This window comes from Elgaria multicarinata, chromosome 1 (assembly GCF_023053635.1).
Source record: "Elgaria multicarinata webbii isolate HBS135686 ecotype San Diego chromosome 1, rElgMul1.1.pri, whole genome shotgun sequence".
NCBI lineage: Eukaryota > Metazoa > Chordata > Lepidosauria > Squamata > Anguidae > Elgaria > Elgaria multicarinata.
In genome coordinates this window covers 26,914,884-27,203,241 of record NC_086171.1, presented here as the reverse complement: position 1 = coordinate 27,203,241, position 288,358 = coordinate 26,914,884, and the positions used below count along the sequence as shown (strand labels likewise).

Below are 288,358 nucleotides of genomic sequence, written 5' to 3'. Positions count from 1 at the left end.
ACAAGCTCAGAAGTGGATTATACTAACCCCTTTCTTAAACAAAACAGCCCTTGACGCTAACATTCATGTGATTTTTTTAACATGGAAATATATTTATGGAATAATACTTTGGCTCCCGAGCAGTAGGGGGACCATATGAAAAGGAGGACAGGGCTCTTGCACCTTTAACTGTGGTGATGAAGAGGGAATTTCAGCAGGTTCTGCATATATACAAATGACACCTGCTGGAATTCCCCTTTCTATGCAACTGTTAAAGATACAGGAGCCCTCTCCTCCTTTTCATATAGTCACCCTACCGAGCAGTAAATTGGGTCAGAAATTGGTGCTCTGTGAGGCCTTTTTACATGTTTCAGTTGAGCACATGTAAAAGCTCAGCTTTCCAAAAGCCTCAAGTGTTTTTGATGTGAGCTGCACAGTTGGCCCTACCATTCGGCAGAGTGAGGCAGTCAGTTCAGATTTTAGTAAATCTCTCTCTGTTCAAAGGTAAGCATGCATGGGATTTTAGTATGACTTGGATGTAAATGCAGTTGAAATCAGTGGGATTTACTCTTGGGTAAGGGAACCAGCAGGTCTCTACTTTAAGAACTTGAAGATGCACAGCTTCCCATGATCAAAAGAAAGGAAAATTGATCCTTCACACTGGTGGACTATCAGGAAAAGTGTTTAAGGGGGAAATTTAAAAAAAATCCAAAAAAGAGGGATGAATGGATCTGATTCAAACTTGGCATGCTGAAAGCTCTGCTTAAGAGTTATCACTGTGCCCATTTTGATCTCTTTATCTTTAAAAATGAGGGAGCTGTGGGCAAGGAGGGTGCATTTCCCACATTTCTTTTAAGATGAAAATGTACCCATGGTCATGCCTACTCAGGAGTAAGAACATACAGTTAAATAGGACCTCTCTCCCTCCCCCTTCATGGTAGAGTGGAGAACTGCACTACCCTCCTCTTTTGTTAGCAAGACTGCCCTTAGACAGACACACACCCCCAACAAAGAACGGGATGGTTGGATAAAACACAATGACACCAATGCACGGGAGGGAGGAGTGCATTTATTTTGCATGGAAGGGAAATAATCCAGATTTTCCCCACTCCAATAAGAAATGAGTGTGGGACATGAACGACATCATGTGAGTACTGGGCTTCAAAACCACATACCAGGCATGGCGAGAGTGTGATAAATCGCTGGTGTGATGGAGCCCAAAAACTAAGTATTCTGGGTAATATGGAAGGCCAAAGATTGATGTTCTGGAAACAAAATTTGAACCTGTTATTGTGAGTTTATAATGCATTATATAATTCCTCCCCCTACCATCCATTCTGCTCCCCCTCTGATTCCTGCACTTTGTAGTTGGTTGGTTTAGCTCTGTAAGAATGAGCCAGTGCTAAGTTTTTTTTGTGGTAGTCATGATGGAACTAAAGGGTTACTGTTCACATTTCCTGTGTAATTCCTTCTGATCTTGCTGAGCTGTGATTATTTTCTTGAGGTTAAACATTCCCAGGCTCCTATAACCTTCTAGTCTGTTTGCACTGGCCAAGTTTGTCCCAGGTGATCCCATGTGGGCGAACCTCCTGCTTTTAAGGAAAAGAAAATCTCTTTCCTGTGTAAGATAGCTTAAATGTGCCGTCCTTTACTCTACAATCCCAGAAGAAATCCCTCTAAAAACAATAATATGGTAAGAAAATTAGTCTTTTCAAGTCAGATTTAGGAATTAAAAAAAATATTTAACAGATCAGCTGTGTGGTTTAAGAATTTCCTCAATCCTAGATGAATGGCTTTCAATTTCATATTAAAGATGATCTTTTAGCTAAGAACCTTTAGGAAAGAGGTTATGGTTAGAAAGGCACCTTTTTTACTGTCTCGTTTTTTCCTACATAATTGGCAAACCATCCAAAGCTGGAAGCAGATATCATGGTGATCTTGTTGAGTTCTCCATCTGTGTGCTAAAATGTGTAATTAAGGAAATGTGTGGTGCTTTGTCATGTGTTTCTCCAGCCCCAGTCAATATCATTGGCTGCCACTGGGGTGTGTGGGGAAACGCATGATGTGCTAAGGAAACTTTACATTAACTCTACATTACATGAGAAGAGAGGACATGGCCAAAGCCTAGTTCTAGCCTTAGGCTCTGTAGTTCTGAATTCCACTAACCGTTTAGCATGGAGTTTGGATTTCTTTTCCAGTTCGCCATAGTTTACAAAAAACCAAAATCATTGGTTACTGTTTATTTCTAATGTAAATATCTCAAATTTGTGCTTCCCATATCCGTGTACCACAAGAAAATTGTGGCTTTAGACTGAAGTTACTGCTTGTGTGATTACAAATCACCGGGGTGGGTGGGTGGGTGAGGGGCAGAACAAAAACAAACCAGAGACTGATTAATTTTTCCATATGATAGTCTCCCCCACCCCACATAACTTATTTTTAAAGGCCCTCAAGATAGTATCATTTGGAATAAGGCAAATACATCCCTAAAATGTCCTCTAGTAATTTTATTAATGAAAATCAGATCTGGCAATAGGACATAGCATCCTCAGGCAGCTGGCTGAGCTTCTTGTTGAAGTGTTGGGCGGCTGGGAGGTGCCATTTTAATTTTCAACAATACCCCCAATGTAGTGTTACTCTGGGGCTTTGTACAAATTAAAATGATGCCCCCTAGTGTGCGGTGCTTAGCATTTTCTGAGTGTTTAAGCTGCTTCACATACATTAATTATTAGTTACTAACTGTACTTGTAAACTGTCCAATAATCAAAGTTGTCCGGTTGGTGTACAATATATTAAAAGCATACAGTTCAAACATTAAGGGCACAATCCTGTTAGTGTTTAGACCGAAAAAAAGCCCTACAACTCTCGGCATTGCCCAGCCAGTGAGGTCAATACGCAAGCAAGTCTGTATGTGGGAATGATCTTTCTCTGATATGAAACCTACGTTATAGCTCATGCTAGGACTGAGTCATATGCTTCACTCTTCTTTCAAGCGCTAATCAGATAGTGAAAAACTAAATACATTTAATAAGGTCCTCCCATCCAAAAGGCATTCAGAAATATAGGGAAACTTCCAAAATTATGTTTTGTATTAGAGGCCCATAGACAGGCCTGCAGCCCTGGGTCACTTTCTCACCTGGGATCTCCTATCTAATTCATTCAATAGCCATGATCTCTGTAGTCAGTTTTCTTGTCAATTCTTCTCTGGTGGTCTTGCTAATGAGATCCAAGCTCTTTACAGTCTGGGGATAATAATCCCTTATTTCTTTCACCTACAAATTCTGGTAGGGTTTGTCTTTAAAGAGCAGGAGATACTTTTACCTATCCTGTGACTTAACTATCTCCATTTCCATGATCGTTTCTCAGTAAGGAGCACTTTAGAAAATATGAGCCAAAATTATTAAAATGTGCACCCAAGATGGAACACTTTGTAGATGCATAAAATAAATTACCTGGAAAGGATAACAAGTCACCTCTGGATGCTGCTATTCATACTGCATGCAGCATTCTTCTGTACATCAGTCTTTATTTACAGTTTCCCCATTTGCCAAATGAAATTATAAAAAGAGCACTATCCAATCTTATACAGAGGCAGAATGAATAATTTAAAACTAAAAAAAGCCAGTATTAAACTTATAAGAAGGAAGCTGCAGTATTACTGCTGAAACTAAGCAGCTCTTGCTCTCTAAGCTGGTGGTCTTCAACCGGTGGGTCACGACCCAAAAATGGGACTGGAGATCGGTACCGACGGGTCGCAACAAAGCTGTTGCCACCATGTTGGGCATGTAAAAAATTGTGAAAGTGGGTCCCATGTTGCAGGTTGGGAGTCCGAGGTGGGTCTTGGGTCTGGACCAGTTGAAGACGATTGCTTTAAGCTGTCTGTATGGGAAATGGCCTGTGTTCAGCTGCTCTGAGCAAATTGGAGGAGGAGCAGAGTGCAAGCATGATACATGTACCAAGCTAAGTGTGCCATTACAAAACTGAATGTGAGCAATAAGACACAAGTAAATAACTGACATTGGGGGAAAACTGGACAGAAAATGCCATAAGCTCCAGCCTGATAATTCAGGAACGTTGCTTAAAGGACGTCACCTTTAAAGAAAATGTGACATCCTTTAAGATATATACAAAAAGTTTTCAAAAGAAATAAGATGAGCCAAATTAAGGTAAAACCAGGACATATAGTCAAAGAACACATGATGCAAAGACTTGGGGGAAACATGTTTAAGGTTCGCCAGAACTCTGAGGAAGACATGAACACCAGGGGAGCAGCTAGCACAACTCCTGCTTCTGAATATACAACCTGGGTTGGCTGCCAGGTTGTATATTCACTCAGATAGTACCAACACTGATAACTCTCTGAGTGAATGTGGAAAATGTGAAGGGATTGAATTTAACTACACTTTAAATAAAGGTCTTCGAGAAACTGGATGAGTCTGAGGTTCACCTAGACTTTTTCACATCACCAGTTCAGACGACACGCTAAACCATGCTGCTTAACCACAAAGTGGTTAAGGGAATCAGACATGGTTTACGGTGTTGTCTGACACATGTTTTCCTTAACATTTTGCTCTGTTAACCACATTGTGGTTAGGCTGCCAAACCACGTTCTGCAACATGGTTAGCAGCACTAACCATGGCTAAAAGTGTCGTCTGACATGTGTCTGTAGTTAATGGGCAGAATTCATAGAGCCCAAAGTATAGAGCGGCCGAAATGCCTTGGCTGCTCTATACTGCGGGCTCCGTGCCCATTGGGGGTGTGCTGGGGGGAGGTGTTTTTTTTTAAGTGCCCATCGGGGTTGGATGGGAATTGACGAAAAAAACCTCCCCCTCCCCCCAGCGCATCCACAATGAGCACACAGATCAGTATAGAGCAGCTGTGGCAATTTTGGCCGCTCTATACTTTGGGCTCTATGATTTCTGCCTGATGGAGGACTCAGCTGCTGTATTAACTGCTTTGTGGTTAAGGAAAATTTAACCACAAAAGGGTTAATGGTGTTGTCTGCACCCATTTTGCATGTGGTTAGCGTAACCACAGCTGGCCATGGTTACGTTAACCACAAAACCCAAAGTGTTGTCTGAACCGGGCCATAGTATTTTGTCTTTCAAGAGTTGGGAAGCATAATGGTCAATTTTTCCAGGATGTTTTTCTGCTGTTTGCTTCCTCTCTCTTCATATTTTGCTGTGATGACAAATGTTAAGGCTGATAGGATCAACGACGATCCTTATTTTGGATGGAGAAATATTTTTTCTCTTTCAGACAGTTGAAAGATTGCTAAAAGAGAGAGCAGTTTTCACTGCCACCTAAATGTTCACAAAACACCTCTTCTCCTTTGGCTCAATTTTAGGTCTGAGGAAGCAGAGCATCAGGACTAGCAGCTTTAAAAATCTAGCTGGAGAACTGGAGCCTTGCTTGAGGACTAGAACCATGGAGAAATTTACAACAGCAACTCCTGGAAAATCTGTCACTTTAATAAAACCTGTTCTGTAAAAAGTAGAACAAAAAGGAATATAAAATATAAAACTCTTTATCTAGATATGTATTTCGTCCTTGTATATTTTTCCTAGCTTTTTTAAAAAATAAGGAAAATTTAGGACCATTTTGAATCTGTTGACTGCTAGATATAGCAGAACAATCCATTTATTTTTCATCCACTGCATTTTTTTTTTAAAAAAGCATCATTCATTTTCCCCCACCCCCTTTTAACCTTATTTGCATTGGTATCTATGCCGGCTTTTGGAGACAGAAGTTCAACTTCAATTAACCATCTGAATGCATTTCATAGTATCGGCGCTCGCTCTGTGGGAAACCCCCCCCCACTGCCTTCCTATCATTAACATAAATGCAGGTGCAAATAGCATTTATGTATCTTGATAGGAAGCAGTTGGAGCCATTTCACTGTGGGACACAACACTTTCATATTGCATGCATCTGTTCAAATAAAATATCCATGCTCAGTGACATGAGCGCAAGGATAGAAACATCTGCCCCTGAGACCATTTGCCATATAGCAGATGCTTAGGGCTTTATTTATGCAGATGGCTTGTGTGGTGAAGTGGTGAGGATGAAAGCAGGGACGTTTGACAAAGAGACTTCCTGTGTGTTAAGTGAAACAACAACTACAACAATGTGCTAAGACGTCTGTATTATATTCTCAAATTTGTAACTGAAGTAGGGCTGGAAATCAATATATATAGTAAGCCTTTTAGTGAAACAGATATATTGTGTTTGGGTGAGAAGCATCAGATCTTCCCTGTTTGGTACAAAGCTTCAACTATAGTTTAGGAAGACATTTAAAGGATTGCTGTGGATAATGTTGTTTAGCAGGGACGGTTGGCATAGGAATGCCAGAAAAACCCGCAACAGATTCAAATGAGTTCAGTTTTCTATGAGTCCCATTGGCGGTTTCTGCAACAGACCAGTTTGTTTGTTTTTTACCAGTGGGTGGGGGGTGGGGAGTTGCACAAATTTGCATTTGTGCCAATGCACATTAATGTGCAAGTGGAATAAACTTCTCTTACATCCCTCAAGAAAGTACTATTCTACCAATGAGCGGACATTGGAACAAAAGATGCTTGACAATCCCCAAAACACAGATGGAATGGATTTAAGAAAATCTGTACATCTCTATTTAGCCATTCTTTATATGTGCAAATGAACATAGGAAGCTGCTTTATACCAGTTCAGAGTATTTGTCCATGTCGGCCAGTGCTGTCTGCTCTGACGGGCAGTGACTCCACAGGGTCTCAGGCAAAGGTCTTTCACACCACCTGCTACCTGATTCTTTTTTTAGCTGCAGGTGCCAGGAGCTGAACTTGGGGCTCTTTGCATGAAAAACGTGTTTTTACCATTGAGCCTTGTTCCTTCCCCTACATGTGGGTAGATACAGACTGAATTAGTTAAATTTAATTCCCATGTATGGTCACGTCCCCTCTGGAGGACTCCTCTTCAGGTGATGACGTGGAGCCATTGTGGAGGAGCAGCCTGTGTCTAGGTACCTTGAGGCAGATTAAGTTGTTCCTGCACACTTGGGGGAGACAGCCGTCAATCCTACCCATCACAACAGAGTTAGCCTCCTCTTGGACTCAGTGGCAGATGGTAAGTGGCCACCTGGTCCCAGAGAGTGAAGAGTCCGAAAGGTTCAAGGTTAGCCAGATGCAGAAGTGGCCACTTGAGGACTAGGACTGGTCATGAGGAATGGTATGCTTGTGAGCAAGGCTCTGCTCAAGAGTAGACAGTTCTTCACAGGGGCACTGATGGCCTGCAGCTATGCTCTGTGAGGGATCCTGAAGGGTCAGGGTTAGGCTTAAAAGCCTTCCTTTCTAGGCACAGTGCTAGAACAAAGTCTGCACCAGCTCCTGTCTTGTATTTTGCCGATAACCATAGGTGTGCGCAAGGGGTGTGCCAGGTGTGCCCAGGCACTCTCTAATGTCTCAAGCAATAAGCACCAAATTGAGGGGGGGCATTGAGTAGGGATCCAGAGGGGAATCCAGATGCACCGGAAACAGTCTTCCAGCAGCATTCTGGCTGCTCTGCTGCCACCATCCCTAAGAGTACACCATTGCTCCAAACAGCAGGAGTGAAAAGGAATCACTCTGCCAGAAGCCTCTCTGCTGTGAGCCACACTTCAGGGAGGAAGACCCTGAAGACTAATATCGCCCCTCCTCTGGCCAGTATCATTGCAAAGCCCCACCAATGCTGGGGTTTGACGAGTGTCTCCTCATTCCCCCCCCCCCCACCTGCAATGGCCTTCCCACAGTCAGACAAGCTGAACGTGGAGTACGGCATCAGTCTCTACAGTGTTAAATAAATAAATAAATAAATAAAATGTTCTTTATGATTGAGTATTCAATAAATGTTGGCCTTAAAAAAAAAATTACCTGGGTTCACACCCTAATGAAATGTGCTATGCACGCCTATGCTGATAACCTAGTCCTAGTGCTTTCCTGGGCCTCCCTGTGTTTGGATTTCGGACTGGCTACTGACTTTGTCTTTGATACTGACTCTGACTAATTCTCTGGAGCACCAATAGACAGCCATAGGGTGACCATATGGAAAGGAGAGCAGGGCTCCTGTATCTATAAAAGTTGCATAGAAAAGGGAATTTCAGCAGGTGTTATTTGTATGCATGCAGCACCTAGTGAAATTCCCTCTTCAACACAACAGTTAAAGCTGCAGGAGCCCCGCCCTCTTTTGTATCTGGTTACTCTAGTGTAGCTCCTGAAACTTTTAACTGTATTGGGCAAAAGGTGGGATATAAATAAATATAATAATAAATATAATAATAACTGTTGTGATGAAGAGGGAGTTTCACCAGGTGCTGCTTATGCACACAAAGGACACTTGCTGAAATCCCCCTTTCTGTGCAACTGTTAATGATACAGGTGCCCTGTCCTCCTTTCCATACAGTCACCAGTAGACAGCCATGCACATTCAATTAACTACACCTGGATCCAACCCATAATAATCAGGCACAGCTTCCTGATCTGCCTGCACATATCTCTCATTGGATCGGAATGTACAATCAGTGATCAGATATGAGTGCACAGACGGATAGATCCCTGCATTGCAATGCGTATAGAGATTTAAGGTAACCGACAGAATGTCACACTGGAGGTTGTGGCTGAAGGTGCAACTTCTCTTCCTTTTTGCAATATGGATGGGAACACACATATTCCATCCTCCGTTCCAGGTCACTAGTCACTTGTAGCAGCTTATTTGCATTCAAATCTAATCCTATCTTAAACACAGTTATTAGGAAGCAAGTCCTATTGAACATAGTGGGGCTTATCTTCAATAATTGTTCAAGGGAAGAATGAATAGAATTGGATCGGAAATGAATGTTGGGTAATTCGGATTATTAAAATGTGTTGAATATGTATTATATTTCTCTCTTTTTTAAAATCCCACCTCTTAACCACAAGGAGGTGGCTCAAAACATAAAGCTTCAGCAAAAGAGCTTTTCTACATGAGACCATTTATCATAATGCATAAATGCTCTATATATGCAAATGACTGAGTATGGGTTGGCTTCCCCACCTGGAAAGGGGGACTCATTTGCATCAGAGGGCAGTGGACTGCAGGCACTCAAAATGAAGCATCATCTGTATTTGTGAGGGCATTTTGAGTTTGTCCACAATTTGTAAGCAAAGCAAGATTCATACTCCATGACTGATTCATGAGACGTCTCTACTTGATCTTATTTTTTTAATTTTTTTTTGTTGTTGCTTCTTTTTAAATTCTGCCTTAATAATTTTTTCCCCTGTGAGACCTGGTCAGCATAATTTCCTCGAGCAGCACTGAAGAAATAAGGCATTAATTACTATTTTATATTGCATGTTATCAGCTCCCTTAATAGAGTTCAAGTTAATGTATTCCTATTCATTCAAAGGGGGCATTTACATCTATTTTACAAAGGATAACCTGTTGTGAAAACAGCAATAAACATCTCCCTGTACAACGCAGTGCAATTTGAATCAACATTGTTTTACAGCTCACTTCATAAGGTCAGCGGGGTGGGGGTGGGGGTGGTGGGGAAGCAAAGGCTTCAATATTGTCTGCATCACCAATATCATGTCATTATGTTCTCTGATATGTTCTCTGATTTTTTAAAGCGCTGAAAGAACAGCCCCACTTAACATTCCTTCCGCTTGAGATGTTTACATTGTTGTATCAGGACCTTCTCAATAGTGGCTCCTAGACTTACAGGATGCATACCTAAAGCGTCTTACTGAAACATGAATATATTGTCAATGTATAATGGCTATTTATAATGCCATTATGATTTTTATGACAGATGTATTCAAACTTTATTTGAGCTTGCTTTATGATGTTGAGCAAGAATATGGCATTATTGTATTATATTTGTGGATGATTGTAGGTCACTTTGGGCTTAGGGAAAGATGAGGTGGAAATTTTAAAAATAAATCTGTGAATTTTTGCTTTCTTTTTCTTTTTCTACATATGAAAAGGGCAATTGTTATTCTAGTAACAGTATACTATTCTAGAAATTCCCCATTTCCCTCTAATTTCCAAACTGCAATCCTGTTTAGCATTGTATACTTTTAACATCTTCTTATGCACCCCAAAAACCATGATTGTCCAGGTCCAAAGTTATGGCGACCATAATATTTTCTGCCAGGGGGAAAATATTTTTTAAGAAAACTTCACATATCTGAGTCACCAAAAATCTCACCAGTATAAAAATCTTTCTTTCAGATTTTAATTTTTTTACCCGACTCCAAAGGAAAATATTCAGCTTTCCCCCCATAAACAAGGTATGCAGTACAATCTTTTATGCTCGGGGATTTTATTTTAGTTCGTGAATCATCCAAACATGCCCCATTCGCGACCCCGGTGGGGCTGTGATTCAATTTTGGGTTTTAGTCAGAACCAGCCAGAACTCTAGAAAAGATATCCAAGGTACTGAACTCATTTTGGGGGATAGGGTTCAGCACCTTGGATGGCTCCTTTAGAGTTCTGGCTGGTTCAAACAGCCCCACTGAAATCAGAGCCACCAGCCTCCACTGCTCCCAAATAAGTGTGTAGGTAAGGGATGGGGAACCTCCGGTCCATGGGCCAAATGTGGACCTTCACACCACGCAGTCTGGAGCTCTTGACTCTCTCCAGGCCACTTCTCTTTGCCAGCTGGGTTATTGGCAGTGGAGGCTGGTGGCTCCAATGTCAATGAAGTGGGTAATCTGCTCTGGGTTTCAGTCAAAACCCATCAGAACTTTGAAGGTTCATACCTTGGATAGCTGCTTTAGAATTCTGGCTGGTTCTGACTGAAACCTGGAGTGGATTCACTGCCCCACTGACATTGGAGCCACCACCCTCCACTGGTTATTGGCATTATTTACTCCATCCTCCTTTGTCCCCAAGCTACAAGGTTGATGGAGGGAACTCTTTATTAATTTTATTACATTTTTATACTGCCCATTGCCGAGGCTCTCTGGGCAGTGCACAACTCAAACCATAAAATACAACAAATATCAGATAAATTTAAAACGTTAAAGTTAAAATGGCAATATAAAACCATCTAAGTTAAAGTCCAGGGAAAGCCTGTGTAAAAAGGTATGTTTTCAGGAGGTGTTTGAAGGATGTTACATTTTCCGCCTCCCGAACTGGAAGAGGGAGGGTCCTCCAGAGGGTGGGTGCCGCCACAGAGAAGGCCTGCCGCCGAGGTTCTTCATGGAGACATTCCGTCCATTTTGGAATGGCCAGCAAGACCTCCTCTAAGGATCATAGCTGTTGACCGGGTGCGTATAAGGGCAGGTGGTCTGCTAGGTATGCTGGTCCCAAGTTGTTTAGGGCATTGTTGGAGTTTTGCACCAGTTGCAGAAGGCGATTGCCTGGATACAAATATATTTCCCCCAACCCCTGCCACTCCCATTACATACTGAGCAAATGAAAGACTCACGTTCACAACTCCGCCCACTTTTAGCTTTGGCCACACCTACTGCTGGAAAGCAGGTCTTCATACATTTCCTATTGAGGTCATGTAGACCTCAATAGGAAAAAGTTCTCTCACTCTTGGTCTAGAATATTGCAGTCTAAATGATAAATATTAATGCAGTTCAAGCAGCCTGTACACGTGTTTCAGAAAAAGTGGTCTGGATATTAAGAGATCCTGGCTTGGATGAGCACTAGTATTTTAAATAGCATTTTTGATCAATTATTATTTATTGTTTTGTTTTCTCACAGATCTTGTGAAAATATCACGTGAAAAGGACTCATGTCCAGCGATTGCAATGGGTGCCGCTTACAGAAACTAAATAACGCATTGTGCATGAAAAGGGGAAGAAAAAGTGATAAATCACAAGGTGGCCATGGCTTTTTCAACAAAAAGAAAAAAAAAGGGGAGGGGGGAGAAGAAAGTGTATTATGGAAAGTTTTAGGAAGAAGAGAGAGAAAGAGAGAATATATCTTCCTAGAAAACCAAAGAAATAAAAGGGCAGTGCCGGGGAAAAAGAACACACAGTAAAGGCCCAAATTCAGATTAAACAACATTCAGATTTAAAACAGATAAAACAACAGTCACTGCTAAAACAGGGAAGTGGGAACAGAGGATTTCCCCCGGCATCCATGAGTACAGCGTTCATTGGCAACAGTGCCATTTGCACGGTCATGTGAATGTAGTCACGGCTGTGGAATGGGCTGCATATATCCTCTGTTAACTCACATATTCCAGCACAGGCATTTTTGGTTAAGCATGTCAGCAATTATGTGGATAAATAAGAGGGCCTTTTCATCATTTGATAGAATGACTGGCCTTGAGTAACATTCCATTTCCTTAGTACGAATCTCTGTGTGGTTTTCAATTCTTGAATAGGGTATAAGTAATATCCTCTATATCCAACTGTGAATATAAATGATGGATCGTGTTAGCTATTGGTGTCACTGGATTCAGAGGACATCAATATATTTCAGCACTAGCATGTGGCCAGTGCAACTATGGTTTGTTTATTTATTACATTTACATCCTGCCTTTTTCCTCCTTAAGGAACCCAAGGCAATGTACATAATTTTTATTCTCATGACAACAACAACAACAACAACCCTGTCAGGTAAGTTGGGCTGAGACTCTGGGACTGGCCCAAAGTCACCCAATGAGCTTCCATGGTCAAGTGGGGACTAGAACCCGGATCTCCTGACTCCCACTCCAACAATCTAGCTACTACACCATACTGGCTCTCAGTGGTTGATCAATTACGTATTCTAATTCTAAAAAATGCATATCCAAAATCAGATGGACTCTATCACCACATCCTCTGTCTCTAGCCTCTTGGTTATTTATTATTGTCACCTTTCCCTTCTCTCCTTTCAGTCTGTTGTATTCCATTGCTATCCAAATGTAGATTGCAAGCTTATTGGGGGCAGGGACCTTTTGGGGTTTTTTTTATACCGCCCAATAGCCGAAGCTCTCTGGGCGGTTCACAAAAATTAAAACCAATAATAATAATAATAATAATGATGATGATGATGATGATGATGATGATGATGATGAGGAGTAGACATACTACAGCTCCTCAGTTAAATCACTCTTCAAGGCTTGATAGTTGTTTAGAATTACCTTGCTGGAGTATTTCAGCCAGGTATGTCTTAGTGTCAAGTCTGCCCATATCACCCATCGTTTCAGAGCTAATCCATAAGACTGCAAGGGCTAAACTGCAAAATGGGAAAGGTCTCAGGGGCCGCATGCCATCTGTGGGTGGGGCCAAAAGCAGATAATGAGGCACTGAATGTGATTCTTCCCATTTTAAGACTACTCAGAAGAAAGCAGAACAAGGCTTCTGCATGTCCACTTAGAAGTAAGTAGGACTGAATTGCTCAGCAGCACTTTTAAATAGCATCCTAGGTATCAAGCCTTTGCATAGATACTCCCAAATAAGCAGGTCTCAGGGTGACCATATGAAAAGGAGGACAGGGCTCCTATATCTTTAACAGTTGCATAGAAAAGGGAATTTCAGCAGGTGTCACTTGTATGCATGCAGCACCTGGTGAAATCCCCTCTTCATCACAACAGTTAAACCTGCCCTGCCCTCTTTTGTATCTGGTCACTCTAGTATAGCTTTTGCAGCTTTATCTGTTATGATGAAGAGGGAATTTCACCAGGTGCTGCATACATACCAATGACACCTGCTGAAATTCCCATTTCTATGCAACTGTTAAAGATACAGGAGCCCTGTCCTCCTTTTCATATGGTCACCCTAATTCAGTGTTTCTCACTACCCTAAATGCTTTAGAAAAGTGAAAAAGACTCTGCTTCTAATGTATATGTTTCCGTTATCTTCTGTATTTATTATTCCATTGCGATAATATATCAAAAGGACAAAATCGAAGTATAAATTGTGTTTCTGTTGAATGCTGAGTTTCGTGGCTTCAGTTTTGGGTTGTTAAAAGGGGAAAGAGATCACAAACATTACGTTTTTCATTGGTTTCTTCCTTCTTGTGGAAAGTCAGGCCAAACAAGTACTTAGTTTAATTTTTCTTTTGATTTGTTTAATTTACTGCTTTTCTGGCACAGTGCTGCAATATATTGATTGCCAACACAGCAGATTTATTTTTTCATTTCCCCCTGGAAAGTTAATATTTTATGGAAGCATTTCTATTGGCCTCAGGGTTGATTTATTTCTTCAAAACCTAATTTTGGATTTTACACCACCATCCATACCAGCTCACATAAAATTGCTCACGTACTCTTGCATTGCAATACTAACTAGCCTGTTTAAATTGCAAATCATTAAAATTATACCAATTTTCATATGATTTAATACTAGGGGTACACGCTCTGTACTGAAAATCAGGTGGTTTAACAGACCTCTGCTGGACCAGGCTTGAATGATGTGATGGGTGATTTTGGCCAATGGGATGTGGGCTAATGACGTGTAACATCTGGAGGTATAGAAGCTATTGTCTTGCCTTGGCGCAGTGTGACCCTGATTTTGCAGCAGGAGCGCCAAGAGGTCACCTTATTCTCGAGAATAAAATCTGTTAGCCCACCGCTTTGTCTGTGATCTTTCTCAAGTATACCAAAATTGGATATTGGGTTGCACTTGAAAGGAAAACCAGCATATTTTTGCAACACTGGCCTATGATTCCATTGCCACCAAGCACAGCATCAGTGTCTCCAGAGAATAACAGGAGGAAGGACTCTATGGGGAGCCTACATAGAAAGGGAAAGACTGGGCCATGTTTTGGATCCTACTCTTCTCTTACCAACTGCAGCAGCTTTTAGCACTGCAGTGGTCATCAATATTTGTGTTTTGTTGGTTTCCCCCATCTGTGCCTTTCCATTCATGCTGCTCAAGTTCCCCACATGGAAAACGGTTCGTTCTCACCTTACCATAAATAAGCTGACCCTGGGTGAGTTCCACTGCCTTCTCTGTCTTGCAGGATCTCCTCCTCCTCTTGCTGAAGAGCTGTAGTTTCTTACAGCCGGTTTACCAGCCTTTCTGGTAACAAATGCGCAGCTTCATTTACGTCTTGGAATTCAGGTCTCTGCCATTTAGCTCAACCAAAGCTGCCTGTCAAGTCTCATTAGATACAAATTTTACCTTCCATTCACTCGGCTGTTGGAAAAAAGAGGATGAGCAGGAATTTGGAAGTATGGCTTATATAGCCCTTAACTTTGTTCAAGCAGCGCCAATGCCTGAGAAGAAGACACAGCTTTGGCGGCATCTTTTATTCTGTTTTCTGCAGCATTCCACCGAGATCTGCAGTTACTTTGGAAGGAAAGCCTTCTAAGGTTGTAGAACTGCCTATCAACAGCACAGACTCGTGTTGATCATGCGTTGCGTTTTACTACCTGTCATATGGGGCTTGCATGTCAACTCTCTGTACTGTTCCTGGTGTGTGAAAATGCCTGCTCTGAATTTGCTCATGAGACACAAATTCCAGCCTTTTGAAGGAAATGGAATGTGATCACTTGAGAAGCGCACAAAGCCTGTCTGTTCTCATTTTAATGCTGTTTTACAGCTGATTTATCCTGTTATAGTTTGCCTTTCCTGCAAGCACAATCAATTAAAAAAAGGGACTTGATTAGAAATAATCAGCCAGTCCCAAAAGTTAGCCATCCACACGTACATGGGAAACCCTATGCTTCAATGCCTTTATACAAAACTATGATGCAACCTCAAATGCTGTGTAGTTCTGATTCTCTGATCTCAAAAAAGAATATTGTTCAGCTGGAAAAGGGGCAGCCAAAGTGATCAGGTGACTGGAGCAAATCCCCATACAAGAAAAGGTTGCAAAGACTGGGGCGTTTTAGTTTAGGAAAAAAGGGGGAATAAGAGGGGACGTGCTACAGTTAAACTATGGAAATCACTTCCAGATGATGAAGTTATGGCCACCAATTTGGATCACTTTAAAAGGGGACTGGACAAATTCCTGGAGGAGAAGGCTTTCAATGGCTGCGAGTCCAGTATCAAGGGAAGTATGCACATGTATGCCAGTTGCTGGGGGACATGGGTGGAAGGGTGCTGTTGTACTCATGTCCTGCTTGTGGGTTTCTCGTGGGCAGCTGGTTGGCCACTGTGTGAGCAGAATGCTGGACTGGATGGACTAGGGTGACCATATAAAAAGGAGGACAGGGTTCCTGTATCTTTAACAGTTGCATAGAAAACCTGGTGAAATTCCCTCTTCATCACAACAGTTAAAGTGAAGGAGCTATACTAGAGTGACCAGATTTAAAAGAGGACAGGGCACCTGCAGCTTTAACTGTTGTGATGAAGCCTTTTCAGGGCCTTTTCAGTGGTGGCCCCCCGACTGTGGAATGATCTCCCCGATGAGGCTCGCCTGGCGCCAACATTGTTATCTTTTCGGCGCCAGGTCAAGACTTTTCTCTTCTCCCAGGCATTTTTAACAGCATTTTAACAGCATTTAACAACGTTAAGTTTGTTTTTAATGGACCCCACAATTGTTGTTTTTAAATGGATACTGTTGTTTTTATACTGTTTTTATGTGTGTGTGTGTGTGTGTTTTTAAATTGTATACTTTTAATGTTTACTATTTTAAATGTTGTAAACCGCCCAGAGAGCTTCGGCTGTGGGGCGGTATATAAATGTAATTAAATAAATAAATAAATAAATAAGAGGGAATTTCCCCAGGTTCTCCATATATACAAATGACACCTGCTGAAATCCCCCTTTCAATACAATTGTTAAAGGTACAGGAGCCCTGTCCTCCTTTTCATACGGTCACCCTAGGATGGACCCATGGTGGGATGTAGCATGGCTCTTCTTGTTCTTAGGTTTATACAGTTAGACAGGTATGAAGAAAGCAGACAGATTATATTCTCCTCTCCTATCCATGGTCATTCAATGAAGCTGAATAGTGGCAGATTGAGGACAGATAAAAGGAAGTACATCTTCAACACAGTGCATAGTTATAAACTACAGAATTCAATTCCACAAGATGTGTCAAAGGCAACCAACTTAGATTTTAAAAGGGGTTTAAACAAATTCATAGAAAAGAAGGTTATTAATGATGGTTCTATGCTACTTTCAGGATCAGAGGCGGCATCCCTCTGAAACTGGGAACAGTTGGGAACAACAGCAGAGGAAGTCTTATTGCCTTCATATCCTGTCTGTGGTCTTCCTAGGGGCATCTGGTTGGCACCTGTGGAAAAGCAGTTAGCTTTTTAGCCAGGACTTTGATCTGATCCAGTGGGTCTCATCTTCTGTTCCTATGATCAGCTGCAGATATTGGTCTGCCCATCTAAAGGCAATTCCAAAGACTTGGTCACAAGCTTCAAAGTATCATGGGGAAGGAGAGGATTTATTAACATTACTATAGCCATGCTTTTCCGTTAGACAATATGGCCATCTCTCTTAAGTGTTCATAGCTAAACAACAGAGCCTTAATCAGGAGGCCCTGATAAGCTTCTGGAATATATTGGTCTTAAAGAAATTGCACTGGCTGCCTATTTGCTTCCGGTCGGAATTCAAGGTGTTGGTAATGACATTTAAAGCCCTAAACAGCTTGGGACCTCGATACTTGAGGGAGCGCCTCTCCCTATATATGTGCCTGCCTGAGATTTGAGATCTGTTCTAGGAGCCCTCCTCCATGTCCCACCAACGTGAGAAATATGCTATGGTGAGACATGGAAGAGGGCTTTCTCTGTTGTGGCACCCAGACTGTGGAATGCCCTCCCCTTGGAGGCCCAACTGGCGCCGGCACTGGCTTCATTTCAGCACCCAGTAAAGACATGTCTTTTTAACAAAGCCTTTGAGAGCTAAATTCACCAAGCCTGTACATAGTTTTAATTGGCTTTACTGTTTTTAAATTCTATACTGGTTTTAGCTTATTAATGGTTTAATTTGCTTTTAGCTGTGTATATTTATTGTTTTATATTGTTTGTATGATTTTATTGTTTGTATGTTTTTATCTGTATGCTGCCCTGAGATCCTTGTGATATAATAATAATAATAATAAATGTATTTCTTACTTGCCTCTCCCTTTGGATCGAGGTGGAGAACAACATTAAATACAAAAATACTATAAAATACAGTAAAACACATAAAAATGATTAAAAACACATAAAAACTAATACATTATTAAAATGACAGCCAGGCATCTTAAAATTCTACTGAGATCCGTCTTTATAGCTTTTGAAATTCAGAAAGACTGTTAAGCTGGTGGATCTCTCCCGGGAGGCCATTCCACAGACTGGGAGCCGCAGAAGAGAAGGTCCTCTGGGTAATGGCTGTCAGCCTAGTTTTGGCTGACTGAAGTAAATTCTTCCCAGAGGACCTGATTGTGCAGTGCAGATCATATGGGAGAAGGCGATCCTGCAGGATACAAATGTTTTAATAAATAAATAAAATATTGGGTGCACTCTCCTGGCAGAGTGAGGGGGAAAAAAAAGAGCGGCATGGGCTGCAAGAGGCAACGGGAAAGTTTGAATTTGGTCATACAGGAAAAAAAAGCATATCTAAGGCCTGGTATATGATTCCTACATTATTAGCTCCAGTGTGGCTGCTCCCGCAGCAGTATTTTAAGAAGGAAGTGTCATGGGGTGGTGCGACGACACCGACCTCACAGAGAAGGCCTTGCCTAGAACACCCTTCTCAAGCGCCACCTCTTGAAAAGCCTGAGGAAAGGGTGAAAACAACACAACCTTTATATGTGAGGGAACGAGGTAAAGGGTTTTGGCAAATAGGTTCTATTGTTGAGGTACTGAACTGCAGGTGTATTGTTAGATGTTTTTACAGTGTGTAATATAGCAGGTAATAAATCTGAGCTAACAAGTGGTTTGTGGTAACAGAACACAAAGTAAAGTTTATTGAAATTTAACAGACCTTTGGTATTTCAATTTAGATCAAACCTGCTTATTTTTATATTTAAAACAACAATCCCAAGTCCCTTAAAATCCTATCTCTTCTCACTCCTCACGCACCAAACACTCTCATGAAGCACAAGCTGGACTAAAACGCCAGACTAAAACCAAAAGCAAACCAGCCACACTAAACTCACAATCCCCTCAGCCAACCTATTTATACTCCTCCCTCCCCCTTTCTCACAGCATCACTAGCCACGCCCACTCAGTCAAATATTCCACACTCGCTAGACATACAAATTCAGACATACCTAAGGGACAGAAAGGTGGATATCGCCACAGGTGGCCAGATTTCCTCTTTTACAGAGGACAGTCCTCTATTGGATGGGCTGCCAGATGACTGTCCTCTATTTTGAAGCATGCCCCTCGGTTTTCGTGATTCACAAGTAGCCACCTAGAAGTGGATCCTATGGAAGGTTCAGCATAGTCCTACCTAGTGGGGAGCAGGACTGGTGTGGGAAGAAACTAAATTGCTCCCCACCCTGCAACACTCTTTCAATTAAGGCTGGATTGATATGAGCACAGCCACATCATAGTAACTTTCACATTACTTCTAGTAGCATAAGAATCTTTTTAGAACTTGGATCTCTGCTGTTGCTTTTGCAACGTGATATTCTTTTGATACTCACACTGCCTACTACGTTCCTACTTTTCCCTCCCTACTCAAGCTATATTTTAATAAACTATCACTCCTCCTAAGGAGAAACCGGCCCTGGAAAGCTGGCCTAGAACTTCCACTGCTCAGAAAATGAACAATACAATACAAGACCGTTCCCAAGGAAAACATTTCTTTAAAAGAGTGGTTCATACATTTACTTTTATTATTGGTGAAGTGATTCCATTTCCCCCGACTTCTGTTATCCAAATAACTCCTTGCATTGCTCTGAGGAAGAGTATTGAATTAATGCTGAATGTGCTTATTGATAATTACATTCTCTTAAATCCCTGGGAAATGGGTATAAAATTGGGATCAGAGATAAGCTTTAACAGGTCTTTGGGTATCTTAACCATGTTTAAATTACCAGGAGGTTGAGGACTAATTTCTCAAGAAGTTTATTTTATTTATTTAAAATATTTTTATCCTGCCTTTCTTAAAAATGGGTAATAGCAAACTACAGATGTAATAAAGATACAATAAAAATAATAAAAACAGCACCATTATCAACCGAAAGATAAACAAACAAACAAAAACAATTAAGACAATTAAAACAATTAAGACAGCCAGTCTAAACAGCCAGGAAAGCTTCAGTGAAGCAACTAAGGAGAAGGTATAGTGATGGCCATCAAGATGGATGGCTTTAAAAGGGGGTTAGACAAATTCCTGAAGAAGAGGGCTTTCAATGGCTACTAGTCTTCATGGCTATATGCTACCTCCACAACAGTTAAAGCTGCAAAAGCTATACTAGAGTGACAAGATATAAATGAGGGCAGGGCTCCTGCATCTTTAAATGTTGTGATACAGGGGAAATTTCACCAGGAACTGCATGCATACAAATGACACCTGCAGAAATCCCCTTTCTATGCAATTGTTAAAGATACAGGAGCCCTGTCCTCCTTTCCATAGGGTCACCCTACTTACAGCACAATCTTACATCTACTCAGACGTAAGTCTTGGCTTTTCTGTGGGCTGCAAGGAAACAGTACAGCACAAGTTAAGTGAAGAAAACAAGGCTCCCCCCTCCTTTGCACACATGACAGGGAGGGAGAAAGGCACTCTCTTGATTCAGACGCCATGTGTCTGCCGTGTAAAGAAGCCATCCTAATACCGCAAAGAACCCAGAAGCAGAAAGCCACAATAAGAATACGGGGTTTTGCAGGGTGGTATTTGCTTAACGTAGAGACACCCTAAATTCTGGCCAGGTTTGAGGTTCATTGTGGCCAAGAGACAGAAATACAAAATTGGCTTCTTAAACATATTGCAAATGAAGCCCTCCTTGCTGCATTCGTTGTGTTGCATCAGATGGAATGAGTTGGCATAACACTGCTCGAAGAAAGCAGTAATTCTCCAGTATTGACAGAAATAACAAATCATGGTGGTGCAGGATAAGTGGAATTGCATCTTCCTGGGCGAGTATTTGTAACCTCAGGTCAAGAGCTGTGCTGGCAGCTTCCATGGCAGGTTAGTTCCTTCCCTGTCTCAATATTTTTGACTGAAGTAAATTGGACCTGTCATAATGTGCTATTCAAATAAATCCTTTTGTGCTTCCTAGCCAATCAGGCAACAGTTGGAGCCTGAATCCCATCCAACCACTTCTTCCTATCTGCCAAAATATTTTTTGTCCTAAGTGCAAATCGGACATGGCTGCCAGTAAATCTGCTGTTATGCCCTTATGTCATTGGGTCACCTGGTATATGTTCTGCCAAGCTCATCAATGTTTGAGCGGGGGATACTTTTAAAGATAGACAGGCTCCAGAAGGCAGTTGCTGTTAGGTATATTAAAGAAGATGAATGACATATCTGCTAAACTCTGAGGCAGATAAACTGTAGTCTGTTTTCTCTGCTGACATGTTGAATTGAACGTAAGAGTGAAAGCAGGATGTCAGGGTAGCTTTGGATGGATATTTTTGGTGTGTACAACTGGAGATAGTGCAAACGATTTCTCTTTGGAATATGTTGAGTCCAAGTTGTGGAATATGAAAAATATTACAACTTTTTTCAACTAGAAAAACACAAATATTATATATGGAACTGCATTACAGTTAAAAAGAACCAGAGAAGGTTCAGTATATGAATAACCTTGTTTTAATCCACAGAAGTTAATCAGAGGTTCAAGTTTTAGTTGTATTTATTTATTTATTTATTTATTTAAAACATTTGTATCCCGCCTTATATCATTAAGATCTCAGGGCAGCGTACAGATAAAAGCATACAGTGTAAAACAATAAATATGCACATTTAAAAACAAATTAAACCATGAACTAAGTTAAAACAATATATAATTTAAAAGCAGTTAAACAGTTAAAACAATGTGCCATCTTAGTGAATTTAACCATCAAAGGCATTGTTAAAAAGCCATGTTTTTACTTGGCGTCGAAATGAAATCAGTGTTGGTGCCAGTCGGGCCTCCAAGGGGAGGGCATTCCACAGTCGGGGTGCCACAACAGAGAAAGCCCTCTCCCACGTCCCATCATAGCATATTTCTTGTGTTGGTGGGATGCGGAGAAGGGCTCCTCCAACAGATCTCAAGTCTTGGGCAGGCATATATAAGGAGAAGCGCTCCCTCAAGTATTGAGGTTCCAAGCCGTTTAGGGCTTTAAACATCATTACCAACACCTTGTATTCCAACCGATCTAAATGCATCTTTCCACATCAGTCCATGATACTCTGGTGTGTGTTTTTTTCCACTGGGAAACCTGTTTGTTAATAAAAAATATACCAAATTGTATGGAATTCTTTTTGTTGCCATTGTACCCTTATCTGTTCAGTTATTTTTTTCAGCTAACACAATGTTCCAAAGAGAGTTATATCACATGTCTGTAGATATGATATAAGAATCCTACAGGTCTGTAGATTCTTTCCAATTCTTATTTGGTGATAGGATAGCATCATCATCCTTCATATTTTTCCTTTTAGAACATAATCAGCACCATCAATGGAATCCTCTTGGTGCCCCAATGGAACAAATTGTTGTTGTTATTATTATTATTATTAATAATAATAATAATAATTTATATAGCACCATCAATGTACATGGTGCTGTACAGAGTAAAACAGTAAATAGCAAGACCCTGCCGCATAGGCTTACAATCTAATAAAATCATAGTAGTACAATAAGGAGGGGAAGAGAATGCAAACAGGTACAGGGACAATCTAATGCCTTGGCCAAGCCTGAGGCGTCTTCTCCCCAAGATAGATCAGCAGATTAAAGTACTCTCTGAGAACCCATGGTGGTACCCTTTTGTTACCTAGCTGCCTGGGGGAAACATAGCTTTTGTAATGGCTAGTCAGCTGCTTTCATTCAATAAGGAAGCCAAGAATCTCCTCAATGGTTGTCTTTCATGCCCCAGAGCCAAGCTGTTGACACTTTCCTTCTCCCCATCCTGAGTCCATCCAAAGCCAATACCCCTTTGTGCTCCAACCTGAATTCTATAATTGTCCTTGACATGGCCATCCAACATGACAACATTCTTTAGTTGCTGAACCCAGCATAGGCAGACATCCTTTTGCACAGCTCCAAAAGATGCATAAGGTTCTTTGTGAGCTTTCCAGCACCCCGCCTCTCCTATTTTGCTGCCTAGTCCATTTCCATGGCCAGAGTTTTTCTCTCTCCTTGCTTAAATAGCCATAACCCCTCTGTGGCACCTATTGTAGGTTCCCAGCTGGCTTCCATTTCTTTGGCATGGTCCAATCACTCGGTGAGCTCAAAAGAACTGCCTGGGAAACCCAGGAGCTTCCTGTGCTGGGGACATGGCAGCTATCATGTGGCCACTGACCACTGGTGGACTTCTCAGACTCCTAAGGTGAGAAGGAGTGGTGTCACTGTTCTGAGTTGCTGATGTTGAGACCAGTGGATTTACCCCTTCTGTGGGCAAGCTAAGAACCAAGGGTATTGTGAGGAGGTGCAACCATATCCATATACTTTTAGCCAAATTGGTGGTCATCACTATATCCTGTGGCAGTGAATTCCATAGTTTAACTATGTACTTTGAGAAGAAGTACTTCCATTTTTCTGTCTTAAATTTCCCACCAAGAATGCTTTAGAGCTTTTTACATGAGGCTGTTAACCAGTTGTTAATCCACTGTATGTACTTTTGGTTTCGTTCCAGAATTGGGATCCAAGCACTACATGAGGAGCATTTCCTTTCCTGCTTTTCTACTACATAACCTCTAAGTGGCACTGTAGTATAGCGGGGTAGCAGAAATACACAAGTAATAAAAGGTGTTTCCTTTCGCTTTTCTAATTAAATCCCATACTTTCTCTGCTCTAGGAAAACTCACTGAAAGTGCTGGTCAGACACAGAAACGAAAATGGAGGTTCACAATGTCATTTAAAGAATCCATAAACAACCATGAGTAGAAAACGATAAACACACAATAAATGCCTTGTGTAGAAAAGCCCTTAGGCCTAGAATATCTTTTCTTGGGATTAAAGGGCTAGAACAAATGATCCATGTGATTTCCCTCAGTTTTATTGCTGTGGTTTGGAGAGCCCATTATTTGCATGCATTCACGAACTTACATGTGCAAATGGTGCTTACAGCACAATCCTATACATGTTTATTCAGAAATAAGTCCCACTGATTTCAATGGGGATTTCTGCCTAATAAGTGAGCATAGGATTGCAGCCTCAGTGCCATTTCAAAACAGTGAGCCATATATTGCAAATCCTTTTAGAGGAGTTTAAACTGTCACTTTCTCCTATGGAGCATGGAACAGGGGAAAAGATGTTATATACATCTATAGAACAGGGCGCATGTTAAGTAATCAGTTCAGAATTAGTTGCTTTTAGGATAGATGTACCATTGGACTGACCTAAAGCAGTTGTTATGTTCTTTGTAGTAAAAGATGGACACCCCTTTTGGAAATAAGCTTGGTTGATTACTCTGCGAATTATTTTAAATCAAATACATCTAGAAGGGCTGTCTTAAACAAGTTTTATTCTGGTTGGTAAGAAATAAAGCAGCATGAACTTGGCATTGTCACCTATTTCATACATAGAATCTGTTTTTCCTCTTTGTTGTGACTGGTTAAGAGAGGATTGCTTTGATTTGGAAAATAGATGCTAGAGTTTTCATCTCTGTTAAGTCAACGAAGCAACAGAGTCTCTAGCTTACAGCGGACATCGGGTATCATTCATGCACACAGAGACACACGCACACAGAGACACACACGCAGAGAGAGATAATGAAGTTTGAAGTAGCTTATCATTCCCCTTTCAAGGTGTCTGCCATTCCAAATATCAAGGTTAGATTTAATACTCCTTATATCAGTTCTTCACAGCTTTCTACACTACCTCTTCTGTATCTTCAATAGGCCAAATAAGCACCTTCCAGCACCTTAATCAAACCTTCAAAAGCACCAAAAGACTTCCAAAAAAATCTCCCCACCAAAAAAGTGTAGCTAAGAGCATTCAAAATGAAAATTATGCATAGCCCAAGTTTATTTCTGTGCTTCAAGCTTATAGAAAAGTGTGATTGAAATCCAGGAAATTCAGCTTGAATGGCTGACTTTCTCAACGTCACGTATCTAGTTAACAGATCATTTAGCCAGAATCTTTCTGATCCTGTAGCACTAGTTTATTTTATGACTGCAATCCTCAAACCACTTTCTTTGTAGGGTGTCCGTTCTCTTCCCCAGTTATCATTTGTTTGGAATGATCCATGATGTTTCCTGAGAATTTGAGCTTTAATTTTTTTTCTCTAAAGTAAATCGCCATCCAGTTCCTTCTCCTTGCCAACCTCCCCACCTGTTTACTGTTCAGAAATGGAGAGGAGGGTGCTGTTGCACTCATGTTGCGCTTGTGGGTTTCCCATTGACAGCTGGTTGGCCCCTGTGTGAACAGAATGCTGGACTAGATGGACCTTTGGTCTGATCCACCATGGCTCTTCTTATGTTCTTAATTCTGGAGGCATTATTGCCAGATCTAGAGCTCTGGGATATGCACAGGAGGTTCCCATTTCATTTCAGTGAGTAAGAGTTACGCATGCACCAAGGAAGGTACCCACTGCCCCCTCTATGGAAATGGAGAAATTCTGGCAGGTCCATACTAGAGGCCCCATCCCTACAACTGGGGCACAATGGTGCCAGCTCTACCACAAGAGTACATATGATGCCCTTGCAACATAGCCAGGTCCCCTTCCCTGTGTGGCTGCAGCCTTTGACACTGGTGCTTGGCATAAAGGAGGACGTCTTCCAATCTATCTGCTCTTTCGGCCCACCGTGTACATTGATGGTGCTATATAAATAAATAATAATAATAATATGAGGATTGTGCCAACTCCTGTGCTGACAGATGCTAGTCAAAAATAGCAGCACAGACTCCGGCTGGAAGAACAAATCCAAAAATTATGCCACTGGAAAATTATTTGCTTTCCAGGTGCCATGAGCTCTATATTGTTTGCCCAAAGTGTCAATTTTAGCAGGTCTTCCATACTAGCCCTACTGTTTCCTTCTCCTCCACCAGTTATGTACTATAGTGGCAGTGTTAAATCAGGCGAGGAAGATGCAGTGTTAGCTTCCCTTTGTGGTTAGATACCACTACCTACATAAATGTAGTGCCTAACCAGTTCTGCTTGGTAGTTACATTGTGCCAAAATCAATGGCTGTAAACTCAAGGCCAAAGTAGATGTGAGTTAACTGCATGAGTACAATAAACGTGCAAGATCTTTGCAGCCACAGGGAAGCCACATACGACATGAATTACGGGGATGTAACTGGCACATGCCCTTTTTTTTGTTATGTAAATAGTGGCTACGGGGAAGCTTGAGAAACCTTGGGAAAGGAAAGTTTCACTCTTTCCTTTTCCTTCCATGGTCCCAATAAAAATCGCCTCTCTGAGCATGCTGCTGTGGGTGTTTCAAAAGGAAACTCAGATTGATGCCAGTGAATCTGAGTTTGAAACTGTGGCAGGGACAGAAAAACAGCTTCCCCTTCCAATCCCCACGTTTCCCTGTAGCCACTATTTTAATAATAATAATAATAATAATAATAATAATAATAATAATAATCCATACACATTAATTGCAATCATGTAATTCAGTCATATTTAGTTTCGGCCTCAAATAGCTCTGTCTGGACTATATTGCAGAAAAGGGTGGAGTAGGTGAAGTCAACATTTAACTGCTTATTAACACTGTGATAGAATTCCATATTCTGTTTTCCTTCATATCTAGTGGGTGACTGGCTTGAAACCTACATTACCTTCCGTGCTGTTAAGATAACCGAAGACAATCTCAGGTAATGTCTTTTCAACTGAGCGGCCTTATCTGCCTTGATTGTACTGGGTTTTGCTGCTAAGTGTGACTGTGAAAGATAATTACCATCGTGTGTTACCTGAGATTACAGGGTTGCTTTCCAAGTAACGACACAAGAAGAGCCAAGCAGTTGTTAATATTTAATCAAACTCCTGGCTTAACAATTGGATAAATGAGCTGTGTAATTACACAATTATAAGAGACATGCCAGATAAGAACTCTGCTGTTATTAACCCTAAAGGTGAAACCTAGACCACTGAGTTTTTCTTAAGCATGTCACTAACTGAAATGCCATGACAATCTGCAGACTTGGACGCCAGTTTTCTCAAGACTGATGTTTCCTTAAATTCAACTTTAAGGGGGGAATATTCAGACCAGATGTTTTGTTGATGTGGCATGTGATCATCTTGGTAACTAGGGAACATTTCAGTATGTAATCAGGAATGCATCAGTGCGCGTATGGGTAACAGTGCATCTGTAACACCTTGGTTTTCAAGTGTCAGATCTTCAAACTAATTCCAAACTATGTTTTCTTGACTGACAGAGAGCCTTTCTTTTAAAACCAACACTTCTCATATATTTTGTAGAAAAAACATTGCCAGTTGCAGCAGGAAGGGTGTCGGCTGGTTGTGAAAAACATGAAGCGCAGGAGTCTGAGATGCTACCTGTAATAAATTCGATATTTTGTCCTTTAGCCATCTAGTCATCCTATAACTTTGCAAATTGCTGTGTCCTGGAAAGATCAGGACACAGTGTTTGCTTAATGCTCAACTGTGCATGGATGACGTTACATTAAATAGAAGGAACTTAGCAGAGTTCAGCCTCAAAATGGTTAGCCCTGGGGATCTGGATTCAGTGACAGGAATCTTATAGCATTCCTTTTTTTGTAGCTGTTGAAAAATACCCTCTCATAGCTCTGAACTAGATAATACTATTAAGGTAAAAATGCTGTTTTGTAAATAAGAAGGGCCCATAGCTAAGTGGGAAAGCACATATTTTACATATGGAAGTTCCAAGGTCCAATCCCTGGTGTGGCTAGTTTTAAAAGGGTCAGGTAGCAGGTGATGGTGTGCCTTTCCCGGCATTAACCTACCAGTATGCTACGCTCATCATCTAAGGCCCTCCTCTGGGTGCCTCCACCAATGGAGGCTTAGAAGGTGGCAAAAAGGGAGAGGGTCTTCGTGGAGGTGGATGTCCAATTATGGAATGAATGCCCCAGCAAGGCCCACCTGGCACCAACACTGTTATGTTTTCAGCACCAGGTTACGACATTCCTCTGTTCCCAGACATTTGGAAACATCTGATAGGTTATTAATTGAGTCATGGGATATTATGTGTATGTGTGCCTGTTCTGTTTATACGTTTGTAGCTAAAGTGATTTCATTTATGCATAATACTGTGTTTCTAAGGCTTTTAATCTTTGTAAACCGCCCAGAGAGTTTTGACCATCAGACAGTATAGAAAGGTAATAAATGCAATGAATGGAAGAGTGAACGAAAATGCCTTCTCTACCTGGAGAGTCTCTGCCACTCAGAGTAGACCAGCCATCCACAACCTGGTGCCCTCCAGATGTTTTGGGCTTCAACTCTAGACATCAGCTGTAGAACACATGGCCAATCATCAGGAATTGTAGTTCAAAACATCTGGAGAGCACCAAGTTGGAGAAGAGTGGAACAGATAGTACTGAGCTAGATGAAGCAATAATCTGACACTGTAAAAGTTAACTTATTACATTATGAAGACAAAAAGCAATATTGCATCTTATCACCAAGAAGTAAATATCTATATTATAGTAAGGGGTCTAACAGCAGTATGAGCAACAAGGGGAGCGGAACTGACCCGTCTGTCATAGTTCAAGCCGAACCTCCCCTCCAAGGCAATAAGAGGGAACAGCTGTAAAAATGTCCAGGGAAAACAAAACAAAGTCCAAACAGCTGTGTAGAAAGAGCCTGTGTTATTTATCCATGTATGTAATAAGATTCCAACTGTCTTGTGCTGAGAGCAGCCTATACAATACCAAAAAGGGAAAAGGGAAAACTTTTGATAATTTATCTCCCATCCAGGTACAGTCCGGATTCAGACCTACTTAACTTCAGCATGTTTATGTGTGAACATGCCCCAGCAGTGGAGGATGGTGGCTCCGATGTCAGTGGGGTGGAGAATCTGCTCCAGATTTCAGTCAGAACCATTCAGAACTCTAAAGGAGCTATCCAAGGTGCGGCAGCCTGCTGTGAGTCTTCTTGCACTGTCTGCCAATCTCTTTCTGGGTCCAATTCAAGGTACTGGTTCTGATCTATCAAGCCTTTGTGATGTAGTGGTTAGTGTTGAATTGGGAGTTGGGCGATCTGGGTTCTAGTCCCCATTCGGCCGTGGAAGCTCACTGGGTGACTTTGGGCCAGTCACAGACTCTCAGCCCAACCTACCTCACAGGGTTGTTGTTGTGAGGATAAAATGGAGAGGAGGAGGATTATGTACATTGCCTTGGGTTCCTTAAGGAGGAAAAAAAGATGGGATATATAATAAATAAATAAATAGATAGATAGATAGATAGATAGATAGATAGATAGGCTCTTAAATGGCCTGACTCCAGGTTATCTCAGGGAATGTCTCCTACCATGTAACTATCCCTGAGATTTAAAATCTACTAATCAAATTCTGCAGTGAATAATATCTAATGCGGATACCATATTAGCCTTCCTGAGGCACAGAGCCTTCTCTGTGATAGCCCTGAAACTTTTAGATGTCTTCCCATTGAAGGTGATATGATCCCCATCTCTATTATCCTTCCAGAAGCACGTTGACTTTACTTCACTGTTTGTGCTTTTGGAAGCGGAGTCTGTTACTATATTTTGCTCTGCTCTGCTGTTTATTTTCTTATTAAGAACATAAGAACATAAGAAGAGCCCTGATGCTGGATCAGACCAAGGGTCCATCTGGTCCAGCACTCTGTTCACACAGTGGCCAACCAGCCATCGGCCAGGGATGAACAAGCAGGACATGGTGCAACAGCACCCTCCCACCCATGTTCCCCAGCAACTGGTGCACACAGGCTTACTGCCTCGAATATTGGAGATAGCACACAACCATCAGGGCAAGTAGCCATTGATAGCCTTCACCTCCAGGAATGTATCCAACCCCCTTTAAACCCATCAAAATTGGTGGCCATCACTACATCTTGTGGCAGTGAGTTCCATAATTTAACTATGCGCTGTGTGAAGAAGTCCTTCCTTTTATTTGTCCTGAATCTCCCACCAATATTGATTTTGCTCTCAGTGCCTTTTTTTAAAATAAAAATAAAAATATGGCATTTTTACTGTGCTTTATAATTTGATAGTTGACCAAAATAATATAGGGACGGAGTGAGTTTCAAGAAGAAAACCCAATCCAGCCCAAGTGTCCCATGTGTGGAACAGTCTTCAGTGCAGGGTTCACATTGCTGGATGTTGTCTTCAACTGCACAAAGCAAAAGCTTCCGCGTGGAGCTTCTGGAGTTGTACTCATGGCAGGGGTGTAAACTACGGGCGGTGGGGGGGGGGCAGCAGGGCTCAAGCCTACAATGACCCTGTGGAAAGGAGGACAGGGCTCCTGCAGCTTTAACTGTTGTGTTGAAGAGGGAATTTCACCCGGTGCTGCATGCATGCAAATAACACATGCTAAAATTCCCCTCTTCATCACAACTGTTAAAGATACAGGAGCCCTGTCTTCCTTTCCATATGGTCACCCTACAGCCCCCTCCAGGATTTTGGGGGGCAGGCAATGTGCAACCAGGTAACATCAGTAGGCTCACAGCCTGGCTGGCAGCACTGCGTATCCTGAAAGTTTTTCTTCTCCTTAGTGCTTTGTTTAGCTATCAACCCTTCAATGCTCCCTCTGGTTAGCTACAATAAATTTGTTTTAATTCATAAAAACAGTTTGTTGATTTTTATATTGAGCTTCAACCTGGATGGTATATTGTATAGGACTATGGATCACGGGGTAGTGTGTAAACTATCATAATATTATAATTAAAATGTAATATTTTTGTAGAGTACTGGTTATTTTAATATGTGGCTAGGGTCCATTGATGAAGGATGGTTTACAGAAATAGAAACAGAAATATCTACATAAATGTATACAAATAAGCCTAGCTCCCTTTCCCAGGTTTAGCTCCACCCCACAGAAATTGAGAAGTCTACGCCCCTGATCATGGTGATCATTGCTGGAATTGTTGCATGCCTTTCTCCACCAAGATAGCTGGGTGAGGCCTCCTTCCCTCATTGCATTTGTCATACATTCCCATTCAGTGTTTCAAGCGTCCATTCAACAACCCCATCCTTTCAATCAAAATCATGTGAGTCCAAAGTCCAGAGATCTGGGTCTGGCTGGGGCTCCCTGCTGCGTGTCGGTGCATGTAACATCTGAATCGGTCATAAATAGTTTTAAACCGTCCCCTAATCTCATCTTCTGTATTTCTTCCCCAATTTGGCCCTACGTTTGCCTCACTTGGCAGCACAGACGCAAATGTTTGCCAGACATCTGTTGCACGTTCAGCTGCAGTTGGACTTCTAATCTACAAGTTAGTTCTTCCAGGTCCCTTTTGTCATAAATTACATACCTCATCCCCTCTTCTATTTAATAAGTCCTCAAAGAAGGATCACATCTGAATAAACTTCACTTCAAAGCTAATGATTTAGCTCAGCTTATTAAAATGTAGATCTGTTAAGAGGATGTTCCTAAATCAGGTGGAGTAAAGAAGGAGTCTTTTATGAGCTTGATGGCATTGAAATCTGGATTTTTGCAATGTTCCATTTTCTGGTCAACAAAAATGACAGGCAATTAAAGGTATAGAACTAATATGCTTGAAGAGTGAGCAAAAATGAGAGATGTACCGGTGCCTTGGCCAGAGATTAAAATGAAAAGCGGGCGTTGATTTAACTATAAACTGACAGGAGGAAGCACCAAGAGTGATTTGGGGACACAGTTCTTGAAGTGCAGATTTTAATTTCTCTCCGTGCTAGAATGGGATGGGAGTTATGCAATAGTCCCTTACTATGTCTCCCAGCTGTGGAGAACAACCACATCTGGCACAGAAGGTTGGAGTGGAATTATATTACGGCTGCACAGTTACTAAATACTTAACTACAAATATATGTTCAACCAACTTAACTGCAGAAGAGGAATAGATTTGATCTGTCAGGTGGCAATGCATTAGCTGGAGGGCGGGTAGAGGGGGGGGAGTCGAGTGCAGAGATAATTTCCCCCTCTTCTTAAAACCCCCAAGTTACTGGAAGTGAACAAAAAAGTTAAGTTAACATCCATGGCAAAATATACTATTAAGACAAAATAAGGTGTTTACTCTCAGCTGGCAGATATGTGGTTAAAAAGTGGGAAACTGTTAAAAAGTGGGAAATTGTTGCTTATTTAATTTTCAATTAACAGATTGTTATTTAATGTGTGTATGATTTTATGAGGTGTACCACTGTGTTTTGAAACAGATCCATCGACATCTCTGGTCAGATTTCAACTGAGTGCCAAATTCATAAGAATGTAAGAAGAACCATGCTAGATAACGCCAAGGTTCCAACTGGGTCCAGCCTAAGACATTTTGCCTCCTGAGGTGGACAAAATGGCGCCTTTAACCAATTTCCTGTACAGAAGCTGACTGGACTGGCAGCTGAATCTTACTTCTGTTGGGAATATAATAATAATAATAATAATAATAATAATAATAATAATAATAATAATAATAATAATAATTTATTTGTTACCCGCCTCTCCCTCTGGATTGAGGCGGGGTACAACACAAATGTGAACATCATATAACTAATTAAACATTTAAAACTAATACATTATTAAAAGCAGCACGTTATTAAAAGACAAATTTAAAATTCCACTGGGTAGGCTTGCCAGAAGAGATCAGTCTTTATGGCTTTCTTAAATTCCAGAAGACTGCTAAGTTGATGAATCTCTTCCGGCAAGCCATTCCACAAACTGGGAGTGGCAGAAGAAAAGGTCCTCTGGGTAATAGTTGTCAGCCTTGTTTTTGTTGGCTGGAGTAAATTCTTCCCAGAGGACCTGAGTGTGCAGGGCAGATTGTACGGGAGAAGGCAGTCTCGCAGGTAGCCTGGACCCAAACCATGTAGGGCTTTAAAGGTGATAACCAACACTTTATACTTAGCCCAGAAACTAATTGGCAGCCAGTGAAGAGATTTTAAAACTGGAGTAATGTGGTCACCCCTAGGTGTACCAGTGACCAGCCTGGCTGCCATATTTTGAACTAGTTGAAGTTTCCAGACTAGGCACAAAGGTAGCCCTATGTAGAGCACATTGCAGAAGTCGAGCCTTGAAGTTACCAGCACGTGCACTACCGTCTTTAGGCCTTCTGATTTAGGTCTTCAGTTTACGGGAAGGGGGTAGTGATGCAGTTAGCTAGTTAATGCATGGGAATTTGGGGCATAGGGTTCATGCTCTCAGCAATGGAGGAGGTCAGAGAGAGAGAATGGGGGGAGGGGAGAAGCATTGTGGTTATAGCCTACAGTGTGGTTTCCTGCTCCTCCTCTTCCTCCCCCCTCCATTCCCTCTCTCTGATCTCTTCCTTTGCTGGGAGCATATTGTGTGCTCTCTTGCTCTTGGCGGTGTTATAGAACACAAAGAAATGGACTGAACAAACTCCATTTGAAACCCTACACTGTACCTGCATCTTACATGCAAGGATATTTGCGAGTAACGCTATTTTTCTTTCCTTCACTAAAGAAAGGTGTTGTCTCCGTTCTTCTTTTTTAGACTTTGTATGCATGTGGGACGGGTAAACAGTCATTCTGCTTTAACTTTTTTCTCTGCTAGCTGTCTTTCTAACAGGAGACAGCAATACTAAATAATCCCATCAATTGCAACACTGGTGGCGGTGAGGTAGCATTCTCCTTCTGCATCTCAGGCAACAGGCCAGTTTAGGGTGACAAAACAGGCTGTGGAGAACAGCCAAGGAGCTCAGGAGGAACAGCACCTAAGGGGGTTACCTCCCTCTGCCTAATGGGTCCATCTAGTCCAGTCTCCTGGTTCCTACCATAGCCAACCAGATATCCCCAGTTAAGTCCTTAAGATGGACATGAAGGTCCTCTCCCACTAAGTGTACCTTCTCACCACCATTGTCACTAGCTGCTATTGCTCCTCATCCTCTTCCCCATCATTGCTAGCATTTCCTTACTTGATATGCAGAGAGCCAGTGAGCAAGTAGGCCGTGACATCTACAGCCCTTCCTGTCACCACTAGTCAGTGGGTCTCTACTTGAGTTTGGGCTCTCAGAACGTGCTTGACCATGCCTACCCTTGATGTTGGCTTTGAGTTAATGATTAAGGAAATTCAGGAGGCCTACGACTTAGGAAACAATTCCGAAGACATCCTGTATATGTCTGGAACAATGTGCAACAGTCACGAAAGGCATACTGGCCTTGTTTCTTCGGTGTTTCAGAATGAGACCCAGTGTGAGTCAATTGGCAGTGGTGAGTAATAGGCTACAGCTGGGAGATTTCAAGGCTGTTGCTGGCCAGTTTGAAAGTAACCATTTTAAAAGCTGGAAAGAAGACACTCAGGGAGTGTGCCAAGAGGAGGCGGATTATAAGAGCTTGGTAAAGCCCTGGCATCCCTTGTGAGAAACCAGAGCTTCAGTCTTCTAGGGATGAATGTGAAGAAAGAGACTAATTAATTGTACTGAAGATGAGCCACCGTAGTTTAAAAAACCCAAACCAAACAAAATAGAAATAAACTGACTGAAGCCTCTTCTTCTCCTTCTCCTTCTCCTTCTCCTTCTCCTCCTCCTCCTCCTCCTCCTCCTCCTCCTCCTTCTCCACCTTCTTCTTCCTCCTTCCTCCTCCTCCTCCTCCTTCTTCAATCATTTTAATATTTTTGCAAACTACAACAAAACAAAAGAAAAAAATAACCACGTTACAAGGGCCATAGTCAATACATTACAAATAAAAAGGAACAATATAACCCGAGTTAACTAAGAATAAAAATTGAGTATCTACTATATTGGGCACAATCCTATGCATATTTAGACTGAAACAAAGTCCTACAACTCCTAGCATTCCCCAACCAGCATGGAGAGCCCATAGCTTAGTGGTACAGCACCTGCTTTGCAAGCAGAAGGACCCAGGTTTGATTCCTGGCATCTCCTGGTAGGTTTTGCGAGCAATCCTGTGTCCCCTAGACATAGGATTTTTCAGTTTTCTGCTCCGAGTTTTTAGACAGCGTTCTGAGCTGGGACTACTAGGAAACTGTGCTCCCCTCCCCATCACAGCCAGTGCAGAGTGAACCGTGGCAGTTGCCTCTCTGGGCTCATAAAACCAAGCGTGGGGAGGGTGAAAAGGGGGCATTCCCAGCCGTGGGGAGAACTGCAGGGTAGACAGAGCATGGAGGACAGGATCCCCTCCCATCCTCCATGTACCCTCCATTGGATACCCATACATCCCTGGGTTTGGGGGCTTACGAGTACCATGGGCGCAACCCATAGGATGGCATTATTATTATTATTATTATTATTATTATTATTATTATTATTATTAACATTTATATACTGTCCCATAACTGAGGCTCTCTCTGAGTGGTTTACAAAGATTTAAAATATTGAACATTTAAAAAATAATATACAAAATTTAAAATCATAAAAAGCATAAAAACAGACTACCGACTTTCCCGGGGTCAGTTAAAAAACTCAACATATGCTGTTAAATGCCTGGGAGCAGAAAAACTCTTGACCTGGTGCCAAAAAGATAACAATGTCAGTGCCAGGCAAGCCTTGTCAGGGAGATAGTTCCATAGTTGGGGGGCCACCACAGAAAAGGACCTTTCTCTTGTTGCCATCCTCCGAGCTTCCCTCGGTATAGGCATCCAGAGGAGGACCTTAGATGTTGAGGAAGGAATCCCACCTGAAACCCTGGAGGGCTGCTGCTAGTCAGTGCCGATAATACTGGGCTAGATAGATCAATGGTCTGACTCAGTATGAGGTGACGTCCTTTGTTCCATGATTATAGTTTGTATATGGAAGGAAAGCAGGACAGAAGGTGTAGGCTGACCAGGGACTCTCAGCACTCCTTGGCGTTCCATTCTGTTGCCGCTTAGGTGCTCCGAAAACGATTGGAAGCCACATATGGGCCACTCCATAAAAGATAAAGGCTATTGAGAAAAGAGAGGCTGAAGCGCTGACAATGGTCTTTTTAAACTGCATATTCTGTAACAAAGCTGCTATTTCATGGTCTTTCAGCGTGAGGAGTTAATCGTTCCAGAGAGTTCATGCAGCCAGAAATCTGTCAGACTCAATCCCAGCGCAACCCAGCATTCTTTCCAATCCCCTTTACTTTGTATTGTTCCGGAATTTTCCAGCAAAGCACAAGTCAACTAGCTGGATCTTAAAACGGAGCAGTTCATCTTAACTTCAGCTGACATTTGGATTCCAAAGACGTATCCTGCTTTCACGCTCTGTTATCCTCCATTTGGTTGAAAGGGCCTGCACCGGGCGCTTCCAAAATAAATTTTAAAAGTTACCGAATCGAGAGCAATAAATGTAAAATGAACATATGGAAGCGCTTAAGGGATATTGACGTGCAGAGGAGAGCGTTGAGTCGTTTCCCTGGGTTCACATTCAGCTGTCCATGTGGTGAGTGGAGAATAGGGCTTTATCAGCTTCAGCGTGGTGATCCACTTTAGAACTGGGAAGTGTTTTAACATTTTAGATCCGAGGCAGCCATCTGCTGTGGTTTGTATACACTGTCAGACATTTTTCTCCTGGCTAGGGAAGGCTTAGCAGAATGGTAGCATTATGGCTTCTGATTTCTCTAAAAACAACAACAACAACAACAACAACAACAACAACAACAGAATGGCCTCCCTGATCCAGACAGCTTGAGCCAGTATTTTCTGGGATGCCTCAGCACGGGCATGAGCAACTGGTAGACTAGATCTTGGATCTGGTGATCGTTTATAGATCTCCAGCAGAGATGTGGCGGGGCCGAGGTGGAAAACGTTTAAGGGAACTATGCTCTGGAATCATCCACCACTACTGTCATGGTTGATTTATAGCAGGGTGGGCCACTTGTGACCCAAGAGCTGCATCCAGCTGTTGGCCTAGCTTCAAAAGCCCTCTGACGGCCATCAGTTCTTCCCATGGCAGCCCACTGGGCAGGAAGAAGGGGGGGTAGAAAGAGAGAGAGGGGCCATATTTCTGGTCCTGCCCACTGCTGGTTTGGGCTCCGTCCACCACTGGCATGTGGCCCTGACCAGATTATGCCCAAGGGAATCAATCCCTCAACACCTCCCCCACAAACAGAAGGCTCCCTGCCCCTGATTTATTCATTTGGGGGCCTTCCTGAGACATAATTGCCCACCACAGCTTCAGAATTATCGTTCTATCGCGAGCAGTGGACTTCTAGGAGGAAACTCAGACTTATCAAGGTGGCTTATACTAAGACTGATCATTGATACATTCAGCCTAGTGCGGTCTACACTGACTGGCAGTGGCTGTCTAAGATCTAAGTGGCTTTTCCCAGCTTTGCCTACATGAGATCTTTTTTTAGCTGGAGATACCAAGGACTCAGTCTGAGGCCCCTTCTACACCATAAGGATGCAGAGGGACGCAGGGGAGACGATCCCGGACTTACCTGCTTCTGGGATTGTCGCCCTGCATCCAAACGGCTGTGCAATGTCCTGGACGTTGCACCCATCGTGGCTGCCAATTTTTTTAAAAAAAGAAGAGCTGGCGTGCACTTGTGCTCCAACACACACACAAATATATTTTTAAAAAGAAGCCCCACCCCTGCTCTCCACTGCCCCTGATTCCTCCCATCCTGGCTCCTTCCCTCTATTGACCCCCACTACTCATGGGGAGGAGGGAAGAAGCCAGGACGGGTGCCCACACGTCCCGCGTGCTCGTGACAATCCCGAGACTGCGGGAAGAACAGGGTTTTCCAGGGATTATTTATCCCTGGGAAAACTCGTGCTCATTCCCCCTTGCCCCCGGGAGCCCCTATGCATCATTTGGATGCACAGGGACTTGGACGTGACCAGTCCAAGTTTTCAGGCTGGTGTAGAAATGGCCTGAGGCCGTGCACATGGAGAACAAGACCTCTACGCCTGAGCTACAGCTTCTCCCCTTTTTCTGTATTGACACACCAGTAGTCCATCTCGCCCAGAATTTAGTCCAAGGCAAAGCCTAGTAGCTTGCCTAAGTCTCCCCTCATGAAAGAATTTGTGATAAAGGCAAAGTTTGGAGAGGCGAGTAAGAAAATTATGATGATGATGATGATGATGATGAAGATGATGATGATGATGTCGATGTCAATCTGTAAGCAGCTTGAGTGATTACAAGAAGCCAGCATGGATTTGTCAAGAACAAATCCTGTCAGACTAATCTGATCTCGTTTTTTGATCAGGTAACCTCCTTTGTGGACTGTGGGAATGCTGTAGACATAATATATCATGACTTCAGCAAAGCTTTTGACAACTTGCCCCATGACATTCTGATAAAAAAAACTACCTAAAAGTGGGCTAGATGGAACAGCTATTATGCGGATCCACAGTTGGCTACAGAATCGGACTCAAAGAGTGCTTATCAATGGTGCCTTTTCAAACTGGGGGGACATAACGAGTGGGGTACCGCAGGGTTCAGTCCTGGGCCCAGTGCTCTTCAACATTTTTATTAATGATTTGGATGAGGAGGTACAGGGAATGCTTATCAGATTTGCAGATGACACAAAATTGGGTGGGATAGCTAATACCCTGGAAGTCAGAAACAAACTTCAAAGTGATCTTGATAGGCTGGAGTGCTGGGCTGAAAACAACAGGATGAAATTTATAGGGATAAATGCCAAGTTCTACACCTAGGGGGAAAAAACTAAATGCACAGTTACAAGGTGGGGGATACTTGGCTCAGCAATACTACAAGCAAGAAAGATCTTGGAATTGTTATAGATCACAAGCTGAATGTGAGCCAACAGTGTGATTTGGCTGCAAAAAAAAGCAAATGCCAATTTTGGATTCATTAATATAAGTATAGCTTCCAAATCGTGCAAGGTACTGGTTCCCCTCTATTTGGCACTGGTTAGGCCTCATCTTGAGTATCTTGTCCAGTTCTGGGCACCACAAGAAGGACGCAGACAAGCTGGAGTGTGTTCAGAGGAGGGCAACCAGGATGATCGCGGGTCTGGAAACAAAGCCCTATGAGGAGAGACAGAAAGAACTGGGCTTATTTAGCCTGGAGAAGAGAAGATTGAGGGGAGACATGATAGCACTCTTCAAATACTTGAAAGGTTGTCACACAGAGGAGGGCCAGGATCTCTTCCTTATCATCCCAGAGTGCAGGACACGGAATAATGGGCTCAAGTTACAGGAAGCCAGATTCCGGCTGGACATCAGGAAAAACGTCCTGACTGTTAGAGCAGTATGACAATGGAACTAATGACCTAGGGAAATGGTGGGCTCTCCCACACTAGAGTCATTCAAGTGGCAGCTGGACAGCCATCTGTCAGGGATGCTTTAAGGTGGATTCCTGCACTGAGCAGGGGGTTGGACTCGATGGCCTTATAGGCCCCTTCCAACTCTACTATTCTATGGTTCTATGATACTTGCCTGTAAACAAGTAGGCGGTGGCATCTACAGGTCCTCCTTCTCATCACCACCGTGGTCCATGGCAGAGCTACAGGCAGGTGAAGGAGCAGGTTGCATGATGAAGAGGAGGAACAATTTCAGGGGGCTTTGATCAATGGGCCTCTTCCGGAATGGGGGCCATTGGCAGCTGCCCCACCAGGTCTACTTTTGATGCTGTCCCTGGAAAAACATGATGAAATCAGAGTCAGGTACAGATGTCGATACACAAGCAAAGCCTGAGAGAAGCAGCAGCAGCAGAAAAACCTACACCTGTCCCTGCCTGTCATGGCCCTTACAAAACAATCAAACAAGCCATTCAGAGATGTTACAAAATACTATGAAAGACATTTCTTTTTACAAAGTACAGATGCTGCAAGATAAGCAGCAGAATGTGGCAACAATCCACAGGACAGTTTTTCTGCACCAGCCCCAGGAAAATGAATGGAGCTGCACAAAAGTATTACTGGTTTTAATAGGACTTATTTATAGGGATGTGCTCCGCTTCTAATCGGACCGGAGAAGCAGGAGCGGAGCGGGGGGGGCTTCGCCTGCCCTTAGGGCGGAGGCGAAGAGGATTGGGGGGCCGGCGGAGCGTGGCGAAGAGGATCGAGGTGAAGGCGGATCCTTTGCCTCGATCCGGAGCTCCGCCGGAAAGGTAAGTGGGGTTTACCCGGCCCTGCCGCTGTCGCCGTCGCCCATGCGGCGACGGCGGCAGGGCCCGGTAACCCCCCTCCCCGCCCTCCTCTCCCTTACCTGCCTCCGTCCGCGGTCCGTCGGCATCTTCAATTGAGCCCGCGGTTCCACCAGGAAGCCTGGGCCGCTTGCGGCCCAGACTTCCTGGTGGAACTGCGGGCTCAATTGAAGACGGCTACGGACCACGGACGGAGGCAGGTAAGGTCTCCCTCTCCCTTGGTCCTTTACCGGGCTCTGCCGCTGGGACTGCCTTGAGTCTTGGTATGCATATGTATCCCTGGACAAGCTATCATGGTGGTGAGTTTGAGGTTACTAAAGTGCAAATTGACGGAGCTATGGAAAGGGGTGAGAATGGGGTGCCCGGTTTTCATAAATTCCCCAAAAATCAGGGGATGATGGGACTGCCTTGAGTCTTGGCGTGTTTATGTATCCCTGGACAAGCTATCATGGTGGCGAGTTTGAGATTTTTAATGTGCAAATTGACGGAGCTATGGAAAGGGGTGTGAATGGGGTGCCCGATTTTCATAAATTCCCCAAAAATCAGAGGATGATGGGATTGCCTTGAGTCTTGGCGTGCGTGTGTATACCTACATGAGGTGTCATGGTGCCAAACTTGAGGTTTCTAACTTTAACAGAAAAAAAGTTGTATACTTTTTTAGCTTAATGCAGGGCTATGGGGGGCGGAAACGGAGCTCCGATCCGGATCCGGAGCTCCGAGCGGAGTGGAGTGGACATAGGCGGAGCGGGGGTGGGGCGGAGCAGCCTGATCCGCAAATCGCGGATCTGGAAGTGAAACGGAGTGGAGGGTCCGTGCACACCCCTACTTATTTATTATATCTGGATCACATAGTTCCTCCAAGGAGATCATCAAGTGCATTTGTTCCAGTTGGTTTTCACCAGACTGAGAGTACGGCTGCTGAAGAATTTTGTTCAGTCCACATGAAAATCAGACTAATTAGCCTTTGCCAGAGATTAATATGAGGATTGGAGCAAAGTTATTTCTGTGAATTTTGTGATGCAGTTCTTGGCTCAATAAAATAAAATATGTGTACACAAATGTGTGTTGAGTGACTGGGGGGAATTTAAATATGAATTTTGGTGCAATTAAAAATAATAACTGAGAACTGGACAGAATGTGTATTTCAGGGGGAATGCATGCAATTAAAATGTGATTTTGGGATGTTCTTAAAAAAAATAACAGCAAACAGGATGGAATGGACAAATGCAAAACTGACCTAATGTCCATTCATCCCTAGTTGAGAGCCATTTGTGACCTCCATTAAGATCTTTACCTGGGCTCAAAATAAGCATTTCTATATTTTCTCTGAAAATGCACATTTTAAAATTGTATTTTGATTCATACTTTGAGCCAAGAACTGCGTTAGAACATTTGGGAAATGTGAAAGCTGCTTGATAACTAATGTCCAATCCACATGTGGACGGGTCCAGATTTTTTCCCCATGTAGAGAAATCCCATTGAACTTGTTAGTGTTACCTAACTGCTTATGTAAAAAGGCAAATACCTTTTCATTCTCCTAGGCAGTTTAGTTTTTCAATATTTTAGTATCTGGTACTATTTTTTTTTTTGCTGCTAACTAGTGTTTGATTCTTTTATTTTTATATTGTAGTTTTTAAACAATAATTTTTATATATTGTATTTTATCAGTTTCATATTTTATGGTTTTAATTCTTGTGAACAACTCAGTACTGGGCAATATAAAAATGTATTGAATAAATAAATAGGATCTAGTATGACTAAATCTTGATCCATGCTATTGGTTGAAAAGGTGCAGACATGACCGAGCACCTGCAGAGGTCCCAGGCTTGATCCCAAGCATCTTCAGGTAGGGCTGGAAAAACTCCTTCCTGAAATCCTGGAGTCGAGCTGTCAGTCAGTGCCAACAGTACTGGGTCTGATGGACCAACAGACTGACTCAGAGTAAGGAAGCTTCCTATGTTCCACTGCAGATCAGGTCAGTTCCTAGTGGAAGTCATGAAGGCCAAATTCTGCTAGCATTCCTTATCTAAGGTTCAGCACTAACTGGGTTGCTTTCTGGACCCCCAGAATAAAACACCTCTGGAAGCCTTTACCAACAAGGTTCTCCCTTATGTTTTGGACTACAACTCAGTGACCACTGCTCATGCTGGCTTGGGATGAGCCCAAAAGATCTGGAGGGATCCCGGTAGGGAAAGCCTGACATATGGGGTCTTCTGACCAGCCATGTGACAGCTATTTCCTTCCTTGTGGGGTTCATCTGATCCCTGACGCTTCAGGATGTTGCTTGTCTCTTGAGGATTCTAATCGCAGTGATTTTTGTCCTACAAATAGTAGAGGAACCTGTTGGGAAACAGAGCAGGCTAATGATACAGAAAGCTCGGTAAAAGCTCTTGTTTCAAGTGATTAATTCAGTGGCCTCTGACCATAAGGCACATCTGCAAGCAGAGAATTGAAGTGGGAGGAAGTAAAGATAATCTGTTATCCAGGGGGGCGTTTTCATAGTGCTGCTTTGCCGCTCCTTCCTGGTAAAACTCTGCGGTATTGCAGCTGTGGGGCGGGGGCAGAAAATCCTTACAGAAGCCATCCGGCTCATTAAGCCCATCCCTTGCCCGTGGCCCAGCCTCCTTGCGCTTCCGGTGACCAATCAGTGGCCGTGATCTGCCCTCAACATGAACCCAAAGCAAGGTCACAATCAACACACAGAAGGACAGTGGTGACCTTGCAAAAAATAGGAAAATTGCAGTAAGTCCGTGAGTCTTTAATGCACAGCTTCAGGGAAATGCCCCATGATGGCTGTGAGTTGTCTGCTGCATTGTATAACTGACACAGCGCCACTGTGCAGCCACCACAGGGTAAATACGGCATGTAGACAAGTCCTAGGAGAGAATCGCTGAATGGGAAATGCCTCTCATTTCTCCCTATTGTTTCTTTGCAGACAGAAATGGATTATCACACACACATATATATCTCAAGGCTTTACTTCAGATCTACCCAGCAGGCTAATGCTTTAGCATTGCTTCCCCCTCTTATTCAGGTACTTGCCAACGCATTGTTTTGCTATTGCTGAAACCAACGTGTGGCATTTCCTTATCCTTATATTTTTTTTCCCAGTCTCAGAAGTGCAAGACGTTTATGATGAAAAAGAGATACAAGGAGTGCTGAGAGGTCATAGCATTCCCTGCTTGAATTGCCCTATAAAAATCCTTTAGCCTAAGATAATCTATCATCTATAGTTATAAGCTTTTAAGCTGCTTACTCTGTTTTGTTGAGGTGGTTGTTTTTACCCTAAATACACACAACCAACTTGGAACAAATTCACACTAAGGAGTCATGTAACAAAATCCCAAATTAACTCCACAGGAATACACCTATAAAGGGCAGAGCCTCAGCACACTTCCTGAAGATTGCAAGGCTGGAACGCTTATTCATACGCAAAGCAACAATCGCATCTTATAGAAATGGCGACTTCAGATTATGAGAGTCAGTGACACGCTCAAGCTCTGCCTTTTTGTTTCATTATTATTATTATTATTATTATTATTATTATTATTATTAGCATCAATAGATTGTACTATAATTTTGTACGGTTTGTATTCATGTTTGTGCTCCTAGTTTAAAACTGGGGCTGAAATACAGAGACATTTGAACCCTCGGTTTCAAACTAGGTCTAAATCAGGTCAATCCATCAAATTGGGGAACAAATTTTGCCCCTTGATTTTCAGGGTGGGTACAAATATTTGCAATTTGTTTTAGCAGGGAAGGAAGACTACAGAGTTTCTTTGTTTTTTGTTTTACCTTAAAGCAGCTCTGATCTTCCTATTTCCCCTACTAGCTGGGAGGCAGGTGTGTGTGTGTGTGTTTGTGTGTGTGTGTGTGTGTGTGTGTGTGTTACTGGTTGGATGATGAACTATCCAGCCAGTAAGCTGTGCTGTGTAGACAGATGCCATCTGGTTTCCACTCCCTCTACAGTGTTGTGGCGTATACCACAGAACATCTATAGAATGGGCAAAACCGTCTGCTTCCTCATTTTAAATAATGGTAATTCTCCCCCCCCCCACAATGTGACAATTCACAGATTTCTGACAACACTCCCCAAAGTTGCCACAAATGCCTCCCCTTACATAGGGTGACCATATGAAAAGGAGGACAGGGCTCCTGTACCTTTAACAGTTGTATTGAAAAGGCAAGTTGAGCATGTGTCATTTGAATATATGGGGGACCTGGTGAATATGGGGGACCTTCTTCATCACAACAGTTAAAGCTGCAGGTGCCCTGCCCTCTTTTAAATCTGCTCACTCTAGGATAGCTCCTGCAGCTTTAACAGCATACAAATATCATACATAAATTAATTCAACATATGCTTAATTTTCGCATTAAAGTCAAGTCTTACTGTACAATCTTTGCAACTTTATGTAAGTCCTATTGACCCTGTTCAGACAACATGCGAAGCCATGTTTGAGCTAAACTTTATGGCTTTGTGTGTCATATGAACCATTCCTAACCATGGTGGCTACATAACCATAGTTTAAACACACTTGCTAACCACTTGCTGCATAGTGGCCTAACCATGGCTTAGTGTTTCACCTGAACAGGCCCACTGTGTTCAGTGGGGCTTATGCCCAGGATAGAATTGCATAGGATTGTAGCCATAAGTGTGTTTTACATGGTTAGATTGTTGTTGTTGATGATGATTACATGATTTGTGAAAGTGACACATGGAGGCTGACAAAATGAGGCTTTGGTGTCACATGACACACCATCATCCACATATGGCTCGTGTGGATTAACGCTGAGACAGACAAGAGGGAATTAAGTGCGACTCCAACAGAGACTCTATAACAGGTTCTTACCAGCAGGAAAGTCTTATGTCAAACCTCTAATACAAGGACGTTAATGGAAACAAAACATTGTAACCATGTTGATTTATTGGGTCGGGCACATCACGACTTTCATAAGCGAATCTTTGACACAATCCTGCATAATGGCTATCTGGGCCTCTTCCAATGTATCGTGTCACTCCGGCTTGGCGAGCATTCAGCATTCGTATGGCTGTGATCCAGTGCTTGATTTTCAAAAAGCAAATGTAGGTATTATAGGAATGTAGATACAAAAAGAAGACCACTCTTGCTTCTGCTGAGCTCAGGGGTTTAACAATAAAAGGCTGGCAGTTGTAATATTTACAATTCAATGGTTACATCTTTGGAAAGGTAATCTTAGATTAGATTAGGAGAAAATAAAATCAGTCTTCCCAGCATCACCAGGGGCTTAGCAATAGGGTTTTCCTGTCTTCCAAAATGCCCCACGGGAAAGCAATGTTTTTGAAAGGATGTGGAATTGAGAAGACATTCATTTATCCATCCCAGTGTACCAGGGGAAGGCAACTTGAGGCTCTTCAGACGTTTGGGTCTACAACTCCCAGAATCCCTCACGGTTGGATATGACAGCTAGGTTGACCAAATCACAAATTGCCCACCCTGCTATATACAAATGAGCCCAGATGGAGAACCCTGAACACACAGAGGGAACCCCATTTAGTTAAATGGAGGGAGAAAACCCTCTCACCCAAAACAATACACAGCTGTACCTGTTTTTTCTATTGCAGTGAACCAGGTTGCCATTACAAAGTTCTCCAGGGGTCTCTCTTCAGAGAGCTGAGTTGGTGCCACCTCCCTCCAAAACCCCATGGCTTTACTCCCCTGCGGTGGCGTCAGGTAATCCCGATGCCAAGGAGGGAGTGTGGGGTTTCCAGCACCATCTGGGTACTGGAGCCACAGCCCGCCCTCTTCCTAGTAGAAGATGACCAATCGCCAGTCACCTTCCACCAAGGACCGCCTCTGGATTGTCCCCAGAGCGACGTTAGACGGCAGAAGAGCTGTACTGACCTCACTCCCGATGAAGAAGTCAGAAGAAGTGTCCCTGACTTTTTCAATGCGCAGCTTCACTGAAAAGCCCTGTGGTGGCTGCAAAGCTGTGACTGTATCATATAACTGACGCAGTGCAGATTCGCAGCCACCACGGAGCTTTCCCCACATATAGACAACCCCCAGCTCCTTTTGGCTCCATCATCTGGGAGGAATCTCAGCTAAACCCTTCCATAGGGCTTCTTTTGGGGTTCAGAGCTGGCTGCAGATACTTCTGCCATGCCAAGTATGCCTCATTCCCAGTCCCGAACAATCTCCTTCGTTGAGCCTTTATTTTGCTCCGGGGATCTGTGAAAAGCAAAGCAAGAATTCCCCATGCTTCCTTGTCCTTTCTTCTGGTGTCCCTGAAACCTAAGTCCTCATCTTATGGCTATATTCCCATATATTAAGTTGTTTGCCAACATTTGAGGTGGAAAAGTAAGGCAACTACTCCTCTCATTTTCATGTGATTACAATGGCCTTATGCCCTCATCTCCCATGTGCTAAAAGATCCTTTGTTACTGTGCTTGCTTGCCTCCTTTTTTTGGGTGGGTGGGTGATGCATGTCCTCTTTTCGGGCACTCCACTAGCAATGAAGCCACAGTGGTTGAGTGGCTAGAGTGTAGAACCTGAATGAGACAGCCCTGAGATCAGGTCCCCACTTATCCATAGCCCACTTACGCCATAGCCCTTTGGGGATATGGATAACCAGTACCTGGAGTGGGGCTTTGGGATGGCACCCACTGTCCCGAACTGCATGTGTAGATTTGACTATCAGAATAGAACTTCTCTGTATAAAAGTTGTATCCAAATAGGCTCTTTACACACATGGCATATATTTAGATGCCATGTGTGTAGAACCTCAGGCCTGGGGGCCAGCTCTGACTCACCTGGATCCCCGGAAGGACCACTGCTTTCCCTCAAACACTGATCAGTCAGTAGTTTCCTGAGTTTTGTGCAGTTCTCCTGTTTAAAAAGGTTGAAATGTCTCTCCTAAGGTTTAGTTGCTGGCACTAAGAGCTTTAAGCCAAAATATGCTGGTATTTTTGGTGTTTTGGCCTGGCTCCTTTTTTGCCTTTGGTCACACCCACCTCTGGAATTCTGCCCCTTGGGAGCTTCTCTGAAATTAAATTTAGTCCTTGGGCTCAAAGAGGTTTGGCATCCCTGATTCAGGCCTTCGGATTGATGTGAGACAAGCAGGCGTGGTTCCATTCCCCCAGTCCTGTGAAGGACAAGATGGCAGCTGTGCCCCATCACACATTCAGAAGCCAACCAGATTGGCAGTTGAAGCTTACCACAATACTAGTGAAGGGACAGTACCCCTCACTGCACTTGAGGGCGCCAGGCCAAGATTGCCACACACAGAACTCTCTCCCAATGCCTTGCTGCTACTTGCTGTCCATCTCCCAACATCTGACACCTTAGGCAACCACCTCACTCTGCCTAATGGTCGAACCGGCCCTGCCCCCAGTCCACATCTACCATTCTCAAGCATCTGAACAGGGCTCATGAAGCGTACTGGGTGGCCTTGGGATGATCTCTCTCTCTCTCCCTCCCTCTCTCTCTCTCTCCCTCCCTCGTAGAATCATTGCGACAGTAAAATGGGATATAACCCATTCATCGCCTCCCAGCAGTATCTCATGGTCTGCTCTCCTAAACCTCTCTCACACGTCTACGTACTTAGAAATACAGAGATTTTCCAGTTGGCCAGCCAGAAATCCCCACTCCAGAGAACATGTGAAAATCTACGCCAGAGCATCTTAGCAATTGAAGCAAATGGAATTCCTTTTGATCAGAGATGTTTATGAAACAGTTTCAACATGGAGACCCGCCCTTAAGAATGGCCTGTGTGGTTAAAGCAATACATTTCCCAAGCCTTGCATTGTGCTATTTTATTTGCACTGTTACAGGCTGGCCCTTTTTCCGCCCCTGAAGCTCCACATGTTAAATATAATGGAATTTGAACTGAAATCGCTACCATCTGCATAAAGGAGAGCAGCAAAACACGGTTATAACAAATGCTTGATTTGGACAGCAAAGTACAGGGCAGCTAATGGTAACCTTTCTGCCATTAACATGAAAGATTAAAGGACATAACGTATAAAAAAAATATATTAGCTGGTTTATCATTATTTTTAATGACATTTTCCAAAGTTTCAGTGGGCAAGATCTAGAGAAGAGGAAAAATACCTCTAATTTTATTTGCATTCTTGGGAGTCTGCCCAGTCGTGATTGTTACCCTTAAAATACCAGCTTTTTCCATACTCACAGCCTTGTTAACACTTGGCAGAGATTTGCACATAACCTCCTGCTGAAATGTTCTTTTTCAAGCTATCCTATGTTGACCTTTTACCTGGTTCAAATCTCCCTTATGGATGGTGGCAATTTGGAAGAGTGACTTTGTATCATTACGGCCACTCAGCAAGTTCTATAAAATAAACCAGTGGTTTCATTCTAATTCCCCCAGGAATGTATCACTGCATTCCTCTACCCCCACCCCCACCCCCCACCTACACCAAATCATTTCAGCATCACAAATTAATGCAATCTAACTCTTTGTTAGCAATTCTGGGGAGGAAAACGGTGACGTCCATCCTGAAGGTCAAAGACTACCAACAGATGTGAAGTATGGCGTGGAATTTCGCAGCTGTATTGCTTGTTATAGAAAAGAGAAACACTGTCTCATGTTTTATATGGATATTGTTTTTATTTTTATACTTTTGGTGGTTTTTAAATTTTGTATATCTGTTTTTAATGTTCATTGTTTTTAACTTTTGTAAACCGCCCAGAGAGCTTCGGCTATGGAGCGGTATATAACTGTAATAAAATAAATAATAAAAATAAAATAAAATAATATGTACTGTATATTTATTGATCCCGTTCAGACAACGTGCTAAGCTACAATTAGGCAGCAAAAGATTAGTGAGTGTGTTTAACCATGGTTATGTAGCCATCATGGTTAGGAATGGTTCACATGACACGCTAAGCCATTGTTTAGCTCAAAATGCTTAACCAGCACGGCTTAGCATGCTATCTGAACAGGGTCATTACTTTAACCTGCAGGATTCTTTCATAAATGAGAATCTGACACACACACATACAAACCCACATGCCCAAATCAGGATGGTCAAATCTTTGGATCTGGAAACCATCTTCAGTTCCTGGGCCCTTCTAAGGCACATTATCAATGTAACGGAAGCATGATAGGCTCTTTTACAGAGGACACTCTTCTATTTGAAGTAGTGCCAGAGGACCATCTACCGTTTGAAGGCATCTTCTGACTGAAGGACCATCAGAAGGGAAAGCTGGGCCTTGAACTTGCCCTTCAATAGCAGACTGAGCCAGGCACACAGGTCACCTGGTCGTTGTCTTTTATACTATAGTGAGATGTACTGTAGTTCTATTTAAAGTATAATAAGTGTGTTGAAATTTGCATCTATCCATATACATTAGCGTATTTTATGCAAATTTGTGCCCTCTTTTTTGTCGATTCTCAAGTGGCCATCCTAGATGTGAAGTTCCTATTGGAATTCTTTCCCCAGGGAAGCTCGCCTATGCTGATACGTGTGTGTCTGGGTCCCAGATGAAGACCTTCCCAACCCCCAACCCTAATGCTTCCAGGCTTTTAAACTTTTGTGATGATTCATGCTGATATCTGCTGTTTGATTCTGATGTTATTTTAGCTTGTCATTTTCATGCAATCTCCAGTATTCGAGGCAGTAAGCCTGTGTGCACCAGTTTCTGGGGAACATGGGTGGGAGGGTGCTGTTGCACCATGTCCTGCTTGTTGGTCCATGGCCGATGGCTGGTTGGCCACTGTGTGAACAGAGCGCTTGACTAGATGGACCCTTGGTCTGCTCCAACATGGCAGTTCTTATGTTCATTCTCTGGATTAGTAGTAAAACAAGATGATAATATTTTGTGTGCTTGCTGTTTTGTCTTGTATTTCAAGGGTGGGCAGAAAATAAGTTGAGATTTATTGGTAGATCCTGGTGTGACTTGCACTTGATTATTATTATTTATTTTTTTATTTATATAGCACCATCAGTGTACATGGTGCTGTACAGAGTAAAACAATAAAATAGCAAACCCTGCCGCATAGGCTTACATTCTAATAGAATCATAATAAAACAATAAGAAGGGGAAGAGAATGCACCAAACAGGCACAGGGTAGAGTAAAACTAACAGTATAAAAGTAAGATCAAAATCAAGTTTTAAAAGCTTTAGAAAAGACAAAAGTTTTTAGCTGAAACTGCGATTGAACTTGTAGTTCGCAAATGTTCTGGAAGAGCGTTCCAGGTATAAGGGGCAGCGGAAGAAAATGGACGAAGCCAAGCAAGGGAAGGAACAACAAGGAAAACTGAAATATATATCCCCTGGCTGGTCTTGTGCTCATCATGTATATCTTGACCTCAGAGTTACTTACCTAAAAAAAAGTGTATTAACTGGTTGCTTATGACAACGGCTTTTGCCACTTAACAGGACAAGTTTTCCAGGTCCAACTTTTGTGCTGAAGAGGGCATTTCACCAGGTGCTGCATGCATACAAATGACCCCTGCTGGAATTACCTTTTCGATACAACTATTAAAGATACAGGAGCCCAATCCTCCTTTTCATAGGGTCACCCTACTTTACCCAACCCTGCTCCATGTAATTGACTGCCAAGTTGGAAGGCATTTGAGAAATTCCATGTGCTAGCAGTGCATCACCCTAACCCCATGTTGTATATAACATGGTGCCCACCAAAACTTCTCTTTTCTCTAAGGTGTGATATGTGCCAATCCGTATTGTAGCATCTCATGTTTCAAAGATTATTTATGTCAAGATGTTTTACTGTTATAAGGTATTTTATTATTATTATTATTATTATTATTATTATTATTATTATTATTATTATTATTATGTGTATAAAATGTCTAAAAATAGAAATGTCTTAGTGTTTGCACTGATCTGTTTTGTAAATTAATCTGTTTCAAAATAATAAATAAATATTATTTTTTTTAAGTATCTTTGTCCAGATCATCATTCCTTTGGGTTATTTTTGATCACATAGACTTTATTATATCAAGGCAAGCGAAGCACACTGATTTGCACTATGGATTTCCCCCATGTAAGTTATTAGAGCAGGTTCACTCAGCACATTCAAGCAAAGTCCCTTGGGCTGCATAAATGTAATACTACACTCAGGCTACTTTGATTATTTTTAGTATATACTTACGGATATTTGTTAGGGCGGAAGAGGGCCAGGGAAAATGGAGGAGAAGGTGGGAAAGAGCAGCAGGCTTCTTTTTCCTAAAAGCAGAGCTTAAGAAGGTGACATTTTAAGTTCTGACAAAGGCTCTGATAAAAAGCAGAACCTCGTGTTTGAACGTTTATTTTCATTTATTTAAGGAGTGTTAAATTAAGAGCTAAACCACACATGATGTCGACAGGAAGACTGTGATCTGATCAACTTGCAGTTTCAGGTTTACTTAAAAGCCTGCCCCGTGCCATTTTCTCTGTGTCGTACAGCATGGGTGTAGAACCAAGGCATCGGGGGACAAATATGGCCCTCTTGGATTCTCCAGATGGACACGCCCCTTCCCCTGGCCCCACCCCATTCAGTGGGGGCTGGTGGCTCTGATGTTAGTGGGGCGGTGAATCCACATCAGGTTTCAACGACTCTGAACTTTAAAGGACCTGTCCAAGATTTGCAGCTTGGAGTGGATCTGACTGAAACCTGGAGTGCATTCACTGCCCTGCTAACATCGGAGCCACCAGCCTCCACTAATCCCCATTTCCCTCAACCTCCCAGCTTGTTGGTTTCCCAGGTTTTGTGCAGAATTTTTGCTCATTCTAAAATGATGAAATGCCTACCCTAAGGCTTAAAGTGTCTCTACATTAAGGGGGGGGGGGGAACCCGCATCCCTACCAGGCTTTCTTTTTCTACTGTCTTTCCACGTTTACATCAGCTCCTTTAGACTGGAACCAAGTGATTTGTAAATTTAAAACTTCCCCTCTCCATAAAGTTCAACGCAACGTCACCATCTAGTGGCTTTGTTATAGCACAATGCCGACTTTATACACTGGGGATATCCCAGAACAATTTTAAATAGTGCATTATCTCGAGATTTCCATGGGAAAGCATGGGAGACATCCTGGAGGTTGATGGCGTCATGTAAACTTCTGTGAGTGGCCAATCATGAACGTGCAATAAATTGCTCATGTAGGGAAGCTCTGAGTTTCAGGCAGTAAGCGCTTTAAGCTAAATATGCTAGTATTGTTGATATTTTTTGCCTCCTTTTTTCCCTTTGGCTCTGTCCACCACTGGAATTTGCCCCCTGAAAGCTTCTCTGAAATGGAATTTGGCCCTGGGCCTGAAAGAGGCTTTGCATCCCTGTTGTAAAGCATCCTTCCAAAGCTGCTAACAGGCCCACAAGGGGGGAAAGCATAGTTAAAATACTTTGTGGCAATCTGCAAAGAATAAGGTCAACTAGTGATTTTTTTTGGTGCATCGAAGAACTGACACAGAAGTATTGCAGAAATATCATCCCTGAAGAGTGACAATTTGAGAGGGTCTGTCTGATTATTTGTTGGGTTGCAACATCTATATAAACTGAAGGGGGAAAAATGGTTCTCTCCTTTTGTGCCCAGAAATCTTCTCTCGGGATCATCTGCAGATTAACATAAAGCTGCAAAACCAACAGAGGCTCTGTGAACTGCTAAGAGGTCAGAAAGGGAATTGGAGCTGTTTTATAGGTTTACTTCTTTGCTATTGTTAGAATTCCTTCTTCGGAGGACTATTTGAAAAAATATTATTTAGGTTGGCCTAAACCTGTTGCATTCTGTTCTTACTGTATGACTTGCGGTCAATTGTTTGGGTTGAGTTAACTCTTCAGTCACTGGCCAAAGGACTGTTGGCTTCTGGGAAGCTGAGCCCCACCTCTCAGCACAAACAGGAATCAGGGTTGGCACTGGGGCCTATTTCTTTAGAGGATTTAGGAGATGTTTCTTTCTTTCCTAGATTTATTTGCCACTTTTCTGCCAAAACACTCAAGGCAGTTTATAGTTTAAAATGGCTGCTTGCTGTCTAAGACACATGACATGAAGGGAAGAAGAAAATAAGCCAATTCAGGGACTAATTTTTTCATACTGAACTGCAGGTTAAAAATAGTTGATTCATAGTTGTGTTAATCGTTTTCTACATGTTATTATTCTCTAAACTTTCTTAATCAAAGTAAAGTAGGGTGACCATATTTGGGAAACCAAAAAAGAGGACACCTAGTGTGTGTGTGGGGAAGCAGCTTTCTGAGTCCTGCAGAAAGTACGTTATTCCCCAGCCACCTTAGAGAACCCGATTGGAGTGGAGGAGGGGAAAGGATTTCATTCTGCACCACCACCATCCACTCCAATTGGGGCCTTTTCTATAATGTCCACGAATGACCCACTTTCCCCTTTAAGACCTCAATTGGAGCTCGGGGTGGGGGAATGATGTGCCTCAAGAAAGCATGTCATTCCCTCCTGCCATGCTAATGGCAGCCTTAAAGGGGAAGGTGTGTCATTCCAGGACATTATTGAAAATTATAGAAAATCCCCCCTGACACCATGGAAAGAACAAAAACCAGGACAAATCCGGGGAAATCCTGGCAGTTGGTCACCCTAAAGTAAATGCTGTTAAATATTTATTTGGTTTGGTCTCTGGAGTGATTGCAATCTGTCCCTCCTCATCCTAGTCATAGAAACCTGAAGCATCACAATACTATCACACAATGATGTTACATGACCTCTCATGGTCCCAATCTGGCCCTCTGGGCTTCCCCAAAAGGCCACACGCCCTTCCCCTGGCCCTATACATTTCCCCCAGCCACCGATCACATATGGTGGTTACTCACTTTTTGCGCAGTTTTTTCTACATTCTAAAATGAAATCTCTCTCTTAAGGCTAAATTACTAGCAGCAAGGGTTTGAAGCTACAATATGCTGGTATTTGCCTTTAAAAAAAGAAAGAAAAAAAGACTCCGCCCCTTTTGCCCCACCCCCTTTGCCTTCAGCCCGCCCACCATGGGAATGTGGCCCCCTGAGAACTTCTCTAAACCTGAATCTAGCCTCAGGCTGAGAGTGGTTTCCCACCCCTGATATATGAGTTCTGGGAGGCAGTTTCAAGTATAGGTGGGGTGGCCATGTGTCCTGTTTTATAGACGACAGTCCTCTATTTTGATGGGGTGCTCAATCAAAGTCTGATTTAAAGATAAAGACCCATAAGGAAGGAGGTGCCGAAGGCGGCGGGCAGCACCTGGACAGCAGCCTTATGCAAGCACACAGGTCACTTGACCACAGTTTTCTCCACCATGGTGGGATGCATAATAGCGTGCTTATTTAAATTACAGCACTTTTAAAAAGTGCCTCTGTATTTAAATTAGCATATGCAAATCTATCACCAGCCATCGTAATCACTTACAGGTATGCAAGCAGCCCTCGAAAAATGAAACCATCCTGAAACGTAGCGATAAAGATATCTCATCTGTGAATTTATTCTGAGGCTGTCTTTTTCCACAATGGATTTCATTTCCTGTAATTTGGAGCTGGATTGTCTTCGTGGAATATCACCCGGTTTTAGTTTACACAGGAAATCAGCCACAGTTGCAAGAATATACCTCACCCCTGCGCCCCGCCTGCCTGCCTGCCTCCAACCGAAGGATAGTTTGCAACATTCTCTCCTGAAGTTGCTTTTACCTCTCCTGTAGGCCCGTGCTCTGCAATGTGATCTCTGGCTACACCCAGAGCTGCAGATTTATTTCTGGCCCCTGATAATCCCTTTCTATGAATAAAGCAATATTTCGCCCTTCTTCTTCCCCCTTTACAGCAATTATATTAATCCCAGTTGCAAGAGGAAAGGCGGGAAAAGGCGTTGAGGGTGGGAGTCAGGCTCTGAAACAGGAAGCGTGCCCAGTAAAATGGGGTTTTAAAAAGGCCTAGGAGATAAAAATCAAATGAAAATGGGAAGAGCTTTTATTTTTATTTTTAAAGGAACAGGATTAATCTGTACAGTCATAAGCACTGCTCTGCATGGGAAAGTTCAAGAGGGCAGATGCTGGTTTGTATTTAGATTAATATATATATATATATATATATATATATATATATATATATATATATATATATATATTGTGAAGCCATGCCAACAAAGCCAAATGAACTTCCTGTTTGTTTTTGTCTCTGTTTCTTACAAGGATATTCCATTTGAGGGCAATGCTCAGTCTTTCAGTTCAGGGGAAGAGAAGTTTCGGATCAGTCTCAGATCCTAACAAAACTACCACAGTTTTACAAGGGATAAAAATATGACTGCGATCCAATAAAAAAATTACCTGGAGTTAGCCACACTAAATACAAGGGGGGTTACTTTTGAGTAGAACTTGTATAGCAAGGGTGTTGAACCTTTGGTCCGCAGGCCAAATTCAGCTGACTTGGGGTCCCAATCTGGCCCTCTGAGCCAGGGCCGGTGCTACCATAGAGGCCACTCAGGCGGCCGCCTAGAGGGCCAAGCTAAGAGGGGCGCCAGGCACAGCGCAGCACTCACATGTGTTGGCTGTGAGCTGGCCCAGCCCGAGGATTCAGCTAGGCCTGGGTGGTTGAGATGGCGCCCTGCGCCCGCCCAGCCAGAGCGAAGCCAGGGAAGCTGGGGTGAGGGTGGGGAGGCTCCACGTTCAGACTTCTGGAACGCGCCCAGAAGAGAGAGAGAGAGAGAGAGAGAGAATGTATGGGTGAATGGGGTACATGGGGTCTTTGAGTGAATGCATGTGTTCATGCGTGTGTTTGTTTGGAGTGAGTGATGCTGAGTGTGTGTGCGTGTGTGTGTGTGTGTGTGTGTGTGTGTGTGTGTGTGTGTGTGAGTTGGGGGGGATGATTTGGAGGTGATATTCCTATTAAATAATGCATTTTAGACCCATAGACGTTCCTTTCCAATTTGTTTGCTATAATTGGCATGATGTATTTCTTGCACTTTAAAATAAATTTAGCAGTTTCAAGTTTTGTGCTTCTTATTTTTTCCAGGAAACATATGTTCTTAAAAATCAAAGTTGGCATTTTTGGGTGTGTGTGTGTGTGTGTGTGTGTGAAAGTAGCTCACCTTGCCTAGGGCGCAAAATAGTCTGGCACCGGCCCTGCTCTGAGCTTCCCCAGAGGAACACGTCCCCTTCCTATGGCCACACACCCTTTGCTGTCTGGCAATATCCTGGCTTTTGCCTGGAATTTTTTGCATGAAATGCCTCTCCTAAGACTTAGTAAGGACTTTGACTTTAAGCTACAATATGCTGGTATTTGGGGTATTTTGGCCCGCCCTATTTTGCCTTTGGCCTTGCCCCATTCCCACCCACTGGAATGTGGCTCCTGGGGAGGTCTCTGAAATTGAATTCTGCCCTCAGGCTGAAAGAGATGTGGCACCCTGGATGTATGACTATTTAGAAATTTTTCTCTCCCTACAGGCAGTGCGGCCACATGCTGGTCCAGCAGTTCTGTTCCTTGTCAGTCTATCCCTCCGTCCCTCCCTGCACACGGAGAACGTCTGAAGTAGGGTGACCATATGGAAAAGAGGACAGGGTTCCTGAGTCATTAACGGTTGCATAGAAAAGGGAATATCAGCAGGTGTCAGTTGCATGCATGCAGCACCTAGAAAAATTCCCCCTTCATCACAACAGTTAAAGCTGCAGGAGCCCTGCCCTCCTGTCCACATACAAAAGAGGGGAGGGCTCCTGCAGCTTTAACTGTTGTGATAAAGAGGGAATTTCACCAGGTGCTGCATGCATACAAGTGACACCTGCTGAAATTCTGTTTTCAATATAACTGTTAAAGATACAGGAGTTTTGTCCTCCTTTTCATATGGACATCGTACGCAGTGTAAGTTGCTGGAATCATGATGGCAGGCGATCACACCAAGATCCAGGTGCTGCTAAGGGTTACTTTGTCCTTGGAGTTTTGAAGCTACAATATCAGGGTTTGAAGTGCAGAGCTAATTAACTGCCCCAGATGGATGTAGCTAGTCCTGTGGCCAAACAGGGGGATCAAGGGTGGGGCATGTTGCCTAATAGCCAGGTGGAGCCAAAGGACTTTTGCTGCTTTACTTGGGCTTCTTGTAAATAAAAATCCAGTTGTAATTAGCATTTTGTGTGCCTTTTATAACCAAATAATTTTTGCTTTGCCAAGCCCTCACTTTATTCAGCTGCTCATGCTAACAAAGGCAGGCTCACATGAGCTCGAAAATTAGCATCATTTTAGCCTTACAATAACCCTGCGAGGCAGGTTAGGATCAAGGTGGTGACTGGCTCAAGGAGCTTCGGCTATTGGGTGGTATAAAAATGCAATAAATAATAATAACAAAATAATAATAATAATAATAATAATAATAATAATAATAATAATAAATGCCTGTGCCTGATCTGATGTTTCAGGAACTAAAGAAAATAGTGGTGACAAAAGATGAAGTTCTCAATCTTATTGACAAATTGAAAGGAAATAAATCACCAGGCCCAGATAGTATCCATCCTAGAGTTCTCAAAGTACTCAAATATGAAATTGTGGACCTTCTAACAAAAATATGCAACATGTCCCTAAACTCAGCCTCTGTACCAGACGGCTGGAAGATGGCCAATGTAACACCAATTTTTAAAAAGGGATCCAGGGGGGATCCGGGAAATTACAGGTGGGTTAACTTAACATTCATTCCAGGTAAATTGGTTGAAGCATTATTAAAGATAAAATTAGTAAGAATGATGAAAATGTTAAGCCAGTGTGTGGCAGTTGTAAATAAGACAAACTCCATGTTAGGCATTATAAGAAAAGGAATTGAGAATAAAACGGCCAGTATCATACTGCCTTTATACAAATCTATGGTACAACCACACTTAGAATACTGTGAACGGTTCTGGTCACCACACCTAAAAAAGATATTATAGAGCTGAGAAAGGTGCAGAAAAGGGTAACTAAAACGATTCAGGGGGTGGAGCATCTCCCCTATGAGGGAAGGTTGCAACAGCTGGGATTGTTTAGCTTGGGGGGAAAAGAAGCTAAGGAGAGTCATGATAGAGGTGTACAAAATTATGCATAGTATGGAGAATGTGGATAGGGAGACATTTCTCTCTCTCTCTCTCTCTCTCTCTCTCTCTCTCTCTCAAAATACTAGAACCCAGAATCATCCCATGAAGTTGATTGGTCAGAGATTCAGGACAAATAAAAGCAAGTACTTCTTCACACGGCACATAGTTAAATTATGGAATTCACTACCACAAGATATAGTGATGGCAACCAATTTGGATGGCTTTAAAAAGGGGTTGGATACATTCCTGGAGGTGAAGACTATCAATGGCTACTAGCTCTGATGGTTGTGTGCTACCTCCATTATCTGAGGCAGTAAGCCTGTGTGCACCAGTTGCTGGGGAACATGGGTGGGAGGGTGCTGTTGCACCATGTCCTGCTTTTTGGTCCCTGGCTTATGGCTGGCTGGCCACTGTGTGAACAGAGTGCTGGACTAGATGGACCTTCGGTCTAACACCAGCATGGCACTTCTTATATTCTTATATTCTTAATATCCTGCTAGGTAGATTACTGTTGAGGATTATATTGCACTAATCATATGATTGTGTGGATCAGATGCTGTTGAACACACATTGGTTTTTGACTTTGAAAAGTCATCACAAGGAGACTTTCCCTGTGTTTTTTCCATGGTGAAGTTTGTGACAAAGGGACCCTTAGATATTAGGTGGGTTTTTTTTAAGTACTGGCTGTGATGCTTTTTAATAGAATTACAGATTTTCAGTTCCTCATGTAGTCCCTTGTATAGCACATACAAATGTAAGACTGTGTTCACACTCTATTGTTTAAAAGAACCTTCCTTTCGTGTATCTTGCCTGTTTGTCCAGCTGAATAAACTTCCTAGCAGATGTCTGGTGTAGGTTGGTGTACGTCTCCTGTCTGGATGTCCTGCAGTGTGAACTTGAGATACCTTCTAATGTCCTTCCTGGCTTATCAAGGAAGTGGCCTTAATGCGCAGGAAACATTAGGCTATAGCTCAAGCCTCACGTGAGCTTTGCATTTTTATTAAAAAGTCAGCAAAGAGTTTACTTCCGTTATTGGCCAGACCCTAATCAGAGTGAACGAATCAGCTGAGGGGAAGCTTGCAAGAATGGCTGACTTCCTCAGGGAGCTTGTATTTCCCTCCTTCCACAGGATCATAGAGTTGGGAGGGACTTGAAAGCTCCTCTAGGTGATGCAGGAAATCCACTCCTTCAACTCCCTTGACAGGCGGCCATCCAGCCCTGCTTCAAGACCTCAAATGAAGGAGAGTCCACCACCTTCTGAGGCAGACTGTTCCACTGTCGAACGGCTCGTATTGTCAGGCAATCCTTCCTTATGTATAATCTAAATTCTTTTTCTTGTAATTGGTTTGTGCTGGAGCAGCAGAAACTAATTTGCTCTGTTGTCTATGGGACAGCCTTTGAAATATTTGAAAATCGCAGCCGTAACACCTCTTAATCAGCCTCCTCTCTAGGCCCTTCACCATCTTTGTTGCCCTCTTCTGGTCATGTTACAGTTTGGTGATATCCTTCTTCACCTGTGCCCAGAACTGGATACAGAACTGCCCCTTTTTGGTTTGGTCGTAAAACAGACTGAAGCGGTATGACCCTAATCGGCACTTTGGGGGGTGTCCATACACTCTATTAACCATGTATTAGCTGCACAGTGGCACTGCATTGTTGATATGACACAGCCGGCAACTCTCAGCCACATCAGAGTTTTACTCCTTGAAATGGAGCATTTTCAAAGAGGATCATCAGAAGGGGGGGGAATCGTGTTTCCTTACCACAGGCTCTCTTTCTGGTTCTCTTCTGCATTTGAAATGAGCACTTTTCACAGAGAAGAGACCAGCGACCACCTGGCCTGCAGATTTCAATGGGGACATCGCCCTCTAGTGGGCATTTTATAGTGCAACCTCAGAAGAGTCGGATTAAAAGAAGTTTATTTTGTGATGCTAAAACTGAGAAAAGGAGCGGAAGATGCAAAGGAGGAGGACGGTGGCATCAAAAGGACCCATGAACTTCTGTGAGGGGCCAGTAATGAGCATGCTCTAAAATGCTCATCTGATGACACTCCAAGTCTTGATTTACTGTGACTTTTCAATTTGCTCTGAGGTCAGCACATTATTTCCCGGCTTCGGTTCAGGATATCCACAAGTGAGCGTAGCTCCGGGTAAGTTCAGGAATGCAGGGCAGGGGGTGGGTTGCCAGGGAATGGCTGACGGCACCTGAGTTTTTTCTGGCCAGGTAGCCCATGCTCCCTCTTGTCATCTAGTTTTTTTGGGGTTTTTTGCCTCGCAGCATCGCTGCTGCAGAGTTTTGAGTGAATCACCTTCCAATGCGGTGTATATATTTATTTATTACATTTATATATCGCCCCATAGCCAAAGCTCTCTGGGTGGTTTACAAAAGTTAAAAACAGCGAACATTAAAAACAAATATACAAAAAGTTAAAACCATCAAAATATTTTATTTATATTTCTATAGACACCTCCTTGGTCAATGAGCCTATTTGGATTCAACTTCCAATGTCAATGACACTCCTGAAAAAGATGCCACAGTGTCTTGGCACTAAGCTACTGATTTAAGACCATGAACAACAGTAATGTTACTCTTTTAGAGTGCAATCATGTGCCTGTTTAGACAGAAAAAAGTCCCACAACTCCCGTGGGAGTTGTAGGACTATTTTTTTCTTTTTAAACAAGCATAGGATTACACCCTTAAGCAAAAGCCACAAGGAGTCCTGTAGCACCTTAAATATTCACACATGTATTACATTGCAAGCTTTTGTGGCATCTACTTTGTCAGATTCATGTGTCCTGTGAGATTGAAATTCCTTGCTGCTGGTTTCTGAATTTTGCCGTTTCTAACATCAAGCCTGTGTCTGTTACTTCTTTTGCATAGAAACTGAACTTCCTTGGTCCTACGTTGAAGGCAGAAGGGCATTGCTGGCACACGTGAGCAGGTGAATGAGACCTTGATATCGTAGCTGATGTTGTTCCGACCGAACACGGTGTCGCTTCTTTCACCATTGTGCCCTGCTTGTTCACCAGCCTCTCGCTCTAGCCCAGACAGTGCTGGTGGAGAGAAGAAGAGTGGCAAATGCCACTGTCGACTTGCTCCCTGGATCTCGGCCGGTCAAGCAAGCAAGTGGCAGCGATGAAAAGAAAGGGAAGAGGAGGAAGAGCAGCTGGTGACAGTGGTGGTGAAAAGGTGGACTCAAGGGCAGAGGAGGCCTGCTGCGTTTGTCCTGCCCAATGGCTGTGAAACCCCCCTGGAGCGGGCACCGATTCTGAGCACCGTTAACTCTCAAAATATTTATTTGTTTATTTATTTATTTCATTTATATCCCTCCAAGGAACCCAACCTCTTCCTCCTCTCCATTTTATCCTCACAACAACAACCCTGTGAGGTAGGTTGGGCTGAGAGTATGTGACTGGCCCAAAGTCACCCAGTGAGCTTCCATGGCTGAATGGGGACTAGAACCCGTATCTCTCAACTCCCAGTCCAACACTTTAGCCACTACGCCACACTGGCTTTATATAACATATAACAAATATAATAGTATAGGAGCATCCTTCTAAATGGAGTGAGGTCCTTTCTCTTCCCACACAGGGAAATAAACCTTACAGCATTGAACCTTCTCTGCTCTGACATTTGCATGCTTGACAAAGCTTGGCAGTGTGGTGCACGCAGAGACAGCGACTTCCTTGGCAACTCTGCACAAACGATCCTTGTTAGGGTGAGGAAACCAGCTAAGTGCAGCCGGACTGCAGGATCTGTTAGATAGCACAAGATGTTTGTGTAGGCAATATCAGATCATTCGCCCTTTGGAAATGGCAAGAGGACTTCTGGTTCTGTTAATGTGTATCCTGTCTCAGAATGCTGGTTATTTTCTTCCCAGGCCAAAAAAGAAAAGAAAAGTGTGGGGCGGGGACAGGGGGGAGGAATACTGTGAGATTTTTATTTCCTATGCGCTACTATGTTCAAGCAGGAGACACAAAAACAAACTGGATTGGAGCCAAACTTAGCCGTACTTAGAGTAAACCCAATTAAATCTATGGGATTTAAGTTAGTTATGACCTATGTGCCCCACTCAGTATGGTGACCAAATGGAAAGGAGGACAGGCTCCTGTATCTTTAGCAGTTTTCTAGAAAAGGGAATTTCAGCAGGTGTCATGTGTGCATGCAGTACCTGGTGACATTCCCTCTTCATCACAACCGTTAAACCTACCCTCTTTTCCATATGGTCACTCTAGCTATACTCCTGCAGCTTTAATAGTTGTGATGAAGAGGGAATCTCACTAGGTGCTGCATACATGCAAAGACACCTGCTGAAATTCCCTTTTCTAGACAACTGTTAAAGATACAGGAGCCCTGTCCCCCTTTCCATATGGACATCCTAAAATACTAGCACATCAGACAGCAACATTTTTTTAACCCACCCCTTTCGATCCTGTGCTAGTTATAAGTGGGGCAGCATTGAAACATTAAAGCTGCAGGAGCTCTGCCCTTTTTTGTATCTGGTCACTCTAGCTAAAGAGGGCAGGGCTCCTGCAGCTTTAACTGTTGTGATGGAGAGGCAGGGTCAACCCTTGTTTGTCAGTTTCTTCATTCCAGCAGTCCTAGAGGCCATCCCAGGTGCAACCTGAAACCATCACATCACCTGCTAGGGCCTAACTACCTCCTGCATTCCATCCTAAGAATCCAAAATATCTTCATGATTTCTGCATCGACTCAACCTCCCCTCCGCCCCCACTTTTTTTAAAAAAAATCCCCATCTTGCTTCATAAGAGATCTAGAGATTTTGAAAGGTTGCAGATTTTGTGTAACCCAGAGTTGCCCTAAGAAAGGTATTACCCTACTATGGAGTTTGGATTTCCCCCCCTACCTTATGCTCAACATAGGCCAAGTCTACACGACTGCTTTATAGCGGTATTGAAGTGCACTGATCACTGTTGGGGCACAATCCATCTTCCATTTACTGCTTACATCCTCTTATATAGGGTGACCATATTTTGGAAACCAAAAAGGAGGACAAAATGGCCGCCCTCAGGAGGCGTGGCCACCCCAACATGCCCACCCCCAAGGCGGTGCCAACTCAACATGTCCGGCCCCCAAGGGAGCGTGGCCTCAGTCACATTTATTTATTTATTACATTTTTATACTGCCCAACAGCCGAAGCTCTCTGGGCGGTTCACAGAAAGTAAACGATAGCAACCAATGAGTAGCAAAGGCACACAACTACTATAATAATATACTAAATACTAAAAAAGGAACTTACACTTATATAAAACCATTTCTTTATTTTTTATAACATAATAAACAACCACAACAGTCATAGTACTAGGGTGACCATATTTGGGAAACCAAAAAAGAGGTCACCTAGTGTGTGGGGAAGCAGCTTTCTGAGTCCTGCAGAAAGTACATTATTCCCCCGCCACCTTAAAGAACCCGATTGGAGTGGAGGAGGGGAAAGGATTTCATTCTGCACCACCACCATCCACTCCAATTGGGGCCTTTTCTATAATGTCCACGAATGACCCACTTTCCCCTTTAAGACTTCAATTGGAGCTCGGGGTGGGGGAATGATGTGCCTCAAGAAAGCATGTCATTCCCTCCTGCCATGCTAATGGCAGCCTTAAAGGGGAAGGTGTGTCATTCCAGGACATTATTGAAAATTATAGAAAATCCCCCCTGACACCATGGAAAGAACAAAAGCTAGGACAAATCCGTGGAAATCCTGACAGTTGGTCACCCTATCTTATATCACTTGTTATTCCACATTCGTAATGATTTGACGCAAGGTGTAGAACTGGCCTATAGTTCCCTTTGCTTTTTGGAAGTCGCACATCTTTCCCACTGGAGCAGATGTTTCCCACTATTTAGCCATGGCATAGGCAGCCATGCCGCGCATGAGCCCATGGCTGATTCTGAGTTTTTGAGGGCCCCTTGGAAAGAAACCTCAGTTGTCTACCTTCTGACTGCCATTGTCACTAGCTGCTCTGTCTTTTTCCTTAGCATTTGCTTGCTTGAAAGACAGAGAGCCAGCGAGCCAGTAGGCAGTTTCACCTCCTGGGTCTCCTTCTCCGCATGACCTTTGTCTGGGCCAGGGTGAGGCACGAGTAAATAAACAGGTTGCAATGGTGAGGAACAGGAACAACCTCAGGGAGTTCCCATCAGTGGGCCCCTGCTGGGGTGTGGACCCTCTGCAGGGGCCCGACCATGCCTGCTTTTGACACGGGCATTGCGGGAGAGACCAACAGAAGCCTAAGCTTGACTCTAGGCCTTAGCCAAACATGGAGGTCCTTCAGCGCCTCTCCAGTCCTGCCACAGCTCCCCACTGCCTTTGACCCCCATCCTGCTGGTTGGGCGTAGATTAGGGTTGCCATATTCTGAATCCAGAAAACCAGGACAATTTTTTGGGGGGACTTCTCTTTTATTTCTCCCCTCTCTCCTTTCCTCTCCTTCACCCCCTCACTTCCCACTCACCCCCACAAGACTTTCTTCCTTCCCCCACAAATAACCCAGCAGCTCTGCCCGGCACTTACCCTAAAGCTGTGACCGCAACCAGCCAAGCTCACCAAACCCCTTTGCGTTGCAAGGGACTCAGGCAGCTTGAGGAGAGCATGTGCACCGTTCCTTGCTGTTGGTCCTCTTCTATGCAGCCGCAGGTGCAGTAAGGTGAGTCACGGCGAGTGACTGAGCTGAGCCTGTGGAGGAGCAGCGGCGCTCTGGAAAAGGCGCCAGATTGATGCGTCTTTTTCTCTGCTGCCTCCACTCCACTGAGCAGGCTCAAGGCACCATTTCGGAGGTTGGAATTTCTTCGGCTGGCTGGACCAGGAATTCGGGATTCTTGTCTGACCGGCCGGGACATTTTGGAAATGCTTGGAAACTGTGATATTCCCAGTTTCCCGGGACACATGGCAACCCAACTGTAGATACACGTGCTCGCACTGCCCCTTTCCTTCCTAGGATTGTCTTGGCATCCTTGGGGATTTAGTTAAGGGGAGCGGCCCAGGTTAAACCCCCGGCTTCTCCAGGTAGGGCAAGGAAAGAATCCTGCCTGAAACCCTGGAGAGCCGCTGCCAGTCAGTGTCGACAATATTGGGCTAGATGGACCAATGGTCTGGCTCAGTATTAGGCAGCTTCCAACGTTACTCTGTATCGCCACCATCAATGCCTGCCGGAACACTGCAGCTCCGAGCAGATGTATTACCGTCCTGTGCTCCATCTTTAAATGCACTGACGTGTTGCTATTTATTTATTCTGCTAGCATTGGAATGGGAGAAGCAAAAGCCTGCTGGTATTGTGCCAGAAATGTGATATATATATATAATGATGTTGTTTAGCAGCGACTGTGTCACTTCGGGCTGTTGACAGCACAATAAATTAGCATGATAAACATAATTTCTTCAAAACAGCTAAGTCAAAGCAGATGGTTTAAAATATTTTGGCAGGGCCCATTAGCCCAGGTTTACATGTATGTGGAGACATTTGTTGTGTTGATGACATATGGTGCCTATTTACTCGTTTCACAGCGAAAATGCGCTCTGTCTACAGCTCTATTGCAAAGAAAAGAGGTTGAAGGGTTGTTTAGCGTTAGTTAACAGAGATCTATTACCGCTAATTTATAGAAGAAGAAACAGGGAAGGCGGTGGGGGAAAGGTAGCCATAGTAATGATTCGAGAAACAGCAAAGGAAGGTGGAGGATAATGACACATTTGTATACTGACACAATAGGCCATTATTGAATGCTAATAGCTACTTGTATAACAAAGTGATGAGTTGTTTACTTTCCCCCAACATAGAGAAGTAATCTTCCCACATCGGCTCACACGCCTTCCCTGGCATGAGGTCTTTCCCAGCAGGAATAACCCTTCCCAAATAATACTGACATTTCGTTTACACTGAGCATTTCAAGTATTCAAAGCCCTTTGCATAGATTATTCCAGTGATCCTTACAGCCATCCTGTAATACTAGTACAATTATATTCCTTCCAGGATCAGAGGCATTAGGGACCTCAATGCCAGGAGCAGGAGGGAGAACTTTTGCTCACGTTCTGCTTGTGGCTTCCCATTGGGACATCTGGCTGGCCATTGTGTGAACAGGACCAGGCAGGCCTTCTGATGTTCTTCCAGTTCCCCATATTGCAGATGGAGTGCAGGTGTCTTGATGCTGAGAGATACTGCCTCCACCCCACGAAAGCCAACTTTGAGATGTAGGGCCAGCCCAAGACATTTTGCTGCCTGAGGCAAAGAGCAAGATGGGAGGCCCTCCCATGCCATGTATGAAAGCCAACTGGCCTGCCCAATGAATCTGCCTTCAACACTGATGAAAGTACGGCATCCTCCACTGCACCTGATGACAGCAAGCTAACTTTTTTTCCCCTCCAACACCTTGCTGCCACCTCCCAAGATCTGCCACCTGAGGTGATTGCCTCACTTTGCCTAATAGTAGGTCCGGCCCTGTTGAGATGAAAACCATGCAAGGACCAGGCCAGATGATCAAATTGGCACTTAGTAGATATGGGTTGAATTAATCTGATTCTGTGCAATCTGTTTCTGCCAGAGATTAGTCATTGGTTTGAAAGGTCCCAGCGCATGAAGACAGACATGGCAGCCATCTTGCTGAAGTTAAACAGGTGCGGCCAGCACTTGGATCAGTGGTGCCATCAGGGCAGGACTTTGGGGCTGATGTCAAGGGTCCCAATCAGCAGGAGGACCCCCAAATGCAGCAGGGCTGGACCACATTTTGAACTATGTGACCATTCAAGAGCTGCCTACCCACACAGGTAAGATCGTTAGGTCCAGAGGGCCCCACTGACAGAAGACTGTTAAGACTAGAGAGTCTAACATTCCCAGGGGGAAGTAATCCAGGCAGTGTATGTTTCATAATGAAACCAATAAGAACATTTAAGACACCTTATATAAAACAGCCCAAATGCCTCCTTTGGTGTTCTATTAAAAAGAATCTATAATAAAATATTAATAAAACATCACTCCATGGCTCCAAATATATTTTAAATGACCATCAGCAGGTTTGTTTTTTACTTTTATTAGGAGAGATTAAATACTAATTTAATGGCAATGTTATGACATATAGGATGTAAAAAATATGATGGGGTGATACATTATAATGCTGACTAGGAAAATATTTTTGCCCAAGGGCCCAACTGACCACAGGCTGGGATGTTGGGGTCACATGGCAGCAGTGGGTGGGGTTACCACCCAAAGTGGGTGGGCCCACTGTTGGCATACCCCCCTTTCGCATGCACAAACAAACAGACACACTCACACAACCTTCCCGGGCTGCCCTCGTGGGCTGATCCATGCCAATCTGCTGAGGTGGGGAGCATTTTCAGTAGGGATGTGCTCCGCTTCTAATCGGACCGGAGAAGCAGGAGCGGAGCGGGGGGCTTCGCCTGCCCTTAAGGCGGAGGCGAAGAGGATTGGGGGGCCGGCGGAGCGTGGCGGAGAGGATCGAAGTGAAGGCGGATCCTTCGCCTCGATCCGGAGCTCCGCCGGAAAGGTAAGTGGGGTTGCCGCTGTCGCTGTCGCCCATGCGGCGACAGCGACAGGGCCCGGTAACCCCCCCGCCCTCCTCTCCCTTACCTGCCTCCGTCCGCGGTCCGTCAGCGTCTTCAATTGAGCCCGCGGTTCCACCAGGAAGTCTGGGCCGCTTGCGGCCCAGACTTCCTGGTGGAACCGCGGGCTCAATTGAAGACGGCGACGGACCGCGGACGGAGGCAGGTAAGGTCCCCCTCTCCCTTGGTCCCTTACCGGGCTCTGCCTCCGTTGCCGCATGGGCGGCGATGGCGGCAGGGCCCGGTAACCCCCCCATGGGGGGGGGGAACGGAGCTCCGATCTGGATCCGGAGCTCCGAGCGGAGCGGAGTGGGCACAGGCGGAGTGGGGGCGGGGCGGAGCGGCCCGATCCGAAAATGGCGGATCTGAAAGTGAAGCGGAGTGGGGGGTCCGTGCACACCCCTAATTTTCAGCCCCATCATGGTGCATTGAAAATTGGGCCCACTCTGATCCCCCGCTGATCTGCGATGGACAGCTGAGGAGCAGAGAGTGTCTCCTGACTGAGCTAACAAGGGAGAGGGCTTTCTTGATGGTGGCCCCCTCCCCCTGATTATGTCAATGGTTTTTATATTATGCTACATTATTGTATTTTTAAGTGGTTTAATGTTTGTTAACGGTCCACAGAGCAGTGGCTATTGGGTGGTATAAAAACGTAATAAATGAAAAAGGAAGGAAGGAGTGTTCTTCAAGATGGTGGCTCAGTTGGGACCTTTCACAATTGAAAAGCACTTTTGAGGAGCAGGCCCAGATGGAGCCCTGGCCTTGAGGCAACAGCTCATTCTGGAGCTGGCTTCAGCCACCCCTGTCCATCTCTGGTCAAAAGGTGATGCAGAGAGCAAAGCCGACTGAGCCACAGTCTTGTGGAGCACTTCTTAAGGCCGTGGCTCAGACAGGCGCTTCTCTTCCATCCTCTTCTCCCCCTTCTCTGAGGGGGCCGGGCTTTGTGGAGGAGGAAGAGTTCACCTGAGTACATGAAGTGCATAGAACTGCAGCCCAGGGCCAGTGTAGATGATTAACAATTGAACGAATGGCTTATTAAAAAGTAAATTCCAGGTACAGGGGGTGCCCCCACCGGAAAATTTCATCCATTCCATTTTAGGCATTTCGTGGGGAGGGGGGAAATTGGAAAACCGAGCGAAATAGGTTGGGAGAGGTGAGAATTTCAGAGCATTTTCTCCTTGGGGAAGGGGACAGATTTTCCATATAAATTTTAAATGAAACTAATTGTTGTGGGGTCTTCTTTCTTTCTTTTAATTTTTAAAACACCCCTGGCATTTTCAGGAGCCCAGGAGTTCTTCCTGAATGCTTATTGGATTGGGGGAGGTCACATGGTCTCCAATAGGCATTCACTAAGAACTGCTGGGCTCTTCCAAATGCCTGGGGAAGGAGTGTGTCTTTTTGAAAAAAAACACTAAAAAATAGGGAGAAGGCCCCTTAGCAATTGGCTACACTTAAAAAACAGTATGTGGAAACACTGCCTCCCCGCCGCAAGGAGAAAACTCTCTGAATCCCACCCCCCATCCCTGCGAAAGAGGCAGAAAAAACAATGCCCTCTTTCACATGGAGAGAGAAACTTCCCCAAAATAGGGGGCAGGATTCGGCCCAGCGCTAATATATGCTGCTTATGCATTACGTTTAATATATGAAGTCCTGCTCTGATTGTCCTTTCAAACAGGGCTTTATCAGTGGTGGCACTAACCCTATGGAATGCCCACCCCATGAGACCTGCTTAGCCCCACCACTGTATATCTCCAGCTGCCATGGGAAAAGCTGGTTTTTCCAGAAGGCTTTTGTGACTGGCTGAGGCTGTTTTGAAAGGGATCATTCTATCTTTGCACTGCTTTTTCCTGCTGTTACATTGTGGGTCTGGCTTTTGGGGTGGGGGCAGGGTAGGAACTTGGCTGAGTCTGTAATTATTGATTTATTTAAATTGTTTAAAATACTATTGAGTTCATTTATAAAGAAATTCAGGATATAGATTTTTCAGATAAGTACATAAATTTAGGACAGCCTTGTATAATTTAAGCAGCTCCCTTTGAATGGAGAGAGCCTGCTGCTTCATCTTGATGCAATGGCTCAAGAATTCACCATTTGTTAGGGAATATGTAGCCACTGAGCACGTTCGTTTTCTTAAGGATAAGAGAAGTGGGTTTTCAACAGACCTCTCTGTGCGGATAGGATTAATTGATTTCTATGTTTGGGCGAAAAGTCTACATTTCTTTTCAGAACCCATTGGGTTCCTGGTCAGTTGCACATTTCTCCTATTGAACAACGTAAACAAGTGTTACCATTTCCCTCCCACCCCCGGGCTGTCCAGTGAGCCAAAAAGACAATCAAAGTTGCCAATTTATTAGTGGTTGGAATATAGGTCTATAGGGAAGTGTGTCGGCCTCTCTCAGATTGATAGCCACAGGGAGTCCCTCTGTTGGAGTAACAAGATAACTGTGAAATGAGTCAAGAATGGAAGCGTGCTCCAACCGTGTGTCAGGATTGGCCAAGGAGTAAAGCCCAGGGTTTTTTTCTTTCTTTCTTTCGGTAAGTTTTTCCTAAATGAGCAAATGCCTTCTATAGAAATGTCAAACATTTTCCAAGCACCGCTCCAGGTAGAGTCCCTTGACTTGTGTATCTGAAAAAGCACTTAAGCGGCAAACCTCCGGAGCAGATGTCAGCGTTTCTGGGATTCGTTTGACGTTATTGAAGAGCGCAGGTGGCCTTGTTGGCATGGCACTCTGGGCGATGCCGGGTCCTGGTTGTGAGCCGGCAGCATCGCATTGCTGTTTCCCAGAAAACCAAAGCCAACCAATTGCAACCGCTTATAAAGTAAGGTGAGTGGAGAGGAGGCTGCAAGTAGAGGATTTGCTCGTTCTGATTCAGTCTTCCCCAATCTGGTGCCCTCTAGATCTTTGGATTTCAATTCCCATCAGCCCCAGCCAGCATAGACAATGGTTAAGAATGCTGGAAGTTGTTGTCCAAGGCCATGGCTAGACCAGGCCTATATCCCGGGATCGTCCCAGGATCATCCCTCTGCATCCAAATGACACCCAGGGGATCCCGGGAGCAGGCAGGGATGACCCCTCCATTTGCCTGGGATAATTCTTAGGTCTAGCTAAGGCCTATAGCATCTAGAACAGCCTTCCTCAACCTGGGGCGCTCCAGATGTGTTGGACTACAACTCCCAGAATGCCCCTGGCTGGGGCATTCTGGGAGATGCAATCCAACACATCTGGAGCGCCCCAGGTTGAGGAAGGCTGATCTAGAAGGTGCCACGTTAGGAAAAGCTGTTCTAGTTGAAGGGTAGTTTCAAATCCAAATTCAGACTAGTTCAAGGTAATAGGACTCCACCGCAAGACGAAACATGATGTTCACTGTTCTCTGTTTCTGCACTGAAGCTAAAGTTCTTCGTGAGATCTGGCATAAGGAGGCAGCATCAACCGGCCCTGCAACCCACCTGTCCCCTTCATGGCAGGTACTTCTTAGAGTGGCCAGCTACTTGTGAATTGCCAAAAAAAGAGGACGTGCATCAACAAAAAAGAAGACAAATAAGGGCTCCTATTTGCATAGAAATTGCATGGGCTATTTTCCCCCCACATAGATGCAAACTTAGAAATAATTATTATAATGTAAATAGAAATATAGTCCATCTCTTCATAGCGTGGTGTACCTTAGTCTGTTGCCCAGATGTTGTTGATGAGCACCTTCAAGGCAGATCTCTTCTGCCTGATGGCTCTTCATTTTTAAACAGGGCTTGGACAGAACTTCCCTTCAAACACCTCAACTAGAGGACTCTCCTCTGTAGAAAAGGTCACCTGGCCACTGTACATGTGCTTTTGGAAGTGCTGCATCCTTCTCAACCCTAGTATTTAGCACACCTGTTCCACATCCAGGACCTCTTGCCACTCGGCTGAAGATGATGATGAAAATGACACCAACAATGAATACCCATTTCTTTTCTTAACACTTCCCCAAATAAAAGCCAGGAGTAGAAATTGCATGAAAAAAATGCCCATCCTCACCAAGTAACATAAATAAAGAAGCTAAGATCAACACACATGCACAGCTGCCCATCCTTGGCACTAGCGAATGTAGCACTTGGGCTTTTATGGACATCTCGCTGGTGAAGTAGCAGGACCTTGGTGAGTTTCAGGGGTCAGCTGTGACCTTGATGCTCAACAGAATGCAGCTCATAGGAATCGAAAACCAGAAAGGGTTTTCATGCATTATGCACATACTCTTCAGCCAAAATTGATCACAGTCATATGAGAAAGGAAAAGACTGCACTGACGTGCCGATCTAGGGTGTCCATGTGTCCTCTTTTACAGTCCTCTATTTGAAGCGTTCCCAGAGAACTGCCCTCTATTTTGAAGACAGCCTCTCTTTGATGGGCTGACCTGTCCAAAAACCGAAGAGCCCGGTTTTGAAGTTGCAGGCTAAACAAGGCACACAGAGGTTCACCTGGTCACAAGTGAGAGGTGCTGCATTTCTATTTACATTATAATCATTATGTCTAAATCTGCATCTACACACATATTAGCATATGTATGTTATAGACAGTGTGGTGTAGTGGTTAGAGTGTTGGACTGGGATTTGGGAGATCCAGGTTCTAGTCCCCATTCAGTGACTTTGGGCCAGTCACAAGCTCTCAGCCTAACCTACCTCCCAGAGTTGTTGTGAGGATAAAATGGAGAGGAGGAGGAGGAGGAGGTCTATTTCAGCTGCCTTGGGTTTCTTGCAAGAGGGAAAAAGGCAGGATATAAATGTAATAATAATAATAAATTATACAAATCATGTCCTCGTTGGTCCTCTTTTTTCACAATTCACAAGTGGCCACCCTACATCCAATGACAGCCCTGGAGAAGGTTCCATGGGAATAATCTCTCCTCACCAAGATCTCCTACTAAAGAACTCCATTCTTCTCTTTCTCATCGATCAGATTTGTTTTCCATGTTTTGGGTCAAATAATGGATCATAAATGTAATTTCTGGAACCTGTCCAGCCATCTCGCTTCTGCCAGCAAATAATTTGCTGCATAGTGCTGACAGAGCCTCTGTTGGCAGCTGCTTGTGGACATTGGGTGGTGTGCGAATTAGACCTCTGGAGACAAACCTGAGATCAGCGCCCATAAATCCTGGGAGCAACTTACTGAGGCACAAAGCAAAAAAGTTCCAATATTGCGGTGCAGTTTTGTTCCGTTTTGAATCTTCCAAGGTTGTGTTCCTTCCGTGCCCCAGGACTTCCACAAATACAAGGGGAGACCTTTTTCAACCATTCCTTCAAAGCAAATTATTCATGCAATTTACCCAAGCCATTAAGACAAGACTCCCCAGGGTGAGTGACATCAAACCTATAATAAAGGCTCCAGTCTGGCTCCAGGGTTTATTCTATGGATCCAGTACAGATCTCCTCCACAAGAGACTCACAAACTTGTGTTTTGGAATGAGAAAGATTGCATTTTAAATATTACAGTAGAGTAGGGTGACCATATGAAAAGGAGGACAGGGCTCCTGTACCTTTAACAGTTGCATAGAAAAGAAAATTTCAGCAGGTGTCATTTGTATGCATGTAACAGCTGGTGAAATTCCCTGTTCATCACAACAGTGAAAGCTGCAGGAGCCCTGCCCTCTTTTGTATCTGGTCACTCTACAAAAGAGGGCAGGGCTCCTGCAGCTTTCACTGTTGTGATGAAGAGGGAATGTCACCAGGTGCTGCAGGCAGGCAAAGGACAGCTGCTGAAATCCCCTTTTCTATGCCACTGTTAAAGGTACAGGAGCCCTGTCACCTAGCTTGGATGCTCACAAAAGGTGAACCTCACTTGGGGCAAGCAATGGGATGCTCCCGCACAGTGGGGGCTGGTGCCCCTGATTGCGGTGAGGCTGTGGTTCCATTCTGGGTTTCCGTCATAACTGGCCAGAACTCTAAAGGAGCACTTGGATAGCTCCTTTAGAGTTCTGGCTGGTTCCGACTGAAACCCAGAATGGAATCACAGCCCCACCAAAATTCAGAGCCGCAGCCTCCACTGCCCCTGCCTCTGCCTCTCTGAATTTCCAACCATGAGGTTTGCAAAGAAAGATGATCTATAGCAGAGTGCTGTGAAACCACTGCCCAGGTCAAAACCTAAGACGACCACATCCAGGGACAGAGAGCAAGAGAGCAGAAGGATGTGTTGATGGTCAAACCCAAAAACATCTGCAGGAACCTAAGGAGTGGACACAAAGTATGCTGATCAGGTGCACGCTGGGAAATGTGCTTTTCGCTTCCGCTCTCCCAAGTGGAGGGAGGCCATGGGTGTGGCCGAGAGAACTCTTTCTCCTCCTGGACATGTCCGCCATGAGTAATTCAAAGCAAGGCCGGGCCCATCTGCAAATCCCATATGCAGAAGTCGCTGTAACGGTCCTCCATTCCCACCAGCTCAAGAGAGTTTCGCTTCAAAACATCTGCAGGGGAGGCGTGATATGAGCGGTTCTGCATTTTTAGCTTAATCTTTCCCTTGACCAAGAGTGCAGCCAGCTTTTCGGAATGTCAGTTGCGCTAGAGCCAAAGGTGACGGCTTCGTCAATGCCAGAACTGGCCACCCTTTTGTGCTTTTGACATGCGCGCTCCGTAGAGTTCACAACTCTTCAGGTCTTCTGTTTTAGCAAACTCCTCTCGCGGACACATGTTGCTATCACTTCATACTGGGAGAAACAGCCTGTCCTCCTCTTTCACAATGATCCTTCTTCAAAACATCCTTCAAGGCTGAGACTTACGGTGATTCCCAGGGGTGGTGGCTGTGGATGTTATTGTGCAATTGTAGTGCCACATTTATGGAACCAAGGCGGGCGGATGGGTGGGTGGTAGGTGGCAGATGTCATCTTCAATTTATAGAGAATTTGGCAGGAGCAGTCTTCCCCAAGCCGACACCCTCCGTGGCTAGGGGTTCATGGGAGTTGTGGTCCAACATACCTGGAGGGCGCTGGCTTGGGGAAGGTTGGGCAAACGTCTTGTGGATGCTGTTTCATTTAGGTCATGGCGAAACCAGGCCTATATCCTGGGATCATCCCGGGATCATCCCTGTGCATCCATATGATGCGCAGGGGATCCCAGGAGCAGAGAGGGATGATCCCTCTCTTGGCTCAGGATTTCACCCTACCCTTTAATCCCGCTTTTTCCGTGGTCTCAGGATGATCCCGAGACCGTGGAACATGTGGGCGGGCGTCACAGGTTGTCCTGGCTCCTTGCGAGTAACTGCGAGCAGCCGGGTATGGGGTGGAGTGGGGAGGAGGGCGAGGTCTTTAAAAAAACTTACCTTGCGTTTGAGCGCTCCTGTGCTCATTTCCCTTTAAAACAACAACAACAACAAAAAACAACCACCCCAAAATGGCAGCCATGATGTCCTGTGCCTCGTGCAGACCAGGGCGACGATCTTGCGATCATAAAATTGTAAGATCGTCACCCTACTACCCCCTCGTCTAGCCATGGCCTTAGTGTCAGATACGGATAGAAACCTCCCCCAGGACAACTTTAAGACTCAAAACAAATGAATAAACGCATCCCTCCCCTCCGTGACAGCTGTGAGCCAGAGCTCTGGGGCTGATGCATTCCAGATGAGAATCGCGGTGGATTCATCGACGGCACATGCCAGCCACTTGCATTTCGGGGAGGGGGGGGAGACTTCAGAGCGAAGCATTTGACATGTACACATCGACGCGAGCCCCCTCCGTGCCCCCTCCCAGCTGTCTTCTTCCTCCCTTTCTTCACTCTCCTCTGGCGTTCCGGAGACACCCCTTCAGGGAGTTCTTCTCACTTCCCTTCCGAGTCATAACCTGGAATCCTAAATATGTTTTCTTGGACGCCCGTCTTAATTGTTCTCAGCTCTTCCTTTCCAGTGAAGCTTGCTTAGGGTTGCCTTGGTGCATCCTCAAGACAGTCCAATTTTATTTATTTATTCATCTAAGCCAACTTTCCCTTTGGAATTTCAGGTGTCTCCCCTTCCCCCCACACACACATTTCGTGTGCAATGGATCGGGCTGAGGAGCTGCTGATGCTAAGAGTCTTTTTCTCTTTCCCACGTCACTTTGGCCCCTGGGCCGTATCTTGACGGCGACGCTTTGCCAGTTCGTTCCCTCGAGACCCCGCAGCATTGCAGTTGCAGGGTGAGAACCCTAAATCTTGATTGCAGGGGGGGGAGAGGGGGGCTTTCCAGCCAAAAAAGCCAAATGGCAGGCATTTGGGTCATTGAGCCTGCCCTCTGCCTTCTGCCCTACTTTCCCATGTTTCCCGCAACCCACCGTGGGCCTCGATCCACCCTCAGGAACGCCCAAAGTGAGGTCACCACCGACAGACCAAGGAAAGAAGGCAAAGGAAAGAGATGCAGTAAGTGGCGTCGCTTAAAGCACTCCGTTTCGTCGAAAAAGCCCGTGGTGGTTGTGAGTTGGTGGCTGCGTCACATAAACAATCCAGCGCCGCTGTGTAGCCACCCCCGAGCATACGGGGTGTATAGAGAGCCCCCAAGTCAAGGGAGCCCAGGGAAAACTGTCCATGCCTTGCTAGGAAGACACTCCTTCCCCTTTGAAATGTTTCCTTTCTGTGGGCCTCCCTTGTGCCTTGAATCGCTGTGTGACAGAATGACATTCAACAGGAAAAGCTTCATCAGTTGAATTTCTGGTTATTTTGCCTCTGTCAAAGGCGTGGAAACCTCGAGAGGGAGGAAAAGGCCATAGGAATGCAGGGGAAGCTGGTTTATAATGCGCCAGACCGGCAGGCTGTGCAGTTCAGTATTGCATCCAACACTGACTCGCAGTCGTTCTCCCAGGTCCCAAACAGAAGTCTTTTCTAGCTTTACCTGGAGATGCTGGAGACTTAATCTGGTTCCTTCTGCACGACAAGTCTGTGCTCCACCGCTGAAATGTTTGGGGGAAAACCAACCCCCCCAAACCCTGTTGCGAACAACCGATTCTGGCCCGCTTGCATTGGCTGCCTATATGTTTCCGAGCCCAATTCAAGGTGCTGGTCTTAACCTATAAAGCCCTACATGGCTTGGGACCACAATACCTGATGGAACGCCTCTCCCGACATGAACCTACCTGTACACTGCGCTCAACATCTAAGGTCCTCCTCCGAGTGCCTACTCTGAGGGAAGCTCGGAGGATGGCAACAAGGGAGAGGGCCTTTTCAGTGGTGGCCCCCCGACTGTGGAATGATCTCCCCGATGAGGCTCGCCTGGCGCCAACATTGTTATCTTTTCGGCGCCAGGTCAAGACTTTTCTCTTCTCCCAGGCATTTTTAACAGCATTTTAACAGCATTTAACAACGTTAAGTTTGTTTTTAATGGACCCCACAATTGTTGTTTTTAAATGGATACTGTTGTTTTTATACTGTTTTTATGTGTGTGTGTGTGTGTGTGTGTGTGTGTGTTTAAATTGTATACTTTTAATGTTTACTATTTTTAAATGTTGTAAAGCGCCCAGAGAGCTTCGGCTGTGGGGCGGTATATAAATGTAATTAAATAAATAAATAAATAAATGTGGTTAAACTGGTGACATGAGAGAAAGCCCTTTCTCTCATTGCTGTCAAGGAATATGGAACACAAAGGAGATTTATCTGAGGAAACGTTGCCTCTCCGGGCCTGCCGGGCCTGACTAGGTGTCTCTCTGCACAGGAATGATTTAGTCAGCTCTGCAGGCCGGTGCCCTGCTGGGCCTCCAAGACGGGAAATACCTCCCCCCTCCACCCAATTCCTGTCCAATTGTGTCATGCTGTGTCATGAGGAGAAAGGGAAATTCCGAGCAACTGTCGCTGGCTCCGGCTTCTCCAGTTACCCTTGACCAGGTCGGTGAACTCCTCTGCGTGCCTCAGTTTACTCACTGGTAATCTCTGCGATGATAGTGCTTTCCTGTGAGGCAGCGGAGGCCAGTGGCTCCGGTGTCAGTGGGGTGAAGAATCCACTCCAGGTTTCAGTCAGAACTCTCCTTCTTTGCACCTTGGATAGCTCCTTGAGAGTTCTGACTGAAACCCGGAGCGGATTTACAGCTCTACTGACACCGGAGCCACCAGCTTCTGCTGCTGCCAGACAGAGAGGAGCGAAAGTCTCTGATCCCAGGCATCTAACTTCACATAGTCCATCGGTTAGCCCTACTAGATCGTAAAGCTCACACGGTGGCCAGCATCACCTAATATACTTGCTTCCATCCAACCAACAAGAAAGCACTGCTATTGCACATTTCAATCCCTTTCCAAAGACCATTTCAGGTTGCTAATTGCATGTTAATGAGGCCAGCTAGAGCTTGAGCTGGAAAACCCCGGCCTGAATCTCAAGATCAGCCATGAATTCACCAGATGGGCTTGAGCCAACTCACTCTCGACCTCAGTTTGCCATCTGCCCAATGGGGACAATGCTACTGACCTCCCTTACAGGGTTGTTGTAAGGTTTGCTGAAGTAGTGTACATCATGTGCTTTTAAAAGTCTAAAGCACTGTCTCCATACTAAGTATTATTAATATTATCAGATTAGTCTTTATTTATTTATTTCATTTCTATATGGCCCAAAAGCTGAAGCTGTCTGGGCAGTATACAACAATTCATAAGATAATAGAATACAGCATAGTCATATCTGTTCCTTCTCCCATGTGGTCCCTACCGATGAGGTGGGAAGTTTATTTATGGTACAATACTATACATATTTACCTGGGCGTAAATCCCATTAAACTCTATAGGACTTACTTTCGAGTAGACATGCATAGGATTGCACTGCTTTTTATTTTAATGATGATTGTTTTAATCAACCAGTAAAAGAAGCCTGTGATTATTCTTGGTAACAAAACGTTTGCTTGGAAAGAACAAAGGGAGAACAGTTCCAGGATATACTGGAGCTCAGATCTGATTTGATACCTGAATAGCCAGTTACTCCTTGCCAAAAAAGAAGGAATGCAGAGAGAGAGGGAGGGAGGGAGGACAAATGACCCCACGGACATCAGAACCACCAGCTTCCACTGCTGCAAGACAGAGAGGAGCAAAAGTCTTTGATCCCAGGCATATAACATAGTCTATCAGTTGGCATATGCCAATTTATCTGTGTAAATGTAAATTTAGAAATAATCGCTAGCGTTTAAATAGAAATGCAATGCAATACATCCCATCGTACTGGGGAACACTGTTGCTCAGTTTGCTGTCCAGGTGCTAAGTGTGGACGGGTAACTTCAAGGCCTCTGCTGGAAGTTACCCAACAAATAGAGAACTGCTCTGTGTCAAGTAGGACACACGGCCATCCTTTTTGGCAGGGGAGGAAAGAAGTTCCACAGCTAGAAAGGACTGAAATAGCCTCTCTGAACCTGCTCAGGAGTTGATGTCAGCCCAGTCTGGACATCAGTAAGGTGTTCTTTTCACCTGACTATCAAGATACAAGCAGGACACCAGCCACAGAATGTTCCTGTAACTCCCTATTTTAAAGCCAGGCTGGCGACTAACTACCACAAAGTGGGACCTTAAAAGACTAATGCATTTATTGGGCGGTAGGCTTTCATGGGGCAGATGCCTGAAACGGTCGCCCAAGTGGGTAGGCAGTCCCTCTCAATGGGCATCACAAATGCAAGAAGAATACCTAGAGCAGTGCTGATCAGTGGTGCGATATTTTTTGGAAAAGAAGGTAGAGACAGACACTTTTGGGAAACCTGGTTGTGCCCAGCAACGCTCCGTGAGAGACATCCTCTAAGTAAGAGATTGGGGGACTGTATCATCATCATCATCATCATCATCATCATCATCATCATCATCATCTTTATTTGCAGTCAATTGACCAGAAAGAGAAGAATACAAATCGTTTCAACAGGGTGGGGGTGGGGACTGAATTATTTACGCATATCGGTATTCGGAGTAATAGGCCTAATCTACACCAAGCAGGATATTGTGAAAGTGTTATATAAAAGGCAGGATCCACACTACTACTTTATAGCGGTATTGAAGTGCACTGACAACTGTTGGGGCCCACTGACACAGACCATATACCGCTTTCATACTGCTTTCACAATGCAATATCCTGCTTGGTGTAGATTAGGCCATAGACTCCCGTCCCCCTGCACTCCTGTTTCATAAACACCGTGGGATGTATTTTTCTCACGTTGAGAAATAGAGGGTTATCGAGGCTTCAGTCTGGGATGTTGCATTTTCAGGTTTTTAAAGCTACGTTTTAAACACTGCTCTTAGGTCCTTTCAAACGGATAACCATTAAAGTGACCCAATGGAACTTCACTCATTAGTAGGATACATTCTTAGTGGCAGAGAGGGATGCAGCATGAAAAGGCCACATTGACAGCTAAGCAGATTAGTCTACAACACTGGAAAGCAAACAAGGGCACAATCCTATGCGTGTTTAGACAGAAAAAAAGTCCTACAAATCCCAGCATTCCCAGCCAGCGGCTGGGGAATGCTGGGAGTTGTAGGACTTTTTTTCTGCCTAAACACGCATAGGATTGCACTTTATATCACCAAATATACACAATCAGATTCAAGATCAGTTGACCTTAGCCGTACATGGAAAGGTATATTACCCTGTATTACTAAAAGAAAATAAATTCCAATTACCGTGGGGAAATTTTCTTGAACCATACACTGAGTAATGTGATACACCACAAAACCAGGGCAAGCCCACAAAGAGATGTGCGTGACACAAAGCTAGGGTGACCCTATGGAAAGGAGGACAGAGCTCCTGTATCTTTAACAGTTGAATAGAAAAGGGAATTTCAGCAAGTGTCATTTGTATGCATGCAGCACCTGATGAAATTCCCTCTTCATCACAACAGTTAAAGCTGCAGGAACTATACTAGACTGACCAGATACAAAAGAGGACAGGGCTCCTGCACCTTTAATTATTGTGATGAAGAGGGAGTTTCACCAGGTGCTGCATGCATACAAATAACACCTGCTGAAATTCCCTTTTCTATACAACTATTGAAGATACAGCAGCCCTGTCCTCCTTTCCATAGGGTCACCGTACACGAAGCGCTTCGTTTCTTTCGGTGGAACTACTTCTTCATCCAGTTTTTGCAGAACGATTTGACTTATCAGCACGGCATCTTTATTCTTTAAATGCAGGAAGAGGGTAGCCCAAAGGCAGAGGGGGCGGGGAAAGGTGTTTACCTTTTGTACTGTGCTGAAACATGAAAATATCTAATCAACGGTACAACAGCAAGAATTAAAAAAAAACCCGCTCCCCCACCCCCAGCGGCCCAACAAGAGCAAAGCATCCGCTGGCGTGCTCACATTTCTCTGCTGGCACCGGCCAGGCCTTCTAATAGGCACTTGGAAGGTTGCTATAAGCAGGATGTGAAAACAAACCCCAGTGCCGCTGGTGAGCTGTGCAGTGCAGCTCCCTGCGAGCAAGATGAAGTCACCGCATCCACGTTGCCAGCCCGTTTACGACTGCTGGAGCTAATGAGCCCTGCTGCGCTCACCATCGCTCCATCCCAAATTCCCTACAACACGCTGAGGGGCCAAGGAATCAATTTAGTCTTGGACTATGGCCACTCATACTGCAAAGGGCTCCAGTTAAGGGCAGTTTTGCACGACCGTCGTGCGCCGCATTCCCTTTCTCTCCCCCCCCCCAACGACAAAAGAAGCCATGCGGGGGTCGTGGGCTGCCCACCTCCCTACGGAAGGAGGAAGGCTGGCTCTCCTGCAACACTCTTGCTGCCCATGCAAAGCCAGTGGAGGCTGGTGGCTCTGATGTCAGTGGGGTGGCGAACCTGCTCCGGGTTTCAGTCAGAGCTCTAAAGGAGTCTCCAACCTCCACCCATTCTGACTGAAACCCAGAGCGGAACCACCACACCACTGACATAGGTGCCACCAGCCTCCCTGCTCAAAGCCCAATCCTTAGCCCTGTTTACAACAGGTTCCATGACAATGCTCCATTTCAGCAACAGCACCAGGGCAGGATCTACGCTACTGCTTATAATGGTTTATAATGGTTATGACAACTGTTCAGGCCCAGGACACATTACATATATAGTTTTCAAACCGTTTTAAAAGTGTTATATCCTGCTTGGTGTAGGTGAGTTTGAATTAATGAGTGGATGAAATCTAAAAGCGATAAGCCATCACAGTTTGATATAATTCGAAAGATACAATACAAGTAAGAAGATAAGCTAATGTAAACACAATAACAATAGTGAGTTTAAAATAAAAAAAATGGGAAACAAAAATACAAGAATATAAAAATGCGGAATCACATTATTCTAAGTTAAGAGCTCCCCTATGGGGCACTAGACCAACATATATAAAGAAGGACAAAATTTTATCTCCAGCTCCCCATTGCAATACTTATAAATGGTTTTGATGCCTAGATCTTAACTTACTTGCAGCCAAGGCAAATTTTGCAACCAACGCAGTGATAAATACATTATTGCCAGCCAACAAGATACAAGGGGAGGTTGGTTAGAAAGGGAACAAAGAACCTAATTGAGAATCTTTTTGTCTAGGGGATGTATATAAAGGGCATCGCAACAGATAATGTCCGTATGACATCAGGTGATGTTTAGTCCCTTAGGGTGCAATCCCATGCATGTTTAGACAGAAAAAACCCTCCAAGCATCCCTCTAGCCAGCCAGGCCTTCTCCAAGCAAAACCACGCAAGGAGCGGGCTGGCTCATTTGAAAAGGCAGCTTGATCGTCACATGGCTATTTTAAAAGTAGGCACCAGCCCCAAGCTCTATTTCCAGTCACGAAGGAAAGGTCTCATCCCGGCTGGGAAAGGCCGCTGTGGCTGGTAGAAGCCCAAGCTGCCAAGCTTTCTTAAAAGCTAGCGGCTTGGATGAAATTGTGATTTAGGATTTCGCCACAAGGGGTCGCTTTCATAATTAAACGCAGGAAGCGGCCTTCTACCAGGTCCGACCGCCAGATCTACACCTTGTGTCGAATCGTCACGACCCCATCCTGCTGACGATATACACCCCCCCTGCACATTTATTCCTCGTAGGACACGCAGTGACGTTTGTTGTGGTATTTTGGATAATGCGAACTAAAAAGCAGGAAATAACACGGTGAAAACAGTAGATGGAATGTGTCATGTGTCCCAACCATTATCAGTGCACTTCAATATCGCTATAAAGCAGTAGTGTAGATCCAGCCCTGGGGTCCATTTTGCTCCGTACTGCCCTGCCTGGAGATGCCAATCCAGAGGGTCAGGCAAGGGTCTGGCTTCAGCCCTCCCTGGAGATGCTATGGATTGAACCGGGGTGGGTGGGGTGGGGATCTGCATCCAAACCAGGTGCTCTGTTCCATTGAGCAACGGCCCTTCCCCACAGTGGCTTGAAAAGTAGATGGGAAACAAGTCACTTCTTGGTGATCACATCTTCACCTTTTGTGCAGCCTGAGCTGGACCTACACTACTGCTTTAAAATGGTTTATAACAGTAGTGACAACTGTTGGGGCCTAGGATGCACTCCGCATACAGTTTTCAAACCGTTTTCAAAGTGTCACATCCTGCTTGGTGTAGATCTGGCCCAGGTTCACACTGTCCATGCCTTCACCTGTGTGTTTCCTACAGGCAGGTTTGTGTCTGCGTGTCTGTGTGTGTGTGTGTGTGTGTAGGGGGCAGCAGGGATCATGCAGAGGTAGGGTGACCCAATGGAAAGGAGGACAGGGCTCTTGTATAGAAAAGGGAATTTCAGCAGGTGACAGTTGTATGCATGCAGCACCTGGTGAAATTCCCCCTTCATCACAATGGTTAGAGCTGCAGGAGCCTTGCCCTCTTTTGTATCTAATCCCTCTAGTATAGCTCCTGCAGCTTTAACTATTGTGACAAAAAGGGAATTTCACCAGGTTCTGCATGCGTTCAAACGACCCCTGCTGAAATTCCCTTTTCTATACAAGAGCCCTGTCCTCCTTTCCATAGGGTCACCCTACTGTTGGAGAGGTACTGAATGTATGTGTATGGCCAAACAAAACTGCTCAAAAGGACAACCCCCACTGCAATTCCACAAAATACCTGCCGGTGCAGGACCCCCGCCCCCACCCCTTTTCGCAGTCCGACACATCTGAATGGCACCAGGTTGGAGGATGGTGTCATAAGCAATCCCATGGGTGGGTGTAGCTGATGTTTGGGATGCAGCCGTAGCCCATACTGCTTCCTTCTTAGCGTTGCAACTGCTTCTGCGTCACGGTGCTCGGTGTGCCGCAAACAGGACTCCCGCAGTGCACTGATCAGTTGCGCAGTTTTTCCTAACAGGGAAACTTGAGCGATGGCGTGAGAGCGGCCTTCAGGCTCTCCTTCCAAAAGGGAGCAGGCCAGCACAGCACTGGCGAAGCATGCCAAGACGGAGAGCCAATCCAGCGCCTTAATTAGCCAGAGGCGCCATCTGCTGGGCACCTGTGAGAATTTCAGCTGCTGGGCACATGCCTGCTGCAATCATATCTCCAGCCTCAGGAGCCTAAAACAGCTGAGATCTGTGCAGATAGTGGCAGCTGGTGGCCAGTGGGGCAGAGGACGGGTCAGCAGAAGTGGAGCTAAGGGGTCACCAGAGGCAGAGCCCCAATGCAAGCACATTTGGCCCTAAAAAAAACCCCCAACAGCCCCATTGCAAGCATGTTGGGCTCTTAAACCTATCCACAGCCCCACTATGAGCACTGTTCACCGTTTAAGGCCACAATCCCTTGCAGGTTTAGACAAGAAAAGTCCTACAACTTTAGGGTGACCATATGGAAAAGAGGACAGGGCTCCTGTATCTTTAACACTTGCATAGAAAAGGGAATTTCAGCAGGTGTCCTTTGTATGCATGCAGTGCCTGGTGAAATTCCCTCTTCATCACAGCAGTTAAAGCTGTAGGAGCCCTGCCCTCTTTTGTATCTGGTCACACTAGTGTAGCTTTTGCAGCTTTAACTGTTGTGATGAAGAGGGTTGTAGTCCCACACACATCCGGAGGCTGCCAGCTGCACTAAGATATAGAGGCCCTAGGAACTCCAATGAGTCAACAAAGTCAGCCACTAGCATGAAGAGGGACCCCAAAGGCCCGTCTCCCCTTTCCCCTCCCACTTCCCCAAAATCCTCTTCAAAAGTATAAATTGCCTCAAACATTCTGTACCGTAATTATACCAGAAGGAAACCGACCCGGCCTGCAGACTTGCAATCCAAAAATGGACGTCACTGGGAGGAAAGGGGAAAGACAAGGAAACACCAGGGAAAGGAAGCAGAGCAATAAATGAGCTCAACATAAAAATTAATCAAAGGGATTGGGCAGGGAGAGGAAGCGCAGGCGGCCCACCTGGCTTCTTTTCTCTCCCAGTCCCCTTTCAAGGCCGATGTGTTGGGCAGGGACAGAAGCAGCACTTCATCTGTTTGGATCATATCCAGGGAAAGTGAGATTGTACTCATTTTTCAAGCCAGAACTAACCATTTGTAGCCAGCAACATGCATGTGGGAACTGCCCTGGATGTGGTCTGGACTCTGGAGGCATGTGGTGCTGTCCCTTGCTGAAGCTAAGCAGGTCTGGCTCTGGCCCATCCTTGGATGGGAGACTACTTCGGAACCCTGTGTATGTCTCCTGGAGTTCCATCCATGATGGGAGAAAGGCAGGATAGATGATACATATACTAAAGCAGGGGTGGGGAACACGTGGCCAGATGTTGGACTGCAGGTTCTATCGTCTCTCACCATTGGCTACATGGGTTAGGGCTAATGGGAATTACAGTCCAGCAATATCTGAAGGGCCACATGTTCTCCAACCCTGTATTAAATAACTCTGCCTCGGAATTATCTGTTAACCGCGAAAATACGCAGAGCATTCAATCTTCCAGAACGGAGATTGGCCGCTTCCAAACCCATTGATTTTTTTCTGTCTAAACCAGTATGGGTTTGCACCTTCAGACCCTGTTCAGATGACATGCTAAGCCATGGTTATTCCACTAACCCTTTTGCAGCAAATGGTTGGTGAGCATGTTTAAGCCATGGTTATGTAGGGTTATGTAGCCACCAGGTTTAGGAATGGTTCACACGGCACACTAAACCATAACGTTTAGCTCAAAATGCTTAACCACCATGGCTTAGCATGTCGTCTGAACAGGGTCTTAGTACATTACAAATCTGTAAAATCGCCTCTCCCCTTGTTTGGTGTCACATGATCTTCGTGTTGCAAAAGCTTCTGGAAACATAAATTCATGAAAAGGTTTCACGCCAGTTTCCTTTTTTTTTTTTAGCTGTCCCTTAAATGTTGTTTGCTGGGTGCCCAAAAGGAGCCTGGACTAGGCCAGAAAGGGTAAAAGCAGTCAAGGAAAATTAGTTCAGATATTACTAGAAAAAAAACCCTCATTACTTGAATGAATTGCAGAGCACAAACCCGACAAAAGACATTTGAGTTAGAAGGTGAAATATCACACAATATCATAAAACTAGCCAGATCAATTTCTTTTCTTCTTTCCCTGCCTCCCCTCTCACCCCACTCTCTGCCATGATGCCCCATTCATCATCACGTGTACAGTTCACAACAGTTTTCCAATGGAACTGAAGCACTTATGATAAAATGTTGCCAGCTGCAACTACATTATTATAAAAACAACATCTAATTTATGGAGTTAGAGTGACAATGCATTTCTTTACATTGAGTCACCACTGCCTGAAATGGGCTATAAAAAAAGCAGAAGGTTCGATGGCTTTCCTGACCATTTGCAGCATCACAGTCATCCACCAGAAATGTTCGTGAAAATTAACAATGATTAAACCCCACAGCCTGATCAAACCATGGTCGAAGATACTGTGACCAAATAGCAACTTTTCTAGGAAGTAGTTCAACAGTAAGTCCAACATTTAGGCAAATGAAAATGTAGAGAGGCTCTCAGAACACGCCGGGATTATGGATAAGTGTTTTAGGTTTAATAACAAATTTGAAAGGATGATGCTTTATTTCTTTTTAAAAGTGAGTTCATTTACGAAAAACTGGCTTATTATATTTCAAGTTTGGATCAACTTTTCCAATCTCTGGGCTTCATAACCATCCCACCATTCCAATCACAATGGGGTTCATCCAAATTTCATACCAAAATGGACTCTTATCTTGTAAAAGATAAGAGTGCAGCGAGGCTGTAACTCAGTGGAAGAGCTTTGCCTGAAGGTCATAGGTTCGATCCCTGGTATCTCCAGGTAGGCCTGGATGTTTTTAATATTGTATTTTAAATGTGAGTTTAATATGTATATGTGAACTGCACAGGGATTTTATTATATTAAGTGGTATACCACAAACAAACAGAGGCTGTCATCAAGTAGGATACCGTCTCAAGCCCCTCAACACACAGGTTTCTAGTTCCTGTCTCCCTCTCTTGCCGTGATATTGTGATGCACCCATGAATATGAGGATCTCACCCCCAAACTTGTTTCAACCCTTTCAAAACACCTGTTTTTCATATTTAATTGCAATATCATTATCAGGACTGATTTGTGGGATGTGGATGATAAACCTCAATTCCTCACTAGCTGGTAAATTCTGGACTCATTCCCACATTATAAAATACACCCATCAACAAGGGTCTGGTGCAAAAACAGCAGCTGGGAGTCTGGGACCCTTTCTGGACAGAGACAGCCTGGTAATCTCCTGGCTACATGACTGAAAAGCATTGTACATCTGGCCACCTGCGAAGACAGCTCAGAAACATCTGTTGGCTCAAAATAAGAACAGCCAGGCTATGAACTAGGATTGGTTTATATGATCATGTGACGCCAGTGCTTTGTCAGCTGCACTGGCTTCCAGTCCATGTCTGGGCCCAATTCAAAGTCTTAGTGTTTGACCTGTAAAACCCTAAACGACTTGGGGCCATAGTATTATTTTTTTCCTGATTGCCTTTCCTAATACAGACCTGTGCAATCACCAAAATCATCAGAGGCAGCCTTGCTGGTTGTACCATGGTCTGCACACTGTCATCTCTGTGACGGCGCCCACCTTATGTAATCCCTTACCCCGGTACTGAGCAGCACCAATGGGACATGCTTTAGGCACCAACTGAAGAGCCATTTCCCCCCTCCCCCAGGCCTTCCCTGAGTGTCCTGCCCAGTTTGTTTGTTAATTATGCTACTTGGCTTTAAAAATTTTACAGAGAGCCTGTGTGGTGTAGTGCTAAAGTGTTGGACTGGGAGTCAGAAGATCTGAGTTCTAATCCGCACTTGGCCATGAAAACCCATTGGGTGACTTTGGGCCAGTCACAGACTCTCAGCCCAACCCACTTCACAGGGTTGTTGTGGGGATAAAATGGAGAGGATTATGTATACTGCCTTGGGTTCCTTCGAGGAAAAAAGGTGGTATATAAATGCAACAACATCAACAACAATAACAACAGCTTTATTGTAACGTATACTCTTTGTAAACTGCTTAGAGATATTTTAGATGTTAATAGCAACTATTATGGTGATTATTGTTATGAACATAAGGTTACAAGGGGCATGCTGGATCAGACCCTGGATCCATCTAGTCCACCATTCTGTTCACACAGTGGCCAACCAACTACCCACGGCCAATTCAAAGTCAATGAACTGCCCATGAGAGGCGCACAATCTTCCCAGAGAACTCGTATTATTGGGCAGATTAAAATATAATAAATAAACACATGGGTTTGGGGGCAGTGAATCAGTGCATGGAGCGCTAGGGCCAAAATAGATGTTACTTTGTTTGTCTAGCAGCTACATCTCCCCCACCCACATTTTTACTCTAAAGTAGGCACAGGGCTCCCAATCCAGATCTTAAGAGGCACCCAAACACCCACTATGCTAGGGTTTCAATTTGAATTGGGGTTCCTGGACCAACTATAGAGTAAAAATGAAAATAGACATAGCAGCTAGACCAGCTTGCCCATGCTAGGCAGATATTAAAATAATATTGATTTTGGCCTCTAGGCATGGACCAGAGAGACCTGTGCTCAATTTTCTCCTTTGCTATACAATTCACTGGGTGACTTTGAAGGATCAGGCCATCTTGTCACAGGCCGTTGTGAGGACAACCTGGGACAAGCTCCTCCTTTGGAGCTCATGGAGGCAGAGCCAGATACAACGACGATCAATAACAAGGAGGGAATCTGTTGCAAGACCCCTCAGCTTCCCTCAAGGGTGGTCTCAGCCTGGAAGAATACCTGGAAGAGCAGTGGATTATTAATGAACCTAAACTAAAACAGCATCTGCAGTGGTGTCCACCGCCCAATTCCATCACGCTAGGATTTTAAAGGGAAAAGAACAAGAAAAATGTTTTGGATCCAATTTCCAGCTCCTCTGGCAGGTTGGAGGATGACACGTCAAGTGCTTTTACCATTTTATTGCCAGATTTTGGCAGGAACAGAGCAGCTAAATTATACCCTTAGGAAAAGCAGAGAAATGTAACAGCCCATGGTTTCCTGGCTCGTAGCCCAGAGTGCCTTCCCTTTGCTCGAAGGGTGCTGCTCTGTCTCCACCAAGTACCATGCAAAGGAACAGGAGAGCTGGCAAGTGCAAAGTCAAACGACGGATTTGTACAAAATAAGATAATCACCAGCCGCCTCCCCATTCAGATTAGGCCTGGACAAGCCTGGGATAGCTATTTCATTTAGATCAGTATTCCTGAAACCTAAGTGGCACCGAAAATCAGCCTGATATTTTTTCTCCATTTCTAAAGAGATTTAAACAGACAAATGTATATCGCTTAAGATGAGAGTGAAGGGGCCAGAAGAGCAGGTGGGAATAGTATAGCAAGAGGCAACTGAGTGTAACCCACTTCTCTCAATGTTAGTTTACGACATACAGCAGAGACGGGTTGCTATCCAGCCTGCCAGCTTTCTGGCCTTATCTCTGATCACTGATTGCAGCCAAGGCAAATTCTCTGCTCCCTCCCCAAGTTGCATTGACACTTTTAAAAAAGCTGCTATTTGTTCCAATGGGTTCCCCCACCACCACCACCAATGCCAAACTGCAGCAAACCTTTACCTGGATTGTACCAGTTCAAACAGCAGGTGAGGCCTTTCATGATGACACATTCGCCCACGTTGGGGGAAGAGTTTCCTACACACAGGAAAATTAAGACGATGAAAACTTAGGTCACAATACGTTTGTTAGTCTTTAAGGAAGGTCAGGAAGAGCAATGAGTTCTCAGGATGCAAAATATTTATTTTCAAGAAGCCCAGTGATTTTTGGACTATTCTTTATTTTAAGGCCTTTCTCAGGAGGTTAGAAGGCAGTGTCTGCAGAATTTCCTCTAGCAATCTAATCTATGGCGACTCACAGGAGACAATTATTTTGCTAGGAAAAATTCTGTAGACACTACCGTCTAACCACTCCCTGAGGAAGGCCTTAAAATACAGAACAGGCCGAAACGCATCGGACTTCTTGAAAATAAATATTTTGCATCCTGAGCACTTGTTTCTCTTCCTTCTGACTTCTTTTGGATGCTTACCTCCTTTTGTTTCATTTTTTTTTAGTCTTTAAGGAAGCCACAAGATTTTTTGCTGGTTTTTCTGCAATAGACTAATACTGCTGCCTCTGAGGGACTTGTCACAATGGAAGGACAAATTCATTTTCTCTTGACAGAAACCTGTACTTCCTGAAATTGTAGTGTTATGCATGTACTGAAAATGCACTCTTTGTAGGCAAGACAAGCTGGTGTTAGCCCATTTTGAGGAACACTTTTCAGCAGTAACCTGAGCCTATCTTCCCAATTACTAGTTTTCATCTAGAATACTCAAGTTCCCAGGGTAAGAATACTTGGCCCAGAATTTAAGCTCAACCTGATAGTTATACATGTCATGGAAGAATAGCTCATAACTTCTAGTTGTTTCCTTTTAGCTATAGATCAATGGCATTTATTGATATCTTTAGACAGCATTTGACATCAAAACACTTTTAAAGATGGTGGGTTTGTGGGCCAGCCAATCCCACTTGATCCAGTCAATTCAGTGAATGTGCTTTGATTGCATTTGATTGGGTCAGGTTAAGAACAGCCTCTGAATAGATCATCATGTCACTTAGCAACAATGGCTTGAAGGTTTTCTCACTGTAAAGTAATATTCAGTCCCTACATTCCACTGAAGTGCTTTCCTGAATTTTCAAGCATGGAAAATACAATACCGTATACTGTTAGCTCTGATGGTTCAAAACTGAGGTGGTGAGGTGGGGATGTCTTTCAAGTGTATTGGAATAGTTCCAAAGTAAATCAACCTGTAATGGATACGGCTATACATGCTTTGTTGAAATAAATTGAATTTGATGCCATAAAAGTTAGGTTACAAGAATTTCTAAACAAATCCTTGGCAAATTTGATGTTGTCCAGCGCATCAGAAGTCAGCCAAGATCTAGGCATGGACTGAATCTACACACCAGACCAGTTTCATTTGGCTCCCATTTGTCTTAATCAAGCTATGATAAACTTTGCTTTCATTTCCACTCATAAAGGAAAAGAATCCATGAGTCTCAAAATAGAGTAAACCCACTGAAATCAATGGGTCTTGAGTTGACTAAATTAAGTCCTATTGATCTCAATGGGTCTAAGGCAGTGCCAAGGAAACTTTCCAGAAAGGTATCCACTCCTCAGCCCCACCTCTCCCATAAATGACAACTAATCCCATGTGTTCCACACCTGTGAAGCCCTTCTTACTAGACAATGTCATAGACCCTGAACACATGTGAAGGTTCAGATGTCTAGAAACAGAAGGGCCCCGAGAACACAGAAATTGCTCTGATGTACATATGAGGCTGGCACCATTCTCTAATGAGCTGGGAACTCTCAGTGTATAATAGGGAATCTTTATTGCTTGCACAGAACACTTCTTTTCATGAAAAGAGGGTGGTGACAAGTTGCTGTGCACATGAAGCTTTGGATCATGTGTACTAATTTTAACTTTATCAAGGAATACATTTCTCAGAATCAGCTGCTGCTTCTTTGTCACAGCACAACACTGCAAATATTTCCTAAGGTCATCTGTGAAAGTAGAGGCTTTATTATAGAAACAGTTATTTATTGCAGACCGCATGGGTTAGAATAAGGACACATCCATGCATTGCTAAGAGTTTATTCTGAAGCTTTGCTTTAAGTCTTTGTCACAAAAGACAGTTTATGTTTGCAACAAGTTATTAGAAATTGAGATGTTTTTTCTTAATTTTCTACTATTATAAAAGTAGAGCAGAGGAGACGGTTCTGAGCCATCATCAAAAAGCAGACCAATCTTTTTGTATATAAACTGTACACAAAAAAAACCAAGGCACTATACATTTTTGGGATATCAAAGATAGATTCGAAGAGTTCGCCAAGAAACCCGTGTGATAATGCTTTGTTCAGTTTAGCACCTGAAGCAGCACTGAGACCAATTCATTGCCTATTAAAAAGAGAAACCATTCTGAATGCTAGAGAGAGAGAGAGAGAGAGAGAGAGAGCGTGCACACATCGGTGGTTTATCTAGTCCAGTACAAGCAACCACACTGTCCAGCTACTTTCCTGAAATTTCCTTGACGGAAGTCTTGAAAGTGAATAATACATGTTGCATTGTTAAATACATCCTTGTCCTATGTGTTTCATATAAATATAAATTCTTTCTGAAAATCCACAGCTTTAACAAAATAACACTTTACAAAGGGGAACGTCTTCAAAACCCCAAATGGCAAATAGTGTACGTAGCCAAAAGATCAGTTACAGCAGCAGTCTGAGAAACTACTGCTAAAAGTACAAAGAAAAACACGATTCATAAACATTACCTACCCTCCCCACAAAGTAAGAGTTTGCCAAAGAGTTCTCTCACACATTTACAATATTACATGATTTTAGAATAGACTTTAGTTTGCTTCGTGAAAAACAGATGTGCGCCAGTTTATCCTGCTGCTGCTCGTCCAAGAGGTGTTGAAAATGACAACAGATCCTGCTCCAGCTGTAGCCCTTGAGTAATTACCAGCACCACGCTCTTTAGAAAAGCCCTTTTGCCTTTTTGAGGTTCACCTGTTTCCAGGAAGGCAGTGCATTATAGTCTTCTCTTGTCATCTGTAATGCAGACTGAAATAAAACAGAAGGAACAGGCAGGCAATTATTAAAGAGGACGCACTCAAACGGTATGAAAGTCAAAGCAATGCAAAGCCGAGAGATGGCCATGAGCGATTTCTTCCTGTTTACCTCAAAGTCCTCATCCGAAAGATAGATTTCCAGATTTAGTGGATCCACTCCCTCAGGGAGAGGCCTCGCTAAGAGATCAGCCAGCGGGTACAGCTTTTTGCACAGTTTGGCCAGCACATCTTCTACAAGGATAATCTGATTAGAAGCTTCAGCATCCTAGGAAAAAAAACCGTTCAAGAGAGGCCATTTAGGAGGGAAAAACCTAAATGAAACAACTTGCTAGGTTCGAATACTCAGCTGGTTCAGAATATATCGATTGGACCATGGATAATATTGAAGACTCAGCCAAATATTCTCTATAGGGGGTTCAAGGGATGAATTTCCCCTCTATCCCCAGCTCAACTTATTTTGCCATAACTGCCTGCCAGGTGTCAGTGACATTTCTTCCAGGGCTCCTCCTGGTGGCTGGCAAACACCATCTCTCCCAACCCCTTTTATGATTCCATCCTTCCAAGGGGAGCATTAGCATTGCCAAAGCCTTCCTTTCACTGGCCATGTTTGGACGCAATGCTCGCTTATTACTGGCCTGTACTGCCTGCTTTGCCAGGTTGCTTTCTCCCAATGCCTCACAGATAATAACACTGGGAGAGGGGGGGGAACCCTGACTACTTCTACAGCCAAAGAGCCCGGGCCATGCGCTCCAGTAGGTAGCATGTGTGTACATACGTTGCTCTGCTTCCGCTGAAGCATGCTGGTGCTGCCATGTTGCAGCATTCGTTCAAGAGGGCATCAGGCAGGGTGGTGAACAAGCAGCAGCAAAGTACTGGAGGGCAGAACAGCATGTGCCACATTCAGGGGATGTCTTGCATCCCCTAAGCTAAAGCCAAAAATGGGGAGAACCCCACAGGAAATGCCCCCCCAAAGCACCAGAAAAAGGGTGTTTAAAACAATAAAAGAACCCTGACGAGTTTCGGACTCTTAGGTCCTTCCTCAGGGTATTTCTTAGAATGTAAGGGATATCATCTGCTTCATAACACACACACACCCATCATCTCCTATAAACAGCACAGAAGTTATTTTATTGTATTAAACATCCTTTTTTAAACTCCTTTGTCTCTGGCTTTTTTCGGTATTCCCTAAGCTAGACAGCTGCCCTCAGGTCTAGTGGAGGACACTGTCCTATTATCAGCATTGAAGTAAGATTCAACTGCCCATCTGATTGGCTGCTGCACATGGTTGCATGCTGGTCACACAACCAGGATTACCCCAATTACCCACCCTGCACTGCAGGTTGCCATGTCATCTGAACCCGGCATGGGCATAGTTCAGTTTCACTACACACTACGCCTGCACTGTACACCAGGTGCACTTGAAGGCCGCCATGTTGGATGCGAAGACATCATACAACATGAGGAATTAGAGTACTCCCAGTTGCACAACAAGCATGCGCAGGGACAACAACAGATGCCACATTGTTTCCCCCACTGATTGTGTGAACAATCCCACATCTAGCTCATCCCAGCCTGAAGGCTTAGTGGTGAGTAACAATGCATTAAAAGAAGAAGTCGTTTGTGCCCCCAATAGGGCCAACTCCAACAGGCATTCAAAAGGTACCATTCATCCAAAGAGCCCTGACCAGTTTTGGAGGCAAAGGCAGAAGGAACATAATTTAACCGTTCAAAAAGTAACCCACCCAAAGAAAGATGTTGAGTAGAATCCACTCAGGCAATGGATCTTTCCTTTCTCCTGCATCCCCCCAAAACCTCTCTAGAGGCGGTGGGACTTCCTGAACGCTCTGGACTGGGACTTATGGGCTGCAGTGGGAAAGGGGAGGTCACCTGAAATTGGGGGAAGGAATCATGTACCACTCATGCAAGTTCACGATTTCAGGGACTGCCCTTCAGGGAAGACAGAGCTCACAATGTCTGGTACATCCCCTATGATCCTCTGGAGGGGCTTTTAAAGAAGGGTGGGGGGTGGGCAGGGGGAGGGGTCACATTGGATCCCACCCTTTGATTTAATTATGCATTTTCCACATTAGTGTCTGAAGTTTTGTTTTAATTTTGCATTTCTAATTGAAGTGGTATGCTATATTTTGAAAAGGAAGCTGGAACTATGGCAAATCCTGGTTTTTCCACAAATCCAGGACAGCAGGTTTCTGAGAAAGATAAGTAGCAGCCAACACCCAATCAGTTCCTTTTACCAAGAGAACACATCTTTTTTAGCTAGATCTCTCCGTTTTTCAAATATTGCAACATTTCCTTGAGCTCTGGAAAATTTATGCTGAATACGTAAGAAAATTTCAGTCAGAACCCATCCATGCCTATTGTTTTAAACCCTCCCTCCCTCCTCAAGATGCTTCTTATTCAGGTTAATCCCCAGGATATTAGTGCTTCCCAGCATGATGCACCTACATTTCCAGCAGCGCATGGAAAACTGAGGAAGGTGATGAAAAAGGTTCATTTACCATTTCAGTGATCTCAGCAATATCTTCCCTGTGTTCCCAGCTGGGAAACATATTGGTGAATGTTAGAGGCTCAAGACCAGCATGAATTAGGTAAGATTTAGGAGGTTTCTTCACATTCTTTCCTACACATGAAAAAAAATGTAAATATTAATGCTCAAAATAACTACGAATAATCTTCCTTTACTCTCTTTTAGTGAATTATTCACTACTAAAAAAAAAGTTTCCTATTCTGAATCATTCTCATAAAATGCTCATAACCGACACAACCCTAAATAGTCTAGGTCCAGGTTATCTTGAGGATGGATCTCCTTAGCCTATACAAATCTGTCTGAGCACTAAGATCATCTTCAGAAGCCCTTTTTTTTTTTTTAATTTTTATTCATTTTCAACACTATATAAACATAGATAAACATTACCAAAATATAACTGAAACAAAACACAATAAGAAAAAAAAACATCAAATATCTGCTGCATACATATTGAATGATTGTTGAGTACAAATATCAAAAACTATTACATATACCTTATCATACTACAACATCTTCGTTCTTAACATAAAAGTGCACCCCCCACCTCGGGATCATTCTTGAGTCCAAAATCTGATCGTTTCTTCTGCTGGTGGTTTCCCACTTCCCTTAGTAAACACAAACACTAGGAACTGTTTCCAAATTCCTTCAAACTCATTTATTTTAGTTACGCCTTTTCTCCACTTAATATTACATGTCAGTTTATCATTAATGGCTATATCCCATACTTCTTTGTACCATTCCTCAATAGAATATTCCCCTTGGACCTTCCAGTTCCTAGCTACCATCAGTCGTGCTGCAACCAACAAATTCGATATCAGCTCTATAGTTCCTTTTCCACACTTTATATCTTCAAATAGTGACAGCAATGCTATTTTTGGTGTTTGTTCTATTTTCATTCCCACTATTTCTTCAATTTCTGAGAACACCATCTTCCATAATCTTTGTACATATTTGCATTGCCACCACATATGTAAATACGTTCCTTTTTCCCCACAACCTCTCCAACAATTTGCTGAATGTTGATCACTTATCTTATTCAATCTAACCGGGGTTAGGTACCACCTCCATAGGATTTTAAAATAATTCTCCTTTATTCTTACTGATAAACTTCTCAACACTCTTTGTTTCCATAGTCCCTCCCAGCTCTGTCGCCCTATTTGTATCTTCAAATCTGATTCCCAAACCATTTTCTCTGTATTCTCTCTAAACTCCTTCTCTAACAATATTTTATATATTTCACTCATTAATCCTTTTGAAACTATACTCCCTCCTTTCCCTTCCTCCTTACTTACTACTATTTCTTCAAACCTCGTCATCTTTCTGCACATTCTATTATCTTTAATCCACTTTTTATTCCATTGCTCTAATTGACCATATTCTAACCAAGATAGCTTCTTCTCCTTTAACAAATTTTCCATATCCTCTCTTGTTTTAATATCTCTTACCCAATCCTTTAATCTTATTTTATTTTTCTCTTTTAATATTTTACATAATCTACCCTTTAGAGCCTCTGGGAAATTCTTTAACATTATTATCGGTGCTAAGGGAGAGTTGCTCGGAAGCAGCTTCCCTTTAAATTTACTCCAAATTTCCCATTGAGTCCTCAGGAGTGGATTATCTATACTTCCAACCCACTTTCTTCCTCCGTCTTTAAAAAAAACATTCTCCAAATTCATCTCTACCTTATTTATGGTTTTTTCTTCCATCCAATATAAATCTCCTACTCCCATAATTGCTTCTACAACATGTCTTAATCTATTTGCTACGTAGTATAATTTTATGTTTGGGAGACCCATTCCCCCCTTTTTTTGGCTTAGGTACCAATTATTTTTATTCACTCTTGCTCTCTTTTCTCCATTACAATATTTATTAATAATATTTTGCCAACTTTTTATCTCGGTTTCTGATATTTTTATAGGTAACATTCTAAATACAAAATTAATTTTAGCTAATATCTTCATTTTTATTAAGGCTATTCTTCCGAACCAAGATAAATTTAATCTTTTATATTTCTCCAATTTCTCGAATACCTCTTTCTTTAACCTCGTTAAATTTTCCTTTTCAAGATTCTCTACATTTTTTGTAATTTTAATTCCCAAATATTTAATCTCATTCTTAACTTTCAATTCCATTCCCTTAAATTCCCAATCCTTTTCTTCCTTCTTGGTATAGTTAAACAACATCATCTCTGATTTAGACCAATTTATTTTTAACCCTGTAATTTCCTCAAATTCCCTCAACTGATATTTAATTCTTTCTAATTTTCTTAATGGATTCTTAATGGTCAATAAAGTGTCATCCGCAAACATGTTTAACTTTATTTCCCTTACCTCTCCAATTCCTTCTAACTCTTCATCCTCCCTTAGTGCCTTCGCCAAAACTTCCATAACCATTACAAACAGGACCGGCGAGAGCGGACATCCTTGTCTTGTTCCTCTGGCTAGTCGTATCTTTTCAGTAAGTCCGTCATTTACCACCACTACCGCCGTATTTTGGGAATATAGCTGTTCTATTACATTTTTAAATTTATTTCCAAATCCCAATTTATCTATAATACTCTTTAGTGCCTGCCAGCTCACACAATCAAAAGCTTTAAAAATATCTAATGCCATAATACCTGCCTTAATATTTGCTTTTTTTATTACATTTATTACATTTAAAACTCTACCCACTAAATTATGCATATGCCTTCCTACCACAAACCCACATTGATCTGCTCCTATATATTCTGCCAAAAATTTATTTAGCCGTTTGGCCATAATAGATGTAAAAAATTTTGCATCCTGATTTATTAAAGAAATAGGTCTATAAGAATCGGGATTAGTCAAATCTTTATCTGGTTTTGGGATCAGAATTATCACTGAATGTTCCCATGATTCAGGTATCTTCTCTCCTGATAATATCCTATTATAAAGTTCCATTAATTTTGGAACTAAACAGTCTTTGAAGACCTTATAATATTCTGGACCCAAACCATCTGCTCCCGGTGATTTACCCACTTTTAACTTATCAATAACCTCTTCAACTTCTCTTTGAGTTATTACTGACTCCATTAACTCCTTATATTCTAATTTTATTCCCTTCTTTATAAACCTTCCAATATACTCCTCCACCTTTTCTTGTTGAATTTCTTTACCCTTATACAATTCCTGATAGAATTCCTGAAAAATTTTTATTTTAGCTTTCATTGCATGACAATAATTCCCTCGGCTATCTTTCAACGTTTCTATCCCATTCCTCCCTTTTTCTTTTTGTGTGAGCTTGGCAAGCAACCTCGAGTTCTTATCACTGTTTTCAAAATATTCCCTTTTCATATACATTAAATTCTTTTGAATCTCTTCTATATTTAAATTTTCTAATTGTTTCTTCTTAGCTTGTATTTCCACTAATTTATATTTATCTTTAACTCGCCAATATCTTTCCTCCAAGTTTTTAATTTCTATCTCTAACTTTTCCTGTTCTGCACGTTGTTGTCTTTTTAAACTACATGTTTCTCTAATACAGATTCCTCTTGCTACAGCCTTCATGGTGTCCCAAATGACTGACCCAGCTGTTCCTCCTTTTTCATTAATTTCCCATGACTCCGACAGTTCCTTCCGAATTTTATCTACTATTTTATTGTATTTCAATATCTTTGTATTCAGCTTCCATCTATATGCCTCTTTATAATCTTTCTTAACTGTAAATTCTAGACTTAACAAGGCATGATCAGTTACTTTTATTACCCCCATTTCCATTTTACAAATCCTCGTTGCAAAATCTTTTGAAACAAATATATAATCTATCCTGGAGTATGTATGATGAACTGGGGAAAAGTATGAAAATCCAGGCCTATTCCCGTTAAGTAAACGCCACGAATCTAAATAATCATTTTCTTTTACTAATTTATTCAATATAGTCATATTGTTCCTCTTTTCAACATTAGTGGGATTTGACCTGTCCCGTTTATTATCCATAACCATATTAAAATCCCCAGCTAATATAGCATACCCCTCCTTAAATTCTTCTATTTCTTTAAACAACTTTATAAAAAACTCTCTATGCCTCTCATTTGGGGCATAAACATTAATCAAAGTATAGACCTTTCCCTCAATTTTACCTTTTAACATAAGATATCTGCCCTTATCATCCTTTTTTACTTCTTCTAATATAAACCCACTTTTTTTTGAAATCAAAGTGGCCACTCCATTTTTTTTCGATGTCCCTAATGACTTTTCATAATAGGCTAACCACTTTAATTTTATCATATTCGAATTCTCGGAGCCTTGGTGTGTCTCTTGGACCATTATAATATCTGATCCCTCTTTATTAAACATTTGTTCTATTCTCTTCCTTTTCACGACTGCCCCCAAACCTTTAACATTGAGTGTTGATACCTTTATCTTTTTATCCATAATCACCCTTTTGAAATCTTTTCCGATCCCTTGTGCTCAGCAATTCAAACTTGCTTACATAAAAAAACAAACTCCATACATAAAACCCCCACCCTCCTACCCCAATCCCTCCTCTCCTACCTTCCCCCCCTCCCCACCCCCCCACTCTAATCCCCCCCCATATCCCCGTGAGTCTAGTACTCCAGCCATCTACTTTAAAGGGGGGGGGGAGGCAGTGCTGCGCCTGGCCGGCAGGTTTCTATATTAGCATTTCTATTTGCAATTATCTCCAAACATAATTAACAATTCTCTTACTCTCCAGATGTCCCAGCCTCATTCCCTCCCCCACCCACTCCAGCCCCATTTGCTTCCCCATCCAGACCCAGCCTCTTCAGCAATTCTTTACCTTGATCCAATGAGGTTACTCTGTGTTCCCTCCTCCCATATGTAAATCTTAAGAAAACCGGGTAACCCCATGCGTATGGAATTTTGTTCTGCATTAACATTCCAGTTATTGGTTTAATACTCCGTCTCCAATTTAATGTATGTTGAGAAAGATCATTATAAATTTGCACTGCTTTGCCTTTATATTGTAACTGGGTCAAAGATCTCAATTCTTTCATGATTTGCTCTTTTTTATAATAGTTACCAAATTTCACCAAAATATCTCTAGTCCCTTTGTAGTTTTGCCCCCCCACGCGGTGGACTCGGTCCAGATCCGATCCATCTATTGGTATGTCAGGCATCAGCTCTTTGAACCAGTTCAGAATGATTTCTCTAAGATCTTCTCCTTGTATCTGCTTCAGCTGCTTTATTCGAATCGAAGATCTACGAGATTGGTCTTCCAAGGCGATCAGACGTAATTCCCATTCCTTAAATTGAATATTTGTTGATTTTTCAAAGGCCTCTTGCTTCTTCTGGTCCAATTCCGCTTTTGCCTCTATCTCTTTGATCTTATCCGAGTTTTCTGCGATCTTATCCGAAAGAACACGCATTTGTTGTCTAAATTCATTCATTTGCAGATCCATTTTTTTAAAAATGATGATATTATTCTCTACAATAACTGCCTTAATTTCTGCTAGGGAGGGAAAGTTGCTGTCCATTGCTTTTCCCCCTTCAGCCATATTCTTTTCTTTATTTGGTACTGTATCCAAAGAAACTGGGTCTATAACTTCGTCTTCCTGGTCTGTTCCAGGGGCTGTATCTTCCAGGTGGGAGAGGTGGGTTAAATTATGATTTGAAGGTTTCTTTTTTTGTCTATTCAACTTTTCCCACTTCTTAATCTTTTTTTTAATGTTGGACATAGGACCCTTCTGAGTAGGGCATAAATCTTAGAGCCCCCACTTCCTTAGCAACTTTTACTGGCTTCTCTTCTATGTGCCAATCACACCACTTTCTTCCCGAGGGGGAGGAAATATATTCAGTTCACAACAGCATTCACTAGAGGGGATCAGATCCAATCATTCACAGTTTCTCAAAATCCCACATCTCCCTCACAGAATGCTGTTTCTTCCCCTTCCCCCCCCCTTCTCGGCACACCGCAAACAGCTTCCACTTTCCACTTTACAAAGATTACAGCAAACAACTTCAAAGCCAGTATTTCAATCTTCCCAACTTAAGATAAAGGATGAGAAGTGAGGATCGCTGTAAATCAGATCAACGTCTAACAAGCATAAGTTCTTTCTTTTCAAACTGCGACATCAATCATGTTACTTTCGGTTTCGCCTCTGCAGTTTATAAAGACATTCCGTCAAGCTCACCTCATCCCATCGGCTCTTCTCAACACTTTCCAGCTCCGATAGCTTTTATAATCATTTCCTGTCGTTTGCTCAAAGATTTATGCCCATTAAAAAATAGATAATTGCTTTTTCCGGCAACGCCGCTCAGAGCCTCAGAAGAAACCTGCCACCGCCATGGCTGCCAAGCTCCGCCCCCATCTTCAGAAGCCCTGCTTTACTGATACTGATTTGATGGGTACCAGGAACAGGACCTGCTGAGTGGTGGCACCGCAGTTGCAGAATTCCTTCCCAGGGAGATCCAACAAGCTCTGCCTCTCCATTTTTAGACCCTGAAAGCCTTTTTTATTCCATAGGCTCTTTATGATTAGATCTCTGCTGTTTGAATGAAAATTGCTTTCATTCTGATGTTAGTGCTGCTGCATGTTTTATCTATCTGATTTTATATCAGCATATATTTATATATATATATATTATTTTTTTATTTATTACATTTTTATACCGCCCAATAGCCGAAGCTCTCTGGGCGGTTCACAAAAATCAAAACCATGAAAAGCATAATAAAACAACCAACCATCTAAAAACACAAATACAATATACAATATAAAAGCTGTTAAGTTGTTTGGGCTGGATGAAAATAATTTGAAGTAAGTAAGTAAAAGTAGTTATCTTACATATCAAAACAGAACAGTAGTTGACTGAGCCCAGTACTGAGCCCTACTTTGACTGGTGGAGGCCATTCTTAGTCCTTAAAGAGAGCTTTAACTGCTTCAGACAGCAGGGTCTGAAGGCATGTGATGCAGCAACCATGCGGAAGCCACATAGGTCCAGGTGAGAGATCACCTGGGGGATCCTATGTATCCCACCTTGAGGTCTTTGAAAGAAAGCTGGGGTATAAATGTAATAAATAAAATGCTGAGGACTGGACTGCTCTACTGCAGCTACTGTTAAAATCAGTTTTATGCATTTTAGGGTATTTTTGTATTTAATGTTGTTCCCTGCCTCGATCCAGAGGTAACAACAACAAAGGCTTGAATCCATCTCACTTAGTTGCAGACATTTTTTTCTAAACATTCTATATGGATGTCTGACCTGCACAGCATAGAAAAAGCTCCCTACAGAACTGAGTCATCACCTACACGGGCTGACAAACAGATCGCTGGAGAAATCCATGTATTATCGCAGGACCCCCCCCCTTCCCCACCTCATAAAATCATCCAACAGACAGGCATCGAATGCTCATTTGGAGGCCTAATGTTTGGTTCCAAAACAACTGGTTTGACATTTGTCGGGGTGTCTTTTTAAATACGGACGTTCAAGCGTTAAATTCATGTAAGCAGCAGCAGCAAGTAAATAGGATACAGTTTAATCTCCTAATGTGCATTTAAGAGTATGTTGGTGTCCCATCTACCACTGTGGAAGCTGCTTGAATTTGCCCCCAACTATTTGACACAAATCCAAATGTGTCGAATTGGCAAGCCTGAACGGAGTGCCGTCTGTCCGCCTCTCCAGCTCTCCCATGCCCCTTTCAGGCGTGCAGTTCCACGGGGCGATGGGCCCACAGGCTCTACACCATTGGATCTCTGCCAGTGAGGGCGGAGTGGGGGGGGGAGGGCTGCAAGCACAGCTTTTGCCATCACTGCTCTCAAGGGCAGTATTTTACTTTTCTCCCTTATAAGAGAACTGTTTGGCTTTCCCCATAAATGTAACGTAAATGGGCAAAACTCAAGACAGTGCTGGATCCAGGTTTTGGAGGGCACTCAGTGCACCCCCCATCTATCTTGCTGCCAGCAGCTCCTTTATCTCACCCTTATCGTCCGCTCACTTGCTAGGGACAGAGCTGGCTAATGGGCTCCTCCTCCTCCTTTCCCCCCTCTTCTCTCTCCCCCGCCCCACTGCTCATTGCAAATCCTCTCCTGTTATACCTGAACCTGTTTTCATCCCAGGAAGCTGACTGGTGGGAGATGCAGGACAAATAAAAGGAAATGCTTCTTCACACAGCGCATCATTAAACTATGTAATTTGCTACCACAAGATGTAGTGATGGCCACCAATTTGGACATATTCCTGGAAGAGTAGGCTACTAGTCAGGGAAATGGTTACTAGTCCTGATAGCAATATGCTACCTCCAGTGTCAGAGACAGTAAGCTTATGTACACCAGTTGCTGGGGAACATGAGCAGGACAGTGCTGTTGTTCTCATGTCCTGTTTGTGGGTTTCCCCTGGGCAGCTGGTTGGCCACTGTGTAAACTGAATGCTGGACTAGATGGACTTATGTTCTTATCTTGGCCAAAGGGAAAGAATGGGTAGGCAAATTAAGAGAGGTAGCAGAAGGGGCCAGGAGGACTTGGCAGCAGCCCTCTGCAGAGATGTGGGTCTGGATAGGTGCCTGGTCACACCAATTCCTGACGTTGACTCTACACTTAGAGACGTTACTGGGGCGTGGGCCAAGCATTATTCTTGCCCAGTTACTGAAGTCAAACTTACTCCTATTTGCATGACTCCACCCCCTCGTCAGCATAGTGCAATGCTAGGACTTGTTTTTGGTGATGCTACGGTGACACAAATCTCTTAGGGCTGCTTTTATAAAACTCAGCTTCACAAAGTCTGGATTAGCTCCTCTGATCCCATTGAAAACAATGCAGATTCAAGTCTGTAACTAGGGGCACAACCATTTTTGTTTGCAGCAGCAAGATGCAGGAGCCATTTCAACTATCATTGCATAACCTTTTAAAGACAAGAACCTAAGTTAGGTCAAATGCACATCATATTATTATTATTATTATTATTATTATTATTATTATTATTATTATTATTATTATTATTATTATTTGTATCCTGCCTTTTGCCCAATACTGGGCCTCAAGACGGCCAAAATACACATGTGTTCAGCAACAGTGGAAGCAGAAACAACTTAACAAGGCAACATCAAAGCAAAAACACACCATGGCAGCAAGAATATGGTACATAATCTAAATCTGCATCTGTTGAAACAAATCGTGAATTCTAGGTGACAGCTGTTAACACCAACTGTGGGATGATTGCTTTTTCTATTAAGGGAATCACCCGTAATCCTTATTTAAACCAAGAGGCAGAGTGCCACGTTTGTTAATGAATGCTAGCCCTGCAGCTTCTCACTGGCCGCGTTCGGATGACACTTCGGTGGGAACTCCACTCCATGGACTGAGTGGTGTGGACTTGTAGCATATCGCTTTAAAGCTTCATGGTAAAAGTTGTCTGCAGGGTGGAGTTCACCCTCTGCATGGGGTAGTCTTTTCTTCCCCTCCCTCTGCCCTCCCCACTGAATGGTGGCACTGGTTCCTGCTTACCATACTGGGGTGTCGCTATTCCACGAGGAGGGGAGAGGCGGAGCAGGGGAGAGGCAAAAGATGCGACGCGCCTGTCGCCCTAGCATCAAGCGGCACGGTGGCGCTTCCCTGGAGAATGGATCCATCTGCCGAAGGAAGAAGGCAACGGCCTCGGTGGATGGATCCATTTTGCAGCGAGGTGCTGCCACTTGTTGCCAGGGCAATGGCGCAGCATGTCTGTTGCTGCCGCAGCTGTCGCCATAGCGAGGAAGGGGGTGCCTGGATCACTCCTCGGAGGAAAAGGAATCTATCCGCCCCTTCCTCCTTTCAGCTGAAAGGAAGTCCCTGCACCCATGGATTGCTGCTGGAGAGGACAAGGAAAACACGCCACGGAATGAAAGTCAGGGAAATTCCTGCACAGGAATACTTTTTTGCACCCCACTCTTCATTCTCTGGGCTGCAAAAAGATCCATTCATGGAAAGAAGCATTGATGGGTTCACATGACATGCTAACTAGCACTCAGTGGTTGAGTGTGGGTTGTTGTTGAACCGTGGGTTAGCATGTTGTCTGAACTCAGGTCATTTTCTGCAGGGAAGCTTGTTAACTATGCAGTGTGGCTTATTTTTCTTGAACAAGCTACTTTCAGAAGCCATGGTTGTTCAGAATGGTTAACAAGCCACATTGCATGGTTAGTAAGCCAACCTGTGGGAAATGTCTTGGGTTCCAGACAACATGCTAAACAAACAATCCATGGTTCAACAACAACCCACACTTGACAACTTAGCATGTTGTGCCAACAGTCCCATAACTTCTTATGAGAAGCAGATGCCAATGTTTGTTATTACCTTTGCAGTACTGGAGGACAGTTTCCATGGCACATTTTCTGTCTGAAGCCCATCGGATTCGGGCAGATCCTGCTATCTTGTTTTCCACAGGCCACCAGCCTTGCCAGAGGTATACTTCATGGTGATTGTCGACAAGGAAGAGGGCTGCACAAGTTAAATAAAAGAGTCAAATGACACAGTTGTTCTACACATTGTATATCTTTTTTGGTGTGTGTGTGTGTGTGTGTGAGAGAGAGAGAGAGAGAGAAGTATCCTCTTAGTTCATTTCAGGAAGTCTTTATAAACAGCCTGGTGCAGAGCAGAATGCTATACACTTTGGAGATAATGTATATGAAAGTACAGTGCACACAAAGGAGTTTTGTGTGTTTGTTGGGGGGGGGTTACTTCTCTAATCAATACTCTACGGTAAAAAAGTCATTGAGCGGCTATGCTAGTAGAGGCTTTGGTGCTGTTGGAATGGATGGAGAGGTTAGCTAGAAACAATTTTATGACAGCAGGGGATCTTTCAAGGCCATGCAGCCTTGGTCATCTTAGGCAAGGCAAAACAGGCCCTGCAATATCCAGGTCACAAAGACATTTCCAGTTTTGTTATGAGCTTCTACCATTTGGGAAAGCAGCCTGGTGCCCTCCAGATGTTTTGGACTACAAATCCTAGAAGCCCCAGCCAGCATGACCAATGGTCCTTGATTATGGTCTAAAACATCTGGAGAGCACCATTTTGCCTATCCCTGTTCTACAGCCTGGAAATTAATTGGGGGAACAGATTTTCCCAAAGTGGAATATTAATCTTCTCTCAAACATCTGTGTGGTCCAGTGGCTAACACCTTGGTCTTGGGTCTAATTCTCACCTCTGTAATGGACCCAGTGAATACAGCCCACCAAGGCTTGTCATATTGTCCGAACCTGGGTGGCGGAGCCCTAGAACAGGCCATGGGTTATGCAAGGCTTATTTAACTCTCACACCACCCCCACTGCCCAGGTTCGGATGACACCACAAGCCATGGGTTATGGAAGGGTTGTTTAAGCCTCACACAATCCCCATCGCCCGAGTTCAGATGACACTACAAGCCACCGGCCACCTACACTGCATGGTTTATTTTATCGTGCAAACCAGTCCATTGTACAGCCTTGGATGTCACTTTGTCACTCCTCAATTTTCCATATGGAAAATGGGAACACCACCACCAATTCCTTAAAAAATACTAGGAGGCAAACTGAGGATGAAAACTGTAAAGTATTCCGCATAGCTACTGCAGGGATAATACTACTGCTGATTTGCAAAGTGTTGCTAGTCCTTTATAAGTCCTGTTTTGTGCATATGTTTGCATCTTTGGGTGGAATATAATCAAGTAACTGAGGTTTGGTAGTTTCAAGGTTCACAGTATGTCTGGATAAACTCATCTGCCTACATGCCATGAGCTTCTTAGGAGTTTCACATGCAAAATTGATATGAGTATTGTACATTACTACATTCACTTACCTGGCTGGGGAGCTGTGTAGAGATCTTCCTGCAGGAATGGCATAGAATTCACCACAGAGGGGTCTCTTGCTGGATATATGTATTCAGTGGCTAAGAATTCCCCTGATGAACTACCAAGGATGAATAGGCGGGGCGTGAAATTAAACTTCCCAGGATCTTGTAAGAAGAGCAAAAAAGTAATTCAATTAGCATTTTAGAAACCTACACATTTTACATTTTGTTTTGCACAACTGTTGTGAGTAATCAATAAAGGTAATAGACGATCTTGTTACATAAGATGAGTAACAGGGTATGTATCTGCTGATTTATTTCCTGTTGGCACTTGAAAACAGACAACATTTCATGACAATTTCTTGCCAATGAGTTAATGTTGCTCAGAGTTTTTAGACAAAGACTTTATCCAGTGAGGTATACTAGATTTTAGTGTCCTTGGAGCTATCGAACAAAGCTGCACAGAAGAACCAAATAAAACCATACCTTGCAACATACAATCGTAGGCTTTCCGGTCTCTTCTTCCTAAGGCATCCCAGAATCCCAATGGCTCTGACCCTTCATCACATTCATGTATCGTCACTTTGCTACTGCTGTGCAATCCTGCTTCCAACGGACATCTAAAATGCAATATGCATCCATCAGCATCACTGTGATAGTTGCAAAGTTGTGGTGCAGCACAATTCATACCAAGACAGACTTTGCGCACCGTCACTTTGCCCAAAATGATGAGACCAATGCCACGCAGTAACCACCTGCCAACTCTTTTAATTTCTATTCCCTATTAATTAATTGTTCTCATCAATTTGCATCCTTACTCTTGTACGAATAGGGCATCAGCTTAGGCATGGATTCTGTGCCATTTTCCCAACCAACCAATATGCAGGCAATGTGCGTAATACAGCACTCCAAAAAAACAAAACAAATGACAGGCAGTAGTGCATCCAGTTTACAAATCTTTAAAAAAAAAATCTAAAAAAAAATCTAAAATTTTATAGCTTTAAAATATTTAAACAGATTTTAAAATGCGAAACTGAAGCTGGTGTTTTATATGGAAACGTTTCACATTTTAAAATATGGTGTGTGTGTGCTTTAAAAAAATCTTAGATTTTTTTTAAAAAATTAAATCTATAAAAAATTATAAACTGGATGTGCTACTTGAACTTTAGGACAAAAGAGCAGCCCTGTTGGATTAGTCCAAAGGTCCCCCTAGGTTAGTATCCTGTTTCTCATAGTGACCATTCCAGTGAACTGTGCTCCCCTTGGGGCAGTGAATTCCATAAACAAATTATAGGTTGTGTGAAGATGTATTTTCTTGCATTCGTCCGGAACCTGATATTGCACTAATGTCCTACTTGTGGGACTCCCACAGTCATGTGGTTGGCCACTATGTGAACAGAAACCTGGACTAGCCAACAGTGCGATATGGCTGCAAGAAAGGCAAATGCTATTTTGGGCTGCATTAATAGAAGTATAGCTTCCAAATCACGTGAGGTACTGGTTCCTCTCTATTCTGCCCTGGTTAGGCCTCATCTAGAGTATTGCGTCCAGTTCTAGGCTCCACAATTCAAGAAGGACGCAGACAAGCTGGAGCGTGTTCAGAGGAGGGCAACCAGGATGATCAGAGGTCTAGAAACAGAGCCCTATGAAGAGAGACTGAAAGAACTGGGCATGTTTAGCCTGGAGAAGAGAAGATTGAGGGGAGACATGATAGCACTCTTCAAATACTTAAAAGGTTGTCTCACAGAGGAGGGCCAGGATCTCTTCTCGATCCTCCCAGAGAGCAGGACACGGAATAACGGGCTCAAGTTAAAGGAAGCCAGATTCCGGCTGGACATTAGGAAAAACTTCCTGACTGTTAGAGCAGTGCGACGGTGGAATCAGCTACCTAGGGAGGTTGTGGGCTCTCCCACACTAGAGGCCTTCAAGAGGCAGCTGGACAACTATCTGTCAGGGATGCTTTAGGGTGGATTCCTGCATTGAGCAGGGGGTTGGACTCGATGGCCTTGTAGGCCCCTTCCAACTCTGCTATTCTATGATTCTATGATAATCCGGCATGGCTGTTCTTATGCACCCACCATCAATTTCATCGAATGACTCCAGAGTTCTCTTTTTATGAGAGAGGGAGAGAAAAGCTTCAATTTATCCATATGTCCATACCATATATCATGTGCAATTATAAAGCAAATGCAGTGTAGTTGTTAGAATGTTAGACTAGGACCTGGAAGACCCAGGTTAACATCCCCAGACAGCCACAGAGCTCTGAGTGATCTCAAGCCAGTCACCACCCACCTACTGTGCAGGGCTGTTGTGATGATAAAACAGGAGTGAGAAAAATGGATGCCACGTTGAACTCCTTGGAGGAAAGGCAGGATATAAAAGTAATTTATATGATGGGGAGGCTGGATTGAAATGGAATGTTTTTATTTTTCTTTGTTTACTATTTTTAATGTGAATTTTTAAAATATGGCTTTATTATACCATGTATGCTGCTTTGGGGAAATACTGCTATTTTGATGGGTGGCTTGAAAATCTCTCACATGAATAAAATAAACAACACATTATTTTTTAATAAACCTCTGCCATGTCCCCACTTAGTCATTTTTCATCCTCTCTCTTACATATGAGTTCTAGAAAAAATGTAGACAGACCATACAAATAACCGGGAAAGAATAGTTTTGCTACTTACTGTTCTTTTATTTTGTTGGCTGCTGTCCTTCCGACTTCTTTGGTGTGCGATTGGGCTTTGCAGCCGTGCCACAAATAAATGAGGGCTTTGTTAATATTGAGAACAATCATGGAAGTCCTGGACCTCAGGCTGCTACAGTGGCAGGCGACCTCAAGCAAGTTTCCTTCAAGAGGAACTTCCCCTCGTACACAATACAGTCGCCAATCGCCTGCAGCGGGAAATGACAACGCAGATTCATGACACCATCACCAAGGCTGCTTCCAAGTTAAGCTGCACAGCTGAGTTGGACAAGCTAAAACTAGCTGGAGTTGCTTGAAGTCTATGGCTTGTGAGTGACAGGTGTGCTGAATCACTACTCCCAGCTCCTGCAGCCCACATCTGGACTATGCCTGTGCTGATCCTGAATGCGGACTATCAGGAATGGAACAAGTGGCTTCGCTCCAATTGTGCTACAAAACCAGCAGTCAATACTCCACTCTCCCTCCTGTCCCATGGTCCTCATTACTTTGTGTCACTCCCTCATTATCGTTATGCTTCTGGAGAAGGGATTCCAAACAGTGGCACAGCATTAGTCAACATCCCAGCTGCATATAGAGGACCTTGGGGCCCCAAAGCACCTGTTACCAACTCTGGTTGGCATGCCAATGATGCCTGTTCCTGGATAGGGATAACCTAACCATGGTAACCTCACGATTAGACTACTGCAACGTGTTCTACGTAAGGCTGCCCTTGCATGTTGTTCAGAAGCTGCAGGCAGTGCAGAACGCAGGAGCTAGAGTGCTCAATGGGACACTTTGGCCCTTTCTACACCTAAGGATTATCCCAGGAAAATGGAGGGATCATCCCTGCCTGCTCCTGGGATCCCCCGTGTGTCATTTGCATGCACAGGGATGATCCCTGGAAAAAAGGCAGGTGTAGAAATGGCCCTAGTTATGCTCACATAACTGAACTGGCTGCCTATTAGCTACCGACCCACATACAAAGTTACATTATTGAAATACAAAGCTCTAAACAACTTGGGACAACCTTATCTAGCAGATTGCCTTTGCTTATATATACCCAGCCGACCATTAAGATTGTCAGAGTACGCCTTGCTGGCCATTCCAAAATTAATGGAATGAGGCCACCCACTATTTTGACAGCGGGCCTTCTCGGTAGCCCACCCATTGGAAAACCCTCCCCTGTGCAGTTCGGGAGGCAGGAAAAGTGGCATTTTTCAAATGGCTCCTGCAAATGCACTTGTTCACTCAGGCTTGTAATTAATTTAATCATGCTGCTCCATTTTACTGCTCCTTGTCTTACTTTTATTGTAATTGTTTTTGACGTTGTGTTTTTAACATTGTATTTTAAATGTGATTTTAATATTTATATGTGACCTGCTTAGAGATTTTTATTATATTTCACAGAATAAATATAATATATAAATAATAGTGTGGTTTGACTCAAAATGATTGCTAGCTTAGTGAAAACAGGATTATTATTATTATTGTTGTTGTTTTATCATCACCATCATCGTTGTTGTTTTTTTAAAAACTTTTGGTGGTTTTAAATTTTGTATATCTGTTTTTAATGTTCATTGTTTTTAACTTTTGTAAATAGCCCAGAGAGCTTTGGCTATGGGGCGGTATATAAATGCAATAAATAAATAAATCATTAAATTTCTCAGACACCTTTCTCAACAGAAAGACCTAAGGCAACTTACAATAAGTTTGGCTCTCTGTTATAGAGAAAGGAAACTTCACACACACTCAAAGTTACTTGCCTTTCTAGCACTATTTACTAGCACAGACTCCTGACATTCAAAACAAGTACTGGTCAAATCAAATCCTAATGGATTCAAATGACCAGCAGAGTAAATTAAGGTAAAGGCTCACACAATTAAAACTCCTCCTTCTCTCTAAAACATAGCAGAAAAAAATAGTAACAAGAAGCTATTTTACTCTGTGAATTTTCTTCTTCCTCTTCTCTTCTCCCGGCATGAACAACCATTCCACCTTGAAAACACTGGAGAAAACATGGTGGTTCCTTCCCTTGAAGAACTTGCACCTGAAAAATGAAATCACCAGAAATTAAGTTTTGTGTAAGATTTTGTTGAATATTATATAAATACTTAATAACCTGCTTGTGTCGAAAGAACCACCTGGTGCCGTATAAACCTTCCTACGCCTTTAGCTCATCAGATTAGGCCCTGCTCTAATGTCACAGTTTTCTGAGGTGTGGAAGGGGGTTATGGAAAGCCTCTTCAGTGGTGGCATCTCAAGTGTAGAATTATTGGCTCAAGGAAGCCTGCCAAGCTACGTGGTAACAAAGTATGGAAATTCTTCCTTTATTCATTAATTTATTTATTTACAATATCTGTATACCACTCCATATCTATTAGATTCCGGAACAGTGAATATGAGGGGCACAACAGTAAAAAGGTAAAAGGATTTAAAAAACAACCATTACAATTATTAAAAACAATGCCAATAAAAAACATGGCTGGTCGTTTAAGGGATGCTTCCTGGAACAGAACGGCTTTCAGGAGGCACTGAAAGCAGCACGGTGTTGGTGCCTGCCTGAACTCCAGGGAGAAGGTGTTCCAGAGTAAGGGGGCCACCACACTGAAGGCTCTTCTCATAGTGGACTCCCATTAGGCTATAGGCCCATGTGGAACCACCAGGAACATCATACCCAAGTTCAAATGTTGCATTACTGATATAAATTCAGATGCTGGGGCAGATTCCTTCCAGTGAACAAATAATCCACAGTGATGCCCGAACTGGCCTTAATTCTCTTTGAGGGCATGGAAAATCAATGGTACCTGGCAATACATCTACAGATGTTTTTATCTAATTGTTATTCTTGCAGCTAGAATGAAGCCCACTGTGCTCCTTTTTGCAGGGGTGAGGCTAGATACACTAATTTGCCAACATCTGCCTGCTCTAAAGAGCTGGACAGTACTGAAAGTGGAAGAATCCAGGTGTCCTCACCTGAGCACCTCTCTCTTCATCCAGCTCCACCGTCATCAGTGCAGATGTTCCTTTTTCACTGACAGTAGAATGCCTCCCTTGCCAGAAGAAGTACACACACTTCTCTTTGCCAACAACCCTGGTTTGTAAGTCCCCCTTTTGTCTGCTTCCAACTGCAAAGCAAACCCAAAAGAGGCTGTCACTTGGAGGGCACATGCCCAGCTCAAACCTCACATCCAAGGCTAAGCTAACAAACATGAAACCAAAGCAATGAAAAGCGTTCCTACAAAGAATGATCTGGCAGGCAGAAATACCTACAAGAAGATTGACCAGCAGCCTATATTATTATTATTATTATTATTTATTTATTTATATAGCGCCATCAATGTACATGGTGCTGTACAGAGTAAAACAATAAAATAGCAAGACCCTGCCGCATAGGCTTACACTAGAATAAAAAGTAAACAGTATTGCTTGAAATAAATGAAGGCAGTGGCAGTATGCATGTGATAAACATGAATCCTCATCATGCTACCACATTAAAATAAGTACTCTGTGTCATTTCCCATACTGTACTAGTCTTTGACAGCTATGACTGCTTTCGGATGCTGAACATCCAATATTACTGGAAAGGGATACAGCACAGCAGCAAGAGAGGCATGGAGTGCAATTCTCCTGTGTAAAATTCTATTAGAACAGAACTATTTAAAAGGTTTCCAAAATGCAGTGGAAGGGCCAGGAACATTACACTGCTGATATATTGTTTTTACAAGTAGTCTTAGAATTCTTTATTTACATAAAGCACTCAACTCACGTAGCAAAGCGTATAAGAATGTTTTAGTGATTCTGTTTTACAACAGCATCATTTTAAAACTGAAGCTTAAGATTCCACATCAGACCTGTTTTAAGAGGTGATAAATAGGTATCTTCTAGTACATTAAAAGGGCTACAAACGATTGTGTAGCACCATAAACAAACACTTATTTATATTCATATCCTCCTCCTCAGAAGCAAGGAAGTTTCTAGCAATTAATATACTAAAAACAAAAATCAATTGCTGATGTGCTTGAACAGCTAAGTGCATCATGAACAGCACCGATCAATTTTACCTGATTCAAGTATATCAATACCTCATTATAGGGGATTCAGATTTTTACTAACCCGAAGTGCTCACTAGGTACTTCCATTTCACAACATATGTGTCCCCTTCATGAAACTGTCCAATGCTTTGCTTAGGGAGCCTGCTGTAATCAAATTCCAAGATATGCCAGACATCCACAGAGACAGTGATAATCTCAAATTGTCTGCCATCATCTCCCTCAATAAATCCGTAGCCACGGCCAATATTCATCCCATCCAAGACTGTGCCGACTGTTGTCTGGGGCACTGGGACCATTCGCATGACATCATAGGGTTTAGCATCAGACTTGGTTTCCTCCTGAAACAAGACACGAACCACTTTTCATCTTAGACAGCAATTTTTGAAAGCCCATTAAACATATTAAGATATAAAGCCAGAAAAAAACAGACAGATTTAAAGCACTTATCAGAAGACTAAAAGCATACAGAAGCTTATCAATGATTCACGAAGCATATCAATGATTGACGATTGCAAATCAAACTTCTAAACACTTGAGAGAAGGCCCCAGGAGCCAGAGGAAGGGGTGTTATGTTTTTTATGATTAAATGCAACCTCACAAATGAAAATTTCAGTTTCTTGTTTTTAAGGAACTATAAGAAATGCTATAATCATTAAATTAGTTTAGTATACAGAGATACTCCAGTCGCTATAGTACAAGTTGGGTACAATTCCCTATCCATGAATTCACTAGGTAACTTCCCCACACACACACACACCAGCCAAATTATTCTCTTTAAGTTGTAATCCTTGCCATGTTTCGATAGAAAAAGGCTGGCTGAGACATGCTGGGAGCTGTAGGCTTTTTTCTGTCTAAATATGCATAGGATAGCATCATTTGTAGAATTATGCATAGGATAGCATCATTTGCAGAATTAAAAAAAATCATGTCATGTCTTATTACAAGGAATGGCAACATGTGTTCCTCCAAATGTTGTTGGGCTTGCAGATCCTATCATCCCTTACCACTGAGTATGCTGGCTGGGGCTGATGGGAGTTGCAGTCCACAAGGGACATCTGGAGAGCCACAGGTTGCCCAAGCCTACCTTTCAGCAATTTAAAGTATTTTACATGCTATGATTTGCCATGCATCATCCATCAACATAAATATCCTTGCTATAAATAAGTAAATAATTCTGCCACCTTCTGAGGAGATTCCCCAGAATTCTTCTCGGCAGGCTTCTTCAGTTCAGTCCAATCAAGAAACTTTTCTTTAAATAGAATTGTCTCATTGTGTTCTGTGAGTCGGCCAAAAATAGCCCAGTCTGGCCGCCCTTGTCCCTTTCTGCATTAGAGAAGACAGAGATCATTTCAGAAAATGCCTCCACATCAATTAACATTTTCATACTGTTCAATAAAGCAGAGCTAAAAAGAAAATTGTGTTACATGTTTTGCCTGGGGGTTCCTGGAGGAAACTGCAATGGAATCAAGTGAAATGTGGATTCCTGTGAATTTGATCTGAGGATTCTGCAGCAGAATGGTTTTTTGCATGGATTCTGCGGACTTGCAGACTATTTTTTTTTAAAAAAAATATTCTAGAATTTTATGCAAATTTAGTTGTAGAAAAATAAACAAAATTAAAAAACACCAACTGAAGACACACATCTCCCCCACAGGTTAAAGCATGAACATGCACATTTTGGAAGGATTTGAAAACTATTGGGTGAAGGGGATTTGTGCATTTTCGCAAGTGTTAATTTGCGCAAATTCAGGAAATTGGGAAAATTCTGGTGAGCGGATGATGGAATGAAAGACACCTGACCATCCTTGAAATGCAGATGGAACAGATCTTTCATAATCTGTACATCCCAAGTCTTACCTAATTCAACTTTGAAAGTCCTAATTCTTGATTTCTGAAAATTACAGGAGGTTCTGCAAGCAAAATACTTCCTATAGTTTTCTTTTAAGGATTGTAAAAGTGAATGAAGAACTGCAATAACAGGATGCATGCCTGTTCCAAATAATTTAAAAATTAAACTTGAAACATTTATTTTTTCCTAACCTGTTTCCTGTATCAAACTGGCACAAGCTTTGTATGTTCCGTAACAATGGCCAGGGTGAACGCAGAGGCCATCATTTCCCTCCCAGAAACACATGAGAACTGGCAGGTGAGGAGAATTCTCTAGACTACAAGCAATTCAGAGCCTTAACTCCCAAGCAATCCTTATTGTCAAGGCATCATTTGGGAGAGAAAAATCAGCATTAAGCATCACAGGGTTCAATACCTTGGAATAAGGGGGTTGCATTCACCAGGATCCAGAGGATTGATGTCACAGTTGGCATAGTCAAAGGTCCCATTCCACAAGTGTTTGGCCAACTGGAATGCCACTTTCCTTTGTGCAAGCATGACCTCTTTCCCATGCCAAACATATACTTCGCTACCAAAATCAAACACCAAGACCTGAAGAACAGAGGGGGGCGGGGAAAGGAACAATGTTGATTCATTTAGCCCTAAAAGAAATGGGTTGGAGGAGAAATGCTGAGTAAATACTGGGCTCTAGAGCTGAGTAACAACTACTATTGGTATAGTTAGCTTTTATAAGCACCAAAGCTATCATTGAACTTTAAAATTCTGTAAACTGTATGGCTTGGATCCATGTTATCCACTTCTGGCTTCGTTGCAAATTGGCACTTCCAACAAATTCCCTGGTATTCAACATCCTGAATCTCCCTGGTCAAAAGCCGTGACAAGGCTATCTCTCCTCTCTCATCTCACACTATTGCCCCGCTTGTGCTCTTCGCTCCTCTGATGCCATGTTTCTCGCCTGCCCAAGGGTCTCTACTTCCCTTGCTCGGCTTCGTCCATTTTTTTCTGCTGCCCCTTATGCCTGGAACGCTCTTCCAGAACATTTGAGAACTACAAGTTCAACCACAGCTTTTAAAGCTCAGCTAAAAACTTTTCTTTTTCCTAAAGCTTTTAAAACTTGATTTTGTTCTGACTTTATACTGTTAGTTCTACCCTACCCAGTGCCTGTTTACCCTACCCTGTGCCTGTTTGCATTCTCTTCCCCTCCTTATTGTTTCATTATGGTTTTATTAGAATGTAAGCCTATGCGGCAGGGTCTTGCTATTTACTGTTTTACTCTGTACAGCACCATGTACATTGATGGTGCTATATAAATAAATAAATAAATAAATAAATAAATAAATAATAATAATAATAAGCAAAATCAACTCAGTATGGCTCTCATCTCCTATGTTACTATCAAGGGATCTAGCAAGTGCAAAATCAATTGTGAAACAGAGGTTGCTCGACAGATATGCAAGACCTTCAGAGTGCTGCTAGGGGACCATCCTCCCCACAGTCCTCAGGCCTACCAGTCTCCTTTTGCAAAGACGGGATACCTGCGCTGGTTAACAATTCCCAAATACAGGAGAGCATTCTCACCAGCCAGACTTAACGTCCTTCCCTCTAAACTTTTAGATGGCAGATACAACAAAATCCCACTGCTCAACAGATGCTGTCCCTGTAAAAATACCGAGGTGGAAACCATATCACATGTGTTACTGTTCCGTAGATTTTATCAAGGGGCTAGGAATGATCTTCTGAACCCCATTTTACAACCTTTTCCTGGTCACCCAACTGAATACCTAATGTCTCTATTACTTGGCCATTTCTATTAGATCCTCTCTGATTACTTGTCTTTTTAATAGCTAACTGTACACTCAGTCCTTTTGTATGTAACTTTTGTTGGAATGGTCTATTGACTGCAATAAAATTGTTGTTGTTGTTGTTGTTGTTGATGCCACTTACTATACCTCTTTTGAATTTAACAGTGTACACTTCGGCATCTTTCCCCAGTAGTCATCATCCGGAATAAGTTTATCATCAACTAGACGGTAAATGCAATTTGTTTCTATTATTGCTGCTTCATAAATTTCATCTTCTTCTGGTCTTCCAGCAGCTGGAAAGAAAACAGAAGCATCACCAATGCAGCACCAGCATTTTAAGTTGGAAGAAGCCATTCAAGATGCAGAAAACAAAAGCTTCCTTACACTGGTAACTTGTCTGGCCACCAAGAAGTTTCCAGAAGTCCTTGGCTGCATGAGTGTGGGTATTGATTCCCTCCTCTATAGTCTGCACATACGGCGCTCGGCAGCCAACTTCTCGCTTTGTCTGAATCAGAGTGGCTAGTTCTGAAGCCTAAGAAATTGAACAGGATTAGCTGAAAACGTTGGTGGGACAATAGCTCAGTCGAGAAGAGAGGGAAAGAATGGATGCATTTTGTATTTTCATTGGGCAAACAATGCTGAACACAGAAACGATGCCAGATACATATAGGGTGCTTTGTCCCCGTTTAAATATGAATTTATCCCATTTAATTTCAGAAGCCAAAAAGGACATCCTGCTATTTAAACCAATTTTTCTGCTTGAATGTCGATTATTTCCCCCAAAATGATTTCCTGTGCCCAGCTGAAAGGTTTTGCAATTTAGTATCTATCATATCAGGGTGTTTTTTTTTGGGGGGGGGAGTTACAAAGTGGGAGAATATTCCTGCCATGTTTTACATGATGAGCAGTCATCTACTTCTTGTTTTATCCAGCTCATGTCATTCTGTGTCCTGACCACGGTTGAACTGCCACAGAAACAAATGACAGAAAAGGAGGCACGTAGTTACGGGAACTCGATATTTCAGAGCACTAACCTTTGCTTTTTCTATAACATTTGCAAACTCCCCGACCCACAGGAAGCAGTAATGAGGGGTAAGTAACAGGAAGCAGTCGCCACTGTTAAGTGATGAAGCCCTTGGTTCGACTAATCTTGTTTGAACATGTCTTCTTCCTACAGAGAGAGAAAACCCCAGACTAAATCCTAAAAATAACCACTGGAGACAAGTTCCGGGTTTGATTATTCCGAAATGAAAACCTCTCTCTCAGATAAATATTCCATTCCTCCAATGTCAATTTATGTAAGAGGAGGGTTAATGTAATAGAGAATTCATGTACAGGAAGAAAAAAGCTGCTTGATGGAGCAACTTCATATGAGGACAAGTTACAATGCTTGGAGCTTTTTAGTTTTAGAAAAAAGTGAGTAAGAAGGAGCATTATAGAGATTTACAACATTAGGCATGGTGTAGGGAAAGTCACATAATACTAGAACCCAAGATCATCCCATGAATCTGCATGGTGGGAAATTCGAGACTGACAAAAGGAAGTACTTCTTCACACAGTACATAATAAACTTTGGAATTTGCTACCACAAGGTGTGGTGATGGCTACCAACCTGGAAGGTTTTAAAGTATTTAATAGAGGCTATCAATGGCTATTAGGCAGGATGGTTATATGCTATTTCTAGGATAAGAGGCAGCATGCCTCTGAATTCCAGTTGCTGGGGAACAACCACAGGAGAGGACCCCTCCTCTTATATCCTACTTGTGGGATTTCTGTAGGTATCTGGTTGGCCACAGAATACTAGACTAGTTAGCCCTTTGGTATGATCCAGCAGGACTCTTCTTATGAGTGGTATCTAATATGAGTTTAACTTAAGCCCCATTCATTTCAATGGGTCAACTCTAAGGAGAATTAAGATTGGATCTAACCCTATGTTCTTATGTTTTATCCTAGCTGCTCTGCCTTTATGCTCTACTTCAAGTATCCCTATGCACTATTTCCATATATGTTTTAATGGTATGTTTTCTGTAATTAATTCAATGTATTGATTCCCTGTTGAAACAATTTGTATTTTTCTCTTTCTGGTCAATTGACTGCAAATAAAGATGATGATGATGATGATGATGATGATGATGATGATGATGATGATGGAAGTAAAAGCAACAACAAGGGTGAACGGCCACCAAAAAAATTCTATTTACAAACTTACTTTAATTCCTCCAACCCTGATTCATCCAGTGATAATTTTTTAAACATTTCAGCTTGCTATACGTGGTCGAAGCAGCTAAAAACACTGGCAAACATTTGTCTTGACTCCTGCTGTAATAGTTTGCTGCGGGCACAGGGTTCAAACACGCACTCAGTGGCTACCAAGGATGTTTTCTCTATTGGAATTAATGAGGATCTCCCACACTTGCAGGTAGCACAGCTTGGACATTGGAAGTAGAGGGAATGATGGATTTTGTCTTATTTGCCATCAGATTTGTACTTCAGTATGTGATGCTGCATTGCATAGCAAGTTGTACAAGGCCCTGGAACTGAAGCTCAAATATACAGCAGTCCCACGTCATATTTCTTTCACCTCTGCTCATATTTATTTGCTTGCACACTAGGTATCTTGCTTACATATTTGATATGAGAACTGGTGTAGTGTAATGGTCAGTGTTTGGGCCAGTCATTGACTCTTAGCCTCACCTACCTCACAGGGTTGTTGTGAGGATATAATGGAGAGCCGACTTGAGTTCCTTGCAAGAGGAAAAAATGTGGGATATAAATGTAACAATAATAATAAAAACATTCACCCAAGGTTAGCCATGAAGCTCACTGGCTGACCTTGGGTTTCTCTCTTTCTCAGCCATACCTCACTGGGTTGTTGTGAGGACAAATGGGAAAGAGAACCATGTAGACTGCCTTGAGCTTCTTGGAGGAAGGGTAGAATATAAATAACCTAAATTAAATTCCTTATCCATAACTCATTGTATGTTTTACTGTCTTTTGTTTTCTGGGATCAAGATCAGACCCTTCTGTTCGTACTATGGTTAACTCAAAGAAAGCCCTGATCCAGACTGAACAATCAAGATCTATCAACATTTAATTTTGGAACCTCTCTCAGTACATGAATGTTGTTGTTCCCCAGTATAAGGAGATGTTGGAAGAGGCAGGAAAGACAAGCCAGGAAAGATTAGTTTCTTTCCTCCCTCTGTCTTGCCTTTTCCACCCATGACAAATTAATCATTGGTCCCCATGTATATGTTGCATTTTCAATTAGTTTTAAAAAATAGTATTTAGAGCTCTTTCACATACCTTTGATCTGCAAGAGCATCAGCTTTTTATATGGCACCGCACTGTTGTTTGAGTTCTGTTCTGTTAGATTGACACTACGCAGATTAACACTGCTGAAGTTCTCCTTACTTGCTAAGCCAGCAAGTGCTACTTCTGAGAAATTTGAGTTTGCAGACACTTAAGACAGATGAAGTAACAAAAGACAGACAGACAGACAGAAAGAAAAAACAAGAGAAAAAGAAAAAAGAAAGCCACACACAAAAAAACAACAAAGAAACTACATTATGTTTCATTTCCATATTTTATTTAGCTTTTCTTTTCATGCATGGCTCATTTCCAACTTTTTGTTTTGTTGTTGCTGCTGAAAGAGACAACAAAAAACAGGTTGAGCTCAAATTACTCACTAATCTGAAGAACCTTACATTTCCAGGAGGAACATTCCAACAGAGTGATGAAAAATGGAAACAATTAACTAATTTTATTTAGAGTAGTAATTCTAAATATCTATAAGGATCATTGGCACAATAGTTACTCAATTGTTGCAAGGGATCCAGATACGTTAGCAGCTATGTTGCAGGGGAAAAAATTACATTTTCCCAGAATTTATGTCACAATATTTTCTTATCCAGAAAATGAAGAATTTCTCCTCACTCCCGGCTAAGCCCATGATAATGATGATAATAAGGAATGTACGTTTGTATGAGTGGTATGGCTCCTATTGCATAACTGCCATGATAGCGCTGGTGATGACTGACAATCCATTCAGCCAGCCTGTACCATTCTGTTCGTTATTTAAAAATATGCTTTTAGGCATTGCCTGTATATATCAAGCTGATAAAACACTGAAAATGAGTCTTGCATCCACCTGCTCAAACCTTGCACCTCCCCTTGCATACTTGGCTTCAGCACAGATACTGCAGGTTTAAACTGTGTTTAAACCACAGTTTCCTGTTACATTCGAGCTGGGAAACTATGGTTTAATCGTGGGAAGCTGTGGTTTAGACAAGTCATTGTATCAGCACCAAGGTCAGGTGCGTGAAGGGAGGAGCAAGGATAGAGGGTGCAGGCATATCCCTTGTTCTCATGGAGATAAATAATGTTTCATTGGTTTGGGATTATGATGACTGAACAAAGCCCATAATGTACCTTTTATGGGGATACTCTGGCAGCACAGTTACTCTTCAAAATCAAACCATGAATCCTTAGAACACTGCATTGTAGTTGCTTGTTGGAAGCAGGGTAGAAAGCAGCCCTGGGACTTACTTTTTTCAACTTTCATCCGCTTTGACTCCATGAAGGCCACATTTAGCCTTTGCTCTGTGTACTCATGAAGAATGTCCTCTCTTGCTGCTAGCATTTTTAAAGGGTTCCTGGAAGCCTGGACTCTGCGCATAGGCCTCACGGCACGCTTGTGCTCTGCTACTGAGGAAATTAACCTGAGAAGCAAAAGATCTTCACAGTTAACCTCGACATTATCAGCATCTCATCAAATACTTCATGCAGCCTTTTCTGTAGGAAACTGACCTCTACCTTGGAATATATTAGCCAGTGTTCAAACTGCTACTCTCCTAGGACCTCCCCTTCGATCCTTGTTACTACTGTGACAATGGTTTTACATGAGAGTATCATATTTGAATAAAATCATCTCCTAGCCCTTCCATGCTTACAGAGAGAGAAGTAGGAACAATGTGACTCCACTCCAGCCTTAAAGCAGGGGAGCAAAACCTGTGAGGCCCCTCAGTTCGGTCCATGCTGCCTCTTGGGGTTCCTCCAAGCTCCAACACACATGGAGGTAACTCCTTGGAGGGGATCCCCACTATTCTCTCCACTCTCAGGACTTGCAGGTGCTTTCCCCCCAACAATCCTGCTGCCTGTCATCCCTACTGTTGGGCATTTCTACATGAGGCTTTTATCCCGCAACTTTACTGAGGCTTTTGCTTCCAGATTCTTTGCGGGATTCAGATCAGCTCTTTCATATGTGTGTCCCCGCCCCCTCTTTCTTTCTTTCTTTCTTTCTTTCTTTCTTTCTTTCTTTCTTTCTTTCTTTCTTTCTTTCTCTACCTTTCTATATGTTTGATTATACAACCACAAGATGGTGATATGGATACAGTGGAATTGCACAAATACATGAGACTTCTCAATTAGGGATTTATGGACTGTGCAAAATCTATCCCATCTGTGTTTCATAATCGTCAGTTGCCCTTCATTCCATAATCTGCTCATCGACATAATTGGATTTTGTTTCTGAATTTATGCAAATTCGCACGTTCCCAAATTCATCCAAAATGAGCAAATTCCCCTAAAATATGCATTTTCACACTTTAGCCTATGGGGTTAATATGCAATTTGGGCATTTTTTTTCATATTATCCTATGATGAAATTTGCGCAAAATTCCCAAAGGTTAGGAAAATGGTCTCAGGTCTGCTGTGGAATTTGTGGGTTAGATTCATACAAATCTGAACTGATTTGCTTCTGTTGCAGATTTCTCAGACATCCTTACTCTCTACCTTCCATTTCTAAATAATACCAGACTTTCCTTGTTAGGGGAAAAAAGTGGTAATACTTGCAAAGCACGGGAGAGACCCTAGAGGAAGACAACGTCATGTAAAGGACCCACAAACTACCATGAGTGAGCAATCATGAGCACATAATAAAAGCCTCATGTACAAAGGCTTGTTATCTAGAATTTCGGAGATAGCGGCAAGGATGGGAGGTGGCAGGATTGGGACTTATCTGCATGCGGTGGGGGGGACAGTGGCCACAAGGGAAGAAAAAAAGGGATGATGTCAAAGGGCAGAGGCACAAGCTCTGGTGTCATCCAGCCCATGGGGCAATTTGGCCCTCCACCCCAAAACAGTTCTGAACCCCAGTCTTAAAGCACGGACGCCACAAGTGGCATTGGCACTGGATATTTTGACATATTTCGAGAGGCTATTCATTGATTTGGCTATGGCATGGAGTCAGACATACGTGCTCTGCTGCATGTTCCTCTGCTCAGCAAAACTAGAGGCAAAATTGGTTTGTGGTGGTGTTGGGGAGAGGTGAATTATCTATAATTGTAGTTATTGCATACTACAATGACACGGTCTTATAACTTGGGACCTGAGCTGCACATTTTTAAATGTAAGAAGATTAAAGTGCTCACTTCGGTGCATCAGGGTCAAATATGGCATCGAAGTCCTCATCCAGCTCCAAAGGCAAGGAAGAAGTGGGGTAATTCATGCAACGATAAAATTTGGAAAATGTTTCTTCATCGTCTAACTTCATCACTTCTTTCACAGATTTTCCCGTGACAGTCAGTACTGTTTCTTGCATTCCGCCAACTACAGGGGAAAAAACACACCCGGTATCTAGAACAATATTGTATACTGCTGATAGTGTCTAAATTTTAAACGTCTATCCTTGAGAAGGAGTATGTATGCACTTTTTCACCCCTGTATTTTTAACTTTTGCTGTACACCATTGCTGGATGCTGTCTTGCTTTTTGTTATATGGGTGGGATAACCAACTCAGTTATACCTTTGCTGCCACGACGTACTGTAAAATTACCCCCTATTTTGAGACTCTGACCTACCCATGGCTTGCTGAAGCTCTCATTAAGAGATGACCGGAGTGGGGGATCTACAGCATGGCCTTGAACACACATGATTTAGCTACTTTGCTGAAGATATTGATTTGCCTGTATTGGAGTCTACCTGAGAATGCCAGGTATGTTACTCTGAGCTCAAAAATGGAAGAAAGACAGCATATAAATGCTGTAATTGTACTATTTAAATATTGGGGAGCAAAGTTATTCAGCCAGTGTCCTGAACTAAGCAAAACTATTGCTAAATGACAAAAGTAGTAGAAGTAGGAGGGTAAATGAAAATAAAACTAATGTGGTAAAATGGTACAGACCTTTGTTGTTCAGCCTTCCCAAGAAAGTTTCCAGTTTATCCAACTTCATATCCGATTCTAACTGCATATCTGGCCTAGCTTCAATTTCTAAACAAAATAAGAATGGAAAGAGTCATTTTGATTTTCTTTTTTTTAAAGATAAGTGTAAGTGTTCTCATTAGGCATCACACTTTTTAATGGCCCACCTTCCAGAGGTTTTGAGATGGGTGTTGTTGACTTCAGTCTGTTGCAGAAAGGGGATGCCACTGGAGTTATAGCTGTAGGTGATGCTAAACCTGCAAAGTAAGCAGATGTTCAGTTTCACATCAAACAATGGATGCTTCCACAACTACCAAATTAACATGTTTGAATATTTTACCTGGGAATCTCTCTCTCTATACTCACTGTCAAATAAATATATGCATGGAACATTTCAAGCAATTACAAAAGATTGGTGTAGGTCCACATTTTGCAGGAGATCAACAAACTTGTCAAGACCCTTTTCTGTCCAGATTTTGCATTTGCCAAAATCCCTGAAGAAAGCTAGAAAAATTAAGTCTCCAATTCTAGTTCTGTTCCCTCCATCCACCCACACTTATTAGGTGACTTGGGTAGCTTTTGCATAGATGGATGAAAGAGGTGGTTGCAGAGGAAGGATAATACCACATTTTTGTCAAACACAGACACAGGGGGAAAAGGTTAGGAAATCCTTGCTGGAGGGATGATTTATTGCGATAAATCCTCAGAAACATATTCTCTTCTTAGGGCAATCGAGTCAATGCTACCTTATATTTCACCAGTGGTTTTTCAAACGTTCCTCCTTCAGGGAACAGTTTGCACTTCAATGTGCAATTCAGGTGTTCTCTACCTGAATAGGGCACACACGGGATGGGAGGGAGTGCTTCTGTTCCACTGCATCCATCACCATCTTCATTGCATCCATCACCATCTACCTGTAGAGGGGGGCTGCCTGAAGAGGAGAGTCTCCACGTGAGCCAGAATGCTCAATATTCTGGCTCACATGGAAATCTTCCATGAATACATCAGGCTCTTCTCTTCAGACAGTCTACATCCACAAGTATAGGGCGACAAAGGAGAAGGGCACTCTTTCTCCTTAAGTGTTTGCCCTATTCAGGTACAGAACACCTGAACAGGGCTAAGGAATCCCTACATATCTGACCTAGAACTCCAGTGTACTGCAAAGGATTCTGGGGCATGTTCTAGACAGAACACACAGTCCATCCACATGGATCACTGTTTATAGGCCTATGGGTTCCCACCACAAAACTGCTTACACTTCCCTGCAGTAGTGTAGCGCAGAAAAAACAATAGCAGCAGGCAAACTGTCTTTCAGGGAAGTTTGCCTACCATTACAGTGGGCAAATGTTCAATTCCATGGTTTCCAGGCATTCAGACTCAAAGCAACTGTCCAGACCATTCATCTTCAGGCATATTCAATTTCTATCATTTGCAGAACATAAATCACCACATGCAAGTTTAACCATTTGGTGGACTGAAGGCAACCAACTAGGGGAACATGGGTGGGAAGGTTCTATTGCACTCATGTCCTGCTTGCTGATCCCTGGTTGACAGCTGGTTGGCCACTGAGTGAACAGAATGCTGGACTAGATGGACTCTTGGTCTGATCCAGCAGGGCTCTTCTTATATTATTTCATTCTTAGTTCCCTCCTCTACACTCTCATCTAGGTCAATATGAGATCCCCACTCCCAACCCACAAGACTGTTTCATTGTTCTGAATAGAAAAGTCCATTTTCAAATGTACCCAAGGACGAAAATCAAGTTTCAGCAGTCAGAAAAGATAAAAGCATTTCCTACTGACCAGAAGGATACTCATTGATTAAGTATGCTAACAAGATGTGATCAGAACACAGTTTGGTTGCTCAGTTCTTAGAGAGGCATACTTTGATTTCTAGTTTACAAGGGATCCAATTTTTTACACCAAGGAATTAAACATACGGTCAGCTTCAGAATACAAACAATCTGCTATTAGTGCTATATCCTACCGTGCTTTTAATATCATTGAAAATAGCTGTACAAATAATGTAGGGAGAAATGAAAATGAGCAGCTTCTAGAAATTAAAATAACTGAATGTTCCTTGGCAAATCCTTCTATGCTTGCTTTTCACTGACAGTTTTTTTAATCGAAGTACAAGAGATGGATAAATTACTGACCTTTCTTTACCATTCTGCCAGCAACAGTGAACTGGGTGGAGTCATTAGCTGCTCCTTTACCCCGCGCTTTCCAAGCTTCTTCTCGAACACTTATCAATTGCTTTCTTTCTTCAATTGTCATTTGACTTTCACAGGTATCTGACATCCTCTGCTTTTACAAACAGAAAGAGGCGACAATTAAAAAAGCCTGCAATAGGACAATTATATGGAACACACAACCTCCCCTGAGCCCTTTAAATGTCCCAGTGTCTCACAGCTATTGCTTTGATACCTTTTAAGCTATTGTTAGATGGCATTTCCATCCATGATACACCTTTGGCCAAACCTTGTTTGCTTTCATTGCAGGATTCGAAAAGTGCAACACTTTATGTGGCTTTTTTGTAAAGTTTGTTGACAGGACAACAGGGTATGCTGCATGAACATTTTGTGAACCGCCCAGAGAGCTCCGGCAATTGGGCGGTATAGAAATGTAAGAAATAAATAAATAATGACATGTCCTTCAATAATCTTGCAAAATGCACCAGTTCATAGTTAACACTATTGACACGCAAAATGAAGATAGTTCTGTGATTTTTTTTAAAAAAAACCTATTAAATTTGTTTCCATACAATCCTAGGAAGCATGGATGTATCATATTGCCATTTCAAGTATCCCCCCCCCTCTCCCCCAGCTGAATTTATTGTGCTGTGGATTATCTCTCCCTCCAGAAGCACTTGCATTTTTGTTTTCAAAAGCTAAAAGAGAGAAGGAGCTAAAAGACACAAACATCTAAACACTACTCACTGATACAGTTTGCACATAACGGTGGCAAGTTGTGGGTTAATTACAAGGGGCAGTTGTGTTGCTGTCCGAGCAGCCTGATCTTAAGTTGATCCATTATGTATGAACACAGATACTTTGGTTGTTCATGGGTAAAACAACTCAAAGTGGACCTATGGTTAGTTGTTAGTTGTTAATTAACCCATGGTTTGTCACTTATTTGAAAAGCTTGGGAGAGGGTATAATAAAAAGGGGGAAGGGAACTCAATTTGTACTATGATATGCTAGCTCAATTTGAAGAGTCAAATAGATTTTGGTTAGCTATATTGAGAAAATACAAACTGCTCTGTATTTATTTCATGATAGAAAATTAATTTATGGGCAACAGCATTATGTCTACAAAGGCAAGTAGCAAATCATATGCACATATAAAAGTGTCTTCTACAGAGTCAGATCACTGGTCCATCTAGCTAGTATTGGCTACTCTGACTGGCAAGAGCTGTCCAGGATTGCAGGCAGAGCTCTCTCCCTTTCCCCCATCACTTGCTACCTGGTCCTTTTATCTAGAGATGCCAGTGATTGAATCTGCAACCTTATTCATGAACAACAAATGCTGTTCCACAGAGCCATGGCGTCTCACTCCACCACCAAAGGACTGCTTACCCACTGTGACCTCATCAGTTTCACTTTATTTACACATTATTATTATTATTATTATTATTATTATTATTATTATTATTATTATTATTCACATTTATAGACTCCCCCATAGTTGAAGCTCTCTGGGCAGTTTACAAAGATTAAAAACATCGAACATTTAAAAACCAATATACACAATTTAAAAGCATAAAAAGCATAAAAACGGAATACATATCATCTATCCAGGGGTCAGTTAAAAACAACAACAACTCAACATATGCTATTAAATGCCTGGGAAAAGAGAAAAGTCTTGACCTGGCGCTGAAAAGATGGCGCCAGGCGAGCCTCGTCAGGGAGATAGTTCTGCTGCTGTTGTTATTGTTGTTGTTGTTGTTGTTGTTGTTGTTGTTGTTGTTGTTATTATTATTATTATTATTATTATTATTAATATAACACCAGCTATGTACAGAATAAAACAAAACAAGATAGCCTGCCATATGGCTTACATTCTAAAAACATAGTAACAGAAAGGACAGGGAGGGGGAAAGCCAGCCGGGGTGGGGGACCTTAAAATTAAAATATAGGCTGGTATGATCACGCTACGGTTGATAAGTTATTGAAAAAAGAAACGTTTTCAAGTAAGATTTAAAAACTGAAATCGACATTGCAGTTTGCAGATGCACTGGAAGAGAATTCCAGGCATAGGGGGCAGTGAGCGAGGATGAGCGAGAGATGTGGAAACTCGTTGGCAGGTATGAGACATAGTGTTATGGGAGCAAAGGGCACGAGCAGGACAGTATAGTGGAATAAGGGATGAGAGGTAGGGAGGAGCCAAATCATAACAGGCTTTAAAAGTCAGAAGAAGAAGCTTGTATTGGATTCTATAAGAAATAGGAAGCCAGTGGAAGGATTTTAGAAGTGGAGTGATGTGATCAAAACGACAAGCCAGAAAAATAACCTTAGCTGCAGAATGATGAATGGAAACCAATGGGGAAAGATGAGAAGAAGGAAGACCGGTCAACAAAAGATTACAATAATCCAGGCGAGAAATAACCAATGCGTGAACAAGAGTCTTGGCAGAAGAAACCGATAGGAATGGACGAATTCTAGGGCCACCACTGAAAAACCCCTCTCCCTTGTTGCCATCCTCCGAGCTTCCCTATGCCTATAATGGGATTCAACCTTAATTGCATGCACACATGCGAAGGTTACATGTATTCTCAAACTTTATTACCTGTTCTTCCCACCTGATTTCTCTATATGAATATACACAGCACAGGAAATATGGCTGGCACTGTCAATTTTAAATTCATGGCCCTTTGGGTAGTCATTCTCCAAAATCGATTGCCAACATTGTGACAATTTTGGCACTCCCTTGCTCTCCTAACTTTTCCATTAGCAGCCAATGTGGCAGGGCAGAACTGTTACAAAATGAGCAGATGTTCCCAATGACCCGTTTGCCATAAATTGTACGATACACTGTGCCAAGTTACTACTGAATGGTCATCTCTATTTCACCTAAAGTAACATCACGATTTCTACAGGAGCCTGAGCTCCAGGTTAAGAAAAAGCAAAGCAACCCTTCTGCTTCTTTAGCTGCTGAAATCACTGTCCAATCAAGCCAAGTTAATAACTACATTTAGCAAGTATTGCCTTGGGTGGAGACTGAAGTACTGCCTTGGGTAGGGACTGAACTACTCTTGACTGATTTGAGACTATCAGACGGCATTTATCCCTGAAGGTATTTCGAATGGCTATGTGAATGGCCCGAGGTGGTTATTTTAGAATTTCTGAACTGATTGCCCAGGGCTATTCCTGCCTTGCTTAAGCATAAAGTTAGGGTCTCCTGAGAGAACCAATTCACTTCAGAGCAATTTTGACATATCTTGAAGAGAACTTCTGCTTCCTGCTCTCCCTTCTTTTGTACGTGACTGTAGCTGTTTTGTAATGAATACAGATGCAGAGTGCTTGTGCTGTCAGTCCATTTGGATATAAGGCAATGCTCAAAAATGGAATTTATAAAAGAACAAATGTGTGCTCTGGATTACGGCAGAGATCTGTTTTGCTAAGTACTAGTATTTTGCTCTAACACCTCTGTTTTATTGACTGCTAAAGGAGCAATGGGATTTACACAAAAAATATTAGTGCAGGTATAAATCGCTAAGGAAAACAGACTGCCAATGGGGTACATACTTGTTATTGCAACAAGAGGAAAGATCCAGGAAACTGTGCAAACATGAAACGTCAAACATATTGCTACAATTAGTGTTGGCTGATTTATTGTGTTGCTGACCTCAACACACTTAAGGTTCATTTCCACCTCCATCTAACAAACCGCAGCAACAGAATATATTGCACAGTCACAGAGGCTGAAACATAGCTCAAAGTAATCTAGGTAAAATTACCTAAACCAAAGGCAAGATACACCATTCAATACAAACCTCTTTCTTCTCTCACTTGAATACATTCACATTATTTTCTCATCATCATCATTATTAGTCTGTGCATCTTTACCAATGTCTTCCCTTGAAGTGAGTAGTGAGCACTGTTGCTTCATTTCATAAACTACTCCTGTTATTATTAGTGTTAATATTATTTACATACCACCTTATCTGCTAAAAAGCCATTAAGGCAGTGTACAGCAACGAGTTCAACACTGAAACAAGCCAACTTTGAACATCTGGTTCAGAAGTAAACCAAAGGGAGGGAAAGTTTTCTATGAAGAGACACTTATCTACTGCTGCACTTACAAGAAGGGGCACACTATATTAACCATGCAGCAAGATTGTATAGGTGAACATATAGAGAACAAAGATCAAAAGATATTTTAGAGCTGGTAGCACATTTCCCAAAGGTTATTGGAAAGGCACAGAAGAAAAGTGAAAATAAATGAATTCATGCGTAATAATAATAATTTGTTACCCGCCTCTCCCTCTGGATCGAGGTGGGGTACAACACAAATGCAAACACCATAAAATACATATAACTAATTAAGACATTTAAAACTAATACATTATTAAAAGCAGCACATTATTTAAAAGGCATCTTAAAATTCAACTGGGTAGGCCTGCCAGAAGAGATCAGTCTTTATGGCTTTCTTAAATTCTGGAAGATTGTTACGTTGACGAATCTCTACCGGCGAGCCATTCCACAAACTGGGAGCAGTAGAAGAAAAGGTCCTCTGGGTAACAGTTGTCAGCCTTGTTTTTGTTGGCTGGAGTAAATTCTTCCCAGAGGACCTGAGTGTGCGGGGCGGATTGTACGGGAGAAGGCGATCCCGCAGGTAGCCTGGACCCAAACCATGTAGGGCTTTAAAGGTGATAACCAAGACTTTATACTTAGCCCGGAAATTAATTGGCAGCCAGCGAAGAGATTTTAAAACTGGTGTAATGTGGTCACCCCTAGGTGTACCGGTGACCAGCCTGGCTGCCATATATTGAACTAGCTGAAGTTTCCGGACTAGGTACAAAGGTAGTCTTATGTAGAGCACATTGTAGAAGTCGAGCCTCGAAGTTACCAGTGCGTGCACTACCAGCTTTAGGTCTGCTTCCAAAGTTACTTTCAGTATACATGCACATGTTAAGGCAGTATTTCCACACATTTAGAGAAGTGTATGTGGCACTTTACTGCAAAGATGCTTACATCTTTGCATTCTGACAAACTTCCTAAACACAGTTGTCCCTAAAAGTCATTGCTTTACCAATGAGTTTCAAAACTGAGTTTCAGCTCATTTCTCACTATGCTAAAGAAACAGGCAGAACAGGTAATATTTCACCTTCCATCTCCAGGGGTGACGCTCAAAGACCAGGGGGCTTGGCTCTTTCAAACTACCACTACTGACCTTAAGGAAAAAGGAAACAGAAGTATCAGAAAGAGAGGCGAAGCAGGAACAGAAGAAAAGGAGGGGGACCCCCCCCGGCCCCCATTTCCTAGCTGAATTGTTAAACAAAACAGAGTGAGACTAGTTCAAATCTACAACATCAAGCAATGCTTCATATGTGTGAAACAGCCATCCTAGATCACCACTAGACCCCTAAACTATAGAATATAATTTCCCCAAGAAAGTGCAAAGCACAGCCTTGAAGTCTAGCTATGGCACAGAAGTTTGCTTCAGAAGTTGGGGGCCCTTTACTAATTTTGTAATCTGCCTTGGATGCATGTCTTGCAAGACATGCAAACGAAGTCCAAAATGATAATATAAAGATGGGTGGAAATGATGTTTACAGTGGAACAGGTGGTTATTCTATCAGGCTGCGGCAGAAACAGAGATGGGAAGCAGGGTCATTCCATCAGCTCTGCTGTGAAACCAGCTCGATTTCATTTTTTCTATCTCCTCATCTGTTCCCATTCAAGCTGGTCTTTAGAAGGACTTTGTAACTTTAAGAGCTGGTGCCTGAGTTTGCTTGTTCTCCTCTTCTTTTTTCACCCGTTTTCCTTTTCTTTCTTTTCTTTTTCTTTTTTGCTATGCCCCTTAGATTGCAAGCTTGAGGACCGCCTCGCTGTTATTGATCCTATGCAAGTGAATAATTGATACATGCACTTCACTATTTCTGGCTTCTGTCCTTGCCTCCAGTTTCACAAAGGGATGGAAAAGAGAATGCAGCCAAACAAATTGGCACCCACCAAAAAGGGAATCACATTTGTGCAGAGACCCCTTTCACTGAGCACAGAGGAAAGCCCAGAATGTGCCACAGTCGCTATTTTGATAGATATACAGGAAGGAAGAAAGCTCACAAATAAGGAAAGGTCTCACTCTGTGCTCAACAATATATGTAAAATATTTAATGACTGACCAACTCTTTGCACTTCTATGGAACTTTCCCAAATGATACTAAGAATGCCTTTTTCATTCCCTTGTATATTAAAAACCAAGAATATATCTAATGTAGTAGCTACTAGGAATCAGTCATTTAAAAAATGAAAGTCTCTGAAAATGGGGCTCGTTAAGTTGAACAATCCAGTGGACACATATTATAATGTTTCTGTGAATGGTTTGCCTTAATGATTGATGCCTACTATCATTATTATACAAAAGTATAGATTCTGGGCTCCCCACCAGGAAAGGATGGGGATCTATTCCTTCACCTACATTAGAATACAGCGGGTGTTTCTAAAAACAAAAGAAAATGTGAACATTCGAATGTGCGTAATACAGATTTGTATTGCACTGTAGTTCCAAATTCAAAAAACAAATTGAAGGCCAGCTTTGAAAGCAAACTTAGATACTAAAAATGATTGTGTTGTATACAGCCTAAATTGCTTTCTTCCCCTTTTTGGCGGGGGAAGAAAAACAATGTTTTTGGTATATACTGGAAGAGAGTACATAATGGCATGCAACATTTCTGTACTACTGTTTTCCAGGCATATACAAGAGAGAGAGAGAGAGAGAGAGAGAGAGAGAGAGAGAGAGAGAGAGAGAGAGAGAGAGAATGAATGAACTAAGTGGGGATAAAAATAGGGGTGTGGATGAGGGAAGGATATATCCTCCTTATGAACGAGTGCTCAACAAATCGTTGCAAGACCTGTTTAGAGTGTGCAACATTTGCTCACCTGATTAATAGGTACAAAGGAATGAAGTTTATGGGCAGCAGCTATAGCAGGAGAATAAGTAGAAGCATAGACAGGTTCCTATGGACAGGGGCAGAAGCATATGAGAGAATTAGAAATGAAAACAACGTGCTAGACACTAAGGGCAGGGGTGAAGGAATGATTACTACATGTTAAAATAAACTCATGGAAGTTTTCATCATAACGATCCAGAATTTTTCCTTTGACAATATGCTCTAACAGTAAAATAAGAAAACCATATACAAAAAAAGTATGTCCCCCATGCAATAATTAAAAGGATTAGTAGTAATGGAGTGCTCTGTAAGGAGGCGGCAAGCCCGGGGAAGAGCCCCGTTCATGTTCAGCAACTCATTAGCCAAAACAGCAATGCTTTCACCTGGCAATATATTTAGCCCTTGCTGGAACAAAGAACTGCCCATGATCCTGATAAACCACCACCATAAATAGACTTGAAAATACGTCTATAAGGGAAATACTGATCACACCCAGAAAAGAAGAACTGAGCCTATTGCCTAGAATAACCTCTACGCATTAGATTCAGGCTTACCCAAAGCAGCTTAGACATGGCATTATCATCTGTAACTCCTCCTTCTTCCTACAGGTTAAAACAAACAGGAAACATTGCAGAGAGCGATAGAAAGGAGTAGCTACAGAAAGTAGCTTGCATTCCAAGTGCCACTGCTCCCAGGCTGATTAAAGCTCACAGTGGGTGTACTGCATGTAACAAAAGCTGCAGATTCAAATAGCAAAGCAGGCTGCCGTCTAGTGGCTTAGACCCATGTTTCATTTGCCACCGCTATTTTTCCGTATCAACACTTGATGTAAGAAGAGCTCTAGATCATACGCACAACCCTGAGAGATCACTTTTAACTCTCTGCAAGAGATTGAAAAAAAAAGAAAGAAAAAAGACTTTTGCTGGAGCTCTTTGCTGGGATGAAATACATTTCAAACCCCTTCTGTTAATTAATTTTTCAAGATGTATGACCCAGGGCTCTCACTAAATAATCTGGAAGAGTGAACTGGCTGGAAAAGAAGAGTGCACATTCCAGTAATGAGACAGCTAACCTAACAGAGAGGATTTGATGGTTTTTCTTGTTTGTTTATGAAAATGTGGAGGTAAGGGGGAATGAGTCCAAATGGCAAAGGAAATATGAAAAAATAAAGATGATTAATAATAATAATAATAATAATAATAATAATAATAATAATAATAATAATAATAAAATTATTTCTTACCCACCTCTCCATTTTGATCAAGGCGGGGAGCAACAGCAAGTATAAAATACATGATCAGCTTTTGGTCCTGGGGGTGCATCCGAGAAACCATAGGATTCTCCGGAGACCCTTGTCTGAGGCTCTAGATAACGTTATGACCTCAGAATATGAGCCCTTTCCCTCGCCTGCTTCCTCACAGCCACCATGGAAAGAACCATGTGGAAAGACCCTCCAAGAAGCCTTGGAGGATCTTGGAGAGGTCTGAAAGGAGATGTTGCAGTGCCTGGGAAGGGGAGGGGAGGGGAGAGGCCAGGATATGAGAAATCCTATGGCCTCTCTAGCCACAGTCCCAGCCCCGCCCCTAGTAACATGACTCCTCTAGGCAGGCTCAGAGGCCCGTCTATGGGGAAATTTACGAAAAGGAGGGCAGAGGCAGGGAACTGAGCCCCTAGTTACAATTCTACTAATATCCAGGGACTTTAACACACTGAACTAAACACAAGTTTATCTATATAAGCAAAAGATTTGAATGCTGACACAGCTGGCGTACTCTATAAGGTAACATGGAAATAACCTGTTATTATTAAATCAAATATTGTGCCTCTAAACCTGATTTACAAAAATGCCCACATTATCTTTTATTTATTTATTGCATTTATATAATGCGCAATAGCCCAAGCTCTCTATTATTGTTTGGCACTATAAAGTTTGGCATATACAATAAATTCTACTGAGCGTATTTCCCTCAAAAGTAAGCAAATCACATCATACAATTTGTCCTGGAAAAAAGAATTTGCTCAATTTCCCAATATTCTGCATATGTTATGCACAACATATCTCAATTTCAATTAAAAAGATTTTTCATTTCAAAGTGCATCTAGATTTTAAGGCCATCAAACTTTAAAAATGTCTCATTCCAGAAATAATTGTTTTATGGAAAACTCTTTTTAAAAGGCTTTATGTTTTCTACATTCATTTGAAATATTTCAGAGATGCTATTAATTACTGGGAAATGGAAAATCTTGCCTAGAGCTCATTTAAGCATTTGGCTGGAACAATATTATTGCCAAAAAGCATTGCAGTTCTAGACCATTTGATGGATGCGCAATTTTACAAAAAGTGTCATTGTGATTTAGGAGTGTTCTAGATTGCTGTTGCATGTTACGTATGAACACATGCAAATCATACCAAGACAAATCAGCTATAGGCTCCAATACCACATAACAGCATGCACCAGCAGCTGATCCATGGCATACATAATTTCCATGAAAGCAGAAGACCATCCCTAATATTGTTCACTTCCTGAACAATTCTCAATATGAAACATCTGCATAGCATTAGAGCAAAATCCAGAATTTAGCAGCCACTGCAGTTTTCATAGGTACTAGAAATGATACAGTCATTTATAAAATATCAAAGAGATGCCAGACGGCATGTACTCAGTAAAAGGGAGCATTTGAGGAGTTGGAAGCTGCATCCTAACATGAAGCCATAACTCATTCCTACACAAGATGCTTCACCAACAATCGACATTTGGAATGTAAGACCAGTTCGCTATGATAGCGAAACTGCAATGAGAGGACATTCTGTTGAGGTAATGTCTGTTTTGTGAGACCTTGAAAGAGAAAGTTACCTCTTCTACCAAATACATGCAGTCTTGGCATCCCCGCTAAACTATTTTATTTGACATTCCTTTGGCTGTCCAACATGATAAAACACCTTCCACTATTGGTATCTCTTAACTAAGCACAGATTCTAATTAGACCAGTGATTCTTAAACTCTCTGTGTGTATGTCATTTGGAGATTCCTTGGGGTCTTAGAAGACCACTTAATACACTTTTTATAGTTGTTCTACAAATCAAAGCAGATGCAGAAGTTAGTGTTTTTTCCTTCACCACTGGCATCATTTTTCAAAACCAACACTTTATTATGAAAATCATGAGCTCTAGGCTAGGGCCCTGTCAGCCTGTTTTGATAATCCAGCTCTAATCAAAACAGCTTCAATATTTGTCATCCGAAAAATAACTAAATCAAGTGCAAGCAAAAGTGCAGATATGTTTGACTGTTCTATAATCTTTCCATGGACCACCTGAATGGTGCTTGTAGCTCACTAGTGTCTGCAGATCTCAGTTTGAAAACCTCTTAACTAGAATATGGAATGAAGCATTTATTTCAGCAACAAAGTTTAGAAGAATGCAGTCAGTTTCAACTTAGAATAAAAATGAAGTCTAAGAGAGGATATGTTTGCAGGAGATCAAGTGATTGAAGAATTTTTAGTTGATTAATCATGTGCCTTTTAAGCTAATCCAGTTACTCAATTAAATTTAAATGAAGTTTCATATTACCACCAGAACCTTAGTGCAAGTTCCTTTTTAAGATACTGAAGGAAGTGAAAGACCAATTACAGCTTGTTTAACAAAGTTATTGTTATTAGGTTGAAGAACAGGACACATTCTTTTTCCTACTCTATAATTATATCAACTAACACCAAAACCAACAAACCCAAACAACTAAATGTGCCCTTAATTCTGGCCCTTAATCAACTAAAGACTTACAGCACAATCCTACGCATGTCTACTCAGATGTCAGTGTTTATAGGATTGCAACTTTAGTTGATTGATCTATCAGTTAAAGTTTTCAGCCCTATTTTGCACCGTATAAAATGGAGAGATAAAAGGAGGAAATTGTTTAGGTTAAAAGAACAAGATACCCTGGTTCACAGCGATGAAGAAGCCATGGTTTGATAACCATGGGGTCAGGGCTGGCCGTCCCATGAAGCAGGATGAGGTGCTTACATCAGGCGGCAGAATAGGAGGAGTGTTGAATTGCACTGCTGCCTCCCACCCCCACCAGGAGGGCCTGCTGCCAGGCCACCACCTTCCACTGGGTGCTCTGGAGAGCCCCACCAGTCGTTTTCCTGTTGTGGACTCACTTTTCTAACCTATGTTTATAACATAACCATAAAATAACTAGTCTGGTGGTTAAATGTCCATCCAAGGGTTGCACAAATTATAAAAATACTAGAATGTTATAGTATCTTAAAGACAGATTTATTGTGGCTTAAGCTTGTACGGCCTAGTCCTCAAAAAGCTTATCCCACAATAAATAAGTCTTGAAAGTGCCACAAAACTGCTGTTTTTTGCTGAAAGAGACCATACGCTTAGCTCTCTGGAAGAAACTATAAGAATATTTAAACATGCATGGGATTATATGGCAAATGGAACTAAAATCGTAAAGCTTAAAAAGTCTAAACGTGTAGGCAGATAGAATTATGTCATCTTCATGTGTGCAGAACACCTTGCAGTTTCAGAAATTCTTCCTCACTATGAAATCTTTTGAACTTAACAAGTAAGAATCTTAACTTGGAACAGCAACAATGCTTCCTTTACAACAGATGAAGATTAATGAACTCTGTCTATCGGTTCATTGTGAGAGTCTGACATTACTGAGCACTCCTGCAAAGTATGTGCTTACTGCTCTTGTGCTTAGATGTAAACCTCTTGTCACTGTGACCAGAAAAACACCTTTGTTCAGCTACGAAAGCAACTCCATTCAGTGTCCTTGCTGCATAAAGAGATAAACTTTGTTCTGTTTCAAGTTCAAACCCTGCTGAAGGTGAATGCCATGCTACAAGCAGATGCTGTTATCTCAAGACAGGCGTGCATTCTGCAGTGCTGAAGTGTTTTCAAGTGGAAGGCCTTCCCCAAACATGGGAAACTTTACCTTCTTTGCAAACAGCTGCTCCATCTCTTGCAGCTGAGGGCCACGCTCAATGATTGACACCCGGCCGAACTCCTGCTTTTTGTTCAGCCTGTTTTTCCAGTCTTCTTCCCCGCTCTTCTTTAGGAGTGCCAGCCTGAAAATGAGGAAGGAGGAAAGAAAACCAAAACACACTATACTGAATCAGGGTATTCGGAATTCAACATCAGCTTCCTGTAAAAGGGGTCGTTGCACACATTTATACCGCAAACAAATGGGTTTGGGGGAGGGGCTGAAGCTTAGTGATAGAGCATATGCTCTACATGCAGAAGGGGCTTGTTTCAATCTCTGGCATCTCCAGTTAGAACTGGAGAAGAATCCAATCTGAAACCCCGGAGAGCTACTGTCAGCTACTGCCTATTGACACAGACCATAGACCGCTTTCATACCACTTTCATAGTGTTATATGATGTGTCCTGGGCCCCAACAGTTGTCAGTGCACTTCAACACCGCTATAAAGCAGTAGTGTGGCTCCTGCCTTTTATATACCGCTTCCATAGTGGAATATCCTGCTTGGTGTAGATGAGCCCTGCGTAAGGCAGCTTCCCATATTCCACTATGTGTGCTGCTCAGGAAGGGAGCCAAAGCCAATCCTGGCCCTCTGGAAAATTTAACAGTATGATGCACATGTTTTCAAACATCTGTTTATCATGTACATGCTTTATATTTTAGGTATATACTTTTTTAAAAAAACACCACCGTGGTGTACAATGTGTGTTACACTCCTTAAAGAAAATATGTGGAATAAAGAGAGGGTGGATTTTGAATGGTTTGAAACGCCAACACACAAACCCCAAAGCCCACAAATGAGAAAGCTTTAGCTCTCCTTAAAAAAAAATCTATATGTATGTGCAGCACTTTGGGTTCTCTCCCTGAAATACCAATAAGGCACCCTACTTTGTCTAACAGATAACCAATTGGTTCGTGTAAGAGCCACTGCACCTCTGGCTGAAAAGCCACACCGAAATTTGTGGCAGACAAGGTTGGCAGAACACAGAGAAGCCAAAGCAAGCCTGAAAGCAGGGAAGCAATGGCAAAACAAGAAGGAACTGTGTTGAAAGCAGCTGATGTTTTTGTTTACCAGGCAATGCGGGGGGAGGAGAGAGAGAGCAAGCTGAAAAAATGATCACTGATCATTGCTCATGGTGTATGGTGCCAAAGAAGCACGGCTAAACAACCCAAAGCTTACCCCAACAACAAAACATGGGTTACCCTAAACAACCCATCAGTCTGGGCTTGCATGTCGTGCTCAGCAACCTACGAATGATCTGACTGTAGATTGTTGAGCAAAAGTCACACTCTTCTACTCATGGGCTACTCATGCTTAAACCATGGGCTGTCATTTTGTTTGAACCAAGTCAATAGCCCACAGAGATGGAGTTTTGATTCCCTCTCTTTCAGAATCCCCAACGCTTTCACACCTGGGCCACTAGTGCACTGGATAGTACAGTCAACTTACCAGTTCAAGAAATCTGCCTAAGTCATTCCTACACAGGCCCGTTGTTCACATGTAACCTTTGCCTGAACCCTCTCAATCCTATTTATTCTTTGTGCATGTGTATCTGGGGACACCTTTAACTCTGTCCTTCCTCCTTCTCCACTGTTGTCTCCCCCTGTCAAAATTTGGATGATAATAATAATAATGATGATGATAATGAATGCCTGTATTTTTTATAATACTCTGAAAAGCATGCACATTAAAAAGAAGATGATGCTTATTCATAGAATCATAGAATGATAGAATAGCAGAGTTGGAAGGGGCCTACAAGGCCATCGAGTCCAACCCCCTGCTCAATGCAGGAATCCACCCTAAAGCATCCCCGACAGATGCTTGTCCAGCTGCCTCTTGAAGGCCTCTAGTGTGGGAGAGCCCACAACCTCCCTAGGTAACTGATTCCATTGTCGCACTGCTCTAACAGTCAGGAAGTTTTTCCTGATGTCCAGCTGGAATCTGGCTTCCTTTAACTTGAGCCCGTTATTCCGTGTCCTGCACTCTGGGAGGATCGAGAAGAGATCCTGGCCCTCCTCTGTGTGACAACCTTTTAAGTATTTGAAGAGTTCTATCATGTCTCCCCTCAATCTTCTCTTCTCCAGGCTAAACATGCCCAGTTCTTTCAGTCTCTCTTCATAGGGCTTTGTTTCCAGACCCCTGATCATCCTGGTTGCCCTCCTCTGAACCCGCTCCAGCTTGTCTGCGTCCTTCTTGAATTGTGGAGCCCAGAACTGGACGCAATACTCTAGATGAGGCCTAACCAGGGCCGAATAGAGAGGAACCAGTACCTCACGTGATTTGGAAGCTATACTTCTATTAATGCAGCCCAAAATAGCATTGGCCTTTCTTGCAGCCATATCGCACTGTTGGCTCATATTCAGCTTGTGATCTACAACAATTCCAAGATCCTTCTCGTTTGTAGTGTTGCTGAGCCAAGTATCCCCCATCTTGTAACTGTGCCTTTGGTTTCTATTTCCCAAATGTAGAACTTGGCATTTATCCCTATTAAATTTCATCCTGTTGTTTTCAGCCCAGCACTCCAGCCTATCAAGATCACTTTGAAGTTTGTTTTTGTCTTCCAGGGTATTAGCTATCCAGGGTATTAGCCATCATCATCATCATCTTCTTCTTCTTCTTCTTCTTCTTCTTCTTCTTTTTAATGTATATACTTTCCAGCGTATTATTAAAAAATATAGACATTCATGCTTACTATCCAAATAGCAGCAGCTGTGCACTCTAGCCCTTTGTGGGATACTTGGAGCCCTACCCCTATGATTCTAAGGCGCTGTTGTGGTGTGCAAAGGGTGGGCGGAGGAGATTCTGAGCAGAGGAGAAGACTGGAGTGAGAACAGACAGATTACAGAGAGGGAGCGAGGGAGAAGGAATCAGAGAGGAGACTATGGAGGAGAGAGAAGCCGCTGCCTTTTGCCCTCACAGAGCAAAGCCTGAGGCCCACACCAGGGACAGAGGAAAGTCTGACAGACTTTGAACACTCACCTGTGCCTAGCTCAGTTCTTGGAGTCCATCCCCTCTTATTGAGTGTTGCTTAGAGACTGATTTTAAAACTGTATACCCATCCGAGTTGTTCCTCTTGCTTCCTCCCCTCTCTATTCCCCCCCCATTAAAGAAATCCCAGTGCTTCCCCCTCCCAACTATTCTATTAAGTTCCCCACTGGTTGTTTCTCCTATTCCCTTTCAGGACATGTAGGGGCTAGAGGCTGCACACGCCATTCAGAGCCCTGGCATACTTTCCCCTCACCTATCTCACAAATGATTGAACCCAGGTTCCATAGTCTCCTTCCACCACAAGAAGATGGAGTTGTTGGTAGGGAAAGTGGAGTTACTAACACATTTAGAAAGCAGAGAATTAGATGGACGGACATGCCAGTGCTAACACAGCTCAAGTTTCTACGTCATTGCAGCTGGGTGTGGGGGCTGTTGAGCAGGTATTGAGAAGCGGAGCCATGGTGAAGGCCACGATTATTTGTGCACTAGGGGAAAACGGTGCGCCCCCAGACCAGTCTAATCATGATACAAACTGAAGCAATGGCCTCAGAGGAAACTTTTGTAGATGGTTGGGCTCCTGTGTGCCCCAATCTCTTGCTTTTCAGCCAGTCAAATGCTCCCATTTCTTACTTGCATACTGCCTCCTCTATACACAGCTGAGCATCCAGAAATGTGCGCTCTGCTGCAAATGATCATAATCCCGTCTCTCTTATCTGTTTCTGCCCCACACAGGTATTCATACACAAAAGGGTGTGTCCTTTTGTGGAGGGCATGGGGTCTCCAGTCCCTTCCATGACCTCACCCCCCTTCCTATCACACATGCTCTGCTTCCCTTGGGGTTTTCTTGCCATTGCTCGTCTATCTCCCATCTTTGTAGTCACATTTTTTTCCCTTCCCCTAAAATTGACCAGTCTCACCAATCTTTATCACTGGCCTTTGCACTCATTCTGTCAGATATCCTGTAAAAAAAAATGAAAAAAAAATCCCCGCGTTTTAGTAATTTTTCAGCAAGGTAAGCCATGGTACTGGTAACAATATTTAGTTTTTAATAGCAAGCCTCATAGTTAATTGTGCTGGATTTCTTTGGGATTAACTTCTAAAGCTGCAATTTCTATGCACAGTCATTTAAGAAAATGGGTGAGACATTCTGGCAGTTGTAGGCCTTTTTTCCTGTCTAAACATGCATAGGATTATGCCTTTAGAAAAACTGCATAGGATTGGGCTGCTACTTTTATTAAAGTAGCATGGCTGAAAATGTGATCAGAAGATTCTATGTGCAGCTGGACTGTACAAATTGTGTATCTCTGAGCTTCAGTTTTTCTTAGGCCTAAAATGGGATGGTGTGATATAGAATATGGACAAAAATTGCTGTCCCTTAAAAATTACAAATAAAAGAATTCACTGAGATTGTTGGCTCTTTAACTTGTTCTTAAGAGCCTGAGAGCTTGCTGCCTCCATATCTCTGCAGCAGCCTGCAGCAGGCTTAACTTTCCTGACAGTGAGCAGGTCCCTGTAACTTCCCCAGCAGTAGATGTTAGGATCCCCAGGACTCTGGGCCCTACTTCAGCTTTTGATGTCTCTCTCATCTCCCATATAATGTCTAGGGTGGGGTGGGGAACCTCAGGCCCATGGGCCAAATCCAGTCCCCCGAGGTTCCCAGATGGCTCCATCCCTTTTCCACCAAACACCAATCGTTTGGTGATTTCCCAGCAGTTTATCTCCATTCTAAAAGGTAGAATTGCCTCCCCTAAGACAGGAAGCTACAATATGCTGGTATTTTATTTTATTTTTGTATTTTAGGCCCCATCCCTCTAGGGACAGTCTCATGGGTGGAAGAAAGCCAGCAGTATGCCCATTGAGACCTTGGGCAGGTACAATGCCAATGGCAATAGTGGTCTAATCTATCCCAAGCAGGATATTGGACCATGAAAGTGGTATATAAAAGGCAAGAGCCACACTACTGCTTTATAGCGGTACTGAAGTCTACTGACAACTGTTGGGGCCCATTGGTATGTACCATATACCGCTTTCATAGTGCAGTATCCTGCTTGGTGTAGATTAGGCCAGCATGTGTTCTGATGGGTAGGCAAAGCAGCATTTTGTAGGAATAGAGGAAGGGCAGTGAAATGTCTTGTGCTGACCTTTTGAATTCATTGCTAAGCAAAGGAACTACCTTGGTGGCACTTTCAAAGAAAGCCTCCAGCGGAAATGCAGAGCTCTGCATCAGAAGGCACAGCTCCAGGCCATGCTTTCTCTCTCTCTTCCCCCCTTCTCAAAAGGGAAACCCCCACCATTTTTGTGTGGCTTTAACTCCTTAGTCGTTTACCCCTATTGAAACTATCCCTAAGAACATGTGACTGAACTTGGGTACATTGTTTTCCCAGTTATCCTAACCACTCCTTCTTTCTTTCTCATCATTTATTTGTACCCTGCTTTTCCCTTCAAAAGGGAAGCCCCAAGCGGCTAACATCGTAACACAAAATGCAGACACCATAATATCAAAAGACACCAAACCATATAAAAAATAATCTAACAATAGGAAAATACTACAATTGCCTTATAAACCATTTCTCAATTTGAATTGATACTTAAGAAAACACCAATTCTGTCAATATACTGAATGAATACAAAATTCATACATAAATCAAGAAACAAGGGGATAATAAAATACAACCCATATTTTAGCCAAAAATTTGCACATTTATATGCCCACTCTAACAGCCAATGTATTAAAACCAGTCAGACCTTCCCTTTGTTTATATCACTCTGTAAAGCACCCTGCATGTTGATGCTGAAATAAAAACAACAAGCATTTCTCCACGGTAGAAGTGATTCTTGCTTTTGCTTTTCCCTGCGGAAATGCCCAAGTTACGTGGAGCTGAGTAATGTTTCCTCCTCATCTGCAAAGCAGTAAGATAAGGCAAGTGATTGCAAGGGAAAATCCTTCTCCTGCAGCCTCTTACCCAGGACAACTCTGCCTTCCTCTCTTTGATGTATAAAATGTGCTTATTCAACAGCCCCTAGGGACAGCCAGAGGTTTTGTGGCAGACTGACACTTGGGGTTAAAGTTTCCAATTTAAAGTTTTCATCCTTGCCTGGTCATTTGTGTTTCCAGTTCCTCCTCAGATTGAGTAGGCAGCAGGCCACTCCTCAGTCTAGCTTTTGTATTCAGTAAATGCAACACTGGCATCTCCTTGGTATTTTGGAAATGACACTGCGATATTTCGCTGTCATCAAATTTACAAAAGTGGTAAGAATTGCACCTATAATTGGGACTATGTATTTTATGTGCTTTAAAGATTGCTCACATTTTACACCATGAGAAACTGAATTGCGGCTTAATCTGCGTATATTCACGCACATTTGGTCGATTTCCATGACTGATTCTGCCTCTCTTAGTCACTGACCAGGGGCAAAGCATACCAGAATATTTTGCTCCACCAGTTATTATACACACACTTTCATGACCATTTCTAAAGCCATTAAGGGCAATTTCTGTGATTAACAATAAAGAGTGGAGACTCAAAATGCTGAATTATGCTCTCAGTACAATATTTTGAACATAAAATATCCACAGCAATACTTAAATGCCAGCACTGTTATCTTTCAGGCACCAGGTCAAGACTTTTCTCTTCTCCCAGGCACTGAAAAGCATTTAACAACGCTAAGTTTGTTTTTTAACGGACCCCAGAACTTTTGTTTTTAAATGGATACTGTTGTTTTTATACTGTTGTTTTTATGTTTTTGATGGTTTTAAATTTTGTATACTTTTTAATGTTTACTGTTTTTAACTTTTGTAAACTGCCCAGAGAGCTTCGGCTATGGGGCAGTATATAAATGTAATAAATAAATAAAATAAATAAAGTTAAAACAAACTATTGTTTTATTAGCTCTTCTGAAAGTTTAACAACTTGTTCGGATGTCAAATAGAAGAATATGACCTAGAAAGTAAACTTTAGATTCTGTATTCTAAACTGTAACTTTGACTTCCCCAATTCAGAAGGATGCTTTCCTTTGAACAAACACCCACTTTATAGCTTTGCTCTCCAACTAAAATTTCTTTTTCTTTTTAACAGTCAACAAGTTTAGAATGTTTTAAAGTACTGATTAAGGAACTGATGTTCCTGCACACCACACCAAATCTGTTTACTATAGAAGAAGGGAAAACACACACACTTCAAAAAGAAGAGTTTATTTACCTTTCTTTAATTGACATAGTTTTGTTGGCTGCATCAAGGGTGTCCTCTGCAATTTCAGCTTTGCTCTCCCTGGAGTCCAGTTTCCCTTCAAACAGCTCAGAGGTTTCCTGCTGCCTACAGGATACCACCGCCACAGACTGAGAAAAACTCTTTGTTCCTGCTGTTCCCACAAGTTCTGAAATTGACTCATCATGCTCTGAGGAGGAGAAATTCAGAATTAGTGCTTAACTGCAGCAACAACAACAACAACAACTCAGCATAGCACATTGCTGAAACTGACAGGTAACTTCTCATTTCTTATAACAAATTATACTGCTCAAGGCTACAAATTAGACGCTTATCAGCAAAATAACTTACATACTTCACAAAACTGCAACATCACAAATGTTGCTAATCCTTTGTGGCTGGATAACCTAATCAGAGGAACTTGTTACAGGAGTTTTCATAATGCTCCAAGACGATGATATGAAATGGTGGGTTTATCACATATTTCCTGAGATGTCAGAAATCTGACGTTGCGCGCACACACGTAGGGCTTGGGGAAAGAGTACCTCTGATCCTTCACATTAAGAGTTTTCACGGAGCCCAGATGAAGTGTATCAGCATACTTGTTCCCGAATGGTACAGTATTGGAGGCTATGTGCTTTTTGCAATGATTGCTGGTGCAGGGAAAATTAGGGGGTGGGGTTGCAATGGAGCAAGTCCCTTCTTTCAAACTTTCCCCAGAGACTCTTTTCTGGAGACTATGCTGTCCCCTTCCCTTGCCTGGACATTGCATCTTAAGACATGTCATCCCACAGCTTCTTGTTTTTCAACCCTGCCACCCACAAAAGCAGCACTACTAGCACTATGGGGAGAGTGCTCTCACTCCAAACAGTCCTATGCCAGATTTGCACTGGCTGCCAATACGTTTCCAGTCGGGATAGAAGGCGTTGGTCATGACATTTAAAGCCCTAAATGGCTTGGGACCTCAATACTTGAGGGAGCGCTTCACCCTATATCTGCTTGCCCAAGACCTGAGATCTGTTGGAAGGGCCCCTTCTCTGTGCCCCACCAACATGAGATATATGCTATGGTGGGACATGGGAGAGGGCTTTCTCTGTGGCACCCCGGCTGTGGAATGCCCTCCCCCTGGAGGCCCGACTGGCACCAGGTTAAGTCATGGCTTTTTAACAAAGCCTTTGATGGCTAAATCCACCAGCCTGCACACTGTCTTCTTTTAATTGGCTTTTACTGTTTTAAAATTTCATACTGTTTTTAAATTATTAATGTTTTAATTTGTTTTAGGATTGTATATTTATTATTCTGTTTTATATGTATGATTTTATCTGTATGCTGCCCTGGGAACTTTGTGATATAGTGCGAGATATAAATGTTTAAATAGATAAAATAAAATAAAATAAAATAAAATAAAATAAAATAGATCGCACTTGTGGAAAATGCCCAGCCTGTGCTGTTTCTGTCTAGGATGCTGTCTGTTGCATGGTTTGTAAGAGATGGATGTTGGGCATTGCAAGATAAGGAGCCAGAGATCTCTGATCAGAAGAAGAAAATCAGAGAGGGAAATCAGAGAGAGTTCAAGCCAGATATAAACACAACAGCCTAGAAACTTCCAGGTTCCTGGAATCAGGTGATCTTAAAGAACCAATCCCAAGTGACCACCCACTATATAAGAACATAAGAAGAGCCCTGATGCTGGATCAGACCAAGGGTCCATCTCGTCCAGCACTCTGTTCACACAGTGGCCAACCAGCCATCGGCCAGGGATGAACAAGCAGGACATGGTGCAACAGCACCCTCCTACCCAGCAACTAGTGCACACATATAGATGTAAGGTTTGCTGCATTCCCCTCAGTCTTAATAAAAGGACATCACCAGGTACTTCTTCTGTGCTTCCACATTGTTTCTTTCCCTGCTGCAGTTTCCAGATTGACTATCCTGCTACCTGTCCATTGTCCCTTCTGCTCCTCATGATGTGGGTGGACCTTGCCAGCACCCAGATCTGGCATGTATGTCTTAAATAAATACACAATTATTCCAGCAGAGGCCTAGAAATCAGTTTTCTCCACAAGAAAACTGTAAAGTTACTTACTAGGTTGCCTTAGGTGAACAGGAATTAATAGAAACCATCTTTCCTGCACAATCTAAAAAGTGAACTGTGAAAAGAATATTAGAGTACAGTGGATTTCATTGTACTTATTTCCTTAATAAGTTTTTTTTAAAAAATGCCTCCAGCTTTGCTCAAGATGGAATAAAGTCTAGCTTGGTAAAAGAATTTGCTCTATAACAACACAATGGTAAGCCTCATTTTGTTGCCAGAAAATGAAAGAGTGGTGGCCAAGGAGGCCTTGTGTAGGCGGGCAAAGAGTTTACAGCATCAAATATTTAGGACTGTGAATGTAAACCAGCTTAGGAATCAATCAGAACATACTAAAATAAATTGGGAGCAAGGAGGAGGGTTTGGTTCCCTCCTCCCAACATAGGAGTATGTTGCATGTTTATACGTAGCTATACTTTCTCCATGGTGCCCCCACCTATTTTTTCTTTGTTTTATTTTTTTAGTTTGTTTAAATATATGTACATGAATTTGTATATAACCATAGCAATGAATACATATTTATTTATTTATTTATTTATTTATTACATTTTTATACCGCCCAATAGCCGAAGCTCTCTGGGCGGTTCATAAAAATTAAAACCACAGTAAAACACCCAACAGTTTAAAACACAATTACGAAATACAGTATAAAAAGCGCAACAGGATAAAACCACACAGCAAAGTTGATATAAGATTAAAATACAGAGTTAAAACAGTAAAATTTAAATTTAAGTTAAAATTAAGTGTTAAAATACTGAGTGAATAAAAAGGTCTTCAGCTGGCGACGAAAGCAGTACAGTGTAGGCGCCAGGCGGACCTCTCTGGGGAGCTCGTTCCACAACCGGGGTGCCACAGCGGAGAAAGCCCTCCTCCTAGTAGCCACCTGCCTCACTTCCTTTGGCAGGGGCTCACGGAGAAGGGCCCCTGTAGATGATCTTAAGGTCCAGGTAGGTACATATGGGAGGAGGCGTTCCTTCAGATAACCTGGCCCCAAACCGTTTAGGGCTTTAAATGTCAATACCAGTACTTTGAATTGGGCCCGGACCTGGACTGGCAGCCAATGAAGTTGTAAAAGGACTGGCGTAATGTGATCTCGCCGGCCAGTCCCTGTTAATAACCTTGCTGCCCTGTTTTGCACCAGTTGAAGTTTCCGGACCGTTTTCAAAGGCAGCCCCACGTATAACGCATTGCAGTAATCCAAACGAGAGGTTATCAGAGCATGGATAACTGTAGCTAAGCTATCTCTGTCCAGATAAGAGCGCAGCTGGTATATCAGCCTGAGCTGATAAAAGGTGCTCTTTGCCACTGAGTTCACCTGTGCCTCAAGTGCTCTTCTGGATCCAAGAGCACCCCCAAACTACGGACCCGATCCTTTAGGGGGAGTGCAACCCCGTCCAGGACAGGGCAAACATCACCTCGCCGGACAGAAGAACCACCCGCTAACAGTACCTCCGTCTTGTCTGGATTGAGTTTCAGTTTATTAGCCCTCATCCAGTCCATTACCGTGCCCAGGCACTGGTTCAGAACAGGCACTGCCTCACCAGGGTTTGATGAAAAGGAAAGGTAGAGCTGGGTATCATCCGCATATTGATGACACCTCAGTCCACATCTCCGGATAATGCATATGCATAATGCATATGCATAATATATATGCATAATGAAATGCATATATATGAAACTTTTTAGCAATTATACATAGACTTCAATAAAAGCAGACCAGATAGCTAAGTAAGTATTCATTTGAAGGTAGCATCTATATGCCACCTATTTCAAATACTGAAAGTGTTGTAATGTCCTCAATCCATTGCATTATACGAGGTGACCGTTAATCCTTCCAATGTTGTAATATAGGTCTTTTAGCTGTCAAAAGGGGGCAGAGAATCCATTGAAACTGATCATTTGTTAATTTCTATGAAGCAGGTATGTAATTTAAAGGAGCATTTATGTAAGTGAATATTAAAGACTTCCAGTACAAAATTTATTCATATAATAACCTCCTCCAGAAAATAAACAATTTCTGGATACTGCCAAAAGATATGTTTAAAAGAAGCATTAGCAACTGGTGGAATTCCCATTTTGTGGAGTGACCTTCTCTTAGAGATCTTACGGTGCAGATGTTCCAACAGTTCGTAACATTGCATCTGTTCATGCAGGTATTCCTGGGGATTTGGTTTTTAGTACTGGCCTATTGAATTTTTGGTATTTACTGTTTGTTTATTGTGGTTTTATTGTATCTGTTTTATTTTGTAAACAATCTTGACATTTTCTATGATAAAAGGTGCCCTATACGTAATTTTAACAAAATCTTACTTTGTTCATTGAGGCATACATTCATCATATCAGTCAATCAAAGTTTATTATACAGTCAGCGACCTGTTGAGTTTATCATATCCTGCCATATAGGTGCCAATTAAATGTTGGATCTTGTCTGATTTCCCTTATGGTAAGTAATTTCTGCTTAAACCTTGAATTTGGCCCTTGGACTGAGAGACATTTAATATTGCTTACATGGTAATGAAGCAATATTTTGGATACGGTAAATAAGAATCGTCAAGCAGCTTTTTGAAGTCAGAAAATTTCAAAGCTTTTAAGCAAATCATACATTAGGGAACTCTCATGTTGGTTCCTGGATAAAGGTGCACAGTTTTCCTTTAATCTCCCCAACCCCTCCCTTCGCACAGCTAACTTAGAGCACAACCTGGGTGTGCACGAACCTGTTCTGCACAAAGCCTATTGAGAGAACATGACACCTCCACTGCCGCCCCGCACATATATATATAAAATTTCAATGGAACTTAGTTTGTAAAAGTTATTGTGGAATTGACCTTAAAATGAGATTACCACCCAATTTTTAATTAAAGGAGGGAGGAAACCTACCCAAACTAATTTGATCAACAACAGAAAAGAAAGAACTAACCAGTCAATTAATCAATCAACAGAGTTAAAGACCCAGATTAATCAGGCCGTGTGTGTATTAATATATGTACATACACATAACGAGAGATCAGGCATTCCATGTCCCTCTCCTTTCACACACCGGGGAATGTCCCTTAAGGTGGAGCTTCCTATGACACAACTATAAACCATTTTTTCCTCCTTCATAAACATTCTATTAATTTATAAATTAATATAGTTTAAATCATTTAATTAATTGATTAAAGATCACAAAATAAAGAGACTAAAGGCACAATCCCGTGCTGGCTGGGGAATGCTGGGAGTTGTAGGACTTTTTTTCTGCCTAAACATGCATAGCATTGTGCCTTTTGTCTCTTTAAATTGGATGAACAGCCAGAGCTGAGACATTTACCTCTCTGCGGGGTCAGTCTTGCTGCGATTCCCTCGAACTCCATCATATCCTCAAAGGACTGGCCTTTGACTTCTCGTTTATGCTGCAGGATGTCAGTGACCAATTCTTTTTGTTCAGCAGGCTCACAAAGAGGCTGTGGGCTAAACAATTCCATGCTGCTTTTCCTAGGGAATGCGTATTTTATCTCTTTGTTGTAGTCCTCTGTTTTATCAGAAACAGGATGTGGGGGCTCTTCCTCAAAGGAACTGTGCTTTTTAATGCCATTCTCTTCACGTTTCACAAATCCCTTGGGCTCTGCCTCTTCAATCTCCCTCGAATGTTGGTTGCTCTCTTGCATTTCCACCGAGGGTTGCCACCGTTCCATTTTCAGGATGTTTTTTAATGAACTATCCAGGTTTTCCACTAAAGAGTGGTATCTGAAATCAGATTTACCGATCTCGTTGATTGTCTCATTTTCTGCTGCCTTCACATGCAGATCCTTACTATAGACTGGCGACAAGGCAGACACCATGGTTGATACTGATGTTACAATAGTGGGAGACAAAGGAGCAATCTTCCCACTCTCACTCTGTACCTATGGAGCAACACAGGGACTTAAAACTGGTAATTCACAGCACAGCCTTAATAACCATAGATGTAATTAGCAAATCCCTTCAAATATTAATATAGGGTAGTAGTGAAACACACAAACAAGGTTCAACTTTCATAGGACCAGTAAAAAGGAATAGAAGTGAGCAGCAGTGCTTCCTGTCTCTTCTCACCCCTAAATCCATACTTTCTCAAGCTGCTTGTGGAAACCATCGCTAATCAAAGCAAACTTCAAAGGTTTACCCTTTCACCAGTAGGTAAGCACATTTTTTGTAATCACCTTTCCCCCCCTAACATACCCAAAAAATATCAGCTAAAGTGATGAGAGCTGGTGTGGTATTAGGGCTCATCTACACCAAGCAGGATATTCCACTATGAAAGCAGTATGAAAGGGGTATATAAAAGGCAGGAGCCACACGACTGCTTTCTAGCAGTATTGAAGTGCTCTGACAACTGTTGGGGGCCACTGACCGATGCCATATACCCCATATACCGATTTCATACCACTTTCATAGTGTTATATTCTTCTTGGTGTAGATGTGTCATGGGCCCCAACAGTTATCAGTGCAGTTCAGTACCACTATAAAGCAGTAGTGTGGCTCTTGCCTTTTATATACCACTTTCATACTGCTTTCATAGTGGAATATCCTGCTTGGTGTAGATGAGCCCTTAGTGTGGAGCAGGGGTGGGGAACCAGTGGCCTCCCAAATGGGGCTATCATCACTGACCATCAGCCATACTGACACATTCTCTTGGTGCAACAAGAGCCAGAGTGGTGTAGTGGCCAAAGTGTAGGACTGGGTGTCGGAGAGATCCAGGTTTTAGTTCCCACTCGGCCATGGAAGCTCACTGGGTGACTTTGGGCCAGTCACAGACCCTCAGCCCAACCTACCCCACAGGGTTGTTGTGAGGATAAAAATGGAGAGGAGGGTTATGTACACCACCTTGGGTTCCTTGGAGGAAAAAAGGTGGAATATAAATGCAATAATAAATAAAGATATAAAAAACAAGGGGTCTGGAAACAAAGCAGTAAAAAACCCAAAACCCAGCCACTCTACATGCCAGTATTATAGTGCTGCATTTAGGATATAGGGGTGGCAGAAGGGGAAGGGACACAAACAACTCAGGAATTGAGAAAACAAACCATGGTTTGCTTGATCATCTGCCAGACAAATCCTACATAGGACAACAACCCATGGGTTAGCATCATGTGCAAACCAGGCCAGTGTGACCAATGTCTATTGAGTAAATATGCATAGGACTGGGCTGATAGAAGAAAACATTCTACACACATACTTGCTCAACCTCTCCAAGCGTGACAGGTTGGGTCTGGTAACGAGCTTTAGATCTCCTTTGTCTAATGTCCCCTCTGCTCCTCGTAGAGACTGCCTTCGTTATTGGTTGGGATAATTTGTTAAATAAGGCCATCTTTTCTGCCAAGCTCAGGGTGGAGGAGTCTGGTTCACCAGACTGATCTTGTTCGACAGCATCTTTGGCTTCTTTTATTTCTTCTTTAGCTGAAGTCTTTTGGTGTGCAGACGCCTGCAACCTTAAAAGTGGAACTGGGAATTAATATTTAGTGTTGCTAAGAAGCTAGTAGTTTCGTCACAGTTTTAGACAGACAGTGGGGGAAAAAATCAGGAAAGCTCCAGACAAAGCATAAGGAAAGCTAGTAAAAAGAGGAGTTGTCAGTTTGGCTTTGTGTAGTTGGATCAATGTTATCTACTCTGCCAGAAGAGCTACCAGCATAAAATAGCAGTTATACCTTCTTTATAAACGCTCTCTCAACAGAGATGTTTGCAGATGGACATATGCTGCCCTGGAGGAGCCATATGGGCACCAAAGTTGCCAAGACTTAGGCATGACATTAACTCTGCCATGAAGGGGGATGCAGCTGCATATAAGCACAGGACTAAGGGCATATTCTACACTGCGGGGGCCAATCTGTTCTGAATTCTTCAACCTGATGTAGCCACTAAACTGGGGGCGGAGAACTTGTGTCCCATCAGACGTTTTGGCCTACAATTCCCATCATACCCCCACCATTGGCTATACTGGCTAGGGCTGATGGGAGGTGTAGGCCAAAACATCTGGAGGGCCACAAGTTGTCCATCCCTACACTTAAGTGCATGCCCACACATTTTATTTGGGGCTCTTATTCTGATCCCCTAGGGGTCACATGGAGGCCAGTGCACAGTTTGTAGGGATGCCACATTAGTTTGCACAGTGAACCAATGGAGTCATGGGGCCCACATGGAAGAAGAATGTCCAAACTCTTGCACACACACACTTTCTGGGTGTCAGTTTCTAGGCTTAGGGACAGGCTCTGTTTTTTTCCATACTGCCTATAGGATCTTCCCTCATCCAGAGGTAGGAAAGAGCACTGGTGGCAGGGGCACATCTGCCTCTTGCACTGATGCTGCCTATGCAGTCTTGTCTAGCTTGTACCATCCACAAAAGGGGGGAAAAGGAAGAAGGAAATACTCATCTTAGTAAAGCACCACCAATTCATACAGGAGGGCACAGGAGTGGTGGAGGCAGTGATTCCATCAGAGCTCCATTAAGCTTTGCATGCATCATAGACCCAGCAGGCAAAGCAAGCAGTAATGACAGCAACACAATAAATCTGAGGTTCCTCTCTTCTCCCTCGGTCTCCATCCTCTACAGCAGACATCCCCAACCTGGTGCTTTCTAGATGTGTTGGACCTTATCCCCCCATCGGTCCCAGCCAGCATGGCCAATGGTCAGGAATGCTGGGAGTTGTAATCCAAAACATTTGAAGTGCACCAGGTTAGGGAAAGTTGCTCTACGTTCACTGTGCTGGTTCTGGGCTTCCTAGATGTATGTAGGCGATAGAGAGAAGAAGTACAACAGGATTCCTCACACTTTGGCAAAGGACCATAACTCTATAGTAAAACATCAGAAGGTCCCAGGTTCAATCCCTGGTACCTCTAAATAGGACTGTGAAAGGCCTCTGTCTGAAAACCACTAGTAGTCAGTATAGACCATACTGAGCTAGACTAACAAATGGTCTGAATCAGGTGAAAGCTGACTTTTTATGTTCCTATCCTGTAACCTATTCAACAAAATACTCAATGGGTAATATCTAAGTCCTACACAAAACAGACCAATTGATATCACTCATATTAGCCTGACCGCTCTTCAAGATCAGAAAGAGAGGCCCTTCTCATTTGCTCACCCCTGAGAACAATTAGAGGCCCCCTCTAGAGTATTGGGCAAAAGGTGGGATACTACTACTACTACTACTACTACTACTAATAATAATAATAACAATAGGGTGATCACATGGGAGAAGACCTTCTCTGCAGTGGCCCCCACACTTTTGGAACAAGAGGTCCTCCATGCACCATCCTTGTGGGCTTTTAAGAAGGCCTTAAAAAGTTTTATTTTACTGTGGCCTTCTCATGATGAGTACTGTTACTGCTGCTATTGCCATTGATGTTCTTGCGGTCTTTATTGTTGACATTTGTTGTTTTTAATTGCTATTTTATTGTGTTTATGTTTTTATTACTTTAAATTTTAGCTGTTTATATGCATTTTATGGATGTAAGCCATCTTGTGAGGGCTTCTGCCCAGAAAGACTGCCAAGAAAGGTTTTAAAGAAATCTTCAAGCTTTGCTCCCTCTTGCTTGGCTTCACCAACTCTGTCACTTTCTTCTTGAGCTATAAGGGCACAGCACCTTGTTGGTTCCCAAGAGGGGAAGGAGCCCAGGAAACAAACAGAGGGGTTTTGGAAGCAGACTAGAGGAATAGAAAGAAGGAAGACCCTGTGATCACAATCTGTCTTTCAGAAAGCCAGAAAGATACGTAGATATCCCAATATAAGTGACTGTTGCCTGAAGATCTGAGGGGGGTGGTATTTTAGTGCTCATATTTTACAGATCCAGAAGAATAGGCCATGTTGTCTTCTGTAGCCAAAAAGCCTAAAAATCCACCTGGCAGCTTAGGGGCCACAATAAAGTAGTTAGCCATAAGAACTCACAGCTTTCCATTGTTTCCCCCTCCAGTATTAATTTCTGATACTGTCTTTTGAATCTCTTGTCGTATCAGGTGTGCTAAATCCAATTGAAGCAAGCAGAGGATTTTTTTGATTACACCTATAGATGGTGCAATTTCCCATCCTTCCATTAATTCTGCAAGTTGTTAGACATTGGAGAGAAATAGAGGAGAGAGCAGGTTGTGATCTCAGGATATACCTAGCTTTCTCATTTTCATTTGTGATACAACAAATGGCTTCGCTCAGGTTTTTATCATGCATTTCCCCCGTCTTCCATATTTGAGAATCGTACCCTCTAAAAGAAGACGTTGTGCTTAACTGGATGCTCCTGAATCAAATACTCAACAAGCAAAGGTGACAAGAAAAAAAAACATTCCTAAAAGTTCCATCAAATTGCTTGGTACACTTAAGACACTTGCATTTATAGATGCATTTGCTAGCAATGACCCCTGCGCTCCCTGTAACATGCAAGTTGCGTCCCCCAGTACCTGGTAGGATGTACAGTGCTCTTAACTACAGTGGGATTAGGTATTCTTGCCACTACAGTGTGGGTATTCACAGTACATGAGGCAGGGGTAGGATCACTTTAAAAAAATAGTCAAGGGAAGGAAAAATTCACAAAGAGAGAGAAGAGAACAGCATTAAGAAGAGCATACAGCATCAACTACATAAAGAAGAAAAACAGTAATTTCTCCCCAGTTAAAGATATTTGATAAAATTGCATTGCAAAGCCCATAATAACTTTAAACAAAGATGTTCCAAGACCTGCTGGTTTCCCTTAAATCTTAAATCAATTTTCATACTCATTTTACTGTTTAAATCTTGGCTGTAGAGCAGAAAGCAATACTGGTTATTTGCAGGAGCATTCCAAAATGTACAGAAATACAGTATATGAAATAATTATTGTCAGGATACACAAGTTTACAAGGTTTCTACAATTCTTGTAGATGCCAAAAGTAAATTGTTCTTCAAGGCAAGAAATCTGTTTTAAGGCGCAATCCTATGCATGTTTAGACAGAAAAAAGTCTAAATGGCTGGGGCATGCTGGGAGTTGTAGGACTTTTTTCTGTCTAAACATACATAGGACGGCACCCTTAAATGGCTCTTAAGCCAAACTGCAACTAACTTCTCCCTTATACCTTCCTCCAACTATTGTTTCATACGTATTTTTCCAGATTAAAGTTGATGCAGCTTCCACTGCTCCATCCCACTTTCCTCTGAAAGTAACTATATAGCTGTTGCCTTCACCTCACCACATATTTGTCAAGGACGTTAATCCCTCAGCAACTGCCAAGCTATAAGGACTTCATAAACGGAAGTGTAAACCTCTCTTTAAAAAGCCAAGCAACTAGCTGATCAAAGCTACCACACTTCCAGCACTTACGTCGCTGCAATGACCACTTCCTCGGTTGTAACAGGTTGCGTGCGTGATCTATCCTGCATTCGCCTCAACCTTCTCTCCACTGCAGAATTTCTTGAACGTGGTTTTGGAATACTCTTCTCATCAAACGACTTTTCCATTTCCTAGAACCAAAGGCACACAAATTAGCAGGCTCAAGAAAAAGTATTACCTAGAGCTGAGCATCCCTTACTGCTGACGGTCGTGGGTGGGCATTCGACTCAGAGGTGAAAAGATTGAGGGGGGGGGGACGACTCAAACCCTTAGTAATAAAAATATGAGACAGCTAGACATCCCTTGCCTTCGCAAAACCGCGTAGAAGCTCCCATGCTTTATCATATTTTATTTATTTATTTATTGCATTTCTAAACCGCCCAATAGCTGAAGGTCTTAGTGGGCATAAGTTTTAGGTAGTATGCAAAAAAAGCCCCATTAGGTTTACTAAAGAAGGCCATGTTCCAGAAACAGGCTGAGCATTCCTTTTTCAAATCCTTATGTCCCCTAGACATAGTATTGGGGACCATAGGATAGTTTGGATTCCTGCATCCAAGGTAGGACACAGTGATCCAACCTCAGAGCCAGGGATCCTTGCTCCTCGCCCCCTTTCCCTTCGCAGCCAGCATGGAGAGAATTGCACCGGCTGCTTCCTGAGTTTGCAAAACTGACCTTGGAGAGAAGAGAAAAGGAGGCATGTCAGAGGGTGGGGAAGGGGCTGGTGAGGCCAGCTCACACTGTCCATCTAGCCAAAATGCAGAGCAGCAGGCGCAAAAAGGTGAGGATTGCCTCTGCCTTATAAGCCTCCAAGTTTGGAGAGTCATAGCCATCCTGATAAGACTGTGCCCTAAGTCGGGGTAGGCGACATCCAGGGGCTAATCCTTCCCTGAAACTCACTGGGGCCTGCAACCTTGCGCACTTCTGCCCGAGAAGGTTCCAGGCATGTGGTTTTGCTTTAAAACAAGTTCCACTCTTGTTTTCTTTCGTTCGTTTCATTGCTTGTTGTTCCCTGCTCCAGAATCAGTCTAGATGTGGAGCGGTGCACAAATGTTGTAGACAAATAAATAGAATATTTTTATTTATTTATTTATTTATTTATTTTATTTACCGCCCCATAGCTGAAGCTCTCTGGGCGGTTTACAAAGATTAAAATTAAACAATACACGTGCTTTCTGTGCACCTTGTACATGTTCTACAAAAAATTCACTGGGGTTTTTGCTGCCACTGCAATGACAGCAAACTAGTGGCAGCATGGGGGTCAGGAGTGGTTGTAAAATAGGTCAGGGGCACTGCAGGAGGCCTGCGTATTGCCCACCCCTGCCATGATAGGAAACTAATGAGACATACAGTTTCTGGTGCATATCTGATGATATTTTGCACAAGCACACACACACGTATACACTCCCTACATATATACTCCCTGCACCTTAAGGTGAAACACGGAGATAAAGCTCATCTCTATCGAGACAAGTGGACACTTACCCTGAAAAGCAACCTCTTTGCAGCAACACTCAACTTGGCTCTCTCATCCAATTTCTCCTCATCTACAGGAAACAAAGAACATAACATTGTAAGTTTCCCAGATATTTCTGAGAGACTCTCAAAGTTGATTTTTTGACACATAAGTAAGCCAGGGAATGACTGGCAAGGAAGTACATCAGCAAGAATTGGTCTGTTCAGTTCTGGGCAGGGCGGAAGCATGCCTTTTTAATGAGAATCTTAGCTGCAGTATGTTATGTAAAACAATTTTCAAAGAGCCAAAGAATTCCCCCCCTTTCCTGGCAGGATCCACTTCCTGGCAGTTATACGGCAAACATCAATTTGAAAATGGGATTTCCAATCCCAATTATTAAAACAAAGAAGTTATTTTCTAGGTTTTGCATGCAATTTACACTGAAGGTAGATAAACTACATACTTGCTTCCAGGAGTCTGGTGACCGCTGGCTTAACACAGCCTCATGATCTGGTAAACATGTTTTCTATATGCTGATATAACTGAACTAATTGCACGTGTGGTGTAGTGGCTAGAGTGTCGGACTGGGGATTGGGAGATCTGGGTTTTAGTCCACACTCGGCCATGGAAACCCATTGGGTGACTTTGGGCCAGTCATAGACTCTCTCAGCCCAACCTACCTCACAGGGTTGTTGTTGTTGTGAGGATAAAATGGAGAGGAGGAGGATTATGTACGCTGCCTTGGGTTCCTTGGAGGAAAAAAGGCAGGATATAAATACAATAATAATAATAATATTCTTCCGTTACCTGTGCCTCCATTTCCCTCTTCTTCTGTTTCCTTGCCTATGTCCATGCCTAGATTTTAAGCCACTGAGGTCAGAAACCTATCCCATCTTTTTTTTTGGGTAATACTAGCAAATGGACCCAGTTTCACACAGGTTGGAATTGCCTTTAGGCTGATACAGAGAAGCCTTTAAGCAAACTTTGACAGCGGTCAGTCACCCTACCTGAGTGAAAGCCTGCTTCCTGGCATTCCTAAGCACAGCCCCTGCCATGGTCCACCCATAGAGCCCCCCGAGGGAAGGGTCTCTTCGCTCCATCCTCCTTAGATGGAGGCTGGAAAGGGGCAGCTCCTGACAACCACCGAACTGTTGTATTCTGTGCTAGCTCCAGCTTTTGGAGTGGCCTTTAAGGGCAGCCCCATAAAAGTTAAACAAGACATGGTAAAATGGGGTAAATTACAAATATTATGGCCAGGGTGCATAGTGGTTAAAAAAATTAAGGCACACCCCAGCCCCTTTGTTTTGTTTTTATCAATCCTAGTTAAGATACCACAACAAATTTTGAATACATTTCAATCAGATATCAATAAATACATTCGGAATTACGGGAGACCTAGTTAACAGTGCAGGTCGTTCAGCACCAGACCTCACAGGGAGGTTTATCACTTTCAAATATTGGTCTGTATTGCCAAGCATTAGTATTAGTGGCATTGGCACAATAGTTCTAGAAATAAAAGACTTTGCACCATGGGAAAAAGTTGGATCAATTCTCTAAGTGAATCTGGAATACTAAACAAGAGTGTAAGGAAACGGAAATGAAAGTAGAAAATCAAGAATGAAAATTTGGGACAGATAAGTCATTTTTTGAACTGCTGTTTTCTGTTGTGCTAGCACTCCATCCCACCAGCATAGGGGCCCTGGTGGTTACTGCTCCCTATGTTTATATTTCTGATACAGAATGGCAACGTATCCGTATTAAATCAGTAAGAGCTATATTAGATGTATCCCCAAGATAAAATTTGTACAAGATGCAATATATATCGTATTATACTCCAATTAAAATTGCAACAGCAACAAAAATTTCCTGATGTATCTGATACTTGCTGTGGATGTGGTAGGTGAAGAGGCACTTTTATTCACAATGCGCATCACATTGCAAAGGTTGCAATACAATTTCGTTAAACAACATCGGCAGGATATTTTTTAAGTTATAAAATATGCGTGAGGATACAGGATCTGTCTAGCTAGGCCCATTGACAGTGCTTTGGGGCTATTCGGTGAATCAAGTTAGGAGAGAACAAGTAATGGTAGTGTATTTGTTAATACTAGCACTCCAATCACTGGCAAAGGAATGAAGGACAGCTATTGTGCCTACTGTTGGAATGTGGAGGAAGAGGATGTGGAAAATAATGCTGTGAACAAAATTACAAGCTAAAAACATTTAGGGGAAGAGAGAAAAGACTCAACAGAGATTTTTTACCCCCAGAGAAATGGGTCAACAGTTATCCAATACAGCAGTCCATATAAATTTGAAGCATAGCTATCCCAACAATGAGTTAGGTCGGTATGATATGAATACATATTAATAAAAAAGCTATTTATTATTTTTCTTAGTGCAATATTTAGATTATTTGATTTTATGTTGTCTATTCGTAAAACAGAAAACTGATTATAAATTATAATCTATCTGTGTATAGAATGCCATCCCTTGTCATCTTTTCGGTGCCAGGATAAGAGTTTCTTCTACTTCCAGGCATTTGGCAGCATATGATAAGGTTTTCAATGAGTCCTGGGATTTTTTTATTGTTGATTGTGCCCCAAAATGTATATTTTTGTATGTAAATGGTTTTACATTATTTTATTTTGCATTTTTAGGTCTTTAAACTGCCCAGATTTGGGCTTTTAGGAGGTATACAAATATAATAAATGAAAAATATGAAATATATAAAAATTAAGTTTTTTAAAAAAATTTAAGGCAATGGCTCAGTTCAGAGAACATGTTTCTCTATGAAGTGGGAAAACTCCACTCAATGGTTGAGTTTGTAGGGGGAATTCACCACACAATATGTTCTAACTCCACTGTTGTGTGACTGTGGGCTCCCATGGAATTGAGTAAAAGTCAATGTGATGTTTGATTGATAGTTCCTCAACCCTCTCTCCTCCCCCTTTGCTGCAAAAAACCCAACAACCCAATCCTGGTGGCTCTCCTAGAGTGGCACTCCCTCCTTTCATCACTCTTGCCAGGGAACTCAGTAGCCAGTGGGAAAAATCAATGTATCAGGAAACTCCATAGAGTCTGCCACACATCACACAACACAACGGTTGTGCAGGAACTTTCCTCTGCACTTTGTGGATATTCAGCGTGGAGTGTTTTCCAAAAAACCCTCCACCATTACATGGAGTTTTCCCTCCAGACAACACATTTCTCAAAGGTGGTGTAAAAACTCCACTGTGGAGTTCTGAAACCACCGTTGAGAAACATGTTTACTGCTTTTAAATTATATATTGTTTTAACTTGGTTCATGATTTAATTTGTTTTTAGCTGTGTATATTTATTATTTTATACTGTATGCTTTTATCTGTATGCCGTCCTGAGATCCTAATGATATAGGGCAGGATACAAATGTTTTAAATAATAAATAAATAAATGTTGTCTGAACTGAGCCACAGCATATAAATCCTTATTCAGGACTGCTTTGGCAAGGAAGTGGAAGGGGGCAGCACCTGCCACTGCCAGGACCCATTGCCAGAGATGCTTCTCACCTGCACTGCCTCTTTCACTCTGGGGTTAATAACTGGGGGCCAGCTATATCATCCAGAGGGTCAGATTTGTCCGAGGTGTCACCAATTGCTACCAAAGGCTTGAAGACATGAAATCTGAAGTAACTCAGATAAAGTATGAGTAGAAAAAAAAATCTCTTACCATCAGGAGCTGGCATTTCTGGGCTGAATGCAGACCTACAGAGATTTTACAAAGGAAAGCACAAATCAATTGGAAATTAGAACTAAGTCACTAATACCTATGCCCAATCATGGTCAAAAGGGACAGCAAATAGGCCACAATTGAGAAAGTTTTTCAAGTTACAATAATATTTCACTTATAATTACCGTTAAAGCAGGAAAGCAAGCAGTTCCAGCCAGGTGTAAGTTGCATAAAGGAGAATGATCTCAGTTAACCCATAGAAGGTCGAAACCTAAAATACTCTGGCGTGTGTTATACACTTGGCTTAGGTCTTCACACTGTTCTTTATTTTATTTTATTTATTTAACCTTGCCTTAAAAATATAAACAAAACGATGCATATAGATACATTTACGTCCATGACAGTGGTCAACTGTTATTTTTGCTTTAAACGCTGACTTTTTAAAAAATGAAAAAGAAAAGAAAGAAAAGAAAAGCAGCCATCCCAAACGGCATTATTTCCTTAATTCAGGGGTGTTGAAACTCTTTCAGCCTGAGGGCTAAATTCCATTTCAGACAAGCTCTCAGGGAGCGCATGCCATTGGTGGGCATGGCCAAAAATACGAGCATCTTTTCACTTAAAGCTCTTACAGCCAGTAGCTAAGCATTAGGAGACAGATTTTGACCTTTTAGAATGGGGTGTGTGTGTGAATTGCACCAATGCTGAGAAACCACCAAATGATCAGTGGTCAGAAGAAAGGAGGTGGGACCAGGGAAAGGGTGTGTGGTCATGTGGGGAGCCCCAGTGGGCCACAATGGGATGCCACCCCCAAGCCTGAGGTTCTTAACCCCTGCGTTAACTGAGGAATATTTAAGCTGTACTGAAAAATTCAAGACCTTGGAAAACCTCGGCTAGATGACTTTCATTACTGCAAAGTGTCGATCTGGATAATGCTACCCCGCTGTGCTCAGCTATAACAAATGCCTACCTATCTGTTTCTTTTCGCTCTGCTGAAGTTATAGGTTGAGTCCTAAATCTCTCAGAAGTCTTTCTACTTTCCCCAGGAGAAAAATAGCGTCTCGGCCTGCGTGACCCTCTTTCGTGTTCAGCGCTGCCAGATAAATCAGTACCTGATGTTGGCATCTCAGAATGAGTTTCACTTTTTACCACGACAGGAAGTCAGAGAGAGGAAACAAAGAATTAGGATGGGGGGAGAGAAGAGAAAGAGAGAAAGAGATGAGGGACAAATATAAGCATCCCATCTTTCAAATCCATTCTAGGTCACACTGCATGCTCCTGGAAAACCATGCACAGAAAAGGAACAAAGTCATTCCAGTCCAGCCACCCAACATCAGAACTTGCACTAAGCAAGCAGAAGCACAAACGAACAGAAGGATTCAGGCCAATTCCATCTCCAAGACACAGTAGGTGGGAGTTGAACTGTGTATTTGAAGTGCTGCAGAACGCAACTGATGTTGAGTTTTGAGTGCCATTTATGCCAAGGACGTGCAAGTGTCACACCAAATAAACAAAATTCAGAAAACATCACCTACAGTTCAGGTTTCTTGCTGGAACTGGCAGTTTCCAAAAAGGTATTACGGAGTTGGGCTACAGAGACTTTTGTGTCAACCATGGTTATCTCACCATTGGGGATCTTTATTTCTTGGGTCTTTGCTTCAGTGCTCTGAAATTCCATTGTGCTCTTTGCATTGTGCTCCTTACTTCTGAAAATTTCTAATTTAGGAGAACCAGTATAATCGGACAGCGATCGAGTAAAGAGCTTATGCTTCACTGGTAACTCTTCCTGAGCATGAACTTTCCCTTTAGCACTTTGTAGATACATGATTCTTTCGCTTCTTTCAATGTTCTCCTGAGCCTTCATCTGAGATCCAGGCATCCACTGCTTAAAATGCTCTAGCTCTCTCTTAGCTTCCAAAGACTTTGGCTTGCCAACCATAAGTTTCTCAAAACCATCTCCTCTGAAGTGGCTCTCTCTGCTCTTCTCTGGCCTACAGATCTGTGAAGGTAAAACTGGTTGTCTTTCCTGCTCAGCCTCCAAATTGCAGTAATCAAGCTTCAAGGATTGATGATTCTGAAGCAAGTCACTTTTTTCATCATCCATCACAGCATCTGGTGGGGACCTAATTATAAACTTGGCATTTGCTGGTGCAGGGAGGCTGCTACCAGGGTTGCTTTCTGGTTCTTCAGCTGCCACTAGTTTAGCCGTATGAGCAATTCCTGCAGGTTGGACATAGCCATGTGTTGGTTGGGATACCAAACCAAGTGGCTGACTGGCAACCCTATGGAAAGCAGATGTTTCTGACTGAAGAGGCGTGAAATTAACAGGCACTGGGCGGATCTTTCTTTGAGACACAGTGTCTGTTAGAAGTTCAGGGCTTCCACGAGCACTTTCCTCTTTCACCAGTTTCTCTCTAACTTTTACTCTTTAAGAAAGAAAAATGGATTAAAAATGTGGCATAACTGTAACTAACTTGGAGAGAGAGAGAGAAAAATCATGCACTAACTTTGGGAAGATTCAGCAACATTAAGTATTAAGCATTGTTAAACTAGGTAACTAGTGGGGGTTATTAGAGAAACTTCCCAACCAGTGCCTTTTGCCAAATCCCAGCCCACTGACATCAGTGAGGATCAGGACAGTGATTATAGCTCAGCCACTTTCCTATCCACTTCTATTTTCATGCATTGCACAAGAGTGTTCTGAACAATTTATAGTCCAGTGTGTCCAATTTGCTGAAGAGGAAATGGAGCTAATTATGGCCAAATGAAGAACTAAGAACTTTAGTTTTTTCTTTCTTTCATTAGGCACTTATACCATTGAAATTCATAAATAGCTGCTTCATTCTGAAATGTTTTGAACATGTTTTGGCACTAATTCAAGTTTCCAGTTAGAAAAAAATGGGATGGCTGCCTTAGCCTTTAGGCACACGCACACGCACTCACGCAAGATAACTATTATGAGAAGAAATGTGGGGAAAAGGAAAGACTCCATTTGAAAAAAAAATTCTAAGCAGAGTTAGAATTTTCTAAGAGGAGACATAACTTAACCATGACATGTAAACCGAGGGCCAATTCGTAGAGAAATTTCTTTTGTTTGTGAATGAAACATGTCTAAGTAACATGCTCTTTTCCACAGCAAAATACAGAAGAAGTGTGAAACGGGGGGAAAATGAGGTCCCCACTTCTACAGTATATATGATGCTGAGAAATGCAGCAATTTGAAAGCATGTAAGCCATTTACAGCTCAAGGGAGGAAAATTACTTCTACCCATAGTACAGTATAAGAGTATAAGAAGGGCTGTGCAGGATCAAACCAAAAGCCTATCTAGTCCAGCTTTTTGTTCACACAGTGGCCAACCAAATTGCACCTATGTTCACAGTGCAATTTGGTTGGCCACTGTTATAGACATCATGAATAGTAGCCATTGATAGTCTTATCCTCCATGAATTTGTCTAATCTCCTTTTAAATCTGTCCATGTTGGTGGCCATCACTACATCTTGCAGTAGCAAATTTCACAGTTTAACTATACACTATGCCAGCTTCACAGTCAATGGGAAACCATTTCCCCCCATTATGCAAATGAGTCTGCTGGAATTTCCAAGCTTCTGTGTCCACTTTTTCCTCCTCTTCTCTGCACCAGGAAGGGGAGACAGAAATCTTCTGCTTTTAAACAAAACTCAACAGTTCACTATGCTATCCAGACCTACACTTGGTTTATACTATAGTTTCAAAGTAAGCCAGGATGTGAAATTATGGATTCATCCTGACTTGTTCACACTAACTATAGTTAAAATTAAACAAGCCATGATTCCCTAAGTTCAAATGTCATGGGGAACTGAAATCTGTTTAAAAGTGAAAGTGAATGCTTTCAATCTCCTTCTCTTAGTGTATGAAACAGATGACTGGGTGAGAGAGTGCAAGGTAGAAGTTTGGACTGGCTCATTCATTTAGTAGAAACATGTGGTTTCTGTAATACATCTGAGCAAGGCCATTATTTTTTAAAAATTACTTAATTCTGGGAGGTGACAGAAAAAAGGAAGAAGTTACGATTTTTGTTGATACCGGGAATAACTTTTTGTTATATTGGGATTTCAAGCATAATCTTTCATTGGAATTGTTATTATTCTGAAGCTATAATGTCTTAATCTTGTAACTTTAATTTTGGGAAATGTGTATATATTATGCAATTTTGCTGTCCAGGGCTATGCATTTTTACTCAGCAGTAACTACCACTGAGTTTAATGGAAGCTACTCCTGTGTGAGTTTGAAAACTTAGAATGCCATCTCAGTTTGTTAATTATTACTTATTATTATTATTATTTATTTATATAGCACCATCAATGTACATGGTGCTGTACAGAGTAAAACAGTAAATAGCGAGACCCTGCCGCATAGGCTTACATTCTAACAGAGCCTTTTAGCTATTTATGCATCCATGTCTACTTAACAGAATTAAGTAGCTGTGCATGTCAACAAATACAAAAGTTGAACCTGAAGATCTTAGAGATGGGAAGGAACCAATGAACCTATGAATCTGTGATGTAACTCTCCAAGGTGCAAATGCCTCCACTGCCTTAATGATGGACAATGACTTTAAACCGTGATTAACATTAATTGTGGTCTCACCCATGGTTTAAAGCTTGTTAGCAAGCTTTGATTAGCCTTAACTATGGTTAAAGCAGTGTTGTGGAAATATATGAGTCAGAAGAAATTTATGTATCAGAAAAGTTTGAATAGGACATAGAATCCATGCCCAAATCTTTCTCTGTTCAGCCACCCTACATGGTATTTTCAAGGTTTTAAGTGTTTTCTACACCTTCATTTCTTTAAGGAACTATTATAGCTTAGGAGTGTCTACACATTACATTATTAACAAATAAATGTTCATTGTGAATATGTTGCACAGCAGTGAACAAATGGAATTTTATTATACCATGTTTTAGTAGTCCAGTTTATGACTACTTCACCTGTTTATTGGAGAACTGCTCTTTGGGATGATAGTATCCCTTTATGAGAATTGTTGTGTAAACATGCAAGGTGTTCACAACTCCAAAAACAGGCAAACGCATTAACTATACACGCCTATGCATTTTCAAATTAAGAGAAACTCCGAAGTATGGAAAAAAGCTCCTGTATTCAGTGCTTGCAACATTTCACAAGCTAATGTTCTGTTCCAACGCAGACTACAAGTTGGAGAAACATGTTAATGACAGGCTAAAGACAAGGCCGTAATTTCGCCAATGCCACTGTGTTTACAGCTGTGGAGCAAACATAAAGTGCATTTCTGTTGCTTCCTATCAAAACATCAATTAGTCGTAAGTGACAAAAAATGAGCAGGAATTCCCAGGAAGAGATTCATCAGAGAAGTTAAACAGAAACTGTATTTTCTAATCCAATGCTATTAATGGGTGTCAACAACATTTGTTAATACGATAGTGGGGGGATGGAAAAGGAGAGGGAATGTTAACAGTCTAATCATTGTTATTTAAGTCACACAGCTACAGGGTAGTATACCTGGAGGGCCAGTTGATAAGTGAAGCTGTGTCCCCATCCGAATCTTTCTGAAGAAACCAATCGAGTTTTGCTTTCCCTGCACTACTATAGAAAATAGAACTTCAATTTTTTCCCCCCCTGATGGTATGTGAATGCATGCACACTCAATTCCCCTGCTCACCCACCACACACTTAGGGCACAATCTTATTCAAGTTTAGACAGAAAAAGAAGTCCTACAATTCTCATGCTGGCTGGGGCATGCTGGGAATTATAGGACATTTTTCATGCATAAGATAGTGCCCATAATCTTAAAACAGTTTTACTGTAATTCATCATAAGACTTTGGCTTATAAAATGTAAAAGGCAGACTTGCAGTTTCAGTACAGCTGCATGTGAATTTGACTAGGAACACATTTACAATATACATAAAAAAGCTAAAGCTTTGTTAAGACAATGATGTCCACAAGATGGACTATTTCACTTGAATATGGGGGTGTGTTCTGCTAAAACTATGTATTGAAATTATTTTCTCTCTTGCTTGATACTTAATCTGAGCAAGAGACTTGACCTTGGGGGAGCTAGGGGTGGTGACAGCCGACAGAAAGCTCTGGCGTGGGCTGGTCCATGAAGTCACGAAGAGTCGGAAGCGACTGAACGAATAAACAACAACAACAAACACATTCATATTAACAAATGATATCTTGACTTAATGAAACGAATTCAGAAGTTTTTGTTGTTGTTGTTTTTAAAAATGAAGTTTAATCTGAATTTTCATTTTTAAAGTAGGATGAGAAATTAAACTGAGAGAAAATGGAATGTTATAAGGGATAAAAAGAAGTCAGATATACCTAAAATATAAGCACTTCCTTAAACTCTTCTTTTAACTTATTACCTAAATTAAATACAATATTTTACTGTGGAGACAGATGGGGGTTTATTTGTGTTTTATTCAAAATAAAGGAACCTTTTCATAGTCTTTGAAGAACCTGGACCTAGAGGAAGAAAGTTCTCCTGTTTTGCCAAATATTTATTTGTGTATTCAATTTATGTATAACCCAATTGAAACTTGTCCTCAGTTTATACACATAGAATCCCAAAGCAGTAAAATCAAAAATAACACTGATGAAAATATTTTAAAAGTTAAACATTAAAATATTAAAGAGCTAGTGGTAAAAGTGATAATAATGAAATGTGCCTTTAGGAGAACTCGAAATCATAAGAATAAGCAAGTATGAACACTTATTTTTCCTCATTTGAAAAAGAAAGAAAGCGATAGGATGTATACAAGAAAAATACTTAACCTGGCAATGATCCAAAACTGCAAACAATGGATCCCCACTGACTAATCATCTACTTTAACATTAACTATTTCAGACCAGGTTCTCTTAACAAATACTAGTTTTCTAACTTAAACTGGAAAAGGCAAGTTGTGTAATTTTCAGTCATCCACAAATTGCACCAAATTGTTTTTTAAGTAGAGCAATGACAACCACATTTGCTCGGCTCCAATGGTCAGCACTCCTATCCCAAAGAGCTGACAGATCTTGAGAGGTATGGAAGCTAGAGAGCTTGATGCCAGGGTGAACTAGCTTAATCTTTCTCGCAGAGGAGTTTTAGAGGAAGTCACACTGACCTGATACGCAGCCCAAATGGAAAGAATAAGGAAACTAACCGAATGAATCCCACTGAGAGTGTCCTGGTCTAGATGTGCTTCCTGTATGTACTTTGATCTATGCTAAAGGTGTGGGTGGGTGTGGGTGCACATACACTTCAGAGAGCAATAGATACAAAGGGATCAGGTGCAATTAAAAGAAACGATATCATTCCAACTGGGAGTGATTTTGAACACACACTTTCTCTGGATCCAGAAGGTAAGAACTAAAGTAAGTACTAAATATTCAACACGTTTATTATTTATAAAATGGCTCAAGGACTGAGGTGCTGTACATTTTTTAAAAATGATGTAACTAAAGGTGTTCCATCATTTACTACATTCTAGACTGACAGGGTGAATATTGCTTCCATACATTTTCTTTGAAGCCATTCAATGCCATTGCTACTGTGCTACTGTTACTGTGACTCCATTTTTTGGGGGGGGGGGGTTTCTCCTGTTTACCGGGATCTCAGGCAGTGATCAGGTAGCAAACATGATAACATCATAATTTTACTCATCCAAACAAAGCCCAGTAAGAGCAAGGGAAATGCTTCCTGAATAAATGAGCACTTTCATCTGCTTTCACAGCAATCCCTGAAAAATTGCTGAGAAGATTGGGGGAGGTAGGGACCTTTTGGCACTGCTGGGGAAATGGTTTAGACCAATAAAAACTTCTATCCACATGGTTGGATAGTTACATAACTACCTACAACAGAAGTGACCTCATGAGAGCAACCCTGTATGAGCTGTAACGCTGCATATCACTGAAACTTTGAAAACCACAATGGTCAGAGAATCTTTGCTTGATTTATTTATTGGTTCAGAAATTTAGACAAATTGTTTGGCAGGGAGCATAGCCAAAACCATGACCAATTAAGAAGGATCACTGTTGCTTCATTTCAGAGTGCACAATATAACACTGGTGAGTTTAAATGCAGCTTGTGAAATCAAGATCAGGTGCCTGAAGAATAAAAGAGAGGCCAAAGATAGCATTTGCCTGCAGCCAGTTTAAATTTCTTATTGAACATGACAAATGCTATAATACAAAATCCACTTAAACGGAAATGCTTGCACTTATGGTGTGTCCCACTGATGCCAATGGTGTTATTTATAAACATTTTTTAAAAAACAAAATTATAAAGAACCCAGAGAATTGTAGAAACAAGTTTGCTTTTCTTACAAAGCCTTAAGCCTCTATCTCTTTATAATTTCCCAAGGGGGCTTTAGTTAGAAAAGAGGGTAATTATTTAGATTGTTTTTTGGTGAATAAGTCCAGCTGGTCTGATTCAGAAAGAAGATACTTTTTGTTTACATGCAATAACAAGACTCTCATATTGGCATTGGCCAACTTCGCTCTTACAGCCCAAATGTATAGAGCAACATTTCTGACCTTGCAGAATGTATGATTTGTTTTAGCATTGTTTTTATTATGCTTGTTGTAACCATTGGTTGAAACAATAAAGCTTTATTACTACTACTAGAAAAGAAGGGGAATGTTCCACTTGAGCTTCGGACAAGTGCATAAATTGGACACTAGCTTAAGAGAAAGCAATCTCTACTATGTGGAAATTATTACAGCATCCTTCCAAGTAGTCTATATATTTGAATGTGTGATACTGGAAGCCACTTCGGTGCATCTCTCCTCAATTTTCTCCTTTTCATTAGTTAACTTGCCATTGCAACTGGGGCACCATTTTGGGATAGTTATTCCTAACTAGCCAACTCTGTTAAGACGCCTATAAAGCAAAAAGTAGCTCCCTTCCAGCAATCTGTCTCTCTCAGCTGCTGTACTTCTCTGCAACAGCCTTTCATTTGCCAGCCTACCCTGTTGGGAATCCCCAACCTCTCTGAACACAGTCTTTGTCAGTTGCGCTCACCTGCTGCCAATCACAGCTCTTTCCCCTGCTCCTTACCTGTGAAACTTGCCCCAATTTTCAAAGTGCTTTAAAACTCCCATTTCTCCCTTTCATCATTACCACTCAGTATATTTGCTATGACACTTAGCTTTGTTTTCGGTTTCTCTCGCTCCATAGAGAATTCGATTCAATCCAATCCAAAAATGGCAACTGCACATTAAAATTTCCCCTCCCTTTCTGTAAAGTTTCAGTGAGATTACTTTTATTCTGACACACAGCACTGTGCGTATCGCCAGCCAGCATCACCAGATGGAAGGGAAACAGAAAATATGGTAATGTCACAATGCAGGTTAAGTTGCCCTGGATTTTCCCTGAGAGCGGGGAGGCTGGTAAACAAGGAGGCTGTTTTTGCCATTTTTAGTGATGATTATTTCTTTATTTCTTTATTGTATTTCTAGACCGACCAATAGCCGAAGCTCTCTGGGCGGTACTTAATGTATCATGTATTTCTGGCTTATATTGTGGGTAGATAGAAAAATTCAGCTAGGAAGTTCTTAAATTCTTTACTCAATTGAATTGATGATATCTGGATTGTTTGACATTTAACATTGTGTTTTATCCATGGTCATTCCAAGATGAATACAACGCATTTCCCTTCAAAATTCATAATTTTATGTCATAAGCATTTTGATCATGACAGACTTTCCAGAACTCCTTCCTTCAAATGGTTTTCTCTTCACTGAATAAGAAGCCCTCATAAATCTCACAATTGTCCTCAAACATACAGATCCCTAGTTTGGTCTGCTGGCTCTTACTATCACCTTTGATCTCATAGTACTAGTACACATTTAGTGTAAACACCTTCTACTTCCTCAGTGGATTTGCTTTCCAGGCACAATACTTAGGCCATGCAATCTGGGCCACATTTCAAATTCTCTCTCAAAACTCATTTTGGGAAAACCTTCCATTCCTGCCCCCTGCCCACACCTTCTTCCTATTTTTGTAATACCAAAACCGAACACAGAGAATGTGTGATTGTACTTTACCTCTTCATGAGGAACCCTCTTGCTACTTTTTTTTCCCTACCCAGTCTTCCCCTTATTATCATCATCATCATAAAATGTTACGATATTGTAAAATCCTTGGAGTAGGTAGAATATACGCTAACACTACTCTATAAAGAGTGACAGCAATACTGGACTTACCCTAGTCGGGTGTCATTGAGGGAATGGCTTGGTGACACTAGCTGTTTTGGTGAGGTAAGGGAAGCCCTGTGAGTTTGCTTTGGCGAACTTGGCACTTCACTTCGGGAGGAGTCATGGCTTGGAAATGAGAAAGACGTGGAATTCTCTGACGCAGGTAGCAGATCATGTCTGGGCTCTGGGGCTTTTCTTTCATTGTCCTCATTCAAATGCAGTTCTTCCCCTTCTGGAGAACTCTCTCTCTCCTGCCCAGAATATTCCTTTGACTCTGAAGCAGCAATCCTCAGTTCTTTATTCTCAGTTCTCGTCAAGTACAGAGAACCGTAATCTTTACTCTCATCCTCTTTTTTCTCACTCTTCTGTACCCTCTTCTCAGCCACATCCTGTTCTTTTCTTGTCCTGGTATATTTGGATGAATATTCAGAGTCCACATCTGAATCTATTGAGAGTCCATATTTTTCAGCCAACTGACGTCTTCTCTCTGCCTTGTACCTAGCTATCCTTTCTGCTTTGGACTCAAGCCCTTGGGAATCCATGCCTAATGGACTGTAAGAAGATGGCTTTGTTTTTCCTCCAGTGGATTCTGCTTGGTATCTGGATCTAGGCTGATTCTCTACTGAAGAATCTGAAGTTTCTTCTTCATTTGACCTTCCTGTAACAATATTAAAAAAACACAGCAGTTTCTCCTGATTTCTTTCCAATAGTTCTCTTGTTGTTGGTTTTTAAACAAAACAAAACTACAAAGTGATAGATATTATCCTTGCAATCATCCACTTTTTTTCTCTCAAGGTGCTTCCAGATGCCTTTTGGTCATTAGCGCTAGAAACCTTCCATCTGGAAACACCCTAAGACTTTCTTCCATGTGCCTCTTTATTCAGTACGAACGACAAAATTTGCACTGGACACCAGGGAATGTGGGAGAAGTCATGAAGATATAGGCTAGCAGGATAGGCAGCAGAACGTGTAACAAAAGCCTTTGCTTTGTTAGTGGCTCTTTGGCTTAAGAGGTTCCCCAGTGCTTGGTTAAAAATGGTCTGGGGGGTTACATGTCTGTTCTTCCTCTCCCCCCACCCCTACCCACATGGTTCAGGAGCATCACTGGTCTACCCACCACTTCCTGATTCTTAAATATCCACCTGGTGGGCACTTCCTTATCTCTAGACCTTATGATCCATTTCTGACTCAGGCCCTTTCTACACCAAAGGGTTATCCCAGGAAAATGGAGGGATTGTCCCTGCCTGCTCCCGGGATCCCCTGTGTGGCATTTGGGTGCACAGGAACGATCCCGGGATGATCCCGGGATATAGGGCTGGTGTAGACATGCCCTCAGACTAATGCTATATTATATCAAAATACAGTAGAATCACCTATATTATTTATTTCATTTATATCACACTTTTTTTCCTCCAAGAAACCCAAGGTGGTGTACATAATCCTCCTCCTCTCCATTTTATCTTCACAACAACAACAACAACCCTGTGAGGTAGGTTGGGCTGAGAGTCTGTGACTGGCCCAAAGTCACCCAGTGGGTTTCCATGGCTGAGTGGGGACTAGAATTCGGATCTCCCAACTCCCAATCCAACACTCTAACCACTACACCACACTGGCTCTATATGCAGTGGAGGTCGGTGGCTCCAATTTGGTGGGGCTGTGAATCCATTCTGGGTTTCAGTCAGACGCAGCCAGAACTCTAAAGGTGCTGAGCCTGCTTTTGAAGACAACGTTCAGCACCTTGTATAGCTCCTTTAGAGTTGTGGCTGTGTCTTACTGAAACCCGGAATGGATTCACAGCCCTACCAAAATTGGAGCCACCAGCCTCCATTGCCTATACAATGCACATTTTATTTCACCTTCTTTACTTTATAAATGAAATGTCTTCACACAAAAATCCTCGATAATAGTGCACTTTTCACCTACTTTTTTTTTTTTTTACAGACTGCTTTAAAGAGAGAGACAAAAGAGTCATGCTTCCCACAGATCCTTAAGGCTAGAAAATAGGTTTTAAAAACAAACAAACTAGCACATTCAAACTTAAGAGCAACTTGCTGCATCAGGACACATAGCCATGGACTCCAGCATTCTGTTCATGCAGTGGCCAACCAAATGCACCCTGGAAGCCACAAACAGGGAATGAAGGTAACAGGCCTGGCCCACCTGTCCCCACCAAATGGCATTCCTTGGCATGCTTCCTCTCAAAATCCAGGTTACATTTGGCTCTAGTGGGTAATAGCAGCTGATAAAGACATGGATTTGTCCATGCCCCTTTTAAAGCCATCTATTTGTACTATATAGTAGTACATACTATGGGTGGGATCCAGTCTTACAGCAAGTGGAATTATGCTCACACAATGATCTACTCAGGAGGCGATTTCACAGATTCCTCCTTCCCACTGCAGATCCATGTACCTATCAAAATCTACTCCAGAGAAGAAACCCTCTAGAAAGGTGTGTGAGATGGTGCTGAAGGCTGCAGGTGGACGAGGGGAATCGGCAAATATTGTCTCCACCCCTTCGTCCAGTGGTAGCCTATGTTGGAGCAGAGTCTGGAAGGGCATTCTGAGACCCAACCCAAGAAAATTAAAAACAAAAATAGTTCCAAGATTCTTTTAGTACCAGATAGCCTTTAAAAGCTGATAAAAATTTACACTACCCACAGGAAGAACTTCTATGAGCTTAAATCCGCCATAGGGATTGGCCAATGTCAGCATATATTAGAAATATATTTCTTACCAAAGTGAGGACTATATGGGTCTGTTGCACGCATATATCTTGGTGTGTCTTCTTCTAGCAACCGATGGGTAACCAATCCAGGACAGTTTTGTAAAAGGACGGGTTGAGCATCATTTTCAATTCCCTCTAAACGCCTAGCTATCCTCTCTTTCCTGAGAAACAGGGAAGAAAAGGTTATGCCGCAAATATTGGCTAAGGAACAGGAAGTTTATCCTAGGGTGTAACAAGTTAATGAAAAATGTTTATTAAAGTATAGATGATTGTATAAAACATAGAGGAAGTTTTGGAATTACCTTTTCATTTCCAAGGTATCCTGACTGCTTGGTTCAAAGAGTTTTCTTAATTCAGAAACTGAAATAAAACAAAACCCCACACAAAACGATTAGAAATCTGAAACGATGCACTTTGCAAATAGAAAAGACTTGGGTTTTTACAAAACAGTTCTTATCAACCTTTTAACAGCACCTAAAAATTTGCAAACCATGGACAGGACTTCACTCCAGTCGAATACTGCTACTATTTTAACTTCTGCTCAGACTGTACCATAACCATGTTGTCGTATAATGACCAGGTTCGCACAATCACTGCCGTGGCTTATTTCCCCCACCACACATGCTGGGGGATTTGATATTACCTTCACCAGCACGGCTTGCTGTGTTATGCAGTTCCACTGATGTGTCTTGTTTCCATGGGCTGTTGTAGGGTTTGGGGTTGGCTTGTTAATCAGGGTTTGTACAACACGGCAAGCCATGTTGATGAAGGTAATTATGCAAATCCCCCTGGCACATCACTGGCATGCACCATGGAAGAAGACAACCACCATGACTTATTTCCCCCTCTGTGATCATGCAAACAGGCCTTTTGATAGATAGAAGCCAGTTCCCTAATACAACCTTTAAAAAACATGTACTAGAAGGACCTGCAAATCAACTCCCTTTCTCTCCAGAACTAAAATGACAATTTTCAGTTGTTTCCCCACTTGGCTTAGATAGTTTGAATTAAATTGTATTAATTTGTGGGTTGTGGGCTCTTCCACACTAGAGGCATTCAAGAGGCAGCTGGACAGCCATCTGTCAGGTATGCTTTGAGGTGGATTCCTGCATTGAGCAGGGGGTTGGACTCAATGGCCTTATAGCCCCCTTCCAACTCTACTATTCTATAATTCTATGATTCTAATAGATGTTTAGGTTGCTCTTCAGCCAAATGGTTTGGAGACCGCTTCCAAAAGATAACAATTTAAGACAATGACCCTGTTCAGACGACACACTAAGCCACAGTAGTTAAGCATTTTAAACTAAACATTATGGCTTAGCGTGTTGTATGAACCATGACTTAGCATGTCATGTGAATCATTCCTAACCATGGTGGTTACATAGCCATGGTTTAAACATGCTCACTAACCATTTGCTGCCAAAGGGTTAGTGGCTTAACCATGTCTTAGTCAGAGTGTTGTCTGAATAGGCCCATTTTAAATAAAGGGGGGGGGAGAAAAGATAGCAACATCTGTGTTCATAGGGAGAGAATTCCACAACTGGGGTGCCACCATTGAAAAGGCCATGCCTACAGCTGCCGCACATCTCACTTCTGCTACTAGTGGCACCTAGAGGAAGGCCTCTGAACCAAACATGAGCCACTGAACCTAAGGTAATAGCTACATTGACACTATGATGAAACAGGGGTGTAACTTTTGTTTAAGCAACAAAAACACTATGGTGCTCCCCCCACCCCCACAACTCCCCAACCATGGTTAGGGGCAAAGCAAACTCTGCATCTGGCATTTCAGGAAGAAAGCTGAGGTCATAGCTGGCTACAGGGTAGAGCAATCTTGTGGGTCGGGGTGGAACCATTCAGAATCTGACAAGCATCTGGCTTTTACAGACTCTGACTAATTCAGCCCTGACAGTACTTGACAGTACATAGTTTTGCTGCTTGGCCCACTAACACCATAGCTGCTTGGCAACCATAAAGCAAAGTATAACACAGGTTTTGAAAAAGGCCTTTGGGTATAGTCCTTTCCCTTCAGGCCACAATTTTTAGGTACATTTTTAAAAGGCAAGGGCGGCCTCAGTTACATAAGTAACACCGTAGCCAACAGTTATTTAGGTGAATGCTCACACCATAAACTTTTTTTATTGCTATCAGAGGAGCTATCATCATACTTCAAAAAGAGTTAGGACTCCCCCCACCCATCCTGCTTTTAACCTGGACTACATTCCCCACTTCACTAAAGCAAAATCTCTAATAGTTTCTTTACAAGTGAGACCTGCAACAAAATGCCAAAATTTATCCCCCACCTCCTATGAGAAGTATTCCTGTTCAGGGCCAGAGAGGTGGGGTGCACATACATTTTCTTTCCCATGCTTCTTAGGCCTTCCCTTTCCATGCCATGTAGAGCCAGGAGGTATCTACCCCAGCCATTAGCTTGCTGAGAGGTCAAACAAACAATCCCAAATGTATGGATGCCACATCTGTCTGTTGGTACTATTAGTGCTAGGAGTTCAACTATGCAGCCCTAAATAAAAGCAACAGGCTGGTGGAGTATCTCCCCAACACCTTCTGAAGCAAGACTGTGACAAAAATAGCACAGACCTAGCCTGTGCAGCATTACACTTTTTCCACACTTGAGATTCCAGACAGTCATATCAGTTACATAGGTTAAAACACGACCGGGGACTCTCCCAAAGTGACTTTGACCCTATCCCCCTTTCAACCAAGCAAACAGGTAGGTTGCCTCTAGGTGCTGCTTGTAAGCGGAATTCACGTACACTTATGTTTAAAGGAAATTTGTTCCCAAAGATGCTAGTAATCCCTGAAAAACATGGTCAATTAGATGCTGCTTTTCCTGTACATCTTGTATATGTTATCAGTGCAAACTGCCTGCATGTTCACTGTTTTCATGATTCCGTTGAGAGGTATTCAATTTCACATTTTGCACATCAGTATAAATGTTTGACCATCAAGAGTATATCTAAGCTGCAGTATGTTATCCAGCACAGCTGCAATTTTGCAGCTGCAAAGGAGAGCAAAAAGTTTAAGATTTGTGAACCGGTGTGTATTTGCATCAGCTTTGCTTAAGTCGATTAGTCACATGGATAAAAATGCCAACTCTTCTCCCATAAGCATCATGGCAGAAGCAGTCAAGGTCTTTAGAATCTATTTTAGAATGCTGCTCAGGGTACTTAAACTCGGTTATTTTGCAATAAATTCTATCAGAAATCATCTTAGTTTTGAAAGCTATATATTGTTCAAAGTGTATTTACTTAAGACACCAGTTACAGTTCAACAAATGAAAAATGCATCAGCTAAGAGTGTCCTAGATACACCACAAGGATATTTTTAAAAGACAGATGTAGAGCATGTTTTTTGTACATGACAGCCTTGTGCAGCCTATTTCAAGAAGAAAATTAAAAGCATTTTGCAGCTCCTTCCACAAGGGGAAGACACAGGCACGTCTAAATTGATACCTTGAGACTTCCACCTCACTAAATTCCAAAACCCCTAATTCCCTCAGTAACTTCATGCAAACACATTGACATATTTTTGTGTGTGTACACCATTCTGTCTGTGACTATTTCATAATGCTATGGGAATTTGAATGACCTGGACTGTGGACAGTTTCAGGGAAACACTATGGCAATAACAGTCTCAAGAACAAGAGCGGGGGATATTTGGGGGTAAAATGGCTAGCCCTGAGGGAAAGGGTCAGAAAATCACCAAGCTACAACAAGAGCATCATCACATGAGGGGAAATCGTGTTGCCTTATAGTTGCTTCTCCACCCCCACGTTTGTCCCTCAGTACTTCCTCTTCTGCCCAGAGGGGAAAGAGGAAGTAAACAAAGTCCACATGGCCCATTTTGGGGCCATTTTAATTGTGTCACTTTTCCTGCACACAACACATTTCATTTTTTTTTAAAATGGATTAAAAGGGTCTAGTTTTGTGATGGAAAAACAAGAAAGAGCAGGAGGAGCACAGGAGGCAGATGTCGTCTAAAAGAAGCATGCACATCAGTAAGTGGGCAGAAGTGAGTGTGCGATAAAATGCTCGCCTGATGAATCTCTATGTGTTGACCCCTGGGGGAGGGTGTCACTGCCTTCTCCTGCGCATGCACTTTAGCTCACATGGGAGTTATCTGGCGCTATTCCTTTGTAAGAGCTCTCGCAGCAGCTGTTCTGTGATTACAGCACCCTGGGATAGAATTAAGCAGTTTGTCTTGGGAGGTCTAAGCGGGTACATGGTCCTCCTTTATCCAAGTGGTTGAATGAGAGATCTTCACGAAAGAGCTGATTCTGGATAGCAGTTACGTATGGAAGCCTAAAAGCAGAAGTTACTAAACATTCACAAACGCCACTCTATGCATAACATTTCAATGTGTTGCTAATAGTTTGTTAGATAGACAAAATGGAACAGTTCTTGTCACTTCATGACCCAAAGTGCTTTTAGGCAAAAGGTGAACAGCCATTGTTGGGAGATCTTACACACGAATAAAGTTACACATTTATTTTGGTATGTCACATTTCACAGGAATTAGCATTTTAATGCTTATAAAGAATGTGGGTTGCATCCAGATGTGGGTGACTGCAACTAGGCTGGTAGAAGTAGATGTCCTACCCTCTCTTCCCCACAGCAATCCCTCATACCCCCCTGAAACTGCTACACAGAGGGTCAGGTGCCCCCTACTGATGGGGTGAGCTGTAGTCTGGCTGGAGGGGAGATCCCCCAAATCAGGTGGAGTCACCTTCTATGAGTAGAGTCTTTTTGTCAAGAGAAGGCAGAACCTGGAACCAATCCTGCAGGTCTATCATGTTTTTAAAAGCCTGTGTAGAACAAACAATTGTGTACCTACCTTTTGGCAGCACAGCTAGAAGGCTGGCATCAATATCCTTAGTACTGTTCGCAAGCTCTTCTTTATCCTCAAATGAAAACTCTTTCTGAAAACTGAAACATCACCACCATCTTGTTTTAATAAAGCTGTGGAAAGTTAAGCTATTAATCAAGTTATGCTAAGGCATACAGACAGATTCTACTACTAAGAACACCAATGCCATAGCTAAACGATACTTGGATAGCTCATAGCATTGGCCTGAATAACGGAGTAGGAGTCAGTTCACAGAACTTTATCCAGTACAGTCAATGCTTCACCCCATGTCCTGTCCTCACTAGTTCTTGGTTGCTTAGGACATGTCTAGACCTACCTGCAGAGGAGGGATGATCTCACGATCCCCCTCATTTACACGCGGTACGCGACATCCCGCCCACAATTTTGGATTATTTTTTTTAAAGGAAAAGGAGTGCACGAGTGCTTGAATGATTCGTACGTTGTTGTTGTTTTTTAAAAAAACTCCCCCTCCCCCGATGGGCACAGAGCTCCTGAGGAGCTCCATGCCCCGTACCTGGTTCCTCGCGTTTACTCACGAGGAGCTGGGACAAAACAGCGACAGCGGGCCACATGTTCCGCAGTCTCGGGATCATCCTGAGACCATGGAAAAATCAAAATTAATGGGTAGGGTGATATCCTGGGCCAAGGGCGGGATCTTCCGTCCCTGCTCCCGGAATGCCCTGTGTGTCATGTGCACGATCCCAGGACGATCACTGGGATATCGCCCCATCTAGCCATGCCCTGAACATTACTTTGGTAACTTTTAAAATGGTTGGTTAGGGGCATCCACATAAAAGAATTTTGAGCATGTGTCCTAATGGAACCATACTCCTGATGATTCCACATGGACCTATAGCCCGATTGGAGTCCATCTAGAGAAAAACCTTAAGTGTGGTGACCCTCTTCCCATAAAACTCCCTGCCGTGGTAGGCCAGGCAGGTACAAACACTGTTTCTGGTGCCTCCTGAAAACATCTTTATTTCAGGAAGCCTTCCTTGATTGACCAGCCATAGTTTTTTATCAGAATTCTGTTTCTTTTCCCCCTTCTTTTCAAAATAGGAATTATTTTAACATGGTATTTTATTCTTTTACCTCATTTTGTATCTCTCATCTCTCTCTGTACTCCCTACTTTACACTCCTGCAAATCATTTGTTAAGAATCTAAATACTTCACAAGAGCCAGGGAAAACACACGCAAACACTTCCACCTTCTTCAACTGGAAAGTATCTCGTGACTGACGTTCATGAAAACGACTGTGAGAATAAGAGTGCCAGGAGTTAAAAATGTCTACCTCTTCCTTCCTTCCTTCCTTCCTTCCTTCCTTCCTTCCTTCCTCCCTCCCTCCCTCCCTGTGGTCTGTAAATATTTCCATGGCACTTTGGCATTTGCAAGATGGTCATAAAACATGGCCCACAGAACCAGGCTTTCCAATCTTCCGATTTTTAAAAACTGTGTTAAAGCTAACTAATTTTAACAAACTGCCAAGCTATTCGACTGAGCTATTGTTACATGGCTGACAGTTTTGGGCAAACAGGGAATGTTTTAAGAAGAAAAGGATAAGCATTGCTCTCTGCAGCTCTGACATGCTGTCTATGAATATCTATCCTATTAACCTAATTACCACTCCCAACAGTCAGCAACACAGTTAACTCAACCCCCAAGGAAAACTGTGCTTTGTCGTTATGACTCATTGTACTTCACATCCAAAGGAGCCATCACCTTGAACTCCTTCATGGAAAGGTACCAAAAATGAACATACTGTACATTTTTTAAAACGAAAGACAAACATATGCATACTTTCTTTCCCTTCCTCATCATACATACCAGTCTTCCCCAACCTGGTGCAGTCTAGATGTTTCAGATTACAATTCCCAGCATTCCTGACCATTGGTCATGCTGGCTTCAGCTGATGGGAGTTGAAGTCCAAAACATCTGGAGGGCACTAAGTTGAGAAAGGCTGATGTATGCATACTAACAGCTATAGCAATTGTCTGAGTCCTTATGTAGCCAAAATGGCTTCACTCAAACACAAGAGGAAGATCTTGTAGGCAACGAGGATGATCAGGGGTCTGGAAACAAAGCCCTGTGAGGAGAGACTGAAAGAACTGGGTGTGTTTAGCCTTGAGAAGAGAAGATTGAGGGGAGACATGATAGCACTCTTCAAATACTTCAAAGGTTGTCACACAGAGAAGGACCAGGATCTCTTCTCAATCATTCCAAAGAGCAGGACATGGAATAATAGGCTCAAATAATAGGAAGCCAGATTCCGGTTGGACGTCAGGAAAAACTTCCTGGCTTTTAGAGTGGTACAACCTAGGAAGGTCATGGGCTCTCCCACACTAGAGACATTCTAGAGGCAGCTGGACAACCATCTGTCAGGGATGCTTTAAGGTGGATTCCTGCATTGAGCAGGGGGTTGGACACGATGGCCTTATAGGCCCCTTTCAACTCTACTATTCTATGATTCTATGATCTCAGCTGGCTTAGGAGAGGCCAAAAATTTTTCAGAACTCCAGTATTTTTTAACAAAATTATTAAATTATTTTAAAGAGGTATTGCAGCAAAAGATTTTAGGGCTAGAGGCCACTTTCTAGATATATGAATGGTTATCCTCAGCCTGTTCAGTGGCCATGAAAAGCGAACTGGCTGTCGACATGAAAAAAATGTATTTTAAAACATATTTTGAAACTTATTCTCCCACAAAACAGGCATTTATAAATTTGTTAAAATATTAAAGTATGCATTTCTAAAACTATTTTATCCTAAAATACACATTTTTAAACACCTTTTTTATTGGAAAACCGCATCACAAAATTAGGAGAAGTCCAAAATCCAAAGCAGAGCTACATTTTGATCACCACATTAGTCTGCAGGTGCAGATCTGGTCAGTTCATATAAGAAGATAAGGACATAAGAGCCCTGCTGGATCAGACCAAGGGTCCATCTAGTCCAGCACTCTGTTCACACAGTGGCCAACAGACCATTGGCCAGGGATGAACAAGCAGGACATGGTGCAACAGCACTCTCCCGCCCATGTTCCCCAGCAACTAGTACACACAGACTTACTGCCTCAAATACTGGAGATAGCACACAACCATCAGGGCTAGTAACCATTGATAGGCTTCGCCTCCAGGAATTTATCCAACCCCCTTTTGAAGCCGTCCAGATTGGTGGCCATTGAATACCTCAAGAATCTCTAGCATCAGCGTCTGAGAGCTCCAAATCCTCACTCAGCTAAACGTAAAGCTATTACAACACTATTGATTGTCACGAGTGAAGAAAATGGCCAAATCCGTATTGGAACCAGACTGCGGACAACAAAAAAGGAGGTGATCTAAGAGATGTGCTGTGATCCCAATTGACATAACCCTTCAAGTAGATGGTCTGACACAGATGTTGGATCTCTCAAAGCCTCACAAACAAAAATGGTAGTACAGATGGGTAGCTATGTTTGTTGTTTTGGTGCAGCAGATTTGTGGCAACCTTAAGTTTTAAAGATTTATTGTATCATAAGATTTTGCGGGTTGGAGGCCACTTTTCAGATGCATGAAGGATTATCTTCCATTGGCAGATATGCACACATGGCACCGGAGAACGGTGTTAACAGTGGGACCATGTGGCCGTGAGGTTTGTTGCATTTCTATTTGACCTTTGCATAGAAATAGGAACCGCCCAGAGAGCTTCGACTATTGGGTGGTATAGAAATGCAATAAATAAATAAATAAATAAATCTCCTGATTCTCTTGTATTTCGTGGCCTTTTGGTCCTTCTTGTTAAACACTTCTCCCCCTGCCAACTGAAAGTAACATTTCATGCATCTGACAGACTGGGTTATGCTGTATAAACATGATGACGCTTATATATCTGGTTATCTCCCAGGTGCTGCAAAACTCTTTGATTATTTTGTTGTATAAATATGGTGACAATGGAGATTAAGTCACCAGTTGTTCTTTAGTCTCACTAGGTACTAACCAGTTACACTCAAGCATAGTTAAGAATGTTTTACCTTAATGTCCTCCTCCTTTGGAGTATTCTTGGCGTTTTATACCTGATGGAATTTTCTTTGTCAAAATCTAGAAGAAAAAGAGAAAAATATACTACATTAACCAAAGTTGTAGATCATTGCTTAAATCAGGGACAGGAAATCTGTAGATCTCCAGACTATGATGGACTTCAATGTCCATCAACCCCAGCCAGCACAGCCAATAACCAGGGATGATGGGAGCTGTAATCCCCAACATCTGAAGAAACGCAAGTTCCTCCCTCGTGGCTTAAACAGTGAAATGTCTACCTTGTGTTTGGAACTGAATTATTATTATTATTATTATTATTATTATTATTATTATTATTATTTATTTATTTATTTATAAAGCACCATCAATGTACATGGTGCTGTACAGAGTAAAACAGTAAATAGCAAGGCCCTGCCGCATAGGCTTACAATCTAATAAAATCATAGTAAAACAATAAGGAGGGGAAGAGAATGCCAACAGGCACAGGGTAGGGTAAGCAGGCACAGGGTAGGGTAAAACTAACAGTATAAAATCCGCACAACATCAAGTTTTAAAAGCTTTAGGAAAAAGAAAAGTTTTTAGTTGAGCTTTAAAAGCTGCGATTGAACTTGTAGTTCTCAAATGTTCTGGAAGAGCGTTCCAGGCGTAAGGGGCAGCAGAAGAAAATGGACGAAGCCGAGCAAGGGAAGTAGAGGCCCTTGGGCAGGCGAGAAACATGGCATCAGAGGAGCGAAGAGCACGAGCGGGGCAATAGTGTGAGATGAGAGAGGAGAGATAGGAAGGAGCTAGACCGTGAAAAGCTTTGAAGGTTAACAGGAGAAGTTTATATTGGATTCTGAAGTGAATTGGAAGCCAATGAAGAGATTTCAGAAGCAGAGTAACATGGTCAGAGCGGCGAGCCAATAAGAAAGCAGACTAAGGGGGGATCTACACTACTGCTTTAAAGCACTTTATAACAGTTTTGACAACTGTTGGGGCCCAGGACACACTCCATATACAGGTTTCAAAACGTTTTCAAAGTGCTTTAAAGCGCTTTAAAAGCAATAGTGTAGATCCCCCCACCCCCAGGTCTTAATAAGTTCAAAGTAGACAATGTGGAACAGTCTACTTTGATTGATTAAGTGTTCATAAGTTCAAAGTAGGCAGTGGGCAGAGGTGGGGGAAGATTGTATTGTATTTATATTGTATTTTATATTATGGTTTTATACTGTTGTTTTATACATTGAACGTTTTTAATTTTTGTGAACTCCCCAGAGAGCTCCGGCTATTGGGCGGTATAGAAATGCAATAAATAAACAAATAAGATAAGATAAGATAAGATAAGATAAGATACAATAGCAAGTATGACTTTGAACAGCCTGCCCTAACCTTGTGCCCTCTAGATGTGCTTGACCAGAACTCTCATTATCTCCCCCCAGCCCCCAGCCCAAGGGTACACTCCCAGAACAGCAATCATGGAAATAATTAACATGGGTGTCTTTGTGTTTTGTTTTAGAAGGCTAAGTACACATGTTGGGAATCTCTGACCCAGACTTCCCAGGCATGTGCACATTAAAAGGAGAGAGAGACATATAGGTACATCATTCATATTTCACATTTGCACAAAATATTCCAAACAAGAGTGTAGCCTCAGTAATTGTGTTTGCTGTTTAAAGTACGGAGTGGCCCTAAGCTGGAAATGCAGGAATTGCTATACAAAAGGGAGGCGGCACAGGAATTTAGCAGCAGTCCTCTGTCTGAACTCCGATACCTAAAATTGACCTAAATTTTCTCCCAGTATGCTTGTGGACTAGCTGCGACAAGCAAAGTTGCGACATGTATTGAATGAGTGTATCAGAGCCCCAATCAGGTCTCCCATGAAGAGATGCTCTAAGAAGGTATGTAGTCAATAGAATAGTCTGTATGGGAAGAATATGAGAGAAACGATGTCACAGGTTTTTTGTCAGCAGAAGCTACTTTAAACCACAGATGAAGCTAGAAGCTTGCTGTTGAGTGACGACAACTGTTTTGCATCTACTCCTTCTATTCACACTACCCTTAAGTACCTTAGATACTTAAGTGCCAACTGGCATTTTTCTAAAAAGGAAACATTGTCTAAACATTCTAATAAAGGTATACAAAAAGATGATCCCTAATTTTCTCTCTCCCCTCCCTCTACAAAATATCCTGGTGACTCTTGGCTTTTTAAATAGGAGCATAGAAAGGTTGGAAAGAGTGGGGTGGAAATAGGTAGTCAATAAAATAATGTTTCACATTAACTAGAACGGACAATCACAATCTTGTCAGCAAGGAAACATTATTCCCTAGCTTGGCTTCATTACATTTTGTTTTTTCACTATGATGATTCCAGTTTCTTTTCTTTCTTCCCCCCCCCCCCGCCAAAACAGCTTAATGGATAATAAAGCTTATTTAAGAAAAGGCAACTTAAAAACAAATCCCATAGCCAGTATTCAAGCCAAACATCGAATATTGTTTTCTGTTTAAAGTTCAGTATCTTAACAACAGCAGCAGCAAGAACAAAGAGGAGGAGGAGGGGAGAATGACTTTTAAAAAGAATAAATTCATATTATTGGAAAGAGCAGATGTTAATAATTCTCTAACAGTATATGAGTTTGGTTAAATTAAAGCCAGGCATGCATAAAAATTTATAGTAATTCTAAATGGTGTATAACCCAACACAGATTTTGGCATGGAACCCTCACTCCACCATGAAAGCCTCAAGTAGGCCACTGAGAACATTCCTCTCTGTCCCAAGCCAAAACAGGAGAGGCAAAAGGAGGTGGTGGAGGAAGCTAGGAAATAACCCAAAGAAAAAGCCTGTGTGATGTTATGACTTGACTATACATTGTGCATGAAATACCAAACCACAGTTTAAAGCCTACAATGCACAGAGCATCTTAAATATTGGCACATACGCTTGTGGGGCACACTTTGTTGAACAAATTCCAAAATGGTTCAATATGCTAACTGATGTCTTGCCTCAATAAGTTCCCTAACTGGAGCTCTTAGTAATGTTGCACATTCTTACACGATTGCTTGGGTGTCATGCATTCAGCACTTAAACGACATAAAAATGTTGAGTGAAGTTTAAAGCATTTCTAGGCTCTCTCAAGAGGTCCAGCTGCTATTCTGGAGGTTTGTCCAAAAAGCACACCCAGAATTCTCTCCAGAATACTGATCAGCCACTGCAAAAGTATCAATAATTTTCCCTTGAACGGCTACAGGATTACAAGTGTATTTACAAATCTCCTTAATGGAAAACAATGTACATATTTATGCATAGATCTCTTTGTATAGTTACTAAAGGTAATGAAATTATTTCTTGCTTCCAAGTTCGAACTGTTCACTATGTTAGCACTCAATTTTTTTAAGCAAGCAACCAAGCCTTTCTTTAACATATGTATAATATAGCGATTACCCTTTAAAAAAAACAAAAAACCTTAATGGTTACTCAGTATCTACAAGGCCTTAATTCAACTGCTAGCTAAGCTAATTAGAAGATTCGTCTAATCGGATTTTTAAGAGCGTCCTTTGAGGAAACAATAAGACTACATGCCAAACTGAATGCATATAACTAAAGTGGCAAATGATGATGGTTATCATTATTATTATTATTATTATTATTGAAGGGGGAGGGGAGAGAAACCCTGATAAAATGTTAGAATTTAAAATACAAATCAACTGCAATCACTTACATCATTTTCAATGTACTTGGACCTCTTACCTTGCTCTTCAGAGTATCTGACATTTTGCAAATAGCTGGATATCCAAGGATTTCGGAACATGGTTGCACAAAACAAAGGGACTCCGCAAAGGAGAAACTACAATAGCAGCTAATTCTCAGCCAGCCACAGCCCTAGGCCCGTCTTAGCAATATTGTGTAGAGATTTTTCATAGCACAGGACTGGAGCTGTCAGGCGATCGCATCCCAGGGAGTACAGTAAATGCATAGCAATAGGCTGCAAACTGGAGCAGCTCAAGACAGTAATCAGATTACAAGCAGAAATTAGGCACATGAATGCTAAAACAGACTGGACAATAGTGATTGAGAGATTCATAATATTACCACTTCAAAGTGTTAGCTAAATGACTATTTATATTTTAGAAATTAAAAAGCCAAAACCTTTTTTTTTTTTTTTTGCAGAGGGGGGTTTCCCATAAAGCAAGGACAAATTTGGTAGCTCTAATCAGAATTTACTGCAGCGATAACTTAAGCAAAAAGCAGAAACAGCCAGTTTCTTCTCTGGAAGGATTGATGCTGGAAATCATATTCATTACGCTAAATATTTCCCTCACTACAAACCAATACCAAAATATTGAAACAGCTCAGATTTATGGACAACATATGAGCCAAATGGTTTATGGTTGACAGTTGAGAGAGAAGACTAACTGAGGAGCAGAGAACAGACACCAACGCACAAAGTATTTTAAATTTCAGAGACAAGGGGCATGTCTACACCAAGCAGGATATTGCACTATGAGAGTGGTATGAAAGCAGTATATAAAAGGCAGGAGCCAAACCAAGCAGGATATAGCGGTATGAAAGCGGTGTATGGGATATGTCAATGGGCCCCAACAGTTGTCAGTGCACTTCAATACTGCTATAAAGCAGTAGTGTGGTTCCTGCCTCTTATATACTGCTTTCATAGTGCAATATCCTGCTTGGTGTAGATTAGGCTAAGGTGTTAAGAGTACACTTGCAAAAACTGGAAGGATGCCACTAATTTAACTGCTGCATTAATTTCCAACTCAATTTTATAATATGCTTTCAAATGACAAGACTTCAATTTCAAGTAGGGTCTGTTTTATACCACTACCCCAACTTATTTTTATTTTTTTGGAAGAAGAGATAGATTTTTTTTTCAATGAACAGAGAGCAGATGTTGCAGGTATCTTATTTTTAAGGGTCAGTTCTTATTCCAGACATCACAGATCCATAAAAGGTAACTGATGACCTGTAGCACTAATTCAAAAGAGGGAGACACACATATTATGCATGCACCCCATAACCTCCACCCTGAGGTAGTTTTTCAGGAGATGATCCCATAGAGATATTTAAATCCAGAGTACTAAGAGAGCTTTGAGGTATTATTCTGAACATCTGTTCAGAAGGGAAACTGTGGCATGAATACAGTGGTGGCACTTACAGTGTGAACAGCTTTCACATCTAATTCCCAATCTTTTGAACTTGAGAACTTTTGAATAATGGCTTGTGGTGGCAAATTCAGAATGGTTAACTCTGGACAGAAAAATGGGGAGATATGGAGGATTTGTGAACTTGGCATTTTAGATTCTGGCCTTTACATCTACAGTACACGTTTCAAAATAATATAGTGAATATATTTAGTTATTTTGGATACCACAACTCCAAAAGTGTAGGTGACTCCCCCCTCCCCCATTAATTAATTAATTTAAGCTGCTCTGATTTCATAAACTACAGGGAAAGACTGTAGCTTAGTAGTAAAGAGTATGTTTTCCAGGCAAAAGGTCTCAGGTTCTATCTGTGGCAATTTCATGTATGACTGGCAAAGACCCCTTTCTGAAAACTAGATAACTGCTGCCAAACAGTATAGACAATATTAAACTAGATACGCCAATCATCTGACTCTGTATAAAACCAAAGATATAGATATACACACACACACACACACACACACACACACACACACACACACACACACACACACACACACACACACATGGCAACTCTAGGAAAGGAACCAGTATCTAATGCAAGCCTAGGTGTATTTTCAATACAAGTGGATTAAAATGGGGGCATTAAAATGAGGTTTTAAGGAAGTTCGATATTGCCTGATGCCTTGTTTCTTCGCCCCATGTTTAAATCAACAACTGGTGCATGTTCCTTAAGAGGGATCTGCTTGAAGTGCAAAGGGACTGATATTAGGTGGAGGGGCAAATGCAGCATTTTAAGCTTCCCAGCTCATGTGCTTAACTCAAATCCACTCCCTTCTCAAGTGTTAGGATTAAGTAGCTAAAACAAAGATTTTCCTGTGATTCTTGCAGGGAAGCCGCACACATGAAAATTCCAGAATACAGCCATCTGGTGATCATCTCATGCAGCAGCTAAATAATCTCTTGAAATCATTGATTTATTTTTTAAGGAGGCTGAGATCCATCTGTGCTATGTTGCCACAAGCAAGTTATCACTGACTTTTAGAAGTTAGTCTTATTTTGCAAACCATTTTCTTTCACATTTTCTGGAATATGAGGTTTACCATTCACAGATTAGTCTAAATCAACCTTCCCCAACATGGTGCCCTCCTAATGTTTTGGACTACCATTCCTGACCATTGGCCATGCTGGCAGGGATGGATGGTGGCTGAAGTCTTGAGAAGGCTGCTCTAGATATTCCCCTAATGATGGTCTGTAGGCTGAAGCCTTTAAGAAGGTGAGCCAAAAGAATATGCACGCTGTGCCGCCATATTATTTTACAGTGGTGGTTTGTTGCACCCCTACTGCAAGAAACTTAATCAGCCTGTCAAGACTTGACTCCTATTCGATTGAGGGCAGGGCAAAGTGAAACAGGGATTAGGTGAAGGTAGCTGATAATCAGTAAGGGTCTCCTAGTTGCTCAGGCGAATGATCAAACCAAAAGCCTTTATATCGGTCAAAGGGTGCTGCCTGATCTACTCAAGCTGATTGATGTCAATAAGCTTCCTTGCTGGTACAGCCTTTCTGTAGTTCCCATGCTTGACCAAAGCTGGCTTGTGATCCATAGCATGATGCTCCCAATCTTCCAGTGTACAGGGCCCACCGCCGCTGCAAGCGCTGATAGCAAATTCTCTCAAAGTAACACAGGAAGTGTGAGTTAGGCCGGATCTACACCACTGCTTTAAAGCGCTTTATAACAGTTATAAAGTGCTTTAACTGCTTTAAAGCGCTATAAAACTGTTATAAAGCACTTACTTGAAGGTTGGCAAGTGCTCCAGTGACTGAAATCATACTGAATCATTGGCAGGCACACTTTCCAGAGGCACATGGCCCTGTCCATTTATGTTCTAAAGAGTAGCTTGATCAACCCTACCATCTTCCTTGGTCTTGAAGGATAAATGGGATTCTTGAACAAGGGTTGCTCCCACTTGTCTCTGACCCAATTCAACAGCAGATTGGTTTTGCCCATGCACTCCTCCCCCCTCTTACTGCAGAGTTGCCACCCATCACCCTAGCAATAAAAAAAACCCCAATGAGCATGTCCATTAGGTTAGAGAGGTAAATTTTTGGGAAACTTTGCAGCCATCCATTTTTTGTGGTGGTGGGAAATTGAAATTCTGGGGAAAGTTAATAATATGCAATACTTATTTTTGTATCGACACCCACTTTGCTACTTTAGGACAGGGTGGGAAAACTTGCGGTTCTCCAGATGTTTGGGCCCACAACTCCCATCATGCCTCACCATTGGCTATGCTGGCTAGAGCTGATGGGAGTGTCTATGCCACAGAAACCAGGCTACCAAGCTTCTAGGGTTGATAGCTCAGTCAGCATTCTCTAATGGTGAGGTCAAATTTGGGAACTTCATTAAAGAATGTGGCAGTGAGTTCCAAAGATCCAAGCTTCAAAGTTGTTGTTTTTCCAAAAAAATAAATAAAGAAGTGGGACAACCCAGATGTTATTCTGTTGCATGTGGTAGCAGTGGAGGAATAACTTAGTGTTTGTCTTACATGTGGGTTTTAAAATTACATTCACTAATGACTACATGATCTAATCAGAAAAAGGCCAGAAACAGAACTAACTGTTAAGAATCCACACTTCCTTCACAAATCATGATATGGTGACTCTAGTCACTTGTTGGGAACCAGAGTATGATTTGGAGCATCCCTAAATGTTTATAACCATTGGTCATGTTGGTTGCATCTCATTGGGAGGTGAACCAGGTTGAAGAAGGCTACATTAGATCAATAATTTTAATAATAATTTTAATAAATTAAAAATAATTTTAATTTAACAGAGGCTGCCTTCCTCAGACACAGGGCACACAGACGCCCAGGTAAGGCGTTCAAATTGTGGCACTCCCTTCCCCTGGAGGAGAACCAGACCATCTCAATTTTGTTTTAATTTGATTTTATGGGGTATTTTAATTAATTTTAACTGCCTAAACCTTAAGAAGATGGGTCAGGCTTCCAAATAAGAAAAGGTTTTCTCAAACCTACTTCTTGGATGCAAAACTGGATTCAAGATGCCTGAACAGCTGCCAACTCCACCAGGGAATGTAAACCTCATGAGAGACAGTGGTATGGGTAGCACTCCCTCTATTCATACAGATCTATGATGTCAAGAATGCAGCAGGGAGCAAAGCATGTTTACCCAATGGCTCAATGTGCATGACTGTAGGCAGTGCTTGACAGATCTAATGCATCACAAAATATCCACACTATGATTTCGCCCCCAGCAGGACACATGGTCTTCTGTAGGATGGAGATTCCCCAGCACAATAACTGGTTGTGCAGAAAAATAGGGTGCATGAAGATACTATATCTAAAGTGGGTATTTGTTTTCTGTGCACATCCCTAAAAAAACAATGCATGATGGGGAAGAGGAGGAAGCTATATAAGTACAGCATTTCCCAGCACATCATCCAATGAATGTGAATGAGTGCTCACTAACTGAGAAATAATACCGCCCTGACTCGATGAGGAAGGGCCTGGGGTCTCCTAGTCATCCATGCTGTGTTGAAACCAAGAACATGAAGGAATCAAAATGAATGGAAGTGCACTGACAGCTCAGTTCTAAAATGTGTTCTCAGTAGTAAGTCCAATTTCAACAGAACTTACTTCTTGGTAAGTATAGCGAGACAATATTTGGCAAGGCTGGCTGGGGAATGCTGGGGGTTATAGGACTTTTTCTGTCTTGACATGCATAGGATTGTTCCCTACAGAGAGGGCAAGACCTTGATGAATCTTACACCATGTGACTAATTTGTACTTCAGAAGAATCCTGTCTCCAAGACATGAACCACGTTTAGCTCAGTGACACATCAAGAATTTCTTTTATGTGTGGTTATGTGAACCTCTAAACCCCTATTTTCTATTATTAAAATACAGATATTCTATTTCAAATTCATCCAAGAGGAAAAAGCGTAACAAGTGTTAAGTAGTGTGGCTGAAGCATTTGTTATTGTACAGATATGCAATAAAGATGATACAGAAATATGGACAAATATTCTTGCCATTCATAAGAGAAAGGTGGACACAACAGTCTAACTTAAACTTCTTCGATGCAAGCCACATTGAAAACAAATGCATTTATTTCACTGAATTTTGCACAGATTAATATATAAAACCAGATTTTTATAATCTTTTCATTTTTATGTTTTTTTGGGGTGGGGGTGGTGATTTGCATTATCAATGCCCACATACAAGCATCGCAGTAAATGAGAAATTATATATAAAAAATCTAGCATCACAGTAAATGAGAAATTAAAGAAAAAAATCTGGTTTACCATGCTCAATTGGGACTGGGAGTGGATGAACAAGCCAGGGATTCTCTGTCTGTGATTTGTTTAGTGTGACACGCAAACTGGGAATCCTAGCTTGTTTCTCTCTGAACAAGCTAGAATCATAAACCAAGAACAAAAGTGGCTTATTTTTATGGCTTTTTAGAAGAGGAACAAGCCAGAGTTCTAGTTCAGAAGTCATGCTAGCAAACCATGCATGAATAGTCCCTGGCTTTTTTAGCTGCTCCTGATGGCAGGAGAAGCCAAGCAGGGGCAATTGAGGAGTGTGCACTAACACACTTACTTGTTCATGGTAAGCCAGGATATATTTTTTTAAAAAAAAATAAGGCTTACTGTGATGGCTGAACCATTGGGCTGTGATTGTCAAGCACAGAAATGCCTAGAACTCTATACAAATCACAGAACAGCAAAAGATGCCCCAAATCATATTTGGAACTCATCCTGTGGACATTTACTGATTTCCCATCTGTAAAGATTTCGCCTCCACAGTTGTGAACAGCCTACCTATGCTGAGCTCAGCAGGTACATCAGTCAAACAAACGTAAGAACCCTGCTAGGTCAGATCAAATATTCATTTCATCCGCCATTATGTTCTTCAGTGGCCAAATGAATGCTAACTAGAAGCCCAGGACCAGGACATGAAAGCAAAAGCCCTGCCGCGCTTTTGCTCCTCATAAACCGGGGGTGGGGAATCTGTGGCTCTTCAGATGCTATTGGGCTCCATCAACTCCAGCCGGCATGGCCACTGTTGTGGTGCTGGGTGTTGTAGTCCAATACCTAGAGGGCCATGGCTTCCCAATCCCTGCCATAAATGGTATTCAGAAGCATACTTCAAACAAGCCCCATTCAGCGTGTGCTGTCAAGTTGGAACTCAGCATGAGCTGGATAGTTTTCAACAGCAGCTACACCCCGAAGTGGTGGTGGGGGCCACACCATGACCCAACACACATACATCTAGGAGGGAAAGTTTTAAACATAAAATATATTTTTGGTGGATAACATCAGACAGCTTCCTCCTGCTTCCTCCCCCCCCCTCTCAAAGGAAGATTTGGAAGTGGTACTCTGTTTTGCTAGTAGATGTTATTTATGTAAGCTTCCAATTTAGTATAAAATTTCCTGACATGAGATCATCCCCCTAGCAAGGAACATGTTTAATCCATTTCACTTTCCTCCAGTCACAGCTATTGTTATGCAATAATTCAAGGCTACGTTGGAGAGTGCTGAAAGTTTGGACACATCCTTGTACAACTGGAATTTTGCATCGTACTCCACCACTATTAGATTACTATTTCAAACAGGTCACAGACAAGGATCAAAATGCAGAGTATTTGTCCAGAAAGAGCTACATGTAGCACACCAAGTGAACAATTGCAAATGTCAGATGTGTTGAAAACACACATTCTCTCTACTTTGACTTACACACAACTCTTACTTTGGGGAAAGGAGTCTGTACTCCATCATCAAATCTTGGTGGTTCCACGTGAACCTATACTCTGACTGGAGTCCACTGGGAGAAGAGCCTTCAATGTGGTGGCCTCCTTCTTATGGAATTCTCTACCTTTGGAAGTTAGGCAGACACCAAAATTGTGTTGCTTCTGGTGCCTCTTGAAAACGCCGTTTCAGGAATTTATTTATTTATTACATTTTTATACCGCCCAATAGCCGAAGTTCTCTGGGCGGTTCACAAAAATTAAAACCATAATAAAACACTTTCCTTCGAGTGATCAGCCTCGATTTTACCAGAACTCGGTTTTATCAGAACTTTGATTTTTTAAAAAATAGTTTTTAATATGGTGCTTTTATTTTATTTTTTATCCTATCCAAAATCTTTGGATGTGGAGCTGTATATAAATATTGTAAATAAATAAAACTAATAATTCCTTGCTGGCCTTCAGCATTATGTGTCAAAAGGGTATTCTTCCCTGCTAAAGAAAAAAACAATGGTCCCCCTGCCACCCAAAACAGCCTCCAGTTTAGGTAGGAATTTATATATAAATGGTTTTCATCTCCCAAAGCTTTCCTTCCCAAATTAAAATGGTATAAGGTCATTTCCAAGTTTGAATTTTTTTTTTAAGAATAAGATATGAAAATGCTATATTCAATTCAACTCCTGTCAAAGACCATGAGACTAAAAAAAGTTCCATGTATAGAATCTTTTAGTGCTAACCTATGCTTGTCTAGTCAGAAGTAATCCCCATTGAATTCAACGGTGTTTACTCCCAGTAAAGTGTGTATAGGAGGGGTAGGCCACCTGGTGCCCTCCAAATATTTTGATCTACAACTCCTATCAGCCCCAGGCACCATGGCTAATGATTAGAATTATGGGATCTGTTGTCCAAAAATCTGAAGGGCACTCACTGGCTTTCTTACCCTATCCCTGGTGTATAGGATTGCAGCCTTAAAGTCTTTTAGATAACCCAAATATCCTAGATCCAGTTACTTGGGGTGATTATGCAACATGGAACGGCCAACTATGGTGTTGATGTAACATGATCCCTGTGGGTGGAGGAATTACTCACTTGACCGGATAACTACTAATGTGTTTCCTCTAGCTGAGTCAACAAGAATACATTAAAAAAAATGAGTTGATCTGTGTCTGTGTTTTTTAGCACTGAGTCCTGCATGAAAGCACCATTTATAGTGCTGTGGAAGTAAAGATTCTTCTAATATGTCCTGCAGGTAAGTAGCTGCCTATTTCTCATTACCTATCAGCATAGTGGAAAGGGACACGTTCAAGTCAGATTTTATTTTTGGTCATTTCTGAGTATTTATACCCTGTGCTATCCAAAGATAACCCAGATGCATCATTAAAAAGTGAAATATAATGCAAAACTCTGCACTGATCAGTCTCTTAAGGCATTTCTTTTACTTGTAGCTAGACTACATGTGTTTAGGATTACTTTTTGTTAACAGTATGGGCTGTAGTTGAGTAGTATACAAAGGGCTCATCTACACCATGCAGGATATTCCACTATGAAAGTGGTATATAAAAGGCATGAGGCACGCTATTGCTTTCTAGTGGTATTGAAGTACACTGCAGGATCTACACTACTGCTTTATAGTGGTACGGAAGTGCACTGACAGCTGTTGGGGCCCATGATACATCTACACCAAGCAGGATATAACAGTATGAAAGTGGTATACGGTCTGTGTCAATGCCCCCCCCCCCAACAGTTGTCAGTGCACTTCAATACCACTATAAAGCAGTAGTGTGGCTCCTGCCTTTTATATACTGCTTTCATAGTGGAATATCCTGCTTCATGTAGATGAGCCCATAAGGTCCCAGAATCGATCCCTGGCATCTCCAGGTGGGGCTTGGAAAGGCCCTTTCTGAAATGCTGGAGAGCCGCCCCCAAGTCAGCATCGACAATACTGAGCTACATAGACCAAAAGCATGACTTGACCATAACTACTTAGAAGTACCTTCTTATACAGAGTAAGAACATGGGCTGGCAGCCTCATCCAGAGATCTATTGTGCACCCACAGCATTGTATCAGTGTGAGGTGCAATCAGCATCCTGTAGTCAGACTGGGCAGTGTGACTCATGTTTCCCAAGTTAATACTAATATTCTGTGTAGACAACATTTCACCAATGCATAAGGAGATGGGGTGAGTACAAACTGATCACACCTACTGAAATTTTCCTCTCCTCCCACATCTAATCCAAGGCTTAAGCTGCTGCACCAATTGAATCCTGCATTCTTACAAGGTTCTTTACACCCAACTCTATCTGCTTTGTGCTTTGCACAGCAGACAAAATTATCAGGTCATCAGTCAATGTTAACCACACCAAAAGCCTGCTTTCCGTACTAATATTTTAAAGCCGCAAACATTATACTTGTGGTGAGCAAGAAAAAATAGTAGAATATGAAGGAGTGCCTTATTTCCAAGACTAGTTCTTATATTATAAATATGTGAGAAGAACCAAGAATGAATAAAGGCCATTAACATTAGAAAAATACATTAACATTAGTTGAAACTGTACATAATACAGAATTTATTGCTGTACATACAGAGGAGGAAAACAATACATGTAACTCTTCTTCTAATTCATGAGCTGTTTGGATGGATCTTTTCACCCTAGTTCTTGATGCCTACAAAATGAAATTCCACGTTTAATGAAAACACAAGTGAAGAGTAATTTCAGTACAATGAATATCTACTGGGACACATCCCCCGGGGGTTGGGCTCTCTCTCACTCTCTCAGATGGATGCTCAGTTTGCCATCCAGTAAATTCTGTCCCCAGACACCATTCCCAGCAGCTTACCTAATAAGGTAATGTGCAAGTTGACTGGCTAGCTTATAGGTCATGCAGTGTTTACCTTGCAAGCAACAGACAACCCACCTTTTGGCAGACAGAAGGGTGCTCAGCTCTCCCTTCTCAACAGCTGTAGAAGGTTTTCTGTCAAGTCATAGGAAATCTTCAGATCAACAATGTGTGTTGCGGGTGTGGGGGTGTGGGGGGGGAAGGATGCACTGTACAATAATATTGTGAAGTAATACAAATTACTCAAAAAGATGAATCACATTTGTAAACCCTAGACCACACTCTGAGCAACATTAAAGATATGATAATATTATTTCCTGTTCACTTCCCAAGAGAAATTGTTTTCCTGTTCAAAATATTTCCAGTTTTAAATAGAGCTACAAGTTTGCACACAAATGCATTTCCAAGTAAGTAACAAAATCATCAAATGGTTGCAGAAGTACAAGCTGTAGTTAGAACATACCTGCTAAATATACACTTAACGAGGTGAAAGTCTCCGAAGCAACAATTATGTTGAATACTAATATTAAAGTTGCTCAAATCTTTCCTAATTTGCTGTAGCAAGGCCCTTAACAGTTTCTGTCCTGCTTTCCCAGATCCTGTTCAAAGCGATTTACAAGATTAACTTTCAATTTACATGTAAAATATAAATGGTTTAAAGAACAATTGGAGTTTAGCAGTCACTAAAATTCCCTCTGTGGGACTACTTGCCTTTTTGTGGCCCAAGATGCCAATAAGGCATAAGCCAATTGATGGTGTTGTCAGCCTGGGTCCACTCCTTTACCTATTTGTCAGGGCAAATGGCTCTTTCAGTCTCAAGATTCTATATTATGGTCACAGTTCTAGTAGACCAGTGGAAAACATAATCTGCAGCCCTCTACATGGTATTGGATTATAACTTCAGACTACAACTCCCATCAGCTCAGACCATTGGCTATGCTGGCTGGGTAATTGGAATCCAACAACATCTGGAGGGTGACCAGTTGCTCACCCCTGTAGAAGAGAGATTAATCTATTAATCTCTATCCTTAGTTAAGGAGTTAAAGTTCTACCTTTAAAGGTGGCCTAAAATAAATTTAAATAAAATAAATAATCATATAAATATTTAAATAACTGTAGCTCATCCAAAATAGGGGAGAGAAAGGCCCTACTATTGGCCAGTGGGGTCGACTACATGCCCTTTTGCTACATCCCAAGTCAGTTTTCATTTGTTTCCCGCCCACTGCATGGTGCTTCAGCTGTCACTCCAACTTCTATTCATCAGCTCATCTAGAATCTGACAGCTCACAAAGTCATTTTAAAACTGCTAGCTGCTGTCATCCTAAAGATTACTAATGATGCCTCTATGCAAGATCAGCAGTGAGAACACTCAGTATATTTAGGACGGAGTAATGGTAAAAACAGTTCACCCTCTTCTGCCAGGCTTATAACTTGAAGTAGCTTCCTATACTGGTCAGGAGCACATCCAACCCCAGTTGTTAAGGAACAGGCCCACACCTCTTTGACACCCACCCTATCTCCAGCTTCTCTCCTTTCTTTTTTTTTGGGGGGGGGGAGTCAACTGATCCCTAGTTCTGCTATTGCCATGTTTGAGTCACCAATAAACTATTTTGCTCTCAATTTAATAGGAAATACACTAGCTGCCTAACAATTACAAGGCACTGATCTCAAGATCTTTTTCATCCATCAGATAGTTAGCCAGCACTGGGTTCAACACAGCTTCAGAGTCATGTGCCCACAAAGTACTCCTTACAGTCCTAGTAGGCATGTTATCCAAAGGCTGGGGCTCTGGCAAAACAGCTCTAGGGTGAGTAAGAGATGAAAACCCAGAGAAGGTGCAGACACACCAGATGGGCTGACAAAGATCATTCATGTGGCTTTCTTGCGGGGTGGCTGTCCACGCGTCGCCTGCCCTGCCATCTTCTACTGATCTAAAATTACAGAATTCCAAGAAAAGCCGTGGCTCTGGTTCTAATGTTCCCCTGCAACTGCTTTCAAAGAGGATACCAAAGAAGTCCCTTTCTATTGATCTTCTAATGCTTATGTATAGTGGATGTCCAGTTCAGAAATCCATGTGTGCAATAATAGCCTGTGAACATGCAAACATGTTTAAATATGGAACACATGGTTAATGCTGGAATTGGGTAGCAGTAGAAGCTAAGCTGAGTTTAGGTGAAGGTGGGTTTAGAATATTTCCTCTTTGCCTGTAGGTTCCAGAGTTAGGAGCACTTACTCAAGTTTCCATGCTCCAGAAGACTCTGCTCTCAGGTCAACACTCAGCAGACATAAGTAGGATGATAAAGGATGCTGTGTTTGTATTTTAATGTTGTGAACTGCTGAGAGATTCTATTATATTCAGTGGAATAATAATAATAATAATAATAATAATAATAATAATAATAATAATAATAATAATAATAATAATAATACAGCTTCCTTATTAAGAAGCATGACCTTCTGGGAGCAAAGCAAAGTGGATTATGCAGTCTTCCACATGCTCCAATGTATGCATGAAGAGATGGCACAAAACAGAACTGGACTGTTCCATTACATAGGGGAAGCTGGATGGTTCCATTACAGGGTCCTCAGAGATACATTCAATATACCAGTGTGTTGTTGCATTCATGCCCTGTCGGTGGGCTTCTCATAGGCATCTAGTTGTACAATGTGGCCAGGGAATTATGCACATTGCAGTCCAACAATTCTGGATGGTGCCAGGTTAGGGAAAGCAGATTTAAAGGTTACTTCAGCCAAGAAGGAGCTACTCATGGAAAAGCAGCTCCTATATGACCAGAACAATATTCAAAGGGTTCTCTATGAAAAGCAATTTAAGCCCTATGTAGTCAAGTTCACATTCCTGCAATACATATACCCACTCAGTGTCTAAGGATCATCCTCTTGACTGTACTTGGACTCTCTATGATACATTTGACTTGACCAAACCTCATGCTTCTCCTGTTAGCTGAAGTAATTTGAAACAGACACTTTCCCCATAGTGCAAATGCAAGTGCTAACACTCTCTGATAGACTGAGCTGATGAATGTAGGAATTCCCATCAAAAAAGATTGAATGTTTAAAAGGTTTTCATAACATTACAAAGATGAATAGCAGCAAAAGGTATTTGGTAGCAGAGGCTGCCATTTCCATTCTAATCCTCGCTTTTCAAACTTGCTGGCCTTTGGAATCTCTTTTTGGCACAAACTTAGCACAACTTTGAGCACAGCACATCATGGCCAGTTAGCACCACTGGAAACTCATCCAAGCCAACAGTCTGCTGGCTCAGCACAACAATCAGAATCCACCAGTGGCTAGAAATGAATCAAGCAGCCCTGATGAAGATGATCATAGAACACAAAGTCAACCAAATGTCGATATTCTACATAAAGGTGGACTAGGCTATGAAAGGTCCCTGCACAGAAGACCCTTCGGCAACATCTAGACCCACCCTCCTTGAGCAGCATGGGCAGCTACAGTATAACTGAACTTGGCATTGCTGCCAACTTCAGAGAATGATCAATCATACATGTGGATTAATAACAAAGCAGCTCTTCTCATCATAAACACCTACAGCATAAGGTTACATGTTGTTGATAAACAAGGCACAACTCGGCATTTCTTTGGCACACATAATGATCTTGTTCACCCAGGTACACTTACTAATTGGATGAAGAGGCTGGAATCTTTAAGCTCTAACGAACTTCCAGATACAGTACTAAGCTACACAGATAAGACATTTGCTGTTCTCATGAGATCACTGTAACTTTGCTTTTAACTCATCTTTCCCATAACACAAAGGAATGTTGCTGACTGGTACAGAAGCAAAATAACAGTTTGCTAGCTTAAAGGCAGAAAGCAGCCATTCACCCAGAAGCCTTTGCAAGCCACTAGGCCATACAGTGAATAACTGCAAATGCCAGATGTGTTGAAAACACACATTCTCTCTACTTTGACTTACACACACTTCTTGCTTTGGGGAAAGGAGTTTGTACTCCATCATCAAATCCTGGTGGTTCCACATCAACCTATGATCTGACTGGAGTCCACCAGGAGAAAAGCCTTTAGTACGGTGGCCTCCTTCCTATGGAATTCCTATGCTAGTAGAACTCCAGATAACATTTTGGCCTTAACTAGTAACACATTTGCAAAACTATCACATGGAAAATCTATTTCTTTTGCTCTTCATAATGATTTTTGTTTCTTGAAGAACCTATCTGGAAGCAGTGGTAGAGCTTCTTCCTCTCCTGAAGAAGCTCAGGACTAAGGCTTGATTAATAGGGGCTTATTTACCTTCACTATGCAAATCTTCAGGTCATAGCAGCACACTGGCCACTTTCTCACCTATGAGAAAGCCAGGAGCCCTGGTTTAATAAACCACAAAATGAATGAGCTATTGCACTCAGCCCAGTTGCTCCTGTTTTGCTTCTTCCACTTGCACAAGGTGACCATATGGAAAGGAGGAAAGGAGGACAGGGCTCCTGTATCTTTAACAGTTGTCTAGAAAAAGGAATTTCAGCAGGTGTTATTTGTATGCATGCAGCATCTGGTGAAATTCCCTTTTCTATACTATTGTTAAAGATACAGGAGCCCTGTCCTCCTTTCCATATGGTCACCCTAACTTGCATGAGCATCATGATATCAAATCTGGGATTACCATTTACTGCACCCAACTAAGCCAGGTTTCATAAACAAAAAACACCATTTTACACCTAGTTTATGATCCTGGCTTGTTTGGCCATAACGAACAACAATCCCTGGTTCAGGCATGATGCTAAACTATCCCCATCTCGTTTATATACCTGTTTGTGTGAAGGGGGAAGTGAACAAGCTGTGTTCACAAGCACACTGCTTGTTCACATTGTGGTTTAATAAGCCAGGATTCCTTGCTTTTCATTATGTGCAAGTGTGGCTATCTGTACAAAAAGCTACAATTGTGCTATTATTGTCTAACATCCTGAAGAGACATGATGCAGCAACCTTGCTGAAGCTAAGCAGGTCTGGATCTCATCAGTGTGTGGACTGGAGTCCGCCATGGAATAAGTACGCAAGCTTGAATTCTATGGAAGGAAGGGAGGATAAAAATGAAATGAACAACAACACCTGACCAAGATTCATTAATTGTAACTATGTTTGTGTTCTGGGATTCTGCCTAAGTTAGATCCAGTGCTCATTCATCTTTAGATAGATTCTGGAAAGTCAACAATTCATTACAGTTAGGACTGTGCTCCAAAGAAACCAGTGTTGCTGTTGTTTTTTGTCTTTTAATATAAATAGATTGTTTCCTGAAAACAAACTTAGTTAAAACAAAAAAAGCAACATTGCTTCTTTGCGAAATCATTTTTTAAAAGGCTAGCATGTCTGTGGCTGTAATCATAGAATCATAGAATAGCAGAGTTGGAAGGGGCCTACAAGGCCATCGAGTCCAACCCCCTGCTCAAGGCAGGAATCCACCCTAAAGCATCCCCGACAGATGCTTGTCCAGAGCATACTTTCCTATGCATACTTTCCAGAGAGTAAACATCAGTGAACACGATTTCTAGTAGGACTTACTTCTGAATAAATCTGCATAGGATGCATTGTAAGGACAGTTAGAACATAGTGAAATATAAGGGCTGCTTCACACATGACAAATTTTCCTATGTGGATATCAATTCAGTGTAGAAAAGTAATTGCATGTGAAGCAGCCTGAATAAAGCAGTCTAAATAACGAAGAAAAACTGGAGTGGATGATTGAAGATGAATGATCTCACCCAAATAATTTTATTGGACAGATGCTTCAATTTCATCCTCATCTTTGGACAATAAAACACATTTAAGTGATTTACCATGTGTGCGAATAATCCCTTTTGGATTTGGTTTTTCTGCCAAGACCTATTTCAATTAGTTGTAACTTATCAAGAGGAATGTAATAATAAACTCCTCTATGGGACTCTCAAGTAAGTGACATGCCAAGACTTTCATACAGCATATGGCTGCCCCATAACCCTACAATCCTCATAGTTCCAGAGTTAGAAGTGGAACATTGACTGAGTCACTAAAATCCCAAAATCCACATGTCTAACTTCAGTGCACTGGAGACTGGGGGCTGTAAACATACTCCACACCCCATTTGTGTGGGGTTTTTTTTTGCTCCAGACACTTAATTTTTCAAAGGGAGCACACTAGTCAAGTTTAAGGGTATCAAATCCTTGCACATACAAAATTCCAATTCTTCAGAAATCTCTTATTCAGCAGCTTTCTCAAATAAGCAAAGCACTGACTTGTTTACTTTATGAAGCGTTCATGTATTGAAATATGCTATGATCTCATTCATAAGCCAAAATCCAGAGGGGCAGTTGTTCTTGTGCATCAGTACCTCTCTTAAATGTTTCTGATTGGAAGAACTCAAGATTTTCCTTTCAACTCTCCTGAGTTCAAAAAGTGGTTTGGAGATTTGACACAAGCACTTTTTAAATGGATAATTGTGGGGGAAACATTGCTCCTTTCGCCAGCAACCAGCCCCTTTGGAAAGCTCTTTGCCAAATTCCCAAGCTGCTTTTTAAACTCTAGGGGTTTTTAATGTAAATTTACCCATCTGAACTTTAGCCATAGTTTATAGTTTTAAATCCCCTGCTTTCTGAGCTCTTTTAATGTTTAGTACTATTGGCTCTGCCTGAACATCATCTGGTGATCTTTTAAGGATTGTTTCAGAGAAAGAGAGAAGGGGAGACTGTGGGTCTTTATGTATCAGAAAATTTCAATGGCAAGATAATTTTTGCACCACCTCTGCTTATTAAACAGAAAAGACAGCATTTTCGGTCTTCCAAACCCATTAATGAAATTAATGATAATGCTACATTATGATCAGTTGAGATGCAATCACAGCTAAATAAAGGAAATTATCTTATAAAAAAGTCATTCCAATGGTCTACCTAGCCCGATACAACAAAACATAACAGACCAGCGCCATACTATTATCACTAATTTATGTATTTTGAAACATTTTCAGCACATAAGAAACACCATGGTATCTTTAGACTAATCAACCTGGAATAATACCGTTTGAAAGCCTATTTTGATAAGGCCACATGTACTTCACTTGCAAGAGAGTTCCAGAACTACGCGGCCACGACTAAAAATGCCCTATTTCTTAGAGCTGCCAACGTAATTGATCTCATTGATCCAAAGCTCACCTTAAAGCATGGATAAATTCATACAGTTGAAAGCAGTCCTTAAAATAACCTGTTCCCGAATCATTTGGGGCTTTAAAGGTAAAAAACAAGAACCTTAAATTGAGCCTGGAAACACACTGGCAACCTGTTGAACAGGGATATGTTCCAGCCACTCTGCCCCTACCAACATGTAGGTGGCTGCATATGTACCACTGCACATTAGGGTGGCCAGGCAGCCTACTTTACAGAGGATAGGTGTCTACCTGAAGGGATATCACAGGACAGTCCTCTATTTGAAACACATCGTAACAAGGAAGAACAGGGGCCTTACATCTGCCCACCTGGACAGCAGACTGAGCATGCATACCACAAAGGTCACCTGGTAACAGTCTTCCCTACTAGGATAAGATATATTATATTTCTACCTAAATTCTAGTAATGATTTCTAAACATGCATTTATATATAAAAATCTGCAAATGTACATTTTATGCAAATATGTGTCTTTCTTTTGTCTTTTTTGGTGAGGCATAAATGGCCACACCCTGCACACACAAAGCTGGCATGGCAGGAAGAAATTTAGGCCTGTTATGCTAGTTTGCAAAGTGCAGAATATGTTTTTCTTGGCATGGAGGAGCATATAGCCATAACTGCATAACCACTTGCAGTTTGAAGTACTACAGTCCTCATACAAGTTTACCTCATTTGTCTCAGCTGGACAGCAGGTACAGGTCACCTGGTCACACTTTCCCCCACTAAGGTAAGAGCTGTTGGTATTTCTATTAAAAATATAGTAATCATCCCCAATTTTGTATCTATATGTATAAATTAGCATACATAAATTCTATACAAATTGTAAACTGCCCAGAGAGCTTCGGCTATGGGGCAGTATATAAATTTAATAAATAAATAAATAAAGTATTGCCTTTGGCAATGTGAAAACAGCCACCCTATTTACAAGACAGTAGGTATGAAGGGGCACAGTTTGAAAGGTTTATTTCTGGGGGTTTCTTAATGCAAGAACCCACATGTTTTGCCAGGCCCAGCTCCGGGTTTTGGGGGACTATGAGCAACCTGCGGCCAGTGCCCCTCTCCCCACCAGCACTGCAGGGCTCCCCACTGATGCCCACTCACTCTTACACCACCATCAGAACTGCACGGGTAAGTGAGAAGTAGGGTTAGCATATTTAAGATGATGGTGCTGAGAAGTCCAGGCACACTGTAGGCAAGGTCCTGGATCTCCACTTGAAACCACTGCCAGGCCTTGCTGTCCTCTGAATTCCTGCTACTACTCAGTTGGGCCACTCATTAGCTTTTCACATTCATTTCTGTTTTCACTATCAAAAAAATGTAAAATGTAGACACACACCTACTAGTGTTCAGAAAGTACAATGCACATTAGACCTGAACCTAGAGCATTTATCTCTGTGGAGCAATATACTGTAGTGTTCTGGTGTGTTTGTCTGTGTGTGTGTTTTAAATCTCAATTCCAGTGCAGCTTTACCTAACCTGGTGCCCTCCAGATGTGTCAATCTACAATTCCAAGCATCCCCAGCCAATCATGTGTTGCTGTTGTGCAAGCTTTACGTCCTTCTCCCTTTCCGAGCAATAAGGCTTCAGTCGCAGGCATATTACTCCGAAGAGTCCCGTTAAACTCAGCGTGACTTGTTCCTAAAGTTATAATATTGCCACTTAAGAAACATCCTGTCTACAAATACTGGGAAAGTGTTTTGTGTGAAGTGGCTCTGAAACACCACAGGTCTTCCCCACCAGCCAACTTTGCTCAAGAACGATTCTGCTTTAAGAAGAAGTTCAAAACCTGGACCTATCAGCACTTTTACCTTAAGCTGCATCTTGAGGAAGCTTTCTTAGCCTGTTCTGCAAAGCGATGGGGAATTCTCTGGTCTGTACAAAGGCACAACACAGACTACGTTTCATTTAGACCCAACTCTTCCTTATCATTAGAGGTCCTCCAGAATGCAAACATTCTCTTCAACACTTAAAATGCCTTTCCAGAGAATGTCTCTGTTGCAGGGCCGTATCAAGAACTGCAAAACTGAGAGCTCCAAACTTTTTTCCGTAGCCAGAGGGTACTTTTTTGAAATATTTAAGATTCCTAGGTTTGCAGTTTACAACTACAACACAACAGCTTACAGCCAGCAAATCACCTTCATTCAGCCTGTAATTAAGGAGATTCGTTGTCCTCTCGAGGCCTGATTCAGCTCTGCAATTATTTGGAAACAAAGTAAGAGCAATCTGTGTGCCTGGCTGTTTTCATCAATGGCATTTGGCCACCTACAAATGTGCAACAGCTTGACAAAATAGATGACAACTTCAGTTGGCATGAGCAGCACAGCCATGTGCTGCTGCTGTCAACATAATATTTTTTTAAAAAAAAATTGCATGTTTTACTTTTAAAATAAACACAGCTCCCTGCAAGCCTGTTCCTATGCAAAATGAAATCTTCTGAGACTGTAATAAAAGCAAGCAGAGGAAATGAGTCTTTGTGCTTACAGTAAAAATGGTACATCGGCAAAATATTTTATTTAGACTTGGCTTGCTCATTGGGACTTCAAGTGGCCAAAAAAGAAGTAATAGTGGTCAGGATGAATGTGGGGATAATTAAGACTATTATTATTATTATTATTATTATTATTATTATTATTATTATTATTATTTATTTATTTATATAGCACCATCAATGTACATGGTGCTGAGAAATTCATTTGGTTTACATTTCATTTTAACTGATTTTGCACTTTCAAATTAATATATGAATCGAAACTCCATTATTCAGAATTTGCACTTCTCTGAATTTTTTAACTTGAGTTCTCCAATCAAAAAATGCATACAAAAAATTGTATAATAGGGGGACGTGCACAAAAATTAGAACAACATTAAAATGCATTATAGCAGGAATATTTAGAATATTAAGGATATTAGAAAAAAATTACGAACAAAAGTGCATATATTAGGAGAAATGCACCAAAAAAGTATGAATTTTCATGCGAACTTTCCCCTCAAAGATTGGGATAAACTGAATTTAAGCCTGGAAAAATTCTCAAAGTTCAGGATGAACTGATTTTAAGATAGGAAAAAATGAGAAACTGAGAGAACCCAAAATTGGCAGATTTACTCATTCCTAATTAAGACCCAGTCATTCAACTGGCTGCTTTGTTTATTCAGAATATCTCCCAATAGCACAAGACTTTTTTTCCATGAAGACTTCCAGGAGCACTCTAAGGAAGTTTCCAGATGATTTCTGCATGCATGCACATACACATACCCACACATATACACATACCCACCCACCCACCCACCCCCACACACACACACCAGCAGTTATTTGGTTGTGGTGAGGGATTTAAATGTAGCTCTCCTCCTTAATGCTAGCACTAAGCAAAAGTATTTTTCACAATAAAGGTACAGTTTTGACAGATTTAAGGACTCGAGTTTCAGAATACAGGAATATATCTATAATGAGGAAAATTCAGAGATCACAAGAAGAGCAGGCTTAAGCCTTAGAGGCTTACATTCGCTCAAAAATCTTCAAACAGAGTGAATTTCTAAGCCTCTCTCTGACACTGGAGGTGTTTCTATGATCTCCTCAAGGGCTGAGCAATCAAAATGGAGGGCAAGACAAAATCATCTGGCAGAGAAGCAGTCCAAGGCAGTCAAGACAACCGAGGCTATAGCTCAGTGGTGGACCATCTGCTTTGCATGCAAATAGTCCCAGGTCCAATCCCCAACATCTCCAGGTAACACTAGGAAAAATGCTGGTCTGAAACCCTGGAAACATTAGGGGAAATGGGCCAATGGTCTAATTCAGTCTACAGCAGCTTCCTATGAACAGGGGAGTGGATAGTAAGACCAGGGCTGGATCTACACTACTGTTTTAAAGCGCTTTATAACAGTTATAAAGCACTTTAACTGCTTTAAAGCGCTATAAAACTGTTATAAAGTGCTTTAAAGCAATAGTGTAGATCCGGCCCAGCAAGGCTAAATTTGGTCTTTATTTTTAAAAACTTTCCCACCATAGCGCAATGTGTTTAATGATATCTCCACTGAAATTAAGGGGAGATGGAATGAGGTCACAGCCTAAAAATGCCTGGTGGGGAGCAAAACACAACTAGCCACTGAAGCCCTTGGCGGCAAGAAGGTCTGCAGCGGTGGGCTGCTTTTTGCCACCTACCAAGTATTTTCAGGACTGCAGCCTCTTTAATATCCCCATCAACTGCAATTGAACTATTTCAACATTTTGCAAATAAAATTAAGCAAAAATAGGGGGGAAATTAGTTTTTCCTTCTCCACCCAATCCTCTTTCATCCTTTTTAAAGCTAACTTCTGGAGTAGGCCAAAGAAAACCAGGTTTATTTCATTTCAACCATAGATATACTTGGAGACAGTTTTGCATTAAGTCAACAGCTTGCATGTTTCTACATTAGCATCAGATGTCTGCATGTACGTTTTTTTTCAACTAAATGCCATTTAGGCCAACATTATTTTCTGGCTGGGTTTCTACATGAGAGGTTTTCAGAATTAGATTGGAGTGAAGTATAAAACAAGCAGGTATCCCAGAAGTAAAAAAAAAAGAAGTATGTTTGCCTTCAGTCTCTTCACTGACAGATAAACTAGCATCTGCTATGTGCCCTAATCATGCAGGGACATTATCCAGCTGCTGCCAGAAGGTTTCAGCTGCATTCTACCAGCTGGATTTCAGCTGGATAATAGCAGCAGCAATAATCTTGATGGATGATAAATGCTATATTTGCCAAATTAATCAGAAGGAAAATTGAAATTTGAGTGTCCATGTCTTGCTGCTCTGTGCACACAGTGGCTAAAGTTTTATCTATTTGGAATATTAAAACTGAATACAACTTTTGGAATGGACCTCAGTCTAAATAAACATTTTGGATTATTTTATAATTTGTGGGACTCTCTCTACAAGTACACTCATCACTTTTCTCTCTTTCTTTCTCTCTTTCTTTTTTGCACTGCCAGGATTACAGAAGCACTTCATCTGTGTTTATAATGCTTCTTAAATTACACACCCTGGAAGAAGAAAATGGGACAGTCCGTCGCTCAGATTCTTTCCGAACCCAGAGCCAATGATAGTCTCAGTTTGCTTCCAAAGGTAATTTATACCACATGTGAAAGTAGTTATCTGAAATCAGACAGCATTCAGTTTTGCCCTCATTTGAATCTCTACCACAAGACATCTTTCATTTCTCACTAGCTGCGAACTCTAAGTCCATTGTTTAAACCAGGAGATGATTCATGCTCCAAACGATTATCAAGGTTACAGATACGTATTTGTCTTCCCAGGAACAAAGACCATCACAACAACATTTCTCAGTGTGAGTTGAATTGCTGAACTGAATGTGGCCCTACCAGCCATCTCAGGTGCTTGACAAACCTCTTCTTTTCATATCCCCAGGCACATGGTGAAAGCAGAAGATTTCCTGAGTCCCTAATGGGCTGGCATACCGGTTTGCAGCATTATGTTCAGCTTGGTGGGTCACAAGTACAGTAATGCTGCTCTAGCATTTGTGGAAGGAAAGCTGTTCTGGAATAATATTAATCACATAATTTTTGCATAAAGGAAATGAAAGGTTCTCTTAAAAGAGATCAACTTTTAACTTTAACTTTTCAAGGAAAGGGTACACACAAACCAAGGCAGTAGGGAAATAAATGTGACACATTTCTGCTGAAGAGAATTCAATACTGCAAAATTCTCAATATTTATAGATTGGCAAACTTTTCTTCTCGTTTGACTTAAAGATTTTTTTAAAAAAACACACACACCCTGAAATCCCCCCTTTCTCCCCCTTTCCTTGACAGGAGCTGCTCCAACAATAGCACCATCATACTTGACAACAGAGAATGACATCCTTCTGCACTGGGAAACGATCCACTAACCACATATAAACAAGAAAAAACACAAGGCCTGTTATGTTGCTGCTTCCCACTTTACAAATCCCATTGAACAGATGCTGCAAATTCTGCAAGTCAATCCACAAGTGCATGTTCCCCACCCCCAAACAACAATTCATGAGTTTGATCCAGGGTTTGCCTTCTACTGATGGGATGGATCCACTCACAGGAGCTATATCCACCCAATTCTGGGAGGTTCTTCTCTCCCACCCACCCCACTGCCTCCACGTAAGAGCTCACCCCATTGAGCTGGGTCCCCTGGCCCTCTGTGTAACATTTTCAGGTGGCTGGAGGTGCTTCCATGGGGAGGAGAGTTTCCACCAGCCCAATTACACATGCCTAAACTTGGATCCAACCCATTGGCCCTAATATACTCCAGGCAAAGACACTGCTGACTGAGCCAATGGGGCTCCACTGAGTAAAGTAGAAGAATGATCAACTAAACTGTCTTGATGTTTGAAGCATTAACTGCCTAGATGTTGTAGTGCTCTATTGGAATTCACGTGCTCACTATCAGTGCACACGGGGTATTATGTGTGACCCATTCATATGTGAGTAAGTCTACAAGTGTGATCCACCCACTTTCCCTCCTCCAAAAGGGAAATGGCGCAAATCACATACAGATTTGTATGTGTGGAAGCTCAAGTCATGCCTATCTTCTTATATTGCAGACAATTCCCAAGCATGTTCAGTGCCGAAAGAGCTTTTAGTTCTTTCATTTGCATTTGCTGATTGCTCTCTTTCTCCCTGCATTGCAAATTTCAATTTAATGTTATCAGTCTGAAACTAGGCTGCACCTGATCCCTCCATTCAGGTCACTGGCTGAGATTTAAGTCCAGCCACTGAAATGCGAGTCCTGCATAACATGGCCTCTTAATGCCTGTGCTGGATGTCAAGATGCTTAACATGCTAATAGGTCTTGTGGCTCTTCCCCCCTCCCCCCCGCCCACGAGCTGTTTGCTTCTCTACTCCTATTTCACTCTCTTTCATGTTTTCTGGGTTAAATCAACAACAGCATTCTCAAGTCTATCCTTTGGAAGAGCATTTTCATTAGTTAGCCTTTGAGGTCTAAGTTTGCTCAGTCAATTGTTACAACATATCCACAGACTCAAAGCCTGCCAAAAACCGGCACAACTGCAGCATCTATATAAAGCCTGTGACAGATTATTCTGTGAAGTTCAATATCACGACCCATCTTAGTAACACCACAAATACTTTCAAGTTTCCATCCATAATCAAAAGATCAGAACTGAATAATTCATGAGGCAGCCAAATCATTTCTATTTCCAGAAAACAGCATTAATTCACTGACTGCTCTACCTTCCAAAAACAGTTGCACAGCCAACAGCACCTATGGTATAATTCGCAGAGTGTTATTTCATACTCCAAGCTCACAGGAGACGTCATAGGCTCACTCCCCAACACAATAAACATTACATAGACTTTAGAAAAAAAGATTCACACTATGCAAGAAAGCAGGCTGTGATCTATAAACGTAGCCCAGGGCTTGTCACAGTGCATCACACTGCATCCTGCCACCAACTTTTGGTAATGGGCTGGATGAGGGAAACTGAATCTTGGCAAGGCGGAAGCCCTGTGGGTGAGTGGTTCCCGAGTCCAGGAAACAGGCTCCTTGCATGTTCTGGATGGGGTTGCACTGCCTCTGAAAGATCAGGTTTGTAGTTTGGGGGTACTCTAAGATCAATCTCTGTCGCTGGAGGCTCAAGGGGCCGTGGCAGCTCGGAGTGCCTTTAACCAGCTTCGGCTGGTTCACCAACTACGGCCTCTCCAGGACAGGGATAGCTCGGCCACAGTGGCACAGGCATTGGCAACCTCAAGATTGGATTACTGCAACGCGGTCTATGTGGAGCTGCCCTTAAAGCTGCTCCGGAACCTGGAGCTAGTGCAGAATGCTGCAGCTTGGCTGTTGTCTGGAGCTGCCCTTTTCCAGCATGTAACTCCTCTGCTGAGGGAACCGCACTGGCTGCCTATTCGCTACCGGGCCAGGTTTAAGGTTCTTGTACTTGTGTGCAAAGTCCTAAATAACTTGGGACCAGGATGCCTGAGAGAGTGCCTTCTCCCCTACCAACCTGCCTGGTCACTGAGGTCATCCGAGGGCATGCTTCTGGTGGTTCTACATAGACCCATCCTCTGATTTGAGTCTACCAGGGGAAGAGCCTTCAGCGTGGTACCCCCCCCTGGAATTCCCTGCCTCTGGAGGTCAGGCAGGTGCCAACTTTGTATTCCTTTCGGCGCCTCCTGAAAATGTCATTATTCCAGGAAGCCTCTCCTTAATGACCAGCCATGGTTCGCTGTACATTTTTCTTCTTTTAAAACCTATTTTAAAATGTTTTATTCTGGATTTATTTTATCTTGTACACCGCTCTAAAATTTTCAATGGGGAGCGGTATATAAATATTGTAAATAAAATCAATAAATAAACTTTCCAGTGCTGAGAAGTCCTAGATTTACCGGTGATTTAGAGGCCACGTGATCTACAGGTTGTGAGGCTGCCAACTCTTATTTGCAGCTTGTGGGACACAAGGTTTATAGCAGTTTTCCCCAACCTGATGTCCTTCAGATGTTTTGTACTACAACTCTCATCATCCCTGAACAGTGGTCATGCTACCTGGGGTTGCTGGTAGTTGTAGTCCAAACCATCTGGAGGACACCCAGGTTGGGAAAGATTTGTTTATAGCAAAATGGTGATGGAGGCCTGTTACAAGGATCAGTCATGGCTATAGAACAGCCTCTAAGCCATGCTGGCTCCCAATTTCAGAAGGGGTTTGCTGCTGCAAACTCAGCTGCCTGTTGTGAGTACATCAAATATGATTGTGTCATATTTGCACTCTAAATATATTCTCTCGATTTTAATTTCAAGTTGTATCATTGTTTAATATAGCAAATACAACATTCCTACTTGAATGTGAGCCCTGCTAATATTTATTCCAGTCCCATAGTAAAGCTTTAATTTATACTTTTCTATTTTCCCTATCAATATTTGTATGGATGGCAATATTATCGTACTAAAAGTACCAATTCTAATTTGCTTATGCCAATTTTCAGCTGGAACACAATCTTGACATTCAAGTTATAGATATAAACAAATCCTCGCTTCATTCAAAAACTTTCAAACTCAGACATGTGATTATTTTATTTCTTTAAATGGTTTTGGGGTCTTTAAAAATGCTTACCTACTAGTCCTGATAAGAGGAAGAATTATGTTCTTCAGTCTGACAAGAGAGTAGACTCTTTCCCAGGGAGGAAATGCAGAAACTTAAGGTAAGTTTTCTTCATCACCAGCAATGCTTCTGGAAGTTGAGCAGTCAGAGATCCTTCTACACTGGTACATTCTCAAAGCTGTATCTCATCAATAATTATAATTAATACCAACTGTAAGTACTTTACATATATAAAGTTGACCAATGAGACAAACTAGAATACATACTACAGAAGAATGTAAGAAATGCTGACATTCCTTAGTTCTCCCATTTTACTTGGATGATAAACCCAGTCAGCAAAACTGCATAGTAAATTATAATATCCATGATTAGAAAGAACATGCTTTGCAGGACCCTAAATATGTTGACTGGTTAAGTTTATTTCCAGGGTGGATCTGGATCTGTTTAACATATGGTTCATGAACTGCATTCTCCACCACCTCACCAAAGTAGATGTTCTCATCTGGTGTAAAAGCTGCTTAGATTGAGCCCTTGACATACTACTAAGCCAATGCTCCACACCCAAATTCATGTGGAAGAGGCCGATGGATTGGCTACATCCTCATGCTAGCATTGTATCTCTTGCCAGGTTTCACCGTATCATTCAAGGTTATCCATAGAAACAGGAAAATACTGAACTACCACTGAAGATGGCAAATTTTTGATTTTGTTTATTATTAGGTATTTTTACCATTGTGAGTGGCACCGTTTCAATTTTTTCTATCTTGGGCCATTACCAGTGATATGTGAGTGAGCCCACAGCACTGGTTTTCTGTCCTAAATCTGGTGTCCTCCAGATGCATCAGACTACACCTATCATCATGCCCAATGGCTGATGATAATGGGACTTGTAGTCCAACAGATCTGGCAGTTGCGAAAGTCTGCAGTAATACATAATCACATAGCTGCTTTTCCCCCCCTGCAAAGGGAATTCCAAATGCTTGACTACTATGCTGTTCATATATACACTGATCTACAATGGATGTGATGACCTGGTGCCACTTCACCCCATCCCTAACCTGGGTTAGAGATTTAGCATTACTATTGTCCTAATAATTGTTACTGTGTCTCTTTGATTAGTATAACACACTGCAACTCCTTCGGGTGTTATTGAGAATATTCTTGCCAAGAGCAAGTCTCTGCCATATGTATGATTAAACTCAGAGAAACAAGTCCGTGCTGGGAGTGGGGTGGGTAAGAATTACTCATGCTTGACAAATTGGCTTTTATTTTTCCCTGGCAGGTTCAGTAATTGGCATTTCCTCTTTCACTTTGAAGAAATGTGTCGTGGAGGAAGGGCTTTTTATCATTACTTGCCACTATTTAAAAACAGCCAACCACCATTTGGTCCTGGAAGCACAGCATTAAATTATAGCATTTTTGTTCTTGGGATGTATTCATAGTAGCTGTATCTTACACAAGAGTGCTATAGCCAGTGTGGTGTAATGGGTAAAGTGTTGGACTGGGAGTCGGGAGATCCAGGTTTTAGTCCCCACTCAGCCATGGAAACCCACTGGGTGACTTTGGGCCAGTCACAGACTCTCAGCCCAGCCTACCTCACAGGGTTGTTGTGAGGATAAAATGGAGAGGAGGAGTATTATGTCCACTGCCTTGGGTTCCTTGGAGGAAAAAAGATGCAATATAAATGCAAAAATAAATAAATAAATAAATAAATAATTTGGGAAGGGCTAATAAGTTAGTGCAGTATAGCAACCTTCTCCATACTGGTGCACTCCAGATGTTTTGGAGTTCAGGTTCCATCAGCTCCAGCTAACATGGCCAATGATCAGGAATTCTGGGAGTTTCAGTATTAAATATCTGGAGTACACTAGGTTGGGAAAAGCTGTTGTACAGGTTAAGCCTTCATTTCCTCAGGAAACAAAGACTTAACCTCTCGTATCATTTGTCCAGTGACAACGCACTACATAGGCCACAGAGATTTCCCTTGTTGCTGTTACAAATTATCCAGGATAATGAAGAGACTACCTAGAGGTCTACCTTTTAATCAAATAAATCAGAAGAGAAGCATACTATTAAAACAAGGCCAAAAGAAGGGAAAAAACACATATTAAAATGGCAGCTGTAGTGACACTAGTCAACCTGAGAACTGCAATGTAAGAAAGAGGGCATAGATTCATATAGAAAGCCTTTTTCTAAAGTTCCTGGAATATGCAAAAAGTTGTAGCCAATACAATTTGTTTATCAACAGGAAGTGACAGTTTCTGGTAAAACTGAGATGCCCTTTGCATGCACAACTGGCAGCCTGGAAGCCACTGCCTTTGCATGAACTACTACCACCCAGGCAGGGCCAATTGTGTAGGAAAAAAGTTACTGCCAGGAAGAAGGTTGCGAATCCCATGGACAAGACCTAAACAATTGACCTTGTTAGTTCAAAGGCCCCACAGTGTGGATTCACACCACTGAAGTGCCTCTCATGCTACTAGAGATCTCTCAATCTCTCTGTGTGCTGTGTTACAGCCGGCCATTAAGTTTCCAGAAATGGCAGTCAGCCATTGCTTCTTTGCCCCAGAATATGAGGTGTTGACTCTGTTCAGACGACACAATAAGCCTTGGTGGTTAAGCATTTTGAGCTAAACATAATGGCTTAGCACATCGTGCCAGCATGTCTTAGGGCTTGTTCAGACAACACACTAAGCCATGGTGGAGCCACTAACCCTTTTGCAGCAAATGGTCAGTGAGCATGTTTAAACCAGTTTAAGTACTTCTTCACACAGTGCATAGTTAAGCTATGGAATTCACTCCCACAAGATGTGGTGATGGCCACCAATTCCAATTGCTTTAAAATGGGGTTGGATAAATTCCTGGAGGAGAAGACTATCAATGGCTCCTAGCCCTGATGGTTGTGGGCTATCTCCAGTATCCGAGGCAGTAAGCCTGTGTGCACCAGTTGCTGGGGAACATGGGTGGGAGGGTGCTGTTGCATTGTGTCCTGCTTTGTTGGTCCCTGGCTGACAGCTGGACTAGATGGACAGTGCTGGACTAGATGGACCTTCAGTCTGATCCAGCATGGCACTTCTTATGTAGCCACCATGGTTAGGAATGTTTCACACAGCACGCTAAATCATGGTTCACATGACACACTAAGCCATAATGTTTAGGTCAAAATGCTGAAACACCATGGCTTAGCGTGTCATTTGAACAGGATCTTAGTGTGTCACGCGAACCATCCCTAACCATGGTGGCTACATAAGCACAGTTTAAACACTCTCACTAACCCTTTGCTGCAAAAGGGTTAGCAGACTAACCATGGCTTACTGTGCCAACTGAACAGGCCTGTTATCTGATGCCTGCAACACCTACCAGTGATTCATTTAGTCTGCACTCATAATTTTGACAATGAGTCTACACTGTAAATCTCATGACAACAAGATCTGGCCTAATTTTTGAATGTTTCAATTTCTTTCCTTGTCCCCTGCCTCTGATACCATTTAGCATGATGAAGAGTTCTGTAGAAATTGAAAATTTGTGGTGTTTTATTTTATTTTATTTTATTTATTATTGCATTTTTATCCCACCTTTTTTCCTTCAAGGAACCCAAGGTGGTCTACCTAATTCTCTTCCTCCTCTCCATTTTATCCTCACAACAACCACCCTGTGAGGTGGGTTGGGGTGAGAGTCTGTGACTGGCCCAAAGTCACCCAGTGGGTTTTGATGGCCGAGTGGGGACTAGAGCCCAGATCTCCCGACTCACAGTCCGACACTTTAGCCACAACACCACACTGGCTCTTTGGTTGGTCCTAGTAAAGGAATTGCCCTGGATATTCTATTCAGGGACCAGCATGGTTCTCTTTTTTTTTTCCTGCTAGTGGGCATGCATGTGAAGTTGTCATCCTCATGTATAACATTCCTCATTGAATGAACTTGTGTGGATTGTTTCGATGTTATCAAATCTGCTTTTATTTATGAATGTGAAGGTTCTACTGATGCATATTAAATATAGGGCTGAAATAAAAGATCCCTACAAGAAACTGCCCAAATTCTACATTCTCTTTGCCTCACTTTTCTTATCTTCACAATTCTGTTTCTGCTCAGGAATGCCATTCTGTTGCTTACAAGGGGACTGTCACACTGACTAACCTTTTCTTTTCAGCCTGTTTTCATTTCCCATCCAGTTAATAAGTTTCAAAACTGGTGTCACTTTATGACAACAGGCAGTTTGCATGCAATGAATAATACTTAGTATTTATACATTTGAAATGTTTGAAGTGCTTCACATCTGTACAACAGCCCTGCGAGGTAGGGCGGTATTACCACCATATTGCAACGTCAGTGGACAGAGCTGGAGATAAGATAATAATAGCTTGCCTAAAGCAATCTAGTGAGCTTGTTGTTGAGATAAATTTTGAACTCACAGCTCATTCTTAGCTAATACAATAAGCAAATGTGTATCACATTTAAGTGAATATAAGCTAACATTCCTCCTTTCCTTTCATTAACTCCCCAAAAGGATGCGGATTATTAATTTTGTGAAAAGAAGTACCAGTACACCCAGTTGTCAATTCAAAGATCACAAAAAAAAAAAAAAAAAGGGGGGGGGGGGTTAAGCACAGCCAGAACATGAGAAGTGGCCTAACATTAAACTTGCTGGCAGTGGGTGGAGTGGAACTTACTTGCAGTTCAAAAACACCTTTTATACCATTCAGTAAACACTGTATCAATGTCCTATTATACAGAAAATATTTTCTATAGCATTTGTACTCTGGTGTATCACACAAGTAGTACAGGCCAAACCATTTGCATTTAATTTTCACACACTTCACACAAGAAGGCATTAATTGGCAAACTTTCCATTTACAGTGAAATTAACTCACCCCATAGGCGAAAAGAAGAAAAGAGATGTAAAATGCCTTCAATGACTAACATGCACAGGCTCCAGAGGGAGGGGGAGAATCACTTGCATTTCAACCTGACAAAGCCTCAAACATTCTCAAGCAACTGGCTTTGAAAAGTTTTGCAGTCAAACATTTTAGGAAAAGAGATGTTACTTACTTCAAACTCCTGTGGTTGGTGTGTGGGTGTGTGCACGCGCATGTGTGTTTTTAATCCTTGCCTGGTTTTTTTAATGCAGGAAAAAGAAACGTTTTTGCACACACACAAAAACTGTCCTACTTTTTTTATCCAACAGTAGAAATTAGGCTTCAGAAGAGTCTCCTTGCTTCAGCTAAAATTTATCTCCAAAACAAATATTCAGGTACTAAGAAAACAGGAGTGACACATCACACAAGTTGCTAGCATTCAGGCTTCACAAGTACAACTGTGGCCAAGATGATTCAGACAGATGAATTTAGAACGGTGCTTTCCAACAGTGTGTGTGTGTGTGTCTGTGTGCGTGTGTGTGCACCCAGCTGAGTATGTATGCAAAAGCTATATTCCAGGGACTGAAAGACTGGACCAAAGTGTTACAGGCAAAAAAATCCCTTTAAATGTTCTCCAGCACCTGAAATCCACAAGAGAACAATTCCTTGGTTCAGCATTTCCATCCATCATTGGAATTCCTTCACAGACAACTATAGACTCTTCAACCTTAGAGGTCTAAGCCAAATGCAGTGTGGTAACTTCACACAGGACCAACCTTTTATGGGCTGAACAGTGGAGCTTTGATGCCAGCTAATCTACCATAAATAGCTCTTGAAATGCAGAAGGATCAGCTCAGCTGTTACAACAGGCCCAGCCTGCAGCTCCTTCAAACCCTATTCCACTGTCAAAATTTTCAATCCTACTTTTCAAATTTTCTGAATTTTCCAAACAAAACAAAAGGCATACAAATAATAATAATAATAATCAACCGAGGAAAGAAAAAACAGTCAGCCATATGGAAGAGGAAAGCCTTGGAATGACAGGGTGAAAGGAAAGAGGAAGAAACTTGCAGCAAAGAAGAAAAAAGATAAACTGTAAGGTCATAAACATTTTAGTAAGTCAATCATTTAATACTGTTACCCAATTCACAGTTACAGGCTGTCCCTGCCACTTCACACTATATAAGTCAATTATATTGGGGAAAACAAAGGTACTGAGAGATACAATTGTAAAACTTAAACACTAGGCATTGTTAGTTACTATGTGCAGTTAAAGGGGAAGAATCTGTTTACTGAGAAAGCTATAAAAAACCTTGATACACTCATGTTTAAAATAAAATGTTTCCTCAAGGCATTGGACAAATATGTTTGTCCCAGTAAAAATCAGCATTGTAATTTAGAGTTCCTGTCACAATAGAAGACTCTGGAGGATTGCTGTATGCTCCTTATAAAGGCAGTACAGTGCAGCTTATTAAAAATATCAATACTAGAGTAACCACACACAAAAATAAAGGAATAATGGTTTGAAAAGAAAAAAAACCCATCAGTATAAAAAATATTCCTTACTTCAAAGGATAAGAAACTAGGCAGAAATCAAGGAAGTTAGAAGGAACACAATGTTTCATACGATCGGTGTGACCCAAAGCTTCACGGAGTTCTGTCACATGGGGCCAGGAGGTTCTCCAGGTCCTTCAATATTGGGAAACTCTTCACATACACACTGTTTGTGTCTCAGGTTTCTACAGTCCTTCAAATCTACCCTTCGAAGTATGAAGCGTAATGTTTTCAGTCATCCCAAGGAGCTAAAGGGCATAGAACCGAGATTCGGGAGATCCAGTTTTAAATTCCCTAGGCAGTATCCAATGCAACACTACTACTAACATAAATTACTTTGTGTTAGGGCCTTGCTAGACCAGGCCGGCTGAGCTGGCCTGGAGGCAGGGCTACGGCGCGCTAACTTTAACGCGTGCTGCCCAGCCTCCTAGATGGCCGACGCGCAGGGACGACGGAAGCCCTGCAGCGTCGGCCATTTTTTTTGTTTTAAAGGGGCCACATGGGGCCCGAAGCCCCCAGAGAAGGTAAGGTTTTTTTTTACTTAAGCCCCCCCATCCGCCCTCCCTCGCCGTCCCCGTCATCGCCCTCCGCCCCCTCGCCGTCCCCGTCGTCGCCCTCTGCCATCCCCTCACCGTCTCCCATGTGTCGCCCTCTGCCCCCCTCGCAGTCTCCCGTGTGTCACCTTCCGCCCCCCCTCGCCGTCTCCCGTGTGTTGCCCTCCGCCCCCCATCGCTGTCTCCTGTGTGTCGCCCTCCGCCATCCCCCTCTCCTGCCGGTCCGGCCTTCCCTCCCCCATCTCCCCCCTGGGATCAAAACCCTCCCCCCCTGGCGCGATGGGCACAGCGCTCATATGAGCGCTGTGACAAGTCCGTGGCTTTTCGCAGCTACTCGTAAGCGAGTAGCTGCAAAAAGCCACGGACCTTCCTAGATGCGAAAAAGGCACGCCATAAGCGACTTCGCTTAGGCCGCGTTAGAGGAGGCCTCAGTGTGGCCTGGCTCCGGATTCCCCTGTGCGTCATCTGGACGCACAGCAGGGAAACCGGGTCTCAAAGCGCGCTAAGGCCTCGTCTAGCAACGCCCTTAGTGTAAACAACCTCTAGCACAAGGCCAATAGGGCCTGCTGGCACGACAGACAAAATCCTTCATGCCAGCAAGTGCTGTTGGTGTTGCACTAGAGCAAGGGTTCTTAACCTGGGGTCCATGGACCACCAAGGGGTCCATGGATGGGCTTCACTGAGTCCATGAAAATCAAATAAATTTATTCATACTTTGTGTATGTCATACACTGTATGAGGCAAATAATTTTCAATAAAATAAAGTATATTCATTGCATGCAAAGTTGTGTTTATGTGCTTATATGCATTTTTCTAGGGAGGGGGTCCATAGCTTTCACCAGATTTTCAAAGGGGTCCGTGAATCAAAAAAGGTTAAGAACCACTGCACTAGAGGTTGTGTATGCAAGCACAACAGCAGTGGTATCACAGTGGATACTATCCAGTTTAGGGCTTCCCAGTTTATAAAGATTATTTCCTGTGCAAAAGGTGAATATGGGTGGATGCCAGTCAGCAGGGGATATTTGCTGGCTTCTAAAGCCACTCAGGAACAACCAGGTCTAGATATGCTAATACTGTTACTGAAAGTCAGGTGTATAGGAAGTAGTAAATAGACACCACACCTCTTGCCTGTTGATTGGTGGGCAGGATGTTAGTTGAGTGTGTAGAGGAGGGAAGCTGTTGCCTGCTGAAAAAAATATACTGGGACAGCATGGGAGCCTGGAACGTATCCAAAGTGCCACTCACAAGACTGTATTCTCTTATTCCTAGATATTAAACATTTACTATGAAGGTCTTCATCACAGACATTACACAACAGTGAATTCTTGTATGGTCTAGGCATGCTATCTGGCAATGTTATCAAGAGGCTATATCTTTATTCTCCTTCTACAATAGATGGTTGCTGAAAACAAAACTCAACAATGATGCACTTTCTGACAATTGTCCACCACCACTGCTTTTGTGCTTCATCCTATGGTTCCTAGACAGGGTTTGAGGGGCTGTAGGATAGTTTGGATTCCGAGATCTAAGGTAAGAATTAGAGCTCCCAACTCTCCTTCTACTTGCAACCAGGTTGGAAAGAAACACAACGGCTGCTTCTCTGAGGTCAGGAACATGACATCGGAGAAGGAGGAAAGGGGACAGGAAGAGGAGACTGGAAATGCCAGGATATGAGCTATCATGATGCCTCTACAACCTCTTCCCCTCCCTTTTCAAGATGCTTTGCTAAATGGGCAAAAAGTCCATCTAGCAAAAATTCAGGGCAGGAAGACAGGGAGGCACTTGTCCCAACCTGCATGGGATGATTTTAAGCCTCCAAATTTGGAGGCTTTCGAACATCGCAATAGTTTTGCACCCTTAATGACATGGGCCAAATGCAGCCATCCCTTTGGGCATCAATCACATGAATTCTACATCTTACATAGCAATAAGCGTGCTTTTGAAGCCAAACAAATGGCAGGAAAGCAGTAGCAATAATTCACAAGGCTCTAAACAAAAAAATAAAAAACCAAAAACAGCCAGCACCTGTAAGCTATATATAATAAATACAAACAGGATAACAGTGCATTTTATCTATTGTCTACCACCCAGAGAAATCCGGGTACTGGGTGGTTTAAAGGTACAGTAAATAACTAAATACAAGAACATCTTGTTTCCAATTTATTGTTTAGAAGTAGTACTCAGCTTCTTGGGAACAGGTTCCATTTCTGGAACCACTTGTTGTTAACCTGACTTTTTCACAGGATAAGACAACTATTTGCAGGTAATGGACATCTTCAAACTCTACATAAATGACAGGGTCATGCTACTGCTGTCCTCTTGTAGTTGACATAGATTGTTAGGATGCTAGAATCCCCTTAATTACTGTACTCTTATCAAAAACATCACTGTGTCACACTAGTATTTCAAGTTAATCATCTGTTTTCCATGGCAAGTTAGAAGTCCTAGATAAAATGCAAGGCAGTCTTTACTGAACGCATCCCTTCATAACAGCGATGGCTACCATTAAAGAATATTGGGAATCTTGAAGAGGCAGCAGACAAATAACATTACCCCACCCCGCCCCCAACACACACACAAACTACAGTTCCTAGGTTTCCCTGGGGAGAGGGAAATAGGTTACACCTGTTAACCCTGCAATCCTAAACATGTTCACTCAAAAGTAAATCTCATTGGGCATTACTCTCTAGTAAGTGTGCTTAGAAGTACAATCCTATACTGATTTACTTCGGAGTATGCTGCAGCTCAGATGTATTTCAAGAGTAGGAAATAAAACATGTAGATGAGAACTGAGCATTGTGTTTGGAGTGAACCCATCACAGTCAAAACAGTCAGTACTAATACAACCACAAAAACTTCCCTTTTTCCATAGTCATAGTTCAAGCATCAGCCATTACTTTAATGCTTCATGTCCATTTTACCAAAACAGCCTGAACCAATAACAAACAAACTCCTATTTAAAGCTTATATTACCAGTTTTGCACAACACATCTGAAATTCTTCAGCAAACCAAGAAAAACATTTCAGGGTATAAATTGCTATCTTCTCTCATTTCAAAAGTGAAGAACTGACAAAGCGTTTTAAAAAAAAGACATTGTTGCTAGTCACACAAAAAGTACAGATGGCAAAGGCTTCAGTTTTATATTACTGGGTTTTGCTTATTGCCACAGGCTTTCTTCCTTGATATAGCTCAATATTAAGCACCGATGACTCTCTGTAATGGATAAATACCATGCATGGCTTGTCCTGAAATGAAAGATTGCCCCTTCCGATTCCTCAGCTCCTCCCACGTTCATTACGCCGCCCGTTTCTGAAGTGCCCTTGATCCCAATTTGAGTAGCTGATGCGAACGAACGTATTTTCCCATAGCATGCTTTTTCCTTCAGAGATAATTAGACTCCACTGAAAAGAGTTTACATGACAAGGTGCACACTATGTAAGAACCCATAAATAGACACCACAGTTCTTTAAAGAATATAATCATTTTAAACATGCATATTTCTTGTGTTGCTGTCTTCCCCACTGAGAAAATAAAAACATACCCGTTTCCATTGTTAGAATCATGACTCTCCTTCTCTCTCTCTCTCTCTCTCTCTCTCAGGCCTCACTTATCCAGTGTATGTGAATGATTCAAGACACAGTTGGCTTTGTTTGAGCTTATATCTTCTGGCTCACTCACCCCCTCCTCCCACTTGTGGGAAAAACACACACATTGCCCATAGCCTGCCTGACTAGCCATCTCTATTGGCTCATTCACAAACAATTCTATTTAGCATATTCAAGTTTCCCTGAGAGCTTGAAATGACCCAGAGAGACATTTTTGGCCTGCCCAGTTTGTGACTCGCACTGGGAGAACTTAAAGTTCAAACTTCCATTGCCAACAGCTATCTTTAAAGCTGTTTCTTTCCAATGGACCAAATCTCTTCCTTCACACAAAGTGCCTGAGAAAACAGGCTCCCACTCACTAGAGAGTAGAAATATATGCACAGTCACTCCAAGATGTGGGTGGGTTGCCATTCCCTCCCGACCCACACCGTGGCTTGATGTTAGGACTTGCACAGGAAGAACTTCATAATAGGGCATCACAGGGGCTCAGTTTAAGTTTTGGCTCAGACCCAGACCCAGCACCAATTTTCAGTGTTGGGGCTCTCCAGCCAGCATGCCTCGGAGATTTAGCTTCAATCTCTGCTCAGCAATCTTGTGTGTGGATGCTTTAGTTTTCTCTCTCTCTCTCTCTCTCTCTCACACACACACACACACACACACACACACACACACACACACACACACACACACACACACTGTGGATAGGGAGCCCTTCAGGACAAATAAAAGGACTTCTTCACACTATGGAATTCACTACCAGAAGAAGTAGTGATAGCCACCAATTTGGATGGCTTTAAAAGGGGGTTGGATGAATTCCTGGAGGAGAAGGCTATCAATGGCTACTAGTCTTGATGGCTATGTGCTACCTCCAGTATCCGAAGCAGTAAGCCTATATGTACCAGTTGCTGGGGCACAAAGGTGGCAGGGTGCTGTTGTCCTGCTTTGTTGGTCCCTGGCCAACACCTGGTTGGCCGCTGTGTGAACAGAGTGCTGGACTAGATGGACCCTTGGCCTGTTTCAGCAGGGCACCTCTTACGTTCTTATGTTCTCACATGATTGTTGTCAGAATAACTGAGGGTCCATAACTGAGATCCATGAACACTGTCTTGCACCCCCTGGAGGAAGGGTGGGGATAAAAATGTAAGGAAAACAATATAAAGGAAGGAAGGAGTCTGCAGTGCACTTTCCCCTTGCTACTGAGCAAACACAACTAGCATTGACAGATCAGGTTCTGGTTGAAGGATTTATAAAATGGGACTATCTGGTCAGATTGAGACCCATTATCTTTCTTTTGGTGCTATGCATTCCTGAAGTTCTTCCCTGCTTTGAAAACACATTACAGCTCACCTATAAAGAGGCATGGCCAACTCAATGGAGAGTGAAGCAACAAAACAAACAAACAAAACAAAAAAAATGCACTTTTAGGGTATTCAAAGTGCTTCACGTCTTTTATTTATGTACTTCTTACAGCAACCCTAAATCAGGTTGGTATTTTTAGCTTCATATTACGGGGGGGCAGGGTCTTGGCAGAGCTGGGATTCAAAGCAGAGACTTCATGAGTCATCGTGTCTAAACCCTGGACACTACAACAGGTTTCTAGAAGAAGTCCAGTAACAATATCTATAGTCAAAATTCAGGTAACTTGTATGGAGGGAAGAAATGTCTCAAACAGTCAATTCTCCCACACAACCATTAACAACTCTTAAAAGGAGACGAACAACTACCAAGCACCCCATAGACAGTACATAAGGGAATTTGACACTGTATGCTGCACAGGAAACTCTTGAAACTCAACACTCGCGTTCTTACTGGATAATGCAACTAGGAAAAAGCTCCTTACAGGATGCTAAGATTCTCCATTCATAATAAGTGAAATGCAGGAGGTGGAATGATTTGTGGTTATTCATATGCAACTCAGATTTCTAATGCCAATCAAGTGCATCTCATTAGCCTAAACAGTCATCAGTTCATATCTATTCTTGGAGGCTACATGATCAGGGAACAAAATGCTGCCTTCCTTTATCTGTCCTGTGACAAGACCAACTGCAACATCATTTCGTTCCAAATAAAGTGGCAGAGACTGAGCTGCTACTCAACACATTTGCAATGATTACTTGTGCTGGGAGCTGCATCTTTTGCCAGCAGAAAGCCAATGAATGGAAGTCACAGGAATAGTACTCTCATTTGTCATAGCAAGTGGGGTGTCCTAATTACCAACAATTCATCCTTAAATAAAGAAAGATGTTTTTAGACTACTCAGTTCACACAACACAATGAAGCCCTTTAGATTAACGGGAAATTGTGTTTCTTTACCGTTGCTCTGCTTCCTGCTTCCCTTCCGCACTTGAAACAAGCTGAATTACATGAGAAGAGAGCAGTGACCATGTGGCTGGTAATTTAAAACCTCTCACCCCATGTAATTCAATGGGACAGCACCCTCTAGTGGGCATTTTATAGTACAACTTTGACTGCACATGGCAGGAAATCCTGACGTATTTCAGAAGAACCAGGTTTTCCAAGGTTTATTCTTAAATGGAATAATGAAGGGAAGGAGCAAGAGACAGGCAAGAGGCTCACGACATCATCAAAATGACCCGCTAACTTCCATGAGTGGTCAGTCATGACCGTGCTATAAATCGCTCATGTAAAGAAGCCCAACAAATCAGGGTTGTTTGAAGCCTGGGTTGTTGTGAAGGAAGCAGGACATGTGATCATGGGCAGAATAATGCCAAACGGAAATTCAGACTTTTTCAGACAGAGGAAAACAATAATAGAGCAATAATAGAAACAGCTGAAATGTTTTATTCGTTGCTGCTGGGTTTGCCTTGGTTTTATTCTGGACTGTTTCATTTTTTTTTTGCTTTGATGTCTGTATTTTATGTTTTAATGTACTATACATTGCACAGAAAACATTGGTTGTTGTGCTTTTTTAAAAATACAGTAAGTAAATAGATCTATCAATACATCTAAGTGGGTAAAAATCTCAGAGGAAAAAAGATTTGTTTAAAATGTGTAGGAAGGTGTGCTCTCTCTCTCTCTCTCTCTCTCTCTCTCCTTCCCCGATGCCCAAACAATGGCTGAATGAGAAACCATGTGCTTTATTTTTACTGCAGAGAAGTGACTTATTTTTCTGCATGAATGGGGCAGAGTCCTGAAAACTTCTGGACAGAGAAACTAAACTAAAGCTGGCATTTGAATTTTCTGCTCACCAAGTTCAGATAGCTGAATTAGGACATATCTTTTGACATAAAAGGAAGCCTGCATATTTTCAGCTCGCAGTACACTTTGCATAATCACAGAACCAACACCACTTGAAGCAGGGCTGTGATTCATCCTTCCCTAGATTATGCTATTGTGTAGAGCTCTTGCATTCTCAGGTCTAGGCTGGGCTTCACTTCTTCCCAACAAGCTGAACAGAGCTCACACACTCAGCTGCCAAGACGAGATGCGACAGGCTAGAAGCTGCACAAGTTCTAAGAAAGTTTTAAAAGGTGATCTATCATCCCAACTGCACCAAAACATGTGCTACTTCTAGGGACCATGAACTCTCAATGCCCACCTTGACTTAGCAGTCATGCTGGGGAAGATATACCACTGCTTCAGAGTCTACGGTACAGAGATGTGAAATATGTGTGGTGTAAAAGGAGGAAACTAGGGGCACTAAGGAAACTAAGTTTCATGTCTGAGAGCCGTAGTACATGTGCCTGGGAATTGCCTCTGTTTGGCAGGTACTCCATGCCTGGGGTGTACTTTTTGCAAGTACTCATCACATGACTTGGCTCACCGTGCTGTGAAATGCTACATACACCAATTGTATGTAGCACTGAGGATGGTGCGCAATGTGGTGCACACGTCTGTGTGCAGGGTCAAGACTCAGTCTATGGGCTCATCTACACCATACAGGATATTGCACTATGAAAGTGGTATATAAAAGGAAGGAGCCACACCAAGCAGGATATAGTGGTATGAAAGTGGTATATGGTATGTGTCAATGGGTCCCAACAGTTGTCAGTGCACTTCAATACTGCTATAAAGCAGTAGTGTGGCTCCTACCTTTTATATACCGCTTTCATAGTGCAATATTCTGCTTGGTAGAGATGAGGCCTATGATAAAGGCAAGTCAGGCAGCACTAGCATTATCATAAGTATCATCATCATCTGCTTAATATAGTAAAATCTCTAATTAATTTGCATACCAAAAAATAAAACTCATAGTTAATCACACATATAATACAATACCAGAAACATTTCACCTTTCGACATTAAGTGTTAAGATCAAGAGAAAGTATGGACAAGCAATTCCACCTTTAGCACACAAACCAGAAGAGCATGACAAAATCCGATGTTTTTATTCTTGGACAACGTAGTGCATCTCTCTCTGCCATGTGTATTAAAACACCCTGCAAGCTACATGGCACCTTTGACATCCTATAGTGGTCCACCAGTACCCTGGGGGGGAATCCATAAGGCTATAGTGGGGGTGTTGGACTCACAAGTAGCAGGTGGCTTGCAGATAGGGTTGTCACAGTTGTGAGGTTAACAGGCCAGGTTATCTTTAGAGTGCCAAATGGAAGGTAAAATAATTGTGCAATGAAACTGCTTGTTGTACAGAAGAATAAGAACTATGGGCAATGACCCAAGCCATTTAAAATAAACATTCATTAGACACTGCTTACATTAATAACTGTCCATGACTACGCAGGAAGACAGGTTGCCAGCACCAATGGTCAGTAGAGATCTTCGGTTTGAAGGCACTTTTCCCTAGAAGAAATAAAAAGCACAGCTAAGATTACAAGGAGCATCAAGTCACTGTAATCACTGTTGCTTGGTTAAATGTAAGGTCTGCCTCAACATATGGGTCTAACCAGGTTCATCTTTGCAATATCAGATTGACTTAGCGCACAGCTGGTAAACAGCCCATAAATGCACTATGAGAGTTCTACATGAACTGCCCCTTGTGGATAAACTTTTTAGGGAATATGAAAAACAGTGGTGCAGTGTGTGAAAGCATTGTTCATCTAGATGTAGCATCTAACCCAATACGGTGGCGGTGTTCATACATCATTTTAAGCCAAAAATAAATAAATGGTTTAATAAACCAGGATGTGAATGAGCAGCATACTAGTGCACACAGCCCGGTTCATCCTTCCGGGAAGGGGATAACCTGTTACATTAAACCCAGGATTATAATTTAGTGTACCCAAACAAGCCAGGATTTATGAGTGAGTATTAAACCAGGCTTATGAATCCTGGCTTGTTTGGGCTCACTAAATCATAATCCTAGATTTTAATGTAGCAAGTAGCTATCCCCTTCCAAGTAAGTTTATTTGTTTGTGAAGGGAGGAATGAAGCAAGAGCAAACGGACTACATGTACTAGCATGTGGCTTACTCACATCCTAGTTTATTAAGCTATAACGTGATGTGTGAACTGAGTCACTCTAACAGTGAAGTCATGTGTCATACAAACCGGGTGAGTGTGTATAATGAATCAATGACCAATGTGCTAAAAACTGTTACCAACGTACACCATCAATGCAGAAATTATAGGTTGAATCCAACTCTGTTCTTCGACCACCAAAATGGACACCACTGTTGGAATTTCCTTTCTCTCCTGCAGTGCCCCCCCCCCCTCTGTTCCCCAGATATGGTCGAAAGGAGATTTGGTGGGATAGATTTGTGGCAGGAAGCTGCAGAAGGGAGGGGAGGAACGGAACTCCCATTGCAAATGTAGAAATCCTCTAAAGGGTAATGTCAGCCACTGGGGAAGGAGTGAAGAGTGGGAATCTCTAATATTTGTGGTGAATTACTGTTCCATTCAAAATTCTTTACAGTCAGAAAGTCACTCCAAAAGCAACTTGCAAGACCTGTTCTACCTCCCCAAACTGCCCATAGAGCAGACAAAGGCTTGTGCTAGTCAGGCCAAGGATGCACTGGTTTAGTGGATCTATTTGAGGTATTACACATGGTGGCTGTAAGTGGTAAACTTGTCTGGTTGTAATGTTGTACCCTGACATTCAATACCTAGATATTTTAGCAGTGGAGCAAGAGACCACTTTATGTACAGACAAACCATTATTGCTGCAGGCAAGGTGGGCACACAGAAAGATCCATGCCTGGAGGCCATGAAAATGACTCCAACAATGGCTTTTCAGTATATATAAGATAGTAAAGCAAGATTTAGCAAAAAGTTTTAATGGCTGTGAGGATCAGCAACGGATACAAATCAGAAGAGGAACAGCTGTCCAATCCTATATGGACCTGAAACCCTCCTGAGAGGATTAAGTCAACTTGCAAGGCCAGAGCAGACAACCCACAAGGCTCTGTGGGTTTCATTTTACAGTGCAACCAAGTGTTCATCAAACCACTACTAACATAAATCACGTCTTCCTAGAAGTTTCACCAGCAACTATTACTTATCATAATGTGTTTTGTTTCTAATGTATTCTGTCCCTTTTGCAATATTGAGCTCTGTCACATAAGTGCACAGTATCTTTGCTTTGTGAATGGGCCAGAGAGCTTTGGAAATTGGGTGGAATCAAAATGTAATTAATAAATACGTAAATAAACATATATACGAGGCACCCTGCTGGATCAAAGGTTCATCTAGCCAAAGGGTGCGGAACGTTTAGGCATTTCTACATGAGACTTTTATCCTGCACCTTTATAGAGGTTTCTGTTTCTGGATTCTTTCATGTGCTTTTTTCTGGGGGGTTTCTTTCTCTGTCTTTCTATATGCTTCATTATACATCCACTAGATAGTGCTGTGGTATAGTAAAATTGTGCAATTACACAAGGCTCCTATTCTACCATTTCTAAATACTACCAGACTTTCTTTGTTAGGAAGAAAACCACAATAATGGTTGCAAAGCACTTGAAAGGCCATGGAGGATGACGACATCACGTAAAGGATCTGCAACTACTGTGAGTGAGCAATCACAAACAGAAAATAAAAGCCTCATGTAGAAAGACTTTATGACACACCCAAGATGTTGCTGGACTACAAATCCCATCCCTCTGGTATTGCCAATACACCCCTGATCGTATCCACCACCCCTGATCCCCACCTCTGATCTTATCCAACATCATGTTTCTTGGAAGGGCCAGCCAGAAATTTATTATATTTCTTATACACCTCATAGATGAAGTCCATCTAGAATACAGGTGCTACACAGATTAAAACACAACAAACTACAATAAAAAACCACAAACAATTAAAAACAGTACAGATAGAAAGTCGGAACACACAGACACAAGCTTAATATCCAAAAGTACACTGTAGATTACAAAAGCTAAAACAGTCAAAAGGAGTTAAAACCAAACAACAGGGACTGAAAGGCAGATCCTTAAAAAAAAATATCCTATGAGAATAAAAAGGACACGGCCCAGCACTGAAAAGACAAACAATTAGGCATCAGGCAGGCTTCCCACAGAGAGTGTTCCATAGTCAAGGGTCCAACACTGATAAAAGCCTTTCTCTTATAGCCACCCTCCAAACCTCTGGCTGAGGAGGCACATGGAGAAGGACTTCCAAAGGTGACCTAAGGGCATGGGTAGGTACCTATAGCAGCTGGTGCTCCATCAGGTATGAGTTCCCAAGCCAGAAGAGCTTTACAAGTAAAAATTAGTGCTTTGAATTGGGCCTGGGAATGAACTGGAAGGCAAGACTTGAACATATTACACCGCCCCTAATGCCATTATTATTATTATTATTATTATTATTATTATTATTATTATTATTATTATTTCTAAACTGCCAATAGCTGAAGCTCTCTGGGCAATTTACAAAAAGATTAAACCATTAAAAACAATATATAAAATTTAAAACCATAAAAGCATATATCAGACGGGATTCACGAAGACAACATACATCTAAAATTAGCCAAACCTAAAAAAAACCAGATCCGGGATCAATTAAAACTCATCTCATGCCGCTAAATGCGTGGAAAAAGAGAAAAGTCTTGATCTGGCACTGAAAAGAAAGCAATGTTGGAGGTAGGCGGGCCTCATCAGGGAGATCATTCCATAATTGTCTAGACCTAGTTAAAACCCTTGCAGCCTTATTTTGCACTAGCTGAGATTTCAGGACTGTCTTCAACGGCAGCCCCATGTACAATGCATTGCAGTAATCCAAATGAGAGGGCACTAGAGCACAGATCTCTGTACCCAAGTTATCCATCTCCACATTGGCTGGTATTCCTGCTACAACCCTAAGTTGGATTTGGCTCCCAAGCCCTGATGTTCACGACCTCTGCCATCAACCAACACAATTTCCTTGGTTCTAAACACTTGGTGGGGGGGGGGAGGAAGAGGAGGCACAGTTTTTAAGAAACGTAACCAAAAAAGCTCTCTGAAGAACATTATGAATACAAGAACAAAGAATGCATGACGCCGCTATCCTCAAAGCTCAGTGGTGAAGCTAGTGATCTTAAAGGTTAACTGTGTGATGCTTGGAGAATGGTTTGAGGTCTGCGCTAATAATAGCGACATGAATGTTTAACCGTTTCCGAATGGGTCAGGGTTATATAGTACGAGTGCAGAGAATGAGTCCTGCAAAATAGCACTGTGCATACTCATGTATTGGATACTGCTGCCACCGCCATGTAGCATGAATGTTTGGCAAACCTGCTGAGGAGTTTACTATGCTTCTCATGCAAACTATTACCCCAAAGTTGCCTACCCTTATTCTTGATCAGCAGACAATTAAAAAGCAAGCTAATGACCTTTTGCTAAAATAGATAAAGGATTTATTTTATTTTTAAGGAATATAGGATATCTGCAGTGCAGCTTCTCTGACTGAGGTCTGAGATTCAATTGGAGAATCTACAGAAACTTTACACCACCTTTGCATGAGTTCCCATCATCACACACTGACCTCTAGTGTACTAAGAAAGAATCAAGATTATAAGGAACCTTTGCCAAAGGCTTGTGGAAATACTTGGGACAAGAGATGAAGGGGCCTGAGTGCCTCCTTCCACCAGTATAGTTCTATTGACTTCTGTATCCCACTATTTGTCACTGAATTGACTCCTTAATATATTAATGCTTAGAAGAAGAAAAAAAGCCTGCAGACTATTTATCCCCCTACAGTATAAGGGCCCAGGGAAAGCATTCTACATAATGACTTCAGAGTTCGAAAGGTAGGCGGCTTTTCAAAACAATTGGCTAAAAGGAAGATAAATACCAAGAGCCAGAGGAAAATGGCCAATACACCTAACTAGAGCCAGTGTGATGTAGTACTTAGAGTATTGGACTGGGAGTAAGGAGATCTGAGTTCTAGTCCCCACTCAGCCATGGGAGCTCACTGGGTGACTTCTCAGCCCAACCTACCCCACAGGGTTGTTGTTGTGAGGATAAAAATGGAAAAGAGAATGATTATATATGCCACCTTGGGTTCCTTATGGAGAAAAAAAGGTGGGACAGAAATGTAATAAATAAATGAACTACAGCAATACTTCATCATATTTTTATTTATACACGCATGAGCACACACATGCCTATTGATATAGATATACACACACCCTTTCAAGAATTGTAAACAGGCTGCACAACAGCTTAGAAACAATTATTTGAACTAAGGCTAGTTTGCACATGCTTGGTCAGCACTTGATAACTTGTAAGCCTCAGTTCACAATATACTACTTGTGGCCCTCAGTGGCAGAAGAGCAGACAAGTACCCTGCCATTCACCATGTACCTCAAAGCATATGTGACGTGGCATTTCTATGACAACACTGGCTCATGTCCAACCAGAATTAACTAGGTAGGTTCTTAACCTAGAATGAGAACGGTTACGTGCAGTACAAACATGAGCCGGGCCTAATTACCACTGATAAGGCATGAAGTCAAGTGTAAACTTAAAGTGCAAACTGAAATGTTAAAATCCTTGTCAGTTTGTTTGGAAAGTGACTTCTCTGCCCCACCAATCAGAAATTAGACACACCTGAGGTGTATAATGTACAGTTGAAACAAGACATAGAGCATTTTAAATGGGGAATTAGAGGGGCATTGGCTGGGCAGTCTTTAACTGAAGCACCATGCACAATTAAGCCCAATTCCAAGAATAGTCTCTATTTTACTAAGTGAAATGACATTTACACACACACACACACACACACCCTGCACATACATCTAAGTGCTTCCCTTAACATTTTTAAAGTCTCTTGAGCCTCTGAATTGAGATTGGGAACTTGTGACCCTCCAGATGTTTTGGCCTACAACTCCCATTCGCACTAGCCAGCCTAGCCAATAGTGAGGGATGATGGGAGTTGTGGCGGGGGGGGGGGCAGGCGTTTGGGCCTACAAGATGCCAACCTCTGCTTAAAAGGAATGGGAAACAACACACACCCTGATCTATACTAGCATGTGAACTAACAAACTAGAGCACTTCCAGTCATTGAAAAGGATTGTGACATACTGGAAAAAATGTTTTTAATGCACACTATTGCTTGTACACATGGCTTACCTAACCAGAGGGGGTAAAATTCATACCTGACAAGGAAATCTGAAAGCACCCCATTGAAACCCCTCAATTAGATGTGAATAAAGTGCACCAGCATGTTTCAAACACACTCCTGACACTTCCCCTCTAGCTCCCACTTTCGTGCCTCTAAAACAAAGAGACACAGAAAGCCCCTTTTGCCGACTGCTCAAGGCTGTCCTGATGTCTTGGCTCCTTATCTGCCATGGTCACGTGTTGCTTTTTCCTTAAACACGTCTGCCTTGTGTTTAGGAACCAAGCTGTGTAACACATACTTGGAAGTGCATCGTTTCATTTATTTATCATCTAAGTCCCCGACTAGGCATTTCTGAAGGGTCAGGGTATACTCTGGACTTCCTATTTCTCCTTGAGGTGCTTATCAAAGAACAGATTGCAACATTTTGTACCGGTCATAGGCTGCCAAAATATGGCATTGTTTATGTAAGAATGGGTTTCTGTTATGGAACATGTATGGGACTTGTGATCAGTCACGGGAGGGAGGAGGGGAAAGTATGACTTCATCAGAGCAACTTTGATGAGTATAAAAGTATGCTGACGTGGATGATGGTTAGAGAGTTCCGCCTTCAGTTTTCTGAGGGTGGGCTGTTCTACATATGTAGGAAAAATAAAGGGCCTCTGCATCTGGACAGGTCTGGAGTCATTCCTTCCCTACTGGGTTCGGGGAAATTTCCCTAACGCACCAAAAGCAGAAAACTGAAGAAAGAGAAAACTGTGCATGCACCATTTATAGCATTATAGAAATTCTTAACGTATACTTGGAAGACAGGCAGAGGAGTAGGCAAGGCAAGGCTAACCTACAGAGCAGCCTTCCTGAACATGGTGCTCTCCAGATGATTTGGATTACTATTCCCATCATCCCCAATCATTTGCCATGCTGACTGGGACTGGTGGAAGTTGGGAGTCCAATATCTTCTAGAGAATAGAGAAATCACAAACTGGACTGGGAGGGGGAACCGTCTACCCCTGGATAAAAATTCTGAAGAACCAATTTTGCCAGTTCTTCCATCAAAAGTATTTGGTCCAAAAGCCTCATTTTGTTTTGCAACTACACAATACTTAACTTTTTACTTTTAAAAATATCCACCCCCACCCCCAAGCCACTCACACTGTATTCTGGATTTTTCAGCTTCATTTGCTACTTTATCATTAACATTTTGAATGTTAATCTATGGTTTGTAACTTCCTTTCAGATTGGTATGACTTGAAAAACTGGGTACTGCACATGCCAATTCTGTCCATGCAACTAATGTATGTTTTCCCCATTGATTGCAGACCAGAGGGTGTGTCTATGGATTTCAAGGAACATTTTGCTTGAACTAGGCTGGCTCAGTCATTGACAGCAATTCCTTTATAAGCCTTTGTTACGGATGTCCTTGACGGAGTGTGTTACCAAGGGCGTTACTAGACGAGGCTGTAGCGCGCGTTACCTTCCGCAGCCACGTCGAGGCTTCCAGATGACGTTCACGAGGATCCGCCGTTATCCCGCGGTGAAGCCTCTTTCTCCCGACTTTAAAAAAGTGAGTTGTAGTGCGCCTTTTCCTGCTGTCCCGCGGTAATTCGGAGTACGTGTGGGAGGATGTGAGGTCACTGCGGTCGGCACTGGTCAGGAAAAGGCGTGCTAAGGGGGAGTGGTCAGCGGCTTCGGTCAAGCCGCCTCCGCCATTTGCGCGCAGTCCGCCAGCTGGGGCAGCGCGGCGGAGCGGCTTTTTTTTTTTATTTCCCCAGTGACAGTTTGCGCAGGAACGGAGGACCGCAAAAGTGGCTGGTGACTCCTTGCGGTGGGCAGCTACCGTGGCCGCATAATGGCGGTGCTGTACGCTGCCTGTTAGTGTGGGTACCAGGCTGGCAGAGGGCAGAGCTGTTTGTGGGCTGCTGCCATGGCTACGGCCAGATGTGGGTTGGCTCCTTGGGATGGGGCACAGGGCACAGAGGCGGTCATCGCCGCCGACACCTCAGAGGCATGATGGGAGATGTAGGCACAGAGTGGCCATGCAGACGATTGACCTCGGGTCATATGACACCCGCCACGACCCCCATCAGGAAGTGAGCGCATCAATGTTGACCCTCAACAGCACCAGCAGCACTTCAGCTGGCACTGGCACTGCCGCCGCTGCCGCCGCCAGGGCCGGCGGCGGCATCGCTGACGGCTGCGCAAGTTTGCGGTCTTTCGGACGTGCGCAAACCGTGCGCCGAGCGAAAAAAAAAGCCGCGGCAATCAGGCCGGTGTGGCTGCGCAACCGTGCTCGCGGCGGCAGCAGCACAACCGGCGCAAACTTCCGCCATAAATCGAAGGCAGGTGTGGATCATGAGGCGTCACGGCTGAACGGGAAAAGCCGCTTTCACCGCTCCTCAACGACGGAACACCCGGTACGTCTAGCAACGCCCCAAGTTCTTTCATTAAAGATGGCAAGATAAGTTATAGCTGGGTGACCTCCTTCAAGCAAATGCAAGTTTCCTAAGCAAAGTGCCAGGTGCCAATTGCATGTTCTTGTTCAACACAAAGCTTGCTTGTAAAATAGCTATTTGCCAACCATATGGATGTCTTTAAACATAACCATCTGGGTACATCTTGAACATTAACTTATTGTAGCAATGTGGAGTACATTATTTCAGTTTCAACTTCAAAGGGAATTCTAAAATATAACTGGGAAACCTAAGCAGACCAAATCAGATGTGGAAAGAAACCGACCAGCATCCTTTGTAATCAATATTTTTCAAAGTCCTCCTGCCCAACCCACAGTTCACTGAGTTATTTATTATGATATATGTAGTTTTACACAGACTGATTTATGTGATTCTTTAGATAGCAGGGCGGGGTGTGTGTGGTGTGAGGATAGGGGTTTGGATAAAACCCAGAGTGTTTATTGTGATCTTTGGATAGAGGAGTTACATTATTGCAGGGAGGGCAATTCTGGACCACATTCTTTAAAAGGCCTAACACAATAGACATGTATACATGCTGGATATCAAGAAGCACTCTCATGTCCAGTGGGCAATTATGAGGATATGGCAGTAAGAACTTTAGAATAGGAGAAGGCAACCTGGTGACCTCCTGATGTTTTAGACTATAACTCCACCCACAGTAGCCAGCATGACCAATGGTCAAGGATAATAGGAGCTGTAGAACTGGAGGGCATCAAGTTGCCTACCTCTGTTTTAGAGCATTTGTTCAGATCCAGATACAAAAAATCTGTATGGATGCAAGTAGTTACATTTATTCAAAAGAAACACTTGAGAGTGGCCCAGTTCGCACGTAATGAGAAGCCACCATGGATTAATTTCCCCATAAAGTTTTTTGTTGTGGCGGTTGTCGCCATTTCGAATATTTGATCTGTGGCAGGGAATCTCATAGCTTGTTGTTACATGCAAACCCGGTGAGGGTGGGTTGTTGGGAAGGTTAACAAGCCACCTACAACACTAAACTAGCTAATGGATTCTGGGTGACTTGTTAACCACCCCAATAACCCAACCTCACTGGCTTCACACATATCAAGAAGCCAGTGCCACAATGAGAAGCCCCACAAGGGAAATCACCCATGGTAGCTTCTTGTTACATGTGAACCAGATCATGTCTCTTCTGCAATGTCTCCAACTACACCACTGGTAGAAAAACGGAACAAGGCTTTCTAATCCTGAAGTCTTAAGGACATTTACTAATAAATCCTACTGAAATTAGTGGGATTTATTTTCAAGTAAAGATGTGTAGGATTGTGCTGCATGGTTTGCAATTTCACCCAGATTCCCTTTACTCCCACAAATCTGAGGAAACCAGCAAAAGGCTTGCATTCTCCCTCCACAGACTTTTCACCAATATTTAACTTTTGCTTATTACTAACAAAGAGGTAGGAACAAACTACAGATGTGTTTAAAATCACATTATAGATAAAGCCAAATCTTTTATTAGGAAACTATATACAAGGTATTTCTTCCTTGAAGATAAGAAGCATCAGACTTCAACGTATCTTTATATCAACAATTTTTCTTCTTGTGATATGAAGCAATGAGCAACAGTAGCACATGTCTCCATTAGTCCCATAGAAAGTTAAGCCTTTAACTTGTAGTCTGTATGTCCCAGTGGAACATGAGAGTGCCACAATTTATTTAAATTTAATTTAACCATGTACCATATTGGAAAAAGGTAAATATGACAGATTGGGTGAAAAAGATACTCTTTAAACTAAAATTCCAAGACTTCCTAATAACCTACTTCATAATTAGAGAAACTGGGATTCAGACAACTGAACACAAAAAGGATACCATTTTTATTTACACCTGACACGATTTTCATACCATGAAAGAAGTATTTGCCAGGAAATCATTATGGCACAAAGTCTATTGTGCTCCAGTTAATCTAGATCAGCAGCTGCATGCTACAGGATGAAGTTTAAAAATAAAGGCTTATCTGAAAAAAATTCATGTAAAAGAGACAGCTATAGAAGGGTGGGAAACCAACCCTGGATCAAACAACAATATTGCATGCTGTTTGGAAGGCAACCTAATGGCACCCCTGAAACTGATTGGTGTACATTTATATGCAGGGGCAACAGCAGGGAGAGAGTTCAGTCTGCAAAAAACAACACATATATTTAGCTGCCCTCCCATACAGTGGCCAACCAACTGCCCACAGGAAATTTATATAATATATTTAATATATATATAAGATCTTAATAACGTAATATGAGACATGCATGAGCAGACCAAAGGCCTATTTAAGCCAACATTTTGTTCTCAGCCCATCCATATGCCTATGTGAAAACTACAACAGGACATGAGTGCAATGAGGCATGGTGTGGGAAGAGTGTGGAGGGAGACATTTTCGCCCTCTCTGATAATACTAGAACCCAAAGCAGTCATCCCATGAACCCAAGTGGTAGGAGATTCAGGACGGATAAAATGAAGTACATAGTGCATACTTAAACTATGGAATTTGCTTACACAAGATGTAGCGATGGCCACCAATTTGGATTGTTTTAAAAGGGGGGTAGATGAATTCCTGGAGGAGAAGGCTATCAATGACTACTAGTCCTGATGGCTAGATGCTACCTCCAATATCAGAGGCACTATGCCTATGTACATCAGTTGCTGGGTAATTTAGACAGGAGGATGCTGTTGCACTGATGTCCTGCTTGTGGGCTTCCTGTGGGCAGCTGGTTGGCCACTGGATGAATGGAATGCGGGACTAAATAGACCTTGGTTTTATCTCGGGCTCTCCTTATGTTTTATGCAATGGCACACTACTACTCATATTCCCCAGCAATAGGTTTACAGAGGCAATACAGCCATCATAACTAGTAGCCACTGATAGCCTTTGACATACACTCCACATTTGGCAAATACAGGCTGCTTACTTGCTTTAGCAAGAGACCAATTTCTACACATACAGGGACTGTTACTGCATGAATGAAGTATTGTCCCAGTCACAACAGAGGAACATGAAAAACCTTCTTTCCATGGGCTACTGCAGAATTTGCCAACCTGGTGCCTTCTTAGTGCAGTGGACTTCTGGAGGGCACCAGTTTAGGGAAGGCTGGGCCATGAGATTTCAATAGCTGCCTAAATTCTGGCCACACCTTGGACTAATCAAGAAACAATTTGGACCCATGTAGTAGAAAGAAAAATAGTGGTACAGTTTTCTGATATATTAGCTAATTATGAGGAGATGGCAAGCATCTAAATAGTGCATTAATCCAAAGCATAAACCAATGGATAAATAGATCAGAAAAGTGCATCGTGTTTGATGACACTCTTACACATCCACAATTCTCCCTCTATTGTGGTGAATGTGTAAGAATGTAATCAAACATGATGCACTTATCTGATGTATCCATTCTCTCAATATCCTGGGACAGAAAAGAGAGAGGAAGTGATGTCAGTTTCATCCCGGCTCTGGGCTGAACTCTGCAAGATCAATTCTAAAGGGCAGGCAGTCTTGTGTTGCACTTGGTGTCAGGAGCTTACAACAAAAAGCTACTTCTCCTAATAGTCCACTGAAGATCTGAAGGAGCAATGCAAGCCAAGACAACAGCACTATTTTCTTTCTTCTGCTTCTGGCAATGTGCACCTACCTGAAGGGGGCTTATTTCTTTTTAGGATGGATGGGTTTGCTGAATATGCAGAGAAAAACCCTAGACTTGAGGAAGAGAGTTAAATGTAATCATTGCCACACTGTAAATGCTGGTACAGAAACTATCCCACTCAGTTGGTACATCACTGAGGGTAGAAGGCGCCAAAGATTCTGTAATTAATTTACAGAGCCCATTCATTTGCTGTGATTTTGGTGCCATATGCAACAATTACCAGGCCTATAAGAATGAAACAACAACAAAAAATCTGCTTCTGATCTAAAGATTCAAAAAGAGAAAAAGGTTTCATATACACAAGATTTTTTTAAAAAGAACATATTTCTCTGTTCTACAAAGAGAGCTTGCAAAAGCTAATGGCTCGGGGACAGAGTATTTCCCTATGGGAGATCGTGGGCCGTAGCCAATGCAGCCTGTGGACTTGTGGAACCTAGCACTAGCCCAGTGGGAAGCTAGCAGATCCTGAAGTAACTGGAAATGAGCCAAAAGGCTTGTTTCTGGAACATGGCAAATCAGCTCACAAAAGGGAGCGCCACAGACCTGTGTCGTTCTGGAAGGGAGCATTTTTCACTCATTTCCAGAGTCGCTTTAGGAAGCACTAGCAGTTGGTCCCGCAGCAGCAACAGAACAAGCGGAGGCACAGCAGGAGTACAGGATACTACACAGTACTTATTACACTGTACCTCCTTTCTTCCATGATGCAACACAAGGCAGCTAGCTTAAGATCCCTGGGGTCTCTCCAATTCAGGCACTGACCAGACCTAGACTAACTTAGCTTCAACAAGTTGGCTGCGGTAGATCATGTGCCTTCATCAAGTTCTGGGATTGCAAGAGTCAGGCACGTCCGCAGGGGTTAACCATTAAAAATTTCACAATACTGTAGTTCTAAAACAATGAGGGATTATTCTCTATTTTGACAACTTCTCTACTTGGTAAACAGTGTCAGCTGGAGCAAAGCAGGAGTCCGATTCTGGAATTGTCAAGGATAGTCCAAGCCTTTCGCTTCCCCCCACCAACAAGCCTGGTAAGAGCTCCCGAAAGGAGTTAGTGCTTGTTGCATGTAGCATCTGATGCTTCATTTGCCTGAGCACAACAAGAATTTAAGGGTTTTTTGGGGGGGGATTTTTGGTTTCCATATTCCTCAAGTCAGTATTATTGTAACAATCAGAACCAGATTTTGCTTTTATGAATATCAGCCTGACGTCCAGATGTGCATGATTTGATTTATGACCATTAGCAGCCCGAGTTCTTTGTGCTGTGAGGTTTGCTGGAGGCATGATTTTCGTCACCTGCACGTTCAGCTTTAAGAACAAAACAAACAAAAAAACTAGGGGGAAAAAACTCTGAACTCCAGGGCACAATTATGGTTTGCTACATCTGTGCTAAATGCAAGGGCCTCGGGGAGAAACAGCACTTTTTAGAACACAAATGTCAAAATGAAGAGCCAAGGTGCATCTGCTTTGCAAAGCCAGCTCCAGGGCATTGACGGAAGAAGCAAGAGATTTTTTAAAAAAACAAAAAAACAGACAGACAGCGCCACAAATACCATAGAGAGAATCACATTACATCAGAATTACCCATTATATCAACAGGATTAAGAGATTGGAGAAAGCTTATGCTGAAACATATTGTGAGGACCCTCTTCTACCTAGCCCTCATAAGGAACTGCCTGTTACTAAGCCTAAGTACATGCAATTTATTCTTCCCGTTTATCCCTTCCTTTACTTCTCTATTACTTCCCCTGCATCAAGTTTTACGTCCTCTTGTAGTATGTGAAGCATCGTGTACACCTGGGGTCTCCAACATGGTGCCCACAGGCACCAATGTGCCCAAAAGCATCTCTCTTAGCACCCACCCCGCTCTTTGCACTTCCTTATTTTTATTGCGTTCCTTAAGATTTTAAAATTATTTAAATGGCATGCAGGAAAATGAAGGGTTGCCCTCCAGCACCATCTTTATTTGGGTTCAAGAGGGTAAGCTTTGCATTTCAGAGCAGAGCCCCCACCTCTGCCTTGTACTTAGGATCTTGGGGAAGTTTCGTTTCTTTTAGTCGTACTAGTCTGCCTTCAGGGAAAGGAGTGTTTTGCATCCAGCCATGCCTTCCAACACCAACACCATCATGGCAGCCATTTTTTTGAATGAGAAATCTGCATGGCAGCCATTTTGTGAGAGCACCCATGACAGCCTCTCAAAAATTCTACCGGTATGCACCAACCCAAAAGGATTGGGGATTCCTGGTGTATACAGATAGTGATATACATCTCTCTCTCTCTCTTTCTCTCTCTGCAAATATCCCTTCTTGCCACAAGTACTTATTGCCATCAGACCTAAGCACACACAGGCAGGCACAGGCACAGGCACAGGCACAGGCACAGGCACACACACACACACACACACACACACACACACACACACACACACACACCTTTAGGCATGGTTTTCACTCCCCTGCAATTTCTCATTTGCCTAGTTACACAGTAAGGCTCAGGTGCATGATTATGTGGACTGAAGTACAGCAGAGAATCATATTCTGCTTCTGTGCCCAAAGTACTAAGCATTTATTTAAAACATCTCAAGTCACCACTGATTAAAGCCTTCCTTGGATGGATGACAAGCAAACTGTCATGTGTTTGTACAGGATAGGTGATGGCTTACAGATACAGCTCTCCACTGTGCCATTATTAATAGTTCCATGGACTTTTCCAAGATTTGGCTCAAGAGGCCTAGAACAACTCAGAGGTAAAAACTGTTGCAGAAGTAACAAGAGATGGAACTTTAAAAAGTAAAAAAAAGAAAAAGAAGAATGTTAAGGTTCATTGTTTTCAGTGGAAACAGAGTGGCTTCCTTCAGCTAAAAGTAACCATTTCTGATAACGCAGGTTCATTATAGTCAGAGCTTTATTTATTACCTTTAGCTTCAAAGGCTCATTTGTGCACACAAATCAACGGAGACGTGCCATAAAGGGGGATGTCATCTAAGCCCAATATCCAAGCTTCTGTAAATTGCAGTGCTTTCGATATGTAAATAGATGCCTTTGTGTACAGATTTCATATTCTACTGCTGAAAGGATGATAGAGTACTTAAATTACACTGCAATCAACTTCTTAGACCAACTCAAAAAATCAGCTACACCTAGATGCAATTTATCAAATTTCATTTGCAAAACAGGAGTCTTGTAATTCAATAACTCAGTTGAATTGCACAAAAGAAAATTTTAAACAAGTTCTAAGGTGAGCTGTGATGGGAGTATGAATGGCAGTTATACCAGGAAATCCACGACTATAATCCTCAGACAGCAATAACTCAAAACATTTCTTCTATTAAAACAAACACTCATTTTACTTGTAGCAGTTCCAATCTTAACTAAAGGATTCCGCAAAGAGCATTCTTGTTCTCTAGAGTTTCAAAAGACTTAAATGACAGTGCTTTAGAGAGCTGAAATATGAAAATATCAACTATTGTTTGCACAGTGATGAGCAAAAGGAAGGTATCCAGCTCCTTTGCATTTCATCTCCCAGAAGCCCCTGCCAGCATGGTCAATGGTCAGAAACGCTGGGGATTAAAGTCCGAATCATCTAGAGATCTGCTTTACAGGGCCAAGCCTACATTTTTTAAAAAAGCAACAGTTTCCCAATGGCACCGAAACCTGTATAGGAAATTAAACAAGGGTAAAAAAAAATCTACAGGAGGATATTTGGACACTCAAGCTAAATCAGGAGAATAGGGGTTTTATTTTTTAATGTGTTGTTCTATTGTTTATGTCAAAAATATCCGATTAAACGCATTTTAAGTGAGGGGTGGATGGGAAGAAAGAACATAAGAAATAGCTTTGAGCTTCATGCTTCCAAAGTATATTTTAGGAGCTATACAGCTGTTATTATTATTTTCAAAATAGAACCCAGAACCCAGTTGTTGCCACATGTCAATGCCAAGGATGGGGGTGTGCTAGAGCATTTTTGCCCACCATTACTGAGGAGCGGAGGAGGCCAACCTACAAAGCACAGGTGCTGTAATGCTACACCGGCACAGTACAATGGCATTCTGATACATGTGCACTCAACTCCTGCCAACATTTATATTATTTGATTGTAGCGGCTACCTTTTAGTATGCAAGCCCTAATAGCTACGATCAAGTAAGCGATGACTACAATAGTGGTATATATTTATTATTCCATTTGTATCCTGTCTTTTCGCCTTGCAAAGAACCCAAGGTGGCTTACGTGATCTTCCTCCTCCTCTCCATTTTATCCTCACAACAACCTTGTGATGTAGGTTAGGCTGAGAATCAGTGACTGGCCCAAAGTCACCCAGTGTGCTTCATGGCTGAGTGGGGATGAGAACCTGGATCTCCCGAGTCCCAGTCCTACAGTCTAACCACTATACCACACTGTCGCTTATTATTTTTGTTCTTAAAACTGTGGGTGCTTCTAGATTATGCTTTTATGCCACCATCATTCACAGGGGCTCCAGATGATATTGCTCTCTTCCACTCTTAACCCTCTTGTGTTTTCCCATTGCTTCTTCCATCTTTTATTTTACTGGGGGGAAATCCATGGGGACAGCAATCCAAAGCCCTCCCTAGACTGTGTCTGTGTGACACAGGATATTTCAGTTTCAGAAAACCGCACTCCTCACCCTCTCGCAGCCAACACGGAGAGAAATGCGAGTTCGCAGGGGGTGAAAGGGGGCAATCCTGGGGCAGGGAGGGGAGGCGTCTAAGGTAATGGGAATACAAGCCACCCCCAGCCTCCACCCTTCCCCCTCCCTGATGTTCCACTAGGCAGGCAAAATCACTCATCTAGCTAAAATGCAGAGGAGGAGGAGGAGGAGGAGGAGGAGGAGTGAGGCACCACCCACTCCTGCGTTCGGAGGCTTACGTGTACCCGGGGCGCATCCCATAGGATTTGCACGCTAAGAAAGAAAAGGCAAAGTAATTGCACAATGCCTTCTGATTGGTAGTGCTAGGAGCCCTCCGTCTGGAAGCCACCTATGTTTCAATGGACCAGCAAGATATAGGATAATAGGAATGCCTGCTGTTCAAGTTCCAGAAACTTTGCTGATAGTTTATAAACAGCTTTTTAAACAAAGCTTAGTTTGTAAACATGCAGAATGTCACAGGCACTAACCCACTAAAGCTGTTGTAAGGCGATTACTTATTCCACCTAACTTCATAGCTTAAATGGAGTTTTCACATATCCATGAAATACAAATGGTGATTCCTCTATAAATTTGGATCATCTTGGTACCGATATCATGTAAGACCGGGGATTGGGAACATGTGGCCCTCCAGATGTTGTAGACTATGACACACTTATCTCTGCTACATGTGAGCACAGGAAAGGCAGTGTGTGTCTCTTTCACTTACTCCCACTCCAACCACTTCAAATGCTTACATGTTTGCAAGCATAATCCCAGTACTCTGGCTTAAAATTATGTACATGTTCAGAGTTATGCTGGCTTTAGGCCAGTGTCCAAACAAACTCATGCCAAATATCTAATAGAGGTTGAAATTCAAGCTCAGAGGCAAGTCAAGGTAATCTAAGTTTGGATACTGGACATAACAGCAAGTCTGAAAAAAAATCAAATATTCATGTTCTGATCGTTTATGTTCAGGCACAAAAGAAGATCAAGCTTGGAGTCTATATCCTAAAGCAACCTTTCCCAACCCGGTGCACTCCAAATGTGTTGGACTACAACTTCCAACATTCCTACCATTACCCACACTGGCTGAGGATGGTGCAAATTGTAGTCCAACACATCTGGAAGGCACCAGGTTGGAGAAAGCTGCCCTAAAGGATAAGCAACGTATCCAGTACCAGACAGTAAGCCTATATCCACCAGTTGCTGGGGAACATGGGTGGGAGGGCGCTGTTGCACCATGTCCTGCTTGTGGGTCCCTGGTCAACAGCTGGTTGGCCACTTTGTGAACAGAATGCTGGACCAGATGGACCCTTGGTCTGATCCAGTATGGCTGTTCTTATGAAATTAACTCAAATCACATAACCAGAAAAAATCTTGTTTGGAATGTACTATCATGCTGTTTGTCTTGATGCTCTTAAAATCTTTCATTCAATTTCTATTCTCCACTAAGAAACTCTTCCTGTAAGATCTTATGACACAGTTAGACTACACATCTCAGGAGCTCCTGAACCCCAGTGTGGTGTAGTGGTGAGAGTGTTGGATTGGGAGTCAGAAGATCTGGGTTCTAGTCCACACTCAGCCATGGAAGATCACTGGGTGACTTTGGGCCAGTCACAGACTCTCAGCCCAATCTACCTCACAGGGTTGTTGTTGTGAAGATAACATGGAGAGGAGGAGGAATATATATTCCACCTTGGGTTCCTTGGAGGAAAAAGGTGGCATATAAATGTAATAAAGGAAGGAAGGAAGACTTGAATAACAAAAGGGGATATATATTTTTTAGTTTTTACCCAAGAAGCAATAAGGACAACATCTCACAAACATTTAAACAAATTTCTGCATGCTTGGTGCAATGTTTCAGCCACAAATTCTTCCTTCAAAGGTGTGCTATGAAACAGTATGTTACCACTGCCAAAAATATCTATTCAAGTCATTATTATTATTATATCGCTTTCTCGTTTGTGGAGGTTTTTTCTAAATGGACATGATGGGCTTTGCCAGGTCATGCTGTCTTTTACTGATTCAAGAGTTTCCTGACAATTGAGCATGTTTTAAGTATGATTGCTTTCTGGATGTTGGTGTGGATGTATTTTACCAGGCCCAGTTCTAAAGGTTTTCTGTATAGTTTTTGATGTGATGCCGGTGACCGATGTGACTAACGGAATAATTGTGACCTTTACGTGTTGCCATAGTTCTTTAACTTCCATGGCCAGTGGTATATATTTTTCTCTCTATTATTATTATTATTGCTGCTGTATTATTATTGTTATTGTTATTGTTATTATTCCACCTATCTTTATAGTTTAAAGGGAATTTTCACTTATCCATGGCATATAAAAGGAGAGTCCTTTACAGGTATGGATCATCTTGGTAGATATATCATATAAACCAAGGATGTGGCCCTCTACACCTTTTGGCCTACAATTCCCATCACCTCTCACCATTGGCTATGCTGGCTAGGACTGATGGGATATATGGTACAACAACATCTGGAGGGCCACCTGTTCCCATGCGTGAATCAACATTCTGGAAATTATTCAAACAATAAAAACTGGCCTAGATGAATTAGATGCAAAACATTTCTTCGCTTACACAGAATAAGCAAGTAACATGCTGGAGACAATGTTTCTATTTTGGGAATGGACAATAGTAAATTGATGAAAAAAGCATCCCATCAGTTAGCTATAACATTGTTGGCAGAACTCAGATAAATACATCAGAAGCACTGGTTTTCAGCAACATAAAGTATCAAGAATATGTGCTTATGGCAGTTCTAGGGGCAGCTACATTAAGGGAGCAAGTGACATAGATGCCCTACAGAGGTTTAGGAACTCGGATAAGGACACTTGGGGAGCACAAGCAAACAGTGCTATTTGGTACATCACTAAAGCCTTCTTAATAAAGGATGAATGAGCAACAGCATGAAGAAATATGCTTCACTACAAACTGATTCATACAACCAAATAATTTGTGCCTTCTGGACTAAATAAGTGCTCAGTCATACAGAGAGTAGTTGTGTGAATTTCCTCTGAAGTGAGATCCATGCAAAAGAAAAAGCAACATGACTTACCAAAATGTGTCTTAGAGCAGTTTGCACAGGTTTAAACTGCCCAATGAACTTATTTCAAGCCTTCAGTAGTCACCTGTTATTTGAATATACTGCACACGAGGCTGGTTTAGACCTAACATTAATATACAGTTTTGCATTACATGAACCTGCACAAACCTCAGGCTCAGAGCTCTGATGCGGTTGCAAGGATATCGGCTTCCGCTTCTTAACTAACCACAGTTCCTCTTTGTATTAAAACCTAGAGAACTGTGTCTAGTTTAAACCACGGGTGGGTAACTTCTGGCTATCCAGATGTTTTGGCCTACAACTCCCATCGGTCTTAGCCAGCATAGCCAATGGTGAAGGATCATGGGAGTCGCAGCCCTCAGATGTTTTGACCTACAGGTTGCCCACCCTTGGTTTGAAGTGGAATGAACAAACCAGAGACATGAACCATAGCTTTGCAAAACCTAGGAATAAGTCAATTCCGAACTTACAATTCCAGTTGGCTCTAGGTTTGTTCCACAACCAGTATACCCATGCCTTCAAGAAGAGAAAGGTTTTAGGATACCTAAAAATTTGGAGCTAGTGAAATGAGCTCCCTAGAGAGGTCCACTTGGCACCTACATTACACTATTTTTGATGCCAGGAGAAGACCTTTCTATTTTTCCGGTATTTTACCATTTTAGTCTTTTAACTTTGCTGTTTCAAATCTGTATTTAAAATCTCTGCATTGCTGCTCAGTTTTATTATGGTTGTACTTGTATATTGCATTTTTATATCATGGTATACGTTTTATGCTTTAAATTGTACTTTATGGTTTTAATTTCTGTGAACCACCCAGCAAACTTTGGCAATTGGACAGTATAGAAATGAAATAAATAAATAAATAATAAAAAATGGGGTGGGAGGAGAAGAGTACTGCTGAAGGGAGGCGGAGGACTGTTGAAGGCCCGGAACAGATGGCTGGAGGACTTTGCGGAGGGCAACTCTGAAGAGCTCAGGACCCAAAGCAGTTCCAGGATGATGAATAAGCAGAGGAAATCAAAGAAGACTTGGTATTTGCCCATACTGGAAAATTGATACATCTGGCAGCTAAATCAGCCTTCCCCCTACCATACTAGCTAAATGGCAGTAAGGATATTCAGAAGGGGGAGGGGAGATCTTTGGGGGTGGATATACAAGTGCTATTCAAGAAGTTTTATACCTCTCAAAAACATGAACTAAGTTTTTGGACTTGTCTACTAAACCAGTTTCCTTAAATCTTTCTTCTGGTTGCCTTGCAAAAGGCTATGATCCTCTTCTTCATCTCTTTGTTCCAGGTCATTGACAAAAATGTACTTTGTAAAGCAATCTACCATGAAGGCTACCAGCTGGCCTTCACCAACTGCTCTTAGGACATTTATTTTGGTGTCATTTGAGATGCTGTGTCCTCTGCCATGTTTTCTGGCTTTGGGTTTCAGGTAGGAGTTTTTCCAGCCCTACCTGGAGAGACCACAGATTGAACCTGGGACCTTCTGCATGCAAAGAAGCTGCTCTAACACTGAGCTCTGGCCCCATTCAAATGTATGTAATAGGAAGTCAAAGCTAAATAAGTTTTCCTTCAGGTGAATCAGCTTTCTCCAATCTGGTGCCCTCTAGATGTTTTGGACTACAGCTCCCATTGACCCAGCCAGCACTACCAATGGTTGTGGTGATGGGTGTTGTACTCCAAAACATCTGGAGAGCACCAGGCTGGGCAAGGCTTGATCACATTACAGTCTAGGGGGAGGTGCATCTGTTTTTCCTCTGAGGATGAACATTTCAATAGAGAAAGATGGAACTGCGTTTTTGAAAAATTCACAAGATTGGCAAAGAACTCTACAAGATGACCCAAAGAACATGCCCAACCAAATTCAGTGAACCACATAGTTCTCTCTCTTGTCAGCCTTCCCACAATCCTGATCTCTTTCATCTAAACTACTTCAGAGATGGATTAATTATAGTGAGGGTGGATGTTAGTTTAAGAATGTTATTATATTACTGGAATAGGCCCGATTGTTAGGCCTCCTACAAAGTATGCTGTGTTAAAAAGGTTGCAAGAACCAACCATCAAGTTGGTCCCAACACAAAACATAGCCAAAAGCCAATGTAGACACAATACCATCTGTTAAGTGGATGAAGGAGAGAGGACAAAGTATTTTCCTATTCCAGCTTTAGGCTGTATCTATTTAACTTTAAAATTACTTGAGCTCTTGTTGTTGAAATTTAACAACTAGCCAAGAATTACCATGAGTGGAAGACCAGAGTAGGTTAAAAAAAGGAAAGAAAGAAAGAAAAAGAAAACCTGGGTGGGTTTTCTTAAATTTGTTTACTCAGCTGTCAAACATTCCCTGTAGAGAGTCAGTTTCTTTTTGTATTGTGGGAAATCTTTTTCCTGAGTTTTATCCAACCTCTAAATCTTCATTACCACCAAATCTAAGCCTTGCATATGTTTCTTCACATACTGTATTCTTTCAAGCTTAATCAGTTAAGAAGGATCTGAAAACTGTTTTTAAAAAGGGCTAGGTGTTTTCTAAAAGTATCAAGTAGTTGAACCCCTTTTTCTAAAGAAGGTTTATGCTGAGATTCTTTTACAAGTCCAAAAAGAACAATGGTGAACAGAAACCGACAATCTTCAAAGTGTTACAGAACAGAGAATAAAAAAGCAAGGAGAAAGGATTCAAAAGGCTGTAGGAAGTGAGAGACGGACAAACTTCTTGTTTGCTCCATTATGGATATAAGTGTAAAAGAAAAGGATAAATCAGCAAAGTGTGCAGTCATAACTGGAAAACCAGTGAGGCAATAAGCTAGCTCTTGAAATGTAGAAATTGTTCCTATACAAAGAGGTGAAGTATACTTCCAAACCCCATAGTAGGACAATAGCTTTACTAGGCCAACTGGAAGGTCACAAAACAGTGTGTAAACATTCAAGTTCTCCAGAACTCACCACCAGAGTAGTTAGTAAACAAAGTAAAAGAAAAGGGGGCAGGGAGTGGATGATTTTGAAGCCATGGAGCCTGCATTTAGTGTGAATCCAAACGGAGAACTCCTAGCACCACAAGTGAAAATGAGCTGTGTAATTATTCCATTTTTCTTTCTTAACAGATTATCTGTGGTATGAGAAAAGATAGAAGTGGTGGAAAAACACAGGACGGTTATGAACGGAAGACAACAATGTCTGTCCCCCTTGTAAAATCCCATGAATAAGGCAGGGCAGTGGTACCATAAAAGCTTTATCTGGAAGCATCCTTGGTTGCAGTCCTAACATGGAATGTAGGAGGACATTTGAATGAGGCTCTACCAAGTGCTGTGATGGTTATTTATTTATTTATTACACTTATATACCGCCCCCATAGCCAGGGCTCTCTGTGCGGTTTACAGAAATTCTAAAAAATTAAGATAAAAATGAGTATACAAAATTTAAAATTCTAAAACACAGAATATACACACATAGAGTATTAAAAGCCATTACAAACATGTGGGTAATTAAGACGTGCTGCTAAATGCCTGGGCAAAGAGGGAAGTCTTAACCTGGCGCCGGAAAGATAGCAGCGTTGGCACCAGGCGAGCCTTGTCAGGGAGATCGTTCCATAGTCTGGGGACCACCACTGAAAAGGCCCTGTCCCTCATTGCTACACTCCGAGCCTCTCTTGGATTAGGCACCCGGAGGAGGGACCTTAGATGTTGAACGTAGTGACCAGGCATATTCACGTCGGGAGAGGCGTTCCGTCAGGAATTGTGGTCCCAAGCCGTGTACGGCTTTATAGGTCAAAACCAGCACCTTGAATTGGGCTCGGAAACATACAGGCAGCCAGTGCAAGCGGAGCAGAGCAGGTGTTATATGGTCGAACCTTCTGGTTCCCGAAATCAATCTGGCCGCTGCATTTTGCACGAGCTTACAGGTTGCATATGGATTTTATATTTTAAAAAATGGGGGATAAGCCACTGATCCTGTTCAGACAACACACTAAGCTACGGTGGTTAAACATTATGGCTTAGTGGTCCTGTGAACCATGACTTAGCGTGTCGTGTGAACCATTCCTAACTAAGGTGGCTACATAACCATGATTTAAACACACTCGCTAACCATTTGCTACAAAAGAATTAGCAACCTAACCATGGCTTAGCATACTGTCTGAACAGGTCCTCTGTTTCTTCATCCCAACAATCTTAGGAGCAACTAGAAATCATCACAGTACGACCTCCCACATTTCATCTTAAGGCTGTGACTAGGGTTGTCCATCACAGGGAAATCTGGACCTTTTGGGGCTGAACAGATCCCCACGGCAGACCCAGCTCAGGCTGCATTAGCGAGTTGAGTCATGCAACACTTCCCCAAACCCGGAAACTTTACTGTGTGTGTGTGTGTGTAAAATGGCAGGATGAGTGGAGCAAAATGGTGGCTGTAGATTTTATTTATTTATTTTATTTATTTTATTACATTTATATACCGCCCCACAGCCGAAGCTCTCTGGGTGGTTTACAACAATTAAATAGCACATTTAGATAGCACAATTTGTGCAAAATGGCAGCCAGAAATGGTCTAATTTGCATGAATGAGACCATTTAAACTACCATTTTTAACAAATTGCAATTTCCACAATTCCCAAAAATCTGCAAGTTGGCCTGACTTACACACTGAGCCAGGCCAACTCACAGATGATCCGGTGGTCAGAGCCAGCAAAAACTTGCCAACCTCCACCTCCAACCGGATTCCTCCAACATCCCTAAATGTGACTAAGTGCAGTATCCAAAGCTTCAACGTCAGCCATCTCTGCCCTTTCCCACTTGTTTGCTTGATTTACCAACTCATCTGAAGAAGAGCTCTCCAGAACTAAAAAGCTTGCACACTATTTTGTCACAATTCAGTTGTCCTAATAAAGGTATTGCCCTTATAGGGATTTCAGATCCCCCCTTATGGCTAAAACACATAGTAAAACATTGCCGTATCATGATTTCCGTAGCTGTTCTTGGGGGTGGGGGTGGCCCCACAAGAAGGCCTCAATCCATGCAGTGAGTGCTGCTAAATCTGAGGTGTTTTGTGGCAGACTGGCTGCTGTGATGCCAATGCCCAAGCTACTGTAACATGCAGCCTGGTTCTCAAAATTTAATCCACAGGCTAGTAAGTCCGATATTATGCAACATAACTCTAGGAGCCGGCAGCTTAGGTTTCATGAGATTTAATCCAAACACCCTTAGACTTTTATTCCCAATTTAGCACAATCTGAACAGCAGGAGACATTTTCCATATTAAGAATGATGTGGTTTCCTGAAAGGGGAAAATATGCCACGCCTTTTAGAAGTGAGCCAGATTCTTAATGGGCGATGATGTGAAGCTTCTGAGCTATGTACAACAACCACTTTCTGCATACCTTGAAGGCTAGCTTTAAACTAGGTTCAAAGGAGACTGTTGCCAAAGTTGTCACAAAATGAATACATCCATCAAGCTAGATTTATTTACTTTATGAAGCCCTGCTGGGGCTTACCATTTGTATAGCACTTTGCCCATAGAACCCCAGGTACATAAAAATAATAATACACACAATACAAAGCTTAATAAAAAAGAAAGAGAAAGAGAGAGAGAAATAGTTTCTTCCTTATCTCTCTCTCAGATATTTTAAACTAGGGTTGAGGAATCTAAGGCCCACAGGGCAAATCTGACCCACTTGGGGGCAAATCCATCCTTCTCCAGATAGCCATGACCCCTTCCTCTGCCCCACCATCTTTCCCCTAAGCATTGATTGTTTGATGTTCCCCAGCTTTTGTGCAATTTCCCTCCCCCTTCCCCCATTCTGATAGGTAGAAATGCCTCTCCCAAGGCCAAATTACTGGCAGTAAGAGCTTTAAGCACAATATACTTTATTTTTTTGTATTTTTGGGGGGGGCACCTTCTTTGGCTTTGGCCCCACCCATCACTGGAATGTAACCACTGAGAGCTTCTCCAAAATGGAATTTGGCCCTTGGGCAGAAAGAAGTTTCCCATAACATATGAAGAAAGCACCTTGTTAATGCTAAGCAGGACTGCAGCTCGGCAGTGTCTAGATAGGAGACCACCTGGGTGAAGGTCATCTGGAGGATGTGAAGGTTGCCCCAAGTTCCTTGTTGAGGGTTGAAATTTGACTCTCATTCCAGTTAGTTTTCGACAGAGAAGACTTCCCCTCGCAATAAAAGTGAATGGAGCAATCACTCCATTCACATGAAGAGGGGAAAAGAAGCTTCAATGGTGGCCTGGCTTGGCTTGTTGGCGCAGTTGCACCTGTGAGCACCACATTGGGAACTCCTGGTCTAGGTCCAACATACAAATACTCCCTGACATTCTCTTGTGTTACTATTAGTAGGCACTCCGGCACAAAAACATGACCTGACAAAAGAGTATGTGCCACAGTGCTTGCTTCATTGGTGACCAATGTAGGCTACAGGTGCCACGAATAGCACAGAAAGTTGGAATTTGTGGCATACTTAGGCAGGAGTAGGTAGTCCACAGGCTGACTATGGTGTAGAGCCAGGTTTCCACTCCTTCCCTGCTTTGCTTACTGGTTCAGTAAACTAGATGCAAGCCCACTTCATTTAACAATGCAAATTGACACACATAATGCAGCATGCATCACATAGCTTGGACTGGACATAGCACAGTTGACCCAAGAGGTTGATCACCGAGGTTTATTTCAACTTGAAAAACCCAGATGAACTCTGCATCACTTGCACCTTAGAATAAGGATTCAAAACTATTGCATGCATTAGGCAATCTACAGTTTCGTCTTCTGATTCTCAACAGATACCATTCAAAGCACAACCAATATCCAGCGGCCACAAAAATGTTAAATATAGCAACAAGTCCAGAGAAGTTATTTTTGCTTGTTGAAGCACATCACCTGCTCGGCTTGTGGGTGTAACTAAATACTTGATACCTCTAAACAGATTTCCTTTGTGCTGGATGTTTAGCTTTGCTCTCATCAGTGCACTATTGTATTGATATATTGTGTGTGGGAGCCAACACACATGCGCAGTAGGATGAGATATTTGATTCATAGCAGCTCTTTGATCCCCAAGAGGTAGAGAAATTGGGTGGGGATGGTGGAGAGGCCAAATAGAAAGAATTGAGCAAGAGACTGACAATGCCTGCTTTTAAATGCATGCAATAAGATTTCTAAATGCAATAGGCAGGATCACAAGCTGAAATGGTAGATTTACCCAACCTTCTTCACTGGAAGATCACTACTGGTAGATATTCGAATGATCCCCCTTATTAACTGATAAGGGGTTAAGTGATCAGCTCATGGCTCAGTAGTACAGTACATGTTCTGCATGCAGGAGACCCCAGTTTCAATTCTTGGAATCTCCAGGCAAGGCAGGGAAAGAGGCCAGCCTGAAGCTGAGTAGACTTGTCTTCCCAAACCTGGGCCCCTCCAAACATGTTGCTGCAATTCCCACCATCTCCAGCCAGCATGGAAATGGACTCAGCCAGGGACAGAATTCACCCATCCCACACCTTCCACCACTGAGGAAGTGGGGGGATGGTGGTTGGACTGGGATTCTCAGTAGATCTGGGTTCCAGCCCCCACTTGGCCAGTTACTGCCCCTCAACCTAACCTACATCACAGGGTTCTTGTGAGGATGAAATGGAGAGGAGATGGACCGTGTAAGTTGTGTTTGGTTCCTTGCAAAAGGAAAAAAGCTGGGATACAAATGCAAATAAATAAATAGCACTTCGTGCACTGCTTGGCAAAATAAGGGTACTCCCCTTGTTATCTTTGATCTGAAATAAAATGGGGATTCCCCTGCACACCACTTAGCCTCCAATTTACAGGGAGCAGCATGCAGAGAAATTCCCTTGTTATCTCCATGTGCACAATTGGAGGTGACAAAGAGATTCCTCTCCCCAAGCCCCAGATAACTTCCCGGCCAGGGGACAGGGCTCTAGCAGCAACACTGAGAAGCTGCAGCCAATCAGTAGACAATATTGGGCTAGAGACTGACAAATATTTTGACCTGGTATAAAGGCAGCTTTCTTTGTATCAGTGTCTGGGAGCACCAGATGCTGCAGCACTGCTGAAGTGGTATATCATTTGGATGAGAGACCACCAGGATCCCCATACAAGTGCAGGAAATAATAGATGTAGTGCAGGGCAGAAGGCGTTACAGTGGTGGAAGGCAATGACACCGGTTAAGGGGAAGGGGACTGAGACATTGTGTGCTTTATCCCCTTCTGGTTCACCTCCCAACTTCAGTAGTTTTGGTGGCTGGCCTGCAGTCCCTTCTGGTCAGAAAGTGCTGCTGATGAATGCCAGATCAGCTAGTGGGTAAAGGTTGCATCATCTGATAGCTGAAGAGCATGCCGACCTGCCTTGGATGAAGGGGAACAAGTTAACCTTTCACAAATGTGCCCACTAGGGTTTCTTGTGCAGCATGAAGTTCAGCTACAGGGGTGGAGAGGGGGGTACCCTTGGCCTATAAGGATTTCATCTCCTCGTCCCCTACACTGGAGATAGGGAATGTGACCTCCAGATGTTCAACTACAACTTCCATCAGCGCTAGCCAGCATAGCCAATAGTGAGAGATACGGGCAGTGGCAATCCAACAACATCTGGAGGACCACATATTCCCCATCCATGCCCTACCCAGGGCTCTGATAAGCAATTTAGCAGAGAAGGGGAAGAGGCCAGAGATTGGCACAGGAGCAAAGGACAGGGCGGGGGGGGGGGACTTTGCTTTTAGGAAGTCCAATGCAAACTGCCCCTGTTGCCTCCCCTCTGGGCAGCCTTAACCCCTGGACCAAATATTTCCTTTCCTCACACTTTGCTTTCAACAAAGGTTACCTGTGTGTCCTCACATTTCTAATTTGTGGCATTGGTGGCTCTGACTGACAACCTACTCTGGGTGAAAGACAGGGGTGTGCTACCCTGTTGATCTTCCTGGATCTCTCGGCGGCTTTTGAAACCATTGATCTTGGTATCTTACTGGATTGGCACTGCGAGATGGGAGTAGGAGGCACTGTGTTACAATGGTTCCACTCCTACTTGCAGGGCCGATTCCAGAAAGTGGTATTGGGGGATTCCTGTTCTACCCCATGTCTATTAAGCTGTGGGGTGCCACAGGGTTCTTTTCTATCCCCCATGCTGTTCAACATCTATATGAAGCCGCTGGGTGAGGTCATTAGGGCTTTGGGGGTTGGGTGTCATCAGTATGCTGATGATACTCAGCTCTACTTCTCCTTGTCGTCAGAGTCAGGAAGGGCAGTGAAGGTGCTGGACCAGTGCCTGGAGGCCATAGTGGGCTGGATGAGGGCCAATAAACTAAAGCTGAATCCTGATAAGATGGAAGCTCTGTGGATTGGTGGTTCCCGAGTCCTGGAATTGGGTAAGTGACTTGTCAGATCAATTTTGTTCAGTATTGTTTACTCTGACCAACGACGACTCTCCAAAATCAGAGGTGGAATTCTTTGCCAGCTCTACCACTTGCAATCTTCTTAACTGGGCATGCCTGCCGGAGTTCCAGTCTGGGACCTTCTGCATGCAAAGCAGAATGGGGAAAAGTGGGAATAGAATGGCAACCAAGTGGCCTTTCTGTGAATGTATCTTTCAATCAAGTAAAAGCTGTACCTTGTCTAATGATGAAGTTTAAACATCAACCTACACTTGTCAAAAGGAATGTTAAGCTATTCCTTAAGCTCAGTCAGGAAAGTTAGGGGCACAGTCAGAATATGGTTTGTTGACATGTTAGTTTATTGTAGCTATGGTGCTGTTGTGTCATCTGACAGAAGGTGTCATGATCTGTCACTAAAATATCTTCAAGCATTGCCCACACATGCCAAAATATGAGAGCCAAGCTCAGGGTCTACAATAACAAAACAAGGCAGCCGAAGACTGAACACATGAACACTGCTGTTATTTCTGCGGCCACAGATCAAGTGATATTTCCTTCTACTTCCTTCATTCCCTGCAGCCCATCTTTGGAGAGACGGTAGGGAGAGACGGTAGGAAAACCAGGTAATACTCCTTGATTTTGTGCTAGCTTGGAAGGAACAGAAGTGAAAAATCCCAGGGCTCCAGTGCAGACACAAACTTTGATCAAGATTTATTTGGAAACAGGCTAATGGTGCAAATGCTAATACAATTTATTTGCAATAAGTGATGCTCATTGGAGACAGTTTAACTGAATATTTCATACAAATAAAGAACAATACATGGGAGATCAAATACTAAAGGTCAGGAACAGTTGATATTATGGGTCTTTTTGGCACCAGAAATAAAAATCCTTTTATCACATCACCCGTTTTGGGGTGAGGTTGGGGAAGGATAGCAAGTTTGAGCTATCCAGAACTCTTCTGCAGGTAAGACCTTGCAACCTGATGTTGAGTCATTCCACAGCACTCTGAGACTCCCGAATAAGGGATAAGATTTCCAGGCTGGTTGTGGCCCAATTCCAGTCATAGTATTGTATTTCAGCTATAACAGACCAAGCCACCACTGCCAAAGACCTGCGAGGGTTAAGAAAGCCAATGTGCTTGCTTCTTTACAATGTTCCAGTACCATCTTTTTATCAATATATACAAAGCATCTGAATTGTCTCAGTGATGCCATTTAAATGCTGCAAAGTTCCATACATATCTCCCACAAAGGTAGATTTCACCTTCCCACTGCAGGAGCCAGCCTTTAGTGTGAGCACCATCTCAGCATCTCCCTGTACACACCAGCTATACATTAGCCTGACATCTAGGAATAAGTAACTTCTTCTCAATTTCTCTTTCCTGGCATTTGGCAACTTCCTGTTGATGCTCCCCATGAGGTTGCAAAAGCTACTATTCTGAGGAATTATCCTGTTGCCTCATTAATAATAGCTTCCATAAGAAGATGTTGTGGCATTACCCCACAACTGAGTATCCTGTACATGCCTATTTAGTATGTCTGGTGAGTATGGAACGTTAGAACTGAGTAGGTGTGGTTTGTGATGTCATAGGTAGGGTGGGGGGAAGGAGTATATAAAGAGTGACTGAGGGGGTTGTTGTGTTAGTGTGTTAGGTCAGTTATGTTGTTGTTGGGAGTAGAGATTGGAATTGTTTGTGGAGTGGGAGGAGATTAATTGCTGGGGATTTAGGATTGGTGTGAGGAGAGAAAGGGCAGTGGTTGGTGATTGGGGAGTTTGGATTGGGCAGGATTGGAAGCATTATATTTTCATTTAAAGCTTTTCACATGACAATAAACTTATTATTTTGTTAGCTACCAATTACCACGTGTCAGCTTGGCATTTTTTACCTGCCTCACAGTTATCAAATACCCTCACTAGAATATACCCACAGTACATTTAAAAACAGATCCGATATATAACCTGTTTACCTCATAGCTAGGGGAAAGGTGTTATTTAACCCTCCCTCAGCTTTTCAAGTGGTAGTGCTTGGCCTGAGAAGGGTTTATGCGGTGGGCCTAGTATTGGTGTAACATCCGTCGCAGATGTTGACATCCAGTTTCTACATAGTTCTGTATATCCAAGTTCATTCAATCTTGTGTGCATTCAGTGGGTTGTAGGCAACTGTTCTATTAGTAGAAGGACCCCAACAGCACTGGAGGAGAGAATTTAACACACACCCCAACCACACCCTGCAGCCCCTGTATCCTCTGTGTCCAAGGGAAACTCCCATTGCCCAAGCAGCAATCTGCTCATGTAGTCTTGGACTGAGCCCAATATTCTTAACTAAATAGGAGATTAATTTTGTTGAGTACTTTTTGCATGTTTGGGAGTTTAAAAGATGGCCATCAAAGGGGCTCATACAGTTTTGTAACGAAAAAAACACTATTAGCTATTTTACCATATATGGCAATATAAAAACTGGTCGATTAACTGATTTTTGAGCAGAACAATGTCCCACTTTAAACATTATTATACATGCAGATTCTCAAATTACTGCCTTGATTAATCTCTCTCTCTCTCTCTCTCTCTCTCTCTCTCTAAAAGAACTCTGGTCACCTGTAAGCCTAACCTTCAGGAATCACAGAACTAGTTAACGTAGAAATCAGAAGAACCACCATAGTTGCAATTGCCTATGCAAAAGCAGCTGACAGGGCTAGGCAGAGAAAAATTGTGGAACAGCTGGGAAATGCAAGGCGCTTTTGAACAGGCTTGCAATGTAATCCAGAATAATACTACACATTTACAGACACACACACCATGAAGCAGGAGCAGCAAGCTGCCAATACAAGCCTGGCACATTCTTTGCAGCTGCTTCTTTCTTCAGACCAAACACACAAGTGGATACAAATGGAGCTTGCAAAACAAATTGTCTTTATCCTAAAACATCAAAGAAAGCAATCCAGGTACTGAATTGATAGCTTCTCAGAATTCCCTTTGAATCCATTTTCCTGGAGATCTGTTCCTGGATATTTATTGACTGGTACTAACCAGAAGTATTTGAGAGGAGCCACTAGTCAAGGGGGCGCGGAGAATGTATGCTTTACATATTTCAGATCCCAGGTGCAAACACTTCCACCTCCAATTAAAACTGTCAGCTACATAGCGAGCACCACCATGGTGCAGAGTGTTGTTCTTGAGCCAAAGAAACCCAGGTTCAAATCTTCACTCAGTCAGAATGTTCACTGGGTGAGCTTGGGCCAATCACTACCTCTCAGCCTCTGAGCTGCTTGCAGGAAGAGTGGAATAAAAATGTAATCAATCAAATAAAAGATGACGGGTAGCAGGGCTTGGAAATGGATATCATATGTTTTAATCTGCAGGAAGCTTTACTGAAAAGTAACTGGAGGAATTTTTTTTTACAGTTCTTCCATCTTTTTTTATTATTTTTTTAAAGATCATTCATGCTTACATTTGAATTGGACATATATTTCTACTGATTCTTTGTTGTTTGTTCCCAATGCTGCAAATTAATCTACAAATACACACCACACCCTAGTGTGCAGGATCCTTGTACTGCTTTTTCCAAGCACACACCTACTTTCATTTCAGTCCAGGGATATATTCTTGTTCAGAAGCAAGTATGATTTCACTGTATTAAGAGAAGGGAACTCAACTTAACTCCCAAAGGAAGTCCTAGAGCTGATACAGTATATGCAGTTCAGAAAATGCACTCAAACTATCCACCACAGATTTCTTCAACATAGTTGCCCTCCAGATTGCGACACTATAACTCCCATTATCCCTGAGTATTAGGGCTCAACTACACCAAGCATGATATTCCACTATGAAAGTGGTATATAAAAGGGAGGAGCCACACTGCTGCTTTATAGCAGTATTGAAATGCACTGACAACTGTTGGGGCCCATTGACACATACCATAGACCACTTTCATACTGCTTACATAGTGGAATATCCTGCTTGGTGTGGCTCCTGCCTTTTATATACCTCTTTCATAGTGGAATATCCTGCTTGGTGTAGATGAGCCCCATGTCATGCTGATTGGGGTGGGTGGGTTGATGGTTCAAAACATCTGGAAGACACTCGGCTATGGAATGCTGATCCACAATACCTAATAATTTATCTTATCCCTGCACACGCAAAATTCCAAATAAAATTACAATGCTGTTTTTGTGCCTTAAAGACTTTTGGTGGAAGAAATGTCTGTCATCTCATTCCTTCAAAGAAAAAGAAAGAAAAGGAGATGAACATACATGTTTAATAATAATAATAATAATAATAATAATAATAATAATAATAATAATAATAAAATGTGGAATTCTTACAGAATGCTCTTTGGTATATTTTTTTTCCTTTCAAAGTAAAATCAAAACAATCAAACAAACACCCTTAGTTGATATCACACGTAAACTGTAATATTTTCTTATTAAGATTTAGAAGGTTTAAAAATAGCTTTCAAAAGAACATTTGTTGCACAATAATTGTGATAAGAGGGAGCAAAAATATCCAGGGGGATTAGAGCTAAAACCATTTTTTGTTTGGGGAAACATGTTCAGTTTGAGTTGAAATCCTACTGGAATAAAGTCACCTTTTTGACCAAATTTTCAAAACAGTACCTTGTGCTGTTTATTCAAATACAGTCGCCCTAGCAAGACATTACTTGATGCTTTACTCTCTAACAAAATCGCACCAGGAAAATGGTTCAGAAGCACCAAGATTTGCATTACCAAATATAAGATTATACATCACACATTTAACTCTACTATGATTTCAACAACCAATAGCTAAGTGCTGAACCCACAGCTAAAAAGCCATAACACCAAGGCCGGATCTACACTACTGTTTTAAAGCGCTTTATAACAGTTATAAAGCGCTTTAACTGCTTTAAAGCGCTATAAAACTGTTATGAAGCGCTTTAAAGCAGTAGTGTAGATCCAGCCCAAGTTAATTGCTTTAGGGTGCAATCCTAAGCATGACAGAAAAAAATCCTGTAACTCCCAGCAGTCCCCAGCCAGTAATGCTGGCTGGGGAATGCTGAGAATCAAACCCGATTCAAAGTGTTGGTAGTAATATTCAGATAATTTGGGCCCTAAGCAGCTTGGGGCCAGTTATCTGAAGGGTCCGCCTCCTCCCCATAAGTCCCTGCCCAGACCCTAAGATCATCCTCAGGGGTCCTTCTCCATGATCCTCTGCCAAAAGAAGGGAGGCAGGTGGCTACCAGGAGGAGGGCCTTTTCTCCTGTGGCACCCTGGCTGTGGAATGAGTTCCCTGGAGAAGTTCGCCTGGCACCTGCATTGTGTTCCTTTTGGTGCAGGCAAAGGCATTTTTATTTCCCAAGTATTTTAGCAATATACTGTAGTAGCCCTTTAATTCTGCTGTTTTAAATTTAAATTTTAAATCTCTGCATTGCGGCTGTTTTATTCTGGTTACAGTTTAAATTTTTGTGAACCGCCCAGAGAGCTTTGGCTATTCAGAGGTACAGAAATGAAATAAATAAATAAAAGAATAAATACATAAATCATAGGAGGTATTTTTTCCTGTCTAAACATGCATGGGATTGCACACTTAATAGTTTTAAATTTCGTATGACTTAATTCTGTTGTAAGTCACCTTGAGTCCTTTTTTAAAAAAAATCCAATATAGATAAACAATCAGAAAAAGAAAATTTAAGAGGTACAAAGTCCATTTAAAAGAAAAACAACTAGTGCATCTTAATGAAATTCTTCATTTCTGCATCACTTTTGAATTGCCTTGCTGGATCAAGCCAAGGTAGCCATCTAACCCACATCCTGTTAACAACGGTGGACACCCAGATGTTTATGGAAGTTCACAAGCCCAGCCTGAAACTGATGGCCTTTGATTTGTCCCCAACATTTAATCCTCAACATTTTACTTCCTTTGAACATGTTGCTCAGTAAATCAACCAACAAAACTTACCTCTCAGATTCCAACTCATAGGAATATATTTTAATTCCCATAGGGAAGATTTACTAACTACAATTAAAGATGTGTAATTAAAATTATATTTCCATATATAGTATCTCAGCGGATTAAGCAAATCTTCAGCACGAGTAAGATTGAAATTCCATATGGTAAAGAAATTGAGAGAAATATTTAAAAATCTGGATGGAGAGGGGGGAAAAGACAAGCCTGCAGTTTGTGATATCTGTCACATAATAGCACTTGCACTTGCCTTCATTAGACTCTACTTCTTAGATGCTGTTTAGGTTGTTTAGAATGTTTTGTCTTATGATATGAGTTTGAATAATTCAATTTTCACCTGGGTATAAGCTTAGCTCTACAGTAATTGTAGAAGTTCAAACTTCCGACTACAAAAACAACTGTGGCATTAAAACGCAACAGGATGTTAACATGGGAGAGAACAGTAACCTGACGCCCAGTTCTGTTCCAGCCTCTGCTAAATTCTAGCGCCAATACATGAAGCAATCAGGAAGTGTCCACACAGCCTCCAGAGACAAAATATGAAACAAAATGTCACAAGATGCAACTCTCCTTTGCAGGTTATAACAACACATTTCAACAATATTTAGAAAGACTCCAATGAATTTCATTTCCCATCATCTTGCTTTCAAGCAACTGATTACTTTTATGCGTGTAACAAGGATATAATCAACACTAACAAAGTATCAGTTACATTACAACCTGAAGACTAAGATCACGTGCATGCACACCCACCCACCCCAGTGTGTGTAACTAAGTGTTTTACTTTTAGGAGACATTTATTAGGGCTGCAAGGCTCAACAGTGCAATTGATTGTGAGAAAAGTTGCGGTCAGAGTCTACTTTGCAGGCTTTTTCTGATCACAGCTTTTAGCCCAGTTTCCAAGAAGGTCGATGTTGACATGAAGAAGAGCTGTCAGGTGGATTATTCCCACACAAGCATGGTCTTCCAATACAGATAAGAAAAATGGAGTGGAGTTCTCATACCACAGAAGAAAATATTTTCAATCAGGGCTGGGCAGAAAGTAGATGAGCAAGAGCTGATCATGATCCCCTAGGGTTGGCTGAAGTGTTTAATTAGTGCCTGTTTTTACCTGCTTGTTTGTGCATTCTGTTAGGTGTTTTTATTAGAATCATGTGCTTTATTGCTGTTAGCCACTTTGGGTGCCTTAGTGTGGAATGGTGGAACATAAATTTAAATAAAATATGCATACGTACATACAACTTTGCTTTTGGGTTTTGCTAGCAGAGCTGTAAGGACTTTTCATGGAATTTGTATGCACTTATGTCATTACTGCTCTGAGTAATTCAGGATTAGCCAGGGCACAAATCAATAATAATAATAATAATAATAATAATAATAATAATAATAATAAATAATAATAATAATAATAATAATAATAATAATAATAATAATAATAATAATAGTAGAGAGTCTAGGCCTTAGAATTCTTGAAAGACCTGCTGCCATGCAGGTTCTACAGATGCTCCAGCTGTCTGCACCAAAGTGATTTTCCCCTGGTGGGAATTATGTGAGTTGCAGTCCAACACATCTTGAGGGCACCAGGTTGGGGAAGACTGGACTAGGTTACATTAGGCAAGCCTCTGTATGTGTGTCGTGTGTCAGCCCCAGCAATATGGAGACAATACTTGGATTGTTGTAAGGATTATTATTAATAATTATTATTAAAGCCCTCCTAACAAAAAGCAGTTGTACATAAAATCAATGTAATACAAAACAAAAACTGCCACAATTTTTGTGGCTGGATCATACTTTGAGTAGACCAATAGAAATCAACGGATCTGCTCTAAATATGACCAAGTCTGGATTCAACCCAATATTCATGAGTCACTTTGAACTTTCAGAGTGCTATATAAATGTTAAATATTATTAAATCCATTTCTTTATTTCATTGATATCACACCTTTCTTCCATGATAGGGCCCAAGGCAGCATACATGGGGTTCACAAGCAGTCCTCCATCCAAGCACTGACCAGACCTTAACCTGCTTAGCTCCAGCAAGGTGCTGGCATCATGTGTGCTTAGACTGTGCTCTATTATGGGGCCCGCAGACCATGGAGTAAAGTTTGAGCCTGTTGCATTTGGATTTTAATGTGCAAAAAATCAGTAAAATTTAAGTCGGTCCCTTAAGAGTGTTAGTTTGATAACACTAGGATCGAGCTGACAGCACAATCTTATGCTTGTCTACGAAGATGCAAATCTCATTTAATGGGGCTAACTCTCAGGTAAGCATGTAAAAGTCTGCACATGGCTCAAGTCCAAAACCTATAGAATCAGACATTCACCACATAGAGAAAATCATTTCAGTCCTAGGGTTAGTTCATTTCAAAGCTTGGAACTGTGATCAGTTTAATCAACCAAGATAATCTAGATATCAAAGCATTAGGAAACAGGTATGGCATAAGGTGGGAGAGTCCGCTGAAAACATTGCTCATGAGAGCATAGGAGCCAATTTTTTTTTTAACTGGCTGGAAGCTACTTTCTTCTCTTGGATAAGGAATGCTTTCTCACTAGCAAGGCGGCCTGGGGTGGGGTGGGGGACTGAAGAGAAGAAAATTAATCCCTGTGTAGGAATAAGGTTGCAAAAGCAAAGCCATCCTTCATCTCAACCTCCACCATATACAGATGTCTGAACAGTCTCTGATGAAAACATTTTATGCCTACATCTTATTTCAAGGCCAGTTTGTTGCCCAAGCTGTAACATCAGAAAGACTCGTATGAAGATCTACAGCAAGTCAGACATTGATAGGCACAGAACCCAAAAGCCAGCTGGCATACTTGAGTCCAGCATGAGACTCCTCCAGCTACAACTATTCTTGCTGCAAAAGATAAAAGCACCAGTTGCAAAGAGGAAGGTCTTTATTGGAACTGCCCCATGGCTCTGGAATCCCATCCCAGATAAGTTGATGAGTTTCAAACTAGTCCCGCTCTGACTTTCATAGAATAGTAGAGTTGGAAGGGCCTTCAAGGCCATCGAGTCCAACCCCCTGCTCAATGCAGGAATCCACCCTAAAGCATACCTGACAGATGGACTCTTGAATGCCTCTACTTTGTATTTTCCTAATGTGGGGAGGTTTCAAATCTTCACCTACAAGTTTTTAATCGATCTCAAATCTGTTTTTAGAGCTTGGGCTATGGGATGGTATAGAAATGTAATAAATAATATAAGTAATAACAATAACAACCTTTCCCCTCCCTGTTTGCCTTTCCCCTCCCTGTTTGTTTGTTACTGTGATTTTAGAATGTAAGCCATATGGCAGGGTGTTTTGTATTTTGTTTTATTTTGTTCTGTACAGCACCATGAAAATTGATGGTGCTATATAAATAAATATTATTAATAATAAAATATTAATATTAATAATAATAATAATAATAACCTGAAAGGGCAAAGTTTCAAAAAAGCTTTACCACTTGATTCTATTGAATGCATATATGTTTGTTCCACGCTAGTATTCTAAAAGCAGTTGCCTTGCCTTACAGGAATGCTATGTAATTATGCCAGAAATGGAGGAGAGAGAAAAATATCAGAGTGATTATATTTTCAAACTGACACAGGCATGGCATTTGGGGGTTCATAGATGAGAAAGACTATCAGTTTGAGTTCAGCTTACCTTGGGAACTCTCTCTATCATAGCATATCACACCTGAACACAGAGCCACTCACAATTCATTCTGCCAATCATTTTACTCTGAATACATTGGCCTAGAACTAGCTGAACCTCCTTCAGCCTGAGAGGTAAATTCAATTTCACAGAAGCTTTTGGGGATTGCACTGGGGATGAGGGGTGAAGGGTAAGGCCAAAGACAAATCAGGCAGGGCTAAAATACCCAAATCATTTCTCACTGTCATATTGATGATACTGTGTGTGTATGTATATATATATATATATATATATATATATGAAAAATGCAATTTAAGAATTGATACATATTAATAAAGATTGTGCACCCCTTATTTATATTAGCAGTTGTGTGCCTTGACACCTTCTGTTTAATTTAATTAGGGCTAAAACACCAACATATTTCAGTTTAAAGGCACAATCCTACTCATGTTTAGGCAGAAAAAAGGTCTACAACTCCCAGCATGCCTCAACCACAAGTTTGAGGTTGGCCTAGAGGAAAGTCCAGAGTGGCTTGATAGTTGGTAGTTTTAGACAACTGAGGATTGTCATCCTATTTCTCTCAAAACACATCTCAACAAACTGAGAAAGATGTCAAGCAAGCACAATGCATATAGTTCATTATACAGAAACTTTGGATTGTCTCTACCAGCACACCTAAGACTGCAGTCCTAAGCACATGTTCACTGTAGTTCTCTGGAAGTCTACTGAATTCAGTGGTACTTACTTCCAGATAAGTGTGTATAGGATTGCAGCCTTACTTGGAATTTCTAATGAAATCACTGCAACTTACACCTAAATATACATGGTTAGGATCAGGCTACAAAGCTGCAATTGCACGGCCATTTCCATGGAAGTAGGTTTGCTGACAGTTGGCTTGAAGACTGAAATCAAGGGAAATCCTATACATGCCTACTCAGTCCCATTGTGCTCAACAGGGCCTGCTCCCAGTTAAGTGGATGTAGGATTGCATCATAAACGAGTTGAACTCCATATTACACCTTTGACCTGCCAACTGACAAGAAGATCTAATTCTAAACTAAGGATAAAATCTCCTTGGCTGTTTCCTAAAGTACAGCTTTGCACAGGCGCAGAGCGCATATGTGTGATGCACCAAGACCACGAAGAACATGGGTGGGAGGGTGCTATTGCACAGTGTCCTGCTTGTGGGTCCCTGGTCAACAGCTGGTTGGCCACTGTGTAAACGGAGTGCTGGACTAGATGGACTCTTGCTCCATTCCAGGACAGCTCTTATGTTCATAACTATTTCCCTGCCACCACTCTATTCCCTACATGAATCAAAAGTGTCACAGGATCTATAAACTAGGGGTGCTTCTAGACTAGGCTTGTACTGTGCAATTACATTGCCTCATTCGTGGAATTTTACTGGAGGTCTGGATGGTAACATCTTCCATTGCAGGTCTCCCATCACTTCTTCCATCTTTTTTTGTTAACAGGAAAAAAAATTGTTAAGGAAAGAGGCACAAAAGAGTTGCACAATCCCTTCTGAGCCTTCCATCTGGAAGCACCCCTGAAGACACTAAATCTGACAAGTTTTGTGAGATCACATGGTATTACCCAACCCAGAAAAGCAGTACTCCAGAGCTAGACCCCATCCGCTTTCAACACTGACAACAGCTACAACCTACCTTATAGTTGCTACAGGGTGCAGAACCAATAGAAAGAAGCACTCACATTAAACTAGAATTGGGACAAGATACTTAAAGACAACCTAGAAGCAACCTGGGGGTGGGGGAGAGAACCCCGATTCTGTCAAGCCAGGCAAAAAACAAGGGTGGGCCTGCTTTTTCTCCAGATATCTTTCCAAAAGTAAGGCTTGTTTGGCTCAGACATTTGCGGAAACCAGAAAATCCTTTGTAAAACCTCACAAGGCTACGCATGGGAATATTAGCAGACATCTTAACGCAGGTCTAAGCCAAACTCAGCAGGTAGCAAAAGAGGCTGTTCACAAACAGCAAAGGCTGCAACCTTTAATAACCCAACATATTAAGAAACAGCAGCAGGCGTTCAAGTCTGGGTGCCTCCGTATCTCGCAGCCAGCCTTCCTAGAAACAACGTCGTGCAAGGCGCAACTGTCAACTATAGCTACTAAGAACGCGTCGCTGTTATTAGATTAACAAGAAACTTGTGGCAAATGCAGAGAGCCGAACCACAAGTACTGGGAGCCCACATCGCTCGCAGGGGGCAGAGAGCGCGCGAGGGACTGCGGGTCCCCGGAAGCGACGCCACTGCTCCCTTCGAACCGGCTTGTGCTCTGGAACCCCACTAAGTTTCCAGCTCGGGGTCTCCTCCAGAGCGCTTTCAACGGCAGCTGGGCAGGCTACACAACGAGGCAAAGGACCCCCGACCCCCTTGTTGGCTTCTTCAATGGGCGTTCGTAGCGCAGCTCCTGAAAGACTCGCCTTTCCGACTTTGCCAAGCGCCTCTGCGCGCGCGCTCGTGTGTTTGTGTTGCACAAAAGGAAACCGAGAGACGCTCTTCAGCGCCCCTTCCCCCACCCCACCTTGTGTCTCTCACACACGCGCACCACACGCTTCTCAGGAGAACCGCCTGGCTGCTGGCCCCTTTCCCCCGCAGCCAGCTATTTACCGTTTCGCTCCCGCGTCGCCCGCAGCGAGGGAGGGAGGGAAGGCGGGCCGCCTCTCCGCCGGGAATGGCTTCTTACCTCTCCGGCTTGGGTGCCCCGGCTGGTGGGCGCGGGCGCCGCCACCTGTCTTTCCCTCAGCTTCCCCCTTTCACGGCACCGGCTTGACTGAGCGAAGGCAGAGCAGAAGTTCCCAACAAAGGAGAAAGTTCTCCTCCTCCTCCTCTTGCGCGGCGCTGCTGCTGCTAAGCAGGCGAGGAAAGCGAGCAGCTGGCGGGGGCGGGGAAGGCGCGCGGGCGCCCAATGGGAAAGTTCGCCTTGTGCAAGAGCCGCAGCTGCCGGCCTAGTCGCGCTCGAGGGCGGGAGGCGGCTTGGTCGAGCGACTGACCGGCCGCCAGCAGCAGCGCCGAGGCCGCCCGAGTGACCCTGGACGGGAAGGAGCGCCGTGGAGGGACTCCCGGCCCGGACGGAAGGGGAGGGCAGCTGCTGCTGCCGCCGCCGCCCTCAGCGCCGCTGGCGACACAGGACTGGGTGTGTGGAGGCGAGCAGGGCGGCGAGGCAGAAACACTCCCTCCTGGCGAGGGCGGGGACGAGGGGCGCTCAGTCCCCCTGCCTCGGGGCAGAGCTCGGAAGAAGCGAAGGGGCGAGTCCCAACTGGGAGGTGTTCCCACCTGTCGCCAAGCTTGCGGGGGCGGGGGGTTCAATTAGAGATCACCCCCTTGTCAGCGTTTCGTTGAAAAGAATGAAGATAGTGCCTTTGAGCATATACCGAGTGCTTTCCCTCATGCGGAAGGCGCACGACTTTTTACACGGAAAGGACTTTAGGGTAAGGGATTGAAAGAAAGAAAGAAAGAAAGAAAAGAAAACCTTTTCTTTGGGAATTAAAGAGGAGTCCAGATTTGTGATCTCTCAGGCTAGATAGGACTAGTGGGAGGGGGGTTCTTGCCGAAGACCTGTTACACTCCCCCCCCCCCCGCAGCAGGTAGACCTAGTGCTGCAAATGCCAAAGTAGGAAAAAGTGCCCTCTTGAAGTTGTAAATTTACAAACAGCACTTGGTTCAAAATGGAATTGCCAAGGTGATGGCATGAATGAGACCGTCCCTGTCTACTTTCGTTATCAGTTTGTTTCTAGGATAAATATAATGTGGTAGTGTTGATCTTTAAAGCCCCATACAGTTTGAGACCAGGCTATACCCAGGACTGCCACCCATGCTTGAGAATGCTTTGGAAGTCCTGCTCTTGCCTGAAGGAAAGGAACTTAAAACACAGCCTTCTTAGTGATGGCCCTGTGATAGTAGAACTCACTCCCGAAGGAGCATTGCCACATTCCTTTCTTCCTGTTTTTAGGGGCACACTGAAGACCCTTCTCTCTTGGAAGACTTCTTAAAATAACTGATTGCTTTGTTTTTACTAGGCCCACTTGTCTTTAAAACACTTGTCTTTGGTGGCTCTTTTTTGTTTTAAGGCTGTGTTTATACTGTTTTAGATATATTGTAAGTTGCTTCTTGAAGATGTTTTGACTTGAAAAGCAAGGTATAAACACTTAAGGGCACAATCCTGTACATGTTTAAACAAACAAACAAAAAGTACTACAACACCTAGTACATGGCTGGATGAGGAATAGTGGGAACAAGGATTTAGGATTAGGTCCCTAAATAAATAAATATTATATATAGGAGGAGTGCTGTTTAATTACTGAGAGTTAAGCCTTAGCTAGACCTAAGGTTTGTCCCGGGATCATCCCTGCCTGCTCCTGGGATCCCCTGTGTGTCATTTACATGAACAGGGATGACCCCGGGATAAACTTTAGGTCTACCTAAGGCCTAAGTGTAATGGATAAGCGTGCAGTCCTATATGCATTTACCTGGGAGTAAGTCCTGTTGATCACAGTGGGACTTAGTATATAGCATTCTAAGAGACTGAAGGTGCAATCCTATACATGTTTAGACAGAAAAAAGGCCTACCATTCCCCAACATGTAAGATTTTTTTCTATCTAAACATGCATAAGATTGCACTCAGAGGCTGCAATTCAAAACATTGATCACAGTGACACTTGACTTCTGAATAGATAGGAATAGGATTGTGTTGTAAAGTTGCAATTCATTATTTTATTAAAACATTTTAAAACCACCCCTCATCTTTACAAATACTAGCATGGTAACTATACAAATATAGTTAAAATACACAATGCAATAATAACATTAAAATCACTCCATCATAAAAGCAAAGAGTGTTGCAAATGTAATTGTATGCATACTTACCTGGGAGTAAGTCCTATTGAGCACAATGGAACTCTCTGAGAAGACATACAAAGGAACCTAGCTGTAAGCTATGATTAGTCTCTGGTTCAAATCTCATCTTTGTCTTGAACCTACTGGATGGCCTTACATGAATCATTTCATGGCTGTTGGGTACTGTACAAATAAAAATATCAGTAATAATGTTAAGCTTCATATGCTTTAGCTCAAATCCTTTGACAAGGAAGGATATATAAATCTGCCTTTACATAAAGATCTTCAGTAGAGCCCTTGCTTTTGATCCCCCTACTTTCTTACAGCTGAAGTGGGTGGCTTTTGACAACAGGGCCTTCTTTGCAGTGGTGCTCCGCCTTGGCTGCGCTCAGACGACACTTTAGGCAACAGAGGATGGAATAGGCAACGCACAGTACCTTATTTCAGAAGTACTCCCCACATGACATGTTGCCCCACCCTGCATCACACAGCTGAAAGTCCCGGTGTCCTTCTGGGCAACTGGTGCTCCTCCCAGCCCTATCCCATCATGCATTGCAAGTTCTCCTGGCTGTACAGGAGTGGCTGAGGTGCTTTTGGCCACTCCTACTGAGAACTCTATGACTTTCCAGAATAGTGCACTCAACGGGGGTGATTACACAATGGAGCCAGCCACACGAATGTTAATCAATGGGTTTCCAGATAAAAAATGGAGTGTTGTTGAATTCCAGAAAATAACATACTGTGAGTTGTGTGCCCGTTGTGTGTTGCCCCCCCCCCGACAACACAATAATCAACACAACAGTCAATTGCCTCTTTACACCCCACCCCCTGTTGATTATCATGTCCAAATCCAGCCCTTCTTTCTAATGGAGCTTTCTTATAGCTGAAGTGGGTGGCTGTTGGAAACAGGGCCTTCTTTGTACTGGTGCACCACTTGTGGAGCTTCTCTCCTTTACGAATTTGCCAGGTACCTCCTTTATTTACATTTTTAGGCACCAACTAAAGCTTATTTTAGTACTGAATTCATTCACTGAATTTCATTTCATTTCTTACATTTCTATACCACTCCAGACCCAAAGCTCTCTAGGAATTTTACAAAATTAAAATGCGTTGCTCTTAGGCTGTTTTGTATTGATTTTCTTTGTACTCTGTGTACAATATTTTTTTATTTTAAATATTGATAGTTATATTTATCTTATGATATTGTTTTAAATGATGAGTTGCTAGCGTCCTTGGAGAATATATGGTCACAAGGAGGGGTAGAATTGGAGAGCATCTTGTAGACCCAGGGGTGTGCACAAAGTAGATCTCCAGATGTTTTGGACTTCGACCCCCTGCATTCCTACCCATTGGCCATGTTGGCAAGGGCTTCTGGGAATTGAAGTCCAAATCATCTGCAGATCTACTTTCTGCCCACCCTTGCTGGTGTCCCCCAGATGTGTAGGAATACAATTCACATTATCTCAGACCCCACAGCCAATGTCCATGCTGACTGGGATATGGGAATTGTAGTCCACACATATGGACAGTACCAGCTTGACGAAGACTGATCTAGCCTAGCCACCTGCTATATGCAGGAAATTCAGAACTAGTGCATCTCCAACAGATGGCTCTCCAGCTCTGCTTGAAGACCTGCAACAAGGGAGAATTCTTCCCCAGGTAATTAATTTCATGTAATATTTTTTAAAAACAAAAACAAAACCTTAAATCATAATTAGGCACTAAATTCAGGCCTCTTCAACGACCAGCAGAGCTGTGCTTTCAGAGGAAGCACAGATCCTGTTACCCAGCATCAACGAAGTATGTTAGAAGAGGGCAAGGTTTGACCTACCACACAGAATTATATATGGAAAAAAAATGAGTAGATTTATTATCGTGTCTGAATTCAGCCAGTTATAGCAACTTGTACCTGGGGATGGCAGGTTTTGTGGCTCTTCTTGCTTGGAAAATGGTCGTACAATGGTCAGTAAGAAAACTGACTTCCCTACATTTCATCCACAAACAGCAGGGTTAAGAATTTCAGGGTAACTATTTGTGGCAATTATGCGTCACTAAGTAGAGCTTTGCTAGGGTGAAACTATTGCTTTTAGTGTCGCCATGTGTCCTACTTTACAGAGGACAGTCCTCTATTTGAAGGTATCCTCTGTTTGAAAGGCTGGTCAATCCAAATCCGGTTTAAAGTGAAAGAACTGTAAGAACTGTTTCCCACCACTAGTTAGCTTTTAAGGTGGCCATGTGACCTAATTTGCAGGGGACCTTAATCTATTGGATGGGCTGTCAAAGGGCAGCCCTCTTTTTTAAGGTGTCCACTATTTAAAGGATTGTCCAGTCCAAGTCTGGTTTAAAAATAAAGAATGCTAAGAATGGAGAGCAGCAGGGGGTCTTGAAGTTGCCCATCCATAGTTAGTACCTGAACAGGAGACAGAGCAAGCACACAGGTCACCTGGGCAGGAACTACACTGCTGCTTTAAAATGGTTTATAACAGTAATGACAACTGTTGGGGCCCAGGACACACTGGATATATAGTTTTCAAAGTGTCATATCCTGCTTGGTGTAGATCTGGCCCTGATCCGCCTCCCCCACTATGGCGAGAGGTACGGTATTTCTATTTAAGTGACAGCCATTAGTTCAAAAGTTGCATTTATACACACATAAAGCTCAGCTAAAAACTTTTCTTTTTCCTAAAGCTTTTAAAACTTGATGTTGTGCAGACTTCTACTGTTACTTTCTACTGTTAGTTTTTCCCTACCCTGTGCCTGCTTACCCTTCCCTGTACCTGTTTGCATTCTCTTCCCCTCCTTATTGTTTTACTATGATTTTATTAGATTGTAAGCCTATGCGGCAGGGTCTTGCTATTTACTGTTTTACTCTGTACAGCACCATGTACATTGATGGTGCTATATAAATAAATAATAATAATAATAATAATAAATCAACCTATGCAAGTCTCTGCGTGCTCTCTCTTGGTGATGCGTTTCCTTTCCTTTTTTCCTCTTTCTGGCGACGAGTGAGCAGCCACTCTTAATTGCTTCCCTTTCAGACGGGGAGGAAAAAAAGACTTAGAGTGGTAGGTGGAGAGCGACAAAAACAGCTCAACTTGAGTACTGCGTCTTCCTCCGCAGGGACAATACTGTGGAAGGAAGTCCTTGCTGCAGCGTCCTGCTGGTGAAGCATGGCCCGAGGGAGCCGCGTTTGGGTGCGTGTGTGAGAGTGGAGCCCGTTGCAAAAGAGAACGTGCTGTGTGCGTAAGGCTCAACCGGAGACGAGGCGACGTCCTCCCGAGAGAGGTTTCCTTCCTTCCAGAAACAGAGCATTAGAGAGAGGAGGGGTGGGGAGCGAGTGAGGCATCTGCCGGCTTGGTCTGTGCCTTTTCCTCGGAGCAAAGCGGGCGCTTTCCTCCCTCTTCGACCAGCGCGTCCTAACTGCGCCTCGGCCTTATTAATTGCGTCTAGTGAATCTCGACGGCGTTCCTGCAGCTGCTCGCAAGCCGCCCCCTCCCGCCAAGCGCAGCGCCGGTCTGGCTGCCGGCCTGTTTCACCTGGCCCGGCCCGGCGTCCGTGGCGCGCAGCCGCTCCCGGGCTTTTTCCTTCTTAAAGGGGCCGTGTATTCGAAACTTCCCCGCCCCCTCAGTACGGAAAGAGATCTGTTAATATCTGGTTAACTGCTGCATAATAATATCTCATTATCTAATGTCTTCTCCAGGCAGCGTCGGTAGATTTCCAGGTGGTGGCCTCTCCCATTTAGGCCTGCTTAGCTTTGGCAAAGAACATAAGAGCCCTGCTGGATCAGACTGAGGGGCCATCTAGTCCAGCATTCTGTTCACAGAGTGGCCAACCAGCTTGTCCACAAGCAGGATACAACTGCAACAGCTCTCTCATGCCCATGTTCTCCAGCAATTGATGGCCATGGGCTTACCGCCTCTGATACTGACGATTGCACGTAGCTAGTAGCCACTGATAGCCTTTACCTCCAGGAATTTATTCAACCCCCTTATAAAGCCATTCAAATTAATGGCTAGCAATACGTATTGTGGTAGTGAATTCTATAGTTTAACTCTGCACTGTGTGAAGAAGTTCTTCCTTTGATCTATCCGGAATCTCCCACCCATCAGCTTTATGGAATGACCCTGGGTTCAAGTATTATGAGAAATGTATCTCCCTATCCATATTCTCCATACCATGCATAACTTTGTAGACCTCTATCATGTCTCCCTTTACCCACTCTTTTCCCAAGCTAAACAATAGCAGCTGTTGCAACCTTCCCTCATAGGAGAGATTCTCCAGCCCCTTGATCATTTTAGTTGCCCTTTTCTGCACTTTTTCCAGCTCTCAAATATCTTTTTTTAAGGTTCCAACATTCAGTCTGTGTCAGGGAAGTCCCATTGAATGCAGTCTTACTTGGATGTAAGTTCAGTTGGAATATATGATCCTTGCTTTCAAAGAAATACATTCAGCAGAATAGCCACTGGCAAAATATACCACTAAGACTGCAATCCCATGAGTGTTATGGGTTGAACAGTAGCTGCAGAGCTGAAGCTCCACACAAGGTAATGTGTGAGAGTGGGGAGCAGGGCCTTCCCAACAGCCCTGCTGAACAGTGTCCTTATTTTTCCCCTCTTCCCTCCCCATCCCCTTTTCCTTGTGTGTCATGTCTTTTTTAGAATGTAAGTCTGAGGGCAGGGACTGTCCTTTTTACTGTATGATTGTAAGCTGCTCCAAGAGCCTTTTTGGCTGAGGTGCGGAATAAAAAAATACTATAAATAAAGTGCAGTACTACAGGAAGCAGTAGAGGGTGTCTCTGATCTTCCCTATTTGCTGAATTGTCTCTGGGCATGTTTAGCCTGGAGAAGAGAAGATTGAGGGGAGACATGATAGCACTCTTCAAATACTTGAAAGGTTGTCACACAGAGGAGGGACAGGATCTCTTCTCGACCCTCCCAGAGTGCAGGACACGGAATAACGGGCTCAGGTTAAAGGAAGCCAGATTCCAGCTGGACATCAGGAAAAACTTCCCAGCTGTTAGAGCGGTACAACAATGGAACCAATTACCTAGGGAGGTTGTGGGCTCTCCCAGACTAGAGGCATTCAAGAGGCAGCTGGACAGCCATCTGTCAGGTATGCTTTAGGGTGGATTCCTGCATTGAACACGGGGTTGGACTCGATGGCCTTATAGGCCCCTTCCAACTGTACTATTCTATGATCTAAATAAGGTTTGATATGTTAACAGAGTTTTTAATGAAGTTGTCTCCCAGGGGTCTTAACACATGCCTGCAGCAGGGTTCCCCTGCCCCTAGGCCAAGGAAAGAGAGGAATGGGGAGGGTTGTGGTTGGGTTGTACTTAAGGGGACAGTGCACGGTTATTTCACTCTGTCTGGATACAACACATCAATGCACACTAACTTGGGCATGAGCCCTACTAAATCTGGCATGACCTGAAATATGAATAGGACCAGCCTGCAACTGGTAAGGTTTGATTTGGCTTCTTCAGTGTTATCAGGCTGCACCTCAGGATGTGCTCTGAGTGGCAGAGGGATCGCTGGAACTGGAAAGCCCTCAGAGAACAGGATGTCTAAAGCAGCCTTGCCCAACCTGGCATCTTCCAGATGTGTTGGACTATAAATACCATCATCACCAGCCAACGGTTGTAGTCCCATACATCTGGAGGGTTTCCAGTTTGGGGAGGCTGTGTAATGGAACAATTCTGTGAATATACAGCCTCCTCTGCTCCAAAAGGTTGGATTTAAAGAGCTGGAGGAAGCAGACATTTCTAATTATCTTTTTATTAAAATACCATAGACAGATTTTCTCTTTAAACTTGCTTGCAGTACAGTCAGGTTGTCATTAATGAGAGGGAAGAATTATGAGCATTGCTGCCCCTTGCCTTTATTAGTGAGAGCAGCAAATAAATATGCCAACATGGTCAAGAAGGAAGAAAATCATAAGAGACCACAATCAAGAACCCAGTCACTTGCAAGTCCCACCTATTATATCAGGCCTGCAGCCCAAAATCTGTCCCCTACTGTTCCAAAATCTTTGCCACTATTTGCTCTGGAATGAATTACATGCATAAAGTTTAACGAATAACAAATCTTACGGCTGCGATCATCTTACCAGGTGGATGCCACTTGTGGCTGTAATCTTTATTCCAGCCAACAAAAACATTTCAAAGGCATTAAGTATCAAAGTTTACGGCATGCATAAGCGCCCATTCTGCACCAAATAAGGGCCAATTTAAACGTGATAGCACCCATGTGCAGACCGCCAGGCAGCACTTACCAGCGTAGATGCTGTGAACAGCCAGCCTAAACTTTTAAAGCAGTTGTGGGGAATGTGTGGCCTTCTAGATGTTGCCGGACTGCAACTCCCATCAGCCGTGGTCAGCATAGCCAATGCTGAAGGATGATGTGGTGTAGTGGCTAAAGTGTTGGACTGGGAGTCTGGAGGTCTGTTTCTAGTTCCTACTCAGCCATGGAAACCCACTTGGTGACTTTGGGCCAGCCACATACTGGCCTTAGCTAGATGGGGCGAAATCCTGGGGCGATCCCCAGGATTGTCCCTATGCGTCCACATAATGCACAGGGGATCCCAGGATCAAGGAGGGATGATCCCGCCCTTGCTCCGGGATCACGCCCTGCTCTTTAGGCCCGCTTTTTCCGCGGTCTCCGTGGAACATATGGCCTGGCGTCGTGGTTTGTCACAGTTACTCGCGAGGAGCCGGGACCCAGGAGCACTGCACCCATCAGGGTGGGATGGGGAATTTTTTTAAAAAAAATAACGTATCTTTTGAGCACAAGTGCTCGTACGCATCTTCTTCTTTAAGAAAAAAACCCAAAATGGCGGGTGCGACGCCTCTCCCTCTGAGGTCATCACGTGCCACATGTGAACAGAGGGGGAGATCTCGCGATAAAAATATCACGAGATCTTCACCCCTCCATCCTGCTAGACCAGTAGGTCTAGCTAAGGCCACTCTCAGCCAAACCCACCTTACAGGGTTGTTGTTGTGAGGATAAAGTGGACAGGAGGAGGATTATGTATGCCGCCTTGGGTTTTTCGGAGGAAAAAACTCGGGATATAAATGCAATAATCAAAAATGATGGGAATTGCAGTCCAACAATGTATGGAGGGGCACATTCTCCCCACCCCTGCTTTAAAGACTCCATGGACAAGCCTATCTGCATCAATGTTGTGGGCCAGGCGTGTGTGGCTCCGGCAGTGATTGCTGTGGCATGAGATACTGCATGTACACATGCAGAGATCTCATGCCACTGAGATCCTACACAAGCACTGTTACTCGCTTGTACTACTTCCCCAAGCAACGAGAAGTTCCACGAACAATGCTCTAGGGCTTAGTGTTCTCTGGATGACAGCACACTGGAGCATTTTTGTAATACATTCCTTACTTACAGAAGTACAAACAGCATAAAAGAAGGGAAATAAGATGTACAGTATAAGCAGACATCGCAGACACTAATCCTGCATCGGATTCTAAGACAGCCACTGTTTTTATTTATTTACTATCTTTATATTGTACCTTTCCTCTAAGGCAGGAGGGTAGACCAGGCATGGATATGCAGGAATAGCTGCAGTTGCCTTCTGCCCTACCACTAGAGTTAAGCTGAATTTTCCCAGAAGACTTTTTTTCTTTTTCTCATCCCCTATCACCGAAAAAGAAGCCCTATTTGGCAGAATTTTCTCTGAATTTCCTGGAATGATGTTAGGGAGACATTTTTCTCCCTCTCCTATAATACTAGAGCCCGGAGTCATCCTATGAAGCTGGTTGGTGGGAGATTCCAGACAGATAACTTTTTCCTGTTGCCATAGTTCTTTAACTTCCATAGCCAGTGGTGCTGTGGGAAGCGAAGCAACTGAGAACTCAGTTCTATCAGGTTTCCCACTGGTTTATGGGCCAGGAAGAAGTTATATGCAGGACTCTGATATGGCCTATCTCCCACAGCCAGGAGACGTGACCTTGATGGAAGCCCCTGGTTCTCAACCAGAGACATGGGCACAGGGAAGAAGAAGGAGGTCTCGGCAGCAGAAGGAGTTTTGGAGGAGAGGGGGGAGCAGAGGCACCCCGTGTGGCATAACAACCATCTAAGAGCCAGGTTTCCCTGCCAGGATCAAATGTCCAATATTGATCTTTAGTGGCCACTTCCCAGTATTTAAACCAGAGCAACCAGAAGTAGACTTTGTTGGAAGCAACGCTTTGATCACCTGAAAAGCTTCCCACTTTCACTGGAACTCTGGATCTGTGTGGTTTTATTTTGTGAGCTGTACCCAGAACTGTTTGGCTCTTTGCTTGTGATCCTCAAGGGCTGCTTCTGCTCAAACACTTAGGTTGTGACCCGTTACCTGCGGATCTTTATTGGGACTGTAAAAGCTGATAGGTAATTACTGGAATTGCTGCAATAAAATGGTTTATTGTGACTTGTGCCTCGTCTCTGGGAAGTCAGGGCCTGGCAGGTAGTGGTGTAGTGGAGCCAGGGTCCAGATGGATACAGCACCAGCATTTTTTCATTAGCAGGGACACTGATTAGGGTGGCCTTATGTGAAGGAGGACAGAGCTCCTGTAGCTGTAACAGTTGTATAGAAAAAGGAACTTCAGTAGGTGTCATTTGTATGCATGCAGCATCTGGTGAAATTCCCTCTTCATCACAACTGTTAAAGCTGCAGGAGCTATACTAGAGTGACCAGATACAAAAGAGGGCAGGGCTCCTGCAGTTTTAACTGTTGCAATGAAGAGGGAATTACACCAGGTGCTGCATACATACCAATGACACCTGCTGAAATTCCCTTTTCTATCCAACTGTTAAAGATAAAGGAGTCCTCTCCTCCTTTCCATAGGGACACCCTATCACTGATGTCATCTGACTCCTCTTCCCTTCCCTCTGAATTTAGCTGTAATCCTCACAGAAGAAGGCAGTAAAATGGAGTTCTCTAGCAATAATATATTGTTCCCTGTTGTGATGCAAAGTGTTTTGGAGTGGCTTGGACTTTAATGGTCAGTTAAGGGCCACTAATCTTACAAAAGAGCTACTCCTAGTGGAGATGAAAACTGCTAGAACTGGTTTCTTGATATGGATTAACACAGCTGCCTGAATGCATGGACCCTCCTTCTGTGTGGGTACTTGCCATGATAAATACCTGCACTCCAAAATTTACCACTCCATCACTGATCACAGGTGGCCAGGTACAACAAAGAACAACAGGTAGCAATGGGGGGCCCAGCCCATGAGAGTGTGAGCAGCAAGGCAAGTCACCATTCTGGTAAGGGCCTGTGTCTTATTGGGAAGCATTTATTATCTGGAGAGTCCAATCAGGGGAAATACTGGTGGGATTTAACAAGCAGGCCCTCTGCTGCTATAGACCTATAAGGCCCAGGTGAGACGCACACTCCAGAAGCAGCTGGGATCAAAGCTTCAGGGACAACACTAGCAAAACACATGTTTTTGTGTTGTTCTATAGATTAAGGGACTGGGTAGGGGGAATCCATAGCAGACAAGTGACCAAAGCCATGCCAGGGTCAAACTGAAAGGGCAGAAGGGGGGAGTATTTTTTCCATTTCCCTCTTCTATTGGCTATCCTTTTTATGATTATTTTCGATTTTGCCCTACCATTAGTGTCAAGGGGAGAGGAAATGAATACACCTGTCCTAGGTGTATACTTCCTCCCCATTCCAGGGACATTTCTGGAAAGTGAGAGGGCTTGAACCTGGAAAACCTAAAGTCTCCTCTGATCTTGTTGCCCTTTCCATCGGATCATCAATGGCAGAAGAGCAACGGTGGCGGACCATAGGTGGGAGTAGGCTTCTGAGGGTGGACTTCCCTTTTCAAGAGAGAAAGAGAGATCCACAAAATCCTAGGGCCCCTGGAACACTTTCCAAATGTTCTCATTAAAACTACAGCCAAAGTATAAGATTGGGAAGAGCCACACTGAGCGAATATAAATTATATTTTTTCAGAAGGCAGCAGAGAGCAATGGTTCAGCATTGGTTAGCAGCTAAATAAACCTTCAGCTAAGATTAGAATGCAGTTTACTGGAACTTGCTTGTTAATTTTAGTTGCTGGCAACCCATATCAATAGTTCCATGTCCTCCAACATGTCACAGGTGAAAACAGGGACACCCTAGTAACACCCCTATTCTCAAACCCAAGGCTACTGCTTTAGCTCCCCTCTGACCCCATTATCATAGAATCATAGAATAGCAGAGTTGGAAGGGGCCTATATTCTAGTAGCCTGTCCTTCATGGATTTAATAGCCAAAAGGATGGTTTGTTCTTTAGGATAATAAATATATACTAGGGAAATATATTTATCCCACAATTTACAGTTCAAAATAAACTTCCGCCAGCTGTAGTGTGTGAAATGGCTCACTACATAATGCCTTAGTGTCCATGTGTGAGCATTACATCCATTTTTAATTTTTTTTTATAAAACTATTTTTATATATACCACTTTTGGGCCCTTACAAATTTATTTATTTGCATTTTTATACAGCCCAATAGCTGAAGCTCCCTGGGCGGTTCACAAAAGTTAAAGGCATTCAAAGAAGGTTGACAGACAAGAGGGCAGGGCTCCTGCAGCTTTTAACTATTGTGGTGAAGGGGGAATTTCACCAGGGACATACAAATGACACCTGCTGAAATTCCCCTTTCAATACAATTGGCAAAGATACAGGAGCCCTGTCCTTTTCATATGGTCACCTGAATGCCATCAGGGATTGGGCTAGTCTCATCTTCTTTGCAGAAGCAATTTCATAATGGGGTTGCTACCAGAGGAGAAACCCTGTTTCCATCCCACCAATATGCCTTCATTTGGTTGTGGGACATATTATAAGAGGGCCTCCAAGGATGTTTGGGCTCATATCGGACAAGGTTTGTTTTTGTTTTTCAGCTATACAAATTGGAAGCCAGAAAAGGTGCTGGGGCTTACCTTAAAAAAAACCAAAACAACCACCTTCAGGACAGGATATCTGAAAGACCAGTTTTCTCGTTCACTAGAGACCAAATGTAACCAGATCCCAGTCCAAGTTTTAACTCATAGAAAGCCTGGAGAAGAAGTGGAACCTTGAAGAAGCAACAGACACAGACATTTGAATACAGCTTTCTCAAAAGACAAAAATAGGGGACAACCCATGGCTCTGATTTACCAGGGACACGTCCCTGAAAATAGGAACATGCTCCTGGTAAACAGGGACCGTCGGAGAGTATGCCATTCTTTCCAAATATCCGACAGTGGAAACAAAATATGAAAATTTCCAGTATCAAATAACAGAAGCTCAGCATTGTTTTTCATTACATGACAGTTGAGCTATGAAGAGACTATAAATGTGATGCAAGTTACCCAAGAACATGGCAGTAAATACTGAGCTACCGTCACCCCTGCCTGATATTTTTGGCACCCCTGGGTGTACACATCGTACTACTAGATTCACAGAAGTCTTGATCCTCTGCTGCTTGGAACATCGTCAGTGTTACAGGTAATCCCATACAATGACAGGAATGGGAAGCACAGGAGGAATTCAGTCTTTCCTGCGAGAAGAAAGGAAGTTAATGTATGGTCAGTGTAAATGGATTTGCCAAGCCCTTTTCTTCACGGACCCCACAGAAATTCACTTCAGAGACTCATCCGGGTCAAAAAGGGTTCACCTGCTGGCGTTCCACTGCCCGGTAGTACAAAGGGTTTTTATCTTGTATGCTGCCTTGAGAGTGTGCCACCCTTAAAGGTGTCCTAGAAATATTTTATATTCATTAGTTAATTCGCTAGCAAAAGTCCACACACATTCACACTTGAGGGATAACTCCTGCCGTAGCCCCCTTTTATTTGGAGAAGAAAAGTGGTCCTTGTGATGACCCCCACCTTATACTGCTCCTTTATTCATTCCCTGAACCAAAGGACCCGGTGCAGGTGTCAAGAGGTTTGGACTGCTGCAGCCGTCCCTGTGACACACCTTCACTTCTTAGGCCCCACAGCTATACAGCTCAACACCCTTACCCCAAATTCTCCCTTCCGCTGCCACCATAGACCCTTCCCAGGTACTCCAAGGACCACCCCAGTTGTAATTTATTAACAAGTAGTTATTGCAGGTACAAAAGTTTAACGGTTTCCTCAGTTCTTAAGTGCAATGGTTATAAAGCACAAGGCGTAATGGTTTCAGTCAGTTCTTTCTCTTATACGTTTCACAATATAACATAAATGTTCTCCTGCATACTCTACCCCTACTAGGCTACACTGTGCTCTTTCCCACACTTTAATCCACCCAAAACAACAAAGAATGCAGACCCTTCCTATCTCTAATCCAAATCTCATCCAACAAAATCCTACCTTCTCAGCTGTCAGCAGGAGCATATATACTCCACCCTCCTCTGGCTCCTCCCATTCTCTCATGCCAATCCAGGCGCTCCACACAAACATCCAATCAGCATTCTCCTTCCATCGAGCACTCACTCCCCCTCTATGGCTTTATACTTACTACTCAGCTACACATACACAGTGAGCACCTTCTTTAAAACCTTTATATTAAACTTAGCATCAAAGCCTAATGCACTAGAACATCACAGTCCTATCTATAGAGGCATCCCAAGAGCCAATGTTGCAAAGTGGAAAGTGACTTTTGCCCAGTTTCTTACAAAAGCACCTCCACAGGTAGGGAGATGGCAGCAGAGTCACATGCCACACACTTCACTCCAGGAAGGTCCTGGGCAGGTGGTGGTGGTGGAGGTGTGTCCATTCTTGAAGAGATAAAGTTCCCCCTTTCTGTGTGTGTTTCCTCTCAAGAACCTACAGAACTAAGACAGTCTCTGTTCTGCTCCACTGGCCTCCACCCCCTTGATATTGGCATTATCAGCTAGAATCAGGAAATGTCAATCCCCTTCCTGATCCATGAGTCTGTAATTTATTCTCCCATCTGAGCCCTCCCCCCCGCCCATTCTGCCCCACACCCTGCTCAAGTAAATTTAACAAATGCTTTCCCATCTGATGCAAATCCCCTTTCAGAAGATTAAAAGAAGGGACATCCAAAGAGGATATAATGCCCTCTGTCTTAATGAGATTGATCTTCTCTAAGGCAGCCATGGTTAATTCATGCCATCCGACTAAATCACTTTTAATTTCAGAAAGCACCTCCACCAGCTTCTGTCCATGTCTGCCCACTGACTTGAGGGAAGAGAGACAAATAAGGAGGCCCTGTAACAAATGAGATTGCTTAATTTTGAATAAGCTCAAGAGCACAAGCAATGGATTATCTATGCAGAGTCTAAGCGCAAGAAGGCACAATTACATTTTAAATTAATTTCAGAATTAAACAGGCTTCAGCATACATTCTGACTGACCGTATTTACCAAAGACGGCCCCTATATTTCAGCAGCTGTCCTTGGTAAATCTCTACTCCCCATTCTGATAAAATGTTTGGGTTGGATCCAGATTTACACTGGGTCAACAGTGCTGGTGGAAGTGGACTTCCATACCCCTTCCTTCCCATGGCAGTCTCTACCCCCTTGCCTGAAAATGCTACACAAAGACTGGATTTGGACCTCATCACTTGCTGGGGGTAAACCAACCATGGGCAAAACCAACCATGGGTTATATAAGGGTTAACTCTCTGATGCTCACCAGGTTCGCATGACACGACAACCCCTGAGCAGGGGTTGCGTATTCAAAATGGTGGCTGCATGTGGCCTGCATGCAATGCACCCTCACCATGGGCTGTTGTGTAGTACGAACAGCCCCAGAGCGTCAAGTGACCCTGCTGAAGGGGATGAGCTGTGGTGTGCGGAGAGATCCCCACCAACCAGGCAAGGAATTTCATGCAATCATGAAGCTCTTCCTCTTGCAGAAGGCAGATCTTGGATCCAACCCCTAGAGTGAATTGCTAGTGATGTCATATTTCACGATCTGGTTCCTGCTTCAGGATCTCTAGAATAGCATTCCTCAAACAAGTGCTCATAGTCCAGCACATCTGGAAAACACCAGTTTGGGGAAGGATGATTCAGAAGTTTTACTTTAATTAATTAATTAATTAATTTACAATTATATACCGTTCCCCATTCAAGAATTTTGGAGCATGGACAATGGGTGGGTGGGTAGATTAGTCTTCTCTGCAGTGCCACATTCAGATAGATGCACATGAGCACTAAGGCACCATGCAGTGCCCAACCTGTAATTTTACTTCCTGCAGCAGCAGATGCATATGCTTCCTAGGACGGTTATGTGTTTTCTCTTCTGCCTTAATCCAAAAGAATCAGTCCCCTCTTGGCTTCTAAATCAGTGGAGAATGGTAGGGCTCTTTCTCGGTAAATTATCATGAAATTTGCATGTGGAAGCCTGCTTCAGTGCATAGATCACCCTTGCTGGATTTAGGTAGGGGTGCATTTCAGTGCACTACAAAATGTGATGAGAGACAGTACTTAAGCTATCAAACATGTATAATGCAATGCACAGAGGGCATCAGTGGAGGGCTGATAGTGACCTTAAAAGGTCAAGGAGGTAGTTAATGTTTATGCTGTCTTCTAGATGCTTTTGGAATCAATGACGGATAACTGTTCATGACCATTATCCCTTATGCATTTGGTTTGTTAGTTTGCTTTCCAATTTGAAATGCAGCCATTCCTCTTCGCATTTATGTTCATGTTTCACCATTAGATCTCTCTCTTGGGCATTCAAGCCCCAGAGCTTGGCCGACGTTTTAATGTGTAAAATTGACAGTCTATTTTCTGTAACTTGATCAGGCCAAGAGGAAAACATCTTGAATGGCGTCAAAATGCAACCAGCTTTTCTAGTCATCTGGACCGTGGAATGGCCAAATTTAGCAGGCCAAATTTAAGATGGAAACGGACCAAGTTTTGCAGCCATATCAAATGCAGGCATTATCTAACAAAACTTTCAACTCTTATTCCATTTAAATGCAAGCCAAGGTAGATATCAGAACCCAAAATAGCTGTGCACAATTTTAAAGGTAATGAACAAGGTAGCTTTCTTGAAATGTTTTTCAGAACCCCTTTCTGGGAGCAGATACTTTTTGAAAGCTAATCTTCAAAGCAGATTTCTGAAAAACAATCACAATTTCACTCCTCCAGTTGTTCTGTTAGACCCTTTTATAAAAGTGAAAATAGCTGTGCAAAGTGAGAAACCCCCTTAATTATTATTTGTAATTTGTATTTTACATGGGTGGAGAAGGGAAAGGCAGGGCAAGAGGAGAAGAAGAAGAAGAAGGGTTGAAGAAGAAGAAGAAGAAGAAGAAGAAGAAGAAGAAGAAGTTGTTTTTCATTACAACATTTCCAAAAATGGAAATGGTTATTTTCAGTTTGAAAACTATCAAGGCTTTGCTTCCAAATTATTTGAGAAAGTTAGTTTTAAAAGATACATGGAGACTAGGGGCCTTGCTAGACCAGGCCTTAGCGCGCCTTCCAACCCGGTTTCCCTGCTGTGCGTCCAGATGACGCACAGGGGAATCCGGTGGCAGGCCGCAGTGAGGCCTGGTCTAGCGCGCCATAAGCTAAGTCGCTTATGGCGCGCTTTTTCCCCAGCTCCGGCCTCAGGCTGGGTCTGGGGGAAGTGTGGAGACTTCCGCGGCTTTTCGCGGCTCCTCGCTTACCGCGAGGAGCCGCAAAAAGCCACGGACCTGGCACAGC

The 288,358-nt window shown here is 42.4% G+C and overlaps 1 protein-coding gene across 5 annotated transcripts; it reads right to left on the bottom strand.

Annotated features, from left to right (window-relative positions):
• Positions 1 to 91,522: 91,522 nt before the first annotated feature.
• SVIL (supervillin) lies at positions 91,523 to 224,630 on the bottom strand. 5 transcript variants are annotated; one of them, XM_063125217.1, is made up of 43 exons: positions 214,082 to 214,248; positions 184,060 to 184,126; positions 183,239 to 183,361; positions 180,020 to 180,111; positions 175,468 to 175,525; positions 175,175 to 175,326; positions 172,448 to 173,096; positions 167,753 to 167,836; positions 163,772 to 164,662; positions 163,207 to 163,377; positions 162,240 to 162,274; positions 158,564 to 158,625; positions 157,073 to 157,212; positions 156,177 to 156,272; positions 152,967 to 153,219; positions 151,083 to 151,656; positions 145,678 to 145,873; positions 142,396 to 142,437; positions 138,445 to 138,577; positions 134,053 to 134,100; positions 133,488 to 133,565; positions 131,713 to 131,778; positions 126,540 to 126,690; positions 124,552 to 124,641; positions 124,367 to 124,453; positions 123,615 to 123,792; positions 121,732 to 121,904; positions 120,490 to 120,645; positions 118,221 to 118,357; positions 117,571 to 117,718; positions 117,334 to 117,479; positions 115,800 to 115,975; positions 114,718 to 114,859; positions 113,598 to 113,874; positions 112,458 to 112,609; positions 111,426 to 111,531; positions 109,486 to 109,693; positions 107,283 to 107,416; positions 106,806 to 106,961; positions 105,326 to 105,469; positions 95,034 to 95,155; positions 92,627 to 92,782; positions 91,523 to 92,509 (listed from the first exon to the last, which is right to left on the bottom strand). In XM_063125217.1, the coding sequence occupies exons 5-43, from the start codon at positions 175,473 to 175,475 to the stop codon at positions 92,423 to 92,425; spliced, it is 6,804 nt and encodes a 2,267-aa protein (XP_062981287.1). In that variant the 5' UTR covers positions 175,476 to 175,525; positions 180,020 to 180,111; positions 183,239 to 183,361; positions 184,060 to 184,126; positions 214,082 to 214,248; the 3' UTR covers positions 91,523 to 92,422. The 5 variants fall into 5 exon arrangements, with proteins under 5 accessions (XP_062981287.1, XP_062981277.1, XP_062981266.1 ...); XM_063125207.1 differs by lacking the exons at positions 183,239 to 183,361; positions 214,082 to 214,248 and adding an exon at positions 224,576 to 224,630; XM_063125196.1 differs by lacking the exons at positions 183,239 to 183,361; positions 214,082 to 214,248 and adding an exon at positions 219,567 to 219,624.
• Between the last annotated feature and the right edge of the window lie 63,728 nt (positions 224,631 to 288,358).

Coding starts and splice junctions, on each gene's coding strand:
- SVIL (XM_063125187.1), bottom strand. CDS start 187,851: ATGTTCCGAAATCCTTGGATATCCAGCTATTTGCAAAATGTCAGATAC. Junction 180,112..184,059: donor CAAAGGAGGAGGACATTAAG/GTAAAACATTCT, acceptor GTGATGTTTCAG/TTTTCAGAAAGAGTTTTCAT. Junction 131,779..133,487: donor CCTTTGTACCTATTAATCAG/GTGAGCAAATGT, acceptor TTTTTCCTTAAG/GTCAGTAGTGGTAGTTTGAA.